The following is a 238,551-nucleotide window of genomic DNA, read 5'->3' as shown; positions in this document are numbered from 1 at the left end:
GACTAAGATGTTGAACCCTACCGTAGCCAGGACACTAGGTAGTTCTCAATGAGCCGAGCAACCGCGACACCAACAGAACCTTCTCAGCCCCCGATTGATTTCGATACGGTTCGTCATCTTAGTGCCTGGATGCGTCGACATGGCACGCGATGGGGTTCGCCGCACATCGTACATATGGAGTACTGGCGCTTGCATCGCAACTTTGCAGCCACAATAACCAAAGAAGGAAAAGAGAAAAGGAAGAGGAAGAGGAAGAAAAAGACAAAGAGAAGAAGAAAAAAGTAGAAAGGTGTTATGCAGTTATTTGCGCACTAGGACATAGTAAATGATGAAGTAGATGGAGGACCTGTTCCTATCATCACGGCTATTGTTGCTGCCATGTAGTGACTGGACATCATATATCAAGGCGGGGATTAGTCGCCTGCAAGGCGCCTGCACACGCGATACGCCGACTACGATACACACGAATCCCGGCTAAAAATACTGTGTAGTTCGCGCTTCCGGGTTGCTCACTAGCGTATGTACCGTATATACGGAGTACTGTACGGACGTACACAACAGACACTCAGTAGGTACCAAGGTACCTCCCTATCTCCGTATAGGTAGTTATGTAAGGTACGCAAAGTATGTTATGTACTGTACATACATACATAGATAGGTACCTATACGGAGTATGCATACTATGTACTGTACATACAACCAGGACATTACCAGTCCCTATGCTGGTCCTTGCGCCAAACGGAGCCTAGAACCCACAGCACCTTGTTTGGTGGCACGGACGGGTGAGTGCAAGCGGCCCCGTCAGTTGCATGAACTTAGGCTTGACCCAAACACCTCACGAACTATTCCGAAAACCACTGGCCGCGAGCACTTGCCCCGACTCTTCGAATTCGTGAGTGTCATCGCTCTGCCATCCGGCGAGAGGGAGCGCAGTGTTTTGCCTCCTCACCACATCGTTACCGCTTATTTTTGCGACTTTGCCGCTGTCGAGCTCGGCCAAGCAACAACACCGTTAGCCAACGTCCGAGGTTGCCAAAGCGGGGTGTCCAAACAGCACAGCCTCATCACTTCCACCCCTCGACAGCCAGCCGCCCTTCTTGCTCACTCTTGCTCGCAATCCCGGCTCGTGCCGCTTCCGTCTTCCATCCTCCTTTTTGGTGTTGCGCATCTGCCACAACCTTTGACAACGACGGAATATCCACTCTTCAACGACCGACCGACTGACCGACCGACCGACCGATAGCTCACGTCGCTTCGGCTGCCGACTAGCGCTTCGCCCATAGTCCGGCTTGCAAACGACCCATCGTTTGAGCCGACCACCTTCCTGGTGGGCAGAACACGGCGCAACGTTCTTCCCCTGACCTGTGCTGCCAAGAGCCATGAGCAGCCGGATGGATGCAGGGCTTCCAGCGTATGTTCCGACTCCTCCGCACCAACCAGCCGCTCCCTTGGGTCACCTATCTTTCTCGTGCCCCGAAACCAAGTTTGGATAAAAAACACTTGCTGACCTGACGTGGATGCCACAGCCAGCCGAACCTGCGAGTCACAAGTAGCGTACCCCTTATGACTTGGGATCCTGGTTGTACCATGACACTAACCCGGCCATCTAGTCATCGCCGCTGATGGGTTATACAAGCGAGATGTTTTCAGTATGCAGGCCTTTGTCTTCAACGCTCCTGCGGCTACCCTTTGCTAACGGTGCGTACGCAGGATTTCCCGACCCTTTCGCGGTCGTCACCATCAACGGTGAGCAGACCAGGACAACGCAGGTTTCCAAGCGGACGTTGAACCCGTACTGGAATGAGAGCTTCGACTTGTAAGCGGCACCCCCGGATCAACAACCACGAAGTATACCCAGCGCAGCTCACAACCCCACAGCAGAGTCAATGAAGACAGTATCCTCGCCGTACAAGTCTTTGACCAGAAGAAGTTCAAGAAGAAGGACCAGGGCTTTCTTGGTGTCATCAACATTCGCATCGGAGATGTCATTGAACTGGTGGCCGGATCAGATGGTATGTAGCTGAACCCTCGCTCACCCGCTCACCTAGTGACTCTGTTTCAGCTCAGCTAACGCCAGAAACCTTTTTGTAGACCAGATGCTCACGCGAGACCTTAAAAAGTCGACCGATAACCTTGTGGTACACGGAAAGTTGATCATCAACCTCTCTACCAACCTGTCAGCTCCCTCCCGCGTGCCGCAACCATCATCTAATCGGCCGGCACTCCTCAGTCCGCAGGCTTCTACCATCTCCAACGGCGACCGCGCTTCTGAGCGACCCGCGTCCGCCATGTCAGGCGCCAACGGTACGCCGGCATCGGGTGCACAGCAGACGTTGCCACACCGCCCGGCAAGCTTAAGCTCGACGCAGTCAACCACTACACCTCAAATGAATGGCTCAGCGAACACCCGACAGCCGAACAACGCTTCGCTGAGCCCATTCGAGGATGCGCTGGGCCGGCTTCCAGCCGGGTGGGAGCGTCGTGAGGACAACCTCGGAAGAACCTACTATGTCGACCATAACACGAGGACGACAAGCTGGAACAGACCGACAGGCGCCACAGGTGCGGCCGAGGCGCGCACGGCTGAAGCAAACACGCAGGTTGAGCGGCAGCGGCACCAGAACCGAACGCTGCCCGAGGACCGGACCGGCTCGAACTCGCCAACGCTGCAGGCACAGCAGCAGGCCGCGCAGGCCGCCACCGCCACCACCATGATGCACACGGGAACTACTACTGCAGGGACAGGCGAGCTCCCTCCCGGCTGGGAACAGAGGTGGACGCCCGAGGGCAGGCCGTACTTCGTCGACCACAACACCAGAACGACTACTTGGGTGGATCCGCGACGCCAGCAATACATCCGAATGTACGGCGGGCAGAACGCGAATGGAACCATCCAGCAGCAGCCGGTTTCGCAGCTTGGTCCCCTGCCCAGCGGTTGGGAGATGCGGCTGACAAACACGGCGCGTGTGTACTTTGTGGACCACAACACCAAGACGACGACATGGGATGACCCCCGACTACCCTCCTCGCTCGACCAGAATGTGCCGCAGTACAAGCGCGATTTCCGCAGGAAGCTGATTTACTTCCGGTCGCAGCCCGCCATGCGGATCCTTTCCGGCCAGTGCCATATCAAGGTCAGGCGGTCGCACATTTTTGAGGACTCGTTTGCCGAGATCTCGCGGCAGTCGCCCACCGATCTCAAGAAGCGATTGATGATCAAGTTCGATGGCGAGGACGGCTTGGATTACGGAGGACTTTCCAGAGAGTTCTTCTTCCTGCTCTCGCACGAAATGTTCAACCCGTTCTACTGCCTATTCGAGTACTCGGCGCACGATAACTACACACTGCAGATCAACCCTCACTCGGGCATCAACCCGGAGCATCTCAATTATTTCAAGTTTATCGGGCGGGTGGTCGGGCTGGCCATCTTCCACCGTCGGTTCCTGGATGCCTTCTTTATCGGGGCACTGTACAAGATGATTCTCGGCAAGAATGTGGTGTTGGCCGACATGGAGGGCGTAGATGCCGACTTCCACCGGTCGCTGCAGTGGATGCTGGACAACGATATCTCGGGCGGCATTCTGGAGCAGACCTTCTCAACCGAGGACGAACGGTTCGGCGTCGTGACGGTCGAGGATCTGATCCCCAACGGGCGCAACATCGAGGTGACCAACGAGAACAAGAAGGAGTACGTCGACCTCATGGTCAAGTGGCGCATCCAGAAGCGCGTGTCGGAGCAGTTTGAAGCGTTCATGGAGGGCTTCCACGACCTGATCCCGCAGGACCTCATCGGCGTGTTCGACGAGCGCGAGTTAGAGTTGCTGATTGGCGGCATCGCCGAGATTGATGTTGACGACTGGAAGAAGCACACCGACTACCGCGGCTACACCGAGTCGGACAAGGTCATCCAGTTCTTCTGGCAGACGGTGCGGTCCTGGGACGGCGAGCAAAAGTCGAGGTTGCTGCAGTTCACGACGGGCACGTCGCGTATTCCTGTCAACGGCTTCAAGGATCTGCAGGGTAGTGACGGGCCGAGACGGTTCACGATCGAGAAGGCGGGTGACATCACAAATCTGCCCAAAGCGCATACTTGGTGAGTTTTACCCTCTTACCAACGAAACATCGTGATCAACCGGGGTTATTTCCACTAACGCAACCTCTAGTTTCAACCGGCTGGATCTCCCTCCTTATGAAACCCTCGAGATGCTGCAACAGAAGTTGACTATGGCGGTGGAGGAGACGATGGGCTTCGGACAGGAGTGAGTGTTTGATGCTTGGAGAGGGTTTATGGATATGGCACGTATTGGCAGGCAGGCAGGCAGGCAGGCGACCTTGCTTTTTGCATTTCACGAGGGGTGTTGCGTCGGCTGTGACTTGTTCTAATCTTATTACCTACAATGTCTTTCTTCTGGGCATTGACCAGAGTTTCCTCTATGATTCGGCTTTCTTTCATTTTCTTCCGCAGCACTGCTGTGTGTACATAGATGGTCATGTGTGTGGATGGAGGGAGGTATTCTGTTATTTGGCGTTCAATTTGATATCTTTAGCTACGCGATTGATGCACTGAGGCATAACGGAATAGTTGATTGCCCACACTGTTGTTAGCAGATGAGGCTCCACGGCAGCAGCCCCCCCGGCAGGAGTCCGCGATTAGATAGCAGGCTGCTCGCCAACAAGGCTTCTGCACTCTGGGGACCAGTGTGGATTCCGGTTGAGGGCGCTTCTTTCCTTACTTGTAATGCGGTTCATCACCATTTCATTTCAAAGTTTGGAGTTTGTGCTTGTGTTGTTGCTTTCTCTGTTTTTACAACCCTCCCTTCCCTCACACCTCTCTTTCCATTTTTTTCATTTTGGTTCCCATCCTTTTCTCCCCCCTCCCCCCCCTCTTCGACTCCGATCAGATAAGTCACCAGACACATGCCCCCTTCCTCTTCCTCCTCCGCTGCAAGATGGAGCCTCCGCCTATCTCTCCTTGCGGGCGGTGTCGCCGTCGTCTTCAGTCTGCAGCCGCAGCTGCTTACCCGGGGTGTTTTTGGCCAGTCACGGTCATCGTCCGGCATCCATGACAGCGTGCAGACGTATTGCTACCAGTCCGTCCGCACTGCCGCCATAGTCGCCGCCTCGGGCGAGAACGGCATCGAGGAACCGAACTGCTTCTCGGTCTCCCCTGACGGCCGCTTCGCCCGCGTCTTCTCCTCCCGCTCGTCTCGGCCGAGAGCGCACGACGACGGGAGCGAGGCGTATGCCGTCCGACCCGGCCATGTCCTCCCCGGTCTGTGGGACGGCCACGGGCACCTGATCCAGTACGGCGAGTTCCTGCACTCAGCCAACCTGTTCGGGGCCGCATCGCCGGAAGAGGTGCGGAGGCGGCTGAGGGAGTATCTGGATGCCAACCCGGGGGTCGGGAGCAAGGAAGAATGGGGCAGGGGAATCGGCTGGGACCAGATGACTATGGGGGGGATGCCTTTTGCCGTGGGTATTTTTCCTTCTCTTTCCGGTCTTGTTGAGAAAATGCCGGTTCGGGGTTGAAAGGGGGGTGGCGGTGTGCTGACGCTGTGTGAGCGAGCGGTAGGATATGCTGGAGGAGGATGAGGCCTTGAGGGGCAAATACTTGATGCTAGACCGCGTGGATGTGCATTGCACGTGGGTTTCCAGGGCGGTGCTGGACCTGCTGCCGGCGGATCTGCCCGAGGAGGTGCCCGGGGGCGAGATTGTGAGGACGCCCGGAATGGGCGTGTTCTGTGACAACGCAATGGACTTGGTCACCTCGCTATGGCCTAAGCCAAGCAAGGAGCGGAGGAAGAAGTTTGTGGCGTCGGCCATGAGGGAGCTGCACAAGGTCGGGCTCGTGGGCATGCACGATGCGGGCGTGGTGCCGGCTGACGTCGCAATGTACGACGAGATGAGTCGCACGGAGGACTGGACGCTCAGGGTGTACGCCATGCTCGAATGTCCGGAGAGGAACACGTTCTGCCCCGACGAGGCGGTCCAGGTGCAGCACCCCGACGGCATGCTCTCGGTCAGGAGCGTCAAGCTGTTTGCCGGTACGTTCAGGGAACCCTTCTCAAACCACAACCTCTGCTAACGTCAAAACAGACGGCGCCCTGGGAAGCTGGGGTAGCGCCATGATCGAGCCCTATTCAGACCGCCCCGACACTTCGGGTTCGCTGCTGGTCAACGCCTCCACTCTCACTTCGCTCGCGCGGTCCTGGTCTGCAGCCGGCTTTCAAGTCAACATCCACGCCATCGGGGACCTCGCCAACCGCCTGGCCATCGATGCCCTCGAGGCATCGCTCAAGGACCTCTGCCCCGACAGCCAAGACCTCGCGGCCTGCCAGTCCCGCCACCGCTTCCGCATCGAGCACTCGCAGATCATCCACCCGGCCGACCAGCAGCGGTTGCACGCCATCGGCATCATCCCTTCCATCCAGCCCACCCACGCCACCTCGGACATGGCCTACGCCGAGCTCCGTCTCGGCGAGGAGCGCACGCGCACTGAGGCCTACCGCATGCGCTCCCTGCTGGACATTAGCCCCGTCCTGGGCAGCGACTTCCCCGTGGAACCGCCGAACCCCTTGGAAGGTGTCTACGCCGCCGTAACGAGGAAAAGCCCGCACACGGGAATGGGACCGCCGGGGTACGAGGACGGCTGGCACGTGGAAGAGGCGCTGACGGTGGAGCAGGCGCTGGATGGGTTTACCAGGGGCGTGGCCAGGGGGGCGTTCATGGATGGGCAGGCAGGGGTCATCGCCGAGGGGGCTTTTGCGGATTGGATTGTTTTGGATGAGGACGTCATGGCCGTTGAGGCAGAAGAGATAAGGAGGTTGAGGGTGAGGGAGACGTGGGTAGGGGGGAAGAGGGTGTATTCGAGGGAACAAGACTACTTGACGGGAGAACTGAAGGAGGATCTATAGGAGTGATATCAGGTCACAAAGCTGGTAAGTGTTTTGTGTGAGCACACACAATAGACGACACGTGTTTCCCTCGCCATGACTTCCCTTCCAATACCAGTTCTCTCTCTGTCATGGAGAATCTCGAGCATCCACACCTCATCCGCAGCGGACAAGCCATCCGGGTGAGCATACCACAAGTGCGGCCAGACGCACTCTCGCACCACATAACCCTCGCGTGTTCCAAGAGGTGTCCCGGCACATCAAGGCCATGCATGGCCCGAGACATCGTGGGCGCGAGGGAGGCGCCGTGAAGGCGGAAAATCCTGGGCAATAATGGTATGTTTGGTCCGCTTGGATGAGACAGATAGGGACGGGGGGAGGGAACAAGATAAGGAGGAGAGGAGAGAGCATTCGAGGAGCCCTGTAGGCAGAAACGGGGTTCCTTGTCGAGGGCAGCGAGTGGGGAAGAGCCACGGGCCCCGGGAGGGGGAGGGGGGTTGTTTGGAGCGAAGTAGGAGCCTGCTTAGGATATACACATATATCGGTCTTGCCTGGCGTGTTGAATGACAGTCATACGGATATAGACCCAGGTTTTGCAAAGCACTGTCACATACGACCATAGACAGTAGAAAATACGGGATCCCGTCCGCTCTCCCAGAGTCAAGCTACTGATCGCCGGATTAGTACTCAGGTCGGTGACGACTGGGGAATCCCCGGTGTTGTATGTTTTTGTTTCTTTTTTTCCTTGTATTGTTCAGTCCTTCTTCTTTCCTCCTTCTCTCTCCATACTAGTACCGTTCACCCCGTTTACGTGATACTGCTCTGCCTTCCACCCCTCAATCGCTAAACTACACTCAGTCAACACTTCCTACCTGGAGGTATCAACCCGATATCATGCTGCTCCTATTGCCACACAGCAACACTACCGCCTAATGTCCCTGACCATTGCCCTCGATGTGATCCACCCTTTGTGAGTCGAGCGGGCTTCGTCTCGTCATCTCATCGTCTCATGCATCCTGCAGCCGTCCAGGTATCTAATCGTAGAAATCTCTGGCTCCGTTCGACATGCAAACGTCGCCCTGGGCCTTGAAGTATGCAAACGAGAAAGGCGGAAACGGATCCCACGCCGGCAGAAGAACCAAGGGAGTGTGAGTTTACCTTTCGGGAAAAGGGGGGAAAGGTGTCCCCGATAATCCATGTCACCTCCTCGCGTTTCCCATGACCAAGACCAACAATATGCCATCTCCCACACAGACCACTGCAAATGCAAGCCACACCGCCAAACGATCCAGCAACCCAGGCGTACCAGTCCGCGCGCTCAACATGCTCAAGCCGCCGCACGCCAGGCCCAGGCTCGTCACGATCCCAAGTGTGACCCCGGCATCCACCTCGAGCCTCATCTTGTGGCGCCCGGTGGCGATCAGCACGGCTGCGAGGCCCATCAGCGCGAAGGCGGCCCCAAAGCAACCCCACGTCGCCCAGCCCAGCACGTGCTCGCGGTACCGCGCCATGCGCTGGTCCGCGATGCTCGGCAGTCCCGCGTAGTACGTCTCCTCTCTGGCGCCCGGCCGGAAGAAAGGCTCGTCCGATGATGACGACGACACGTACCCCCTGCTGATGGAGCCGCGGCGCGACGACGAAGTCCGCTGGACCTCGAGGTCCGTGTCGGTGCCTGCTGCCGTGCCGGTGCTGTAGATGTTCGTCCCGCCTGGCGGGCTGGAGGGGCCACTTGATTCTGAAGGGATCGCGGTGGAGCCGTAGCCCGCGTCGCTGGGCTGATGATCATGGAGGAGGGGCCGGCGCTCTGTACCGGCTATATCGACAGCTGCGGAATCGCGCTTGCGTCGAGACGAGACCCAGCTGCTTAGTTTCTGGGCGGACTCTGCGAAGAACGCGCCGAGAGCCTTGAAACCCGGGAAGCTAGTGTCCTGGTTCGGATCAATGTAGATTGCGTACTCATCGCCGTTGCGGTCAAAGTCCCCTGCCTCGCTGCCACACTCGTACTCATTCCAGTAGCCTGTTGGCGGTTGTGGCTCCAAGGCGGCAGTCCGCTCGGCTGGTGAGAACTGTGGAGCGGGCGAACGGGAGGACCGGGGTTTTGGACGCGGAAAGCTAACACCGCCAGCGGGTGACGCAGCGCGTAATGTCTGTAGCAGGTCCTCATACCGAGCCTGGAGCTGATTAAAGTCACGCTTTGTAAAGCTCTTGGGGTGCGACAGGACGTGGTCATTGAAGCGAGCTCCCAGTGTTACGGAGCCTGTCCATTTCCTGTACTTCTTTATTATTTTCCGAAACGCAACTACCTGGGCGCTGACGAAGCGTTGAAGCGCCCTGATGTCATCGCCGCATTGTAGTAAGTTTTGTTCGTACTTGGCGAAGCGTTGCCGCCTCTTCAAGGGCATCTGGTCCCGTCCCGAAGTCGCGCATCGCAGGATGAGTCGGTGTAACTGGGTCGAAAGGTGCTCTGGACCACCATGTTAGCCAATTGGGTAGCTCCCCACGTCGATCCATCCGTAACGTACGCAGCCGCCGTGAAATCTCGTCGGCCTTGCTCGAGACGAACAAATCCACCCGATCATGTTGCCGGCACAGCTCTTCATAAAAATCGTCTTCGAATTTTGTCAGTGCCGTGTTCGGGCAGCCTGGAATTGTTATTGCCGTGGCCTGGTCCCTGGTAGTGTGCGCCTTGATGTGATGTTTAAGCGAATTGTAGTCGATGTTATCTGCAACAGGGGGGGGATTGAATTAGCGACTGGCAGCCATTCGCGATGGAGACAGGATGCCCAATGATCTCGGGAAACGTACGAAGGCTCCATTGAGGCACGGACTCCCTCTCAAATTGCTCTCCGTATTTCATGCCTCGACGATGCTGCTGTTGTAGGTAGGTACCTAATGGACGGTGAACGACTAGAGGCTAAGCAGGTACAATGGCGATGATGGCGGCTGCGTGGTAGGTTGGATGGATTGGCGCCAGGCAACTCGGCATTGGGAGTAGAGTCTGACGGGACGTGCTGAGACGCCGACGCAACAGTTACGTCGTGGGTGTCGCGGCTGTTTGACAAACGCAGATTATCCTGCTCCACAGGAAGACAAAATCCAAACAAACAAAAAGAGTTAGAAATAGATGTCTATATAGTCTTCGAGAAAACCGTGGAAACCAAAACCCGCCGGGGCAAGAGGCTAACAGCGATCCTGGTGTCTCGAATACTTGAACTACGAAGGTTGTGGTCAAAAGTAAATCACGTTGGCCTGCCAAGACTGCTAGCAACGTACGAATACGAAGAAGGTCATACAGGGTACTTGTGCTCTTCTGAACCTCTCGCACCAGGCGAAGAGGAGCCAGGTATTCGAGCAGTATATGGCGCGAATGAATTCAAAGGTCGAAAAGGAGGCTAAATTACAAGCAGAATACTAGTCGGGGCAGGCTAACTTGGATATGAGAGGAGTTGGCGTTGCGACATCGAATCCGTTAACTAGAGTATTAGGCTGGTTTTTAATGACTTACCGACTGTTTGAATAGGCCAAGGCTGTAAAAACTATCAAAAGCGGCTTAACTTCGCAGTGCTAAAAAGTTTAGTTAGGAACTGCCCTGTCTGCGACATCTATAAGGAGCGGTGTTGGCTGTATACAGTGACCAACTATACAGTATATCAGGTCTTGGCAGGACAGAGGACGGCTGACCTTACTTAGTACTTCGTAGACATTGCAAAGTAATCCGTACTAATTACAGTACGCTCAGGCCTCTGGTGGGGCCGTGTTTCCCCTGGCCCCGCTCCTGCAGGTTGTGCCGCAGAACCGTTGCAGAACCTGCACTATGCTCGAGCAACGATGATCCAGAACATGGACCGACAAGATGCGCCCATGGGTCCTGACGCCGAACATGGACCCTTGCGTGGGATCTTGGGCCCGCGGAGAATCAGTTTCTGACTTTCTTTAACTACCTCACGTGCCTCATTACTCTATATGTTCATATCACCCCAGATGATCGACGTCCAACCGGTTGCGATAAGATCGCTTACTCTTGCGAACATATATTACACCTCTAAATGGTCTTGTCATCTGAGATATTGCCTTCGGGAGAAAGTTTCATTACCGGTTGCGCGATCGTTGCGGTCTCTGAAGTAGCAGGTACTCTTCCTGTGCACCATTTGCACGTCCACAACCTCACATATGTAGTGTAATGCATGCACAAGCAGTCAGTTGTGCAAGTATACACTACAAGCATGCATTTGGATGGCATGGCCAAGTACTCCGTATTTCCACTCCGTACTCCGTCCTGCAGCCGCGCTCGAACTATCCCCGGAGTATTGATGTTACGCGACGCAAGATAATAGCTATCTAGATTATCAACAGCCACCAACTCTCCAATCCTGCTGCAAGTGGGATTTGTTACCGAGAGAAGACACAAGAGTTGCCACCCATCAAGTTGGTAGGTTGGGAGAACGGAAAAGAAGAGGTCGTGCGTGTCGTGTGCCCTCGGTGCAGCACGTGGGCGCAGAACCAGCTCTGAGTGGTTCTCTACACAGTAGTTGCCTCCCGACAAGCGTTACATCGGGATATACATTCGACGCATTTCGAGCTCTCAACCAAAAAGGCAACCGCCAATCCAACGCAACAATCACTGTGCAGTGGACAGGACTTGCGAATTCGCTAGGGTGGTTCAGCTGTGACGGCAACATGAGACAGTGAATTCCGGCTATCGAGTCCGTATAATAACCGATGCAGAGGTGACAGTTGTTGCGGAGTCGGCGCAGTGGGCGTTCACTCAGTCCAGCCCTTTGCGGGCTCAACAGAGAAGGTTCGTTCTCCCTTCTTTAAGCTGTGACTTGTCGCGTACTGTTTCCCACACGTACGCTCATTCCACCCGCCGGCGGCTGCCGACGGGACCAGCCTTGAGCGGAAGGGGACATTGATGGCTTTGACTCGCTGTTGTCACCAGAATCAAGCATAAAGCCTAAAGGCACATCCCACTCTCTCCTCCTTCCCCTTTGTTTCACCCTGCTTTCGACAGTTCTCGTTCAGGCAAAGCATATTACCATGGCCATAACTACAGAGCGTGATCATCTTCCATTCAAAGTGAAGGGCTCTCCTGTAGTCACCCGGGCCCAAGAGAATATATCTAGAACACATCTGTGTCGGTAGCTAGCATGATCAACATGACAAGCGCTAGAATAATTGAGCGTTGCGGCGTTGTCTGCACTGGGATGGGAAGGTTGCGAAACAGTTCGCTGGTTGATGAAAGCAGAAAGTTTCGAGCTTTGGAACGCAAGTGGAAACCGCGACGAGAAGTGTTGTGCTGTGTTCTTATTGGTACCTTGAATTTAATTACCCTATGGTCTCGCCTTGGAACGCTTGTGCACTGCTTTTCTGTTTCTGGGATCTGACGGGGTTAGTCCGGAGTCCGGGTGGTTTGTCAAAGATGACGCCTACACTCTTCGCCCGACATGCTCTGTGAAAATAAACAAGGGAAGTAAAAGTCGAGAAAAGTGACACTAGAGTCCGTGTGATGCTCGGTTTGTGGCCAAGATGAACTTGAACAATCAGCGAACAACCCTGCGGATTACGGCTTATACATATGTAATCCCTATACACAGCTCTTACTACTCCGTACATCCATACCTTACTAGTACGCAGTAGGCACTGATCAAGTTCTGCCAGCCAAAAGCGCACCACCTTCAGGGCGGGTAACCAAGGGCTCCACCAAGGCCAGGCCGCCCTCGTTTCGTGATAGGTGATTGGTCAATCTAATCAACGCAGGTGGTACCCGAACCTTTACCATACTGATTTTTTTTTCCCCACGTAGAAAGAATAGAGACGCAACCCAACCGTACAATCCTGGGTCAGGCTGCGTCCGGTGTCTGGAGCTCGGCGAGCGCACAACAGCAAACAAAGCATGGCAGGCACAGGCAGTACAACTTCCTCTCTCACTTCGACATCCCATACTCTCTCGCATGCGCCCGCCATGGCGCCAGAAGTCGTTCAATCTGCCGAAGGCTCAGCAGTCGCAGTCTTCCTCGACTCTACGTTCGCCTCCAACCGGCACGCCTTCCTTCGCCCATCGCCTCTGCTGCCGTCCGGATCTCTTCAGCTAGCCAAGGATACTCTCGATGCACTTGCTGGGCAGGTTGCAGACCACCAGCAGCAGAGGTTGCGCGATGCGGGGAAGAAGCGTAAGCGGGACGGTACCCAGGACAAATCAACTGTTTTGAAGATCAGGAAACTCCACATTGATGGTTTTGATACCGGCCAAGTGTGGCAGCAAGCCAAGAAAATCATCAATAGTGCGCTTCAGGAGTCCACTCAGGTCCTCAAAGAGCTGGAGGAAAATGACGAGGTCGTGCACATAACAAATGGGGACGCTGAGGAGTCCAGGCATATCGAGTTCGGTGAAGATGGATTCGAAGTAGGCTCTGAAGAGGACGAGTCCGCCACCGATGGCGATACAGAGGAGTCGGATGACGACGGTGCTAGCCTTGCCGAAGACGACGGAGACGACGAGGAAATGGCTGAGTCGAAAGCTGAGGGGGACGACCATAAAGGAGAACTTGATGATGACGATGAAGTCGATGGGGCTGAGAAACGGGGAGCGGACGAAGAGGGAGACGAGGACGACTACGACGACGAACCGGAGGAAGAGCTCGTTGAGGACCCTTACGGTCTCAATGATGGCTTTTTCTCAATAGATGAGTTCAACAAGCAGACTCAATGGTTCGAGGACCAGGATGCTCGCGGAGACCCGAATACGGACCGCTTCAGTGACGACGAATCGATCGACTGGCATGCGGATCCGTTCGCGCCGAAAAAGCCGCGCAAGAAGGGTGCGGACGAGGATGAAGATGACGAGTCAGATATGGATATGGACGAGGACGGAGAAGAGGATAGAACGGGGGCGGCGTTGAGTAAACAGGATTTGGAAGACATGGATGATGGAGACGACAGTGAAGAGGGGGGTAACCTGGACGACGATCTCCATGACATGGGTCTCGACCTTACCGCCAACGACATCTACTACGATGATTTCTTTGCCCCGCCGAAGAAGAAGAAGAAGCCTGGGAATGTCACGAAGCGCAGAGACTCACCTAAGCCATCGCGGCCTGAAGACGCCGACATCGAGCGGGCTGAGAACGATGTCCGACGCGATCTCTTTGAAGATTTATCCGAACGGTCTGACTCGGAGGATGCGCTCTCAGACGTCTCCGCGGGCGATCCCAAATCGCGCCGCTCGGCTCATGAGCGGAGGCAAGCCAAGATAGCGGAGGAAATCCGCAAGCTCGAGGCCGAACTGGTAGCCAAGCGGGCGTGGACCCTCTCCGGCGAGGCCTCCGCGGTTGACCGACCGGTTAACTCCTTGCTCGAGGAAGACCTGGATTTTGAGCACGTCGGCAAGCCGGTTCCTGTCATCACTGAAGAGGTTTCCGAGTCTATCGAGGCGCTCATCAAGCGCCGCATCTTGGCCCAAGAATTCGACGAGGTACTTCGCAGACGCCCGGACACCTTCGGCAACCCGAACGGGACGAGGCGCGGGCTCGTCGATGTGGACGATACCAAGGCCAAGCAGAGTTTGGCTGAAATATACGAGGAGGAACATGTTAAGAAGGCGAATCTTGATGCCTACGTGAGCCAAGCTGACGAGAAGCTGCGCCGTGACGAAGAGGAAATCAAGAAGATGTGGAAGGAAATTAGCGCCAAGCTCGACGCGCTCAGCAGCTGGCACTACAAGCCGAAGCCAGCCGCCCCGACACTCACTGTCGTCGCTGATGTCGCGACAGTCGCCATGGAGGACGCACAGCCCACGACTGCCCAGGGCGTGGCTGGTGGCGAGAGCATGATCGCGCCGCAGGAGGTGTACGCTCCCGGCAAGGACACGGCCGAGAAGGGCGAGGTGGTGGCTAAGAGCGGGTTGCCTGTGGCCAAACAGGAGATGACCCGCGAGGAGAAGCTGCGGAGGCGCCGTCGCGAGAAGGAGCGCATCCGTAAAGCGGGAGGTATTGACGCGAACAAGCCGGTCAGCAAGAAGGCTCAGGAGCAGCGCGAGACGATCAATGACCTGAAGAAGGGCGGAGTCAAGGTCATCAACCGTAAGGGTGAGGTGGTAGGCCTGGATGGGAAAAAGGTGGTTGAACAAAAGGGCTCTCAGAGTAGCGGAGCGTTTAAGCTGTGAGGTAACTGCAGGCGTCGCACGAAGCAATCCAACTTTTTGCCCTCTTCCCGTCTCATCCTTATAGATAAAGTTCAGTCCTGAGCAGGGGAAACCAAGGGCCGAGAACCTACATGATAGTACAACGCTGTTCGGCTCTTTGAACTCTTTCTCCAGCGGACATTCTTCAGAGAACGCTTTTTGGGCGCGAGGCCAGACAAGGACTATGTGCCGCTTTGGATGAGGTGACGATATCTCTTATATACACAAGCGACTTTGTAACCATCGTGTTGCAGGTACCAACCTACGTAATACTATTCCATACTGTTCGTAACCGACGGAGTACGGATTACTTGTCAACTTGTGCAGCCATTCGTCCGAAAAAGGGAAGAACCAGGGTGGCTGATAATGTGGGTCCCCGACTCCCGGACATGGCCAATAATGGAATGGCTATTTGCCTTCATTAACTTTGGTCCGTGTGTGGCTGCGGCGAAAAGCGATCGGATATCAACGCAAAACGACTTGCTTCAACTGCCGTGGGGGAGGACCTTTGCTCGCGACGTCTACCGACTTCGACCTCTCCACTCCTTCCAGCCCGCTTCGGCACACGTTACACGATGCTGTCTTCTGCGAGGACAGGTGCCTCGCTGGCCCTGCGAGGTGAGTTTGCCCGCGACTTGCCAGTTCCGCCAGACACACAACCGGCAACCGACATCATCCATTCGGAGGGCTGAAGCTGATCGGCCGACCAATTGCACAGCGAGACCCGCGACTTCACTCGTCCCTTTCCGCGCCGCCGCCGCTTTCTCGTCCTCGTCCCATAAAGATGCTGCGAGCGCCGTCCAGCCTCACGCGGGTTACGGTCTCGCCAAGCGCGAGCGGAAGGAGGTTCCGCTTCCCAGCCAAGAGGGCACCAAAGGGCTGGTGCAGTACGCGCTGTACGTTTCTCTTTCCTGCCGTGGCCCCCCGTCTATTGAGTTGAGCGGAGGCCCCCGCTAACGTGCGTCTCCTCTGTTTGTAGTACAACTCTCGACATCATGGCCAACTGGGCGCGCCAGTCCTCCCTCTGGCCCATGACCTTCGGTCTGGCCTGCTGCGCCGTCGAGATGATGCACCTTTCGACGCCACGCTACGACCAGGATAGGCTGGGTATCATTTTCCGCGCGTCTCCGCGCCAGTCCGACGTCATGATCGTTGCCGGCACCCTCACCAACAAGATGGCGCCCGCCCTGCGCCAGGTGTACGACCAGATGCCCGACCCGCGCTGGGTCATCAGCATGGGCAGCTGCGCCAACGGTGGCGGCTACTACCACTACAGCTACAGCGTCGTGCGTGGCTGCGACCGCATCGTCCCCGTTGATGTCTACGTTCCCGGGTGCCCGCCAACGAGCGAGGCGCTGATGTACGGCATCTTCCAGCTGCAGAGGAAGATGCGAAACACCAAGATTACGAGGATGTGGTATCGCAAGTAGAAAATTTGGCGGGGCTCTGGCGCATGGGGAAGCTGGCGGTGGGTTTGGAGGAAGGGCGGAAAACGTCGCGTTACGCCGCGTTTCTCATACAAGGAGGACCGGGTCTGGCTAGAGTAACGCTTAGACAATGGGCGGCAAAGATATGCTCACTTTGCCATGCAGCCTTCTTCTTTTTTTTTTTTTTGTGTCCTCCCGACGCCGACACTGTACATATGTTCTGGCATCACCTGGGGAAAAGGTGCTTGGGCTGTACAGTATGCTTGCTGCTTGACCTTTTTTTTTGGCTCCCCGCGATTTTTAAACAAATGCTAAGGGTGGTGAGAGGACGGCCTGCTTGCCTGCCTTGAGAGTCCAAAACGGCGTGGAAGCCGGAGGCAATTCGAATGTCGTCTGTTGACATGCCAACCGCGTCAGTCGCATTGCTTTGGTTGCGATGGAAATAAAAAGCTCCCTACAGAATGATAAATGTGAACGTGGTAATAAAACGCGGTCGAGCCCATCCTTTGCCGCCTTATGCTCCTTTGAACGCCCTAGCCATCCCGACATCCACCCCAGATCCCCAAGGAAACCTATAAGAAAACCACCACGGCCATCACAAACAACTCTCAACCCATGCGCTTATCGGTTTCAGCGGACGTCGCCTGCTCTCCTACCTCCGGGTTCAGGTAATTCGCATCCTCAGCCGCCTCATACTCGGCGATGAGGTCAGCAACGACCTCTCTCGCCTCGTCAAATTCGCTTAGGCTGTCAGAGAACGGAGCAGTTCTCTTGTATCCCTCCAAAAAGGCGTTGCGTTTCCTCATGCCCTCGTACTGTCTGTATATTCTCTTAAAGAGCTGCACACGCTACTCAGCAACGCTGCTTGTCGTACAGATCAAGGGGGCGGTTGGTACTTACGGTGGCAATGCTGGTGTGGTTGGCAAGCATCAGCCCGCTCACACGGTGCGCCATGGGGATGTACGGGCTTCGCTTGGTCAGTGCCACCTGGATGCTTGCCGGACCCCATGGAATGAACGTGGCTAGGCGACGCTCTCGGATACGCAGCAAGCTTTTGTGTACGTCTGTGGGATCCACTTCGCCCTGGATCACGTTTAGAATGGAAATGTAACAGCTCTTCTTGCCCGGAACCGTCGACACCATGCGGTTCTTTGGCTGCAGCAGCCGCCGCATCACGTCCAGCACGGTGGTCTTGCGGACTGTCTTGGCCTGCTCGACTTGGTCGCCTGTGAAGGGCGTATAGGCCGTCATCAAAAAGTGGCAGCGTGGTGTCGGGATGAGCGAGGCCAGGATGCTGACGAGGTCGTTGTGCATGTAGCCGGGGTATCGCAGCGTGGTGGTGCTTGCCGACATGACCGTTGACACCAATTGATTTGTCTGCTGGAACGACGGCTCTTGGAGATGGAGTCGGTCGGCGGCGATGTGGGCGAGCGCGCCGTTATCAAGCACGACGACGGAGTCGGCGTTTTGCGTGAGCCTCCTCATCGTCAGCATGCTGTTGTATGGATGGACGACCACGTCGCCCGAGTTGGTCGTGTCCGGGAAGACCGAGTATGTCTGGATGATCTTCTTGGGAAAACGGTCATTGAGCCTCTCAAGGAGGAACGATCCCAGGCCAGATCCAGTGCCACCGGCGATGGAGTGCAGCATCATGAAGCCCTGTCCACGGTAAGCCTTTATGTAGCGCCGGCGTGGCCGCAGTCGATGCCCACCTCGAGCGAGTCACTACCATCCGCTTCGCGGTCGATCATCTCCAGGATCTCCTCATGCACCGACTCCGCCGTCTGGTATCCATCACCCCAGTTGTTCCCGGCTCCTAAACCACTCTTGCCAACGTAGAAGTTCTCCGGGTTGTAGATGTTTCGATAGGGGCCGGTTTGTATCCCGTGGATCACCTGGTAAAGACTTAGAACCTCGCATAGGTGTCAAGATACTTCGGGGCTCCGACGTACTCGTGGCTCAAGGTCGATCAAGATGGCTCTTGGTATGTATCGCGTGTCGTCGCTTTGGTAGTAGAAGACATCCTTGCGGTCGCCGCCCTCTGTCGCAAAGTCTTCGAGATTCCCGTCTTGGCTGATACCGTGTTCCTGGCAAAGCTGCTGCCAGAACTGGCTGCCGACTTTGCACCGCTACGTTAGCCTTTACTCGGAGCTTGAATTGGTGGTTGGACCTCGAAGCCCAACGTGACTGGGGAGGAAACTGACTGCTGTTGCCGCACTGGCCTGCCTGGATTGTGATTATTTCTCTGCGCCGATGCTGTTAGAAACGGACCATTACAAAAAAACGGACCTTGAACTCCTCTGTACCTGGGCATGGTGGCATCTGAGTTGGCTCATGAAGTGGTTGCTGGCCTGTTACGGTACTGGACTCAGACGCGTCTTTCTGGGCATGGAGACGCGGATTTTGGGCCCCGCCAAAAGTATTCTGTGCAGAGTACAGCACGTACCTACGTAAGTAAGAGCAAGGTTTCAGCTGTAGAGGGGCACCCTTGCACCCACACCCAAGACGTTTCACAACCAATACGGAGTACCACGGAGTACAATGGTATGTAAGATATGTTCTGTAGTATGCGTGGACGTATAGTGTATGTATGTAAGTGTGTTGTGTGCATGCACCCATACCTGTGAATGGACTGTATGAACTGCACATACCTGCATGCCTGGTACGGCCCTTGTGCACTTCACAGGTCAGGCTCAGTCCAGATTCAAGGTATCGTGTTATGCATAGTTATGCTCGCATCCTCAGACATCCCATTCCAAAATGACCCGAACTGCTCTGGCCCTGCTAGGTATTTCCGACTCTGATACGTACGTGACACGTTGTTTGCATATACATGGTGTTCCACATAGATCTGGATCAGTGATGGAGGGGTAGGCAAGGTGTTTGTCTCGCAAGCTGGGAGAACCAGCTACACCATGACGCTAACCTTAGTTTGATTTCCGGAGAACAGCAGGATAGAGTTTTAAATGCCTAGGAATGGTATCGAACTTGCCTTTATCAAATGCACAGTAAGGTAATGACTGAGGAAACCTGATCTTGGTTTTGCAACGAGGGTACGGAGTAGCTTCATGTATGTCTAACGAGACAGGGCAGGGAGAGGGGCAGAATATCAACCTCATATGTACCTTGGCGCTGCTTAGAAATTCGATAAGCCGTCATTCCCTCGTTTACAATGCATTGCACATTGCCATCGCTTCGTTAACGAAATTGCGTCTATGCCTTGGAATTAAGCACTTAATTAGAACTGCTTACAACATTTTTTGTTCCTCGCCATGGAGAGGTAAGCACGTATGTCAGGTAAGTAATCTGTACATACACTGCCTAAAGTAGATTAAGGCATCAAGCAATTCTTCCTATGCGCTTACCCGAAACAATTGTAGAGAGTCCGCATGCATATCAGGTATCTACTTGGTATACACCTCATGTATTCGGTACTTTTGCACGCACTTCTATGTCCCCAAGCCTTGAACTACACTCCCTTAGTCTATGGATTAGCTCCTGGAATACGGAGTACGGAGTACACCACTTTCCTTTGTGGTGGGGTGAAAAAGGGGGGTCCCCGACGCGTTGTTAAAATTGAAATCTGGGGCCGTGCTCGGGGTAATCCGTACACGTGGAGCTGCTGGGTCCGGAGAATTGCATTTCAATGAACGCACCCAATATGGACTTCTTCAGTGTGCTGCTGCGCTTTGTGCCAGGAGGACCCGTGTTCCAAGTACCAGGTCGATGTGACTCGACCAACGGCGCCAAAGGGTTACTTAGGAGTACAATCGCGGGATCAACTGTGCCCATTCGCTATTATCACGTCCACGCTCGGATTCATTAAACACTTGGCTACCAGTAATTAGAGCGAGATTCTGAGGTTTATCCATTCTGACAGGTGCGACCCAGCTGATCCGCTACGTTATCCGAATCATCCACCAACCGCTGAACGATTCAACAGAGATCCACGACACGACGCCTCCCGACGATTTGCACGCTCTATCGGCGTACCTAGTTTGGGCTTCAATCTCGACAATTCCGGACGGTTAGCCTCGCGAGAGTGATACTACCTCCGTGTCGCTGCGCCGCTTGAACCGAGACGCCTGAAAGCAGTCTGCTGGTGCAACCTCACAACATAGTTGGGTCTTTGGAGGAACCTGAACCAATCTGATTGCGCCATGTCTCGTTATTGAGGATTGGTCTTTCAGAACCTCGTACCGGTTTGGATATCCATAAGCTTCCGCTTTGGAAACCATGGCTGCGACGACCCGAGGCAATCATACCGGCATCACTCGGAAGGAATCTACCCTAGCATCAGGCACCTTCGCCGAGATGCCCACGATTCCACAAGCCAAGGTCTTTGGGCCTGGAACTCCCGCAACTTCGGATGGAATTGATTTCGCTGCGAAGCCAAGCGCCGCCGAGAATGAACCCGCCAACTCCGTGAACGGACGCCCTCCCCATTGCAAGGCAAATCCTCACGCGGAATCCAGCGGCGCGCTGCAGCCGCCGGCGCTAAACGTCGATACACATCCGCAGTCCACGGCGGCTCCCGGATCCTCCGAACCGGCCTCCCCCGTTGCTGGCAGGAAGAGTGTGCAGTTCACTCCGGATGATGGTGCTCCCGACACCGCACCGACGCACTCGAGAACTGGATCATGGGACACAAGGGAGGCTTTGGGAAAGCTTCGCGGCTCCGGTTTCATTACCAAACTGAAGGAGCTTGCCGGGCCTAGCGCACCACAAACTCCAAAGGTGTCTTCAGCGACTCCTGAGCTGCCATCGACGACGAGTTCGCCCACGGCGGTCCGATCGACGAATCGAGGCTCCCGCGCTGTGCACGAGGGAAGTGACGATGATGCAGATGCCGAGGAAACGGCAGACGAAACCACTGCCGGGCTTTCAAAGGGAAAGCAGAAGAGGAGAAGGCGCATGCGGAGGCCGAGAACGGAATCCTACTCAGTGCCCAGTACCCCACAAGTTAGCGCTTTAGGTCCGGACATGCCAGATGGCCAAAGCCGCCTTGGGTTCCTGAGACGTGCGCCATTGGCTGGAGCTGACGATCATGGCTTTTCCGAAGGTGAAGGTCGAGACCGCCTTGCTGGCCAGCGGGGCTCAAGGAGAAGGTGGATGTCCAGGCCAGGAGAAGAAGGAGAGGACCCCGACAGCGCTGCTGGACTTCGAGTGGGCCATCACCTCAGGCGTCTGTCTGCTCTCGGAGGAGGTGGCGGCGGCGGCGGCGGCGCATCAGATGGAGATGCCATGAGCCCCAGGAGACCTTTCTTCGGCGCAGACAGGGCCTCCACCTTTGGTGTTCAGAAATGGCGTCAGGTCAAGGGCGCCCTCAGGCTCTTGCGTCAAAAGAAGGATGAGCAATTCGACTTCTCCAAATCTGCAGAACTCATGGCAGAGCTATTCGGCGGTGCACCAGCTGTCTTGATGCTCGCGAGCATGATCCAGCGGGACGAGCATGGGAACAAGAGAATACCCGTACTGCTGGAGCAGTTAAGGTTGCGGATCGTCGACAGTGCCCCGGCCCCGGATAAGGACAGCGAGAGGCATTGGATGTTTACCATGGAACTGGAGTATGGGAGCGGTCCGAGTCAGATGAAATGGACTATCAAGCGGTCCATCAAGGATATCTTGAACCTTCACTGGAAGTACAAGCTCACCCTGGGAAATGAGGGATTCCCTTCGAAAAGCTCTGATCATAGCGCTAGGCGGCCGAAGCAGCCGCGCTTTCCCCTGTCCGCCTTCCCATATCTTCGTGGCGTCAGAGGTTTGGACGACAACGATGAAGAGGAGCTCGGCAACGAGACCCGCGCCGAGGAAACTGCCGGTGAAGTTACTGCTGGCGAAGCGACAGCCCATGAAGGGACCGACCTTGATGATAGACCGCCAATGCGCAAAAAACGGTCACGCATGCCTTATCTCGGTGGCCGACGAAAACCCTCAGCGTTGGGCTCGAATGCTGATCTCAACCAGGTCGCCGATCCCGCTGCGCAAAGGAGGAAATATGTTGAGAGACAGCAGCGAATGCTGGAGAAATATCTCCAGGACATGATACGCTGGCTGATGTTCAGGGCAGACAGCAACCGCCTGTGCCGTTTCCTCGAACTCTCTGCGCTTGGCGTCCGGCTCGCGGCAGAGGGCAGCTATCACGGAAAGGAATGCTATCTGCATATTCAGTCATCGCAAGGCCTGGATTTCCGCCGTGTGCTTACGCCAGGGAAGGTGATCGCTAGGCACAGCCGGAAGTGGTTCCTAGTGCGGCAAAGCTACATTGTCTGCGTCGAATCGCCCGAGAACATGAACATTTACGACGTTTTCTTGGTCGACCCGAAGTTCCAGATCATCACCAAGAGCAAAGACAAGCATCTTCACTCTAAATCCCGAGAGCGAGACGAGGATATTGATAACCTCGACCCTTCGGCTCGCCCAGCCACCAGGAAACACCATACGATCAAAATCATAACTTCGGAGCGCAAGGTGAAGCTGTTTTCACCCAACCAGCATCTCATTTCGCAGTTTGAGGAATCCATCAACGAGATGTTGAAGCATACCCCCTGGCATCGCGAGAATCGCTTCGGCAGTTTCGCCCCGGTACGTACCGGCGTGCATGCACAGTGGCTCGTTGACGGCCGGGATTATATGTGGAACGTATCCCGAGCCATCAGCATGGCAAAGGATGTCGTCTACATCCACGATTGGTGGTTGAGCCCAGAGCTCTACATGCGACGGCCCGCTTGCATCAGTCAAAAGTGGCGCCTTGACCGGCTGCTCCAGCGGAAGGCTGCGGAAGGCGTTAAGATCTTCGTCATTGTCTACCGTAACGTCGAGGCCGCCATTCCCATTGATTCCGAGTATACCAAGTTCTCACTCCTCAACCTACACCCCAACATCTTCATCCAGCGGTCACCGCATCAGTTCAAGAAGAACCAATTCTTCTTTGCTCACCACGAGAAGATTTGCATTGTAGACCACGACATTGCTTTCATCGGTGGCATCGACCTGTGCTTTGGCCGGTGGGACACCCCGAAACACCCCGTCGTGGATGATAAGCCTACCGGTTTCGAGTCCCAGGACACGCCCAAGGACGCTGAACATTGCCAACTCTTCCCCGGGAAGGACTACTCTAACCCGAGAATCTTGGACTTCTCCAAACTCCACGAGCCGTATGCGGAAATGTACGACCGGTCAATGACGCCTCGCATGCCCTGGCACGACGTTGCGATGCAGGTCGTGGGGCAGCCGGCTCGAGACCTCACTCGCCACTTTGTCCAGAGATGGAATTACGTTCGGCGCGGGCGTAAGCCGACGAGGCCCACCCCATTCTTGCTACCGCCCCCAGACTGCAAGCCAGAGGAGCTGGAAGCCATGGGTCTCAGCGGGACCTGTGAGGTGCAGATTCTCCGTTCTGCAACGACCTGGTCGCTCGGCATCGAGCACACGGAACATAGCATCCAGTCGGCATACATCAAGATGATCGAGAACTCGGAGCACTTCGTTTACATTGAGAATCAGTTCTTCATCACCAGTACCGAGACGCTGAATAACAAGATTGTGAACGGTATCGGCGACGCCTTGGTTCGCCGCATTATCCGGGCTCACGAGAACGATGAAGATTGGCGCTGTATTGTCATCATTCCGCTGATGCCAGGCTTTCAGAACGAGGTGAACCAGCCTGACGGTTCAAGCGTCCGGCTGATTCTGCAGTGTCAATATCGAAGCATCTGCCGAGGGGAGCACTCCATATTCGGACGCTTGCGGGCCGCCGGCATCGAGCCGGAGGACTATATCCAGTTCTTCAGCCTCCGTCAGTGGGGCAAGCTGGGAAATGGCGTGCTGACGACCGAGCAGTTGTACATTCACGCCAAGTGCATCATTGTCGACGACCGTGTCGCCTTGATCGGGTCGGCCAACATCAATGAACGATCCATGTTGGGCAGCCGCGATTCCGAAGCCGCCGCTATTGTCCGTGACACAGACTTGATCTGGTCGACCATGGCCGGGCGTCCGTACCAAGTTGGGAGGTTCGCCCATACGCTGCGTCTGCGGCTCATGCGAGAGCACTTGGGCTTGGATGTAGACGAGATTTTGGAGGAGGAGCGGCAGGCTGACCTCGACCGTCAAGAGCAGTTCGAGGCAGAAATGGATGAAATGTACAGCGACGGGCCTGAGTTGCCGCCAATGGAAGAAACTTCTAAAAACAGGAGGGCTTCCTTTGCTGAGACGCTCGAAACCCCGACATTCCCACACGAGTCTCACAGCGTTAATCACGATGTCAGCACGGAGGAGCCTCGCCTCCGGCAACGTACTCTTTCAGCAAGCAGCAAGTCCCAGGAATACTCGGCCGAGAAGCTCAAGCAAGATTTGGAAGGTCTCGGCCCTGATCAGTGGAAGGCAGCGCAGGAGAGGGCGATTGACCAAGGTAGAGACTCCGTCATTGTCAGCGATCGCGAAGTGCTCCTCAAGGACATCGCAGCGGAAGGTAAGGCCACGCTCGAGAGCCCTAGGAAGCCGCACGTGCTTCGCCGGCCGCCTGGCGCCGCGACTCCCGACGGTGCCGGAGGGAGCAACGACGGTATGCCGCCGATGCCACCGTTTGACAGGCGGACGACTGAACAGGCCGGCCTTCCGCGTGCGAACCAGCTGCCGTCTTTGCCCGTCGCCGACGATACAGACATCGGCGGCCCGCCAGCCCGTGTCGATTCGGCTGGGCGGCCGCTTCCGAGCGCCGCTAGCTCGCTTCCCCTCGACATCAAACTGGCCGACATTCACAAGGACTGCATGCGCGATCCGCTCAATCCGGCCTTCTACGACGATGTCTGGTCTCGCGCTGCCGAGAATAACACTCGGATCTACCGACGTGTCTTCAGATGCATGCCGGATTCTGAAGTGACAAATTGGGCGGAATACAGGATTTTCAATCAGTATAACGCTCGCTTTAAGGCGAGCATGGATGGCCACCGTGCGAGCGAGGAAGGAGAGAAGCCCCATTCGGCTGCCGGGGCGCCGAGCCAAACGTCTGCGGGCGCCGGGATCAGTGCGCCGGGACCGGCGGCCATCGTCGCCGCGGTGACCGAGAAGCCAGGCACCGCTGCGAAGACCACCGCCTCCAAGGCGACACCCGGATCGGGAGACGGTGTGCTGAATGAGAAGCGGGACACGACTCACGGGTCGCACGAAGAAACGGCTCTATCGAGCGGCACGAACCGGGACCCGGAAAAAGATGATCACGCCATCGACTCGAGCCACGACACGCTGCACAGGACCGAAACCAATAACTGCCTTGGAACGAACCCCGAGAGCGGCAGGGAACGCCGTGCCACCTTCTCCAGCCAGGAGAAACCTCTGCCTACGGGCGCCAGCACGGGGTCCGCAAACGGAAGCGGTTCTCCAACACCCGGCAGCAACCCCGATGGTAACAATGCCAAGCCGTCGGGCTCGCAGAAGCGGAGGCGCCGGGCGACGACTAGGAGCAGCCGGCCCCGCTTCAGCGCGACCGAGGAGGTGTTGTCCAGGGCCGAGGCCGAGGAGTTGCTGATGCTAACACAGGGTCCGCTGGTGCAGTTTCCGTATGACTGGCTCGTGGTGGAGGAAACGAACGGAAACTGGCTGTTCCAGGTTGACCAGGTGGCGCCGTTGGCTATCTAGTGAGTGTTCAGAGTGCGGTCACAGGGATTGACGAGGGTGGTTGCTAATGCATTCCTAGTGACTGAGCGCGTCTGTGAGACGCGGCCGGCGACGGATACTACTGGACTTGGGTTCTCGAGAAGCGGATCAGGCCAGATTCGGCGGGATTTGGCGGTTCTGCAAGCCATTGCGCTCGGCGTTACGGGGTTGCGGCATTGTGTCTTTCAAGTCCTGGGTCACCAACGTTACATATACAGCATGGCGTGTCAGGTACACTGGCGCCCGTTTGGCTGCGGCTTTTGTCCTTTGTTGGAGCAGCTCTGCGAGGTCATCTTTGGTTTTTTTTTCCTTTTTTTTTTTTTTGCCCCCTTTCTATTCTCTCGACTCTTGTTTTGTTGCAGACATATTTAATCGCACACGTTGTAGTTATACAAGATTTAATACAGCTTTCTCTGTCCTGGGCGGGGGCGGATGCAGCACCACCTACCCACTCCCAACAGTTCCCCCCCCCCCCTCTTCTTCAACTTCCCGCTCTTGGATCACACCCGCTCACTGACCCATATGGCGCCGCGACACCCTGCCCGGATGATGCCCGTCAACAACCAGTGCGGTTCGGCCTTCTTGGCGTCATGCGCGACGGCGTGGTCGAGATGCTCCAGCTCTTCGTCCCGTATCCGCCTCAGCGTCTCAATCAGCTCCCGGAACTCGTCCCCGACGTCGTAGCCCTCGGCCTCCCACTCGCTCACCATCTCGAGCAGCTTCCGGATCTGGGCGTTGTAGTGCCCGCCAATCTCGGTCTCGACCGCCTCGGTGCACGCCATGGCGGCCTCCCGGCTCATGACGCCGGTCGTCCACCCCAGGCCGGTCGCGAGGACGGACCAGAGGGGGTAGAGGGCCGTGGGCCGCACGCGGTGCTTGGCGATGAGGTCGTTGAAGGTGGAGAGGTGGCCGGCCTCCTGGTCGTACATGTGCCGCATCAGCGGGCGCAGGTGCGGCTCGCGCGCCACCACGGGCGGGGTCTGCGCCGTGTAGATGAGCGTCGCGGCCAGCTCGCCGGCTTGGTTGACGCGCAGGGCCGAGGAGAGGAAGGCCTGCTGCTCGGGGGTGAGGGGCTTCTTTGGTTTTGGCGGCCGGGCGTGGTTGCTGTTGTTGTTGCCATTATTATTATTGTTGTTGTTGATGTTGTTGTTATTGTTGTGGATGTTGGGAGGAGGAGGAGCATCCGAGGAGGATGAGGATTGCGATTGCGGCTGCGGCTTCGGTGCGGATGCGACTGCCGACGACGAGATGAGGCGTGAGGGTGGAAATTGCCGTGCTCGTGCCAGGAGACGGTGACTGCCGTGCCTCAGCTGGCGCAGCGGTTGACAGAGATGCCCGGGGGGAGCCATTGTGACCTAGTCGCGATGTAATTCCACCGGGCCCTGGACGTTTGCCCTTCTTTCGTGGGAGAGATATGGGATATCGGTACCAATGTTCGAGGAGCTCGACGACTGACCAAACTGGGCCAAACGTGGGCTCATTGTCTGTCGGTGCCCCACTACAGCGCGGGAAATGGGGACCTGTCGCCAGCTGCCGAGCCCCAGATCCAGTGAGTGCTGGCCCGGACCCTGGCGCCGCCGAGCCTGGCCCACTCCCCCGGCTTCTGTACGGATTACGGATGTCGCTACCAAAAGAACTGGCTCACCGCCTTTGTGCACGAACCATGCAAGGTCGCTAAAGTTTTAGAAGATATCTTCACTAACAATCGGCCACAATGCCTAGGCTTTAGTGGCTATAGTGCTTTGCCCCACTGTACTTTATGTTGCTTTTAGCGGATTCATTCTGCCGGTCAAATTTGGCGGTGAGCCAGTTCTTTTGGTAGCGACATCCGTACATAGTACACTAGTGAATGCGGCGAATACGCCCCCGTACTATACATACTGTAACAAACAAGTAAACTACACTACGAATTACAAGTAACTATGCATGCCAAGAGCCAATTGCGGGCACTCGTCCAATGGCTTGGAACGACGGGGCATCTGAGCAAGTTGGACATCGCGCCTCAGCCATCTTCCCTGAACTCCTTCCTTCCCGTAAATACGCAGTGCCCAGCGACCTACGCTCCCGTCTTCGCTGCCGCACCCATCGCCATCGCCATCGGCATCGCCGACGCTTGCGCACTGTTCCATTGCATACGCCGCCGGGTTTTAGCTTGGGAAATCTGCGCAGCCGCCGCAAGTCGTTGCCGCAATCCTCGGCCTCTCCCACCGCGTCGTCGTCGACCCGACCGCGCCTTTCGAGGTATCGCCGTGTTGCGCCGTGCCATTGCGGCTGACCCAGCTCAGCTTGCGTCGATCCGTGTGCCGAGACGCCACCATGTCCGATATCGATGATGAATTGCTTGCGCTGGCCGGTGGCGATGTGTCGTCGGGCGAGGAGGAAGAGCCGATGGATATGAGCCGAGACGAGTCGCGCTCGCCAGCGCCAGCGCCAGCGCCAGCGTCGTCCAGGGAAAAGGATGCGTCAGCGCGGGGTGTGGCCGTCAAGAAGACGGCGGCCAAGAAGAAGGGGCGCGCGAGCAGGAGCGACGATGAGTCCGAAGACGAGGGACAGGCGTGAGTTGTGCCCCTCCTTCTCTGTTTTTGCCCTTCTGTTCTTCTATTGTTCGGCCGTGCATTTGCATCCGATTGCGAAGGTTGGAATCCCATTGTTGAGGCCTGCGAGAATGGGAGCGGGAAAGTTGCGGCCACTTCCCAACCGAGAGGCTCTCTTGATTTGCACCCCTTCCCAGCACACTTCTGCCACTCCTTCGTTCTTTCTTTCCTCTTTTTTTTTTTTTTTTTCCCTTTAATCCTGCATCACTCAGCGTCTCGCTTTGAAATATTCGCCGCACCGCTTATAAGCCCATGCTTCGATCGACAACACCTGTGGAAGTCATTTCGCTAACCACCAAACATGGCGCCATCTAGCTCTTCGCCGCCCGCTTCACCAAGCTCGCAAATGTCCGCTCCCATGGACGAGTCGGATTCGGATTCCGATGCCCCTCAGAACCGCGCCCGCAGTGCCGACGATGAATCGCCATATCCAATCGAAGGCCTCTTCAAGAGCTATGAGGAAAAGGCCCGCATCATGAGCATGCGCGAGATCGAGCGCGAGCAGATCTTGGCCGAGCGTAGGGAGGAGAACGAGCGTATCCGTCAGAACCGCATGCTGCGCCAGCTCAAGGTGAACCAAGAGAAGGACAGCAAGAAGCGCAAGGCAAGCGCCGCCGATCTCGAAGATGCCACACGCAAGCCGTCCCGCACTCGCACAAAGGCCGGCGAGAGCAGCGACAAGATGGACACGCTGCGCCGCGCCCGCGAGGAGCGCAGCAACCGCAAGGAACAGAGGGAGCGTGAGAACGACCGCCGCAGGCACCGCTCTCCCTCATATCGCCGCAGCCGCAGCCCCGACGACAATCACAGCGACAATGACTGGCGCAGAGACTCCAGGCGGAAATCGGGAACGCCTGATTTCAAAGAAGCCCCTCCTGCTGAGCTTCGTGACGTTGAGCGCGTTCGCCTCGGCCGGACCCGCTTCGCTGAGGTCTGCTTCTACCCCGGCTTCGAGGAGGCCATCACGGGCTGCTACGTCCGTATTAATATCGGGCCTGATCCCACGACACGGCAAGACGTCTACCGCATGGCCGTCATCAAGGGTGAGTGCCCCCTCTCTCTCTCTCTCTCGGGCACCCCGCGACCAAAGGTGATATAACATCTAACGGTGCGTAGGTTTCACCCAGGGTCGGCCATACGCCATCACCGACCGCAGCGGGCATCAAATTGTCGTGGATATGTACGTCAAGGCCGCCCACGGCAAGGCCCAGAGGGAGTGGCCCTTCATCACCTGCTCTGACAAGGCCTTCACCGAAGCTGAATGGAACCGGTATAAGCAAGTCTGTCTCTCGGAAGGCATTCCGGTCCCTACCAAACCCGAGCTGGTCGCCAAGATTGCCGACATCAACGGCTTGATCGAGCGCACCTGGACTGATCAGGAGGTGTCCGAGAAGCTCAAGCGCCAGAACGCCCTGCACATCAAGTACAGTGGCATCGAGCGCGACAACGTGGCCAAGCAGCTCGAACTGGCGCGCGCCCGCGGCGATGAGGCGGCCGTCGCCCGCCTCCAAGAGAAGCTTGACAACCTCGAAGTCCCACGCCTCGCCTTCCGCACCCAACTCAACTCGACCAAGAAGAGGGCCGAGAACCGCGGTCCGACCCAGCAGGAGAAGCTGGCCATGCTCAACGCCGAGAACCGGCGCAAGAACGCCGAGGCCGTCCGAAAGGCTCAGCTGCTGGAGCGCGCCCGTGCCCGCGAGGCCGAGGCGCGCCGTGCCGCCGAGGGCAGCGGCGTCAGCACGCCCGTCGCGAATGGCAGTGGCAGTGGCAGTGGCACTCCCAAGGCGGGACACTCGGCTGAGTTGCTACCTCACATCGCCAAGCTGCAGGAACAGCAGCGCAGCCAGGCCAAGGCGGGCGTGCCGGTCATTCACAAGCCGCTTATGGACGACGACATCATTGGCGCCCTAGATCTGGATATCGATGTTGAGATTGATTAGCCTTTGACTCAGCCCGAGTTGCTTTCCGAGATCGAGGGCCCTGGCCGTGTGAGAGAAGGAAGGGGAGAGCGATGGTCGAGGGTATGCTGGAAGACGGCTGCATGATGCGTGCTGTAGTTAACAGCTACCGCCGGGCTTAATGCTGGTGTTGCTGTCAAGGCGGCATCCAACCACAAGGAGATGTTTGCGTTGGTCACCTTACGTCGGCGCAGCAGGGAAGACAAAAATGGCATACTCGTTTTCTATGTGCATGTCACGTTCATAAATGGTAACCATCGCCTACTTGACTCTTCGTCACGGATTGAGAGGGTCTTAGAACAAGCTGGACTCTCGATCCTCATAAAAGGCCTACTTACGTTAGTGATAAGCAGCCAGACTATACAGAGTCGCCCGAAACAAAAGGACAAAAAAATATCAGTCCAGATCATCATCCGTTGTTCTATTCAGGATTTCTTCGCTATACTGTGTAAGCACAGCATAGATGTGGAATGATACAAGACTGGGTGGGGGCCCAAGGCATCTCTATACGCGATAACTACTGAAGTCAAGTCAAATCAAACCATCGTTAACACCAAGCTCTTGCACTGCCGTGCCTCGCAGTACGCGTCCCAAACAAAAGCCAGATCTCGTAACGTTGAAACCTCGAGAGGAAGCCAACTCAAAAAAAGCCATAATATTGGTATCTTCTTATTCCTCTGCCTTTCTCTCTTTGCCCAATCCGGTTCCCATGACGGCGGAATCTTGCGATGCCCAGTCGATGATTTAGTACATACAAGGTTTGTGTTCTGAGTGTGGTAAACGGCGTTGTCCTCCATCTACTCCCAGGTATAAAGAGACAGTGCGAATCCAAGAACAAAGCTTCAGCCGTCTCAGAGGCTTGAATGGTATTAAAAATGTGTATAGAGTGCAAACCTTTGCTTCGTAACAGCGGTAATCATCGTCTTTCTTTGCAGCATCCAGCGCGGCGCATACCGAACTCAAAACTTCTTCTTGCGCCTTCCTTTGGTGTTGGTTGGGACGGGGGCAGGGCTCACAAAAGTGACATGCCTGCTCTCTTCCTTCTTCAGCTTGGCCGCCTTGCTAGTCGATCCGCGACGGCGAGGGACGGGTTGCGGCGTTGCTTCCCGGGCATCGCTGCCGTCGCTGTCGTGAATGCTGATCTCAGCAATGTCGGAGACAGACCCTGTCTCCATTGCATCGCTGGCATCCGAGGTCGACCCGTCGTCCGAGTCGTCATACTCCCCATCGTCACTAACTAGCGACGGCGCGTTATTACTGGTCATGGTATTTGGACTCAGATCAACAGCCATCTCAACATCGTACAATGGGGTTTCGGGGAGATCAGGAGACTCGGCATCGGCGGCATCGGTGGCATCACGGCTTGCCGTGTGGTGGCCCTTATTGCTAGCAGCCCGAAACGCACTAGGTGGCTGAGAAGGTGACACGGCGGCCCTAGAAGGCACTCTCATGGCAGCCGGCGTCCGCACGGCCGGGGCCGTGGCTTGCCCCGAGGTGTTAGCATCACCAGCCGTAGGAGGCTCATCCACGTCCGAATCCGTTTCCGGAGTCGACCAGTCGCAGTCCACCTTGGTCTTCGCCTCGGCCACTCTATCCTTCAAGTTCTCGCCTCGCTTCCTCTTCTGCATCAACTGCGACAGATAGGGAACGTCGGGAGATCCAACAAAGTCTTGTGAAGACTCGCCCGCCGGAGCAGGCGATGAAGCTGGAACACCGGGTATGCTGCTCACACCCGGAAGCTTTCCTGCCTTGTAAAGGGCAAGCGAGGCCTTAATACGGGAGAGCAGAGCCTTGTATTCTTGATGCTCCGGTATCGGGTCTGGCCGCGCCAAGGCATGAACCAGGCCGGAGGGCGCCGCAGCAGCACTCTTGTGGTCCTCGCCAATGATAGCACCGTTCTCGTCGAGCTCGACGGGATGTCCGGATGCCATGGCGGCCTCTTCGTGACTCTTAAAGTCCCTTCTGTGCGCGATGCGGCAGTGGTTGATGAAACCCTGGGTGCTGGAAAAGTCCCACCTGTGGCAGTCGATGCAAATAAGCTTGACTGTGATGCCATCAGATCGCTTGACGATGCACGGCGAGTGCTTGTCCTTCGGTTGTGGGTATCCACTGGATAGCGCCTGTAACCTTTGGCCTGCAGTGCCGCGAACTGGCCGGCCCTTACCGGGGCCTGCGGCATCCGAGATACTGCTTCTCGTTGCCCTACCTTCCGCGGCGTTCCTCATACGGCCCGTATCCGTCAGGCCTTGTGGATCGGACTGGACACCATCAAACACGGGATCAGGTATCAGCCACTTAGCATAATGACGCGAATACGGTCCTTCAACAACACCAAACGGAGGCGCCCACTTCGGCACGGGCTCGCCGTTTCTCGGCTTCAAGGCGGGGCCCTTGCCGCTGCTGATTTCCAGCATCTGGCTAGGCGTCGGACACTGGACAGGATACGGAATGAGGTGACAGCGTCTCAGCTGCTCAAGCGCAACCTGGCACTTGGCTAGCTCCTGGTCGATAAGTCGGAGTTCGTCATGCTTCAACAGTATCTCGAGCCCAAACTGCATTTGGATGGCCTCCTTTGCCGCGTCGAGGTCGAAAGACATGCTTTGCTTGCGCGACATGCCCGTCGCATCGTCGCAGTCGGCGGATGCGGAAACAGGTGAGGGCAGGCCGCCATTCTGCTCCGTCTTGCAGCGTTTAACCGGCGGGCAATCACAGGCAACGGTGTCAACGAAGCTTGGGCGCCGCTTTTTGGGGGAGACGGGAGTGGGAAGCCCCGCGCGGCCGTGCGCGACGCGGTCGGCGCAATCTGGAAGGTGATCGTGCCCTTCTATCGTCTTATCGCTTCCCCTCGAGTCGGACGTCCAGAAGCGGAACATCGGCATGACCAGAAAGGTACCTGGTGATGAGGGGTTCCGCGAGCGCCAGGAGGGCAGACGTCGGAGAGGAAGAAACGGGGACGTGAAAGGTAAGGCTGTGGTTGGTGTTTTGTGATGTTTCGGCTGTCGCGAGGCAGCAACGGCAAGGGGTCGGAAAGGGGGCGGTCGGGGGGTGCGAGACTGAGCAAGGCTGACGTAACGCTCTGTCCGCCTGCAAGTGGTCCCGTGGAATGAGATCGGCTTGACCAATTCGGATAGCTCGGTTTTTAGTCACAGGTGCTGGCTGGGGCGTGTGGAACCAAAGGGGGGCGGTCGCTGCTGATGTGACCAACCCCAGACAAGGAGGCGAGAGGTGCTGGCGCCACTCTCTCTCTGTGGTCGTTTGGTGCCGCGCAGCGGTCGCGATTGCGATCAGTGACGCTGAGAGAAGCCGCTAGAAACTGCACGACAGCTACTCAAAGCCTCGGCAGGATATATTAAAAAAGTGAAAGAGAGAGCGTGAGAAAAATAGATATGAAGGAGTGCGCAAATTTGGAAAGAGAGATTCAATCAGTCGCGCGGTGTTTTTGCGAGAGTTCGAGGGTGTTTTGCTGAGCGATGGTTGACAGGTCGATAGAAAGGTTGGGGGGTGGATGGGTGCTGTTGCGCGGTGTTGGAAGGGAGCCGCTGCGCTGAGAAGGGGGAAATTGTTTGGGATGTAAGTTGAGAGGCAAAGGGACAGGGAAGCCGGGCACTTGCTGACGCCGCTTGGGCCACTGCCAAGGATCGCTCCTTGAAAGGGAGTTCTGATATCTGATTGGCTTGTTGTAAGGGGGGTAACAAGTCAAGTGGGGCCGTCTGCCTGGCCAGAGCGAGCTGCCGCGTGTGTTCACGCTTTGTTGGGCATCCAACCCGATCGCAGCGAAGGGAGAAGGCACGCGAAACTTCCAACAAGGAGCGACTTCATAATGGCTCAGTCGCGAAACACAACAAAAGAGAGAGAGCCGCCGAGAGTGCATCCACGCTGTGACCAAGGTCTCTGACAAGCGGTAGAATCATATCATTTCTGAGCAAGTGCACGACGCTGCTCCAGTATACACACAGTAAACGCAGGTGAGAACAGGGAGCACCGTCAAACTTGGTAGGTCTGCCTGAAAGAGGGCACTGTGTGAGTGGGCTGTGCTCAAAACGACGATGTTAGTGGGCAAACATGCTGCAACTTGGAGATGTGTTTCGGACCAAGGATATTAACCGGGATGCGAGAAGCCCCATCTCAGGCATGCCAAGAGTACTTGGGAATGAGCAGAGCGATGCACGGATGCCTCGAAATTACATGACCATACCTATGTATTCATGACAGTAACTATCTGTATCGTTCCTCGTAACTTTGATTCGGTGAGTACTGGTGGAGATTGACACCAAAAGTTTTACTCTCCAAAACAAATGCCTTGTTCCCTTTCCATCTCGGGCCAAGCTAGGATGTCAGGACCTCATGTACGGACGTACATACCATCTTGCAAGACTTTGTCTGTGTGAAATACGGATTACATGGTAGGAATAGAGAACCCGACCTTTAGAAAATTATCGTAAATGCAGATATCAAGATCTCGCCAGCAAGTCACGATGATACCCTGCTAAATTTTCTTGAGCCTGCGAAAACGAAGCTGAATGCTTTATGAAGTTGCGATTTCCTCCCAGTCCTTCGGTCAGAGTAGTTATCGATAGGCGGCACTTGTCAAACAACCCCACGCAATCTGGCGCGCCAAGTCCCATTGTCTCTCGCGACCTTCAAATACAGCAGATCAAAACTTCGACAACTGAGCTTTCGCGACAACAACCACTTTTGCCCGTCATTCCAACCGCCGGCTTCTGTCAGCATATGGCGACTATTCCAAGCGCCATGGCTGCGCCAGACGTTATGCAGTCATCGTCCCCGAAGCCACATCATGGCAAGCGGAAGCTTCACAGTGACAGCAATGAGCGAAGTCCGAAAAAGCGGCGGGCAGGAGAGCCTCGATCACATACCCAAGGACAAGAATGGCCGCAACACCCGATCTCAACAGTAGGAGACTACAGTCGAATCCACAACTCTATCCTCGCCAAGCTGCGGCCAAAATTCGAAGTCAGAACCATGTCTGTAATGTCATCGACCAGCATCAGCAAGCATGTCGACCACGCTCTCGAACACCTTGGCCGCTTCAGTCCATGGGACCGGGCGGTACTTCCGGGCGTCGTGCTTCTCTGCGCCAAGTCATCTGCGTCCAGCAAACTCATAACAATAGCAGAGCTCATCAAACGGCGCATTGGAGAGAGCGAGCAAAAATGGTTTCAGTACAACGTGCCAAAAGAGACGGTGGAGACGGAGCCGCTCCCGGGGACGAAGGAACCATCAGTGGTGGAGGACACATTCATGGCGGCCGACCGTGAAGACAGGGAAAGCACAGACGACGAGTGCTTCGAAACGTTCCCGCAGACCATCCATGAGCAAGCGGTGCAACCAGCGAAAATAAGATACAAAGCGCACATTGTGGTCATCCTTTCAAGGGTACCACTGGAGGAGCTAAAATCGGAACCGAATATTTCGGTCCAGACGAACGAGCAGCACATAGATTACCTGTGGAGGAAGAAGATGGGGCTGGCTGGCTAGGGCGGCCTCTGCCAGGAAATGCGGCTGGCCGCGAACATATCTTCGTAGTACTCTCGAGACTTTGTAACAGCGGAGATGGGCTAAACCAGAGGCAGATCGCCGTCCGCAGTGAGGCGTTGAGTCTAGAGTACAGCGTGATACCCAGCATTCCTACTACTACTAGGCGGCGTGCCTGCTAATATCATGCAACCCTCGGCGCCATTTGTCATTTGAACACGAGACAACCCCTTTGGAAGCCGCATTGTGCAAAAATGACATTGGGGGCGATTCGTCAAGTATGCAATTTCTGACCAACGCCGATAGTATAAACCCAGGCAAATACACGTGGTGTCCGTTCCTATTATCATCGCTTCGCCGCATACCGCGATCCGCCATCGCATATCCACACTAGCTTCGGTTGTTTTGGATGCCGAACCACACCATTGCGGGGATCGTAGGGACGAAGTTCAGATGCTGGAAGAGCCGCGAGCATCGCAGCCCACATCCCAGGAACTGTCTCCCTAAGCTGCGCCTCTCAAGGTTGCTTGTCTTGGGACGAGTAAGCGATTCTCAAAACGAAGTTGACCACTACTGCAAGCAGCAAGATGATGGCCAAGAACGTCGGACCAAACCGGTCATCGAAGCCCGCCTGCCCCCTCATCCTTATCGATTTTGCCCTCCAGTGGTACGTTATGAGTGCATATATCATCGTTGCCATCGCGACGCCCGTGAATAAGAAAGACGAGATGAAGGCGGGGCGGTCTCCGAAATTGAGCATGCCGATGGCGAGGGCACCGAGGATGACAGTGAAGTTGAGCCATGAGAGGAACGTTCGCTCGTTGGCAAAAAAAACCTTGGGCTCAACGCGCGTCGGGAGCGCGATGCGCTTGCCTGTGAAGGGAGTACATTAGAAACGATCCTGTACGGCTGGTTAGCTGGGTAGGTCGAACCAACCTTGCGCAGTTTGAAGAAGAGGTTGGCTAGACATCACGACAAGGAAGCAGTTCTGGTTATATAGGTGGCGATGAAAAGCCAAATAACGGATGGCCTGCGTTCGACTTTAAGTATATGAATATGATCACTAGACGATGCCTTTGGTTGTTCTTGTTTCTCCGTTTGGGCGTCTTTTCCACTCTCCGAGCCTGCGCGAGTTGTCGTCGTTCCGAAGAGCTGCTAACTGGGGTGCGAAAATGAAGTCAATTGATCAATCAGAAGAGGATGTCGGACTACTTCTGTACTTGGCGGATGTTCAGCACGTGGGTCATGTTTAAGCACCTTACTGGCAGGAACCTCAAGCATGCGTCACAGGAGTCCGTTTTCGTCCATACCTCAGTCACTCGTAACTACCTCAAGACCCCTCATAGCTCTCTAGGGTGGTCCAAGCGTCATGAGGCTGGTACGTACAATCGTGGCTTTCACGAGTCCAGGGGGGCTAGTGAGATATCGATACAAGCCAAGACCGCAGCGTGAACAACAATCAGGAACCCGACCGCGATCCCAAGCTACCACCTGCTAACTGCTCAAATTCAGCTCATCCGCCCTACTAGTTTAACACAGAGACTAAACAACTAGTGATCTGATTTCTGGCCGAGTATATCTTCCCGCTGCTTCTCGACGAATCACACACGGTCAGAATCTCACCGCATACGCTCCCCAACAGACGCCCACCCTTCCTACTTAGTACCACGATGGCCTCCCAAACCAACGCAGTACGGCTTTCTGTGAGATAACTGTTGGTTTCGATGTTGTTTCTGACGTTGAGGACAGCCGATTCCGTTCAAGCGCCTGGAGCAGATAGCCACCGACGTGCGTCGGCCCCCACCCCGATCCGAACATTGACAGCAACACATGTCATTGTTGAAGAGGAGGAGCTGATGGTCAGCGATAGGTGTGCAACAGTGTCCTTGAAAGTGCCGAATACTACGAACACCCTAAGACGGCGCAATGGAACGAGACGATCATTGTACGTGGCAAGCCGACGTATGGATCATCAACGCCCCGCTAATGTACCGTCCGTCTTTTAGAACAAGATGCTCAAGGCGGTCATGTCAGAGGCCACCCCCGAGGGTGCCACCGCCCCGGCCTACAAGTTTGCCATCAACAGCACCATCGTACAGCACGTCGTCCCCACATCGCAGCTCAATAAACCCGTTACCGGGTCGACAGAGGAGGGCACATCCAAGAAGGGACAGGCTGGCCGGCGCGGCATGCACAGCGCAACGGGCGGATATTGGAATGAGAAGACGGACGGCATGTGGAGCTTCAAATGGGATGGCGAGGCCAAGGGCATGGACGTTGTTCTTATGGTCATTTGGATCGCCGTCTAGGAATACATCCCTCGCGGCTCTAGCATGTTGCATACTTCGATACCATTCAACCTTAAAGCCGCATTCGCGAGGATGCTTTTAGGGTGCTTTATTGACCAAAAATTGGTCACGCTACACGATGGACGATACGACCTGCGTCTTGGCAGGCCGTCAAAGATACGAGCGGTTAGGACAGGGCCTCAAACAGATTCTACGTCGCGTGTTGTGGCTGAGCGTGCCGTGGCAAGTGAAAGAGGCTCGACCGGGCCTCGTCCGGGTCTCAGAAATCGCCTTCGTCCTTCCCAGGCATTGTGTTCACAAGCTCTCGACCCCAAAATAGCAGCTTCGTTGCGGCGGCCCGTCTTTTCCATTGAGGATGAGGCCGATGTCATGGTCGCGGCGCAGTCGCACGAGTCGATCACGGAGCCGATCTCTTGCCACCAAGGCCACAACTCCCCGCACCGCCAAAGCGGGGTTGTTCTCGGACATGGCCTGATGGAAGCCGGCAATTCTTCTTGCAACTCGGCGCAACGTGGCAACTCTGGGCTTTTTTTCACTGGGAGCATTTCAACGGCACAGAGATCTGAGAAAGTTGGGCAGCATAACCAGGAACGCAGTGGCGGGGCAAAACAGTGGGGCTTTAGATCTGCTGCAACTGTTTCCCTCGGAGACCCAACTTTTTAAAGAAACGAGTCAACTGTCTGTGAAGGTGGCCATTCCCGAATTGAATTAGTTACGGGTTAGTTACCCGGAGGACGGGGGCTATTCTGTGTCAAGACACAGTGCCTTGACTTTCGGGTCTCAAACTACGGAATACTCCATAGTTATTCCGGATACTCGACGCAGGACTGAGAACGGATTACACGGTCAGGGGTCAATCCCATACAGCTGGGTTCGGGATACAAAAGTGGCAACAAGCGACGGAGCCGCGTGACGTTAATTGTGCCGGATGTCACCTCTGGAGCGAGAGGTCCAGACGGGTCGATCCCCACAACTCCTGCAAGCCTTGCACCTCGAGCCGTCGACCACGCCTACTTTCCTGCGTACACGTGAGTGGAATGCACATGCCAAGTATGTAAGGTATGTGCCTCGAGTATGTATGTACAGTACGCGATTCCATGTGTAGAGATCCCGCCGCGACCTCAGGTCACAGCGGTCGTTTGCACTTGGTGAACCCTCATTGGCCAGACAAAGCTCTAAACTCGGTATCCCGCGCTCCCACAGACACCTTTGGGGCAGCACACTGGTTTATCCATTCGCGGATGAGCAGACATTTTCAAAGGCTCCCCGTTCCAGATAGGCTCCCCCGATACCCTCCGCCCACTTCGGTTCTGTGTACCCTCTCTCCACCGCCGGATAAGAAGACGACCGGAAATCGGACCTGGAGCCAGGCCCGTTCCACCCCAGCGAATCAGGGTCGCTGATCGCCCCTCCCCTCAGCCCTCAGCGTTTCCTTTGCCCCGTCTCACGCAATCCGTTTCTGAACATTTTGCTCCTGGTGTTCTCGTACCCTTCCCCAGTGCCTCCATGCCAGCCGGTGTTACACACAAGCTCTCTCGGCAATCTTAGCACCCCCCTGCCCACCTTCCAGCAACGGTTCGAACACTCCAAGCTCGGCTGGTCCCGGCCCCTCAAGTCTGACCACTTCGCCATTCGCGGCAGATCTCTCGACCGACCACAGAAACTGCACAGAGACTTGCTTCGCCATTCCGTCGAGACCACTATTAATATTCCGTGTCCTCCCTCTATGAACTCGCTAGTGAGGGGCTCTCGACTTCCAACCCACATAGCCATCGGCATCGGTACCTGACGCAGTTGCGTACCTGGCACTTGATTACAACCCAACCTGACCGCGCTAAATCTGGACCTCCATCTTTGCCATCACCTTACCCAGCAGCCCTCTCCCCGCGTCAGACCAATCGAGTGCGGCCCGTTACGAAGGGCGCGTGCCTACAATCCCGAGTTGGGGTTATAACAAGTCAGCAACACACCACACGCACGCCCGTTTTCGGAGATCCCATCGTCACCTACGGTATCACCTACTCGCGCTATGATCGAGGTCCTATACAATGGCCCCCCCTCTCTTGAGGGGCCGAGGTCTCCATATCCACGGGAGGAGCACAAGACGCAACAGACCAAGGCGGGCAAGCGCATGCCGCGCCGAGCACAAACACAGCACGAATACTTCCTCCCTCAATATCCTGCTTTCTCTCTCTATACGGCTCCGCAACCATCCCCAGTTACGGAAGTCCCACCCGGGACTCCAGCCAAACCCTCGCGGGAGCCAAGCCAGCAGCAAGTGACGGAACAGCCGCGCCCACCGGCACGGCGACCGCCCCTCGGCCCTCCCCGGCGGTCCTATTCGGTAACGGACAAGCAGCCTATCCCCCGCCGCCATAAGCCTGCCCACGGACTAGAACTCATGGACCTGCCCCCCGAACTCCACTTCGTCATCTTTGATTTCCTCGACCCCATCGACAGCACCTGTCTTGGCCTGACCAACAAACACTTCTACGCGATACACCGCCGGCTCCACGGCACCGTGCCCCTCACCACTCGTCGGGAGGGGCCCAACGAGCTTGAGTGGGCGTGGCATCTTTCGACCAATGTAGTACGCAAGAACCCCTGTGTCGCCAGCGGCTGCAAGGACGCCGCTGCGGCGTCACCCGAGGGAGTTGGGGAGAAGGACAAGAGCACGCTCTCGAATCTGCGGGTCCGCGGGCAGGGATACTGTCGTATGTGCGGCGTCACGAGATGCCAGCTGCACAAGCACATCCAAGAATGGATGGGCGAAGGGCTCGAGTATTGCTCGGTAAAGCAAAAGTATGGACCCGTGGCACCTGAGGGGGCCAAGTCATACTGCTACATGAGCAAGCCGGGCGATCCGCGGAGATGTGGCCGGCATTATGTGAGGAAGAACACCGTTCAGTTGCGCTGAGGTTGAGGGAGTGGGAGGAACAGATTCCGCCTTGATGGCTTGCAGCAGATTTCTCCTTCATCTCTCTCTCCCCCCTTCCCCCCTTTTTTTTCTCCCTCTCTCCCTCTCTACCGGTGTATGTGTGTGTGTGTGTGTGTGTGTATATGCGTTTGTGTGTGTGCGCCATTGCCTTTAACGCTATACGTATCAGAAAAGCGGGAGCGTTTTGTGAGGGTCAGTCTGTCGGACAGATGTGTCCGGCGGTCCAATGCTCCAAAGAAGTTCCAGCTCGGCGTGATATTACAATAGATGATTTTGAAAGAAGTTCAGTTCTCGAGGCTGCAGCGCGCCACATCCCTCTGCATCTCTCCTCTGCTCGCTCGTAAAGCCAATGACGCAGCCGGGGAATATCCCAACATCATCACTGCGGTGTCCAGCACGTGGCTGTGCCGCGTGGAGGCACGGCCACGCCCGCGGCGCATGATTTTGGGGCTTTGGACTGCAATGGATGACGTGACTATAGCAGGGGTCCAGACACACCCCTGCAACCCTTATAGCAAAGCCTGAGCGGAACGGAAATTTCATGCAGTAAAAGTGCGGCACACTGGCCTGGAGCCCCTTTCTTTGCGATCTTGACTCCACGCGTCTGGTTACCTTAACTGCATATGGTGCGAACTGAACCCGATACAAATTTGGTGTCATTTTCAATTGACGTGTTCGGTGTCTTGTTCGCCGAGCCCGACAGCTGTCCCGTCGAAGTTTCTAGTTGCTCAGTGTGGGCCACCTCTTCTCAATACCCGCTCCAGCAGCCGGGGCCTTTTTCGGTTCTCCCCCCCTTTCGCACGAGCTGGGCGCCGGGCACGAGCGACAAGCTGACGGCCAAGACCCCTTCACGTCTCGGTACTTTTATGACGTGCCACTCGAATCCCGAGACAGCAATTGCCGTAAGGGAACGAGTGACGGTTGGTCAATTGGCGATTTGAGCGAACTACGAAGTCGCCCAGCACAAACAGCAGGAGACCTCCGCTACCACGCTCCACTATCGAGGACTGCCCGCCGCGACTCCCGGCCCCATCACTCGGTGTTCCGGGACGATCAACGGCGTCTACACCCGCTCCGGGCCCACCTTGCTTGCTCTTTCCCTCCCTTAGCCAGAACCCCTCTTTCTCTCTCGCCAGGAAGACGAATCCCCTCCCCCCTCCCTTTCCCACCTGCCCACCATGTCATCCGCGAGTTCATCAACCCAAAACGGCGGTAAACGCAAGCGCAACAACACGGCCTCCGCCCTCGACATGGGCGAGAATCAGATCATCCAGACCGAGTCGCGAGACGCCTCGGGTGAGGATGGTGATACTACCGCCCCCGAGTCCGGCAGGACCGGCGCCGTCGCCCACCCGAACAAGCGTCAGCGTTCCAGTTCTGACCAGCCCGCCGCCGGCTCAACGAGCGGCACCGGGACAAGCCAGCGAGCTCAGGCTCTCGATCCGGGCGAGCCAAGTGATACCACCGAGACCAGCGACCATATTGCGGAGCGGGTAACGCGAAAGGGGAGCCGAAAGTCCGCGTCTATCAAGACCGCTGGCGAGGGCGTCGCGAATGGCAGCGGGACAATCAGCAACAAGACCGCCGCCGCCATGCCCCCACCCCCGATCGGCAAGCTTACCCACCCCGCGGGTTACACGACGAATCCGCCTCCGGTCGGCCGCCCCGTGAGGGTGTATGCGGACGGCGTGTTCGACCTGTTCCACCTAGGGTATGTTCATGTTCATCGGCCGCATTGGGGAGCTGCAGACTCTCCGGATTGGGAGTGCACACGGCGTCTGTCGAAGCTAACGGGAGCGATAGCCACATGCGCCAGCTGGAGCAAGCCAAAAAGGCGTTTCCTGAGGTGTACCTGATTGTGGGCGTGACGGGTGACGAGGAGACGCACAAGCGCAAGGGCCTCACCGTGCTCTCAGGCAAAGAGCGTGCCGAGACGGTGCGACACTGCCGATGGGTCGACGAGGTCATCGAGAACTGCCCCTGGATTGTCACTCCGGAGTTCCTCGAACAGCACCAGATCGACTACGTCGCACACGACGACATCCCTTACGGCGCCGACGAAGGCGACGATATCTACGCCCCCATCAAGGCGGCGGGCAAGTTCTTGGTGACCCAACGGACCGAGGGCGTAAGCACCACAGGCATCATCACAAAGTAAGCACGCACCCCCCTCCAACCCCCTACCTCTCTAGTTTGCCCAATTCCCCCCCCCCCCCAAAAAAAAAAACACGACACAGTTGAGGCTAACAAGTTAACCCTTCGGGCAGGATTGTCCGAGACTACGAGAAATACATCGCCCGCCAGCTCAGGCGCGGTACCTCGCGGCAGGAGCTCAACATCAGCTGGCTCAAGAAGAACGAGCTCGAGCTCAAGCGCCACGTTCAGGAACTGCGCGACAACATCCGCGCCAACTGGGCCACCACGGGCCAGGAACTTAGTCGCGAGCTGCGCCAGTTCTGGCCCTCGTCGCGCCCACAGAGCCCAGCCCGCTTCAACAACAGCCAGAGCAATAACGGAGAGTTGCCGCCTAGCAGTCCGCTCGGTCCGGGTCAGTCGTCGTCCTCAGCCGGTGCGGGCTCATACGGTGGCGGATTCCCTTTCCCTAGGAGCCCTACGACCGGCAGTAGCTCTGCCACGGCTGGAGAGAGACCAACGAATAACGTGAATGACTTTGTGACGGGGTATACTCTGGGATTGTTTGGGGGCGTACGGTCATGGGTAAGTCGCCTTCCTCTTCTCTTCACCCCGACCAATTGCTCAAGTAATGAGAGGGCTGTGCTGACACTGCGTCTCTTCCCCCCCCTTTTTTTTTTCTCTTTCTCTAGATGACCAGGAGCCGTAGAGCATCAAGGGAAGGCGAGAGCCGGCCCGTCAGTGACGACGATTCCGAAGAGAGCGAAGACAAGGCCGCCAGGAGCGAGGCCCGCCGGTCGGTGCAGGCCACTGCGACCAGTCAATAAATTTGATTGACGGTATATATAGAAAAAGGAGGAGAAGGACGAGGGAAGGGAAGTCTTGAGCTTAACGGGTGTCAGTCTGAACTCCAGGTTTCGGTAAGTCTGTCCTTTCGGGTGCACCTGTGTCCCTTTCCCATCGCCCTGATCTGGCTTTATACGCATATATCCCCTACCTCGTTAGGGCCTGGCCTTCTACTCACCTATTGGAAAGAAAAGGGAGAAAAAAAAAGGTAAAGGGAATGCACGGGCTCCTGAGTTACCGAGACTGGTCACAAGAGAGGAAAAACAAGTGGTACATAGACTTTGTAAATGGGATCGGTTGCGATTCTATTCGGTGCAGGCTCACGCGACGATATCATAATGTTTCTCTGCTCTGTCCCGCCTGGTGAAGTGAAGAAGTAAGGGTGCCCGGGGCTTCGCAGTTTTCCTTGATGCCTCATGCCGGCTGATAGAGGTAACTGCTTTGTGTGGAAGTGCTGTACTACCCCACGGGCCTGTAGCCTTTCGGGCCCGAACTGCTGTCGAACTCGGGATCTGACAGGCGGAATCGATGGGCAGCTGAAAAACAGACGTTCCAAGCCGGGCCTCCCCGCCCTTGCATGAACTCACCGTTGAGGTCCGAACCGGACTGTGATCTGCAGGTAGAATCCGTACCAAGTAGTGTTTGTATTCCGTATCTTACACACTCCCAGGGAGGCCTGGTTTATACCCACCATTTTCAAGGGTCAATGGCAGACCATAGCCCATAGCTTTTCGCTTACACAACCAGTATTACACTATGCCTTGTTGCTGGAACGCAAGCTTTGCCCAAGACAACGGAAGAACGCTCTCGCTTCCACAAGCGAATCCTTTCAATGAAAGAACCCAGCCAATGACAAACGCGCGGGCCGCTCGACTGCGAAATTTTCTCTCTTGAGGAAGCCCGTGGCAAGGGGTCGTTTGCTGGGCCCCTTGAGCGGCAGCCAGAAAAATATGCGGTTTCAACGACATGGTTTCAGGTTGTTCGCTTTATTAGTAGACAGCGAAGTCGCGAGAGTCTTGCAGGCCAGAACATGGATGCAGGTCTGGAGCATACTTAGCTGCCTACGAGTACTACAGCAGTGGAGGGTCGGAAAGAGTCCCCATCCGTAGATACCTTGGATACCAAACATGCACCACCTAGCATGGGTAGAGGTGAAACCGGCGGTGTTAGTCATAGGTAGAAGGGTGCCCTAGAATCCTTCCAGGATACCGCACGGCACCGATTGATGTAGGAGTGGCCCTCGACGGAAGAGACGGAACGAGGCCGTCGACAGAGGGCCAGAGCAGGTGTGATTGACAGGACGAACACACCCTTTACCCTGTATTGTACAGTACGAAAGGTGCTGAGCGGAGGGTGCTGAAAGTGTAACGTACGATGGTGCTAGAAGGACTACATACCTTAGGTATCATAGTGCGTGTACGGACTACATGTAGCATAAGGCAGGTACTATACACACTACATACTTCAGTATACCATCGAGATGCGGAAGGCACCTGGGCTGAGAACAGGCTTGACCAGGAAACAGAAAGTGTGCCACGGCTAAGTGGTGCCTGCTAACTGTTGCACGACTTTTGCGCCGAAACTGCCACTATCTCACCCTAGCAGTAGTATATAACTCAAATCATTCCTAGTGTTTTTTTTTAAAAAAAAAAAAAAGAAAGAAAAGAAAGAAAAGAAAAGAAAACCGCTACGTTGCCCACGGGACGTCGGTCTGCAAGTGTCGAAGCTCTCGAAGGGGAGTAACGAGTTACTCGTCTATAAATAGCCCTTGCGAAGTCGCGTGTGTGATTATCCACAAATTCTGACAAAGCATTGCCTACACATTATCCATAATGTTGTATGCAGCGAGCAACCACCTAACTCCTGACGGATTTTTCTGCTTGATACCAAGTACTACCCCTGTGGTATCCTAAGAAAATTTAGAGGTCAGCGACCGCCCAGCGGTTCGACCCACGTCACAGAGAGCAGCCTGGAATAGCCACTGAGTTGACACGAACGATCTAGTGAGTTAAATTTGCTCTAGTGCAAATTGGGGCTGGGGAGTTGTACACGTGTAGTTGGCGCTGTCGTCTGTCGAGAAGTTCTCGGTTCCATCGTTAACCGACGCAATCACACACCACTGAAGGTTCAAAGAGGTTCCGTCCGCCTTCGCTGGCGGCAGGGGCTGCAGCTAAGGAATGTGGGAACCGTGACCCTGGTAGATTGGACACCTGCCGGGTTTGGCAGCCCGCTCCTCCCCGCTCCGGGGCTGCGGAGAGACCTTAGGCACAACAGTACGGATTACTTGAGACTGGAATTGATGCCCTGCTGAGGCTCCCCCCTTCTAGCACATACGCAACGTAGGTACCTACCTGAGTACCTGAGGTGCCCACGAGGTCTTGGTTGCTGAGCTTCAACCCGCTATCCCCCTATGTTCTTCTGTAAACTGGCATCTGTTCGCAGTCAAGCGCGCGCCGTGGACGTAACGGAAAGGATGTTGGTCCGGCAGGCTCGACTGTCGCTTCCACTAATTTGCACAGCGAGCGAGCGATCCTACTAGTACGCGAGCAAACAATGACTGGGTGCACTATTCGCGACGAGTACATTCGCCATCGTTTCATATCGCTGCAGTACTACTAGTACAGACTAAGCCTCCAGAGACCCTGCCACCCGAGCTCGAAAGATTAAGCGCGGTTACAGAAATCTGAGACAAGCGCGCGACAAGGGGCATGCGCCTCAGCCCTAACTGACTTGGCAGTAAGTACCTAATGCACCCGTCGTCAGAGCCCTAAATTGGTACACTACATTGATGCACATCTACCGGGCCGATTGAAGAACAAACACATCAGCGATCAGCCTTGTGATCGGATTGGCATTGTTCGGCTAGGGCACTTCGTGCCTTGGCCCGTAAGGTACATACACACGCAGTACATACGCACAGAGTGCACACTTCGAGTTCGAGTGTCGAGTTTTGGCGCTCAAAAACTCGCTTGTTGTTGGAATTGCCGCGGGTCTCCACCTACTCTGTGCGGCCCGATACCACGGATTCACCCTAGTGCAGCCGTCCGACGTTTCCCCGTTCTGAAGCTGGACCCTGGTGGATACTCCTCTGTATGTACATATAGTACTCCGTACACTACATACATACACTAGGGATTCGGGCTTAAACATACTGGGCCACCGCGCGCAGAGCATTGCTCCACCGTCCCATATAGGGGGAGTTGCGCAAGATCTCAACCCCGGTTTCAATCGATCAGATATGTGTTTTTGGTTGGGGGGGGGGGTTCAACATACCGCTCTCAGCACACACCATCAAACAGTCTCACCTAACTTCAGCTCTATGGGATAGTTCACAAACTCACCGAGCCGTTGACTACGGTTCGTGTGCTCTCTCGTAATGCAGAGAACTAAGTCAAGCTTCTAGTTTGGCAACGAACACCGCCTGGCTCTTCGTCTTCAAGTGGGACGTGTCCAGATCCGAAAATAGGATCTTACTGGCATGCGGCGCAGCATGGAGCTGCCCAATGAGAGCAGCAGGACAACCAAGCCCCTCTTCTGCACATCAATCCTTTCCGCTCTCCCCGCCTTCTCAGTCACGATCAGGCGATAGACGGCATCACCGAGCTCCGACATGGCCGTACATCAGGAGTGTATGTACATACATACATGCATACACACACTATTCTAAGCTCCTCAAAGTGTGCCACACCACGCGTTAGCCGAGTGCAGGGTGGTTCGTGGCGGTTCTCGCGCTTAGAAGCGAGCTCCTGGGTCGAGGCATCTCACAAGAGCTAGAAGAACCAGTTGGCGGCTACCTGTACACACACTACACTACGAGGGTAGTGTACGAGGCGACCATCCCTGCTTCATTGCAACCCACTCGATGACCAACGGTTCCTCTGGAAGCAACGATTTTCAGTGTTGCCTTTGCCTACACTAGTCCACCGCCAAGTGTCGAGGTGTATGTATGTACGCAGTGGGTACGGAGTGTGTTGTTAGTCGCACTACATCAGTGTTCGGTACGTACGGACTACATATAACTTACTACGTACTGCATAGTCTATGGAGTACCGGCAGAGGTTTACATTACACAGTATTGTGTACCGCTAGGGTCAACGTGCGCACACACACTAGCGTCGTACGACCCTGCTTGCATGAATGTCGATTCCGCTTTCCCGCCTGGCTAATGGACAACGCTCATTGAGAGGAGGGTGGGGGGGAGATATGGAACGCTTTTTGCCGATACAACCGAGAGAACAAACTAACGATTTATCGCCGAGCTTCTGGCATGGTCAGGTAGAAGTAGACTTACTAATAGCAGGGGAAAAGCAACCAAGTATGGCGAGCCCCTGGCCAGCGGAAACCTCTCACCCAGTCAGGGCTCGATCCCTCGGCAAACGGCAAGCGGCAAGCGGCCGCTGCAGTCCCGCTGATTTGCAGGTCTGTTTTGAAGGCTCAGCCTTTACTTGGCAAGCAACGAGGTGGTGCCTGAAAGTAGCTCTCGGCATCGACAAGACGCACTGAAGGCGGGACGGAGGTATGTGGTTGTATTATGTATGTACTGCAATCCGTACCAAATATGTACATACATACTATGTATGTACATACACGTACATATATACGAGTCTGTCCATGCATACAAACACACTCACTGATGGGCACACACGTTAACTCTACCGCACCAGGTCCCCTGTCGTCACCGTCTTGAACGCCTGCCACACACCTCGAAATCCCTCCTCCCCCGGCCCCGGGAGAAGAAGTATTCTCCAGTTACTTCGCGAATGCTCATCCCACATTTAGCTCACCCCTGCCGACGGGGGGCGGCGGAGAGGAGGGGGCCCTCGTGGGCGGATGCGACGGGGGTGCACATACTGCGTACTATGTACACTACCCTACCACACTACGGACCTACAACAGGGCTAAGCCTCTCTTCTGCAAAGGGTGCCAAGACCGTAACGTACGGTACGTTGAACCTTCTCATCCCATCCCATCCAGAAAGAGTGCTAGTCAACTTTCAAGAGCGTTTCGAGCGCTGTGGGGCGTCTGAATATAGCAGCACCGCAAGCGTGCCGCGTTGGGTCCTGTTCCTTCGAACGATTCGCGCGTCGCAGCCCTGGCGGACGCCGGGAGCGCGCGCGCGCTCCCATAGTGTAGGGACTGGCACTGAGATTGTCAGTCTGTTGCATACTATAGTATTCTCGTTTGCCGAGCTTTCTCTGCGGCGAGTTGAAGCTTTGTTTTCCTGTATCCCAGGCTGAGAGAGGGTTGTCATCACTTGTCACTCACCCACACACCCTCTTCGTGCTGTGGCTCACCCTCCCCCTCCTGCCTGCCTGTCTACACTAGCCCTCGCTTGCTGCTGCAGCCGCGCGTGTAGTGCGTGTATTGCCGTCCCTGACCTGGACTGGCTCTGTCCCCCCCCCCCCCCCAAAACACACCCGACTCTACTCCCAACCAGACTACTACCTCTCCATTCGTTGCACCAAGTCTAGCAGGGCTGTGCAGGTCTCCAAACTTGGCGTCTGACCTTCCATTCCGTGGGACCGCCCGTCGCCCATCATGGCCAGTCTCAGCTTTATAATGGACGTCACCGACGACCACAGCGTCGGCACTCGGGCCCCCCACAATAAGAGGGCCAGGGGCGTAGACAACCTAGCGAGTGTTGGCGAGCTTCATGAGACAGAGGACCAACCAGGAGCGGGCGCGAGGCATGTCAGTAGTGGTTCTGGCCCGGCCACCAACCAGCAGGACGATATCAAGGGGGCCGTCTGCGCTAGTCCGACAAGACGGCGTGCCACCTCGTCACGGGCCCCCAAGTCCACCACCGCACCCAGGTCGCAGCCACAGCCGGTAGCCCCCGTCTCCCTTTCCGCCTCGTCGTCATCGCCAGCACCAGCGTCCTCGGGCCGCAGCTCGGCAAGCCGACAGAGCACGAGAAGCGACAACCCGATGGACCGCCAGCGGTATGGTCCGACATCCTCCTCCTCCTCTTCTTCTTCGTCCCCCTACTCTTCGTCATCGACGTCCTCGGCGGGTGGAGGCCCACGGAGACCCATGGCTCTTCATCCTGCAATAGGCCAGTACACGCCCAAGATCACCCCCAAGACGGGCCGGGTTAGCAAGGCAAAGAAGGGCTTGCCCGTTCATGTCTGTGACATCTGCCGGCCCCCAAAAGTGAGTGAGATCCGAGTTGCTCTCGCCCGTCGTCCCTCAATCCCTCCTGTATACATGTTGGGGTCCGGTTCTTCTGACATTTACTTAAACAGACTTTTACTCGTGCCGAGCATCTAAGGTGAGGCTGTTTTTGAGGTTTAAAAAAGCTCCCCTACCCACCGACGCAGCGTGGCATCCTCTTCCTCTCCCTGGACCATCACGACTGACGCCCATGCCTCTCTCTCCCCCAGACGACACCAGCTAGGTCACGGAGATCCGCAGTTTCAATGCCCCCGTTGTGAAAAATCCTTCCACCGAGCCGACTTGCTGGCGCGCCATCAGCAGAAGCAGTACGTGTACCTAGTTTCTTTCCGAGTGGGGTGAGTCTTGATACTCTGTTTTACTAACAACGGCATACAGCAGCGAGCACGATGGCGACGGCTTGTCCAAGGGCGGCGGCTCTCCATGCCAGAGCCCGCACCCGCCCCCAACGGCGCCCCCCCTCCAAGCCCGGCGTTCGCCACGGCCGGCCGCTGCTCAGCCGGGCACCTCTCCCCCGGCCCCTGAGATGGCCTCCGAGGTAGCGCCCGAAATGGCGCCCACCGCGAATGCTGCCGCGGATAATGACCAGCCAGCATCCTCACAGCACGACAACAGGCCCTCGCATGGAGACAGCGGTGCTTACGGAGCAGCAGCAGCAGCCTCCCACGCGTCGTCACACGACTTCCGCCACCAGAAGACCTCTTACACATACTCGCCAACCATCTCCATAGTCGACCCCGCGCAGCCGTCGCCGTCTCCTCTGGAAGGCTCTTCTTATCCGGGCGGCCGCCTAGGGGGCTATCATCAGCCCAGGACCGGAGTGGCACCATCACCGGTCTACGTGGTCACCCAGGAGGGGTTCCCGTCGACCCTCTTGCAGACGGACGTACCGGAGCTTCGTGACGCTTCCCCGTTGCCGTCTTCTTCCGCCTCGGACAGCGCTTACTCGACCCCTGCATCAGACGTTTCCCGAAACCTGGGCCCTTCGGCTCCCGGACACCGGTCGTCGCCCTATCCCGGCCCCACGCCCCGCGTCTTCCCGACCTCTAGCTCGGGGGTCGAGCCGAGCTCGTCCCTCGCCGGATCTCTGTTCATCAACTCGTCCCACCCGGCCCAGCAGCCACGGGAGCATACCTATGGCGGGACGCTCGGCATGCCATCGCCCGTTGTTGGGTACTCTTCCTTAGCCGCCTCCTCAGACGGCTGCACTCCCGGAGCCCACCAGCAGCAGCAGCAGCAGCAACAACAACAACAACAACAGCAACAACAACAACAAGCCAGGTCGCTCTCCGCTCTCCGCGGCCAGACGTCACCTCTAGACGGCTCGCACGGGGCCGAAACTCTGCTCGTGTCCGCTCCCCGCCTCTCCAACCGCCTCAACGCTACTACGGCAGGCCTTGATCGTCGAAAGGGCTTCATGATGGAGCCGCCCCAGGATCTATCCCTGGGTGGTGATGTCGTCGTTGGTGGCCTGGACGTGCTAGCGGATGGCCTGGCCGTCGGGTACATGGCCGCGAGCCCCGGGGCCGATAATGCGAGCCACGGCAGCGACATCGTTGCGGAGCTCGACCTGGCGGCCTTGGCGGGCGGGTGTGTCCTGCCGGCATCCTCTTCGATGGCCATCCCGTTGCCGGGACCAGTCCGTGCTGCCATCCCCCGCTACCTCGAGATATACTGGGCACATGTCGACCCGGCTCTGCCTCTCGTCCACCGCCCCTCGTTCGAAGCGGCCCCGGAGGATGTGCTGAGGTGCGCCATGGCAGCCGTGGCCACCCAGCGTCTCGACAGCAAGGAGGATCGCAGCCGGGGAAACCAGCTGCACGAGTTTGCGTGGCAGGAGTTGAAGCGGGTAAGCACCACACACTATGATAATGTATCGCATAACCACACCAGTCATTCTCAACCCTCACCACCCCTTCTCCCCCTTCCTCCCCAACCCCCCCCCCCCCCCCCCCAAATTCTCTTTCTCCTTCCACCATCTCATGACAGCCGCCGCCGCCGACTTTACGTGTGTGCATGCTGACGGGCAGCCTCTTCCCCGGCGGCAGATACCCCAGTGGAGCCTCCAAACGATGCAGGCCATCCTCCTGTGCGAGTATTTTGCGCGCTTCCGTGGCCGCAAGCCCGTCACGCGACCTTCCAAGCCGTTCGAGTCTCTGTATTCCAGGGTGAGTCGTCCAGAGTCCTTCAGCGCGACCCCGTTTTCCGTCCTTGCCGCCGCCGAACGCAATGGGGTCTGGCTCGTCGACACCACGGCTTGGTCTCCTACCTCCTCTCCCGCGTCATCATCATCTATCTCTTCTTTTCCTTCTCCTTCTCCTTCTTCTTCTCCCTCGCCTTCTTCCTCTTCTTTTTCTCTTCGCGGCGCCGCGGCACCAACCTCCAGCACCATGTCTCCCATCGCCCTGCGCCACCTGAGTCCGCTCCAGACCACCCGCCCCTGGGGTAGTGATACTTTTTCTTCTTCCTGGGCCACGCCGTCCCTGGCGGTGACCCCTCCCCCATTCGGAAATGCTTCCCTTGCCCTTTCCCACCACCACCGCCGGCCGATGGTTCCCATGCCCCGTTCCGGGGGCGCTAGTCTTAATCTTAATCCTAATCTCCCGGCTTCTTCTCTTTCTCCTGCTCCTCGCTCCCGTCCTCGCGCGCGGCCGTCTTGGTCCTCTCTCTTTGCCCCTGATCGCCACCACAACCCGATCTCGGCCACGGCACCTTTCCTTCTCACGCCTTCTTCTCCCTCTCCTCAGGCTTCCTCCGGGCAGACATACTCACAGCGTGTTTCGAACCAACAGGCCATGTACCAGAACCACGGCCTCCCGGACCATGCCATGCTTGCCGCGGAACAGCAGCAGCACCTCTCCATCCAGGAAAGATGGCGGAACTGGATCGACGCCGAATCGCGCCGCCGCCTTCTCGCCGCATGTTTCTTCGCGGACGGCCACGCCGCCGTCTACCAGCAGCAACGGCGCGCACAAGACGGCGATGCCGACGCCGCCATGCAGCCGATCCCCCTGCTTGGCCGCGGCGCCAAGCTGTGGGAGGCCGCCTCGGCCGAAGAATGGGTCGATGCCCTGGCCGCCGACCAGGACGCGCTCCAGCCCGAGCACGTGCCGCCTCTCGAGCAGCTTACCCTCGAGGACGTGGCGCGCCGTCCTTCCGTCGACCGCATCATCATCCTCAGCGCTCTCGCTCGGCGACTGCCTCGCCGGACCCCTCCCCTCCCGACTTCTTCCCTCTCCGCCAACAACTCCCCCGGTCCGGAGCTGGACCCGCCGCCACCCACGCACCACCAGCTTGGCAGCAGCCAGTTCAGCGCTGACCAGCAGCAACCGGCCCCATTCCTCCGCCAACACCACCGCCACCATCACCAGCAGTACTACCAGGCCCAACTCCAACCCCAGCCCGGTCAATCCTCCTTTGATGCCGAAGAGCGCATCAATGCCCTCTTTCCCGACTGCCCCGTCGCCAACACCTACCTCGCGCTGCACCACACCCCGCTCCGCGACCTCCTCGCCGTCGGCGGCGACTCCTGGCTCTTCTCCCAGAAGGTCCTCCCCACGACCTCCTTTCACGAGCACCAGAGGCGCCTCAAGATCTGGGTCACCTCGTGCACCACCACCACCGCCGCCGCCAACAACAACAACAACAACAACAACGACAACAACAACAACAACAACAACAACAACAACAACAACAACAACAACAACAACCAAACCAGCACGGCGAGCAACCTCGGCCCCCTCGCCGGCCTCGACGTGGTCCGCGCGACCGTCTACGCCGCGCGCGCCCTCGTGGGCTTCCTCGACCGCGAGCATCAGCCGCCGCCGCACCTGCTCCCGGGCGGCGGCGGCGGCGGCAGCAGCAGCAGAGGCAGCAGCAGCAGCAGCAGCATCACAAATACCTCTGCCGCCCCCTGGGCCAGGGACATGTCCGATTACTGGGCGCTGTACGTGTGCGCGCTCATCTGCTGGGCCTTTGTGCACCCGGTTCGCGCCGCCGCCGCCGCCGCCGGAGGAGGAGGCGCTGCCGATTCTTCCGCCGCGCAGGGCGTCGACGGCGACAGCAGCGACAGCGACGGCAGCAGCAGCGGCAGCAGCAGCAGCAGCAGTGGCGGTGGTAGCCGGAATGTTCTTCCTCCTCCTGCCCTGCTGCCGGGCGAGGAGGCTGGTCCCTCTACTACTGCTCCTCCTCCTCCTCCTGCTGTTGCTGTTTCTGCCCCGACACGGCCGGGGAACGGTGGCGTGCCGTCGGATGACGAGGAGGCTCTGGGCTGGCTGCGGACCGTTGCTGCCGAGGGCGTCAGGCGCGAGGACGTGGTGCGGGCGCGCGGGCGGCGCGGGGCCGCCGGGGTGGTCGGCTTGGTGAGGAAGCGGCTCGAGAACGACTGCGTGGGCGGGAGGAGCAGGCACTATGTCGACGCGGTCGGGGTGCTGAGGAAGTTGGAAGACGGACTCGGCTGGAAGTGGTTCTGAAGGAGGGGGAGGATAAGGGCGGTGGCTGCCATCCTTGGCTTCTCCCCCCCCCCCCCCCCCAAAAAAAAAAAAAAAACCACCACCACCACCTTCCTTCTCCATCCCTCCTATTCTTTCCTTCTCCCTTGGGCGCCCCTGCCCTCCCCCTTCTCAAAACAACGAGACCCGAGCAGCACGAAACCACCTCGCACACCTCGTACCCTCGTACTCCGCGCACACTGCGCACATGGACGCCGCCGTCGATCACGCCCTAGTTGCTCAACACTTCATGTTCCATTCCCTCCTGAGCCTCAATTGCATTCTTCCTTCTTCTTCCGCCTTTTCACGACCTTTCAATTCACTTCTTCACAAATATTTTAACCAAGCAGTGGATATAATGGCTCACAAATGAAGGAAGCCGCAGGACATATATGGTGGTTTTCTTTCCTCTCTCCTGTCTTTCTGGTCTTTCTATCCTTCATTCTGAATTTGGCCTCTTCAATTCCGAGTCAAAGCCACGACACCTTGGACGTGGGCAAAGGGAGACATTGGTTGGCTGAGATTAGTGCTTTCATAATTCGCTTTCAAAGGCGGCAACGAGCCCACCACTTTTTTCATGTTTCTTTGCTTTTTCAATTTTTTTTCTTTTTTTTAGTTTTCTTTTTTTAATTTTTAGTTTTCTTTTTTAGTTTTTTTTTTAGTTTTCTTTTCTTCGTTTTTTTTCTTACACTTTGGGGAGGAAGGCATGGAATACACCGGGACTGGGACCAGCCACTCTAATGATAATAGATCAAGATGTAATGAGACACTGGGAAAGAGGAAGAGCAAGCATGGCCAGGAAAAATAAGCATGGGTCACTCGTAATACACATTTAATCGGTAATCTTGCTGTTCCAACTTGACCGGTATTGAGTCGGTGAGCATGTGAACGTTTGCGGCGAAGGCCACTTCTCTCACGGCAAAGGCATGGAAATGCGTCTAGAATTTATCTCCTCCGTTCGTCTAACTGACTATCGTGTGGTATCCCAAGCGCCATGTGTTAAGACACGCACGTCGCACTTTCGAGTTGATCAAATACTCCCCTGCGTCTAGCCCCCTGTTTACAAAACGCCGGAAGCCGAACTTAAGAACCAAAAGAAGTGTCTCCAGACACGCATTCTCAGAAGAGGCCATCGATCTCGCCCGTCTCGGTATTAACGTCGACGTTAAGGTACCCGGGAGCGGTGGGCAGGCCAGGAATAGTCTGAATGTCCGCAGCTAGGGCATAGAGGTAGCCGGCGCCAGCAGCCATGCGGACGTCCCGGATGGGTATCGTGAACCCTGTCGGAGCACCTTTGAGGTCCGGATCGTGGCTGAGCGAGTACTGAGTCTTGGCGACGCAGATGGGCAGATTTCCGAAGCCCTGGCGCGTGTATGTGTCCACCTTCTTCTGCGCGAGCTCGCTAAACTCGACAGCGGCGGCACCATACATGTCGCGGGCGATCTTCTCGATACGCTGCTGTATGGTGCCTTCGAGGCTGTACAGCAGCTTGAAATCCTTGGGCTTCTCAGCGGCGGCCACCACGGCCTTTGCAAGGTCAACAGCGCCCTTGCCGCCCTCGGCCCAGTGGTTGGCCAGGACTGCATCTTCGGCACCTGCCTTGATAGCTTCTTCGCGGACAACGTCGATCTCGGCTTGTGTATCCGTTGAGAACTTATTGATAGCCACCAAAACGGGCACGCCGTATGACTTGGCATTGGCGACATGCTTGGCCAGGTTGACGCAGCCCTTGCGCAGCACCTCGACGTTCTCCTCCTTGTAAACCGCATCGAGAGGAGCGCCAGGTGAGATAGGCGGGCCTCCTCCATGAACCTTGAGCGCGCGGATGGTAGCAACCACGACGACCACATCCGGGACGAGGCCCGAGGTGCGGCACTTGATGTTGAAAAAGCGCTCACCGCCCATGGTAAAGTCGAAGCCAGCCTCCGTTACGACGAAGCCAGCCTTGGCCGAGTGGTCCTCATCGGGCTCGGTACCTGTAAGCTTCAGGGCCATCTTATCAGCCAGAATGGAGCTGTTGCCGATGCTGATGTTGGCAAAGGGTCCCGCGTGCACAAAAACGGGGGTGCCCTCCAAGCTCTGCATCAAGTTCGGCTTGATAGCGTCCTTCATCAGGGCTGTGAGGGCACCACCAGCGCCGATATCGTCGCAGGTGACAGGTTCACCGCTTCTCGAGCTGGCAACGACCACCCTGCCGAGGCGCTCCCGCATGTCAGCCAGGCTCGTGCTCAACGCAAGAATCGCCATGCACTCGCTGGCCACGGAGATGTCAAAACCGGTCTGGCGGCTGTGACCCCTCTCGGTGGGTGCGTTGCCGATGACGATCCCGCGCAGGTGCCGGTCATTGACATCGAGAACGCGGCGCCAAGTGATGGTCTCCGGGTCGATGTCAAGACGAGCGAAGCGGGCGATCTCCTCCTCGGTCAGCGAGTCGGGGTCTGTTTTGTTAATTCCCAGTTTCTTCAAGCGGCGCAACATGACGGGCGTGAACTCCCGCTTGCCGTTCTTGACGGGAACCAGTCGCCTGTAGAGGGCTGCATCCTTTTGGGTGGCCTCGTGAAACATGCGCGTGTCTATCGCAGCGGCAAGCAGGTTGTTCGCGGCGGTGATGGCGTGGATGTCGCCTGTCAGATGCAGGTTGAACTCATCCATCGGAATGACCTGGCTGTAGCCACCGCCAGCAGCACCGCCTTTGATGCCGAATGTTGGGCCCTGGCTGGGCTGCCGTACGTTGGCGAACGTGACGCGACCAACATGCGCGCCTAGGGCCTGGGCGAGACCCATTGTCGTCGTCGACTTGCCTTCGCCCAGAGGAGTAGGGGTGATCCCTGTGACGACGACATAGCGACCATTCCGACGGTGGTCAAGACGTTTCAGCAGACTAAGGTCGACCTTGGCCTTGTACTGGCCATACGGTTCGAGCTCCGAGGCGGCAATGCCGATTTCCTTTGCGATTTGAGTGATGGGTTTGGGCGCCTGCGCTCGAGAGATGACGATGTCGGAAGGAACGGGGTTGAGAAGCTTAAGCGGTAGGGGCACAATGTGCCTCTGCTTTTCCACCTCGAACGACTGGGTCGTAGCCTCGACAACGTTTTGGAGGAGCATGGCGACCGTCATGGGACCAACGCCTCCAGGAACAGGAGTGATCTGGGAGGCAACCTGGGAGGCCGACTCGAAATCGACATCTCCCACGAGACGCTGGCCGGACTTCTTGGTTGCGTCGGGAATGTAGTTCGTTCCTACATCAATGACGACAACTCCAGGCTTGAGCTGTTCGCCCTTGACGAAGCCCGGCTGTCCGATAGCAACAACAAGCACATCGGCATTCTTCAGGTACGAGTCCAGATCCTTGGTCTTGGAGTGGCAGACGGTCACTGTGGCATCGGCATTCTTCAGGAGGTAGCTGACCGGGCTGCCGACGATGTCGCTCCTCCCCAGCACCACGGCGTTCTTCCCGGCCAGTTCAACGCCGGCCTCTTCAAGAAGCACCATGATGCCCTTGGGCGTGCATGGCACGAAGAAAGGGCGCCCCCCACGCTTGGCCAGCTCGCCGATGTTGTAGGTGCCAAAGCCGTCGACATCCTTCTCACTGGCCACGGTCGACGTTACATTGTACTCGGAGATGTGCTTCGGCAGGGGAAGTTGCACAAGGATGCCGTGCACAGCAGGGTCGTTGTTGAGGGCGACAATACGAGCAATCAGTTCCGCCTCGGTGGCCGTTTCATCAAACTTGATCAGCTCGCAAGCGATGCCGCACTACATGCAGGACGCGGGTTAGATTGCCGCCATGCACGCAAACCGGGGACACGGATCCCGCGTGGCCAGCAGACATACCTCCTCGGCGGCCTTGAGTTTCATGCGCACATATGTGGCTGCGGTACAGCCCCGCGTCAGCGCTTTCCCATGCCCGTACACATCGTGTTAAGGTGGGGGGAGGAGGGGTCCCATCATGGTCTGGGCTTACATGAATCGGAGCGGTCACCGACTGCGGCTCTCGTGGTTAGATTATTTGATAGTCGCGGATATTGATGAGCTTGCGGCGGGATGCAACGCACGCACCTTGGATGATTTTGAGGCACGGCTGGAACCTCGGGTTGATGGACTTCTTTTCGGCAATTTGCGCTTGCAACCGCTCGCGCACCTTCCGGGCAATCGCCGTCCCGTCAATCTTTGCGGCGACCATGGCTGCTGCCGAACTGGAGAAGGCCCTGGGAGCTGTTACGGACAGAAGGCAGGCAGGACGCAGTATTTCGCTGGTGTGACTCCTCCAGCTCTCGGTTTTCTGCCCGAGGGTTGTGCTGGAGACTGCTGGAGCCCCGCGAGATGAGGTGGGACAGCGCGGGGAAGCGGAGCCTACGGCAGCCGACAGTGGCCGCCGAACGTCGGCACTCCTGCTGTTGACTGCCCCCGAGTCACATGCTGCTGCACCCGCGGTTGGAGCATTGCGAGATGCGCACAATTCGCTGTTTCTCGGTCGCAGGGTTGAAAAGCACCTCGTAGAGTGGAATTGGTGTGTTGGTGAGTGGTGTAGTAAAGTCCTGATTGCCGGTGCAAGTCTTGGGGTCGGAGCCCTTTGAGCGACATCTGTAAGAGTCATGACTCCTAAGAGACCGCGTTCCTCCAGGAATGCTCTAAAGGATCACGACTGTCTGATGACTCGCCTTCTCGCCCTATTGAGATAACCAATTGGATCCCGAAGGCGAAGAACAGCACCGAGGGGAGCTTGTACCGGGATCCCTGCGTATACGAAGAATCTCGTGGATGGGAGGAGCCCGCCTTGGTCACAGCTTTTCGAGCGCTTGCCGGTCACCTAGGGGCAAGGGAGTAATGGGACGAGGATATAGTCGACGGAGTTGGCGGGACACAGGACGGAGACACAACAACAATAGAGTAGCAAGCCGAGCCATACTTGCCGAGCTTCCTCAGGACCTGAAGTTAGTTGCATCTGCGGCGCCGCCTAGGCTCAGGTTCATGAAGGGTTCTCCGGAGGAGGAGGCTGCCAGTCCGTGTTCTGGGATCAGAAATAGGCCTGGCAAGTTTATCCGGAGGCAACCGGCGATGGTATGCCGCGCCGGGAACGGAAAGGTGTCCGTTCACGCTGCCGAGAGCGTACAGTGGAAGTCGGTCAAGCTGTTTGAAAGGAAGAGCTACTGGAAAATGTTGGGCTAAGGTTTCGCATTTCCGTGGTCTCGTAGATTGAGCCGACCTTCCTTCGAGAGAAGTGGCGCCAGTCAGTCCAAACTGCCTCAGCAAAACGCGTTTAACGAGGTGTGACCAATCATCAATGCCAGCTCTGTCTAGAAACAGAAGGCGGTCAGCGGCGCTCTACTGCGTGAGCACTCTCAGCACTAACATGACTCAGGTCCACTTTGCAGCCCGGTCTGCCTGATTAAGTGGGGCAGAACTTCGCCCCGCGATTGCTGCGGGCGGCCTATCGGCGCACAATCTGCGGAAAAATTACTGGGCAGCCAAATCCATCCGGTGAAAGAATACCTACGCCTTGAGAGCACGCCCCGCAATAGCTCGCAAAGAACGTCCCGAAGCTGATATCTGCTATTCCCCGCTGAGAAGGATACAATCACATCATAAGGACAGTAAAATTGGCGGTCGCAACGGAACCGTAGTACCGTCAGAATGAGGCCCATCTTGTTGGCGGGCCACGAACGTGCCCTGACCCAGATCAGGTTGGTTGCCCTTGATATTTGCAGATACTGCTGGGCCTCGAATCTGACCTGCTCGCCTCTCTGCAGATACAATGCCGACGGCGACCTCATCTTCTCAGTCTCGAAAGATCAAATAATCTGCGTCTGGTACTCCCACAATGGCGAGCGACTCGGGACGTATCGCGGACACCAAGGTGCCATCTGGACCATCGATGTCGACCCCACCTCGACCATTCTCGCCTCGGGTTCTGCCGACAACACGATCCGGCTCTGGGATGTCAAGACGGGCAAGTGCCTCAAGACATGGGACTTCCCTACGGCTGTCAAGCGCGTCGAGTTCAATGAGGACGGTACCAAACTGCTGGGCGTAACAGAGAAGCGCATGGGACACCTGGGCACTATCGTTGTGTTGGACATCAAGGTCGACGTGGAGGCGGAGCAGACAGACGAGAAGGCTTTGACTATCGTATGCGACGAGAGCAAGGCCACGGTTGCCGGCTGGAGTTACCTGAGCAAGTACATCATCGCCGGCCATGAGGACGGCTCCATCTCCCAATACGACGGCAAGACGGGCGATCTGATTTACAACTTCCCAATCCACGAGCTCAACCAGCCGATCACAGACCTCCAGTGGTCCCATGACAGGACGTACTTCATTACCGCATCAAAAGACAAGACCGCCAAGGTATACCCTGGCAGACATCACATCAATGACACTCTCCAGGTTATGCTAACACCTTTTTCTAGCTTATCGCCGCCAAGGATCTTGAAGTCCTCAAGACCTACACCGCCGACACGCCACTTAACAGCGCCACCATCACTCCGAAGAAGGACTTTGTCATACTAGGTGGTGGCCAAGCCGCCATGGAAGTTACGACCACGGCCGCCAGGCAGGGCAAGTTCGAGGCCCGCTTCTACCACAAGATTTTTGAGGACGAGATTGGGCGTGTGCGCGGCCACTTCGGCCCGCTCAACACCGTCGCCGCCGACCCGACCGGCAAGGGATACGCTAGCGGCGGAGAGGACGGCTACGTACGAGTGCACCATTTCGACAAGGGGTACTTCGACTTCATGTACGAGGTTGAGAGGGAGAGGCAGAATAAGCTAGCGGCAGGGAATGCTTGAGAAGAGCTCTAGAACGGTTTGAGGGTGATGGTTCGGCATTTACAATGGCGTTCAGGGACACAAACTTGGGCCGGTAGGGTCGAAGTGGAGGGGTGGGAGGAAGAAGAAGAACGCCCTCTCACTTGGGAAGGGAAAAAAAAATTTCTTCGGTTCTTCGCCCAAAGAGTATAGTTTGCTCGTGTAGCTCGGTCCCGCGCGTTCCCCGGGGGGATGCAGATACCCTACACTGGCCCGTCTTTCAGCTATTCTTCGCCTCCTCTTCTGGCCCTCGTAGTTCTCCTTGTTTCGAGTGTCCACACTAGTAAATTTCCGTCTCCAGCATGAAGCGAAACGGTGGGGATAAAAAGGCAAAGCAACACCGCCTAAAGTTGTTTTCTCAATCGACTATAAGGGTTTGGTTGTTCAACCGTACTAGCAAAGCTTACCGACAATGCCAGACTGCTTGTTGCTCTCCATTACAAGAAAAAAAAAACCGAAACGCCGACCCCTTCCCGATCTACCCACCGATCCGCCGGACGTGACACCCAATATGCCACCAGTGGAGAAATGTACAACTGACGTTGGTAGGGGAAAATGGAAGAAATGTGTCACTAACCCAACATGCAACGTCATCAAACAACTGCCTCCTTTCACCAACCCTTCTATGCCCTAGTAGTAAGTTGATCGAGCCCAACCTCCAGTTTCTCTTCGAGTTACTTTTTCTTGCCCTTAGACTTGGCCTTTGCGCCAGCGGGAGTAGAATTTGTAGACCCAACACTCGACGCCCGCGAGGGAGACGTCGAGTTAGCTTTGCTGCCCTTTGCCGACTTCACATTGTCAAGAGCCTTATTCTACAGCACAAGTCAGCGCTGGAAGCCGGGCCGCGTTACCAGAACGTGAGTGACCGCTTACCTTGACACCGTTTGCCTTCGTCTTCTTCTTGGCAGGCGCCAAGCCCAGGATGCTATCCTCGTCATTCTCATCATCGTCTGGCTCCCGCTTGAACTTCCCGTTCGCGCCGTTCGACTTGGTCGTGTTGACATCCTCGAACTCCTTCACAACCGTAGTAAGGAGCGTATTGCAACGACGCGCGAGCTCGGTTGGCGTCCGGCTCAGGAAAAACCAGTCGAACCGAAAGAGTGGGCTCTCCCGGATCTCGTCCCTGATCCGCTCATAGATGCCCTCCGAGTCCACGCCGTACTTGTCCAAAAGCACGAGCAGGAATCGGTCCTCCTCTTCCGTGTACACCTTTTTGTTGGTGGTTGAGACCGAGTAGTTGATTTTGAGCTGCTGTAGCGGCACGCGGTACTGGTTCATCTTCTTGCGCAGCATTTTGCGCTGATGCTCGATCTTGCGCATCCGCTCCTCGCCATCCTCAATGATCTTGATATACTTGTGATAATCGGCGATCTCGGTGTAACGCTGCCAGAAGACCTTGGCATATGCCTTGACTTCTTGAGGTGTTTTGCTGTCAACCTCCTGCGCGATCCCCTCGTAGTCGTAGCGTCCATATTTCCCGGAGCCGTTGATAAACTGTTGAAAATCGCGCCTGTTCCAATCACCAAACCCTTGTTGGGCGAGCGCTTGTTTCTCCTCTTGCTCCTCCTCAGTGAGCGGCGTGGCGTTGTCAATCTCCTGTTGTTCAAGAGCTCTCTCGGCCTCGCGCTCCGACAGGTTTTCATCGTCGCCTTCTGGGAGAGGAACCTTGTACCCGATCTCCTTGCGGTAGTATGCCGTCTCCCTGTCCTGGAGTTCGCGGAGCCTCGGGGGATAGAATTGGTAGTCGTGAACGGGCACCTGCTTTGGGGCACGGGGCGCTTTCGGCTTCGCCTCGGCAGCCCTTCCTCCAGCGTTGAATGTCTGCTTGTAGTACTTGTCAATCGAGTAAATCTGTTCTTTGCGCTCACGCTTTGCCGGATTAATCCAATTGATTCCGATATCCTTCTTACGCGCGGCAAAGTCCTCGCCATTCCATTCGTAGGCCGACTCCGATGTGAACTTCTGGAGGTCGTCGATACCGAGCTTCTCGTATCGAGCGTTTAGCTCCTTGGTTCGGGTCTCGCCGGCCTGCAGGATCGCGTCGATATCGTCGTCATCCAGCTGGCTTCCTTTCTCCGCCATTGTTCCAAACGCACCCTTTGTCTGGAACACCTTCTCGGCTCCGTGTTGGATCATGGAAAGCAGCTCGTCTTTGTTGGCCGCAGCCTTGGCAGCAACTTGAGCGCGGCCTTGCTGGATGACCAGCTGATCGAGGCGCAACTTTTGTGCGGCGCGCTCCAAAACTTTCTCCTCGATAGCATTGTCCGTGACAAAGCGGTAGACAACAACTTGCTTAGTCTGACCGATACGGTGAGCCCGGTCCATTGCCTGCAGATCGGCCTGCGGGTTCCAGTCGCTGTCGTATAGTATCACGATGTCGGCCGTGGTGAGATTGATGCCCAGGCCACCAGCTCTGGTTGTCAGCAAAAATATGAACTTGTCGGATCCCGGCTTGTTGTATTCATCGATTGCGGCAATACGATCTTCGTGCGCCGTGCTGCCGTCAATGCGGCAGTACTTGTATCCTCGAAACACGCAATAGTCCTCCAGAATATCCAACAGACGACTCATCTGGGAGAAGATGAGGACGCGGCTGCCCTGCTTCTGAATCCTCTTCAACAGCTTGTCGAGGACAACCATCTTCCCAGCATTGTAGATGAGATGCTCGTCAGTGGTGTAAGGCGGGCCAGGCTCGGCACCCTCAAAAAGGTATGGGTGATTGCAGCATTTCCGAAGCTGCATGACAATGTTGAGCAATCTCGTTTTAGACTCACGCTTTCCGCCTGCTCCGTTGACCGCGTCGATGTCTTTCTCGAGGATCTTTTGGTACCACTTGACCTGCATCTCCGACATGCCAATGTAGACGTTGATCTCCTTTTTAGGAAGGAGGCTCTTCTCAACGTCGCTCTTGACGCGGCGAAGCAGGAAAGGACGCAGCACGCGATGCAGCTGCTGAACAACCGTGTCCTGATCCCGATCCTGGCCCGAGAACCATTGGTCGAAGGCCTCCGAGTCGCCAAACACATCAGGGAGCAGAAAATTGAGGAGGGCCCAGAGTTCGTGCAGGTTGTTCTGGAGAGGGGTGCCGGTGATGAGGAGGCGATTTCTAGAGTTAAACATGCGGATGACTTGAGCCAGTGATGACTCCTCGTTCTTGATACGGTGCGCTTCGTCGATAATGATATACTCCCAGGCGAACTTCTTGAGGTGAGCCTTCTCGCGGAGAATCATCTCGTAGCTGGTGATGCAGACATCAAAGTTCTCGTCTACCAGCCGATCATTGATGAGCTGGTGGCGCTCCTCTTTAGCGCCCTGTAGAACGAGAACGTTGACTTCCGGCGTCCACTTTTCGAATTCTCGCTTCCAGTTGTCCAGGGTAGACTTAGGAACAGTGACGAGGTGAGGACCCGTGATGCCCATGATGTGGCGCAAATAACCGAGGAAGGCGATGGTCTGCAGGGTCTTGCCCAAGCCCATTTCGTCGGCAAGGATGCCTGAGATGCCGTTCTCGTGAAGAGAGATCAGCCAGTTCAGACCGGCGATCTGGTAGTCCCTCATGGTGCCTTGGATGAAGGGAGGAGACTCCCGGAAGACGGTCTCGGCAGAACCTCCATCCTTTTCATCCTTGAGCAGCTCGGCATCTTCCTCAGCCTCGGTTCGGCGACGTCTCTCGCTAGTAGCGCCACCCTGGCGACCGCCGCGCTTCCTCTGCCTGGCTTCTTCCTCATTCTGTCGATCAATCTCCTTCATGATTTCGCGGATCTTGGGATTCGGGTTTGTCTCGATGAAGTGGCGAAAGAGGTCAGTGAGACCCAGGAGGTACCGGAACCGACGGAGTGTATCATCTTCCTACTGAAGTGTTAGGTGCGGTTGAATGAGGAGATTTCTGCAAGCGCTTCTCACCTTCGACTCGCCCAGCCGGTCGTGCTTTTTGCCGAAGATACTCCTACGTAACTGGTTGACTTCTGATCGCTTCTTGCGGCCGTCGACTACGGGGTCACCAGCTACGCTGCTGGCAGTAGTGTTTGGATTCGTGTCGGAGTCGGTGTAGTCGGGGGTTTCATCGACCTCCTGCAGAAGCGATGGTCAGCTCGCCTCAATACCACTCGGACCGAGCGTGGAGGCACAGGACAGGGAATAGGTGCAGAGGGAAAGGTCTTACCATGTCGTCGGCCGTTTGTACTGGTTTGCTCTGTTCCGGTGCGTCGGGCATTGACACATCGGTGTCGTTGCCGCTCTGCTTCGCACGGGGAGCCATGGTGGCGGCTTGGGCCCTCGGTCGAGCGTCGAGCTAAAGTACGCGACTCGGACGCGCTCGTGCGTACAAGTGTAACTACGCGACAGGCAGAAACCTCCTCACTATCCGGAAGTTTGAGGGGGATGAACGCAGGCTTCGTGGCTGCAATTCGCGACGGGAACACGGACAACCCGGAGGAAGAGGCGTTGGAGTTGGGTGGATGCTGAAAGGTTGCGAAATTCTGAGGTTGAGGAACTTCAAATGGTTCAAACCGCGTCCTCAGCCAATCACAGCCGCCACACCGCGGAGGGGATTGAACGGGCGGTCGACTCTTAAGCTTTCCCGCTACAAAAAATGAGACGCCTGGATCAGGGATCAGGGAGCTCTGGCTTGCCACCAGAAGTATGTTCAGTTCGGAAGTCCGACTTGATCAGACACATTCCAAAATTGATCACGTAGGCTAGGTGCAATGCCATTTCACGGCTGGGATTTTGATCTTGGCTCTAGTGGGAACCCAGAAGCATGTCCATTGCCCTCGTAGGAGCGGCAATCTCTGGAACATTGGAGTACCGTGAGTCGGCGTCTAGCAGAGAATGCCTCACGGTTCGTTCCCCATCAGATGTTCCAGATACAACGTCAGAAGGCTCTATAACGAATCGAGACGTCTCTCTATTCAAGTCACATCTTCGCGCCGACAGTCGGAAACTCGTCGCATTTGGGCGATCCTTTGTCCATACATCCAGGACACGAAGAGCTCAATCCAGCCTTCTGGGTTCTGTGACTCCGTGCATTCTTTTGGTATCCGTCCTTTTCGTGATGCTTGCCCCCCCTTTTTTTTTCTCATTGTTTTAGAAATCCACGATTCGATATAAATCGACTGAAGTATTTCAACATGTTTGCACTTGTCCTGAGCCGGTTTGCTCTTCGAGATTACTATGTAGAAGGGCGAATTAGGTAAGCTGCCCCCGTTCAGCGTGCCGAGACTTGGGTTCCAATATGAGAGATGGTCCAAGGCCACAGAGACACGTGCAATAGCGCCCCACAGACCCTTCCAATCGCGAACGATGTTCAGCTGGAACCTTCGGCCAACCTCCGGTTGTGGTGCTTGACTCAGGCTCCAGCCAACACACTGGCAGGTGACAACACAGCGCCGGCCAGCAGCTGTTTTCGTCGTCTTCCATCGCGAACCTCGTCTCGACACCAGAAAAAACCAGACAACGCCTGACGCCTCTTGTTCGGCGCCCGTAAACTGAATAATATCCTCTACCACTTGTAGTCACGGAAACCAGACTGTTCCACAACTACAGGTGTTTCGGTCTCCGCTCCGGCCCACATTCATCTCCTTGGCTCTGCCCGTGAAAACCCCTCAATTTACCAGTCACACTCTAGACTCTGTCCAACACTTAACGAGGAGGGGAATCCAACTTGACCCGAGGGGACATTGCAAGCACCGATCGAACACTCCCAGCCGCTGCCACGCCTTATCGAGCCAAGTTTGTCCACGTACAATGAGCGTCGAGGCGAACGAGTTGCTTGATGCCTTCAAGGCCGCTGCTCTCTCTGTCACGAAGCTCTACAAGACTTCGGCGCAGGCCCAAGCCAAGTCGCGCGCCGATGGCTATCATGACTGCCTCGAGGATCTGCTATCCTTCTTGGACAGGGAGAACATCGGCTTGTGTGATGGAGAAGGGCAAAGAGTCCGGAGATGGGTGATCGACCGGATAGAGGGGCGAGATTCGACATCCCCACCACTCGAGAGCGATGATGAGGCAGAACGATCCGATGCGCCAGTTTTATCGTCACCACACATCCAACGCGCCACCCCCGCAGCAGTACAACGACCAAGAGACAAGGACGAGACGCCGGCGAGGGACGAGTCAGCACCACCTGTTGTTGCGACAGCGCCCATACAACCCAGCCACGCAGTGGAGGACGTCGACATTGTCGTCCCGTCGCAAGAAACATTCAACTTCCAGGCATCACATCCTTATCCCCACGACGAAGCTCTGAGACTCGCCAACCTCAATCTCTCGGACGGTCAGACAATCAACTCTTCCAATACACGAGCAGCATCTCGCAACGGGAGGAACAGGAACGGACGGACAGGGGCCAGGACCACGCTTGGAAGAGGAGCGGGGCAGAAACGCAAAGTCAACCTTGCCGAGATATTTGACCTGGGCAGTCTAGAGTATGGAAACGGTAGGGATATGTTTGGCAGTGGGGGGAAGCGAAGCCGGTTGGCATAACGGGCGGCCGAGTGGACGATTCACGTACATGATCCGTTCTGTCCGCACGAGGCCCTGAGGAGTTATTTCTTTCGCGGGAGGAATGGGAGGCGCATCTTATTCGTATTGCATCGCATTCCTGGGAGCGCATGGGTATGGGCACGGTTTTGACGACACATGGGCTTCAAGGGGCTGACAGGGAAAGAAGGCGGGATGACAGCTAGATGGAGCATATCCGGGCGTTACTTGATACCACATCATGCAAGAAGACATGTCGATTTTCTTTCAGAAGTTTTTTGATATTTCCCACATTTTTCGTGTATGTAGCCCTTGTTTCGGTACGTCATTTCACAATACCCGAGTATTGCAATGTTCTAATGAAGAGACACAATGCCAGCCGGGAAGATCCCGTTGCCTTATTTTCAGGTCTGTGTTTTGCCCCAGTCAACCCATTTGAGTGGGAATTCAGTTCAACGGAGTCTCCGGATTCGAAAGCCGACGAGCGGAATGAAGTGTGTAAGCCGTTCAAACACTAGATCCTCTTTGCAGGGACACAGTATTCGTACTGCGTAAGCCTTGAGCATGATACTTTCTCAGGACTGGATTCCCATAATACGAGCTATTACTGCTGGTCTCCGACGACGGTGTTCGAGTCCTTCTCTGTATCATGCATCCCTCTTGGCACTCACCTCGTAGCAGCACCTCATATACGTGACTATCCATTGCCAACGTTCACCCACGCTCGCCGGCGGAGACCATGCGAAGGAGGCTTTTCTCGCAGGCAAAGTACCTTTTCAATGTCGATATGGTTTCCGGGAGAAGAGCCCATCTTCAGTGATCTGTGGTTATTTTTTAGAAGTAGCATGTAATCTAGATAATGAAGGTGGGCATGGTTAGGTCCTCGAGCGAGTAACCACTTGTGATGTCCCTCATGGAACGTTGTCGAAGAGGTCAGGGTTGAAAGTTTGGTCAACAAGATAACTCTTACATCTGTTCAGCACAAAATGGTTATCAAGCTCTTAGTGTGCTTTTCTGCTTGGAGTCAGTTCAGTTCCTTGGGCAGCTGATATCCTTGTATTCTTTTGGGTGGTTGTTGCATGTCAACAACCCACCCCATCCTCCTTCTCGGATGTTGCCCCGGATCCCCAGGTCCACTGATGTGCGCTCCGGCGATCGTGCAAGGATGTCGGCTCACAGCAGACTGTTCGTATCAGTCACCAAAAAAAAACCAATGTATGTACACTACTGTGTAGCCATGCAGTGGACTGTACGGATTACTCCGTAATGGACGCAAACAATTGCTGTCATACAGGTGTTTCTTGTGTTGGGGACAAGAGTCCAGGCCTGTCTTGCAAACCGGATGGCGTGCATAAAAGCTTGTGTTAGCACTGCAGGGATGGTACGTATGTACTTGCAACTGCAGAGTATTGTCCGTACACGTACATACAGTACGAAATATGTCCGTGTATTCTGTACGAAGGTGTAAATGTACGAGCGGCCCTTGGCAGCATGCCCAATCCAATTGGCGAATCAACGGGGCCGCTTCGACGCGACGTCGCGTTTGTTTGGTTTGGCCAGACTCACCCCATGAAGCCCTCACTGGGTCGCATTTGGATCAAGACAATCAAACCTGACCCACTCTCGTCAACAAAAGAAACAAAAGCCCATTGGCACACGATTATTTTCGGTAGGCGGGAACACGATGCACACAGAGTTCCTGCGAGCCACAACGCCGCCTCCTGCTGGATTAGAGAAGTCCAGGCTACTAGGATTGTAATGACTAGTACACTAGTGGAGGGCACCGAGCAGGGGCGGTGGGCCTCGAGATGAGAGGTCTGGGAGGTGCTGCATGCGGCGGCGCCATTCCTATGTTGGTCACCTAGCGTGCCATTTATTTTCCCCGGCTTCCATTCTTGAACCCACCGCGCCCACTTCCCCAACCCAGCTTCATCCGACCACCGTGCGCTCGCTTCCTGTTGTTGCTCTAATTGAAGTCTGTTGCCATGTGAGACCCCCCTCACATTCCATGATCGTCCGTGTCTCGCACGTACATTAACCCTGAGCCGAAACGAAGCAGCAGCCAGAGTAACTTAACTTCCCGCCCTCGTTTCTTCCACTTTCTACCGAGAGATCTTTATTGCGTTCCACCCGGCCCAACATGAAGACCTTCCTGCTCCCTCTTGCCATCCTGGCCTCGTCGGCCGTGGCCCAGACTACCAGCACCTGCGCTGCCGATTACATTGTCGAGACCTGTCTCAGCACTGAGAAGGCAAAGCTCGAGAACTGCGGAACCGAGGACTACGAGTGCCGGTGTGCCTCTTGGGAATCCATCCTCACGTACGCCGTTCTCTCCACCACAACTTGTGATTGATATAGCTCTCCCACTGACGCAACCGGACTTCACCACAGCTGCTACAACAACTGCCCCGACGACGACCGCCAGCGTAAGTCATTCAATGCCTTCCGTTTTCCCTTCACCTTTGCTGACCCCCTCCCAGAGAGGGACGCCGGCCAGCGTGATATTTTCTGCGGTTACGCCAGCCAATTCAAGTCCAGCACGTCCGCCCCGTCGGCGAGCAAGACGGCGTCGACACCGGCGAAAGCCACCGATGACCAGAACCCGACTAGCACTGGCTCTGAGAGCAGCACCGCGACTTCCACTGGCAGCAGTCCCACCAACACCAACAGCGGCGCCGATCTCGCCCTCAACGCCGGCGGCGTCCTTGCCGCCGTTGCTGGTGTGGTTGCCGTTGTCCTCTAAGCGGACGAGGCCCCCTTGGTTTGACGATAACATTGGGGGGTAGACTTCGCAAATCGGCCGCCGCTCTGGACAAGACCTCCTCTCGGATCCCGCAGATACGGGCGTTGTGTTGACATGCTAACCCAGCCCGGAACGTTGGATGCCAGCAATGACCTCGCGGTTGGGTTCTCTTTTGGCTAATATCTAATCTGGAGTTAGTAGTTAATCAGTAATACGACGGCGTTTTGCGTGACACGTCTTCGTAGTTCCAAGCGGTAACAGATCGAGCCAGTGAATGGTATTATTTTTCTCCGAAACCACTGCTCTTTCCAAAGTCTCGCAGAACGGATGGCTACAACAGAGATGGACCAATTTGGGTGGGGTCAGCTTGATGTTTGTTTTCAGCATTCAAGCTCTGAATGCTCCTCCACGTCAAACTCCCAAAGAAAAAGGAAATCGGAACTTTTCTTGCTAACTCCCTGACGCACCTCTTTTTACGTCCATCTTCTCTCGACTCAGGCAGCCTTATCCCCTCCCAGCGCCGTGTACTAAGTCTTTCCCTCCACGCCGCCCTCCTGTTTTGTCCCGGCCTCCTTCCGTCCCTGGGCGGCCAGGCCGGTGGCGATCCGCGTCGGGCCCTCCATACTGCCGGGCTCCGGCAGCGGGCCGGCCTCGGTGCCGCTACCTTCGAAGCCGCCCTCCTTGAGGTTCCTGCCGTGCGGGCCCGCCGGGTCGCGATGCCGCTGGTTGGTGACATAGGTCGGCGCCAGGCCCGCGTAGGACTGCTGGCTTTCGAGAACGCCGCCCCCGGGTTGGGCTTGCGGTTGCTGGGACCGCTTCTGGCGGACCCTGTTCTTGGCCAGGGTTGGAGGCGAACTCGCCGCCCCTGCGGACAGACTCCGCAGCCAGCGAGTCCTTGGAGATGTCGCCGGTCGCTTCGCGAGTAACGGGAATGTTCTCGCCCGTCGTAACCTGGTAGTGCACAATGCCAATGGACATGGTTCTCGGTCAACACGGCGCATCGGACAAGGTGCTTCTGCTTAGCTTGGTGCCTACGCTAGGTGCCTTGTTGGTCACGGTCACGGTTGGACTTAGGTTTGGTAATCTGAATTGTCTGTACGCCTTGAACCTAGTCAAAAGGATGTATGGCTTGACTTGTGCTATGATCTCGAGCCCGAAGGGAACAACACACAAATAGGGGCTCGATCTCCCCTTCAAGGAGTCATGACACCACTCTCCCATGATGCCATGACGACAGCTGTGTTATGCATGCTTTCAACATCTCAGTCCGGAGAACTGGTCTTCTTCCATCTTGATGCGGAGGGAACAGAGCAGTACAACTACACCTCCGCGGCGTTTGCACAATGGCTTCATTCGCGTAGTGCGTTTTGGTGCAGGATTGGTGCACGCGTGGTCTATTGCGGGGCTTGCGCGAGAAAGAAGAGAGCGACCTACGTACTACCCCACAAAACGTAAAAGCAATTTCCTTAATTTTGCCAGCTTGCCCATCATTTTCCCTCGAAGAGTTTACGTCTTACAAGTGTTGGAAGTCCTTTAGCTGAGATGGCCAGGAGTAAGAGATTGACTGTAAGGATACATGCGTAGGAGGGTGCTTCTGCTTGACGATCTCGGTCATTGCTATACTACGACTACTTGATTTCACTTCGTGTACCGCCAACAAAGCAGGTAACGGAGTGGCAAAAACTACGCGGTGCACAACCGTACCTATGATGTGCGGGATGAACCCAACCCAAGTCCTTGAAAGTACCAAGTAGAAATTTCCATCCCTTAGAGGCGCCGTGAGCGCCATCAGCCTGCATGCATTGTTTCACCGGGCTCGTTCTTCTCTAATCCAATACGCGCCTTTCTCGCGGGGGTCGGACTTCCACGAGGACTTCTACCCCATTTCCCCCCATTCCCTTTCGAGATTTGGTAACGGCCACACTGCCTAAAGACCCCGCCGACCGCCAGTGCTCATCAACGTGATCTTCTGCTTCTTCTTCTTCTTGCCCCCGCCACCCGACCCAGCAGCCTGAACCGCTGAGCTACCTTCACCATTCGACTCCACCTTTAACGCCTCCAGCTGCATAGCAATGTCGGCAGCCCCCAACGTTTCCAACACAACATCATCCTTCAACCATCCGTCATCCACCTGTGACTGGGTCGCTGGAAGGGCCTCTGGGGGAGGTCCAACCAGCGGCGTCCCCCAGACAGTCCTCCGGCCAGAGGGGCTGGTGCTGATGTTCGACAAAGAAGAAAAGCCGGTCCTCGGGTTAGGCGGACTTGCGCCTTCAGCCCCAAGAGGTATGAAGTCGTTCATATCGACTACTGGCTCGTCCAAGCCGGTGTTTCCGAAACGCACAGTCACCTCCTCATCAATGGCTCCGAAATTCCTCCGCGCATCACGAAGAGCGGCTGCCTCGAGCCTTTCTGCTTGAAGCCGCTCACGCTCCTCCTGCGTCGCCTTTTCTCGGTTCCGTTTACGGCGGCGCTCTATCTCCTCGGAAAAACTATCCAGGATTTCAGGTGGAACGATGTCCGTCCAGTCGCATTCAAGAAAGCTGATCAAGCATCCTCGAGGTAAATGGCCGAGATACTTCGCCCGTTTTCGCAAAGCGTCATCGACCGTGTGACCGGTTGAGATGTGCTCGACTCTTGGGAGGAGGGTGGAGGGGAAGGCTGAGAAGGACCCGTATCTCGTCTTCAGGATCCGGATGTCCAGCGGCGACAGGTAGAGATGTGGCGGAGACGTGTAGAAGTAGAAGTCCTGCTCGGCCTGCTTGGACTGCTTCGGTCCCGGAGTTGAGGCCAGAGCAGCCACCTTTTCTGCCTCGCTCAGCTCAGCTAGCTTTTCCTTTGCCGTCTTGATTGCCCTGATAGCCTTCTGTGTCCACTCGTTGTCCTCTTGGTACAGGAGCTCATCCTCCTGTTCCTGCTTGAGGAGGTCTTCAACCTCGCGGTCGAACTGCTCGGCCATGTAGCCACTCGTCCCCTTCATGATCCTGGCATAGTCCATGACATTGGCCGCGAAATGCCACGGAACATCATCGCCGGACTGGAGCACTTCGGCCGCGCTTTCTTTTGGCAGCGCCAGTGTGCTTGTCGAGGACCGCATCATAAGACGGAGGATGACATCGTCACCCTTACGCGGCAGCGGAGACTCCTGGCCGGCGTAAAACCTGACGGGGCGCACATCCGACAAGTAGATTGAGTCCTCACAGATAGGGCACTTCCTCCACCGAGTCTGCTTCTTTCCCGGTTCGTCACTCGTAATGGTGTTCATAAAACGCATCAGGCAGGGCAGGCAGAATATGTGGCCGCATTTTGCCATGCGAGGTGCGACCGGCTCGGAGAGGCAGATGGGACATGACGTCTGCTGGGATTCGGCCGACGCAATAACCTGAAGCACATCGTTCCAGTCAAGGTGCTCGTCGGCGTCGGCCGCCTGGGCGGTATATGTCCCGCCGGGGTTGACGACGAAGCGATAGTTTGCATGGATGTAGCGAGCCTTGTCGGCGGCGTGGTAGCCCGAGCCCACGCCCCAGGACGGGTTGCGCCGGTAGGAGCGCGAGTACGAGCTGTGGTGTTCCTCGTGTGGGCGAGGTGGCAAGGCGTAGCTCATCAGATGCGTGATGGACATCTGACCACGCCTGCTGGAGGCGTTCCGCAGTGCCCGAATCTCGGTCATTGTGTCTTCGTCGTCGAGGTGTCTCGAACCGCCTTTCGTTCCAGCCCGCCTCTGATTCCGGTGCTGCTTCCTTGCGCCCTGACTCTTCCTCGGTGCCGCCTGAGGATGTAGTATCACGCCCTGGTTCTGGCGGCGGTTCGTTTCAAAGCCGCTGTTCGAGGATGGAGGGGCGGATGGCGAGTGATTCGCTGGTGCAGGAGCCGAGGGCGCCTTCGTAGAGACCGATGACGTCGAATTCATGATTGGGCTCGCGCGAAAGAAGAGCAATGAGTCGGCACGCGGGACGCAAGGCGTTGGCTCGTAACAAACGAGCTCTGGCGGGTCGCTGAGTGGGAGGAGGTCAATCACTCGGCTCGCTGCCGATGACTGATGCTGGCCGGGTTTGGCAGGTGAAAGCGGGCCTCCGCCTACCAGGTCGCTTGGAGACTTGGTGGTTCGTGGCGCGCACTCCCACGTCTGGAACCTCGTCCCTAAGTCGGGTCGAATATTGAGATTTGATAGCTCGATCTATCAATCGGACATCGTAGATAGTAAGGGCGATGGTGGAGGGGCCCGACCTGGACCCCAGGGGAGTTGGCGGAAGACCAGGAAGGAGGAAGAGTCTCGATTCCGCGGGGCAAATGGCGGCAATTTCGGGGCTCCATTGGCGGAGTGGCTGCAAAAGCTCGGGCGGTTACTATGCGACTTGGGTCATCAATGCGGCCGTCAGCTGACTCGGTGGCCAACACTGACACCATGCGCATGGGACATAGGTTAACCCGACTGTTATTTGGTAGATCCAGCGCTCATTGTTACAAGCAATTGAACATTTAATGGCACCATCGTTTCAAGGCATAAAATTTCCGCATAGAGTTTGTACATTTGCGTCCAGCAATCTGCTGCGAAACGATCGAAACCGATCCCAAGAGCTGGTGAATATCGCATCATCATTCTTTGTTACTACTCCGTACAGTAGTACATACATACATACATACAACGAACTACCACCCCCACCAGTAACTAAAGAGGTTAGCCTCGAGCACTGTCTCCGCGCGTGCTCCCAAGCACGTGTAGGCTTCAAGCTCACCCAACGGCGCAAAGCAGCGGCAGAAATCAAAACAGTCCCATTAGCCTTGGACAAAGCCACCCATACAGAAATCAACCTATGGTAAGAGAGTTGGATATCGCAACCACTTGTCAACTTCCCACACAACCGACCTTCACCTCATTCAAACAAGAAACCACCAGCAACATGAAGTCAAGCGCGAACGGCACCTATTCATAGCGAGAGAAACATCACCCTCATTGAACCCTGCTTGAGGGCTCGATCAGGCCGCCACAACAGGATGAGCAGCCTCGAGAACACAGCAATGCCTGCTTAAGCAAATTTGCTCTTCAGCTTGCTAAAGAAGCCGCTGATCCTGTGCTTCTTCTTCTTGTCAGATGTAGCCTTATCTGTGGCCCCGTCGGTGGCTTTAGAGGCAGGCGTGTCGGTCGTAGAGCCGTTCGTCACCGGTTTCGCATCGTCAACCTTGGTTGTCGCGGCCGCCTCAGTCGTTGGTGCAGCCGGCTCCGTCGCGGCAGCGTGCTCTGCCGCGGGCTCTGCCGCCTCGACAGCCGCAGGCCCTTCTGTAGCCGCCGGAGTTTCAACGGGCTTCGGCTCATCAGCAGTCTTGGCAGGCTCAGTCGTCACGGCCGGTTCGGCAGCCTTGGGCTCGTCGGCAGCCTTCGTTGCCTCTGCGGGCTCGGCCACGTCGACTGCCTTGACGGCCTCGGCTGGTTTCGGCGGCTCCACGGCCGTGGCAGTCACCGCAGGCGCGATGCCCTCGGCGAGCTTGATGTCGCTAGGCTTCTCCTCCTCGGCGGGCTTTGGTGTCTCCGTGGACTTGGCCTCATCAACAGTCTTGACCGCCTCGGTAGGTTGGGGTGGCTCTACTGCGAGAGCAGTTGCCTCCTCGGCCGGCTTTGGTTCTGTTTCAGCTTGAGGGGCCTCGGCAGATGCGGGCTCCTCTATGGGCTTTGGAAGGGACTCCTCTGCCTCCGCCTGCGCAATAATAGCCTTGGCCCCCTCGGTACTGGCGACATCCTCTCCCTCGGCGACCTTGGTGGACGACTCGTCAACAGCCTTTGCCGGCTCCACCTTCTCCAGGAGCTCGGCCTCGTACTCCTTCTTCTCAACCACGGCGGCGGTGTTAACAGCGGCCTCGGGACTCTCACCTGCCTCCCTGAGGGATTCCTTGACCTCAGTCGGGACTTCGGGAGAGACACTGTCAATAGCAGTCTTCTGTTTCTCCTCCTCCTGGGCTTGGGCCGCCCCCGGAGCAGCTGCGGCCTTGGAGGCAACATCAGCAGCAACATCGCTCGCCTTGGCCGCAGCATCGGATGCAAGGGGTATCGCCGCCCCGGCAGCCGTGATCGCAGCACCCAATGCCACCTCGCTAGCCGTGGTAGCAGCAGCGACCACGTTCTCAGGCGCCGTTTTGTCGGTCTCGGCCTTCTCGGTGCCCTTTCCGGCAGTGCCCTCGGAGGTAGAGGGAGCCTCGGCAACCTTGTTCAGGAGCTCTTCCTCAACGGCTGCCTTCTCCTTCACCTCCTCGCTGTTGGCACTGGCTTCGGGCTCGACCTTGGCCTCCTCCTGGCTCTTCTTCACAACTTCGGGCACCTTGGGCTCCAAGGGAACATCGCCAGCCAATTTGGCGGTGGTTGACTCAGGTGTGACCGTACTAATTGTAGCAACGTCGGGGGCGGCGACTGGCAAGCTCGACTCAGGGATTATGTTGCCAGAAACAGACGGAAGCGTGGTTTCAATGCCCGGAATGCGGTCACTCTTTTCGTACGAATCCTTGTCGAGGGTGACGTGGCTGTCGACAGCGGCGCCGGCCGTGATGTCCTTCGGGACCTCCTCGCCAGGCTCGAGCTTGATGGGATTGATGGCGCCCTCGGCAGCAGGGAGGGGTTCGACCTTCACCTCCTTCTCAAGCTCGGTCGCAGGAGTCTCGGGGAAGCCGCCGGGAGGAATGTCTTTCTCCTTCTTCTCCTCTCGTGGCACCTCGGCAGCCAACTGCGCGGTGGTAGATTCAGGGGCGGCGGAGCTGAGGATAGCAGCGCCCGAGGTGGCAACCTGCCCCTCATCCTTTTCGTCTTTCTGTTTCTCCCCCTCCTTGTTGGTTTCCAGGGGAACTGTGCCGGCCAACTGAGCTGTTGTAAACTCGGGAACAAGGTTGTTGATGGCCGCAGCCTGAGAAGCTTCTTCTAGTTTATCCATCTGTTCGGCTAACAGGACGTTGTTGTCGTTTCCCTCTTGGTCTTTCTCTTGAGGCGCAGTGTGATCGGTGGTCCAGCTGCCGTCGACAACAAACTGTCAATTCGGTGATGTGTCAGCAATTGGAAGACAGAAATGACTCGAGTTCAAAACATTCAATTGCCAATGCTAAGGTGCAAGCAGCGGGGCTCCCAGGCCGATCCGAGGCCCGGGCGCAGAAAAGAGGGGGTAATCGATGTCGACGAGATTAGAGCAAAGGCGCCGACTCCCCTGTCGCGTCTCCTTGGTCACGGGCAGGTGACTGCTTTTTCGCACCGAGGGGTCCCACAGTTGCCGCTAGTGTGGGTTTGGGATCGGCTGCCCGTCATCGTTCGTTCTTGCTTGCCGCGCCCGCCCGCCGAGAGTTGGAGGGGCACAAGGTTGCGTCATCACAGCCCCCAGGCAGGGAGAGCAGAGGCAATCAGGGAAATGTGCGACGAGAACAGCTTCGGAGGAAAGAGAGAGAAGGAAGAAGCCCATCAACTAGAACTGACGGCTGGGGAAGGCGCATTGCCAGCAAGCGCCGCGATGTCGCGCAGACGTCGCGTCTTGGCGGCTTGCTGGTGTTTGTGGGGTATGCTGGCATCGGCGGGCAGGTCCTGCTCCATCCTCACCGAGCTCACCGCCGCTTCAGCACTGCTACCCCTCACCAGCTCTCTCTGGCCGCGTTGCTCTGGCTGCACATCCATCCCTTTCCGCTCAAACGAGTTCTCTCCCCTCAAGTGCACAATTGGGAACTAGCACGCGTCGATAACACCAGGCCAATTGCTCGGAACGACACGGAACGAAACGAAAGGGGATAGATCACGGACCTTGTAAAGCACTTTGTCGACAGAGTCGGGGAATGTCACCGTCTTCTGGAACACCTGTCCGACACGTTCGAGGCGCTCGCTCTTGGTCCAATCGTCGAAGGTGCCGGTAACGTACACCTCTTCGGCGTCGTGTGGCCTACAAAGTCAATGGCGTTAGCAACTTACCGTCCCAGTACGATGTGCGATCAATCCGTCAGTGGCGATCAACCTGTAACGGGAGCGCGCGATCCAGGGAAGCTGACGACCATCTCGGGCGAGCTAAAAGCTAGCGTTGCAAGCTCTTGCTTGGCCTGCCCTCAGGCATTAAATTTCCTTGACAAAGGGGTGTGACTGACCACTTGAAAGTGTAACTACGCATGGTTAGCGGTAACTAGGTTCTTCTCTTGCTATGGGTTGCTTTTGCGATGCGACAACAGCGTCGTCTGCCTTGGTCGGAAGCTTGGTGTCTTAGGCGGAGCTCAGGGCCCTTCTTAGATGGCTGAGCAAAAAACTAGCGGGGCGCACCACACAATCACTTTGCTGTCACAGTTCGCTGACGTCAGTCAATGAGGACCAACGAAAAATAGTTTCCGCGAGAGTCAGCAAGAGATAGAGATTGGGAGCAAGAGTTCGAAACCGCGGCAGATGCGGATCAGTGCACAAAGTATGTAGTGTACAAGCTGGATTCTTGGAGCTGCGGTGATAAGAAGGCTTAAGATGGGTCAGCATCCACGCAAATCAGAGAGAGGCTGGTTTCTCCAGTCTTGTTGATGAACTGCGCGGGCACCTGTGGTGAGGGTGCCTCGCATTAGCGCCACACTAAGAGGGTGATTGCGCATGCCGAGAAACAGAGCAGCTTGCAGCTCCTCGACTGCCCCGCCATTCGTCAGCCGCTCGGAGGGTCGGCCGCTTCCGAGTTCCATTTTTTATCCCAACGTCCCAGTCTGGTCGTGATCGGAACCGGCGAGGAAATCAAAAGAATGATGTGCTAGACTTCGATTACCAAATTGCCGGATGTCGGGACGAGACACATTCTTTCCTTGCTGACTCCCTTTGGTTTCGTTGGCTTCAACAAACTGAACATGAGCAAGATAGTCGATGGACTAACAAGTCGATCCGTCTTACCGTCTCAACTACACCGACCGGGTGCTTACGCTGTGTAGCGCTGTATGCGAGCTAGTACCTGAAAGATGGTGAAGGTAACCGGGCTGGCCAGACAAACGAGCCAGATATCCCTGCTCATTTAGCAGGATGGAGGAACCCAGAGGGGGAGGAGGGCGACAGCCTAGGGCATCGATTCGAATAGCCAAGAGCTTGGTCAGAATTGTTTTGCCAGTTGACCTCACCAGACGCAGGAATGGTTGAATTGGAAATACGTATCCCCCGGGCAGGATATATACATGGACACACCCTCCCCCCTTTGTCATTCTCAACCCGCCAACAAATGAACCATAACCGAAGGGAGCGGAACCACAACCCAACTTGAACGCCTGTTGAACCGGACGTAACGCAGGGAGAGATTGGCAAGAATGACCGATCGTAAAGATCGAGCCCATCTAACGCAGTATACGGTACTGTGTTCCGTACCTTCTCCGCATCCTTTACCAGCCGAACTCTTCGCAGTGCAGCTCCACGGCCGGACCATCGCCAACGATCAATCTTGCCGTTGTATCCCGAACCACACGCATCAAACCGTCCGGACCACATGCCGCAACCAGGACACGCTGGTCCCGCGGTGTGGTCTTGACTGCGTCCCGGATGACCGAGGCCGCATCTGGCCGCCCTAGCTTGACTGGATGTTCGAAGAACGTGTGAGCTACGGCGGCCGCGGCCTTGAGAGACCCTTTCTCCGCCAGGCCGGTGTGCTCGGCCGGAGTCTCTATGGCACCCTCCTTTTCCCTCTCGGAGTCGCCGTGTGCCCCGGAGGACGGCCGGCGAGCGGCTGGTGCAGCGGTCCGATGAGCGTCCTTCTCGGGGTCTGAACCAGCCGGTGACAAGGGCGGCGACTCGGTATCCTTGGAAGAAGTGTTGGACCGGCCGCTCTGTTCGGTGCTCTCGCTTTCGCTTCCGCTGGGGAGGTCGGACGTGGATGATGGCGCTCGCGTGACGTAAAGAGAGACGCTGACTTTGGGCGAGTGCACATGGGTTCGCAGCAATTCGAGCTGCTCCCTGAACCAGGAGAGGTTTTCTGCCAATCGATCACGCCGTCAGTTTCCTAGCAAGCCTCAGGATATCTAGATGGTAAAAGGAAGGCTATCACGCCTGCAGCACATCATCCACTCACCGTGTTTCCTGACCGACCAGATGAAGACAATGTCCTTGGGCGAGTCTTCATGCATTCTCTCGAGGACGTTGACGGCAATGCCGAAGGTAAAGGTAGCACCTCCGCCCCCAGCAATGAGCACAATCTTGTCAAACTCCATTGGGTCGGGGAACGTGCCATATGGTCCGTCGATCGAAGCCGTCACGGCCTCGCCCGGGTGAGCCGCCGCATACTTGTGGAGGTCGCTCGTGAATCCGTAGCGGGCCTTGACGGTAAACTCGACGGGCGAGCTCCCATGGATCGTGAATGGGTGGGTCTCGAACTTGCGGATGGCGGGGATCCAGATGAAGCAGTGCTTTCCCGGTCGTGTTCTCGAGGGCACCTTCTTGAAAACAACCTTGGTACTTCCATCGGGGAGGGGGTACAATCTCGCCTCGTTGTTGGTGCTGTAATACAGGACTCTGCATGCCCTGATGACGCGGTCGACGAACCACATGGAGGCGGCGATGAGGACGACGACAAGCGTCTTGTTGGCAATTTCGGGCCGGTGGACACCGAGAGCGACAATGGCCAGGACCCAAGATGTTATGTGCGTGACGTAAAACAGCTCGTACCAGATTCGCCTGAGAACCAAAGCGGACGAAACGACGCTCAAAAAGCCAAAGCCGGCCACGATCCCCCCGATCCCTGAGCTTTGGGAGTAAATGGCGACTAACCGCTTCTCGCTGGCAAAGAAGGCCGTGTACAGGGACGCGTGGAGGACCATCAAGATGAACATCGTGCAACCGGCAATCTGATGGAGGCAGTTGAGCCGCTCGTACGAGTAGGCTGTTAAGAACGCTAGGGGGGTGTTCTTGAGCGCCAAGAATATGACCACGGCGAGGTTCACGAGCGTCAGCCTACGGCGGATCGCTCTATCAGCGGCTGCTCACGAACAATACAGACGAAGAAGCGGCGTGGAGTCGGTCAGACATACCACCCAAATCTGTGGGCCAAGCCTCCCATCGAGCCAAAGTCCACATTGGTGAATGCGATAGAAGCGTTGATGGCGACATAGGCCACGGTGACCATGGCATGTCCGGCGGACTTGAACCCGGGAACTTTCCGTACCAGCAAGTTCCTTGCTAGCCTGGGCGCAGCAGGTCAGTAACCCCCTTTCGAGAGAAGGAAGGGAGGGAAGTCGTGCCCATACCTCGTACTCGTGACGAACGGGCGGCCCAGCAGTCCGGTAGGTCGCTTTGCACGTTCGATCTTGACGCAGGCCCAATGCGCCCAGTGGAAGACAACGAAGATGGCGACCAGACCACAGATGGCAGCGGCATAGTACCTCATTAGCCTCTCAGAAAGCACTTGTCTCTGGGCAAAGTAGGCCATCAAGGCGGGATTCTCGGGCCCGTGGCCCCCCGTGTGAGCCTGAATTGTGCCTCCATCGTGGCCACCTTCCCTCGAAGGCTTACCGGACGACCAGGACATGTTGCGGGAATTGGTGAAAGGGAAGAAGGTACCTAGGTAATGGGCGCCTTCCGTGGAGGAGGGAGGAGGAGGAAAAAGGAGGGGGGGGGTTTGGTTGGGGAGACTCTGGTAGTAAGATCCCAGACGTCGTCTTACGAAGAGCCAGTCCCTTATGAGAGAGCCAGAGAACCTCCAGAGCTGAGTGAGGATGGGACGGCGGTCTAGATCATCCACGGGGTAGTGGCACCTTTCCTCGAGGGCCCAGGTGTACATAAGTAGCCTCTATGTACCCCAGCGCCATCGTCGACCACGACCTGCTCCTTGCCCTGTCCGTGCAACAGGACGGTCTATGAAAAAGAAGGGTGGTGGGAAGGGGGAAGGGAGAACCGGGGGGGGGGGGTTTGAGAATAGAACGACTGAGTGGACAAGAGAGCTGTAACAAGGCAAGTATGGCTCCTAGAATGAATCGTTGATTGAGCCAGCGTCACATGGAGGAGTCCGGTGTCAAGGGCCACTGGCGGTCTACGGCACTTGCGAGTGAACCGTAACTACGGAGGCAACGAAACGAGATGGCAAGTTCTAGCATGCCAAAGCGAGGCAAGCCTGAAGGCCTCTCCGCTAACAAAGCTTCGAGCCGGAGCGCCAGCGGCGGTACCAGTACATGTTGGCAAGCAATGCTGGTCACGATGACATGGTACGGAGCACGCACGAGTACTCCGTATTCCCATATACACCTATACATCTCACCCACGTACACGGCATTTTCCGCAGGGTCTCGGGGGCTGCCATGTGCGGATCGACGGGGGTCCGTCGCGGGTTCCGTCCCAGCGATGACCATTTTGGGGATCTCTTTAACAGCGTCGACTTCCGGTCTGGGATTTGGTCAGCTTGACAAAGCACCCAAGACGATGCCTGGCCGGATAGGACAAGGCCGTTTGGGGGGCTAGCCACTGCGGGCCCCGTGGTACTCGACGTCCGGGGTGGCTAGCAGGACAGTCGCATCTGTAATTCGGCTAAAGGTAGGATAATACAGGAACAAGCCAAGAACAGCATCTGACCGTTGGATGGCACAGCGCATTCGAGAACCAAGATCCAAGAGTCCACTCCCACTGTCACCTTGTTTCTACCCCACAAACGCACGCAATATGTCCCAAATGACGAGGAGACACCAACGCGTCGTGCTTACCTGACAAGCAGCCTTGTCCAGCTTCCGAACAGAGGTGTATATCCGGGGGACATCACATTCAGGAGGACACGCTGCAGCTGGGCGCCATCTGCATCGCACCCGCAACTTCGTGGCATAGATAATAGCGCACAGGCTTCCAGACCGCCGGGCCTGAGGGAGCCCGCGAGATCAGCTACACCTGTGTAGGGGAACGCCAATGTTGAATTCAACCGAGGCCGATGAGACCGCAACGAGAGGCATCGGGCAGCACCGCGCGGCTTGCGGCAACCGATGCACCGAGGGTATCCATCCGGTGATCGACCACGGCCGTGGTATTAGTACTCGGACATGTGCGTGTTTACCTTATATGCACATGCAGACGTGCGTGAACATGTACGTACATGTACATACACAAGGTAGGTATGCGCACGTCCATGAGCCATGCGAGCATGTATGCCGTTACACATCTGCTGAAGGCTTCTAATTGTGAGAAACGTGTGCCAGCTAGATCGCAGCAAGCTCGCAACCGACAGGTTGAACCAAACTTGCAAGCAATCGCAGTTGATGAAGCGCGAAGATCATAAGTCGGCATAACCATCTGGCGCGGCAGTTTCGAAATCGGGCAGGCAGCTGGGGTGTGTGGGAAGGCAGGGGGATGATAATCGGGCGTGTTATAGCATCCTTGACGAGTACACTAGGAAGCCAGGGCTAGCGTGGAAATGACAGTGATGACTGTACGGAGTAGGTTGTATGTACGGACGATGTACCGTGTATATATATATATATATATATAACTACAGGGAATAGGCCAATCCTCGCAAGTTGATTTTCGACTTCCTTTTTCCAGCAGCGGCCAAGCTTTTTAGACGAGGACTTCTTCCGCAGGGAGACCAGGTTTGCGGACGTCATGAGAGTGCACAAGACGTGCCCTCACAGACCAAAAAAAACACTGCCGAATGAGGCGGCATCTCGACAATGGTTTTCGTACTCTTCGGCCAAAAGCAGCCGTTTCCGTGTCATCCAGGGATTGATGGTACCCCTAGAGGGGTGAATCAATTAGTCTTTTTTTGCTGCAATAGCAGGTGAGGCGCCAAAAGTAGAGAACGAGGTACATGTACATACAAAAGGGTGTTGGCGGCCCAAAAGACGGAGAGAATGGAATCAAGCAGGTGGCGGTTGCAGGGTTGCAAAAAGTGAACAGCTAGTTAATGCACCTGCCGTCAGTTTAAGCTCCGTTGCCAACATGGAGCCCCGGCCTCGCCTTCCCAAAAAGGGAAACATCGCAGGGGTTGAGCCGAAACCTTTCTTGCATGGGGGGGGTTCTGACAGTGATCCTCGATCGAAGGACCTCCTTCAACAGACACGTCGCGGCATCCTAAACACGCACCAAGATTAGCACTGCTAGAAACTAGGAGCTTCCGTCGGCTCTTGTTCTACCTCTCTTCCTAGGTGATCAACGCGATGCCTCTCTGTCCTCCTTCGGTACTTATCCCCTCAGCAGCGGTAATTGGAACCTTGGGACTGTGAGGACGCGCCGGAGCTGCATCGTCAAAAGGGGCCGAATTTGCGTCACCGGCGAAATTCCCAGAGCAAGAAGGTTCTCTAGGAACTCCCCAAAGGGCTGGTGTGTACAGAGTAGGTAGTTTGAGTAGTGTGCTTGCCTAACACTTGTTAGTAGTGCCTGCTTTGAATAAAGTTCCGGAGCGTTTTCCGGTCGGCCAATCCCTCTCTTTACCTGCGCTCACCCCGCCGTCCAGCGCTGTGCCCCACCGCCACCGCAACCTCTCTTCCAGCGGCACTCCGGCGACAACGGTCGTTCTTCGGCCCAGGGGCAGCTACCGCAGCGCCGCGCCGCGAGCTTCTGCTTCCCACCCCCGCCAGCTAGCATTTCGCCCTGTAGGGATCGCTGAATTGGGCCAGAAGAGGAAGCCGAAGTGCGGCTGCACGTCCGGGCTTATCTCGATCACAACCACAAGGCCCGCCAGGAGATCGACCATCCATCCCATCGAATGGCGGTCCGATTGCTTGCTTGCCCGCCCGCAACTCCGCCGAGCTACACGAGGTCGGCCCTAATAATTGCCGCACAAGGTGTGGTAGCGTCGCAACCCGCCAGCGCGATGGACGAGCCCTATCGCGCTTAACTACTAGTAGGTCACAAATGCTTCCCGCATCTCCTATTGTCGGTCGCAACCTCAAAGAGCCGCCACGCCAAAGACTTGGTGCTGTTCCGACGGTGGAAAGAAGATTACGACAGCACCCGAACCCCCAAAAGTTGTCGTCAGATATGCCTTGCACGACGCGGGGTCCACCGCCGTCTTTTCGGACCTACTTCTCCATGCTCGTTTGTCGCTTCTGTCCGGGCATTCGCAACAAGTGCGAGCATTCATTCGATGCTTTAAAGGTGAGAATACCACGGTACATCCGGAGCCCCTTGTCGAACGGGAGGGGTTATTTCCAGAGCAGGAAGGACGGGATCGAGAAACGGCGAATAAGATCCACACGCATCGTTATGCTAGACTTAGAGCTTTATCTCCCTCTCTGCGCTCTCTTTTCTCTTCTCTCGCCTCAGGGCAGGTGCATGTGCTTTCAAACCATCACAGAATCTGCGCCATGAATGATATCTGTTCCCTCTTGGAACATTGTGGGACCTTGCCGCGTCCACTGGCTCATCGAGACCGAAGATACTCTTAAGGTGGGGGGCAAGCTCGCGGCGGGCACCCCTCTTCTCAGGTGTCTAGATACCTGCCTCATACAGGTCGTGCACGTCACTTATTCTCCGAGGCGTGGATCAGGGACGCGGAATAACTAGGTGGGCGGCTGCAGAAGAACCACCGGCGTCAGTCGAAGCAGGTTTAGACGACCGTTGTTCTGCAGCAAGGTGATTAAAGTGCCTGCTTACTCAGGACCAGGGTTTGTTTACACAATCATTGTTATTACCAGTGCATAGAGCGGATCCCTTTCGACACGTCACTATGGCTTTATATCGCCAAAAGAACTAACATCGAATCGCCCTCTAGACCAATGCACCCGTCTTGCTGTAGCTAATGAAGAGGCCAATTTCTGGCCAACGATACAAAACGTCAGCATTTGACGCTGCACTCACACCCTTGCGCCTCCTCTCGTTACCCGCCTCCTGCCCGGCCAGATGACGAGCGAGACCAGCTCACCTTCTCAGTGTCCCCAGAACCGAAACAACTCCCAAGTACGTAGAGACAATGATGAAGAGGATGAACTGGGTCCACGTGCCAAAAACGACCACACTGGCCAACCCATTGTAGCCTCCGTTGATGAACGGGCCGTACCCGTCCGACAGCCGCTTGCTATGCAGCATAGCCTCGGTCACGAGCCAGACCAGCGCCACCATGGCGGCCACAACGAGGGTAGGGGTGAAGCTGAGGCCGTTTGCCTGCAGGGCCTGTCCGCCCCACGCATGCGTGTATCCCGCCGCACCCGAGTCGGAACCACTCCCACCGACAGCAGGCTCGTTGAGGACGGCCCTGACATCTTGGAGCTCCTTCTCTAACTTCTCAAGCCTTTTCTCCGTCTCCTGTTTCTCCCGCATGAGCTGACCCGCGGCGTCCTTGAAGCGGGCCTCGAGATCCCGGATCATGTTTAGGAGCTTGGAAGGCTGGACTGTGTTGCTGTCGTCGTCATAGTCATCGTTGGTAACCCCGGGTACCCCCCCATCGGAGGCCGGAGACGACCCTCCGTGAATCCCGCGATTGCTGCTGCCATCAGCCTCCGAGTTGGATCCTGGCGGTCCTGCAAGGTCCTCGAGCTTGGCCAGTTCGGCGACCGAGTGGACTTTTGTCGGCTCGCTGGTCTCCCGGGGTGCGCGCCGCTGGTTCATCTCCCTGTAGTAAGAACGGATGACCTCTTTCTCCTCGTCGTTCAAGGGCTGCCCGCGGATCGCCTCGCACCGAGCGATCTGGTCCCGCACCATGACATCCGTCCTGGACTCGCCGGGCCGGGGGGCACCCTCTCCGGAAAAAGGGGCGAAGCGGGCGTCTTCGTCGCTCAGGATCAGAAACAGAGGAGGTGGGCGGTCTTCGGCTCCGCACGTTGCCGTGGGAGGGGAAACCGAGAGGGCTGGTCGTCCGATAGCCGGCGAGCGCGCGCGCGATGGGCTCCCTGTGTCCGGGGAGGGTACCTCTCCGGATTTTCTCCCAGGATCCCCCCCTTGCTTCCCGGTCTCCTTGGGAGTGTAAGGTAAAGCGGCGGCTGATGGCTCAAGCGCCTGGTCATCCTCGTTGTCTTTTTCCTCGTCTCCGCCGTCCACTCGCCCATCGATTCTAACCGGGTCAGATGAGCCAGCATGAGACGGCTTCTCAGGTTTCCGACACCGTTTGCTATCACCTGCTGACTCGCCTAGGCATTTTTGAGGCTGCGTTGAGGACTGGCCGGCCGGCACCTCGCTGGAGTTCTTCTCCTCGCTTGAAGAGGTCCAACGGGAGAGATCGTCCTCAGGAACGTGCGAGACATCCAGTGATGTAGCGCCAGAATAATAAGAAGAGCTGTCGTCCGACAATTCGCCGGACAACGCAAGTTCCTTGTCTAGAGTGGACGGCGGGTGTCCGTAAGGAGACCGCAGGCCTGAGTGGTCCTGGCTCTGCTGTTCTGCGTCCAGGTAATCATCAACATCATCTAGACCGCCGTCTTGGGACTCACCTCCAAAACCAGCTTCTTCTCGTCTATTGTCTGGCTTCTCATCTGGTAAGGTTTTCGGTGTATGTTCGCCATGCTGCCGCGTAGCAGTCGGGTCCAGGCTGTCGGGAGGATGTGACTCGGCTGTTGGACCCTCACCCCCTGACGGGGGTTTGGTCTCCAGGGCATCGTGAAACCGCTTGTTGCCAACATCGGCGGAAGGCGGGAGAATCCAGGACTTGGGAACGTCGGGCACGTCGTCACTCTCTTCTGGGCATCCGCTCTGCTGCTCGTCTTGTCCACCAAGAAAAGTCTCATCCCCTTGGTCCCCGGCGATACGCTGCCTCTCACAGGTTGATAGAACCGAGAGCTGATCCAACATTTCTCTTGCTAAATTCTGCCTATGATGACTTGGTACTTGGTCTGTCCAGGCAGTCTCTTTGAGGCTTACCAGAACCTTTGTTGTTCGGAGTCAATGCGGTTTGCAATAGAGCCGTACCTCTCATCCATCCACAAGCAGCTCTTCTCTCATGCTTTTTATATACCGTATGGTGGACGAAGAGTGCTTATCGCGTGGGTTGCCGAAGGAGAGCGAGTCCCTTTGTTGAGGCGCAATCGAACAATAGTATTGTTTCCGGAACTACGTCCCATAGCTGCCCGAAGGTGCTCCATGAGAACCCGAATACTAATGTGACGCTCCGTAAAAAAAAAGACAAAGACGACAAAACCATGCGTCAAAACGAAAAGGTCTTCGAGGTGGCGGCGAGGTTAAGCTGTCTCCATTTTGACACGACTAATGTGTTTCTCAGCCAGAGGGGTGCCAAACTCTCATGCTATATCCGACGTGAGTGGGAGACGGAAGATGCTCGGCGACGTCTTCATGTTCCCGGAACATCCGCCCCTTACTCTCATGCAAGAACTCGCAGAGCATCTGGGTGCCGCTTGCACAAATGATACAGCGGACGTAAGGAAGGCCACGAAGAGAATCAGAAACAAACTACGAGCGACTGTCTCCAAGGGGAAAGAAAAAAGAAAGAAAAGAAAGAAAAGATAGAAGAAGACATGGAAACCCTTTAATGCGCCGTACATTTGTGGCCCATCCAAGAAAAAGAAGATACTCACGAATCGCGCCATTACCCCCCCTCCCAAAACACCGTGATCCGTTCGCCTGTACTGCTAGAAACAAAACCGAGCCTATCTGCCCTACCCTTCTCTTCACCCGGGAAGAAAGCCCATGCATATTCACAACCGACTTTAAAAACAGAAATCACCAAAGAGCATCGCGGTCTACCATCTGGGTCAGCTCTGGGCTTGAACCAGCCCTCCTCCTCCCATACGTCTTCCTCCTCGTCCCATACTCCAGAGGCGGCGACGACGCGGTCCACATGGTCGAATCGAGGCCCGGACTCTCCTGGGAAACAAAGAAGGGCACGTCCGACGTGGGCGAGATCTCGTACGGGGCCCGTCGGTGTACCGGGTTCTGCTGAGGCGACGTGAGCGGCGGCGAGGGCTCGGGGGCGACCCGGGGCGACGGATGTGCCGGAAGACCCGGCGTCATCCCCCCTATATGGGTGACCCCGGGGCTGAACCGGGACGTTGCAGAAGGGGACGGGTACGGGAGCGAGACGATGCGTTTGTCGGTGCGAGCGCCTCGGCGGCGGCGGTGTCGTCGCAGCCGCAGGGGCAGCACGTCCTGCCGGCGGGACGAGGAGGAGGAGGCCAGAGGTGAGGTTGCCGCCCAGGCGGCCCCGAATGCCCGGCCGGCCGGGTACGCAGCGTGTATCATGGCGGCGACGAGGACGAGGGCGTCGTCGAGAAGGAACGAGGTGATCTGCGAGCGAGCGAACGAGCTGGCCAAGCCGTCCGCGAAGACAGCGATCCGCACGGCGGTCCGAAACAGGAGGAGGCAAGAGATCGCCTGGACGCCTGGTATCATTTAGCATGTGTGGCCAACTGGCCCAGATCCGCCGGCCAAGCTGGGTGAGTCTCCATCAACGTACATATCATGAAGTACTTGAAGCGCCTGGAGAGATAGACGAGAGAGTATCTGTCATCGAGAATGTAACGCCGGTGCTCAAGTCTGTGCCGAAAGTAACGATACACGCTCAAGAAGGTCAGGAGATTGACTGCCTGAACAGCGAGGCCGGTTAGGAGTATGATCAACCCCTGGGAGACCTGACAGGCACCGTCAACAAAAAAGTCCCCTGTCCCAACACCTCCTCGCGGGCATGGGGCCGTTTATTACCTCGGCAGCCGTGTTCGCGGTGGAGGCGAATCCGATCCCCACCGACTGGAAGGAAAGAGCAGAGATGTCGAGGATGAAGAAGAGTATGTTCAGATAAAGGGGTTCCGAAACCAGCTGGAACTCGGGGCCGTAGATGACCATGACATGGGGAAGAACGAGGTTCGTAGCGGACCCGATCAGGATGGCGCCCCAGTGTGTCCCCATGAGGTAGACGGTCAAATAAGCATCGCTAGCCGGATTAGCGGCTAGCAGAACCTTGCCGACATGGCCGACGACTTCGACAAGGAGTGCCGCCAGGAGAAGCAGAGAGAGGGGTACGGTTCGGTACCGAAGCGCTGCGTATATGACGGGCGGGATTAGGGCGCCAAAGGCAGCGAGCATAAAGGCGCTGCCCGCCCGCGATGCTCCGTACGGCAAAGAGCCCGGCGGGTTAAGGCAAGCTTCCCCGGAGCAGTCTCCGACATCCAGCATGGTGCCGGACAGGTTGGTGACGCCCTTCCTGTCCTCAACAGTGACGGCCGGATGGGGACCGGCATCGGCTCGGCATGGCCTGGGAGCCGGCACACATGAGATGCTTGGGGAGGAGAGGGATTTCAGAAGCGAGTCGCATGGGGCAGCAGGACGGTAGAACAATGTACTGTAGATATACAGAATACTCGATACTCTCTCTCTCTCTTTGCCGTTTGCGGTGCGGGTCGTGCGTGTGAAGTGGCGCGGACCCGACAGTCTGGACAAAGGCGCTTAAAATGCAAGGCTGAATCGCGCGAGAAGGGAACGGGCGTGATGGTTGTTGGAAGGCGAGGGTGACAGCTCAGGCCCTCGGCCCGGCTTGTCGTCGGCTACTCCGTGGACAGAGGCTGAATGCCGATGACAATCATAGGCAACCGTGCATGAGCTTCACAGAGCCCTATTGCGGGAACTGTACTGTATTGTATGTATGTGCATACACACATGCACCCATCTCGCCCATTTCTTTCCCTGGAAAGAGCCGGTGATACTGGCGTCTAATACACATGGGATCGTGGAACGGAGCTGGATTCAGCCATGATTCAGCGATCGAGCTATTGACGGGGCCATCGCCGAGTCTCTTCGCAAGAGATGGGGATCCGTTCGGGCGGATGTCTAGGCTTATGGGTTGGTGGTCGGTTGGCGACTCTGAGCGCGACGGGTTTCGGTACGTTGCCGAGGGCCAAAGGACCTGACTCGATTGGCCATTTGGCCTGCAGGTGACAATGCTGTTGGTTGTTTGTCCCTCAGCTGCTACCGCACACCCCCATCTAGAGTCCAATCGGGAGCCTGTGTCGCCAGTCGGAAGGGGTCGAGTCCCAATGTATCAAAGGGTCTGGCAAGAACCTAGCGCGGTGGCGTCGGCAAAGCGGCCATGTCCGAAGCTGCATTCTGCACAGTACGGAGAGGCACTGCAGAGGCATCGACCGGCAGTCTTTCAGGCAGTGTTCAATTCGGGCGCAGCTTTGTTCGGTAATAATGGCCGCCTCTCCGCGCCGTACATAATAAGGTACAATTATCATATCTCATGAGCTACAAATGCAGGCTCCTAGATTTTATTTGCGTAATGAGTGAGGAGGAACACCAGAAAAGGTTGAGAAAAATAGAAGGAGGAGGGAAAATAAGGAAGGAAAAATATCGAAAAGACTCCCAGTACTTATACTAATGTCACGGTCAGAGTGTTGTTGATAGAATTCCAAGTTGTTGACCCGACCGCTGTCCCGGCCTTTCAATGCCAAGCGGCTACGCTAAGCTTAACTTAATCGCCTGTTCTCCCGTCGATTAGTCAAACATTCCGGTTGATCCGCTGCAATACATAGTGTGCACTAGCCCATGTGCAATCCTTAGTGGGAATTAGTGGCAGTACAGAGGTACGCTAGGTAAGGTTATTTCTTAGTTGGAGGGTGCAAGCTAGCGTTGCACACGTGTTAGATGCACTGTGCCAGATAATGCCCCCAAATCCTCCGGTTGATCGTCGTGGGTGCTTGCTGCAGCATCCAGGCTAATCGCCACCAACATGCATTTGCGGACACGCCGACACGGTCTCCCCCGGTCCGCCATTTGCGCAAAAACATTGTCAAATACAAAGGCTGTGGTCAGTTCGAACCAAGGAATACTTGGATTACAGAAACCTGCAGAGTACTTTGAAGGACTAACGAGACGGAGAGGGGGCGGGGGGGTAGAGTTTCACCCGTTCTGCAATATCCGACGGTCCCCGACACGCTTTGAGCACTCCGAACGCACACCCCAGATGAGACAACCGCGGTTGCCCTGTCGGTCATTTCCATCATGGGGATTCATGGCTCAAGCCTGTCGCGGCCGTCCGCGCTTAGCGTATGCGGGGAATCAGACGATCTGTCGGCACGCAGGCCTACCAAGGCAATTGGGCGCCTATGCACCGCTTTGCCGCCGCCTTGCACCAACAGACGCGCGCATCAAGGGCTTGGGCAGAGAGATAGCTCATGACTACGCCCTGTTGAGAGACAGTTACGGTGTGTTTTGCCGGGAGTTTCTCAAAGCAGCCGTGCAGCGGTTGTTGGTCGCTGACGCTTTACACTTGCACTCTTCTCCCAACACTAGAGGCCCCCCAGCACCCCATCGTCCTTGTCCATGGCCTCCTTGGTTTTGCCGAGCTGAAGCTGGCCGGTTCCTACCTGCCCAGCATTCAATACTGGCGTGGCATCAAAGAAGCGCTTAGTGCCAACAATGCAGAAGTCATCACCGCCTCGGTGCCCCCTACCGGTTCCATCGAGCAGCGGGCGGCCAAGCTGGCCAAGGACATCGAAGCCCAAGCCCGTGGCAAGAGTGTCAACATTGTGGCTCACAGTATGGGCGGCCTGGACGCCCGGTACATGATCTCGCATCTCCGGCCCGCCAGTGTCAACGTCAAGTCCCTCATCACCGTGGCCACTCCGCATCACGGCAGTCCCTTTGCCGACTATCTCATCGAGAGCATCGGGCCGGGCTACTTGCCTCGCCTGTATGACCTGTGGCAGCGGACGACGGGCTGGGAACCGAGCGCCTTTTCCCAGCTGACGACGAGGTACATGGTTGAGGAGTTCAATCCTAAGACCCCCGACAACACAACGATACGCTACTTCTCCTACGGCGCCATGGTCAAGCACAAGCCGCCCCTGCTGAGCCCGTTTCGCCACTCTCACCAAGTGATCGAGGAGCGCGAAGGACCGAATGACGGCCTTGTCAGTGTCGAGAGCAGCAAATGGGGCACCTACAAGGGCACCCTGCTGGGTGTCAACCACCTTGACTTGATTAATTGGAGCAACCGGCTCCGGTTTACGGTGCAAAAATGGATGGGTCATCCGCCATCGTAAGTCAAACTTCGCCCCTCGCTGGCTTGGCCGTACCATCTTGACAACCTCCCTTCTGTCGTAGCTTCAATGCAGTAGCCTTCTATCTCGACATAGGCGACATGCTTGCCAAGGAAGGGCTCTAAGTCAGCCGGACTTTTTTCGAGTCGGGCCCTCGTCAACGATACACGGGTAACTTATCACAATACCTTCCCAGGTCTCGGGACACCGGTTCGCTTCAAATCACACTTTGTGCCGGAACGTTGCATGCTGAGAGGTCATTTATGAATGGCTGCTCTCATCGTAGGACCGGCGCTTAAGGTATGGACCGGCCAACAGTGTGTCCCGTAGGACATGTGCCACCATTTGCCATCTTCACAACGCGAGGTGCCTCTTATCGGGTATCTACGGAATATACCCATCTCAATACAAGGATACAATGCTTGAAACATGTTGGCACCTTGTCCCTTACTACTGCGGAAAGGGAAGGGCCGGGGACGTGGGAGGTTAGGCGTCCATTAAGACCCCCGATACGCCCCTGTCTTTTATGCTCACGGTTCTCACTGCCGAGAATTATCAGGCAGAAAGAAGATATGGGAGGGAGAAAGAAAGAAACCGGCACGAACATATAAAGAAAATAGAAGTCGAAATGAAGGGAGGGGCGGAAGGAACCGACGGAAAGAAAAGACGAAACGGGAGCCAAGCTTGTCTTCCGTCGATATTTCCTACCCCAGTCACAGGGGCCTGGCCGCTCTAGATATAGCAACCCCTCGACAGGCAGTATGCTGTACTTGGCCTACACTGAAAACATAAACACGTGGTGGCTTGGATCGACGAAGGCAATACTCCACGACGCCTTTCAACGGCACATGGCTGGCACCTGCCGGGCATGGTCGTGGCACATACACCCTGCCAAGAGGGACATGCGATCTCCATCCAATGTGATGGTACATTTGGGGGACGCTTTGAGCTCAGTACCATCAGTAAGGGCTAGACGAACTCGGAGCCACGGCGATGCGGTCTGTTCTTCCACGTCGCAAGCCATCCGAGTCTCGTCCCGCCATCTGAGCACGCTGGTGAGCATGCCTCGATTTGAACGGAACCTTGTGAAGCGTGGTGTTTGTAATTCTCATATACAACCGCAAATGGTATGTACATACATACGGATAGAGACTGTTCGGCCCAAGCCGGTGGCCCGACATCCGGGGCGTCACGACATCAAACTCCAGCAGCGGTCCGCTCGACACCCGGCTGTTGGCGGCATGAACGACATGGAAATCCAAGCGAACTCCCGATTTTGGATCCACTCATTCCGGCCAATACATTTTAGGCTCACAAAGGCACAACTGCGTGAAGCACTTGGGAAGATGTCGAGACGTTGAGGGGTTGGTTGTATGTAATGCGCCTGCCAGACCGAACCCCGAGTCGATGCCGTAACCATGAGAATCCCTCGGGGAACTTTTGCCTCGGGGCCTGCTTGTTAGTGGGTGTTGCTCAAGCGTCCGTACGGAATAGGGCCGAGCATGTCACCTTCACTAACCCGTAAATGCTCTCTCTCCATCAAAAACCTACCGCGTTTACTTCAAGGCGATGCCGGAGTTAACGTGACACAGTCTCCGCCCAGTGACCATGCCTTTGCATGTTGCGCTGGCTGGAATTGGCCGAACGAGATGTGGAGCCTGGCCCGTGCAGATGAGCGATCGTCACGCGCTTTCCCGAATTTGTATCGAATATGGCTTCCCCTAACGATCGCAACCCCCTGCTGCGCACCGCTCCCGGCTCTGGAGCGCTTGGCTTTGCTGCTTTCCGGATTGGTGTGGCTAGCTTGCCAAGCTCACATCTCACCCCAGCCTGCAGTCCTTTCCTGCCAAGTAGCTCGCCAGAGGCCCGGAGCATCTCCCGGTTTTGCGTGTTGGGCGATCGGTGATGAAAGCCACAGGCGAAGTTCACAAAACATGATCGTGACGACATCATTTGACTATCTCTCCCTCATGGCGATCCCATTGCGCTACGGAGCGGTTGTACGGAATACGCATATCGCTATCTCTGACTCATCAAGATCATGATCATCATCATCGTCCTATACTGCGTTTCGCAGTATGTATCGCAACCTGTTTTTGTCAGGCTGAAGCCGACCAACAATCCGGCCCCACGGTCCCGGTCCCTGGCAGCCACGGCGGCCACCTCTTCCGGATGATCACCTCATCCGAAAACGTTAACGTTAATGAAGAAATGGCCCACGTCCTCCTGGGGGGCTTGTCCTCCGTCCTCCGCCTCCGCCGCGCCCGCTCCTGTCCGGTTAGCTGGTGCGGGTTGTACTCTGTATGTTCTGCCATCAACTTCCCCTCACTACGGAGTAATATCGTACAAGAACACTAGATCAGAGACAATGGCCATGGCGGTGAGGCGGCGATCATCCGAGCTTGGCACCTTAATTTTTTTTCTCCTTTCGGCATTCCTGGGAATCCAATCCCTCCCTCAACCATAGTCACCTGAGGCTTGGGCCGTCGCCCGAATGCGTTTTTGGGCCCCGCCCCGACCCGTCAGCACTCCCCTCCGCTGCCGTAACCATGCGCGTGGTCATGACACTACATCCTCCACGGGCACTACTCCTCTTGGCACCTTTGATTCTCGGCGGGGAACATCTGCGATTTGTTCCTTGTCCCACATCTGGCTCAACTGGCATGGTACCCGGGTATGGAGCTGGTCCCGCCCCTTGCCGAGAGCTTCGTGAAAGTACTACACCGAGAATACCTCCTCAAATCCTCTCCCTCTGACCCATCTTTTTGAGCCGAGATGCTACCGTCCAACACACGTTACGACCGCCAAAGCACGATGTCTGGATGCTGCTACCTCACCACCTTCTTCTTCCTGGAGGGCCCTCTGATTTTCCGGAGGGCGGGGTTGCCTCTGGATGGTCAGAGCCGTCGGGGGTTGAGGAGGGTTCCCAAGACTTGCTCGCCCTTTGCTGTTGTAACACAGTGAATGAGTCTCATCCCATGTTCCTGTATCATTCTCGTGTCACTTTTCTCCGCGTTGCTGGATGGGCAATGCGTACATAAGGGTCGGGAAACCCCGATCCTGGTCTCAGATGCGCGACAGCTCTAAGGGGCATCTGTATGTCTTAATCGTCCATTCCAGAAACCCTCATCTCGGTGTCTCCTTCAAAATTCCTTTGCGTCCAGAAGAAGCACTGCGCGCCGCAAAGGCCCCCCCCCTTTTTTTTGGTTCTCATTGCCTACCTTATCCTCCTTCCGTCCCTTACACATCCCCGCCGGCCAGCCCGCTGCACGCGGGCCGTCCTAGCTGAAGCCATGCGGTTCCTGATCATGCTCGCCGCTACGGCAGCCATGACCGTCGGACTTGCCGCTGCCGCATCGTCTTTCACACCGGCGAGACCACCGGCGGTCCCCCTAGCTGTGAGGTCGCCTTACCTGAACGCCTGGCTTCAAGGCGAGTCGGGGGACACCCTCCCTGGCGCCTGGCCCCGGCATTGGACGTAAGAGGCACCCCGGTTTTGGTTCCTGTTTTCTTTCTGGTGCTCTGGCAACTCACCAGTCTCGCAGGGGGAGCATTCTGGGCTGGCAAGGTCTCGTGGCCGTGGATGGCGAGACTTACAACTGGATGGGCGGGGCACCGGGCCCAGCCCTCGTGGACCAGGTCTCTCTCGAATACACGTCGACCAAGAGCATCTTCACCTTCGATGTGGCCGGCAAAGTCACGCTGACCGTCACCTTTCTGTCGCCGGTGTACCCGGATGACATGGCGCGGCAGTCGCAGCAGTTATCCTACATCTCTGCCAAGGCCAAGTCCTCTGACGGCAATTCTCACAAAGTCCAGATCTACATGGATGTCTCTGGTGGTACGTTTTCTTTCTTTCTTTCTTTCCTTTTTTTTATTGTTGCCGCCTCCTACACTCGTCCTCCGGAACCTCCTCTCCTCACTAACTCCTCCGTCCAGAATGGGCTAGCGGAGACACTTCCCAAGTCGTTGAGTGGGACAACGCCAGGTCTGGCAAGATAGTCTACCACAAGTTTTTTCGCCAAACACAGGAAGAGTTCAAAGAAGCGGGTGAGATTGCCAGCTGGGGCAATTGGTACCTGGCCACCAGTGCCGATGACGGCGTAAGTCAATCCCCTTGGCGGCGTCGAATGGGGCGATGAGAACTAAAACAGCAATTAAAATGGAAAACAACACGCGCAACAGTTGACCTGGCAAATCGGTGCCGACACAGCGGTGCGAGGCCAATTTGCGGACCACAGGGTCTTGTCAAACGCCAAAGAGTCCAACTTCAGGCCGGTGAACGATCAATGGTAAGACGCCTTTCTGGTATGGCGAGATGCGTACCTTGGACCCCCGGGACTGACGATCCCAGGCCAGTATTTGCCTTCTCCCACGATCTGGGCGACGTGGAAGCATCCGAAGTGGAGCGTGTCTTTACCCTCGGTCTGATCCAGGACCAGGTCATCAACTTCGCCGGCAAGAGCGGCCAGTTGGAGGCGGTACCAGGCCTCTGGTCATCCTATTACAAGGACCAAGTCTCGGCGCTCGTCGCGTTCTACGACGACTACCAGCACGCCATCGAAGCATCCGCCGCCCTCGATGAGCGGATCCGGCGCGACTCGGAGGCTGCTGCCGGAGCCGACTACGCCATTGTCACCACGCTCGCCGTCCGCCAGACTTTTGGCGCGCTCCAGTACGCGGGCACCGCCTCCAAGCCGTACATCTTCTTGAAGGAAATCAGCTCCAACAGCGACATCCAGACCGTCGACGTCATCTTCCCCGCGTACCCCATCTTCATGTATCTCAACGCCAGCCTCGGGAGGTACCTGCTCGACCCGCTGTTCGAGAACCAGGAGAGCGGGGCGTATCCCAACAAGTATGCCGAGCATGACCTCGGGACCTTCCCGGTAGCTAGGGGCTACCCCGACGGAAACGACGAGCCGATGCCCTTGGAGGAGTGCGGCAACATGATCATCATGACCCTGGCCTACGCCCAGCGCACTGGCGACACTGCCTACCTCTCGGACCACTACCCGATCCTGTCGCAATGGGCCGAGTTCTTGATAGAAGAGTCTCTCATTCCGGCTAATCAGCTGAGCACCGATGATTTTGCGGGAACTCTGGCGTACGTGTCCCCCTTTCATATACAGTACTAGTACACTGTTGTCCATAAGGTATGCATGCTGATTACGTACCGCCGTTCAGCAACCAGACCAACCTGGCCATAAAGGGCATCATCGGTCTCAAGGCCATGTCCCAGATTGCCCAGTTGACAAACAACGAGGACAAATATGGGGAGGTAGCCGACAGGTACCTGAAGGGCTGGAAAGATCTGGGCATCAACACCAAGGCAGATCCACCGCACACGACCCTCAGCTACGGAGATGACGACAGCCACGGTAAGTAAACACGCACCACTCGCTGCTCCGTATCCCTCCTCTTGATTCGGCTCATGCTAAGTTCCCTTTTTTTTTTTTCTTCTTCTCTTTCTCCCTCGTTCCCAGGCCTTCTCTACAACATCTACGCCGACAAGCTGCTCGACCTCCACTTCGTCGACCAGTCCGTCTTCGACATGCAGAGCGAGTTCTACCCGACGGTCGCAAGCGACTACGGCGTCGCCCTCGACACCCGGCACACCTGGACCAAGAGCGACTGGGAGATGTTTGTGGCCGCCGTGTCCAGCCGGTCGACGCGGGACATGTTCATCTCCAAGCTGGCCCGGTGGGTGGGGACGACATCGTCCAACCGGGCCATGACGGACCTGTACGACTCGGTGACGGGCGGCTACCCCCAGAACGGGCCGACCTTCGTTGCGCGGCCCGTGGTGGGGGGTATGTTTGCTCTCCTGGCCTTGAATCGCGAGTAGGTACCTTAGGGTGCTGGGTGCGGTCTCGAAGGCGTCGCTCGCCGCCCTGCACCGTCGGGCCTTGGGCTTGGTTATTTTATCATCATCATTCTTATTATTACTGTTTCTTTCCTTCTTTCTTTCTTGCATATGCTTTTAGAGTTTCTGACCGTCGGAGCCTGATTGAGAGATACCATACACACGAAGGTCTGGCTAGCTCAGAACGATTTTTTTTGTTACCTTTTCGCCTTTTCTATGATTATTGAACAATGAATCGCGCCATCGATGTATAGACATCAGCCGAGTCCTCATTCTTTGGATACAGACTACAAGGCTATGATTCATGCGGTTGATCCTGAAATTCCTGGATACACCCTCCTTAGTTCTTAAGTCCTTGATCATGATTTGTGTTTTGGGAAACAGGCGATGCACTCCGTCCTACAAACCGCACCAGAGGGCTGTTACGTGGGAAGAGAGGTAGGAAACTCTTGGTAGCATCGATGATTGTCCCTCATCTTTGAGAACCAAGCTTCTGTCTTCACGAATGAATCCGCACGATTCCAATAGTAGGTTGGGCGATCTGGATATGACCGAGATGATTGGGCAGTTTTCCCCATGCTGCAGCGACCCCGCCATGGGAGGAGCAAGCCAGGAATGTTCCGTCCGTGACGCTATGGCCTCTGTACGACTTGAGCGGATCGTGGGTCGAGAACGACAAGTACTGCAGTAACAAGGCACTTTGCTGCATCCGTGTGGGGTGGCGGGGAGGGGCAATAACCGCATGAATTCAATTTCTGTCAACGTAACGTCAACGGCTGTTGTTGTTTCGGACGACGGAGAGGAAACAAAAAAACATTCCACTTATGGTCCCATTTAGATAGATTTTGTGTCCTTTGTCTGGATGGATTTTGGGTTTTGGTCATCTTGAAACAATTCCCTCGAGACGCTGAACCAGCAGGTCAAACCCCACTGGAGCTAATTTCGCAGGCGGCTCTCAGCCAAGCGTTAGTGAGCGACTGCTGGGCACGCAGTGACGAAACGACAGAACCCGACCACATCTCCCCCACTTGCAACCGCTCTGCACCACTGGCCATCCTACTCCCAGCAGCACCTAACCAACCTCGATCGCGCCCCTCAGCAGAGTTGTTACGCGGAATAAGTGTTTGTCGGCCAAGCGACGGGATCTCGCAAGGTTCAGTACGGCAGACTTCATCCAGCAGCGTTTGCTTGCGGATTATAGTCAAAGCGAGGGCCTGGTTGACTAGAAGTCGAATCGCTCAACCGGCTAACAGCTAGGTACTCTTGAGAAGTTGCGCAATCATGAACCCTCATCAGGCAAAGAAAATCGACATCAAGGTGAGTCGCTCTCCCGGCTACATTGGCCCCCCGCCGTCACCAAGGAGACAATGCTGTATTTTGCCTTTCGGCCGTTCTCGCACCTAGCCAGATCTGCGAACTAACACGCCCCGACCCCGCAGTCTCTCTCGCCCGACGAGCAGCGGCTGTTCCGCCTGTATGGCAAACTCCCCAACCGCACCGACCACCTTGCCAAGCATCTGAAGGAACGCAAGTACTTCGACAGCGGCGACTATGCCATGAGCAAGGCCGGAAAGGGCGACAGCGTCGACACGGGCGCCGTCGGAAGCCAGCATCCCGTCCCCGAGAACATCCCCCATCTCTCTAGCCCGGTTAGCGGGCCCAACGGCATCAGCAGTCTTCTGCACGCCCACCATCAACATCATCCGAGCATGCAGGCCGGCAGTCCCGTCAAGGAGAGCAGTTTCTTGAACCGCGAGACTAGCGCGGAGGACCTCGAGGCGGAAAACAAAAACGAGGACCAGCCCTCTAAAGAGTCAGAGACGGCAACCCAGGCGGCCGCTGGCGAGCAACAGGAACTTCCCGTTCGTCGGTGAGCTGTGCGGCCTCAACGGAAGGTTAAAGGACGTGTCGAGTTGCGAGTCGTCGCCGTGCCCTGTGTTGCCTTGAGAGGCCCTTCTGCTCTCTGATTTCAAGACCATGCTTACATCTTGCTTCACACAATCCGTTTTCGGAGTGCTGCTAGTTAAGCAGACATTCCGGCCCATTCTACGACAATGAGGAAGACTGATTGTGGCGTTCGGTTGGGCTGGGTCTGGGATGATTGAGTTTGATAATGAATGACAAAGAAACACGGATCGGAGAACCGAGATCGTTACGGCCGTCATTTTCCGAAACTTATTCCGTTATTGGCACGGATGGGAAAAGCACTTGGCAACCTTCCTTCACCGAACCGGAGCCGATCGTTTTGGTTGATTGCCAGCCGCTCGCCTCCGCCTCCTCTACAGTTTCGAGGGCCGAGGCCGAGCACTCAACTGCGAGAATTGGGTCCCGCGAGGTTGTTACGCGATTGAGGATGAAAAGGAAACATTGCGGATATGGAAGCTATCGCTTCATGATCGCTTTTTTTTTCTCCTTCGTGTATCTGTATCAAGATGTATGCTTCCCTGATCGGTGGCAAACACACTAAGTTCCAAGGTTGTTAGCAAGGCGTGACCCAACCTGGAATCTGTGCGATGCGTCGCTCCGAACCTTGCTCGTTGGAGCAATGCAAAGAAGGAGGGCGCCCGCGACCTCCCGCCGTGGACTGGCTCTGTGGACTGGCTCTTTCCCTCGTACGGCGCTTCCTCCGCAATCAGTCCACCCTGGCTGCCCAATGCTCAAGGATTGAGACGACCCGCTTGGGCAGCGACGAAGGCACGTCGGCCGCGCCCATGTAACCCTCTCAGAGGTCGAGCGCCTTTTTCGCCATGGCGAGCACGCCCTCGTATGTCTTGTTGCCTCCGATGAAACCAGAAGCGTGCACGAAGATGGAGCCGCTCACTCCACAGATCCCATCCAGCTCCTCATCGCGGAAGCCCCTCCAGGCCTCAGGCAACGGTTTCCTGCTCTCGAACGAGTCCTTGGCGACTGGTACACACTGGATCCTCCACTTGGAATCCGGGGTCGGCTTTTCCGGATACAGCACGTACAGGACCTTGCCGCCCTCGGGTTGCCCCTCCTCCAGACTGTAGAGGTGATCCTTCCACGGCGCCGACTGGCGCTTCAGCACCATGATGCGGCCCTGGCTGTCGTGCTCCTGACGCGCAGCAAATGCCTCGGCGACCACCTCCCGCGCGGGGAGCCATGCTTTTGTGAAATAGTCCAGATCGCGGTCAAACTCCTCGCCGATGCGCTGGCTAGCCAGCTCGAACCTCTTGTCCTCCGCCTCTTGCGCCGCGGCGGGGTCCTCGGGGACGGGATCATTCCAGTTGGGGTTCAGCCGACTCACCATCGCGCCCAGAGTGAACCCGCCGTCCGAGAACTTCTTCTGTAGGCCGGCCGCGGCGAGCGCGGCCGGGTCGTAGACGCTGATACCGTTGTCATGCGCGTCCAACGCCTCAATGAAGCTCTCGTAGATCTTGCGCCACACCAAGTCAACCTGCTCGCTATCTTCGGCCTGCCCCAGGCGCCGGGCAATAACCTCGCGACCAAAGTGCATGTACACCAGCCCCGCGCTGCTCAGCTTGGTCTGGCGGCCGGGAAAGGAGGTGCCAAAGCTGCGCTGGTGGTGGTCGAAACGGTTGCGCGCGGCGTCGTACTCGCCGCCGACGTCAACAACCGTGTGGCACTCGTCGAGCAACTTGGGGTCGCGCGTGCGCACGAGCTTGGCGCCCGAGTAGGTAGGGACGTGGGTGCGCAGCATGTAGACGGCTAGAGCCTCGTCGGCGTGGAAGTGGCCGTTGTGCGTGCCGATGGCGACTACGCCGTTGTCGGTCTTGAGCCGCTTGGCTGCGTTTTCGGCCATTTTTAGGACGAGCGAGCGGAACATGCAAATGAGCCGGATGCTTTGCTGGAGAGGGCTGGAGCAGAAAAAAATGTTCTTTGCCTGTTCCTAGTCGGAGAATTCTTAAGTTTTGTCCAAGGACTGGTATGGAAGTCTACCAAACGCTAGTGTAATCCACACACTACTAGTACGGAGTACATAATACCCACTTCTACGTAAGTGGGCAGGGACTAATTAGAGATGTATGCCGTCGTTGAGACTTCGTATGATTCGTATCGAGTAATGTATGAACCTGTTACGGAAGGTAATCTATACGTCAATTTCAGTGGTGGTTATTCCTCTGCAAGGCTGTGCATAGTTGAAAATTACTGCTTTGTTACGGCCTCCTCACACACATGCACCGAAAAGGGTAACCGTTAATACAGGGGTGGATTGCAACGCGCCCATCCAACACGATGACAATCAACGCCTCGGTTCCCTGTTTCTCACCCACGCACCCGCTTTTCCGAACACAAGCACAGGCCGCCGCTTTGCCGGTTTCAAACGCCATTGGAATTCCTTTTGGATTCGCATCGCCCACAAAGATTCTAATCACAAACTCTAACGACCAGTTCAAGTCCACAAACACACGCACATATATCCAAGCACTCTGCACATGGAAGTCGCTGCGCGCAGCCGGCTCGACATGAAGGTTAAAACCGAGGAGGATTCCGGCGATGTCCGAATGGGCGACGACAAGCCCACGTACCGGTCTTGGAAGAAGAAATACCGCAAGATGCGCATCGTGTTTGACCAAAAGATGCACGAGGGCGAGGAGCTTTATAAGCTTGAACAAAAGGCTCTGGCCACGGCGAAGAGGCTCGCGGTACAAAAAGAGTAAGCTTTGTTGCCGTTCGATTCGTCTGCCGCGCGGTGTCCCACTGACGCTGGACACTTCATTTCAGTCGATTGCTAGATATTCTTCTCGATGTCAACAACTCCGGCCAAATACCGCCGAGCAAGAGGATAGACCTCAGCCTCGACCCGCCCTCCGACGATGACGCGCCTTGCCTGGACATCGATCGGCCATCGGCCCCCCCGCCCGAACCGAGGCCGGAGAAGTCCTACAAGAAGCTCCTCAAAGAGGTGCCGCATTTTACCTTCGCGTCCGCTGCCGAGCGCTTCCCAGAACTCCTCGCCGACCTCGAAGCCGGCCGAGACTCGCCCGCGGATCCGGCGCAGGGCCAACCACACCCACCTTCCTTCCTTACAGCCGACGACATCGACAACTACATCTGGGAACTCGACATTCACCTCGCAAACGAGGACGCCGCGGCGGGGCCCGGCAAGACGGACACGGCTCCGCTCCCCACGCTCGCCCCGCTCGCGCGCGCCGACCGAACTTCCAATCCCAAAGACTCGCAGCGCGACTTCGCCGCGCGCAACCCGACCTCGGTTTACAACTGGCTGCGCAAGCACGCCCCCAAGACGTTCCTCCAGGACGGCGAGCACGACAAGGACGGCGGCAGCGGCGGCAGAGAGAACGGCGACGACGGCCACGCCGTCGGCTCCAGCCGCCGGGTCAAGGGCGAGCGCGCGTCCCGTGGGACCGGCGCCCCGCGAGCCAAGCGCGCCAGCGCAGCACATATCCGTACCACAGGCGCGTCGGGCGAGAGCTTCGAGGACGTCGATGACGAACACGGCTACGCAGGCGGCCCGGGGACGCCGAGTGCTCCGGGATCTGGCAGCGCGGCGGCCAAAGGCAAGCGAAAGAGAGTCGTGGACGACGATCCCGGGTACAGGCCCAAAGGCGGCTCCAGCCGGCCGACCAAGAAGAAACGCAAGAGCGAGGGGCCCGAGCGGATGCCGACGGCCAAGGCAGCGTCGCGAAAGAGCGAAGGCGCTGGCTGAATGGGGTATAACTTGGCTTCTGACAGGAGTTCTTGGGTAAAGGGACTCGAAAAAAGAGTGGAAGGAGCTGCGCCCTGCTGAATCGACGTGTCAAAGACTGGTCACCCGAGGTCGATAGTCGGCCAAAGACCTAGGGTTTTGAGGCCAAGTCAGGGAACTGACTCAAGATGAGCCCTTCACGTTAACCCCTCTTCGGGCACGTCTCCTGGGAACAGATATGCATGATAAGCGCGTCACCCCTAATGAGACGCAGAAGCCCTATACCTGCTGTGATTTGGGGACCCCAGCAGCAGCCGACTTTATACGTGGCACAGGGTTAGATTGGAAGTCTCTGGTAGTTAATCGGCACATGGGTACGGGTCGGCTCTTTCCCTGTTTTCTCTGGCTTGTATCATTATGGCAGTATAACGAAGAAAGTCTTCTCGACGGGGAAAATCCAGCAAAGTTACGGAATCTGAGATGAAAATGCCACTGACTGCCGCTCGGTTCCAAAACTACCGCGACGCCGCAAGCCTACGTACAAGCATGAGATCACTCAAGAACATCATTTCCTGAACGTCCCTGGACCGTTGTATATACAAACACGTCAAGTCCTCGCTTGCCCCTATGGGAAATATACACTGGGAAACTGATGCGGGAACTATGACAAAAATGCCCCTATAAAACCGAGAATGCATGGCCAAATCGATGCTGATATGCAATCTCAGATACCCCAAACAGCCAAATCTGGTGGATCAGCTCACCGGGACCTATCCATACGGATGTTTGTCTGGCCAGCAAATATGACTGCCGGGTGTGTCCACAACGGGAGCCGCGCTTGCTACCACGGAAGCCGAGGGCCTAAAAAGCTCCGAGAGGCTCCCAACCGGCATTTGTTGGTTTCGTTCCTCGGTTTAGAGCTTCTCCTTGAGACTTTGCTTCAACCTCCTCTCGACGGCGTTGAGGTACTCGCTTGTGGTTACATAGTCCTCGCGGGCAGTCTTGCCGCACGCAAGCGCCAAGTCCTTGGTCATGATACCGTCGATGTCGACGGTGTCAATGCAGGCTTGCTCCAGGCTCTCGGCAAAGGCGATAACCTCGGGAGTCCCATCGAGCTTGCCACGCTGAATCAGGCCGCGAGTCCAGGCGAAGATGGAGGCAATGGGGTTCGTCGACGTTTCCCGGCCCTTCTGATACTCGCGGTAGTGGCGGGTGACGGTGCCGTGGGCGGCCTCGGACTCGAAAGTCTTGCCGTCAGGAGTAATGAGAACCGAGGTCATCAGACCCAGGGAGCCGAACCCTTGAGCGACGATATCGGACTGGACGTCACCGTCATAGTCTGCGGGCTGATTTAGCCTCTGCATCCTCCTTACCGGGTGGGTCGGTCCTCAAGTGGTTCATGACTTACTCTTCAGCGCCATGACGTAGCCACCGCTGCTCTTGATCATCTGAGCGACCATGTCGTCGATCAGGCGGTGCTCGTACCAGATACCCTTAGCCTCGAAGTCGGCCTTATACTGGGTGTCGTACAGCTCCTGGAAGATGTCCTTGAAGCGGCCGTCGTACTTCTTGAGAATGGTGTTCTTGGTGCTCATGTAGAGTGGCAGCCCCTTGTCAAGGGCGAGCTTGAAGCTGGCGTGGGCGAAGCCGGCGATGCTCTCGTTGGTGTTGTACTGAGTCTGAGCGACGCCGCCACCGTTCTTGTACTCGAACACTTCGATCTCTTGCGGCTCGCCATTGGCAGGGGTGTAGACCATGGTGAGCTTGCCGGGGCCGGGAACGACTATGTCCTTTGCCCGGTACTGGTCGCCAAAGGCATGGCGGCCAATGATGATGGGCTTCTTCCACCCGGGAACGAGGCGAGGAATGCGGGGGATGACGATTGGCTCACGGAAGACGGTACCGCCAAGGGCATTGCGGATGGTGCCGTTGGGGGAGAGCCACACTGTCGGCGACCGCGAAGCACACGTTAGCGGATATGGCCATACCAGATAGCAACAAGCGGAAACAAGAAGCACGTACTCTGCTTGAGGTTGAATTCCTTGACACGAGCCTCATCGGGGGTGATGGTGGCACACTTGACGCCGACCGAGTACTTCTTAATGGCTTCGGCAGCATCCAGAGTGACCTGGTCGTTGGTCTGGTCGCGGTACTCGAGGCCGAGGTCGTAGTACTTGAGGTCAATGTCCAGGTAAGGGTAGATGAACTTCTCCTTGATGTCCTTCCAGATGACACGGGTCATCTCATCGCCGTCCAGCTCGACGACGGGGTTCTTGACCTTGATCTTGGCGGGGGCGTTGGTCGCCATTGTGCGGCGGTTCAGGTGCGAGTACGCAAAGACAGGGACGGCGCGGGACACGGAAGAAGCAGGCGTGGCACGGAAGCTGCTGGAGGCTGTGTTCAGGGTGACACGAGACCAGGCAGATGTGCGAAGGAGGGAAGCACGAAACGTTGCGGCGGCGGCGGGCGACATGGTGAAAAGAAGAAAGGGGGGGAAACAGGGAGAAGTAAGTAGTTGATGCTAAAGCGGGTAAGGGGGTCGGCGCTGTCGAGACGCGCCGGGTCGGGCCGCCCGAAGACAACAGGCAGGTCGGCCTTTCGGAGCTGAAATTGGCAAGCGGTAAAGACTGCCGGTGAACGAGAGCCGAGGAAGCAACCGCGATGCCAGGTCAAGTAGGCTCTTGATTGGGCACGTCGGGTGGGCCGCGGCAACTACCTCCGGCAGGAAGGAAGAGGCCACACGGGGGCGTCTGAGACTGGGGAACCCGGTGCCAGCCGCAGCGCGATGCACACACTGTATGGTAGTGGTCGCGACACAAGACTGCCGGCTTTGCTTGGCGGAGTTCGGAGAGTCGTAGTAGAGAGGGATCTACTCGTAGAAAGAGGCGATGTCAGCTGCGAGGCCCAGGAGTGTGGAGCGAGGGGCGATCGGTGGGATGATATACACGTCTGGTCAAACGGAATTAAACCCTGCCAGATGCAGGAACCTCAACCTCGAGCCTAATTCGGGGCCGTGGCACTTTTCCCGCGCTGTCTGCTCTCGGCTTGAATCCAGGTAATTGAGGAGATGCACACCAATTTGACAAAATTGGCGCTTGTCGACACTTGGGTAAAACTCTTGCCGGAAACCGGAGGGCGAGGGCCCTGGGATCCCCCACATGGACGGACCCCTGGCTTCTGGCGAGACGTACTATGTAAGTGCGGAGCATGCAAGCGAGCAGATTGCGGGGTCGTCCGGAAAACAACTCATCCGAACTGCCTGATGGCCCGAGCCGGCGGCGATAAGGGTTCGGATATCGCCGGGAATATATAATCTACGGGAACAGCGGCATTCTTGAACAATCCATCAATCGCAATGGTCGCCAACACAAAATGCGAAAATGGGGGACCTGTCAAGGTGGCCCAAAAGAGGAGGAGGTGATAGTGATGTTTTTTTTCTCATTCGTTTCGTGTTCGTCATGCGTGGCAACGCATAACTAGAACAAAAGGGCTACGAGCAGCACGACTTCACCGCTGTTAGTCTGGCCTCCACGTCTTGAGGTGTAGCGCCGCGTGCTCTCGGCCCTTTAACTAAGCGCGATAGCCCCTCCCCCACTTTGCGTCATCCCAGGCTCTGAAGAGCCGTCTCTTTTGAGCGGAGCCTCACCCAAGCCCATCTCAATGTAAAAACATCTCCTCATCCGACACCCAATCCCATCTATCCTCAGACGCCACCGTATGCGAGAACGTACAACGTTAGTATACACAGCCTCGCCAGGCTGAATTTGGCACACGAAGGCCTAGAAAGGAACTAGCTGGTCGCTTGATGATGCAGCTAGCGCTTTGAGACCCGCCGGAAACGTGGTTTGGGAAGCCTCCAATCCATCTCAAGTGAGCTCTGGGTTGGGTCGGCTTCAGAACATCGAAATGGAAAACAAAGATGGAAAGCAAGAGAACAGACCTGCGCCCACCCGAGCCCAGTGCCCACCAACCGCTGCCTCGGAACACACACAAGTTGTCCGCCTCCAAACGCCGCCCCGGATCCAAGAGCAAGTGAGAAACTACTCACCTTTTGGCATGTCCGAAATACTGAAGAGGATAAAAGATCAGTAAAAAACGGAAAAGTAGAGGGAAAAGAACAAGGCGATATGCCAGTTCGCCGTCTCGAGACCGTCTCGGCCTCACTTTCTTCTTCTGCCGACCGTGACACGGGGTAGGCGAGTAAAGTAACTCCCACGAGCACTCGCAGAAATGGAAAGGGAAAAAAAGAGAAACGAAAGAATCACTCGGCAGTCGAGGAGAAATGAGAAGACACACCCGACGTGGGATAACAATGTCACAAAGTCAAGAAGAAGAGCGAATACGTCTGCGGCCAAGTGGAGCAGGAGCGGGATGTCGGCGCAATAACGACGGCGACGACCCGTTGCTGCTGTCGGCCCGGAGCTCGGCGCCTGCGGCCATGGTCCTGTGCTGTTGCCGCTCCTTCTCGCAGGAGCCGCTGCAGTCGGGGCAGGTGAAGCCATCCTTGTCGAGGCGGACGCGGATCAGGCACCGGCTGCAGCGCCACCAGCCGTTGTACAGGGCGTGCGGAGAACGAGACGACCACCACTCGTCGTCGCCCTTGTTGCCGCGCCGCAGCAGGTCTTCCTTGTGGTATTCGCGGAGGTGATCCCGGAAGTGGTCCTGGCGGAAGAAGGGTGCCTTGTGCCGGGGGCACTTCTTGTAGTCGCAGAAGTACCTGACCTTCTCATCGTCGGCCAGATGCATGATCTTGTAGTGGCGTTCCAGGTCGGCCTGACGGCTGGCGCCGTTGTTGCACCCGGGATAGTGACACTTGAATCTTTCTTTCTCCGGCGAGGCCCTGCGCGGTCTTGTTAGCATTCACCAATCACCGGGAAGGGGGAATGAGGCGGCGGACGCATACCGAGCCGTTGCCGAGGGCGAACCGTGGGAATCTGGCCACCCAGGGTTCGCCCCGTTGTTATCGGCTCCCGCGTCTTCCGACAGCATGGCGAGGACGGCGGCGATGGCGATGGAGCATATCTCCATGACCTGGGGCCCCTGAAGCCGTACTTGGAGCTGGTAGGCGGCCTCTTCGAGAAGCTGGATGATGTCGGCATAGTAGTGATCAATGTCACTAAACCGCGGCCGCAGGTGACGGTACAGGACGTCCTGAATAGCCGGGCGTACTGGCTCCTCCACGCCACGGTCCTGATGCATCTTCACGGCCTCGTCAACAGCCACGGATGAGATGAGGGACGACCGACCGTTCCCCGGCGGCTGCCGATTGGTGATCAGGGAGTTAGCAGCCAAGGTGGCTTGCCAGGCGGCATCCTCGTTTCCAGCTCGGGTGCCGAGGGCCGGTAGGGGGCTCGACAGCGGTAATGGCTGGGGCCAACTCCCGCCGTTGTCAAGATACTGGGAACCGGTAGCAGAGGGGATATGGTTGGCATCAGGAGGCTCGCGAAAGGAGCACAGATCTGGACACAATGATGGCATGTCGCCGTAGATGGTATCTTCGGAACAAGCGTATTCAGCGGATGAGATGTCCGTCGCTGAAGAATATCCCGAAGCCACGGTGCTGGCCGTACAGCTGGTGTCGACCGTACAACTGGTCGACTGCGAGTCGCTCCTCTTCATGCCAGCGGCGCCATACCAGCCGCCATCTTGGGTCTGAAACCCATTCATGGCCGATGGGTACCAGGGGTTCGGGTACGAAGCCATCAGAAAGATGCAGGCTGCGAAGAGAGTCGCAAGTTCTGGTATCCCAACCGCCCCGTTGTCCGGTTGAACTCCGAGGACTGGGGTAAAGGCTGAAGGAAGCTGCAGGTAGTGAACAAGCTATAAAACACAAAACTCAAGACAGGACACAAAGAATATATGCGTACTAGGTAATATAGCAGTAGGTGCAAGTGTTGATTGACTTCGCCGTGGATGTGAGTCCTGGAAACAGGACGGAGACGGAGGGTGGGGTGCGGCTCGATATAAACTTCGAGATTCTAGTGGCGCACCACAAAGTGGACGAAGTCTATCAATACATTCCATAGCCTCGAATATCTCTGTATCTGGGCCCTTGCCCAAATCACCGCATCGGGGTGAGGCGAACAACAGGTCGCTTACTGCAGTACGAGGCGAACAAATGTTCGAAATGGAGGTTTCCAGAACGGGCAATACGTTACAGCTAGACGCCCAAAATCACAAACATCCACTAGAGGCCGAGAAGGCTCGGAGGGTAGAAGTACCCCTCAGCCCGATTTTGCACATGCCCTATCCCCCAGCCCTGCTAGGCGGATGCCTAGGCTAAGAACAGAAAGTTCGCACTCTATACGCCTTTATCCTTTGGGGCCACGGGACCGAGGCGATATTGGACGCAAGCATTCACAGCCACACCGATCATCGGCATCATCGCCGAGGATCGCGGGGACACGGTGTCAGGAGGCTCCTGGCGTAGCACGATTAAAGTGCGGTTCTGCCGTCGGAGCTTGGTGATGCTTAAACAGGATAAGCAAGAAGTCGAAGCGACGTCCATGCAGTTTTTCCAATCATCGGCCTTGGATGGTCCTGGGCAAAGCACAGCGACGACGCTGGGTGAGCTCAGACCGGGCAACGAACCCACAGGAAAACCAGATACGGAAACAAAGGCACGCGGTTCCCGTTTTGTTCACCTGGGTCGTTGACGCTACGTGTAGGCGCGCACGCACGCATCCCTTCGCTTGGTCTGTTGCAATCATGCCTTAGCGTAGGGCAAACCCAAGGGATGTGCTGCCCGCCGAGACCTCGGCTCTATCGAATCTCGCACTCTAGGATGAACTTGAGACGATCCGAGTGAGCACTCGCTTCTCCGCCAACCAGTGGGAAACTTCCCCGCGCTGCGGGAGACCTCGAAGAGGGTCACACGAGTCCTTGGAGCCTTGCAGCGTATCCGGCGAGGGGTACGGAGGTTATTAGGGAGCCTCACCCGGCCTGCGAAGATTGACGGCAAGGAGAATCTCCGGTATGTACAGTACATACATAGGTACGCACGTATGCATTCTACATAATACATGCATATAGACTTGCAGGTTCCCTGGCCAGTAATCAGGACAGCTCACCGGATCTTGAAGCTAGCAGGCTGTGGCCGCCTTCTTTGTCTATATTTGCGTACTACCCGGTGGTTAGTGCCTGTCAAGTGCGGCTGAAGGACCTATGGATTACTGTGCGCGGGTAGGCAGAAAAACGCGGGCGGATTGACCCACACCCAATTGCTCCTTGATTGGCTTGCCAACCATCTGGGGTGCCTAACAATTTTCGGTGTGCTCATCCTTCCTTCCATCACATCCGTACACCTCGGGCGCCCGGGATGCTATCCTCTTACGATTCGTCAATGTCAGGATTTGGGATTTTGTTCGGAATGGCCGCCGCGTGTTTCATGGGCGTCTAGTGTGGAGGAAGCAGAAGGCAAGAGATCTCTCTGATATTGATACGTACGCGATATCGGATGCGATAAGCCGCATTGACGCGTGCATCCAACAGGATTGCAAGACTACTTCGTACACTGTACACTACGTAGATTAGAGCTTGATTTCTCGACTTTCTCGGAACGAACCGCGTGGCGGCCGAATTTCCATCACCTACACTGGAAGAAGGTAGGTACTGTACTGTACCTACGCAAGGTACTACTTACAACATACCATCCCATTTGGGCAGATGGGCCGCGCCCGAGAAACGCCCTGCAGCCGAGAGACAACTTCCGTGTAATCCGTGCAGTCCACCATTCCTGTGCACAGCAAAAGGGACTCGGCCTTTACAGGAGAGAATGGTGGAACTTGGAACCTTGAACTTGGAAAAACAGGACTTCCGTTGCTGTTCCATCGGATTGAGGCCGGCTGCCGCCGAGCTGGATCACCACGGAAGGCCCAGCTTTCCGGATTTGGCACCGAGGTACCGTGATGGGTTGCCGGTGCCCGGCACAGTCGCTATACTCCTTTTTCTCGTGCCTGCTCGGGTCCGCTAGGCAGACTCAGGGGCTCAATCCCGCAGTGCAGAGAGCGGGTTACCGAGTGACGTTCCGGGAGCTAACCGGTCTCAGTTGGATCCCCAACCATCGCGTCTCCCAGTTCGAGTCGATACTGTATGGACATAGACCTCAAGGCAAGTTCAGATGGACAAAGTCGGGGATTGGATTAGCGCCCTGATGGCCACATCCCTTCAGGTTTCATTTTCTCGTAGTTTTGCCCGGCATACCGTAGCAAGTGGCTGGTATGTCGGTTGCAGAGACCGCGTCATCTCACACCTTCATATGCGTCCATTCTCAGTGGAAATGAAAGCCTTGCAAGTAGACATGTCGACTTGCTATTCATCCGAGGCTAGAGCTGGTGGCGCGGCCGCGCACAACTTCAACTCATTCGTGTTCCCCGCCCCAGAGAGAGTGTGTGTGTGTTGTGAGAGAGAGAGAGACAAAGGAAACCGTTACCCATACAGAGCACCAAAGCACACCCTATTGTTACCTACCATCCCTAGTGTGCCGTCAACCAAATCCACCCATTGATTGCTTTGGCGTGGATTGTCTCAACACCAAGCGGGTCATCTAAACCTCATCCTCGAGGAATTTATACGCGAACTTAAAGTCAGCTTTCCTCCGATTCATCCTGCTTCAAGGTTAGCCATCGAATGATCACATGTGCGGAACATTTTTTCCCCAAAGATCTGGTCGTACCATGTGCTCTCATAGTCGAAGAAGCGATATGTCCCCTGCTCAAACTCCTCTGTTATCGATTTGGGCTCCTCGTGTCTCTGGAACCACGTTTGGTACTGCTTGTGGAACCTCCAGCTCTGATCTTTCAACGCCCGAGCGGCGAGGTACTGCTGGTAAGTGCCCTGCTTGTAGTAGAATACGTAGAAGAGCGTGTCCGGGTCGATCCTGCTATACAGCCGAGGATCGTCAAAGATAGACAGCGGTTCTTGCGGATAGCGCGTGTGAGAATGAAACTTCACATCCGGCTGATAGTTTCGTGGTGGCTCGGAGTCCAAAATACCAGGCTTGTTCGCCTCGGAGGCAGCCTGCATCCTCTGGGTTGCGGGCGCGTTGATCGGCGCAGGTCGCTTCTTCGTGACTTCGAATGACTCGACAAGATCTTGCAATGAGGCAGGGAGGTGGTAGATCGACTCTTCTTCCTCTTCGGTCTCCTCGATTGGTCGAATGCCATTGGCCGCGCCGTTTGCTTGCGCCCCTGTACAACATCACATTAGCACATCTACTGGACAGAACGCTACAAGGTATCGTTGGTACCTTTTGCCCCGTCGGCAGTATCGGCGGGGCTTGCCTGCGCCACCGCCTTTCCTTTCGCCGGCGTCTTGTGCGACTGGTTTGCCGCTGTCGCCCCGCTTGACGGCGCCACGTTCGCGTTGGACGCCTTCTCCTGTGAGGCCGGCTGTATGGACGGGACGCTGGGAGAGTTTGCCGCACTTGTCCTTACTTGTGCCGGTATTGAGGCCCCGCTGACACTGGATGGTGCTGGGGGCGGTGGTGGTAACGGGGCAATGCCGACGTTGTTGGCAGCTGCCGCTGCAGCGCTGGCATACTTCAAGCCCTCACCTGCGGGCCTCGTCGGCGCCGTGGCCGGCTTCATGCCCGCAGTGGCCGAAGAGCCAGTATTGAGGGTCGGTAGCGGAGTACTGTGCACGGTCGCAAGGGTAGGGAGGGGCGACTTGAGCTGCGTCGATGGCCGCCGCACAGCCGACGCTGCCACTGCATCAACCGCGCTCCGTTGTTTTCCTGACGGGCCGCTGGGCTTCGTCTCGGCCTCCTGGTTTGCGTCTTCTTGTATCGACTGGGTATCTTGTGAGGATACCTTGTCGTTGTCCAGGTTCATCCCGTACTGGTCCTCCTCGTCTTGCAGGTTCAGGTCGTCGTACATGGTTTCGTCCTCCATGAAGTCCTCGTTCATGCCGTCCGACACGTAGTACTTGATATTCTCCCCAAGATCCTGAACCTGCTCGGCGTCAACTCCCCCGTTTTCAAGCGAGCGCCGGATCAACTCGAGTTTCCCCTGGTGCCACTTGTGCCGTTCGATGATGCGCTCGATTTCGGCGATGCGCTCCGCCTTCGCCGCGTGGCCTTTCCCCTTCTTCATGGTTGCCTGTATTGATTCGCTCTCGGCCTCAAGAGTCTCGATCTGTTGCTCCAGCTCATCGACCATGCTGCCGAGGAACTCGCCCGCGTCCAGTTTGGCCTGCTCCTTAGGATCCAGCTTGGCGGCGGCAGATAGTCCTTCCTTTGAGTAAGCCTTGGTCTTCATGGCTTTCTCAACAGCTTTGAACTTTTCCATTTGCTATAGAGAGGGGTAAGTCTGCTGGACATGCGAAGACGGTGCCAGTTGGAATACAAACCGTCTCGATCAGCCGGCGCTGCTCCAGGAGCGGGGCCTTGTCCTTGATGTCATTGCTCGCGGCCCATGTTTTGATCTGGTCGCGGAGCCTCTGCAACTTCTTAATCTCGCGCTTGAGTTGGTCTTCTAGCTTCTCCTTTTGCGCCTGGTTTGACGACTGTTCAATCTTTTCGTAGATGGCTTCGAATTCGGCGACACCCTCGGCCACCTTCTTGAAGCACTTGTCGACTTCTTGTTGCAGTTTTCGCGCAGCCATCTCGTCGGTGAGGCTCCGTGGAGCAGGAACGCAAAGCTTAAGGACGGCAAAATCGTCTGATCGCGGTCGCTTGTCGGCGCGGTTGAATGGCCCGGCGGCTGGTTCTGCAATCGCGCAGAGGCAGAGGGGCCTGCAGGAACAGGGTTCAAGTTAATCCCGAATCCGGTCAAATTGCAGAACATGGGATACACCACCTCACAAAGGGATCACGGCACCTGGTAGTATTAGGGCAGACAGGCCACTATTGGAAGCGAATACGTAGCGGTTTGTTGGCCTTGTTTGCGGTTTGGCGTCCGGTTGTGCCAGTTGCTGAAATAGAGTATATGCAGGTCATAATTCAACGAAGGCGGTTAGGTCGGTTTCCAGCTCTGGCGCGGCTGGCGCAGCGGCTGGCGGCTGGCGACCGCCGTTTGGCGCGGACAATACACTAGCCCCTTAGCGGCACAGTTAGGAAAGACTGTGGAAAGTACCACTGTGTGCGATGTCCATCTATGTTTCATCACGCCCATATCAACTTTTCCTTCTTTCTACCATCACCAGGTGCTCCTCCAGGTCTTAACTGACATGTTTCTTTCTACTTCTGGCCCTTTCCTTGATCGGAAACGGAAACAGCTTGGTACCTGTGTGTGCCTATGGTATTTCGTAGGAATTCTCCTTAGACCCCGCTTTTTTGGATGTGTGCCGTAAATACCAGAGATTAAGTAGTGTTCAAGGAGCCATTTCAAGATAACTATTCGCTTCACTTTCTCAAACTCGGCATAGTCATTTTGAAGTCCTTCCACGACTACTAGCATCTCCTATGCATTTCTTTGGGCATTATTTCGTGGAGAACCGGTGACAATTCTGTTGCATCCAGCCGCGGGTTGTTGCCTTTTGCAGACATCCATCTCTCACCCTTCTGCCGTGAGCCCGCCTTGTCAGGATAGAAAGAGCATTGGGGAAAATAGAAGATGAAAGGTGCGAGTTTCGACACCTTATTTTATGCTTTGCGGTGTTCCTGACAATTTTTCTTAGCCATACTTCAGCGCGTCCTATCAGCTTCCGTCGCTGTTGACGAGAAGATCGTGTCTAAAATTGGCAAAGGTGTGCTTGTGTTTGCAGCTATGGCACCTGGTGATACGGAAAGGGAGGCAGAATCCTTAGCCGCCAAGGTCCTGAAGTTGAAGCTTTGGGATGATGACTCAGGGGGGCGTGTAAGGTTCCTCCCAAGTTTCGCTGTTATGGTATCCAGCGGTCGCTCTAACAACTCGACGCTAGTGGAAAAGGAGTGTTCAAGATATTGGCGGAGAAGTTCTATGCGGTGAGTGCCAATAATGGTCATAACTGCGTGGGTTGTCTCTAACTGCTGTTGATAGTCTCTCAATTTACGCTTTTGGCCTCGACCAAGAAGGGTAACAAGCCAGACTTCCACGGCGCGATGGGCGGAGACGACGCCAAGAAGCTATATGAGTACTTCTACAGCAAAGTACAAGAGGGATACGTGGCAGAAAAGGTCAAGGATGGCGTGTTTCAGGCCATGATGCAGGTTTCGTTGGTCAACGATGGACCGGTGAGGCTCGCCTCATCTCAAGTATTTTGGGTTAAAACAAATTGCTGATGATTGATTAGGTAACATTGGAAATTTCGGTATCTCCGAAGCAGGCGCCGCAGGGTACTAGTAAAGAGGAAAAGCCCCCAAAGGTTCGCGAGCCTTGAGGTGGACGGCGGACCGTGGCAAGATCGAAACAAGGCGCCTCTATCCGACGTTTCTGAAGAAAAACGGAATGAAAATCGACCCATAGTCACGTTCAGAAGGTATTACGATGCTGCGGAACGAGGCATTGTGATCCCTACTTTGCAAGCATCGCTGATTCAGGCTCATCCCAGACAAAGGAGGCTGCGCGAAACGGCAAACTGCGCCCATGAGATGGTTGTGTGTTTCTTGAAAAGGCTACTCCGTAGAAGGACCGGCTTCTCTGGACCGGTTTCTCACCGCTTTCCATAACCGGCTAGATCCCGCAGTCGCTGAATGGTAACCTCAATTCGACCCCCGGAATGCCCCTCATGCAAGTACACAGCCCCACCATATCGAAGGTTCACGAAACGTCCCTCCCTCAAGCTTGCATGTCTGGGGTTTGCAGCTGCGGCCAGTAAATAGACCGCGGTCTCTGCTCTATTAATCAACTCATTAACTTTCTGCGCCGTCGATTTCAGCTGTTGAGAAACCAGTAACAAGTTACCATCAACCTGCAGAGGCCGCAGTCCAATACGATAAGCGAACAAGGAGAGGAAGCAAGTCGCTCGTCAAAAACGCCTACAAGGTACCTTTGGTAAGTACAACTTGTAACGCTTCGCGGAATTACTTTCCCTTCGCCCCGGTGCCATCTGTATCGGCCATTGAGTCTTGATCTCGGCGTTAACGTTTGCAATTGCATCATGGACGAAGACACTCCTTAGGCCAACCCTTCCATCATGAGTGCCGACGAGACCAAGGCGGCTCGAAGCCGCGTGTTCTTCGATATCACGATTGGCGGCCAGCCGGCCGGGCGCATCACATTCGAACTGTACAATGACATTGTGCCTAAGACGGCTGAGAACTTCCGTGCTTTGTGCACCGGTGAGAAGGGCGTAGGCAAGGCCGGCAAGCCCTTGCACTACAAGGGCTCGATCTTCCACCGGGTTATCAAGCAGTTCATGATTCAGGGCGGCGACTTCACTGCTGGCAATGGCACTGGCGGCGAGTCAATTTACGGGGCCAAGTTCGCCGACGAGAACTTTGAGCTGAAGCACGACCGTCCCTTCCTTCTTTCCATGGCCAACGCAGGTCCTGGTGAGTAGAACCACGCTGCGGATGTTTGAACGAGGGAGGTTCGGCTTGCTGACCATACTCTGTGCTTTCTTGCAGGAACCAATGGCTCCCAGTTCTTCATCACCACTGTTGCCACCCCCCATCTGGACGGCAAGCACGTTGTATTTGGCGAAGTCCTCAGCGGGAAGTCCGTCGTTCGTCGGATCGAGAACCTTAGGACCCAGAGCGACAAACCCATTCAGGATGCTGTCATTGCCGACTGCGGTGAGCTCTCGCCGTCCGAAGCCATTTCCGCCGACACCAAGGCCCCGGACGCCTATGGTGACGAATACGAAGACTATCCTGAAGACCAGGTGACAGGAGACGAAACGCTTTCTGCCCCAACGATTTTGAAGATTGCGGCCGATTGCAAGGAATTCGGCAATAAGGCGTTCAAGGCCGGCGACCTTAACGTTGCACTCGAAAAATATCAGAAAGGTCTACGGTACCTGAATGAGGACCCCGACCTTGACAATGAGCCGGAAGGCACTAAGGAGCAAATGGACGCGCTACGCATCAGCCTAAATAGCAACGCGGCGTTGATGAACCTGAAGCTCGGCGCGTGGGACGAGACTGTTCGTGCGGCTGATAACGCTCTTGAAGTCGCCGGCATCTCTGACAAGGACAAGGCCAAGGCTCTCTACCGTCGCGGCTTTGCACTGGTGCGTTTGAAGGATGAGGATGGCGCGCTTGAGAGTCTTGAACAGGCGAAGAAGCTTGCGCCGGAGGACGCGGCCATCGTCACCGAATTGGCCGCAGTAAAGAAGGCGGCCGCGGCTAGGCTCGCCAAAGAGAAGGCCGCCTATAAGAAGTTCTTCAGCTGATGGGGTGAGGAAACACCTCGGCGGTGAGATAGCCGTGTTTATGTCCGCAAGGGCGCGTGAGAGTCGTGCACCACAGTCTAGAGCCTCCCGCAACTGTGTGGAAGGGACTCAAGATCACAGTTTAGCATGATCAAGACCGAAGACTAATGATAAGTGATATCCCATAAACAGTCACTACGGGGATTGTTCAGTCAATGGTTAAGTCCACTCAACGGATATAGCCCCTTCCCACCCCTCCCCCTTTCACAATATATGCTACCCAATACAAATCAACGGACACAGAGCTGGCTTGCTCTCATCAACCGTGAAACTCCGGACCCGCAGGCTCCTGATGAGTCGGTACCGATAACACACCACAATTCGCAAACGATAGCCCCGCCGTTGCACATACATGGAATCACGCAGAACCCTGCCTGCGTGCCTTGGTTCTGGAAGACCAGCGGAGTCTTATTCAAGTTCCCCCTCCTTTTCCCTCTCTTCTCTCTCCTTGGTCCTCTCCCAGCCCCTGCCGTCTTTGGCGGTATCAGCGTCCCCATCTCGGTCACCTTCGCCTTCCCGTAGATTTGCACACGCCGGTGGTTCTGGTGGCACTGGCAAGTCGGGCAACGTCGTCCGGGTCTTGCGAATGAAGCCGCTGAAAAACTTCCGCGGGTGGATTCCGTTGCGCAAACTACGCACAGTCCCACCGCCGTTCCCGCCATCGCTACCCAGGTTGATCCCCGGATTGGGGCACGCCTCGCTACTCCGCAGCATCTGGCGCAGAGAATTCGAACTCAAGTCGCGGCTGAAGCTGCCGTGTCGGGTGTCCCTGCTGATGCTGATCGTCCCAAATGGAGGGCTCGCGCCGGACGCGTCCATCTCGCTGCCCGATGACCCGGGGGCGCGGGCTTCGCTCTCGGCCCAGACTGCCGTGCTATCGGGGCCGTAGGAGGACAGATTGAGCATATCGCCGATGCTGATGCGATCCATCACATCGGACAGCGCCGCCTGGTCCTCTGCCGGTTGGCTGGCCGTGTCTGCAGACCGAAGCGCCTCGATACCGGCAAGGCAGTCCATTGCACGCTGGTGGAGGTCGATGCAGAGGTTGTGAAAGGTAAGCAGGTCGCCTTCGTAGATTTGGGATTCGCTGGCCGAAACTGGGTGGGCGTCCGCCCAGAGTTTTACGAGCGCGGCGAAGCAGCGCCCCTGATCGATGAGGTAAGGAAGCGAGGGGAACCCCTCGCGCGCCATCGGCGACAGACGGCCCATGATGGTGGTGGGTGTGGAGTAGGATGCCGGCGGCGGGGCTGCGGTACGCTCTGCCGGAATGGCGCACACATCGTCAAGGAAGTCCTTGAAGGATTGTCTCTGCGCCGTGAGGAACCGATTCATAGGCTGCATCCACGTCTCCTTTTTGCCGATGGTTGTCAGATTGGCGAGTGCTTGCAGGGACTTGGCGATGAGGGTGAGGGTCCTCTGGGCGCGGGGCCGAGGGTGGTCACGCAACAGCCCAAACAGCTTCGGGTTCAGGATAGCCGGGCAGAGAAAGCGGAGGAAGAGGAATCCCGAGACAGACGTGTACGTGACGGTGCGAAGGAAGTCGCCGTAACGATCCTCGGCAACAGCCCGAATGTACTTGAGAATATGCCTCAACTCGGGAGGCAGACGGCTAGCGGACGTGACGATGCTGTTCCAGATATCAGTGGTGAACTGAATCAGTTGATCCCAATGCTGCTGAATGTCCTCGCCGTGCTGCAGCTTGCTCGGGTCCACTTCGCAACTACAGTCGCTCTCGTTGATCTCGAGGATCCTGTCCGCAAGCGTCTCGCTCAAGTACTCCCTTCCGAGGCGGCGCATGTGGAACTCCAAGGCTTGCGTCAGCAGCGAATTGCCCCTGAAGAGCAGATTGGCCTCGCCCTGGAGTGACCTGCTCAGGTCGCGCACAACCTGTTCTCTGTCAACATTTGACTCGATCGAGTCGTCGGACTTGAGGCGCCCGCTGAACCGTCCCTTCTTCATTGGTGTTTTGGCTCCGATCCCATCAATTTCTTCCTCAACCATGTTCATGAACCATTCATTGGCCTTCCCTGAGGCCTGGAAGATGTTGACAAAAATCTCTGCGACCCGACGCAAACTGCCAGGGAGCGCCTCGGTGATCTGGGCTATGAGGCCGGGGCTGAAACGGTGAAGGAGATCTGAGAGCGGCTGATAGTTTTGCTGGAGAAGGACCACGAGTTCTTCGTGGTGAACCTTGACAAGCATGGAACCGATGGGTTGCTGCTTATCGTCGCAGATTTGGAGCCATTGTTCGTGATCCTTCCCATTGTCGAGTTGATGGAGGGGTATATCGACAGAGCCGCAGAGGACTTCTGTCATGTTAGCCGTCCTCGCTAGACCCAGAGTTGCTTGGATTTGATGGGCGAAGCTCTCGGTATTGTCCTCTACCCGCTTTAGGAGAACCGAAAGGTCGGGTGGAGAGACTGGTAGGTCCGTAAACACACAGTCCTCGCGCCAGAACGGGTATTTGGTGTCCATCTTGGTCGAAGTTCTTGCGCGGACTTCTCCATCAAGAATCACTTCGGCCAGATAGTTGCCAACCAGCTGGTCAGAGTGTGACCCTCTTCCTTGACGATCTCCGTGACCTCCTTCCGCAGTCCAAGTCATGCCCCGTAACCTGGCTTCGGTGACTCTGAGGAAGATTGTCTTCTCCACCCGGAATACCTCTCCTGTCGGTTCTTGCTGGGGATCGGTCAATTCTGAAACTCTCCCTCCTTTTTCGATGTCCAAGGTATAAAGATCCGGAGTCGTGAAGGCGCGCAACAACACAAACCAGACCTCGAACAACACCCTGCTCTCCAGGGCGATGTATACAGGCCTGAAGATGGAGAGCTGGGTCGATGTCGATGAGTAGCTGGGAAAGATGGCCAGGCAGTAATCCTCGTCCAAGACGGACCTGTCGAGCTGCTGGATGGCAGACCTTGCGAGCTGCGAGAGCTCAATCACAGACAAAACAGCCACGTCGTTTTCCGTCATGATCTTGAGCTCGCCATTGTCGTGCAGGATACACGACACTCTCCTCCAACATGTCTGGGAAGATCGTAGATCGCGGGTGGATGGCCGCCTGACGATAGCGCGGGGCGATACGGCCGCACCCTTGTCCCAGAGCATGACCTTGCCGACTTTGATGACGGCCGGTTCTCGAAGGCCGGGCGACGAAACGCGGCATTTCATCTCTGTCCTGGAGGCCGGGCCGGCAACATTGCCGGAACGAGCGGTCTGAGGTTTCGCCGCAGCAGCAGGCCGTAGCTGCTGCCAGCAAAGCAATGCAGCCAGCCATGGTTCCAGCTCCTCAGCCACCACCGGCCGTAGGAAGAGCGTGATGCCAAGCTGAGTATTGGCGACTTCGAGGCAGTGAGCATCCCTGTCGGGACGCTCCACCGGAACCACGCGACAGCCTCGAAGATCGGGAATGAGAGCGATATGGAAGGAGCCGCTGTCGCCCGAGTCAAACATCAAACTGCCTCTCTCCTCTTCGATGTAGCACATGCCGCTCACCCAGGGGCCGCCGGCTTCCTTCTGATACTCGACCTCACCCCGCATGCGGCCGCAGAGGTTCTTCATGAGAAGCAGGACCTTGTTGGCATCCGTCGTCGGGATCGGGAGAGGAAGGGAGTCAACAGATGGTGGGAGAGACGAGAGAGGCGAGCTTGGACGCGACGTCGGCCGCTTCGTCAGGCGGCTCCTGGCTCCGGAGGCCTTCTTGTCTTTGGAGGAAGGCAGCGCCGAATGCTGCTGGGGATCGACATGCCTATACGAGTCGATGGGAGACTGGAACGACGGGATCTTCAGGTCGTCGGTCACGGTGAGAGAAGTTGCTGATGAAAATGAGCCCATCCGATTGCGCGTCTCAAGGGCCGGGGCAAGCTGTTGGCGAAATGCGCCGTCCATCGTGTGCGTTCTCGGCCGGATCGAGGCCGATCGGAGAGGTGGGCTCGCTGAGGTACCCTCGATGGCGCTGGAAAACGAGTCCTGGAACACGACTCCCTGTCGCCTACTCGGCAAGTTGGCATTGGCGTTGGCGTTGTTTGCGGGTATGGTCCTTGGCGACGTTTGCGGCGACATGGAGCCGAAACCGCGGGGAACCCGTGATGGGTCGCCTGCAGCACCGTCCAGCCCATCGAGGGAGGCCTCGGCCGGCTCGGGAGTTACCGCCCTCACTGTTTGTCGCAAGGCACCCCGCAGAGTACTGGCCGAGGGTCTCTCTGTGTCGCGTGGCGATGGCACTTCGGAGAGCGGAGGAAGTACGGACGTGCGCCCAGGCCTCTCGGACAAAGGAGGAGCGATCACGCCATGGGGACTGCTCCCTTGGGAGTAGGATCTCCCGTCCATGGCGACGGGGAGCGGACTCGTCAGCCTTCGTTCTCCAGGCATGCGCAGATGGCAGGACTGCGGCGGCGGCCAGTAGAGGGACAATGACCCGTAGAGGGGATGGAGGCCACAAGACGGCACATATGCGCGCTGCCGTATCCGCGAGCTCTGTCTCGTCGCTCCTTTCGGGTGGTCAAACCCGCTTGGCCACGGTTCACGATCCCACTCGATTGTCCAAAATCCCACACAGCCACCGCTGGGCAACCATAGCAAGCGGAAGACGGGTGGGTGACAGATTAACAGACAGCGAACAATGGGTCGGTGCGCGGAGTCGAGCAGTCGAGAACGCGACGATGAGTGTGCTATCAGTTATGCGGCGCTAGGGTAAAAGGTGGGCGTCGAAAGGCGCCAGACAAAAAAGCCGGGTGTTCGTTGTAGCTTTGCGACCAGTGAAGTTCGAGAAGAGTCGCGGGCGTGGCAGATGCTGCTAACGAAGTCCTTCGTACTACGACTTCGTCCCTTGGTCGGCGTCGTGGGCAGCGTTGCGGGGCGGGGAGAAGTCGGAGTTCTGCATCATACGGCGGCGTCCCAGGGGAGCCAGATGAGCAATGGGTTTTCCGATGCCGAGCGGCGCCGATCCAGCCTGGGGGATCGACGAGGGTGGGATAGCCCGCGGACGCAAAAGCGAAATTGGAGCCAGACGAGCGAGAGGGCAAAAGCCGGGAAGACCGCCAACAGATCGTCCGGGAGATCGCAGCAACCAGCTGCCAGGCGCTGCAGGGCGCTGACCAACAAGCAACGAGACGAACAAGTATTAGTTATGTAAGTGTGCAGTGTACTCCGTACGGGATTATTATTATTAATTAGCGAGGTGCCTTGGTTGCGGTGCTAAAGTAACGAACCTACCCCAGCTCGGGCGGCGCGGCGGCGAGGGACCGAGAACTGCTTGCCCGGGGCCCACCTTACCCGTAAGTTAGTGCGCGTACGTGCACGCACATTCCTTCCCAGTCAATTACGTCCGCACACTAGTGTGGGCGTCGCCATCTTTCTGGGGCCGATCCTAAGTAGCTCTTCGAGGGCAGCAGACCCGGGAGAGCTGCGCGGAGATGCGTGGCCATATGGCGGAAAATGGAGAATGAGATCAGTACTTTCCTGACTGCACACATCACTACACACCAGTAACTGGCGTAGGAGAGGAGATGGTTTGGTATCAGTTCCGATCAGGTTACACGGCATTTGGCCCCGCATCTTCCTGCAACGCCGCGCCCAACAGCCGAAAGCACCTTGTCATGTCAAGAAGCGAGGGGTCTTGCCCTTCGCTGCTCAACAGCTTTGCAGGGGTTGGCTGCTCATCCCTGTCACTTCTTTGGACGGAAGTCTCCGTGAGCAATTGACGAGTCGCCTACAAAAAAAATACTTCGAAGTTATTTCGCAATTGATCTGACCAGTTGAAAAGCATGCATGCTGGAATGTTGCACACAACCCTAACCCATTATTTAACTCTTCTGTTCAAGAAGACAACTCGAAGGTCCCTCTTCGAGGGGTTTACTCACGAAGCACTCCACACAAGGAGTACGTGCTAGCCTTCTCAGTCCTCAACCCTTGATTCAGAAGCCTTCTCCCATCAGGAGGGTGCGCCCACCACCATACCACACCGTCCCGCATCGAGCCTCGAGACCACGTTCCTGGCCGACGATCCACTCGCCGAGGAACTCTCCGTCCTTGACGTCCCAAACCTCATTCTCAAGCCACTTGTTGATGTCATCGATAGTGCGAACCCACCGCTCCCGCTGCTCGGGCGTCTCATGGTCGTCCTGGGTGAGGTAGCGGCCCAGGGTGATGTGTGCGCTGGGGACGACATATCGCGAGCTGATCGGGACGGTTTCCGAGGCCAAGACGAATGCGTCTCGCCGCAGATGGTGGTAGGTGTAGTGATCCCCCCTTGTCGTGTCGTCTTTGGGACCGTCAAGTTCCACGATGTCGTCCGACGGTGGTGACACCACCTCCTCCCCCGAAGCCGGCAGGAAGGAGACTGCCACGGCAGAGAGGTCGTAGGAGATCATGGGCTTCACAAGCCGCGAGCGGCGCTGCATCGTCATGCCAGTCAGAGCTGGAATCACCGGCCGCATCAATGCCACCAAGTCGGCAATCTCCCGGGCCGTTCGCGAGTGGGCGATCTCGAGGGTAGTCAAGTGCATTCGGTGGGGTGGCATGAGCCAGAGATCTGATTGCCAAGATATCGGTCACTGCCCGTTCGGACGGGAGATTTGAACATGGTAGGATTCTTACTTGGCGCCGCTTTTTGCAGCAGCGACTGCAGGTGACATGCCAGCTTCACAATGTGGTTCGGCGGCCTCGCCCAGAAGACGAGGCAATGGCGGGGATCTCTGAACCCGGGCTCAATCTCGGGTTTTTCCAGCCGCAAGAGGACGGGGTCAATGTCCAACCCGCTGAACTCGGGGCACAGAAACTTCTCCCGCTGCTGGGCGTTTCTCGTCGTACGATGGGTGGCGTAAAGGGCCTGAATCTTGGCCTAGATTGGGTTACTTATCAGCATTCGAGCTTACCCAAACCGCCACACACCCGCTCCCATTGCTGCTGCTGCTACGGCTGCTTTGTTTTGAAAGGCATGGCTCGCATGGCGGACCATGACGGTGACGCCGACACAGGTCGCTTGCCGGCAGCTACCGAACGCCTTGGTTTTGGGCTTGGGGTTGTAAACATGCATCCCAGCCAAGCCAATCTTGCAACTCGATGGCACCCACGAGGCACGCTTGCTTCTGCTACCACGGAGGTGTTACGGATCCTCCCTGCTGTTCACCCTCCATTCCGGCAACCAAGGGGCAACTAATAGTAGCTTACCGGAGAGCCATGGCATGCGTCGATGAGAGCGCTGTACGGGTTCTCACCCGGCTTGGCCTGGATCCCCGAAAGATCCTCAAACTTGTTTCCGGCGTCTGCCGGATGCGAGTCACCAGCCGGCGCCGCCGCCATCTCGTTTCGTTCTCAAAGCTTGAGGTTTGTCTTGACCCGTTTAAATCCCCTGGTGATGAGACTCGTCGGTTTGTAATCCGTAGTTCTCCCGATCTCGGCAACCCGACCGAATCCGGCGAAGGATATTCGTCGTCCTGCCGGCGTTCTTTTTCTCCTTTGCAGATCCCGATCTACTCCGCTGGGAGAGACGCTGACATACACCAAAGTGATCCCAGTTCTCGTGTTTTGAGCACGCGACTGTATACTGGCAGTCAGCGAATGGGTTCAGGCGGCTAGCCACAGGAGCATCCCCACGGTGCAAGCCACCGGAACGCACCCCAGCCACAAATCTTGCGGAAGTCTTGGCGGCTGCGCCGGCGCCCAAGACACCGGGGCGCTTCCACCAAGCAATATTTGTTTCCTGTGGTTTCGTTCCTTCTCTTTGAGCCACGTTGGGCCATGGCGATCTATGGCCTCGATGGCTGTCTGGTTGCGACGAGGGCTGACCTCATCACCCCAGCCTCGCATGGCCGTAGTCTTTCTTGAGGGGCGCCTCAAAGCCACGAGAAGTCAAAAGGCCAACCCCAACATTGGGCTAAGCTGACTGCTCCCGTCCTGCATAGGTCTTCTTGTTTTGACGCGCATCGCCGTTCTTCCATGGTCAACGTAGGAATCCTTAGCCTGAAATGGCTCAAGGTCAGTTACGTCGAGCCAAGAGAAGCAGGAAGTGGCACGCAAGGAGAACTGTTTTGAGCTGGCACGCCGCAGGAACATCAGTGATACAACATGAACTTCGTGGCCTTAAAGATCCGGTCGGTGACAATAATGGCGGTATTTAACATGCTTTTGTTTTTGTCTTTTGACCTCAGGCCACCCCTCACCGTCAAGCAGGCACACCTTCCGCTACTCAGATCGCGTTCATTCTCCGGCGACACTAGCTGGGCGACCATGGGCTCATACTACCGCCTCAAGCACGCACCTCGGCTGCCTTTCTACTGTCTGAGTTCTGGTTCTCGCACCACATCTTCCAGCCAGAGGCTTTCTCAGCAGAGTATCTTGCCGCTCCCCTCCGTTGTAGAAGGTTCCGGCGTCAGAGACCCGCTTAGTACCCGGACATGAACACGAAGAACATGCTGACCCGACCTATTCTGCCCGCGTTCTTCGCCCCGGGGTCTATTCTGCCCGTTCTCTTCGCTTTCGCTGCCTGTGAATTTTGCCCACGGTCTTTCCGACGCGCGTTGTTTTCAAAAATTCTCTTCCACCACCCAGAAAACACCACAGATGTGCTACAAAACTCCAACAAGTTCGCACCACCTTTGGCCATTATCCGCAATCTCGGGCACCTGTCTTTGCTCTGCCAGTTGGCCGTTCTCTCTCTTTCTACTTTTCGTTTCTTTTTTTTTTTCTTTTTTCTTCCTGCTTTGTTCTGGCCAGAACAATCGGTCGGCGTTAAAGGGCCTTCCATAAGCTTCCGTGGCAGAGAGAGCTTTCTCGCCGACGGGTCATCAGGTAGAGAACTGCTGCTGGCCTGTCGGTCGACCGAACAACTCAACTGACGCCAGTCAGGAACATGCCTCCCAAGAAGGGAGGAGTTTCCGGTCATGTGGCCGATGGGCTCGGCACTCATGCTTCGTTTCCCTCCAGGCAGCAGCTCGCCGCACCCGCCGCTGCTGGGAACCGCAAGCGCGTCGCGAGCGATGCTACCGACGACAATGAACCCGACCTCAATAGTTGTAACGGAGAACATCTTGCTCATTCCACCAAGAGGCGGAAAGCATCTGGCCCAAGTTTGCTCGCTGCCTTCGGCACTACTGACAGTAACACCGGTTCGTCGCACAGCGACGAGAAGTTGGGCGGCTTCCATGCTCACGGCGCCGCGGATGTCGACCATGTGGCCGGCGACGCACCCGGTAAGCCAGATAGGAGAGTCAAAACCGGACTCGACAGCAGCTTGCCTCCCGTTTCCGATGTTCGCGAGATGTTCGAGGACATGGTTGCGAGGGTCGAACCTGTTAGCCTGAAAGAATCACCCGTCCGCTTGAATGTAGCGACTCTCTGCTCCGGTACAGACGCGCCGATTTTCGCTCTGAGCCTCATTCAGGAAGCTCTCGTGACTCACGGTTTTGGTGCCGGGTTTGAATTCCAGCACCTCTTCAGCTGCGAGATTGAACCCTTCAAGCAGGGCTTCATTCGGCGCAACCTCCCTCCCGGCACACTTATCTTCCGCGACGTCGTTGAGCTGGCGAGCACAGCGTTGACAGGAAAGGCGTAAGCTCGCCCATCCAACCTCACACAATGGGGCGCGAGCCAACCGGACTGGGCGCTGACATGAACACAGGACCACCGCCAGTGGCTCCAAGGCCGAGATTCCAGCTTCGAAGGTCGACATCTTGTTCGCCGGTTGCTCTTGTGTCGATTACTCAAACATGAATCAGAACAAGCCGTCTGGGCGCGTGCCGGCACTGGACCGCCATCTTAAACAACAACAACCGAAGGAGGGCAAGAGACGAGCGACCAAGAAACAGGGCTCGGGAAAGCGGACGACCAGCGATGCACCAGAGGGCGGGGAGGTCGATGGCTGTGGTGATGGTGATGGCGGAGAGGGGAACCAGTCACCCATCCTTCTCGATCAAACGTTTGTTGACGATCTCGACGAGGCTCTCCGGGAGCTCGCTCTCCTGTCGTCGGGCGGCGAATCGGCACGAACTTTCTTCGCGGCCATTAAGCTCATCACGGTCATCCGACCAAAACTTGTCATCTTGGAGAACGTCTACAACGCGCCGTGGGACATGTACACGGAGCAGATCTTCCCCAAGATCTGCTACGTGGCCGACTTTGTCAGGCTCGACAGCAAGGATTTCTACTTGCCACAGACACGTCAGCGCGGCTATCTGGTCGCCGTCGATGCCGCCGGCATCGGCGCGAGGAACGCCGGCGAGATTGTCAGGGGATGGAAACGGAGGATTCCCAGCTGCCAGCGGCCGGCCTCGGCACCAGTCTCGGTCTTCCTCCGCCCGGCCGACGACCCGGCTACCATCCAAGCCAGGGCCGACATGAAGAACAGGTCCTCGCCCAACGCCGAGTGGGCTCTCTGCTCGCTCCGCCATGCCGACGTGCGCCAGAGGCACGGCATACGCCGGGACGACAATCCCTTCAGCCTCAAAGCCATGCGAAACAGCCGACACATTTTCGCCGCGTACCCCTCACATTCCTGGATGCAGTTCTGGGACGGCCAGGTGGCCAGAGTGGCCGACTTCATGGACATTGCCTTCGCCGCCCTGCGCAACGAGAGCGTCGATCTGGGCTACAAGACCTGCATGATCGACGTGAGCCAGAACGTCGACCGCAACGACTTGGTCAACGGCGGCAGGGCTCGCGTGAGGAGCCATCTCGGCGTCGTCGGCTGCATCACGCCCTCTGGGATGCCCATAGTGACCGACCTGATGCGCCCCATCACGGGGTTCGAGACTCTCGCCCTGCAGGGCCTCCCCGTCGACGACCTGGTCGTCTCCACCGAATCCCAAGCGCAGCTGCGCGATCTGGCCGGCAACGCCATGACCGTCACCGTGGTCGGCGCCGTCACCCTCGCTGCCTTGCTCGCCGTCCTTGAGACAAACGCGGCCACGGGCCTTCTTGACCAGGTACCCTCGGCACGACCGAAGCCCGGCCTGTACCTGGAGTTTCCCGAACCGGGCGAATCACTGGAGCGTGGCCGGAACCGCTCCATCGTCTTCGACGCCCAAATGCTGCTCGGCATCGCGAAGAGGATGATGCGCCTGTGCTCCTGTCCCGCACCGATCGCCGAGGTGCTCGCCTGCGCTGATTGCGGCACGACAGCCTGCTCCGCCTGTCGCGGAAACCCGGTGCATCGCTTCGTCGCCCGGGTGGTCACGGGCTCTCGGTACTCCGCCGAACAGGGCAAGGTTCGGCTCGCCGACGTCCTGCCCAACGCTCTCATGCTGCCCGTGCCGGAAGCCGTCGTCCACACCGCCCTCGGCTCGGTCAAGGGGGACTTGTACCGCTCTGTTGTCCGCGACATTCTTAACAAGAAGGATGCTGTGTTCTTTCTGGACGAGATTAAGGTCACCGAGGCCGTGACCGTATGCTACAAGAAGGCCGACAGCATCGCCCGGCTAGTTTTCTCTGCTGACTCGGCCTGCTGTTGGTACATCTACGTCGCGCCCTGGCACCACCGCCGCGTGGAGCTCTCCGAGTGCTTCGACCTCGACCAGCCTATCGCGCGGGGACAGGTCCTCTCTGGCGACATCTCTGCTCCGCACTGGTCTCTATGGGTTCCAACCCGTATCGACTTGGAGCTCGGGTTTGCCGAGGCCCAGGACGGCCAGCTCCGCTTCGACAGGCTGTCATTTGCTGGCGGACACGATCTCGGGCCGGACCCGTCACTGCAGCACTGGAAGAGATTGGTGGAGGCCAGGGTGTGCGGCACATACACTCACCATCCCGGGTGCGGCACCGCCGGCAGTCGGCTGCACGTCAAGCAACCCGCAGTCACCGCGGATGGCAGGGTCTTCCTGATGTGGGAGTCGGCAAGGCTCCGCGACCCGGACGATGACCATTTTATCTGGACTGAGACGATGCGGAGGATGGAGCCCCACGAGTATCGCCCGGTCTTACTCCATGCCAGGCCTGCGCGCTCTTGGAAACTTGATCACCAGACCCAGGAGAGGCCCATGAGCGTCTTCTGGCCCGGCTACTGGTCCTGGCCTCCCGAGCCCACATGCTCCGATTCCGGCACCGCCGAACCTTACAACCCCGTCCGGGTTCACTGGGGTCCGGCCGAAGCTATTCAGCAGGCGCCTTGCCACGCGGACGGGCAAGCTCCTGTCGCTCAGATGGCCGTCCTTGCCGCCGTTTCCGCCACCTTCCGCGGATTCCCGCTGTCGGCATCCAGGTGTGGTACGCCCCGGTCGGACACTAGTTTCTACGTCGTCCCGCCAACCGGGTTAGACACGTTCTTGCGGATGGTCTCTTTCGCCTCGAGCGAGGTCCGCTGGTCGAGACGGCCGGAATCTCTCGCGTTGGCTCCGCACCTCGACGGGTCATGGGTCCCTGTCGCCCGCTGTCGGGTTTGCTCCGTGACCCCGCCCAAGATCGCCGTCTACGCGAGGAAAGACCCGAAGAGGGCCGGGGTCAAGACCTCAGAGGTGTCGCGGGAGAAGAAGGCGAGAGGGGGAAGCAAAGGAAACGCACCCAGTGAGAGACCTAGTAGAAAGAAGTTGCCGGCAACGGGTGACGACAGTTCGAGGACGACAAAGGTCGTCATTGAAGATCCCGACGAAGCCGCGACCTTCGAACGGCACTACCAGGACCTCCCTAGGGCGGTGGCAGTCGCCGCCCATATCCGACCTGATAGTAACGGCTTCTTGACCCTGGACATGAGGCTCCTGTTGCAGCCCAAGACACTCGCCTCGAGGGCCCTCGCGCACTTGTTGCAGGCGCACCACACTGCAGCGCGTGGTCGGACGGCCGTGGACTCGGGCGCAGTCACGTCCTTCACGGTGACGCTCGATTACACACCCGGCTCGACTGCCGACTTCGGCCCATTTATCGACTCCGTCCGGCCCTGCAGCGCAGCGAACACGACTGGCATCGACCTCGCGCGCGATTTCGAGCTTCCCGACGCCGATCCCCCGAGATTCCGGAGGACTATGACCAAGGCACGGAAGATGGGCCCGGGGCAGTACCGGCTCAGGCCGAGTCAGAGGGAAGCCGTCAACTGGATGCTGCAGCGTGAGCGCGTGCCCCTCGACTTTGTTAAGCGCGAAGTCGAGGAGGAAGTGGTCGCACCGCTCAACCTGCGCGTTCTCGGCAAGGCCGAGTGGACCAACCGCTTTCCTTACTGCTCCCGTGGCGGCGTTGTCGCCCATGAGGTGGGCTATGGGAAGACGGTGGTCACACTAGCGGTGTGCGACCACATGCGCGAGTTTGACACGACTGAGTCCGTCGCCGAGCGCGCAGACAAGGTCGACGCCGTCTGGTCTGAGGAACTCTCCAGCCTGTTTGGGCAGCTCCAGGACAACCTGCCCTCACCGGAACAAAAAGTCAAGTCTTTCTTCTGCCACCTTTCGGCAACTCTTGTTGTGGTGCCCAAGCACATCACGGCCCAATGGGAGAGCGAAGCTGCAAAGTTCCTCGGTCTGACCAGGCCCAAGGTGCTCGTGATCAAGACGGTAGCGGCGTTCTACGGAGATTGCTTGATGCAGCAACTGCAGGAAGCCGAGTTTATTATTGTCAGCAGTGCCGTCTTTGGCAAGGCATTTCTAGAGCGGCTGGAAACGGTCTCGGGTCCGGATGACAGCTTCCCAGCGGGACTCTCCGGGAGGACCCTCGAGGCCTGGTATCGCGAGGCGCTGCGCGCTTACAGGGTCCTTACGGCATACTACCTTTCCGGCCGCGACGCCAATATCCCGTATGACCAGCTCATGGAGACGATCGAGGAGAAACTCGTGCCCGGACTGAGGAGGAGGCGAAAGGCCGAGATTGACGCCCTGGTTATGAAACAGGTTCCCGAAATCGATCGCCAGTACTACAAGAAGAAAGCGAGGGATACAGTCGATGCCGCCGGACTTGACACTACCGTAGGCGGCCCCGGAAACGACTTGGGCGCAGTCGGTTTCAAGGAGGGACTGGGCGACATTACCCTGTGCACGGAGCAGCGCGATGCCGGCTCGGGCAAAAAGCGAAGCAGTTCGGACCCCGTGGAAGCGGCGGCGAGCGAGGCTGCCAAGGTTAAAAGGAACTCGAAAGCGAGAGGTCCGTGGGCCATCTCCTGCCTTCACAACTGCAGCTTCGCCAGGGTTGTCTGGGACGAGTGCTCCTACGACGACGACGACAACATCCGCCTGTTTGTTGCTCATGCTGTGGCCAACACTAAGTGGCTGCTCTCGGGGACTCCAAAGCTCTTCGCGCTGGAGCAGGTTTGCAGGATCTCCGCCGCCTTTGGCGTGCACGTCGCCAGGCCCGAGCCGCGAATTACGCCCGGCCTCCCCGCGGTCACCAAGGGCCCGGAGCTCGCGCCCATGTCGAAGAGCGAGCAGTTCCATAAGTTCTGTTCACCGGTAAAGTCGGTCACGCTGGCTCGAGAGCGCCACGCCCACGCCGAGACGTTTGTGGCCGCCTACTTTCGCGCCAACGCTCTGGACGCCGAGGTGGATATCGAGTCCGAGGAACACGTCGTGCCCGTTGACATGACGGAGCCGGATTCGGTTCGATACCATCTGCTCACTCAGGAAGTCCTCGACGCAGATTTCGACTACACCGCCCTCCCAGAGCACGCCCGGCGCGAGGTCGCCCTGAAGGGCGCCGACCTGCTTGGCAAAGACGGTTCGGCCGCGGCTAAGATGCTCCTCGGCCTCCTTGCCTGCGGCCTCGGCAAGCATGTGAGCTCGGTCAACGACCTAACCCAGGCCCTGGAGGAACGAAGCGCTAGGCTTGGTTGCCAGATGAAGTTTCTTTGGGACAAGATGATGTGGCTCCGGCGCTGGATACTACGGGTATTCGGCTCGAGGGCTGGCTCGGAAGAAGGGTTGGCCCTTCAGCCAGGCACGTCGATCAAGGATAGCCTGGCGCGGGTGGAAGCCTTGTGCAGTAACATGAACGACGCTCTTCTCGGGGATGGAAGCCTGGAGCCGTTTGGCGGCATTGACGTGTTCCTGCGCGAAGCCTCTATTGTTGCCCATCAACAGATCCCGCCGCAAGGGGCCCCACCCCACTCTGCCTCAGACATAATGCAGTCCCTTCGACCGCACTTCTGCAGCGACTGGAAGGAAGGTTACAACATCGACAAGGCACTGTACACCTGGCTGGACTTCTTCGCTGTCACAGAGTCCACGCTAGACAGACTTACCGAAGACCAGCTCCGCCTGCTTGCTGAAGACCTTTGCTGGCTGAAGTACAAGATCGACCCCCGTACGGCTCCTTTCAGTGTGAGCTTCCCCGTACTAGCCCTGACGGGGGCACATCTAGCTCCGGAAGCTCGGCGGTCTATTCCACCAGATATAAGGGAGCTCTTCGAGGTGGACAAGCGCGTCATCGATAGTCTCACTGGGGACGAGATCAGGCACCTCGTCCGCAGTTGCGCCCGGGTGGAGAAGTTGAATACGACAAGGCTGGATGCCTCCGAGACAGACCACGTGGACGAAGACTGCGCCTCCGGAGCTTCCAGGTCTTCTCTCGTCGAGATTTTGACGGAGGTGAATGTAAAGTTTGCCCCGAATGCCGCCACGGAGGACCTCAAGGAAAAGCTCCGGCGGCACAGGGCCGGTCTCGCCACCTGTGAGAACTACCGCGACGGCCGGGCCCCACCAGACAGGCATCGGGACTTTGAGGCGGCGACCATGTGCACCGTGGAGGATGTCAGTAAGCAGGCGGAGGCTGTCAACGAGGAGTTGAAGCGCACCATGGTGCACCTTGCCAAAACTGTCGAGGACCTCAGGGCAACCATGCTGGAAACCAAGTTCATCCCCCGGTACTCCCAGGCGGCCAATGCTCTGGACAAGGACGGCGTCATTCAAACCCACGCGTGCTGCGGCTGTCAGAATCTGCTGCCATCAGCGACGGCATCGTTTCTGGTAGTAGCTTGCGGACACCTCCTGTGCTGTGAATGCAGATCCACTGCGGGATTCTACTGTCCCGTCAGAGGTTGCCCGGCCTTCATTCGCAAGAGGCCGGTGATCCGGTGCTCCCACATCCCGACGCCGTCTCAGGCTGGGCCTCGTGACAAGGCCGACCACGTCGTCGAGCTCGTGAGGCAGTTCCCGGCCGACGAATATATCGTCGTCTTTGCCCAGTACCGCCGGCTGATCAGCTCGCTAGCGGCGGCGTTTAACAGGGCTGACCTCCGGGTCCTCGACCTCTCTGCCGCGAAGGACGACGACATCGCCCGCAAACTCGAGGCATTCAAGATCGGAAAGGCGGGTCGGATCTTGCTGCTCGACATGGACAGCGAGACGAGCGCCGGGAGTAATCTGACGATTGCTACTCGTGTAATCTTTGCCAGCCCTTACGTGCACCAGGATGAAGAACACCAGGTCAGGACTGTCCGACAGGCCAAGGGCCGGTGTATCCGTACCGGCCAGACCAAGAAGGTGCATGTGTACCACTTCATGGTCCCCGGCACGATCGAGGAGGAGACGCTGCGCACACTCGGCAGACATAGCCCGCCCGTGCAGGAATTCTTTGACAACTTTGAGCGCAAGCCCTGGTGGTTGGATCTGTGAAGCAATGATGAAGGGGGGGGTGGGGTGGGGTGGGGAAAGAGGGGAGGAACAGCATCTAGAGTTTGTGAGAGGGAGGACTGTTGGGCTTACGGATGTCTGGATATTTGTTCATTCTGATCTACGGGCCGGACTATCTGTGCACGGGTCTGACAACGACGTCCTGTTACTTGTAGGGCTAGTATGTTATTGTGGGAATAGGCAGCGAGAAGAACCTTGATGGCCCGGTCGAAGCTGCAACCTGTGCATGAACTGCACTTGTAATGTATGTACATATACTTTCATGATCTCTGCCCATGGGAAAAAAAGACGGCAGCCATATTAGTGAGGGTCATTGAGCACACCATGAATGATATACTACGATCACTTGGGAAAGCTCCAGGCCTCCTTGATTGACAGTGACCTTCCATTCGCGGTTGTCCGAGGATGTAGAATGGGATGCAGCCACCCACCGAGCAGGAGGCTCACAACTTGGCCCTGGCCCCTGTTCTCCCTTCACTCCCCGACAGCGGTCTGAGCGCAACCGAAATCTTCCCCTTGCGCCCTGCGTCTGCATCTGTGCCGGTGCCGACCCCAGCCCCGTTTAGAAAGACCTCCTGGCAGTCCTCAATGCCGACTCCATTTGCAAACTGCACCACGACGAAGTCTAGAGCCGTCCCGGGCTCACCCAGGGCCACCATGGGGGCATGCCACGTCCCGGCGCCGTAGGTGACGGCCTGCGTCCCGTTAGCCACAAACGCGCGCAGCCGGCACAGGTCGGGCATGCCGCTGCCTGGTAGCGTGCGAGGGTAGCCCGTAGCAGGCGGGAGGCTGGCCGGCACCGGCAGTGCCTCCCCGCTCGGAGCCTCGGCGGGGGTGGCTGGGAGGGAGGGGGCCACGATAACGAGATAGTGCGCTGCGGGATCGGATGTGAGGGGAATGAAAGTCTGGGTGGTGTATGGGTGGCGCTCGAGGACGGCGACGGGGAATATGGACGGCAGTTGAAGCTCCGGGACAGTGTTGCGGACCGGACCGACGCCCGGGGCCGGAGGTGGGTCCGGAATGCGGGCGCGGGCGGCGCAGACAAAGATGCTCATGATGGCGGACCCGGGGCGGCCGCTCGGGGCCTGGTCGTAGAGGTTCACCTGCCGTGAGACATGCTGGTATTTAATGGCAGAACCTTGGTTGGCGACAACGGCGTTGAAGGGGAGAGCCGACGACGCCGGATCGGCGCGCGAGGGGTGAAGATCGGGCCGCGGGTTCTCGACCACGTCTCCGAAAGGCGCAAAGGCTTCGCGCGTGAGCGGGACGGCCTCGATTACAAATTCTCGGTCAATGTCTATGGAGCTCATTTGATGCATGTCTCCCATCATGGGATTGGGGACCGGCGGAGGTGGGGTGCGTATGCTGTTGTTGCACGCGCGAAAGAGGCACGAGGCTGGTAATACTACAGTGGGGTCAGAAAAGTGTTTGCCCACCCACTTTTTCCACCCTCCAACTTCAAAGACATACAGAACACGCAAAACAGGGCCAAACTGCCACCAAATTGATATTACAACTACGGCTATTTCAGTACTTGATTAGGCCACCTTGTGATTGAGCCAAAAGATCTATCCTTTTCCCTATACCCATAGTCAAATTGACCAGGAATTCAACAGGTATTTGGCTCCAGACTTCCTATAGTACTATAGCTATCTAAGCCACCGTCTTAATCCGATGCCGCCTTTCAGAGATTCTTATCTTTATCTAGTGCCAGATATTTTCAATTGGACTAAGGTCTAGGCTCTATGGTGGCCACTGGAGTAGCCGAAACTTGGCGAACCTTGGTAGCCCTCTTCAACAGTTAAACAAACCCCCTGTAGTAATATATTACCCTATCCTCTTATAATTGTACCCTGGGGCTATATATTGACCTTATCTTGTTATAGAAAAGAAGGAAGTATAGTATAAAGATCTGGTCGGTATATTCGAGTCGGTTTAACTAGGTACCCTAGTATAAGTGATTTAAGGGTATCTATTTGATTAGTTCTTATATACTATAGAAGGTACTAGACAGCTCGGTCATCTAACTTACAAGGTCTTCCAGATCTGGGCTTTGATTGGAACGGCTTGTCGGCTCCATTGGTAAGGTTGCGTTTAACTTTTGACATAGTATAGTTGATAGTCTGTTTCGATAAGCTGGCACAGGCTGTACTTTTAATCTAGCTAAATGGAGGCCGTAAATTAGGGATCTTTAGGATTCTGTAAGTTCCTGGCGAGTAGTCTTTAGTCTGGGAGCCATTTTATAGTATTGAAGAGGAGGTTGAAGATGGAAAAGTCGGCGTAGCCGTCGTTGAAGTTGAAGAGGGGTAGTGATTTGGAAGTGGATTACCAGGGTTGAAGTGGGCAAACACTTTTCTGACCCCACTGTACGAAGGACGGGATGAAAGTTTATGGTTGAATGACGAGAGTGGGTTCAGTGGAGACACCCCCCCCCCAGTGTAAGTAGTTGGAATGCTGCAATTGACCCTTGCCAATTTTGGCGACGGACCCTTGATCGTTATCACCATGTCAATAGAGGTCAACCCGAAATCGAGCATGTCCGTCTGCTAACTCGCTCTGCGCAGGGGAAGGACCCAGAAGAGCAGAGCTAGTAACCAAGTATCGTATGCGCATGTCTAGGGACGCTGGGTTCTCCTGTACAGTTACTATCCACGCTCCGGATGCTGCCTACAGGAGATGACCAGTCTGACCCGCTACCGCGGACATATATACACATATATCATCAAGGAGACATGCGCTCTCTCCGTTCTTCATCGGCCCGCTCCGGTCCCCGCTCTCCCCCCACCTCGGCCTCCTCCTCGTCACCCTCTAGCCATATCTCATGTCCATCTCCTTCACGCACAAACCAGCTCACTAGGATGTTACACGCAGCAACACCGCTGAGTCCCCAGAACACGGCGCCCACGACTCCTCTAGCCAATCCCAACCCGTACAAGAAACCGCCAAGAATGGGGCCAAGGGATCTCGCAAAGCTGCTCACGCTCTGCCCAATCCCATGCACAGTACCCAGGACGCTGGGATGCGGGGTGCAGTTATTCACAAGGATGGTTTGCGCGGGGAGCGCGAAGGTGCGGCCGACAACCTGGAAGAAGAGCACGACGACTATGGCCACCCAGATCATGACACCGTCCTTGGCATGTGGTGGCGGACTGACCGACGGGACCAGGCTCAGATACGGCACCAGAAAATACGTCAGGGGAAAGAAGGACAGGAACAGACGCCAGCTGCCCACGGTGCCGAGACGTGCTGAGAGCCAGGGGTAGACGCCGAGTTGGAGCCCAATGCCAATCACGCCAAGGATAGCCATCGCCATGCCAACCTCGGGAGGGCGGAGGCCGAGTCCTCCGGTGAAGACGAAGGGTGAACGACGCTTGAGGGAAGCATCACTGGCTTGCCCGCCACCCTCGGCCGCCGGATCGTACACGGGGGTCGAGAGGAAGACGAACCAGAGGGAGTTGAAGGTGCCGAGGTGGAAAGCCAACAGGAAATTTGCGGTTAGGGTCCAGAGGACGTTTGCCGTAAAAATGCGCCGGAAGGCGAGTCTCTGGGTGTACTTGCGTCGTGGCCGGTTCGATCTGTGGGGCACTTCCGAGACGGAGGTCTGCCGCGAGTGTGCAACTCCGCCCCCATGCGGCTCTTCAAGGTCGAGCCCTCCACCCTGGCTTGGCAGAAGCGTATAGCCTGCTCTCGAACGGTGGGGAGACAGCCACGCATGCAATTTCCGCCCCAGTTCCAGCCCTCGGTCGGGTTTATTCACGGCCAAATCCAGGGTCTGCGTATCGTATTGAATGTGAGCGTGCTTCGCGCGGACTCGTCGGCTGACCAAGCGACTCACCTCCTCGAGACAGAGCCAGACACAAAGCAACCCGCAGAAGAGGAAGAAGGCGGAAACGAGGTTTGGGGTGGCATAAGGGAAGCGCCTGAAGAACTCGATGCGGCCAAAGAGCTTCGGATAGCTCCCTGCCGGGTCCGAGAGGATTCCGCCCAGTATGGGCCCGATGATGACGCCGATGTTGAATGTCATTGGCAGCAACAAGAAGGCCCTGGACTGGTACCTGTTTGTTTCACACACATGTGAGTTAAAACGAGCACGGGCAGTCTGGAGGAGTGGGAGAAAGGGGACAAGGAGAGAAGAGGGTGCTGGAGAGGGGGAGGGGAAAAGGGGCGTTGTTGCTGATATCCACTGGCGCTCGACGTACTTTTTTTCTCTGACGATTTCGCTGATCCTGTCGCGTTCCAGAGTCAATGATCGGAGCCGCCAAAAAGTCAGGACGACAAGGCGAGCGATCCTTACATGGTTCTGAGCACGCCGACGTTTCCGTTAGTCATGCCTCCGAGGCACCTGAAGAACAGGGCCTGCGGAAATGAGGTCGAGAAAGCGAAGCCAATACACGACAAGACTAAATGGCGCGAGAGGGTCAGCGGTGGTGCGACAGCAAGCAGCTGCTCGGGAAGCTCACGAGTGCCGGCAAGGCCAATCATGAGGACGGTTTTGCGGCCGAACAGGCTTGAGTCGGCGAGTCGTCCCCATAGCATGGCAGTCAGAAACTGAGCGGCTGTGAAACTCGCACTACGGTTGAGACCTGGGTCAGACACTGTAGTGGCATCGACCGTTCGGTGCGGGACGGGTAGGCAGGGGGGGCACGCACTGCAAGATTCCGGCCTGGCTTGAGATGACCGAGTCGGGCAGCGTCGGGTCGAACCACTTGAGCTGGTAGAACATGTAGGATTGGATCGACGTCTGAACCAGCGGTTCGCTCAGCCTTGTCATGGTGATCACGAACAGCTGGTCCTTGCGAGGTAGATCCTTCCACGAGACAGCCCGCGCGCTGTCGCCGTTTGCGTGCTTGCTGCCGTTCTCCATCACATCTTCGCAGGGTGCAAGCGAATGACCGGGTTCTGCCCGTCTGGGGATGTCAACGTCTTCACCGTTGTCGACCGCATTGCCCGGCCTTCGAGCAGGATCTGAATTTTGCATGGATGAAATGACTCGGTGGGCAGTTGCATAAGAGAGCCCGTCTCCGTTCTAAGTCGGTTTAGTTTGTCCCTGGTTTCGACCGAGGCTTACTCGTCGTATTGATTCTTCTTCTTTTTTCTTCTTACTTTTGGGTTGTTGTTTTGCCCCTCCTTTGTCAAACAGTCAGCAGGCTGGCAGGCAGTTGCAGGAGATAAAAAAAACTGCGAAAAGTGCAGAAACAACCAGCAATGACAGAACAATAGCGAGAACTCTCAACCCGGCAATTGGAGGGAAATAACACCCAGCTTGCGCAGGCGCTTTGAGAGGAGTGGGGCCAACCTACAGTATGCCAGAACACATTTGGGTGTAAGTGCCTGCAAATCTTCCATTGTGTATGTATGTACATACATACATACATATCTACAGCGCATCGGTCGTCAATGGTCCCCGGAGATATTGACAAAAAAACTTGGGACGCTCTTCCAGGCAGAACCGCAAGCCATCCGAGACTCGCACAACTGAGACTTGCTGTTCGTTCTTAGCTTCGACTCGCCTGCAATGGCGCCCATCTGGCAGACAGATTGAGGAAACGAGGATTCGTTCGCCTTTTTTTTTTTGGCCATCGGGGCTCCTTGTTGGTGTTGAACCGTCCTGCTGCGGGGCGATCCCGATGAAGCGGAATGGTTGCGGGAGAGAAGCGAAAGAAGCGTAATTGCCAGGGCCAGTGACGTGAGCGGCGCCTCCCTGATAAGCGAAAGCTTGTTTGTGCCCGGCGAACCAATGGCACTGCGCAGTGCCAAGCCCGCAACCACCCCCGCTTGCTCCGTTCCATGCTCAGTGTGTGTAACATTACACCGCAACGCCGACAAGATTCGGCCGCGGCGCCGACTGGGCATACCAGTCCCGAAGCGACCACCGCAAACCAAAGCTAGACCAACCAAAACTCGCACGGAGGTGCTGCATGGGGACAGTTGCAGTACTTTAGGTCCTACATTACACTACACACCAGTGAATTGAACATCTTCCTTCCCATGGAGCTGGAGCAGGTTCGTCGTGTGCGGCGACATGCTTCGGCCGAGCCTACAAGACTCGACGACGAAACAGGGGCTCGGGCGCACTAGCAGTTCACACGCCCACGCCTGCTTACCTACTACATATACATATACATATACATATACACACACGTATATATATGTGTATATATATATATCTCTACCCGTCGGAAATCCCTACAGGCACGGTCGACGACTACTTTGGAGTCTAGTGCTTGGCTTACAGCTAAGGTTCGCATATGTACAAATCGCTGACTAACACGACTGATATGAGGACAGATTGCAGAGAGCAGTGGAGGTCTCGCACTGCTAAATGCTTCGAAGCCAAACAGTCAATCGGGCACTAGACAAGCAGCACTCGCCATAGTCGCAGCCGGCCTGGGCTTGGGCCGTGTCCGTCAAACCTTCTGAGCCGAGACGCCTCACCGGGAAGACCCCGGTACCTGCAGAGAGCATAAGCGGAGGAGGGCAGACACTTCGTAGGACATAGGGACACGGAACGCACAGTCGCCCAAAGAATGTCGCCACGCGGTTGTCTGACTGGAGTTGCAGCTGGATCACCCGTAGATTTTTTGCGCGCGCCCCGCTCTCTTTCAGCCTACCCCGTTTTCTAATGCCCTTCCCCTCCCTCGATTACCATATTTGCTGCCCCTCCCTCCCCCTGGTTGTGAGCGGCTCGTGGTGGGTATACTTTGGAGAAAATCCGGGGCAAGCAAGCCATCGGAGTACGTCGTGTGGAGAGCGGGCGGGATGGTCAACTCGCCTCAGAGAACCTACTTCAAGCGGACACGGCAGCCCTGACGAGACTAAGTGCCGGCAGATGGGGGCATGTGGTACCAAACTAACCCCGTCACGAGGGGCGTCGCATCTCGCCACAATGCGCCTCAGCTGAGCGGCCACGGCGGCCTCGATGCGACCAGAACGCTCATGGTTCGGCTGGGCAAAGGGGTTTTGCAACCAAGCTTTCTTGAATACGACATTCCCGCAGTCAGCGAGCTCCCCTCCTATGCTGCTGCGGGTGCATTTGCCTGCTCGCTGCGGGCGCCCATCGCGGAATGTCTCAGGTTTTCGCTCGGCGACCAAGCTTTTGTGGCAGCCACTCTTCGTGCCTCCTCGGCCGCAGAATCGGCGGAAGCTCCGGGGTTTCCAACCGGGGCATCCTTGGTTGGCCGACCACATCTTCGAAGGATATCCGACTTCAGAGCTCCGGCTGGCGCAACTCTGGTACACATTCCAGCCCGCGCCGGTGCGACGGGGATCGCAACTACGTAAGCCAACGATCGCTGCTCCTACTTTTTTACGCAGCGGATGATCCACTCCTGCTATCATCTTGTTGGCTCGACGCTAGACATTTGCTTCCAAACAGGGGTGAGTTGACACGAGGCAAAGCGCGAGGGGCGAAAGCACACGGTGAGCTCCAAGGAGGTAGTCTGCATGCAATTGCCGGGCTGCTGGCACATCAAAGTAGGGCAGGGCAGTTACTCCGTCCCTTACACGATATACCGACCCCGGCCCGGCCTTCAGGTCCTTCTCCGCCATCTAGCACCGCCAGCTCGCCCTTACGGCCGCCGCTCTTTGTAGGTTCACGATGCGTCATTTGCGTCTAAAACGCTTGCCAAACTACATGCTTTTTTCGAACTCGGCCGTGTGGCTAGGTACCTACCCTAAAAAGTAGGCACCTTATTCAGAAGGACCTCCCAATGTACCTACCTCCATCGTCGCACCGGCTTTCTCCTTCTCTTCCTTCCCACCTTCCCCTCCCCTCTCCCACCCAACAACAAAAAAGAAACGAAAAACGGAAATAAAACTGCCATCCTTAGAACGTCTTCCTGACACACCGGTCGATTTGGACTTCCTTGGACAGGCACTTTCCGCCCCCGAGAACACCATTTTGCGGACATGCGTGCTGATGGACCATGTCTGAAACAGAGCTTCCCTCTACCCCTCCATCCAGCCCCCGTCTCGGCCAACGGGCAACATGGGCAGCATCGATCGGCAGGACGTTCGGAGATCTCCGTTTTTGCGTAATCCACTGAATGGCGCAAGTGCACCGTACATGTACGGTGCGATACGTATACCGTGCATTGGGCACCGTGGCGGCGGATACCTTGTGCGCCACACGTCGTCGGTTCCTGGCTCTCGTGCCCATTAGCTACTGCGTGCTGCGTGCTGCCAGTAACTGCCGGTTCCGTGGACTGATACCTGTGGCTGGGTCTGCATACATACACTCACTCGTAGCGTGGACCCAGGCATCCAGGGAAGATGTGCCGGGGGGGCGTGACGGCATCAACACAGCCCTCATAGCAACGGAAGCCTCTCGGAGTGATCCTCTTTAGATGCACCAAGTCCTATACATCCCCGTCTGTGCCGAGGACACTCGTAACAGGACCGCTTCTTGTGTCGGGATAACGGGTTTAGTCCGCTGCCGCAAAACGCCCGGGATGCCGACAGCTCCCTGGCCAACGTGTGATGTGGGACGGGTCTCGACCCGGCTCATCGGGTCTGTGTTTCACTACCATCTGGGCCTGGGCTGGCGATTGTGCATGCACCCCACACTGAGCGAATTGCACGCGACTAAACGTCACTGCCGGGCCTCAGGTAGGAATCCAAGCCCCGCAGTCAACCACTTGGCTGGATGGTTAAACCCCGAAACCCTCCACTTCGCTTGACGCACATTTGGCGCTTCGAGGCGCCCAATGCGCACGTGCGGGCTGGTCGAGAGAGCGAGGAACAGGTTGGGCAGTCCGGAAAGGCAGACGAAGGGGAAGAGAGGGACGGTTTGGTTTTGTTGGGGGGCGGGTTTGCCCGCGCCGGGGAAGGAAGAGGTGTCCGCCGTCCGACTGTTTACGATGTATGTACAAACATACACGTAATGATGCCTTTCTGAGACCAACGGCGTTATGTTTTGTATGTACAAGATTCATTCTATGTATGTCGACGCCGTGCGGCCGAGCGAGGCAGTGAAGACACATCGTGCTCTTCACTCCCCAATTCATGTACCAGCATGAACGACAAATCCGCCTCCCATGTGTGCCCGAGGATCGCGCCCCTTGATAGCCCCAAATGTCACGTCCTAAGAACCACTGATGCAGAACACCGGTACCATGTTCTCCCCACGAAACCAGCCCAAAACGCCGTGACCCAGCTCTGCCACCGCCACATGTTCCAAAAGGCCTGCCAACGCCATCCGAGGAGGGATGAAGGGGAAAAAAAAAATCAATGAGTCTACAACCAACTCCACGCCCGCTGTGCAGATCGACTCTGGACGTTTCCCCGACTAAACCGGATCTGTTCGCCAAGCGGAGATCAAGCCCGAGCAGATCCGGAATCCGAGTACCGCTGACTGTGCAAGGGGTCGTCACTCTCTCCCTCGGTAACTGATATTTTGATTTGCCGCCTGTAATATACTGCGGCCGGCTCCCTGGAAAGTCCCAGTCCCGCTTTGTATTCAATGTGTGGTGTAGTAAGTACCGGCAGGATACACCCACGGAGGCTCGTGCAAGTACGCCGAAGGGTGTTGCGCGTTGTGGCCGGGATAGGCGTTGTTCGATGATCCTGCTGGGGATCGCCTCCCGTCAGCGGAAGTCAAGCCACGAAAAAAAGACAAGCCCTTGTGACCCGCGATGGCCATACCGGTGTCAACTTCTTGGTACTCCGCCTTGGCAGGATTGAGGCTGGGCGCCGATGTATTACCCGCGATGACGGTCCCGTCGATCGCCGGCACACCCGAGTGCACGTACGCCGGCGGAAAATCGTCTCCGTGCCCGGACGCCCCTGGACTTGACTCGACCGAGTTGACTGTGACCGTAGATGGGACAGGTACCACGCTGCTCGGCCACTGGTCGTAAGGGTTCGCGGTGGTGAGGTACGGCGATCCGAAAGAATGCGGCACGCTGTAATCGCCCGAATGCCCGCCTGGGGGCAGTCCTTCCACTTCAAATCCTGCGATTGATTCAACATTTAGTTAGACGCCCGTGCTAAGAACATTGTGACCAGTGAGATTACCATGGTACATACCAGGTGTGGGATACGGCCGGCCAGTATGCAAGAAAAGGGTTTTTCTGAGCGCATGTACCTCGTCCTCCAGCTCCCTGTTCCGCCTGATCAACCGGCTTACCATGTCCACCCTATCCCGCTTTCTGAGATCCTCCACCTCTTGTTGGAGCTTCTCAATCAGCTCTTTGTTGCGGCGGCGAATATTTTGTTGTGCTATCCGGTCGTTCTCTCGTTTCTTGTTCCGCTGTTCTTCTGACAAATTACTCACACGCCTGGCGCCTGCTCGATACGCAACCACATACATGGTCAGCAACAGCAGAGCCCCTGGGAATGACGAGGTGGCAGTCAAGACACTGCCCAACTCACCTTTCCCTTTTCCCTTGGACAGCTTGGGTGGCTCTTTCTGAGCCGGGTGCGGGGACATGTTCCCTTCTTCCTGGTGTTCTCGTGATCCAGGCCCCGACTATGGCAGAGCGAGCGAGTTGAGCGAACGGTTGGGGTCAGGGAGCCGGGGCTGACCGCAGCACGTATATTGGAACCTGTATAGCGTACGCGGAATCACCGGATGTGACAGGGGCGGCAGCGCTGACTTTACGGGATATCGCGAAGGTAGAATCTGAGGAGGCTTCGAGTCGCGCCTCGGAATAGTGAGCCCCAGGGAGGTCCGGCGCGACGCTTCCCTTTAAGCCCGCCTAATAAACCCTCACCCTCTGTTCGTACCGGGGTGTGTAGGGTAAGGATTGGCCTCGCAGGTGGAGCTCGCGGAATCTTGAGAAGCAGGACTGTGGGCACATGCTCAAGGTTCATCCTTGCCAGCCGGAGCGGATCGCGCAGAAGGAGCAGGCGGCGATCGTCCTTGGCTACCCTCTCATGCATGGCGCGAGTGAGGCGCTACGGTCTTTTTGCCCGACGCACCAAAGCTTAGCAGCCTGCCCCCCTGCGCTTCTACTTACCACACCAACGCTACCCTCTGTCCCCGTTTCGTCTCACCCGGGTCCGATCACCGCCTCCAACCGTAAAGTAAAGTCTGGCGGTGGGTATAAGTAGGCTGGTGACGACATCCTTCGTCGGCGCAGGCACTGTGTGGCACCCTTCTCCACTGAAGAACCGCAATCCTGGCCGTAGATCCCATATCGCCGACCACTTTGCAGCAGCACCTGGAGGGTTTCCAGAGCCATACCCACCGAGCATGTGTACGTATGTACAATCTCCCTTGAGCGTCGTTCATCGGGAAAGAAGAATTTGCGTATCTCGATCAGGAAGTGGTCTCGCCTACTGTGAAAGTTGCGGTATGCCAAAACCCATCGCTTCGATTACTTCCTGGCCACGCTGCAACAGGGGAGGCCGAATTCTAGATTCCCGGGTTTTGCTAGGGTTATGCGTTGCTACTTCACATCGAGGGCTTGCCTTCAGCGAGTAACAATGGCAAGATGAAACATCCCCGATCCATCGTCTGGGGCTGTTGACCATTGACTGCATAAATTTGTCAAGAGGGAGGGACAGGCTCGCCGGAAAAAAAAAATCTGGTCGAGTTGTTTGCTCTGGTTAGGAGAGAGGGAGCTGACGACATGTTTTCCTGCTGCCATGCTTGATGACGACAGCGACGATTGGCGGAGATAGTGTAGGGCATGCTGGGACTGGCCCACAGAGGGCAACGCTGGCAGGCGAAGCTATGTCCGCCCAGCCCTTGGCGCTCCCAACGTTGCAGAGTGAGCCGCCAGGGAGAAACAACGATTGCTGGGTGTTAACCAGGCAGAACAGAGGACAAAGTCGTCAATCACCTGGGTACTCCCGGAATGGTCGGCTGATGCCCCTGTAGTGCTGTGAGATGTTGTCGTGCCTCTCCTTGACCTGATACGGAGGTCCAAACAAGTCTCCAGCGACAAAAGATGGAAATCCCTTGACCGGGCCCCGAATTGAAGCCATTGAGCTCACCAAGGAATGTCATGTTAGTGTCACCCCTTTGCAACAATATCTGCCAAACTCGGCTTAACACTCTTCCTGGTCCCTCAGATTGCCGAATGATCGCACCCTCAGCGGTGGCTCCCTGGCAGCAACACAGCAACAATGGCAGCGAGATTGCGGGAAGACTTGTATTCTAAAGGGAGACGCTTGTGCCCCACAAGACTCGTTGCCCCGTTCCGCGGGATAGGACTCACCGCGCTGGAGCGAGACGTACGAGAACAAACCATACACTCCGAGGGCTTGGAGCTCGACAGAGTGTTGAGTTCACGACTGAGAGCCTGGATCTTCGACAGACAGCAAGCAGAACTTGGTAGCTCCGGCAAGACCAATCGAGTTTGTCGAAGGAGAGCAGTGATTGCTGTGGCTGCGAGAGCTGCTCGAGCACCAAGACGAAAATTAACGATCTCAGTGAAGGATGAACCCAAGTGGCTGTCCTGAAGAGATGGTTCAGCACTCAGGAGCACTCACGCCCAGTCGTAAAGCAGCGCAAACGGGGACATACCGTACATCGTGATCCGGCGATATGACCGGTTGAGCGCCATGAGGTATTGGGCTAAAGTATATCTTGCTATGCCATGACGGTGACAAATATCAGCTCCACCTATCGCCCTGGCCATGCCGAGAGGGGCGTAGTCGTAAGTAGCATCATCGGCAACGAGACGCCTGTTTCCACTGTAGACAAGGCGCCGATTTTACTCGTCAATCGCAGGACCAGCTGCGCCCACCAGGTCCTCAATGCTACCGACTTTCGTTGGCCCGCTGACGCCTTCTGGCGGTAGGGCCCAAGCGGGCAGGGGGCTAACGTAGCTCCAAGCTCCCTCGGCATCCTCGTACCGGAGGCTGTGAAGCCATAGGGATAACTCTTGGTCTCCTGGGTCGGTATAAAGCGGGGTGCTACACACTTCACAAACCTCGCCCGACATCTTCTCGGCCTTCTTCCTGTAGTAATCGTCCACCATCTCGTCGTAATAAGCGACCGCATCCGCCACCTGATCCTTGCCCATGCGGGAGAGGCGACTGATAACGTCTTCGTCGCTGTTAAGCGTTCCTTCGGCATCATTATAACCCAGATCGAAACCCCAGACCTTCTGGTTGGCATATATGGGGTCGTTTTGAATCGGGTGCCCCAAAAACTGCAGGTGCACTCGGATTTGATGAGTTCTTCCTGTCACAGGCAAGCACCGCACAATCGAATATCCCTCGTCTATTTTGCGGCCCCCGGTTGGTTGAGTGGTCGACTGAGAAACCCCAACTGCCTGGTTCTCCGTCGCATCATTGCGCTGCCGAGACCCATTGTTCGCCGAGCATGGAGGATAATAGGCTAGCCGCTTGAAGACGGTCCGGGCTGCTTTTCCATTGGCTCGAACCCTGTTCAGCCCGAGCTTGGGTGAGATCTGAAGGATGGGTTGGTCGCACACGACTTCTCCGTCAGGAAACCTGCCGATGACGCGAGCAATGTATTCTTTGCGAACGCTCCGCTTGAATATTTGAGCACCCAGTTTTTCGGCGGCCTTGGCATGTTTCGCGATAAACATGATGCCGCTCGTGAGCCTGTCGAGTCTGTTACAAGGCCGTGGTTCGAAGCCGGGGCCTCTTTCCGCTTTCATAATCTCAACGACTGAGTTGTAGTTGTAGCGTCCGGCCGGGTGAACAGGCACGCCGGATGGCTTGTTTATCACAACCATGTCATCGTCCTCGTGAATGATACCGATCGGATCGGCCGTGACTGGTGGCTCATGGCGGTGCGTGGTGTGTGAAATGAGATCGCCGTTTTTCAAAATGTGATGAGGGCCGACGGTTTTGCCATTGACAGCAACTTGTCCGGACTCCATGGCTGCGCGGTAGTACTCGATAGGCCGATCACGGAACTCGCTCTGGAACACTTCAACCAGCTCCCGGCCCCGCCATCGCTCTTTGCACCATGTGTTGTATGTGTAGAAGTAAGGGGAGACGCGGCGCAGCCCGTCTTTGAAATAATAAGGCCGTGGCCAAAGTACCGAAGGCGCAGGGAGATGCAAAACGGGCTCACGGGTAGAGTCGGGCTGGGCGGAGCCTTCACGTTGTTGTTGCCCTTGCGACGCGCCCGAGGCGGCAACGCGGCTTACGGAGACCGCCATCTCCCGGCAAGACGTCGCAAGAGCCAATAGTGACCTTGGTGCAGCCAGTGTCGTAAGACGTTTCGGTGTTGGTTCACGTCCTTGCTGACGTACTCGCCCGAGATATTCGACGTTGACAAATAGGTCGTTTGTTTAAAGGTGACGGCGTAGATCTTCTCCAACAGGTATTGCTCGCTCCGGTGCTGTTGTCGTTGGCATGGGAAAAAAAAGGGCGGTCAAAGAAGGCAGTATCTCAAAGTCGCAATGTACCCCGCCTTCGGCTCCGGTTGCTCGGCACCCGACCGATGCAAGCCGGGCCTCGGTTTGCCGACCAAGAAGTGTTCGCTAGCTTGTATACCCGGTGGTTAGTTGCTGACTAATTAGTTCAGGACTACCACCTGTCTCCCGACAGGTGGGGCCAAAACCCCCGGACGCCCAGATACGGCCGGACAGGTACGCGTCCAAACCCGTGTCCAATTTTACCAGCCAACTCCCTATACTCGAAGACACAACCACTGCCACAAGCCCAGTTTAACCCACTTTCCTGTATACGATGCCTCTGACCGACCAAATCCAGGAACCGGCTAGTATATGGGCCGCCAAATGGCTCCTTGCCGCTCAAACTCGCCACCGAACCAGCCGTTTACCCCATAGAAAGGAACCCAGTATACGGCACGCGGCTCAACTATTCAAGACTAGAAAGACCCAGGTTGGCTGGCACTTGAAGTCATTGAAGGATACTAGACTTCCAGCCACCAGTAGCAACGTAGTTAGAAGACCTCGGTCGCTTCGAAACGACGAAGATTCCGCCCTCGAAGGATACGCGTACTGGCTCATCGAATCTAGTTCTCTCGCTGCCAAAGATCTTCTCTAAGATGCTGCCAACCGCTTACGGGCACGTCGTGATCCTCCTTTCCCTCCTGTCAGTAAGCACTGGTGGCCACGTTGGAAACAGGATCATCTATGGTTTCAGCCGACATTCTTCAAACTAGTCGAAGCAAACCGACTCTCGGCCGAGCAGTAGGTAGAAGAACTAGAGATGTTCTTTAATAAGCTTAAGGATACTATCGAAAGCTTCAAGATTACCGTATCTGGCTATTGGAATGTAGACGAGACTAGGTATATACTTGTAATGTTAAATGGGCGGTTTGAGATCTTAATAGTCAAGACGGATAAGAAGAAGAAGGTTAGTATCTTTCTCTTTTCTAAGTATTAGTTTGGAATACTAACTATAGTATTTTATTAGCTAGAGATTCTAGACCTTTATAATCGAGAGTTGATAAGTATAATTGGTGCCGGAAATGCTATTAGTAATACTATCCTAGTATTCTATATCTTTAAATAGTAGCTATTAGAAGATTAGGATGTCGAAGGTCTTGATAAGGAGATATAATTCTATAAGTTAGAGATAGTATTTAATAATGCTAAGATTATAATAGATTAGATATAACATTTTAATAAACACTCCTTTGCTATCTATACCAAGTTCTAGCGACATAGTATAAGCTTCGAGGAATGGTTTGGTTATGACTATTGTAACTATAGTCCTGCTCTTGGTATATACTTTGTCAACCTAGATAACGTTACCCCTGAAGATTCGGTCCGTATATCTATGCCATTAGAAGAACGTATATACTAATTACTTATCCTAGATAACTTTATAGGATATTATAACCTTAAACTTTACAAATACTACCTCTTATTTAATATTATTATTATCTTCCTCCCTCCCTATTTAATATACTTCATCTAGCCAATAGATATAGGAGTCTTTTACTATCTCAAGGAAGCACATTAACAACATCTCCGGTAGGTAGTTCGAAACAGCGATCTTACGTTTACCTAGGCAGACTTTATCAGAGGATTCTAAGAAATCTAGGAGGCTAGTTTTAAACGCCAAAATATTATAGCAGGATTCAAAAGACTAGTCTTTTTCTACCAAACCGATATATTATAATAGACTAGATCAGGGAGAAAGTGTTATCTAGTACAAGCATCAGACATCCTACTATGATTCCTAATAACAAGCGATAGGTATATATAAAAAAAGGTATTAACCGCATTCAAGAGCAATATCTTAAGCTTTCTAGTTCGCTAATATAAGAACACTTTCGGGATATTATATTAATAGTTAATAAGGGTTAGCTAGTATATAAACATCTAAATAACTTTGCCAAGGACAAGAGAGCCTATCTGGCCATACTATCTACCAAGAAAATACAAGGCTAACTTGTCAAGCTAATAGGAGAGGTTATAATAAGTATAACTATCTAGTAGATTTAACAGTTTTAGGAGATCCAAGCTCAGAAGAGCGCTAAGGCAATTCGAGATGCCAGCCGAAAAGCTACCTATATTACCGTCAAGCAGATTAAACAAGAGTATAGGGAGGAATACAAAGTCTGGAAAAGGCGCCTAGAGAACAAGATTCCTGGCACTAATAGGCATCGCCTTCGTATAGCAACCTTTACCAAATTCTTAGAAAAGACTAACAAGAACGACTATCTTCCTCTTGATAACAAGGACCCTCTCTAGGTTCTACCAAAGGAGCGTTAGCTACTAGTATTCTTCGACTTTAGAGACAGAAAAGAAGTCCTAATCCCCTGGTTAGCTAAGCCGTTATCAGAAGTTAAACTCCTATCCCCTGAACGTCCTGGGATATAGATTGGCGGCGCGACTGCAATGTCAATTGACAATAGCGATGATGACAGATTTGACTTCATAGATAGTGAAGATGGGCAGGAAGAGGATGTCGAGTCACCATCTCTATCTAGGGGTAAGAAGGAGTCTCCATATATGGCCATCATCAAGGACATTAGGAGGTTCAAGAAGCGACGTGCCCGTAAGTCTGCAGTAGCAACGCCAGGGACAGAAGACAACAACCATCACTAGGAGGCTGAAACAGAAGGCACAAGAGAAGGCACTATTGTAATTGAGAGCGTTAAGAGTGATAGGGATAGGGGGTATGATATAGAGGGAGAGGGAGACGAAGGCGAGTCACATAACCCGTTATTCGACTAGTTGCAACCGGGTAGAATTGAATTTTATTGCGTTTTTGAGCTTTTTAGAGCCTAGTTTACAATTGAACTATTTGCAGCTATTTGAGGCTGTTATTGCGATAGTAATTGAACTTGATGGCACCTTTTGCAAAGACGCGAATGTATAGGAAATTTGGTGGCGATGTGTCCGGCTATATTGGCATGTCCGGGGGTTTTGGCCCCACCTGTCGGGAGACAGGTGGTAGTCCTGAACTAATTAGTCAGCAACTAACCACCGGGTAGTTACTCGGTGCATTCGGATATTTCAATGCCAAGGGACAATTCATCAAGTGCTCCCAACCCTTGCCTACTAGAGACCAGTGTACTGTCCCATTCCCCCCTCTGAGTAGCCACGACATTTTATTTCCCGAGCACCCCTGATCGATACCAGCCATGGCAAACCTTAGCCAGCTCAAGCGCCGGACCAGAGCCGATTACCCCTACATTCTTGAGTACCGAACGCGATGGTATTTGGCCTCCCGTGCCCACAACCACCGAACTTTTACCAAAGCTGATCAGACCAGGACCGACAATGACATGTACCACCACATGAATAATTCCATCTATAACTTCCTGTACGACTCGGTCATCAACACCTATCTCATAGAACACTGCGGGCTTAATCCGCAATCTTCTCCGCAATATGGGATGGTTGTCCACTCCCATAACGACTACTTCTCGTCCATCTCCTTCCCCTCACGTGCAGAGCTTGCGTTGCGCGTCAACCGAATCGGAAACTCGAGCGTCACTTACGAGATCGCCCTATTCGAGCATGGTAAAGAAGCTGTCAAGTCAGTTGGGGAGTTTGTACAGGTGTTTGTTGATCGTGACACCGCGAGGCCTAATCCCAAGGGCATGGACCCTAAGATGAGACAAGGTCTTGAACGAATCCTGGTTTCAGACCGGCAGAGCAAGCTTTAAGCTTATGCCGGTCCCGTGATCGATGTCCGTAGGGGCAGGACGAGCTAGGGCGAACCTACGGAGCTTATTATAAGGAGTTCATAGGAAGCTAAGCTAAGCTAATAATTAAGAACCTATTAACTTGTTCTTAGTAAAGACATTAAAGATATAGTGTAAGAGGGATAGAGCACTATATAATTCTAAACTTGACTAATATAATAGTTTAAAGACTTTAATAACTATACTAATTAAGCTTTCTTATCAAACTATTATATATAAGAAAGTTATACTTAAGGTATAGTTATATTTTACATTATATATATTTTTATATTCCTATGGATAAATACTCTTTTTGCCTAAATCTATCTGTCTAATTACTAAATTTTAACGATATATTTATATATTATAAGATAGTAGCAAGGAAGTTAGAAACCTAGGAGTTTATCTTAACTAGGCTTACTATAAAGACCTAGTGCCCTAGCCTCCTATAGGCTTAGAAGGTCTATACTAAGTATATCTATAATGCCTTAGCCTATAGGGCTTTAAATAGAAGGAGGGTTAGGGCGAGGAACTAGGAGCCAAAGCCTATATAGCCTTAGAGATAGCAGGAATAACAATCCGGCAATAGGTTTAAAAGAGCCATAAGGGGGGCCTACCCCCTCTATAGGCCTTATAGAGGAGGTTACAGACTATAGAACTAGCTATAGCAGCTAGCTAGAGTAACTACTAGAGGGCTGACTAGGCTAGTAAGAGGATATAGCATATATTAGACAAGGACCCCCTATACCTAGTTTTAATAAGGGAAGGCCTATAAAGGCATTAGGGCTTAATAAAGGCCTAGAGCTCCCTACTAGTATAGGCCTATACAGGTGCTATTAGCCTCTATAACTTCCTATTTAGGGTTTAAGTTCTAGGGGTTAGCATCCCCTATTATACCTATAGCTAGTAGAGAGAGACTATAGAGCACCTAGTTATATAGTACCCGAACTTACTAAGAAGCCGAACGTAAAACTCCTAGGAAATTTGATTATAAAGGGACTAAGACCTTGTTTTATAGGGTATAGGGGCCTATAACTATCATTTAGTAAGGAGAGTTCTATAGTAGCTAATAGACCTAAGGAGGCTCCTAGAGTATTACCTTATAAGGAGGTTAGACTAAGAGGTAAGCTTAGCCTTTATAAGGCTATTTTATCTACTTCTCCTTTTCTTTATAGTATATTAGTATTCTAGATGTAGTATTAAAAGGAGGGGTAGAGGTTTTTATCTAGCCTATTAGGTATAGTTTCCTTTATATATAACTAGAGAGGCTCTAGTATACTTATTAGTATAGTAGTATAGGACTGATAACAATAATATTAATATTAATAATAGCTTTCCTTGCTATATATTGGTCTGTTTTGACTATTGAAAGGATATATCATTTCTTAGCAAGTATAAAAACCTTAGGATAGCCACTTTGAGGATTGGAATCTAAAGCATAGTAAGATTTCTAGTGTTTAATTATACTATAGATAGTATATCTAGAAATGCCGAACAGGATTGCCAGAGACTATTTAGTATACTCTATAGCTATAAGGCTAAAAATAGCTATTCGAATATATAGGCTTAATTTCTATTTAGCCCTATAGTTAACCTTTAATTTATGTCTAAAAACTTATAGATTAAGGTCTATATTGTTAAACTATAGGATGTTAAAGAAAAGGTAAGATATATATATATATATATATATATATATATTATAAAATATGTTTAATTAAGTAGAGTGGCCTATACTCTTAGACTCTAACTATAGGTAAGCTATTCTTACTACCTATTCAAATTTAAGAGGTATAAGGAACTGGTTATATTAGATAGTCGTTAAATCTATTAGTTAGTTAGTTATTAAAGGACGTATAGGCTTAGTATCCTTGCTAATATTGATATCTTCCTAGATAGAGGATTTATATCTCTAGCGCTTAACTCTCTTAGTTAATATAATAGTTAAACTTGCTTATAAGAGCTTATAGCAAGTTTAAAGGTAAAGTAATATAGGAAGAAGTAGTATGAGCTATCTAGGTCTATAGAGAAAGATAAATTTAAACGAGAATTAGTTAGAAGCTTAGAAAACTAGAAAGAAGTTAGAGAAGAGATAGGGGATACTTATCCTTTAATTCCTAACATTTAGATCTCTAGAACTATTAGATTTCTATATAAAGAAGTTATAACTAGGCTAGAATAACCTATTATATAATAGGTTATACTTCTTCATTACTACCAGATATAAATAAGTTAAGGCTATTCTTTGGGATTCTAATGAAGAATGACCTAATTATATAGAGGCTAATATATCTACTTTATTAAATAGCCTTAGAACTAGTAAATATAACTAGGAATAACTAGATAAAGAAGGTATTAGAGAGGAATTAAGAGGATTATAAATACCTCTAACTTAACCTTCCTCTCTTTTATAACTAATAACTATAAACCATATATTAACCATTTTTACAAGGGAAGGCCTATAAAAGCATTAGGGCTTAATAAAGGCCTGGAGCTCCCTACTAGTACAGGCCTATATAGGGGCTATTAGCCTCTATAACTTCTTATTTAGGGTTTAAGTCCCAGGGGTTAGTACCCCCTATTGTGCCTATAGCTAGAGGAGGGAAACGATAGAGCACCTAATAATCTGGTGCTCGAACCTACTAAGAAGCCGAACGTGGGAATCCTAGGAAATACGGTCGTAACGGGACCTAGACCTCGTTTTACAGGGTATAGGGGCCCAAAACCGTCGTTTGGTAAGGAAGGTTCTATAGTAGCTAATAGACCTAGGGAGGCTTCTGGAATACTACCTTATAAGGAGGCTAGACCGGGAGGTAAGGCCTCTATAGGGCTATCCTAGCCACTTCTCCTTTTCTTTGTAATGTATTAGTATTCTGGATTAGGCGTTAAAGGCGGGATAGAGGTTTTTATCTAGCCTATTAGGTATAGTTTCCTTTATATATAACTAGAGAGGCTTTGGCATACTTATTAGTATAGTTGTATAGGACTAATAACAATAATATATTAACTATTTATAAAAATAATAAATAAATTATCTTTTATACCTAATTAGATAACTAGATATTATTAGGTAATTATCTTATTTAGTAAACCCTTTCTAATTATTAGTATCTTAGGTTTTGAATAACTCTATATAAATCATTTAACATTAAATATATATAGGGATAATATTAAGGAGCTAGATTAAGGAAGAAGAGAAGGATTAGTCCTTCTCTCTCTAATTAGAAGGCTAAACTAACTAAATATAAGGTTACCTTTACTCCTTCTAAGAGAAGATCCTAAAACTCTGGGGCTCTTTCTCTAGTACCTCCTTAGAACTTAGATTCTAAAGGAAGAAATTAGTAATTACCCTAGGAGTAATAACTTTGAGAAGCTCTTTAATAAGCTATATAAGAGGCCTATCTCCTATTTTAAAGATATATTAACTAGGAGGCTAGACTAGATTATAAGCCCTAGTCTTAAGGTAAATAAATAAAGTATTGGCTACTTATTCCTCTTATATATTATTATTATTATTATTAATCCTACGCTGCTATGCTAATAAGCATGTCGGAGCCTCTCTAGTTATATACAAAGGAAACCGTGCCTAATAGGCCGGATGAAAACCTCTTCCTCTTATATATTAGGTTATATAGCTAGGGGAAGAAGTACTTTAGTATACCTTAATGTAATATTATTATAAGTCTATATAATATTAATGGGCTTAGGAGAGGGGGGAAGGCTAGGGAAGCCTAATGCCCTACCTACTATAATAAGGTCCCTTATAAGTATATAACCTATAGGGGCCCCTATATAGTATAGTATAATGGCTGCCTAAAGAAGGTTAAAGCCTAAGAGAGGGCTAGGGAGGCCTACTAGTATAGACTTTAAACCTTCTAGCCTCTAGAATAACTATACTAGAAGGTAGCCTTCGACTTTAGTAACCTACTAGAAGACGACGACCCTATAGAAGGCCTACCCTAGCCTAGTAAGTAGCTAGCAGCGTGTTCTACAATGCCCGATAGACCTATATCTCCTTTCTATAGCCTAGGGCCCCTTCCCTTTTATAACTAGCCAAAGGGGTAATAGCTATAAACTGTACTATTATACCTTTAGCTACTTACTACCCTTATAACCTTAATTATAAATTAAGATCCTTTAATAGAATACCTAAGATAATAAATAGGCCCTTAAGGTCTTTATTAGAAGAAACTAAAAATAACCTACTAGCTATCTAGAAGCTATAGATTAACCTATTAGACTAGGGCTAGGAGCTCTTGATATAACTAGAGGGACACAGGGTATAGTTTTATTTTCAGGCTCTAAGGAGCTTTATTATATATGCTAGATATAGATAAGGGGCGCCTATCTAGGGGCACTAGGGGGAATAACAGGTATAATAAAGACAATAAGTGGTTTTTAATACCTATTTGCTCTATTAGATCTAAGTAATAAGATATAGTTCTTCTTTCTTTTGTAAGTTAGGATGTCTTTTTCTATATAAGTAGACTCTTTTATGTCTGTCTAGAGGAATATCACTATCGCTACCTTCGTATCTGTCATCATTGCCATCCGAACTGCCGGACTTGTCTGTTATAATCGCGAACACTCGGATGCCCTAGACTCTTTAAGCTAGTGCTCCTCCCTATCTAACTAGATAGAGGTTTGGTTTAGGAGGTGCTAAGTGCTGTTTTAGAGAGTTAGTACTATCCTACTATTTATAGGGTTAATATACTACCTATAGCCCTTAAACTAGTACCTAGTTTATAGGCCTAGGGGCTAGGCAGCTATTATAATAGCTAAACAATTTCTAGTTGGCTAATAAGACTATATAGTAGAGGAGAGCTAGTACTAAGTAATCTTTCTAGCCCTAGGAGAGAAGGGGTTTAAGCTCTAATTAATCTATAATAATAAGGGGGAGTAGGCCTTCTTATAAGGCTTGCTAGCCCTCTCCTAGCTAACCTATCCCTAAGTTCTTATACGTAACTTTAACCTTTACTACCTAGCTTAGGACTATTTTAGTAGACTAGACTAAGAGGCTAGAGACCTCCTTAGCTTTATAGATCTATAGGACCTTAACCTACTTATATTATATAGCTAGTTTATTAGGGCCTCTTAATAGGCCTAATATAGCTAGCCCTCTATAATAGACTTACTTTAGGCCTTAGTTAGGCTAGAAGTAACTTATAGAAATATTATAAAGGAAGAGTAGATTATTACTTATATGCCTTATAGGTCTCTCTCTAAGGGACTAGTAAACTAGTACTAGCTAGTAGAGGATAAGATTAGAAGAGGCTGGATAAGAAGGTAATATAGGCCAAGGTAGCCTACCTAGTTCCTTAACTTAGAAAATAGGCTATATCTCTAGCTAGGCCTATCTTCTAAGACCTAGAGGAGCTTCTATAGGCCTTAAACAAGCTTATAAAGGCCCTAAAAGAAGTAATTATAGCCTTAGCCATAATAAGGAAGGCTATTATAAGGGATAGAAGGGCTTAGTAATAGATAAGAGAAGTTTAAGAGGCCTATAAGAGGGCTAAAGAGGTAGAGAATCTTATAGGCCTAGGCTCTACCTAGGATAAACAATCTTAGGCTTTGCCTAGTAGCAAATTAGACCTACCTAGCCTTACTTATATATACTTTACTAGCTTATAAGGAGTTTGTTACTTGTTTGTTACCTATTTATTAGATATATAGTCAGGGCCTAGTTTATATATATATATATATATTATATAAAAGGCACTCTTCTATATAATTCCTATATCCTTCCCCTCTTTCCTTCCTAAGGTAGTTAAATAGAATATTATATACTTATCTATAGTGATTATAAGGCTAGTATATTATATTTTAACTACCTTCTAACTAGTAATAGCTGTCTTAAGATAGTAATTAATAATATAGTTATAATATATCTAAGGTTATAAAGGCCCTTAAATTTAGTAGAATTATAGGAGCTTATCTACTCCCTCTAAGTAATAATAATATAATAGAATGCTATAATTAATACCTTTTAGGTATCCTAGACTTGAGCTATCTTAACCTCTTACTTAGCTAGGATATTCTCTAAAATCTAGTACCTATAATAGAAGTACCTCCCTATTAAATAATCCTTTAATAATAAAAAAGGACTCTTTATAACCTAGAAAAGTATAATAAAGTATATCCTTATAATAAATAAAGACTTTATTAGCTCTAACTATAGCTACCCGGTGGTTAATGCTAACTAATTAGTTTAAGACTACTACCTGTCTCCTAATAGGTAGGGCTAAAACCCCTAGACATACCAATATAGCCGGACAGGTATACGTCCAAATCCATATCCAATTTCACTAGCTAACTCCCTATACTCGAAGACACAACCACTATTACAAGCCTAGTTTAACCTACTTTCCTATATACGATGCCTCTAACTAACCAAATCTAGGAACCGGCTAATATACAGGCCGCCAAATGGCTCCTTGCCGCTCAAGCTTACCACCGAACTAGTCGTTTACCCTATAGAAAGCAACCCAGTATTTAGCACGCGGCTTAGCTATTCAAGACTAGAAAGACCTAGGTTAGCCGGCACTTAAAGTCCTTAAAGGATACTAGACTTCTAGCTACTAGTAGTAACGTAGTTAGAAGACCTTGGTTGCTTCGAAACGACGAAGATTCTGCCCTTGAAGGATACGTATACTAGCTTATCGAATCTAGTTTTCTCGCTACCAAAGATCTTCTCTAAGATACTACTAACCGTTTATAGGTACGTTACGATCCTCCCTACCCTCTTATTAATAAGTACTAATAGTCACGTTAGAAATAGGATTATCTATAGTTTTAGCCGATATTCTTTAAACTAATCGAAGTAAACCGACTTTTAGCTAAGTAGTAGGTAGAAGAACTAGAGATATTCTTTAATAAGCTTAAGGATATTATTAAAAGCTTTAAGATTATTATATCTAGCTATTAAAATATAGATAAGACTAGATATATATTTATAATATTAAATAGGTAGTTTAAGATCTTAATAGTTAAAATAGATAAGGAGAAGAAGGTTAATATCTTCCTCTTTTCTAAGTATTAGTTTAGTATATTAACTATAGTATTTTATTAGCTAGAGATTCTAGACCTTTATAATTAAAAGTTAATAAGTATAATAAATATTAGAAATACTATTAGTAATATTATGTTAATATTCTATATTCTTAAATAGTAGCTATTAAAAGATTGGAATATTAAAGGTCTTAATAAGGAGATATAATTCTATAAGTTGGAAATAATATTTAATAATATTAAGATTATAATAGATTAGATATAATATTTTAATAAATACTCTTTTATTATCTATACTAAGTTCTAATAATATAGTATAAGCTTTAAGGAATAGTTTAATTATAATTATTATAATTATAGTCTTATTCTTAGTATATACTTTATTAACCTAGATAATATTACCTCTAAAGCTTTAGGCTATATATCTATACTATTAGAAGAATATACATATTAACTACTTATCCTAGATAACTTTATAGGATATTATAACCTTAAACTTTATAAATATTACCTCTTATTTAATATTATTATTATCTTCCTCCTTTCCTATTTAATATACTTTATTTAGCTAATAAATATAGGAGTCTTTTACTATCTTAAAGAAATATATTAATAATATCTCTAGTAGATAGTTTAAAATAGCGATCTTATTTTTATCTAGGCAGACTTTATTATAAGATTCTAGGAAATCTAGGAAGCTAATTTTAAATACCAAAATATCATAGTAAGATTCGAAAAGACTAGTCTTTTTCTATTAAACTAATATATTATAATAGACTAGATTAGGGAGAAAGTATTATTTAATATAAGTATTAGATATCCTATAATAATTCCTAATAATAAACAATAGATATATATAAAAAAAGGTATTAACTATATTTAAGAATAATTTCTTAAGCTTTTTAGTTTATTAATATAAGAAGACTTTTAGGATATTATATTAATAGTTAATAAAGGTTAACTAATATATAAATATCTTAATAACTTTATTAAAGATAAAAGAGCCTATCTAGCTATACTATCTATTAAGAAAATATAAGGCTAACTTATTAAGCTAATAGGAGAAGTTATAATAAGTATAATTATCTAGTATATTTAATAGTTTTAGGAGATCTAAGCTTAAAAGAGTACTAAGGTAATTTAAGATACTAGCTAAAAAGCTACTTATATTACTATTAAATAGATTAAATAAGAGTATAAAGAGGAATATAGAGTCTAGAAAAGGTACCTAGAAAATAAGATTCCTAATACTAATAGGTATTACCTTTATATAGTAACCTTTATCAAATTCTTAGAAAAGATTAATAAGAATAACTATCTTCCTCTTAATAATAATAACCCTCTCTAGGTTCTACCAAAGGAATATTAGCTACTAATATTTTTCGACTTTAGAAATAGAAAAGAAGTCTAAATCCCCTGGTTAGCTAAGAAGCTATTATTAAAAGTCAAACTCCTATCCCCTAAACGTCCTAGGATATAGAGTAGCAGTATATCTATAATGTTAATTAACAATAGCGATAATGACAGATTTGACTTTATAGATAGTAAAGATAGATAGGAAGAGGATATCAAGTTACTATCTCTATCTAAGGTTAAAAAGGAGTCTCTATATATAGCTATTATTAAGGACATTAGGAAGTTTAAGAAGCGATGTACCTATAAGTCTATAATAGTAACGCCAAGGACAGAAGATAATAACTATTACTAGGAGGCTAAAAGAGAAGGTACTACTATAATTAGGAACATTAAGAGCAATAGGGATAGGGGGTATAATATAGAGGGAGAGGGAGATAAAGGCAAGTTATATAACCAGTTGTTTGACTAGTTATAACTAGGTAGAATTGAATTTTACTACGTTATTAAGCTTTTTAGAGCCTAGTTTATAATTGAACTATTTATAGCTATTTAAGGCTATTATTATAATGGTAATTGAACTTGAATTGAACTTAATGGTACCTTTTGCAAAGATACGATTGTATAGGAAATTTGGTAGCGATGTATCTGGCTATATTAGTATGTCCAGGGGTTTTGGCCCCACCTATTAGGAGACAGGTAGTAGTCCTAAACTAATTAGTTAGCACTAACCACTAGGTAGTAAGTCTTTATCACTAACCACTGGGTAGTAAGTCTTTATCTATAGGGACCTTATATATTAGGTATAGACCTAAGTTATAGCCTATTATAAGTCTATAGGCCTAATAATAAGATATAATCTGACCTAGTTCTATTAATACCTTGAGAGTATCTTCCTTAACCCTTATAAGAAGATAGTAGCTATATTAGAGCTAGAATTCCTATAATAGAGGGATAATAAATTATTCTCTACTTTTATTATTTAGTTTAAGGCTAAGCTATTAAAGGTAGGTAGTCTCCTCTAAAATAATAAGATATACCTTAAATTATAACAATACCTTTCTTTAAAACTCAAGTATATAGTAATAAGATAAGGAATCCCTTAAGATAATTATATAATAGCTATAGAAAAATATTATAAGATTATTAAATATCCTAAAGCCTGTTAATTAGGTAATAGATATTAATAGATATAAGGGTAATAGGTAATATCTAAACTATAGAGAAAAAGAGATATATTAATAACTAGGATTAATTTAATATATATTAACCTGTAGAAGAAAGGTCCTAATAAGGATAAGGTAGATAGATATAAAGGTAATACCTTATAGATAAAATGGGTTAGCTAGGAAGTATACTTTGTATAATAGGTAGCTAGAGTATATATCTAGTATAGATAGAAAGGTCACTTTATTACCAAATATAATTTTACCCTTCCTATAAGACTAATATAGAAGAACTAGCTAAGATTTAAAATTAATATTAACCTTAAAGGCTAAGGAATAGAGGGAGGACTATAACCTATCTAATGAAGAAAATAGAGAATACGGAAAAGAGTAGCCCCTGAGCAAAGTCTTATAAAACGGGCTAAAAGACTATAACTACCTAGAAGATAAGTTTATAAAGATTAGTAAAAGAATGGATAGACCCCCTTTTATTATTCTAATCTTCCTTAACTCTACTAGCTTTGTAAATACTTAAATAGATAATAGATATTCTAGCTATAATACTCTTAGTAAGAGAATATATTAGAAGCTTAGAATTAAGTAAATTAGTTTATCTATTTTATATATACCTTTAAGACTATAGCTAAGCTATATCTAGATTAGAAGATTACTTTAATAGCTTATATTATGATATATATTAATCGCTAGATAAGCTAGGCTATATTCTATATAGTCCTAAGACTTATATATAATACTATATTAGGCCTCCTATAAATAAAGTATTAGAAAGTCTTATTAGATATATATATAGGTATCCTTCATACTAGAGTATAACTAGGATTATTTATATATAAAATCTCTTTGTAGCTAAGAAGAATAGGAATCTTCTAAATTATAGGTATAATTTATATAGGTATAATATAAAGGGTATAAAAGAAGAAGACTACTAATACCTTCCTAGTTACTAATATCTAGGAAACAATAATTATCTTAAAAGTTAATAGGGAAGGTATAGAAAATAAAGATATATAGTAGTTAGTAATTAATATATAGAGGTTAGCTATAAAAGTCTGTCCCCTAAGGCATACTAAGCCTAGGCTGCTAATAATGTATAGGGTATATATATAATCTTGTTTATACTATAATTTCTATTATAAATTGATCTCTACCTATATATCTAAGTTTTTCCCCGCCTAACCTTGATACTAGAGCCTATAAATCTCTTAAATACAGTAGCTATAATAATTCTAGAGTGTTTTAGTAAGCTCTCTTTCTATAGTTAATAGACCTACTCTAGCTTACTACCAATAGAGCCTACTATACTATGTCAAAAGTTAAATATAACCTTACTAATTGAGTCGACAAGCCGTTCTAATCAAAGCCTAGATCTAGAAGTACATTTAAGTTAGATAACCAAGCCGTCTAATACCTTCTATAGTATATAAGAACTAATCAAATAGATACTCTTAGATCACTTATACTAGGGTATCTATTTAAACCAATATAAATATACTAATTAGATCTTTATACTATACTTCTTTCCTTTCTATAATAAGATAAGGTTAATATATAGCTCTAAGGTATAATTACAAGAAGATAGGGGAATATTATATTATTATTATTATTATTATTCCTATACTACTATACTAATAAGCATACCAAAGCCTCTTCTAATTATATACAAAGGAAACCATACCTAATAGGCCAGATAAAAACCTCTATCCTGCCTATAACACCTAATCTAGAATACTAATATAGTATAAAAAAAAGGAGAAGTAGCTAGAATAGCCCTATAGAGGCCTTGCCTCCTAGTCTAGCCTCCTTACAAGGCGGTATTCTAGAAGCCTCCCTAGGTCCATTAGCCACTATAGAACCCTCCTTACCAAACGATGGTTATAGGCCCCTATACCCTGTAAAACAAGGTCTAGGTCCCTTTACGACTATATTTCCTAAGATTCCTAGGTTCGGCTTCTTAGTAGGTTTAGGCACTATACGACTCGGTACTTAATAGTCTCCCTTCCCTAGCTATAGGCATAGTAAGGGGTACTAACCCCTGGGACTTAAACCCTAAATAGGAAGTCATAGAGGCTAATAGCCCCTATATAGGCCTATACTAGTAGGGAGCTCTAGGCCTTTATTAGGCCCTAGTACCTTTATAGGCCTTCCCTTATAAAGACTAGGCATAGGGGGTCTTTATCTAGTATATATTATATCTTTCTACTAGCTTAGTAATAAAGGGAAAGAATACTGCTAGATACCTCTTTGGAGGATAAATAATTGGAGCTCGAATACTCTTGCCCTAAAGCGGCCCTAATATCAATATCTATAAATTGGAATAGACGTAGCCTAGTTCCTACTATTGCCAAGGCAAGCCTAATATAAGATTAGAATAAGAAACCGACGCTTAAATAGGAAGATAGTTTTTCTATAACTTATAAGTATATTATATAGTTTTCTAGCTATACTAAGTAACTAAAAACCTATACCTACTATTAATATAGGTACATCTTAATACTAAGTAAGGTAAAATATAGATAAAAAATAGACTTCTTTTTATTCTCTTATTAGCTTAATTAGCATTTTACTAGTTACCCTAGCAGGTTACTCTAACAGGTTACTATAGCTAGTTCTATAGCTTATAACCTCCTCTATAAGGTCTATAGGAGGGGTAGACCCCTTCTATAGCCCTTTTAAACCTATTACTAGACTATTAACCTTATTACCTCTAAGGCTATAGGCTTTAGCTCCTAGCCCCTTACCCTAGCCTTTCTTTTCTAGAACCTCTAGCTTAGCCTATTATAGGCTTATTAGATAAAAGCCTTTATAGGGAACTAGGTAGCCCCTAGGCCTACCCTAGTCTATAGAAGCAGCTAGTCAAGTTTAGCTTTAAAGTCGGCTAGCCTCTTATTAAAATAGAGGTTAAGGGGCAATACCTAGGCTTCTATTTCGAGGTATAGTAGGGTCAGAAAAGTGTTTACCCACCTACTTTTTCTACCCTCTAACTTTAAAGATATACAGAATACGCAAAACAGGGCCAAACTGCCACCAAATTAATATTACAACTATAGCTATTTCAGTACTTGATTAGGGCCACCTTGTTATTAAGCCAAATGATCTATCCTTTTCTCTATATCTATAGCCAAAGACTAGGAATTTAACAGGTATTTAGCTCTAGACTTCCTAGAGTACTATAGCCATCTGAGCCACTGTCTTAATCTAATACCACCTTTCAGAGATTTTTATTTTTATCTAGTGCTAGATATTTTTAATTGGACTGAGGTCTGGGCTCTATAGTGGCCACTAGAGTAGCCGAAAGTTAGCAAACCTCGGTAGCCCTCTTTAACAGTTAAATAAGCCCCCTATAGTAATATATTACCCTATCCTCTTATAATTATACTCCAGAGCTATATATTGACCTTATAAAAGGAGAGAACCCTATACCAACCTACCTAACACCTAGCCCAAATAGCACTTCTCTTGCATCTTTGCGAATACCCTACCAAAACACACGAAACCACCATCGCTAGAAAGCTCTCGAAAAAACGCTATCTAACGGTACCACTTTCAACCGCGTGCGAGCCGTTGCAGGTGTGCAACAGGCATCGTAGGTATAGAAACCGGACTCGACCGCAATCCGACCGTACCTCGCACGCCTGTCAAAATTTTCACCGTACAGACTAACTAGCGCCCCTAAATGTAACGTCAATTTAAAGCCTACCGCCAAGCCACTAAGTAGGGAGGCCTATAGCTTTAAACTAATCAAAGGGGGGCCTACCGTAGGCCTACCCTACCCCGGATATTAAGGAGCTAAGGGGTCTTATTACGTAACTAGTTAACCTCGTACTAAGCCCTAAATAGGGCAGGGTATAGGACCTTGTTAATAGGCTCTTACAGGGCCTTACGACTATTATTATAGGCCTAGTTCTAAACCTATAGGAACTTATAGCTAAGGAAGTTAAAAAGGGGCTTAAAGAAGCCCTTAAGGCTACCCCCTACCTAACCTAGGCACAGGTAGCCATAAGCTCGTAATAGGGGGTAATAGGCCCCTAGGGGGGCCTACTATCGGCTAAGGCAGTGCCGTTATAGGCCTCGTAGGAGGTCACGATACGGAACGTAGGCCTATAGGAGGACCTTAAAGCCTAAACCCCGGCCGAGATAGTCTAAGTAGTCAATAGGGCTTCTAGCCGCTAGAGAGCCGTTACGGCTAGGAAGCTCCTAAGTAGGGATATAGTAGTAATCTTTAAAGATAAGGCTACTAAGGATTGGTATTCGGCTAATAAGCGATAGGTGGTTATAGCCTTCGGAGAGGAGGCTAGGGAGGTTGGTAGGGCCTATATAGTCCTAGCTAAAGGAGTCTAGAAGGAGGAGCTATAGGGGGTTAGCGAATAAGACTTTAAAGGGGCCGTAGGCCTATACTCGATCGAAATGGTCAAGTTCCGGTTGCTAAAGAGCCTATAGAGGAAGTAGGCTATAGTATTCCTAGGCCTATAGGACCTCGAAGAGGCCTAGAAGGCCTGTAACGAGGGCGTAGTCTAGGATACCTAGGTGCTAGATTATAAGCCCTACTAGGATGCTCTAGAGCCAAGGTAATACTATAGGTATTAGAGCTTTAGTTATACCTAGTAGTATTACTAGTAGCTAGCCTATTATAGCCGTTATAGTGTAAAGGCCTATAGGGAGGGGGGGAAGGCTAGGGAGGCCTAGTACCTTACCTACTCTAACTAACTCCCTTATAGGTATACGGCCTATAGGGGCCCCTATATAGCCTAGTATAGAGGCTGCCTAAAGAAAGTCAAGGCCTAGGAGAGGGCTAGGGAGGCCTATTAGTATAGACCTCGAACCTTCTAACTACTAGAGTAACTATATTAGAAGGTAGCCTTCGAGTTTAGTAACTAGCCGGAAGATAACGACTACTATTAGATCAGGGCTAAACGCCCCTATAGGAGGCCTACCCTAGCCTAATAGGCGGCTAGGAGCGCCTTATTCGACACCCGACAGACCTGTATCTCCTTTCCATAGCCTAGAACCCCCTCCTTTTTATAACCGGCCAAGGGGGTAACGGCTATAGAGCTAACTTGTGACGAACCTAACTCAGACTTCTTCTAAAAGGGTTCAGACGGAGGTAAATTAAGCAGGACAAGCGTACAGGTCGTCTAAGGGATTCGGTAAAGCCAAAGGGTTCATAACAACACTAGAGTTATCTCCTACAGTCGTCAGTAATACTTGGTATAAGTACTGTAATTGTAGGTTAGGTTGCTATCACTAGTGAACTCCTAGAGTCTACCATAACAAGTGACTAGCTAGCTATATATATATAATTATCTGTCCTTCTTCAATAGTTATTACTAGTACCGTTTCTCCTTTTACTCTGTAATTCCACGTTGTCGACGGTGACATGTTATTATCACTAGTGAAGACCTTAGTCTTAGTAATGATAATCTTCTGATTAGTCCGTCAAGTGATTGGCTGTCGGAATGTCCCGCGTCCTAGCTATAGCCTGCTAGGCCGTCTATATGCTTATCTGTGACATGATGCCCTTCCTTTAAGGCTTTCGACCCGAAAGCCCTCTTAGGCTGTTTTAAATAGCGCTAATAACCCTTCGCTTATAAGTACTGTATTCTTCCTGTTTCTGTGTTATAGTTGCCTTGTTGACAAAATGCCGATAGAGAAACGGAAGTTGTATTTTGCACGTTACCATGCTTCCCTTGCTTAGAACATTGCTAAGAATGGTTTTATTGTTATGCCTTGCTCTTAGTACGTGTTATAAGGCCTCGTCTGTAAAATGATCGTATATATAAAGCGTTATAAAGCCTACGTTTATCAAGGTCGTTCTTATAATAGCTCTAGTATATCGCTTTCTTCCTATAAGCATGTATCCTTTCTCTTTGCTTTTTTTTTTTTAAATATGATTCCTAATGTTCGTTCTAATAGATCGTATTCTCTAGGAGCAGCATTATATTAAGGATACTAAATATTATACTAAACTTGAGCTAGATAAATCTTAACGCTATCTAGAAGAAGCCTAGCATGAGTTATCCGAAAAGCTTATACGGCTCCGGCATCTTCATTAGTAGAAGGAGTTTTTAGTAAAGAAAGGTACTAATATAGTAGCATATAGTCTGTCGACCTTAGACAAGTTAGAGGAGGTTAAGCGGTAAGAGTAGCAAGAGGCACCTACTATACCCTTGTTATAGATTAATAATACTATCGATATTATTAACTAGGGCGCCGTCTTTAGTTCTGTCCTAGGTTTTCCTTTAGTCGATCTAGGTTCTGCCGGTAGAACTATTCTAGTTTCTTAGGGTAGTTTAAATTCTTGACTAGTTTCTATAAGTTATCCTCTAGTCCAAAATCAAGCCATTTGACTAGATACTATAGTTCCCCGTTGATAATATATAAATCTAGAATTTCTTCGACGTCCTATTCTTCCTCTTCGTCCTCTGCTTCGATATTTATAGCGGTCTTGGCATTCTTTAGTGCTAGTTCGAGAAGTGAAATATAAAAAACATCTGTCTATAATCGCATAGATGACGGTAACGATAGTCGGTAGTTAGATGTCAAGATTCGTTCCTTGATAACGAAGGGTCTGACCTTCTTGAAGTCTAGCTTCATACTTAGTCATTTGGTTTATAAGTTTCGTACGATTAGGTAGACTTTATCTCCCCTCTTTAGGTAAGGTCCCTTGAGCCTATGTTTGTCATAGTAGTTCTTTATTCTAGTTCTAATAAACTTAAGTTCCTTTTTAAGCTTCTTATATAATATATATATTTGTTTTGCTTTGACTGCTACTCTCGGCACTATGACCTCTAGTCCTTGCCTAAGGTCTACTTTATATCTATAGTTTGTAAAGAATAGTGTGACTTTAGTTATTTCTATTAGTGTTATATTATAGGTGAGTTATACTATTAGTACTAGTATGACCTAGTCGTCTTGTTAGTAGTTAATGTAAGAACGAAGGTACTACTTGATAACTTAGTTTAGTTGCTCTATTTGTCTGTTAGTCTATAGGTAATATGCTATTAATAGCTTGCTATTGACGTCTAATCGTTATATTAACGCTTGCTAGAACTTTGATATAAACTTGGTATCTCTATTGGTAATCTATTCTTGTAGCTAAGTATATACTAATATGACTTGCCGATAGATTATATCCACTAACTATTTAGCTATCTAGGACTCCTTATATAGGAAGAAGTATACCTATTTAGTTAGGCAATCTACTATAGTAAGGATACTATCGTAGGTTACTCCTATAGCTATATCCTTAGATTCTAGTAGCTTTATAATGAAGTCTATTATAACTAAACTCTATAGTTTGTCAGCTATTAGTAGTGGCTAAAGTAGCCTATACGGCTTATATTATGCCGTTTTGCTTTGATTACAGATATCGTAGTTCTATACGACTTCCTTAACTTGTATCGTTAACTATAGAAAGTCGTAGTATTTCTTAACTTGTATAACAGTCTTCGTGACTCCTTTATATCCTCCAAGTTTCGACTTATAGAGTTCTTAAATCATTTATAGCTATTAATCTTTATTATAGATATACGCTTTACCTTAGTACTAGAGTTTCCTATCTTTTTCTTTCACTTCATTAGGTACCACTAGTCCGGGTGTTGCTTAATACTATACCTTGTTGATCCTTTCTTCTCGGAAGATTATATAACATTCTAGGAACGAGTTAAGTAGATTGTCTTCCACGGGTGTCTACGTTTCGTGATATAGCGTTCTGTCTATTCGTTCCTTGAATAACAGTGGCGTTGTTTCCGTTCGTCCTTCTATATGATCCGTTCGTCGGCTTAAGGCGTCCGCTTATACGTTCTCTTTACCCTTCTTATAGCGGATCTCAAAATTGAATTCTATAAGGAATTCTACCTATTATATTTATTATCTATTAAGCTCCTTTGTCGTTATAAAGTATCGTAAATTCTTATAATCTATATATACTTATACTAGTTTAATTGTACTACTAAGGTATAATCGCTATTCCTTAAAAGCTTCGACAATCGTAAGTAGTTCCTTGTCATAGATTAGATAATTAAGATATAGTCTATCGAGCTTCTTTAAAAAGAAGGCTATAGGATATAGCTTCCCTTATTCGTCTTGTTATCCTAATTGTCCTCTAATAGCGTAGTCTAAAGCGTCTATTTCTACCTTAAATGGCTTCTTAGGGTCTAGTAGCACTAGTATTAGATCTTTAGTAATAGCGTTACGGATCTATATAAATGCTTACTTATGCTATTCTTCCCATTAGAATTTAGCGTTCTTCTTAGTAAGTTTGTATAAAGGTTATACGATTGCTCCAAAGTTCCTAATGAACATCTGGTAGAAGTTCGTAAACCCGATAAAACTTTGTACTTCCGTAACTGACGTTAGTCATAGCTAATCCTTGATAGCTTCGACTTTTAAAGGTTCTATCCGGATTTGTCCTAGGAATATTTCGTATCCTAAAAATACTATCTTCCTAACGTGGAATTCGCTCTTTTCCTTATTAACTAATAGCTTATATATATATAACGTATCTAGTACTACTCTTATATACTTCTAGTATTTATCTATTATTTTAGAGAAGATAAGTATATTATCGAGATAATATATCGCAAATTTATCGAGAAAGGATCAGATAGCTTAATTAATTAGGGCTTAGAACATTGCTAGTGCGTTTATAAGTCTAAATAGCATGACGAGGTACTTGTAATAGCTATAGGGTATCCTAAAGGCCATTTTCTACTTGTCGCTTTCTTTGATCTATATATAGTTATAGGCCAATAATAAGTCAAGACACGTAAAATATTAGGCTCCTGCTAACTAATCTCGGAGCTATAAGATTAGTAGTAACAGGTATCGGTTTTTCACGGTCTATTCGTTAAGTTACTAATAGTTAATATATAACCGTAGCTTTCTATCTTTCTTAGGTACAAATAGGATTAGGTAGCCTACTAGTAATATTAACAGGCAGATATATCCTCTTCGAAGATTCTCCTCTAAGTATCACTTAAGTTCTTTGTTTTATATCCAGCTCATATAGTAAATCTTAAAGAACTTTAGTCGTGCTCTTTCCTTAAGCTTAATCTTGTAATCCTATAGGCCGTGTTCTGGTAATCCTTCTAGATGCTTCGGTTTAAATGCTAGGTGTCCTTTGTATTCCTTTAGTACTTTCCTAGTCTCGTCTTGTTTCTCGATTTTCTAATAGTATACGAACTTAGTTCCGTCTATAGCGATACTAGCGATTTCTCCTATCTTAACCTACTACTCTAGTTATAGTGCTCTGCATTCGTTAACAGAGAGAATAGCTATCGGCAGTTTAGCTTGTTCCTCCTATTATAATGTTGGTGTCGTTATACCGCTTCTTCTAGAGTCTATAGTAGTCTGCCTACTACTGTCTATCTCTTATGGTAGATCTGTAGGATATGCCTTCCCCTAAGTATTATCTGCTCGCGATCTTTGTACGCTCCCTATCTTACTAATTAAATACGACTCCGTTTAGGGTCGTAGGTAGCTACTATTCTTCTAACTAATATCTAGGTCGTAATCTTTATACTATAGTAATCCTAATATTATATCTTTATTATTGCCTATATCTATAATACTAAATATAACTACTATAGTCTTCCTTACTATAATAATATTAATCGGTTTAGTCTCCTTACGTGCCTATTACGTCGGAAATGGCCCTTTGACTATACTATACTTCTACTTTATTCTCTAGGGTATCTATAGCTAATTTACAAGTATTGGTGAAATCAGGTTTATCTCTACTCTACTATCTACTAGTACGAGCATTTCGTGCTATTTCTATTGTGCTATTATCTATAATCGCTTATCTTACCGCCGTCGTCTAAAGATTACAGCGATTTCCTATATTTCTACTAGGAGGTCTCGATATAGTAGTCTCTTATACTAGTTCCTCCTATACTACGCTACCACTTGCTACTATACGGGCGTTAATGGTTTTTAGGCCCCTCGAAGGGCCCTAACCCATTTCCTAGGTCAGTGCTAACCTCTTCGGTTGTTTGGCTGATAGTGGCTTTGTCAATCGTGCCTATTTCTACGAGCTATTAAGTGCTTACAATTTCCTACTATTAGGTCTGTTCTACTTTCTATCGTACGTACTATAGCTTCATCTAAAGCTCCTAGATCCGTGATTTCTTTTTATCTACATGGTAGAGGTAGTCGTTACTCTAGCACGAGTCCTATATGTCTTGTCCTATTCTATAGTGCCTAGGCTAGGCTTGCTTTAGAACTACTATAATGCCTTCTAGATTATAGGCTTCGATCTTCTAGAGCAATTCGGCCACTCTGTTTCCTATATTATAGACCTATTCTATAGGGCGGAGGCTCCTGTCCTTATTTCCTTGTCAGGTCGGCTAGTAATTGTTTTCAAATTTGTTACGAAAGTGATATCGGCATTTGTATAATACACACTAGAACCAGGGCACTTATATATATACCTTGTATCGTAGGTATAGTCGCATAGTGTCACCTAGAAGGTATTAGAATTCTTTTTTAAATCCTTCCCATTATATATAGACTGTAGATACTCTAATGCTAAGGTAGGAATGTTTCTTCTAATAACTTTCCTATATACGCTTATCTTTTCCGCGGTTTGCGTATATAAACTAGTACTCGGGGTTCTATACGTCGTGGCTAAGTTATTAGTCGTCAAAATGCTTGGCGTAGCTATCAGGCCTATTATATATCATAGGCTATTCCCCTTTAATAGTTTTTACAATACGTCAGAGTTCCTTTATCTCGTCCCTTATCTTATCGCTCTACTAGGCAAGTCAAATCAAGCGTCTATCTTATTCGTATAGTTCTATATTAAGCCGGAAAACTTTGTTACGATACTATTTAATTTGTTCCTAGAGGAATAAAACATTAGGTCCGGGTCTTTCGATTCCTTAGGTATCAGTTATCTACAATCTATCCTACCTCTAGGTAACTATAAAACCCTACTACCTTAGAGCTAGGAGAATCGAAATTAGTAGTATATACTCTCCTGCCATATCTTATTTGGCAAGACCTATCTTTAGGTCCACCGTAACTAGTTCGGAGTATAGTACTTGTTTGTCTTTACTATCGCCGTCGTGTCCGAGACTATCTATATCGCTATTCCTATCTTCGTAGCTCGTAGCCGCTACTTCGATAATATCCTTAGCGGTTTCGTTAATAGCTGCAATTTCCTTTCTAGGGACTAGTTTCTAGTCTTTCTTTAGGCTTTGACATTCTTATTTATAGTATCCTTTCTTTCTATAGTTATAGTAGGTAACGTTAGACTTGTCTTTAGTCGTCTTCTTCTTGTCCTGCTTCTATGCTATATCTATATCTATAGCTCTAGGATACGTCCTATGCAATATGCTAACATATACTCGTTTTTTCTTATCGTTAGCCTTGACCGCGGTTCCATTTGTCCGACCTTGTTTCTATTACTCTTATATATAGAGTCGATCATCGATTCTAATAGCCTATATAATATATTTGTCTAGAGTCTTAGGCTAGTTATACTTATATAGTTTGTCTTTAACCTTTTCCTTTAAGCTATTATAGAATAGTTATATTAATACTTTATTATTAAGCTAAGACTTAAGTATATCCTATCTAAACTATATAGCATAGGAAGCTATTAACTTAGTCTATTAGAGATTAGCAAGTCTTTCTTATATATAAATCTTCTTATCTTTATCACTAAAAACCTTTTAAAGCTCTTCTTTAAAACGGTCGTAGGATCGAAAGACTACCTATATAAATGCGTCTTAGTCATCTTTATCTTCCTTAGTAAGATAGTCATTCTATATAGGCTCGAACTATCTAAGTACCTTGCCCTCTAGTCTTATAGCTATATAGAGGACTTTGGCTTTATCGTCTAGAAACTTGTCATCATTAAGCCGGAAGTAGGATTAGAGATTTGTCAGGAATCCTACGAGATCCTCCTTAGTTCTTCCGTATTTACTAGGTAGTTTGATCTTAATATGGCGTACTTTGGCGCCCTCGAGTGCCTTGATTTTGGCGTAGGCCTCGTTAACTAGCTTTTATAAGTGCTTTTCGCCGTTTTTGAGTTCCTTGATCCGAGCTTAAGCAACCTTATTTCTCTAGTCTAACTCCTAGATCCGCTGCTAGAGTTGACTGAGCTAGGCAAGCAGCTGTTCGGCCGTAATGTTAGTAGCTATGTCGATATCAAGGTCGAAATCACCTCCGTTCTAAGCTATAATAGAACAAAGGGAGTAATAGTAACGTATAACGAACCTAACTTAGACTTCTTCTAAAAGGGTTTAGATAGAGGTAAATTAAGCGAGATAAGCGTATAGGTTGTCTAAGGGATTTAGTGAAGCTAAAGGGTTTATAATAATACTAGAGTTGTCTCCTATAGTTGTTAGTGATGCTTGGTATAAGTACTATAATTATAGGTTAGGTTACTATCACTAATGAACTCCTAGAGTCTACTATAATGAGTGACTAGCTAGCTATATATATATAATTATCTGTCCTTCTTTAATAGTTATTACTAGTACCGTTTCTCCTTTTACTCTGTGATTCCACGTTGTCGACGGTAATATGTTATTATCACTAGTGAAGACCTTAGTCTTGGTAGTGATAATCTTTTGATTGGTCTATCAAGTGATTGGCTGTCGGAATGTCCCGCGTCCTGGCTGTAGCCTGCTAGGCCGTCTATGTGCTTATCCATGATATAACTACTATACCCTTAGCCTCTGCTCTAGCTACCTTAAATATAAATTAAGATCCTTTAGTAGAATATCTAAGGTAATAAATAGGCCCTTAAGGTCTTGCTAGAGGAGGCTAAATATAATATACTAGCTATCTAGGAACTGTAGATTAACCGGTTTATAGGGTTAATATACTACCCCTAGGCTTTAAAATACTACCTAGTTTATAAGCCTAAGGGTAAGGCGGCTATTCTAGTGGCTAAACGTTTCCTAGTTAGCTAGTAGGACTATTCGGTAGAGGAGAACTAGTATAAGGTAACCTTTCTAGCCCTAGGAGAGAGGGGGTTTAAGCTCTAGTTAGTCTATAATAATAAGGGGGAGCGGACCCTCTTATAAGACCTACTAGCCCTACCTCGGCCAGCCTATCCCCTAGTTCTTATAGGTAACTTTAACCTCTACTACCTGGTCTAGGACCTATTCGATAGACTTAGCCTAGGGGCTAGGGACCTCCTTAGCCTTATAGACTAGTAAGACCTTAACCTATATATACCTTATAGCTAGGTTACTAGGGCCCCCTAGGGGGACTAATATGGCTAGCCTTCTACAATAGACCTATTTTAGGCCTTAGCTAGGCTAGAAGTAACCTATAGGGATATTATAGAATGTAAGAAATCCAACCACTACCTATAGGCCCTATACGTCTCCTTCTAGGGGACTAGCAGGCCTATATGTGACGAACCTAACTTAGACTTCTTCTAAAAGGGTTTAGACGAAGGTAGGTTAAGCAGGACAAGCGTACAGGTCGTCTAAGGGATTCGGTGAAGCTAAAGGGTTCACAATAACACTAGAGTTGTCTCTCATAGTAGTTAACGATGCTTGGTATAAGTACTGTGATTGTGAGTTACTATTACTGGTGAACTCCTAGAGTCTACTATAACGAGTGGCTATCTATATATATATATACTTCTGCTGATCGCTTATAGTCCCTTTCTATCTTGTCCTTGGATCGCCTTTAGTAGCTAGCTATCATTTGCTATCTTTCCCTTTTTGGCAATCGTTTGCCTGTAGTAGCCCGTGCTCCTAGGTCGTAGTATATAGTTAGCTTGTAATACGATGCCCCCTCTTTAGGGCTTTCGACCTGAAAGCTTTTTATGACTTGTTTTAAATACTACTAATACCCCCTTTTTCTAGTAGGTAATGTCCTTCTTCTGCTAACTTCCTTTTATTATAGCTAATCGTATTCCTAGGAATCGTCGCGATCTTAAACGTAAATGACACGCTATTACGATCAAGATTAAGCGAGAGGGTTATAAGGTCACCATACCTTATAAGCGTTATTAGAATACGAAGCCACGAAAGCGTTATATAATGATAGAGGGTTTAAATAAATGTTAAAACTATATTTATATAGGTAAGAAGTATAGTAGTCTAAACATTATAGATGCCTATAAGTTCCTTGTTATTTTTCTTTATAGTCTTAGGTTACTAACTATCTTAGTCCTTTCGAATTTGTTAGAGTAGGAGAAGGTTTTAAGAGAGATTGCTAAGACCGAGGTACTACTTACTTAGACGCTAAGCCATTTAAGTTAATTACGTCGTTTATAGCAATCCCTACGCGATCGTGGTACCGAAGTTTTTCGTCGTAGTGTAGCTCGTCTAGAGGAGGAAGAAGAACTAGATACTCCTCCGCCGATGTCGGAGACGTAGACCCTTACAGGTTAGGCTTAGGCGTTAGGTACTTTTAATGTACTCGATTAGGAGTTGATTAGGTTAGATCCTAGTCCTAATTCTAGTAGGTTCCCCTCTTTTTCTATCAGGGAATAGGCTTTAGAGCCGGTTCTTATAGCTAGTTAAGATTCTACTAGTAGAATTACTCTAGTTTTTTAAGGTAACTTAGGTTCTTAACTAGTTCCTATAAGTTATCCTCTAGTCTAAAATCAAGCTATTTAACTAGGTATTGTAGTTCTCTATTGATAATATATAAATCTAGAATTTCTTCGACGTCCTATTCTTTCTCTTCATCCTTTGCTTCGATATTTATAGCGATTTTAGCGTTCTTTGGCGCTAGTTCGAGAAGTAAAATATAAAAAATATCTGTCTATAGTCATATAGATAATAGTAACGATAGTCGGTAGTTAGATGTCGAAATTCGTTCTTTGATAACGAAGGGTCTAACCTTCTTAAAGTCTAGCTTTATACTTGGTCGTTTAGTTTGTAAGTTTTATATAATTAGGTAGACTTTGTCTCTCCTCTCTAGGTAAGGTCCCTCGAGCCTATATTTATTATAGTAGTTCTTTATTCTAGTTCTAATAAACTTAAGTTCGTTTTTAAGCTTCTTATATAGTGTATATATTTGTTTCGCTTTGACTACTGCTCTTGGCACTATGACCTCTAGTCCTTGCCTAAGGTCTGCTTTATATCTGTAGTTCGTAAAGAACGGTGTGACTTTAGTCATTTCTGTTAGTATTATATTATAGGCAAGTTATGCTATTAGTAATAGTATAACCTAGTCGTCTTGCTAGTAGTTAACATAAGAACGGAGGTATTACTTGATAACTTGGTTTAATCGCTCTGTTTGTCTGTTAGTTTGTAGGTGATATGCCGTTAATAGCTTGCTATTAATGCCTAATCGTTATATTAACGCTTACTAGAACTTCGATGCGAACTTGGTGTCTCTATCGGTAATCTATTCTTATAGCTCGGCATATATTAATATAACTTACCGATAGATTACGTCTACTAACTGTTTAGCTATCTAGGACTCCTTATATGGAAAGAAGTATACTTATTTAGTTAGGTAATTTATTATAGTAAGAATACTATCGTAGGTCACTCTTGTAACTATGTCCTTAGATTCTAATAGCTTTATAATAAAGTCTATTATAATTAAACTCTATAGTTTGTTAGCTATTAGCAGTGGCTAGAGTAGCCCATATAGCTTACGCTATACCGTTTTACTTTAACTATAGATATTATAGTTCCGTATAACTTCCTTAACTCGTGCCGTTAACTATAGAAAGTTATAGTGTTTCTTGACTTGTACGGCAGTCTTTATAACTCCTTTATATCCTCTAAGTTTCAATTTATAGAGTTCTCGAATCATTTATAGCTATTAATCCCTATTATAGATATATACTTTGCCTTAGTACTAGAGTTTCCTATCTTTTTCTTCTACTCTACTAGGTACCACTAGTCTAGGTATTACTTAATACTATATCTTATTAATCCTTTCTTCCCGAAAGATTACGTAACATTCTAGGAACGAGTCGAGTAGATCATCTTCTATAGGTGTCTACGTTTCGTAATATAGCGTTCTGTCTATTCGTTCCTTAAATAACGGTAGCGTTATTTCTATTTATCCTTCCGTATAATCTGTTTGTCGGCTTAAGGCGTCTACTCGTACGTTCTCTTTGCCCTTCTTATAGTAGATCTTAAAATTGAATTCTATAAGGAATTCTACCTATTGTATTTGTCGTCTATTAAGTTCCTTTGTCGTTATAAAGTATCGTAAATTCTTATAATCTGTATATACTTATATTAGTTTAATTATACTACTAAGGTATAGTTACTATTCCTTAAAAGCTTTAACAATTATAAGTAATTCCTTATTATAGATTAGATAATTAAGACGTGGTCTATCAAGCTTCTTTAAAAAGAAGGCTATAGGATATAGCTTCCCTTATTTGTCTTATTATCCTAATTATCCTCTGATAGTGTAGTCTAAAGCGTCCGTTTCTACCTCAAATAGCTTCTTAGGGTCCGGTAGCACTAGTACTAGATCTTTAGTAATAGCGTCGCGGATCTATATAAATGCTTGCTTATATTACTCTTCCTATTAGAATTTAGCGTTCTTCTTAATAAGTTTATATAAAGGTTATACGATCGCTCTAAAGTTCCTAATAAATATCTAATAGAAATTCGTAAACCTGATGAAACTTTATACTTCTATAGCTAATGTCGGTCGTAGCTAATCCTTGATAGCTTCGACCTTTAAAGGTTCTATCTAGATTTGTCCTAGGGATATCTTATATCCTAGAAACACTATCTTCCTAACGTAGAATTTGCTCTTTTCCTTGTTAACTAATAGCTTATATACGTGTAACGCGTCTAGTACTACTCTTACGTACTTCCGGTATTTGTCTATTATCTTAGAGAAGATAAGTATATTGTCGAGATAATATACTGTAAATTTGTCGAGAAAGGGTTAGATAGCTTGATCAATTAGGGCTTAGAACGTTACTAACGTATTTATAAGTCCGAATAGTATAACAAGGTACTTATAGTGACTATAGGGTATCCTAAAGGCTATTTTCTACTCGTCGCCTTCTTTAATCTATATATAGTTATAGGCCAATAGTAAGTCAAGATATATAAAATATTAGGCTCCTATTAACTAATCTCGGAGCTGTAAGATTAGCAGTAACGGGTATTAGTTTTTCATAGTCTGTTTATTAAGTTACCAATAGTCGATATATAACTATAGCTTTCTATCTTTCTTAGGCATAAACAGGATTAGGTAGCCTGCTAATAATATTAACAGGCGAATATATCCTCTTTGAAGGTTCTCTTCTAAATATTGCTTAAGTTCTTCGTTCTAAGTCTAGCTTATATAGTAGATCTTAAAGAACTTTAGTTATACTCCTTCCTTAAGCTTAATCTCGTAATCCTATAGGCCGTGCTCTAGTAATCCTTCTAGATACTTCGGTTCGAATGCTAGGTATCCTTTATATTCCTTTGGTACTTCCCTAGTCTTGTCTCGTCTCTTGGCTTTCTAATAGTATATAAACTTGGTTCCGTCTATAGCGATGTTAGCGATTTCTCCTGTCTTAACCTACTACTCTAGTTATAGTGCTCCGTATTCGTTAACGGAAAGAACAGCTATTAGCGGTTTAGCTTGTTCCTTCTGTCGTAATATCGGTATCGTTATACTGCTTCTTCTAGAGTCTATAGTAGACTGCCTACCACTGTCCGTCTCTTATAGTAGATCTATAAGATATACCTTCTCCTAAGCATCGTCTATTTACAATCCTTGTATACTCCCCATCTCGCTAGTCGAATACGACTCTATTCGGGGTTATAGGTAGCTACCATTCTTCTAGCTAATGTCTAGGTTATAATCTTTATACTATAGTAACCTTAATATTATATCTTTATCTTTACCTATATTTATAATACTAAATATAACTACTATAGTCTTCCTTACTATAGTAATATCGATTAGTTTAGTCTCCTTATATACTTATTACATCGGAAATAGCCCTTTAACTATACTATACTTATACTTTATTCTCTAGGGTATCTATAGCTAATTTACAAGTATCGGCGAAATCAGGTTTATCTCTACTTTACTATCTACTAGTACAAGCATTTTATACTATTTCTATTATACTATTATCTATAATCGCTTATCTTGCCGCCATCGTCTGAAGATTACGGCGATTTCCTATATTTCTGCCAGGAGGTCTCGATATAGTAGTCTCTTATGCTAGTTCCTCCTATACTACGTTACCACTCGCTACTATACGGGCGTTAATGGTTTTCGGGCCCCTCGAAGGGCCCTAACCCGTTTCCTAGGTTAGTGCTAACCTCTTTAGTTATTTAGCTAATAGCAGCTTTATTAATTATACCCATTTCTATAAGCTATTAAGTGCTTATAGCTTCTTACTATTAGGTCCGTTCTACCTTTTATCGTATATACTATAGCTTTATCTAAAGTTCCCGAATTCGCAATTTCTTTTCGTCCGTGTAGTAGAGGTAATCGTTGCTTTAGCACGAGTCCTATATATCTTATCCTATTCTATAGTGCCTAGGCCAGGCTCGTTTTAGAATTACTGTAATGCCTTCTAGATTATAGGCTTCGATCTTCTAGAGCAATTCGGCTGCTCTATTTCCTATATTATAGACTTATTCCATAGGGCGGAGGCTTCTGTCTTCATTTCCTTGTCAGGTCGGCTAGTAATTATTTTCGAATTTATCGCAAAAGTGGTATTAGCATTTGTATAATACACACTAGAACCAAGGCACTTATATATATACCTCGTATCGCGGGTATAGCTATATGGCGTTACCTAGAAGGTATTAGAATTCCTTTCTAAATCCTTCCTACTATATGTAGACTATAGGTACTCTAATGCTAAGGTAGGAGTATTTCTTCTAGTAGTTTTCCCATATACGTTTATCTTTTCTACGGTTTACACGTATAAACTAGTACTCTAGGTTCTATATATTATAGCTAAGTTACTAATCGTCAAAATACTTGGTATAGCTATCAGGCCTATTATATATTATAGGTTATTCCCCTTTAATAGTTTCTACAATATGTCGGAGTTCCCTTATCTTGTCCCTTATCTTATTACTCTACTAGGCAAGTCGAATCAAGCGTCTATCCTATTTGCGTAGTTCCGTATTAAGCCGGAAAACTTTGTTACGGTACCATTCGATTCGTTCCTAGAGGAATAGAACATTAGGTCCGGGTCTTTCGATTCTTTAGGTATCAGTCGTCTACAATCTATCTTACCTCTATATAACTATAAAACCCTATTACCTCAAGGCTAGGAGAATCGAAATTGGTAGTATATACTCTCCTGCTATATCCTATTCGGCAAGACCTATCTCTAGGTCTATAGTGACTAGTTTAGAGTACGGTGCTTATTTATCTTTACCGTTACTGTCGTATCTAAGACTATCTATATTACTATCCCTATCTTTGTAGCTTATAGCCGCTACTTTGATAATATCCTTAGTAGTTTTGTCAATAGCCGTAATTTCCTTTCTAGGGACTAGTTTCTAGTCTTTCTTTAGGCTTTAATATTCTCGTTTATAGTATCCTTTCTTTCTATAGTTATAGTAGGTAACATTAGACTTATCTTTGGTCGTCTTCTTCTTATCCTACTTCTATACTATATCTATATCCATAGCTCTAGGATACGTCCTATATAAGGTACTGACGTATACTTGTTTTTTCTTATTATTAGCCTTAACCACGGTTCTATTCATCTAACCTTATTTCTACTACTCTTATATATAGAGTTAATTATTAATCTTAAATAGCCTATATAATATATTTATCCAAGGTCTTAGGCTAGTTATACTTATATAGTTTATCTTTAACCTTTTCCTTTAGACCATTATAGAATAGTTATATTAATACCTTATCGTTAAGCTAAGACTTAAATATATCCTATTTAAACTATATAGTATAAGAGGCTACTAACTTAGTCTATTAGAGACTAGTAAGTCTTTCTTATATATAAATCTTCTCGTCTTTGTCACCAAAAACCTTCTAAAGCTTTTCTTTAAAATAGTTATAAGATTAAAAGACTACCTATATAAACGTATCTCAGTTATCTTTGTCTTCCTTAGTAAGATAGTCATTCTATATAGGCTTAAACTATCTAAATACCTTACCCTCTAATCTTATAGCTATATAGAGAACTTTAGCTTTATCGTCCGGAAACTTATTATTATTAAGCCAAAAGTAGGATCAGAGGTTTGTCAGGAATCCTATAAGATCTTCCTTAGTTCCTCTATATTTGCTAGGTAGTTCAATCTTAATGTAGCTCGCTTTAGTGCCTTTAAGTGCCTTAATTTTGGTATAGGCCTCGTTAACTAGCTTCTATAAGTGCTTTTCGCCGTTCTCGAGTTCTTTAATCCGAGCTTAAGCAGCCTTATCTCTCTAGTCTAACTCCTAGATCCGCTAATAGAGTTAACCAAGCTAGGCAAGCAGCTATTCGGCTATAACGTTAGTAATTATGTCGATGTCGAGGTCGAAATCACCTTCGTCCTAAACCATAATAGAACAAAGGGAGTAATAGCAACGTATAACAAACCTAACTCAGACTTCTTCTAAAAGGGTTTAGACAAAGGTAGGTTAAGTAGGACAAGCATATAGGTCGTCTAAGGGATTTGGTAAAGCTAAAGGGTTTATAATAACACTAGAGTTGTCTCTTATAGTAGTTAACGATGCTTGGTATAAGTACTGTGATTGTGAGTTGCTATTACTAGTGAACTCCTAGAGTCTACTATGACGAGTGGCTATCTGTATATATATATACTTCTGCTGATCGCTTATAGTCCCTTTCTATCCTGTCCTTGGATTGCCTTTGGTAGCTAGCTATCCTCTGCTATCTTTCCCTTTTTGGCAATCGTTTGCCTGTAGTAGCCTGCGCTCCTAGGTCGCGGTGTATGGTTGGCTTGTGACACTATATTAATTAGCAAAAGGTAGGACTAGAATAGCCTAGATAGGGAGGTCGTATAGGCTAAAGCGGCCTACCTCCTACTTTAGCTTAGTAGATAGGTATCGGCCCGGGCTAGGCCTGTCTTCTAGGGCCCGGAAGAGCTTCTATAGGCCTTCGACAGGCTTATAGAGGCCCTTAAGGAGATAGCTTCGGTCTTAGCTCTGGCAAAGAAGGCTGGCATAGGTAGTAAACGAGCTCGATGATAGACTAAGGAGGTATAAGAGGCCCGGAAGAGGGTTAAGGAGGTAGAGAGAGCCTATAAGGGCACCCCGAACCCTTATATATAGGAGGTACTTCGGCAGGCCCTATAGGACCAGGCTAAGACTATTACGGCCATAAAGACCAAGAGCTAGAGAGCCACGCTATAGGAGTTAACTAACCGGCCGGACCTACTATAGAGGCTAGAATAGTAGGCAAGGCTATAAAGCCACTTACCGGTCGACCCTCTAAAGCTCCCGGCCTTCGAAGGAGGGCTTACAACCTACTAATAGAAGGCTAAAGCACTAGCCGATAAGTTCTTTCCGAACCCGGAAGTAGACCTATTAGATATTAACGATCCGGTTCTGAACGGCCATTAGGAGCCGAAGTTCGAAATAAGCCAAGGGGTTATAGTAGGTAAAGTTAGGGTAGTACTAGCTAGGGTAGCCCTATAGAAGGCCCTAGGGAAGGACCTCCTCTCTATAGGTCTACTAAAGGCCTATAGGTAGCCGCTCTACCGGATACTAGCTATATTAGCCTCGGAAAGCCTACGGCTCGGCTATTTCCTAGCCTAGTTTAAAAAGGCTAAGATAATAGTCCTCTATAAGCCTAGTAAACCCCTATAGGCCTACTTTACCCTAGGTAGCTATAGGCTTATAGCGCTCCTACTAATAGTAGGCAAGGTACTAGAGGCTATAATTACCTAGAAGGTAACGGCCGTTATAGAGGCCTATAGGCTTCTACTAGCTAAATAGATAGGTAACTAGGAATATAGGTCTATAGAACTAGCTATCCGGCTTGTTATAGCTTAGGTCTAGGAGGCCTAGAGGTATAAGGTGGCTACCTCCCTCCTATAGCTTAACATCTTAGGGGCTTTTAATGCCGTTAACCATACCCGGCTACTAGCCACTTTATAAAGCTAGGGCTTCCTAAGGTAGTTAGTAATCTAGGTTAGGGAGTAGCTATAGAATAGAGTAGCTATCCTTTACTTCGATGGCTAGGAAATAGAGGATATAGTAGTAAGGGCTAGGGTCCTATAGGGGTTACCCCTCTCCCCTATACTATTTATCCTCTATATAGCCTCCCTTTACCAGGCCATTTGCTAGGCCAGCCTTACGGTCAGTTTGATAGGCTTTACTAACGATACTAACCTCTTAGCCTTTAGGAGGGCTAAGGAGGCCTATAATAGTTAGCTATAGAGGGCCTAGAAGGCCTGCCTTTAGTAGGCAAGGACCCGGGGTATGGCTTTTACCCCGGAAAAGTGCGAGCTTATTTACTTTAACAGGGGCCGGAAATAGTGGTCACGACCGCTAGAGCTCCTACGGCCTAGAGGGGGTACTACCACTATAGCCCTGTCGAAGTCGGCTAGATTCCTCGGGGTCTGGCTAGATTAGAGGCTATAATAGGGCCCCTATTATATAAAGGTGGCTAAGAAGCTAGAAACCTAGGAGTTTGCCCTAACCAGGCTCGCTATAAAGACCTAGGGCCCTAGCCTCTTATAGGCCTGTAAGGTCTATACTAAGTGTATCCGTAGCGCCCTAGCTTATAGGGCCTCGAACTTCTATAAGCCTACCAAGCTAGGGGGTAAGCTAGAAGGCCCTACTAAGGAACTATCGAAGGCCTAATATAGGGCCCTTCAAGTAGTTACTAGAGCCTATAAGGCTACCCCTATCCGGTGCCTTGAAACGGAAGCCTAGGTACCGCCCCTCGACCTCTATCTTAACAAGAGACTAGCTGACTTCGAAGCTAGACTCGACTAGCCACTCCTATAGACCGGGGCAGGCCTAGGGGCCCCTCGGGTCCCTATAAGGGCCCTTATCTAGTAGGCCTATAATAGACTAAGCTAGAGGTTCCAGAAGAAGAAGGCAAGGGCAAGGGGCTAGGAGCTAAGGCTAACGGCCCTAGAGGTAGCAAGGTCAACAGTCCGGCAGTAGGTTTAGGAGGGCTATAGAGGGGGTTAACCCCCCCTACAGATCCTACAAAGGAGGCTACAGGCTATAGAACTAGCCGTAGTAGCTAGCTAGAGTAGCCGCTAGAGGGCTGACTAAGCCGGTAGGAGGATATAGCGCGTGTTAGATAAGGACCCTCTACGCCTGGTTTTTACAAGGGAAGGCCTATAAAGGCACTAGGGCCTAACGAAGGCCTAGAGCTCCTTACTAGTACAGGCCCGTATAGGAGCTATCGGCCTCCGCGACTTCCTATTTAGGGTTTAAGTCCTAAGGGTTAGTACCCCTTACTATACCTATAGCTAGGGGAGAGAGACTATAGAGCACCTGGTTATATAGTACCTAAACCTACTAAGGAGCCGAATATAGGAATCCTAGGAAATACGGTCGTAAAGGGACCTAGACCTCGTTTTACGGGGTATAAGGGCCTATAACCATCGTTTGGCAAGGAGGGTTCTATAGTGGCTAATGGACCTAGGGAGGCTCCTGGAATACCGCCTTACAAAGAGGCTAGACCGGGAAGGAAGGCCTGTTTAGGGCTATTCTAGCTACTTCTCCTTTTCTTTATAGTATATTAGTATTCTGGATTAGGCGTTAAAGGAGGGACAGAGGTTTTTATCCGGCCTATTAGGTACGGTTTCCTTTGTATAGAACTAGAGAGGTTCCGGCGTGCTTATTAGTATAACGGTATAGGACTAATAATAATGATAATATAAAAGGAGAGAAGTATAATATAAAGATCTAGTTAGTATATTTAAGTCGATTTTACAGGGTACCCTAGGGCAGGGTAGTATAAGTAATTTAAGGGTATCTATTTAATTAGTTATTATATGCTGTAGAAGGTACTAGATGGCTTGGTTATCTCTCTTACAGAGTCTTCCAGATCTAGGCTTTGATTAGAACGGCTTGTCAGCTCTATTAGTAACGTTATATTTAACTTTCGAGATGATATAGTTAATAGTCCGTTTTTATCAGCTAGTATAGGCTGTAATTATACCTCCTTTCAATAGGGCCCCTACTGTACAAAGGTAGCTAAGAAGCTAGAAACCTAGGAGTTTGCCCTAACTACGCTAGCTACAAAGACCTAGGGCCCCGGCCTCCTATAGGCCTACAAGGTCTATACCAAGTGTATCTATAGCGCCCTAGCTTATAGGGCCTCGAACTTATACAAGCCTACCAAGCCTAGGGGTAAGCCAGAAGGCCTTACCAAGGAACTATCGAAGGCCTAACACAGGGCCCTTCGAGTAGTTACTAGGGCCTATAAGGCTACCCCTATCCGGTGCCTCGAAACTGAAGCCTAGGTACCACCCCTTGACCTCTATCTTAACAAGAGGCTAGCTAACTTCGAAGCCAAACTTGACTAGCCACTCCTATAGACCAGGGCAGGCCTGGGGGCCTCCTAGGTCCTTATAAGGGCTCTTATCTAACAGGCCTGTAATAGGCTAAGCCAGAGGTTCCGGAAGAGAAGAGCTAGGGCAAGGGGCTAGGAGCCGAAGCCTATAGCCCTAGAGGTAGCAAGGTTAACAGTCTAGTAGTAGGTTTAGGAAGGCCGTAGAAGGGGTCTACCCCCCCTATAGACCCTATAGAGAAGGCTATAGGCTATAGAACTAGCTATAATAGCTAGCTAGAGTAACTACTAAAGGGCCGACTAAGCCGGGAGGAGGATATAGTATATATCAGACAAGGACCCCCTATACCTAGTTTTTATAGGAGAAGGCCTATAAAGGTACTAGGGCCTAATAAAGGCCTAGAGCTCCCTACTAGTATAGGCCTATATAGGTGCTATTAGCCTCTATAACTTCCTATTTAGGGTTTAAGTCCTAGGGGTTACTACCCCTTACTATACCTATAGCTAGGGGAGGGAGACTATTAAACACCTAGTTATATAATGCCTAAACCTATTAACAAGCCAAATATAGGAACCCTAGGAAATACGGTTATAAAGGGACCTAGACCTCGTTCTATAGGGTATAGGGGCCTATAATTATCGTTTGGCAAGGAGGGTTCTATAGTAGCTAATAGACCTAGGGAGGCTTCTAGAATACTACCTCGCGAGGAGGCTAGACTGGGAGGTAAGGCCTCTATAGGGCTATTCTAGCTACTTCTCCTTTTCTTTATAGTGTATTAATATTCTAGATTAGGTATTAAAGGCAGGACAGAGGTTTTTATCTAGCCTATTAGGCATGGTTTCCTTTATATGTAACTAGAAGAGGCTCTCGTATACTTATTAGCATAGTAGTGTAGGAATAATAATAATAATAATAATACCTCCTTTTAATCTAGCCAAATGGAAGCTATAAACAGATATCTAGGCTTCTATAAGTTCCTGATAAGTAGTCTTTGGTCTGGTAGCTATCTTATAGTCTTGAAGAGGAGGTTGAAGATAGAAAAGTTGGTGTAGCCGTCGTTAAAGTTAAAGAGGGGTAGTTAGTTAAGCTGATTTGGAAGTAGATTTACTAGGGTTAAAGTAGGTAAACACTTTTCTGACCCTACTATACTAGATAGGGGTAGTATTATAGACCCTAGTAACTACTTAAAGGGCCCTATATTAGGCTTTTAATAGCTATTAGGTAGGGCTATAATATAATATATAAGCTATCTAATAGTATATAAGGTAGGGGTAAGGGTAATAGTAGTCTAGATAATATTATTATAATAAGTAGGGGTAAAGGGGGTAGTAATTAGGCCTAGGTTATTACTAAGGTAATAGTAGTATATAGTCTAGGTAGAGATAAAGGTAGTATAGCTTAGGGAATAGTTAACCTATATAGCCTTTAAAACTATAAAGAAGGAGTATATTAATATAGAGAACTTAGGTATTAGGATAGCCTAATAGGTATTTTATAAGTAGTAATCTTAGGCTAGTAAGGGGAGATAAAGGTAATACCTATATTATAGTAATATATAATTTTTCTAATCCTTATATATAGGTAGAGGTTATTAGCCTAGAGTAATAAATCTCAAATATTAGGGTTATAGATAGTATAATAGGCTATGGAAGAAGTACTATAACTGGGAATATATATAACTTCATTACTATATAGGAGGTAATAAATATAGCTAAGGTAGTATTAGTCCTTTTTAGGTAGTAACTTAAACTCCTTATTAGAAGAGTTACCTTTAATAGAGAACCTATTAAAGGAAATGTTTTAATTCTTATATTATGAATAAGATAGTTAATTAGAGCCTTATATAATTATTAAGTAGCTATAATTAAAAATAATAAAGGGAAAACTTATATTATAATCTATATTTTTATTATTACTAAAATAGTAACTATTATTATTATTACTTAAGCTAATTATAATTAACATTCTAAATAAATATAAATGAAAACATGTTCTAAATATAATATAAATATAGATAATAGAAAGATATAATATAAAGGAAAGGGGTTAAGGAATAGGTAAAGGGAGTATTAGTTAAAAAGAAGGAATTAGTAAGAGGAGGAGGGGGAGAGAGGAGGTATTTATATATATTTAGAGATAGGGCTAGGAGGGTATAGGTAGAACTTAGATAAAGATTAGGCCTTATATATAACTTATTAGTATATATAGGTCTTGTTACTATAGTAATATATAGTAGGTCTACCTAGTAACTAACTAGGGAAGGAAGGGAGTATATTAGAGGCCTAGGCTCTACCTAGGCTAAATAATACTAGGCTTTACCTAGTAATAGACTAGACCTACCTAGTAATAGACTAGACCTACCTAGTAATAGACTAGACCTACCTAGTAATAGACTAGACCTATTTAATCTACCTAAGTATATATAATTAGTCTATAAGACATTTATAGGTTATTTATAAGGTATATAGCTAAGGCTTGTTTAGGGCCTAACCTAGAGCCTAACTAGGCCTCTATTATAGTATAAACTAACCAACCTACCTAAAAGATATTAGAAGCTTCTCTTACATCTCTACAAATACCCTACTAAAACATACGAAACTACTACCGCTAGAAAGCTCTCGAAAAACGCTATCTAACGGTACTACTAGTTTCAACTATACGTGAGCCATTACGGGTATACAACAGGCATTACAGGCATAGGAACCGGACCTAACCGCAATCCGACCGCACCTTACACGCCCGTTAAAATTTTCACCATATAGGCTACCTAGCGCCCTTAAACGTAACGTCGATTTAAAGCCTACTGCTAAGCCATTAAGTAGGGAGGCCTATAGCTTTAGACTAATCAAAGAAAGGCCTACTATAGGCTTACCTTACCCTAGATATTAAGGAGCTAAGGGGTCTTATTATATAACTAGTCGACTTTATATTAAGCCCTGAATAGGGTAAGGTATAGGACCTTGCTAATAGGCTCTTATAAGGCCTTATAATTACTATTATAGGCCTAGTTCTAAACCTATAGGAGCTTATAGCTAAGGAAGTCAAAAAGGGGCTTAAGGAAGCCCTTAAGGCTACCCCTTGCCCTACCTAGGTATAGGTAGCTATAGGCTTGTAATAGGAGGTAATAGGCCCCTAAGGAGGCCTACTATTAGCTAAAGTAGTACTATTATAGGCCTTATAGGAGGTTATAATATAGAATACAAGCCTATAGGAGGACCTTAAAGCCTAGACCCTAGCCGAGATAGTCTAAGCAGTTAATAGGGTTTCTAGCTACTAGGGAGCTATTATAGCTAAGAAGCTCCTAAGTAGGGATATAGTAATAGTCTTTAAGGATAAGGCTACTAAGGATTAGTATTTAGCTAATAAGCGATAGGTGGCTATAGCCTTTAGAGAGGAGGCTAAGGAGGTTAGTAAGGCCTATATAGTCCTAGCTAAAGGAGTCTAGAAGGAGGAACTATAAGGGGTTAGTAAGTAGGACTTTAAGGGGGCTATAGGCCTATAATTAGTTAAAATAGTTAAATTCTAGCTACTAAAGAGCTTTTAAAGGAAGTAAGCTATAGTACTCCTAGGCCTATAGGACCTTAAAGAGGCCTAGAAGGCCTATAATAAGGGTGTAGTCTAGGATGCCTAGGTATTAGATTATAAGCCTTACTAGGATACCCTAGAGCTAAGGTAGTATTACAGGTATTAAAGCTTTAGCTATACCTAGTAATATTACTAGTAGCTAGCCTATTATAGCTATTATAGTATAAAGGCCTATAGGGAGGGGGGAAGACTAAGGAGGCCTAATACCCTACCTACTTTAACTAACTCCCTTATAAGTATATAGTCTATAAGGGCCTTTATATAGCCTGGTATAAGGGCTGCCTAAAGAAAGTCAAGGCCTAGGAGAGGGCTAGGGAGGCTTACTAGTATAGACCTTAAACCTTCTAACTATTAGAGCAATTATACTAAAAGGTAGCCTTCAAGTTTAATAGCTAGCCAGAAGATTATAACCACTATTAAACCAGGGCTAAACGCCCCTATAAGAGGCCTACCCTAGCCTAATAGGTAGTTAGGAGCACCTTATTCGATACCCGATAGACCTATATCTCCTTTCCATAACCTAGAACCCCCTCCTTTTTATAACCAGCTAAGGGGGTAATAGCTATAGAGCCTACTACTATATCCTTAGCCTCTGCTCTAGCTACCTTAAATATAAATTAAGATCCTTTAGTAGAATACCTAAGGTAATAAATAGGCCCTTAAGGTTCTATTAGAGGAGGCTAAATATAACCTACTAGCTATCTAGGAGCTATAGATTAACTAATTTATAAGGTTAATATACTACCCCTAAGCCTCGAAATATTACCTAGTTTATAAGCCTAAGGGCAAGATAGCTATTCTAGTAGCTAAATAGTTCCTAATTAGCTAATAGGACTATTTAGTAGAAGAGAACTAATATAGATTAACCTTTCTAGCCCTAGGAAAGAGGGGGTTCGAACTCTAGTTAATCTATAATAATAAGGGGGAGTAGGCCCTCTTATAGGACCTATTAGCCCTACCTTAGCTACCCTACCCCCTAGTTCTTATAGGTAACTTTAACCTATACTACCTAGTCTAAGACCTATTTAATAGGCTTAATATAAGGGCTAGGGACCTCCTTAGCCTTATAGACTAGTAGGACCTTAACTTATATATACCTTATAACTAGGTTACTAGGGCCCCTTAGGGAGACTAATATAGCTAGCCTTCTATAATAGACCTATTCTAGGCCTTAGCTAGATTAGAAGTAACCTATAAGGATATTATAGAATAAGGGAAGTCTGACCACTACCTATAGGCCCTATATATCTCCCTCTAGGGGACTAGTAGACCTATATCGGCTAATAAAGGGTAGGACTAGAAGAGCCTAGATAGGGAGGTTATACAGGCCAAAGTGGCCTACCTCCTACTCTAGCTTAGTAGATAGGCATCGGCCCTAGCTAGGCCTGTCTTCTAGGGCCTAGAGGAGCTTCTATAAGCCTTTAACAGGCTTATAGAGGCCCTTAAGGAGATAGCTATAGTCTCGGCTCTAGTAAAGAAGGCTAGTATAGGTAGTAAATAAGCTTAATAGTAGATAAAGGAAGTTTAAGAGGCCTAAAAGAAGGCTAAGGAGGTAAAGAGGGCCTATAGGGGTACCTTAAACCCTTATATACAGGAGGTACTTTAATAGGCCCTATAGGATTAGGCTAAGATTATTATAGCTATAAAGACTAAGAACTAGAGAGCTATATTATAGGAAGTAATTAACTAGCTAGACCTACTATAGAGGCTAGAGTAATAGGTAAGGCTATAAAGCTACCTACTAGTTAACCTTCTAAAGCTCCTAGCCTTTAAAGAAGGGCTTATAACTTACTAGTAAAAGGCTAGAATACTAGCTAATAAATTCTTTCCGAACCTAGAAGTAGACCTATTAGATATTAATGACCTAGAACTAAACGACTATTAAGAGCCGAAGTTCGAAGTAAGCTAGGAGGTTATAGTAGATAAAGTTAGGGTAGTATTAGCTAAAGTAGCTCTCTAGAAAGCCCTAGGGGAAGACCTCCTCCCTATAGGTCTACTAAAGGCCTATAGGTAGCTGCTTTACTAGATACTAGCTATACTAGCCTTAGAGAGCCTATAGCTTGGCTACTTCCTAGCCTAGTTTAAAAGGGCTAATATAATAGTCCTCTATAAGCTTAGTAAACCCCTATAGGCTTACTTTACCCTAGGTAACTATAGGCCTATAATACTCTTACTAATAGTAGGCAAGGTACCAGAGGCTATAGTTACCTAGAAGGTAATAGCTATAGTAGAGGCCTATAGGCTTCTCCTGGCTAAATAGATAGGTAACTAGGAATATAGGTCTATAGAACTAGCCATTTAGCTTATTATAGCTTAGGTCTAGGAGGCTTAGAGGTATAAGGCAGCTACCTCCCTCCTATAGCTCGACATCTTAAGGGCTTTTAATACTATTAAGTATACCTAGCTACTAGCTACTTTATAAAGCTAGGGCTTCCTAAAGTAGGTAGTAGTCTAGGTCAAGGAGTAGCTATAGGATAAGGTAGCTATCCTTTACTTCGATAGCTAGGAAATAGGAGATATAATAGTAAGGGCTAGGGTCCTATAAGGGTTACCCCTCTCTCTTATACTATTTATCCTCTATATAGCCTCTCTCTATTAGGCTATTTATTAGGCTAGCCCTATAGTTAATCTAATAGGCTTTACTAACGATACTAACCTTCTAGCCTTTAGGAGAGCTAAAGAGGCTTATAATAGTTAGCTATAGAGGGCCTAGAAGGCCTACCTTTAGTAGGCAAGGACCTAGGGTATAGCTTTTACCCTAGAAAAGTATAAGCTTATCTATTTTAATAGAGGCTAGAAATAGTAGTTATAGCTACTAGAGCTCCCATAGCCTAGAGGGGGTATTACTACTATAGCCCCTTTAAAGTCAGCTAGATTCCTTAGAGTCTAGCCAAACTAAAGGCTATAATAGGGCTCCTATTATATAAAGGTAGTTAGAAAGCTAGAAACCTAGGAGTTTACCCTAACTAGGCTTATTATAAAGACCTAGGGCCCTAGCCTCCTATAGGCCTATAAAGTCTATACTAAGTATATCTATAGTGCCTTAGCCTATAGGGCTTTAAACTTTTACAAACCTACTAAGCTAGGGAGCAAGCTAGAAGGCCCTGCTAGGGAGCTATTAAAGGCCTAATATAAGGCCCTTCGAGTAGTTACTAGGGCCTATAAGGCTACCCCTATCTAATACCTTGAAATAGAAGCCTAGGTACTACCTTTTAACCTTTATCTTAATAAGAGGCTAGCTAACTTTAAAGCCAAACTTAACTAGCTACTCCTATAGATTAGGGTAGGCCTAGGGGCTCCCTAGGTCCCTATAAGGGGTCTTATCTAATAGGCCTATAATAGATTAAGCTAGAGGTTCTAGAAAAGAAGCGCTAGAGTAAGGGGCTAGGAGCTAAAGCCTATAGCCTTAGAAGTAGTAGGAATAATAGTCTAGTAGTAGGTTTAAGAGAGGTATAGAGGGGGTCTACCCCCTCTATACACTTTATAGAGGAGGCTATGAGCTATAGAACTAGCTATAATAGCTAGTTAAAGTAACTATTGAAGGACTAAGCTAGTAGGAGGATATAGTATATATTAGATAAAGACCCCCTATACCTAGTTTTTATAGGGGAAGGCCTATAAAGGTATTAGGGCCTAATAAAGGCCTAGAGCTCCCTACTAATATAGGCCTATATAGGGGCTATTAGCCTCTATAACTTCTTATTTAGGGTTTAAGTCCTAGGGGTTAGTACCCCTTACTATACCTATAGCCAGGGGAGGGAGACTATTAAATACCTGGTCGTATAGTGCCCTAACCTACTAAGAAGCCGAACGTAGGAATCTTAGGAAATACGGTCGCAAAGGGACCTAGACCTCGTTTTATAAGGTATAAGGGCCTATAACCATCGTTTGGCAAGGAGGGTACTATAGTGGCTAATAGACCTAGGGAGGCTTCCAGAATACCGCCTTGTAAGGAGGCTAGACCGGGAGGCAAGACCTCTCTATAGGGCTATTCTAGCTACTTCTCCTTTTCTTTATAGTATATTAGTATTCTAGATTAGACGTTAAAGGAGGGACAGAGGTTTTTATCTAGCTTATTAGGTATAGTTTCCTTTATATATAACTAGAGAGGCTCTAGCATACTTATTAGCATAATAGTATAGGACTAATAATAATAATAATAATAATAATAATATAATATTAAGGATTTCTTACCTACCTCTTATTAATATACTAAAGTATCGACATTTTTCCTTATTAGATAGGACACTTTAAAATAGAGATACTAGAAAACAAAGGCCGAAATAGAGGAGCCTAGCTATCTAGGTAGATAGAAAATGCTTAGGAAACTTATATTAGAGGTTAGAAAGGAATTATAAAAGGTATAGACATTTATTATATAAAAGTCTATAGCTAGAAACGTTTACCTTATAGATATAGCTATTAGTAATAGTTTAGTACCTAATAGTAACCTTAATTAGGAGGAATAATATCTAAGGGAGATTATTAAAAACATAAAGTTTAGCTTAGAATAGGATAGCCTTATTATATTATAGTTTTTAGACCTAGAGCCTAGGATATAGCTTATAGCTAAGCGGTTTAATATATTACTTATATTTATAGGAAACTTTCTATCTGACTAGGAGAAGGAACTCTTTATATAGGTTTTATAGAACTAGGAGGCTACTCTAATATAGGATTTTACTAAATATAGATAGATTTACTCTAATATTATCCCTCCTTAGGTTATCTAGACTATTCCCTATATAGTATAATAATTAAAGAGTATCCTTATCCTAAGGCTATTAATATTAAAGGTTATTAATATTATAAAATAGTAGATTTAATATAAGATTATTAAGCCTAGCTATAGGAGCTATTATAATAACTAGTTCCTGGTTCTTAAAAAGGATAATAGTCTCTAGCTAATTAATAATACCTAGAAAGCTAACGCTATAACTATATAAGATATATTTATACCGCCAGCTATAGAAGAATTTAGTAAGGACTTTAGGGGTCATAAAGTTATCTCCCTCTTACACCTCTTCTCTAGGTATAATTAAGTTAGCCTTAGTAAATAGAGCTAAGACCTTATTACCTTCTAAATACTAATCGGCCTCTTCTAGATATATACCTTCCCTATAAGTAAAATAAACTATATTACCTAGTTTTAAAGAGTGATAACCTAGATTTTCTGGAACCTGATTCTAGATATTTACTATATTTACCTAGATATTATCTATATACAAGGATTATAATCTAACTATAATAAGGAAGAAGTAGCCTCTAGATTATAGAAGTTTATAGTTAAATATCTCTAGAATATTAATATAGTTCTCTTAAATATTAAACTTACTAGAGCTATTATTATAGCTAACAAATCCTAATAATATTAGCTATAGGTAATATTACTTAGCTACCTCTTTATACCTAAAGGGTAACTATCTAATAATACTAAAATTATAAAAATCTTTAAGTAGACTTCCTATTTAGATTTAAAAGATATTTATACTTTCCTAGGGATTATTAGCTACTATTAGATCTAGATAAAGTATTTTATTATTATTATTTAGCTATTATATAACCTAATAAAGAAGAATACCTATTAAGAATAAGGCCCTACTTAGTAATAGGCTATAAAGGAACTCTAAAAGCAAATAACTATTACCCTAGTCCTTATACTACTTATTTTCGACGACCCTAGGTATAGTTAGATATACCTAATGACTAGTATAAGTCTTTTTAGTTAAGAAGGAGTTATTAAATAAGTTAGCCCTAATAAGAAGAGATACCTATACTAATTTACGAGTAGGATATAATTAGAGGTAGAGAAGTAATATAACCTTACTAAATAGGAGCTCTAGAGACTACTTTTCCTACTTAAGTGTTTCTAATAGTTTCTCTTTAGTATTTACTTCATTATAGAAATAGATACTCCTATCTTAGTTTACTAATTAAATAATATAGCTAGTAATATATCTAGTACCTTAATAATATAATAGATTATATAGATTTAGCTATTTAACTTTAAGGTTAAATATATCCCAAGTTCTAAAAATACTATTATTAATAGGCTTTTATAAAAGCCTCCTAATCTATCTAACTAGATAGAGAAAACAAATGAGAAGGATATTGAGAATTAGGTTAATATATAAATCTATATTAATCACATTAATAATCCTCTTAAACCTATTAACCTAAACCTTAAAGAAAGATACTCTAAATACTCTAAGGCGATTATATAGTACTTAGCACTATAATCTTCGCAGGCTAAGCTATACCTATATATACTATTATTACTATAGTAATAGCTAGGATGAGACAATACCCTTACTTAGATAGGTTCTACTCAAGCTATACCGTAGATTCGGCCGAGTCCTAGTGGCCGTCTTTGATCTATATAGATATAGCCGTAACCCTACTATTTACGGCCTACTCTAAGCTCTCGAGCAGGCTATCTAGGCATTCGACAAGGTATATATATATCTTTATTAACGCCGTAGACGAAAGTTTGGAAAGAGAAAATCTGCTTAGAGTCTTACAAATCTTAGCCATTAAAACCTAGTTCGAGAACCTTTATATCTTAGTTATAAGCCGCGAGTATATAGATATTAAAGACATTCTACTAGTAATATCTATACCTATATCGATAAATTATCTTGTCAATAAGGACATCGTGCTCTATATCTAATCTAAACTTAACAGTTATCCTCGATTCTAATGGTGGCCGGAACAGTCTTAGGAGCAGGCCTTCTAGGCAATTAGATCAAAAGCAAATAGAATATAAGTGTAAATCCCCCTTCCCTAGACTTCCTCAACTCGCGTAACTTTATTGCAAATATTTAAGTGAGAGTGACTTATAATAACTACTGCCAATCAGGTTCTGATAGGTGGTATGTCAAATCGATACACTATAACGCCTTAAGCCAGAGAAGTATATTATTGAAACTATATTGGCCAACCTGCCTAGGAACCTAGATAAGACTTATAAGCGTATTTTTCTACAAATCCTAGAGGAGGCTTGTTCTTTTGTCTGGTATGTTTTCTAGTAGATGAGTAGCTACTTGACCATGTACTAAGCTATTCCTAATGTCTAGTATATATAAACTATTATAGGATTTGACTATCTATAGGTTAGATTTAACTAACCTACTAATAGGGATGATAAGCTAGGGTTAACTTATATTTAGATAGCTTCCCTAAATACCTCTAGTACTTAGAATAATTAACGCTTTTATTACCTACTTTTATAAACTATAATAGTTAGTCTAGGAATACCGCCTATAGCATAAAAACCGTTATAGTATCGTACCTATTTATAGTCTTTCTAAGCTATACTAATTTATAGCTACTAAGCTATAGTAAGTGGTACCTATTACTAGTTTAAACCTATAATCTTATTACTAATTATAAGCATTTAAATGCTATAGGAGACTATTTACCTAGGCAAGTGATTATATCCCTTTACTTTAAGTAGACGCTCAAATAGTTAGATATAATGGTAATACTATCAAGATCTAATAAACAAGCTTAAACTATAATAAGCGTATTAGACTTACTACTTTATTATTAGAAACGCTTACTAGTATTAGGTTTACAGACTCTCTCTAACAGAACTTTAGCTCCTTAAGCTAGTAGACTAGGGCTAGAAGTTCTTAATATAACCAAAGGGGCACAGGGTATAGTTTTGTTTTTCTAGTTCTATAGAAGCTTTGTTATATACGATAGATATAAATAGAGGTTACCTATCCAAGGGACGCTAGGAGGGGAGACAAGGACAACAGATGGCTTTTAACACTTGTTTTACTCTGACAGATCTAGGTAACGGGATATAGTTCTTCTTTCTTTTGTAAGTTAGGGTATCTTTTTCTATATAAGTAGACTCTTCTACATCTGTCTATTTATACCTACTTAAAGTGTTAAATATAGGATACCAAAAGATTTAAGGAAGTATATTTACATTCGGAGCCTTCTCTAATCCTATTTGTAAAATGGTACTTAGATATCTAGTTTATATCCTCTAACTAGAGAGGGAAGCCCTATTTCTTCCTCGAAGTATATAACAATCTTTTAGGATTTATAGGAGCTAAAGTCCTACCTAATAAGTTAACTAGAGTAATAAAGAACTTTATTAACTATAATATTCTCCTTTATTAGGGACTCCTAATAATTATAGTTATTAATAGGGGATCTAAATTTAAAGGGGAAGTAAAAGTTATCTTAGAAGAACTAAGGGTAAAACGTATTATTATTTCTCCCTATAACTCTAGGGCTAATAGTATTAGTAAGGCTAGGTATATACCTATTATAGCTACCCTAGTAAAGATAACTATAGGGATTAGAAAGAACTAGTAATAGCTTCTTCCTTATATCCTATATATTAACTATACTACTATCTAGAATAGCTATAGCTATTTACCCTTTAACCTTATCTATAACTATAATCCTATTAGCCTAATTAAAAACGATATCCTTACCTAGTAAATCCTTCATTAGGACTTTATAGCTATCTAACTAGATAAGGAGAATTAAGCAAAAGCCTATCTATAATTATTAGAACTCTATACTAAGGTACTACTTAATATAGAATTCGATCTAGAAGTTACTATTAAAAAAGTTACTAAGGCTAGACAAAAAATGGCTAAACGCTAAAACGAAGCCTATTATTATAAATTTAGAGCTAAGAATGGCTAAGTTAAAGTAGGCAATCTTATTCTAGTATACGATAATATTTAGTAGATCGATATAAGCTTGTTTTGAAAACTCTAATACTAGTAGTATAGCCTATACCAGGTCTAGGAAGTTAGAAATAGAAATACCTACTACCTAGAGATTCTTAATAGTATAACTATATAGATACCGTATTCTATAAACTACGTTAAGAAGTTTTTTAAGTAGGATAGAGTTTAGCTTAAAGCTAATAGATCTAATAATTTTCTAGGCAAGTAGAACCCCTAGAATTAGGAGGTAGGTTCTTTACTACTAGAAGTACTTAAAGAAGTAGTAATAGAAGAGGAAGCTCCTAGATAAACTAGGTAACTATAACTAAGTAACTAACTTACTAGATCTAAAGCCTAAGAGTAATAATAGTAATAGTAGGAGCTTATAGTTAAACTAACTAAAGGGAAACTACCTAGATTTTGACTTTCAAGCTATTAATAGAAATATAAGTTAACCCTATTCGATTTTACTTCTATTTACTCTTTACTACCTAAACCCCTAATTACCCCTTTTCTATACTACCTTTACCCCTTTTCCCTAAATCCCTAATTTCCTACCTATAATTACCGTTTACCCTATTATAAGCTACCTATTAATGCCTAACTATACTATCTAAATCCGTTAAAATTAGAGAGCTCTTTTTCTATATTACTAGCTAGATATTCTTTAGCTAGCTATTAAGGTCAAATTTAGCCTAACTTATAAGCTAAGGGTTAGGATCTTAAGAGCTATCATTAACTATATCTTCCTATAAGTACGTCTTATTACTTTAGTAGTAGTTTCTATACTATTTATCTAAGATAGGACCTATTAAAATATAGCTATAGAATAGCTATATAATATAGATAGTAATAGGCTTCTTATTCCTTAGAGGGATAACCTTAGTTATTAACCTTTGGTAAGACTATTTATAGGCCTAATATAGTATTAGATTCCTATATCCCTAATTAGCTCTTCCTCTAACTAGAGGGAGGAAGTTATTTTTATATATCCCTAAATACCTAGATAAATAAACTAAGAACTCGGGCCTAATAGGTAACTATAGTATAAATCTATTAGTTAAATAGACTACTATTATTAATTTCTATAAAAACTAGGTATAACCGCTTTATTAGGGCTCCCTTATAGATATAGAAGAATTCTATATAAATAGGAGTAAATCTTAGGATTCTAAATATTTACTTTAAGGTATTAGGATTAAAGTTTAGCTCCTAATAAATATATAAGACTATCTATATATTAAGGTACTTAATAAAAAAGAATCTATAATATAAAAGGAATAACTTATACTAATATTATATTAAGGCTACCTCTAGATAATCTAAAGGTATTAAGGGATCTTCTAGGTAGGCTACTCTTATTACCTATATAAATTTAAGAAGTATAAGGAACTAATTATCCTAGGTAGTCGTTAAATCTACTAATTAGTTAATTATTAAGCGAAATATAGGCTTAGTATCCTTATTAATTTCTATATATCTTCTTAAATAGAAGATTTATATCTTTAGCGCTTAACTCTTTTAGTAGATATAGTGGTTAAACTTGCTTATAAGAGCTTATAGCAAGTTCAAAGGGGAAGTAATATATAAAGAAATAGTATTAGCTATCTAAGTAAAGGAAGATAATTATAAGTAAGAGTTAGTTAGAACGGTAGAAAAGTAAGAAAAAGTTTAAGGAAAAATAAAGGATACTTATCCTTTAAATATTTAATAGTTAAGATATTAGAACTACTAGACTTCTATTTAAAGAAGGTATATCTAGGCTAAAATAACCTATTATATAATAAGTTATATTCCTTTATTACTACTAGATAAAATATAAGTTAAGGTTATTCCTTAGGGTTATAATAAAGAATAACCTAATTATATAGAGGCTAATATAGTTACCTATTAGATAGTATTAAAACTAGTAAATATAGCCTAGAATAGCTAGATAAGGAAGGTATCTAGGAAGAACTAGAAGGTCTATAAATACCCTTTAACTTAACCTTCCTCTCTTCTCTCTTTTCTATAACTAATAACTATAAACTATAAATCGCTAACTTATAAAAACGCTAAATAAAATGTCTTCTCTACCTGGTCAGATAGCTAGGCACCATTAGGTAAGTGTTCTATTAAGCGATTCTTTTCCGAATGTTAGTAATCTAGTTTTTAAGCGACTTTATATAAGTCTCCTAATAACAAATACATATAGGGATAACGTTAGAGAGCTAGATCGAAGAAGAAGAGAAGGATGGTTCCTCTCCTGTTAATTAGAGAGGGCCGAGCTAACTAAGTATAAGACTACCTTTACTTCTTCTAGGAGAGGATCCTAAAACTCTAAGGCTCTTTCTTTAGTATCTCTTTATAACTTAGGTTCTAGGGGAAGAAATTGCTAACTACCCTAGGAATAATAATATCTAGAAGCTCTTTAATGAACTATATATTAGGCCTATTACCTACCCTAGGGAAGTAGTAATTAGAAGGCTAGAATAGCTTATAAGCCTTAGTCTTAAGATTAATAAGTAGGTTATTAGCTATTTATTTCCTTTATATATTAGGCTATATAGCTAGGGGAAGATATATTTTAGCCTATATTAGTATAATATTACTATAAGCCTATATAATATTAAAGGGCTTATATTAACAAAGGAGTACTTAAATGGTTATAACCTTTTAAACCTACTTTAGTATATATTAGTAGCTTATAAGCTATATATTTATATCTGTCTAGAGGCTATTAATAACTTAAAGCCTAAGTAATTAATATTACCTTTATAAAAATAGAAGGAGGTAGCTAGAAAATAATTCTAGGTAATCCTTTACTACTTATAATAATTATATTAGGCTATAACTATATATAACTAGATAAAGTCCTATCTCTATTATATAGACTTTTATCCTTCTAATAAATAAAGTTAAAAAGATCTATTTAAGACTTTATAGGATAAGGTTATTTACCCTAGCTTTCTTTTCCTATTACCTAGAGGTTATATATACTAGCTAATAATATAGGTAACGTTAAAGTAAAAAGGCTAATAAGAATATAGTATCTAGGTTGCTAAGTTCTATTACTTCTATTTCTAAGAGATGTAATAAGAAAATAAGGTATAGCTTAAGCTCCCTTAGTAGAAGGGCTATCTATATATAAGGTTAAAAGTAATAGAGGCTAAAAATAAGATATTAACACTTTAGCTTAGAATAGTCTAGATAGCTCTAGACCATCTATCTAATAGCTCCCTTCGGCTAGAAAAGCCGAACAATCCTTAGGGGGATATTAATCCCTATTAACTACCTAGGTAGCCTATAGATAAGCTACTTTAGAGGCTACTAGTTCTATAGCTATAGCTATAGCTAGGATAGGTAAAATCGGTTATCTCTATCTAGATAGAGAAAGGAAAAGATAACCTATTACTAACAAAGGAGTAACTAGTTATAAAGAAGGATTACTAGGTTCTTATAGATAATATCGTCTAGTAGTTCCTTAGTAAGGCGCCTAAGGGACTTAGGCTACCTTAGCTACTCTAATAGGTACTTAAGTATCCTTATAAGCTAAACATAGCTATCTATTAGTATATAGTAAAATAGGTAGAGGAGTAATTTATAGCTATAGAAAGATAAGGAAAACCTTTAGAGTTATAATAGTAATAACTAGTTAAGTAGGCGCCTTTAGTAATATAATAGCCGCCTAGTTAGATTATGATAAAGCTAAGTAAGCTAATATAGATATAGGAGATATACTTAATCTAAGTTACTAAGAAAGGATAGGCTTATCGGTATTATCCTAACGATAATCTAGCTAAATAGACTCCGCCCCTACTATTTAAACATTTAGGACCTAAAGATCTTAAGCTAGTTCCTAAATACCTGCTATAGTTTATAGGCTAGGATATACTAGATATTAAAGTAAAGGCCTAGTAAAGGTATTAGGTATCTAAGAAATGGCCCTTACCTAAAGGTAATAGTGGAGCTAAGTAGGCTAGGCATTATAAGAAATATAAGTAAGTTTAGGTACGAATTCGCTAGTAGGAGCCTTAGGGTAAATTTAAAGGGGAAGTATAGACTAGGGCTAGAAGTTCTTAATATAGCTAGATAGGTATAGGGTATAGTTTTGTTTTTCCGATTCTATAGAAGCTTTATTATATATAATAGATATAAATAGGGATTACCTATCTAGGGGGCACTAGGAAGGGAGACAAGGACAATAGATAGCTTTTAATACTTGTTTTACTCTAACGGATCTAGGTAATAGGATATAGTTCTTCTTTCTTTTATAAGTTAGGGTATCTTTTTCTATATAAGTAGACTCTTCTATGTCTGTCTAGAAGGATATTACTACTACTACCTTTACCTCTATTATCGTTATTATCTAGGTGGCCGGACTTGCCTGCTATGATCGCGAATACTCGGGTGCCCTAGATATCTTAAGCCAGAGCTCCTAGATAGAGGTTTGGTTTTGGAGGTGCTAAGCGGTGCTCTAGAGGGTTGGTACTAGCTTACTAGTAATATCCCTTAAGGACACTAATTAGTACTTAGCTTATATATAAGACTTTAATAACTACTTACTTAACGAAGATTACCTAGAGTTATAGAATCTTAATAAGTATATACCTAGAGGACTTATAAACTGCTTTATTAACTACCTTTCCTAGCTTTTAGACTAAGCTCTTATTTTACTATTATTATTAGGAATAAGAACTATACTAGAAGTATAAGTCTAGGAGGAATCCTAATATAGGGGACCTTTAGAGACCCTGAAAATGCTAAGTCCTAATGGCCTAGTTTAATAATTTACTATACTATTAGAAACGGCTCTATAAAGGATAACTCTACCTATTAGCTTACTAGATCTACTAGAGATACTAAGGCCTAAGCTAAACCTAGTAAGTCTAAGTTAATAAGGTAATTAGGTATTAAGTAGGCTTATTAGAATTACCTAATCTATAATTATAACTAATATACTAAGGGAACTTCTAGAAAGGGAAGAACCTTAATAGGGGTCTTTTTAAAACCTTTAACTAACGATTTATCTAATAGAAGGATTACTAATAGTAATACTAATACCGGTAGGAGATATCCTAATGAAGGGGTATATACCCCTCTTATTATTAGATTTAACTAATGAGACAATTATAAGATTGCTCTAACACGCTATAGTTAGACTCCTATAGAATACTATAACTAAGCTAATAGATATTAGTTCCCCTTAGCTATAGCTAGTATATGTACTATTATAACTAATAACTAACTAGATATGGAAGATTACTAATATTAGCTTACTTTAGCTAGATATTAACTAAAAGATTACTAATGGCTAGCTAATCTTTTATTATAAGAAGATCTATTATTATATAGATACTAACCTTTAGATCAAGTATATCTATAATATAGCTAGAGGAAACGTCTCTAAGGAACTCCTCTTATAGAATAACCTATAGGTATTATTCTATAGGTTAGCTTTATAGTAATACAAATAGTAACTCTTACATATTAAGAAGGAGACTCTTTACTTAAGTATAGAGATATAGCTTTAAAAGATTAAAGAACGGTTTAGTATCTAGTTTAATTAGGTAGGCCAATAGCTAGTTTAAAATAGCTATACTAAGGATGACCTTATTATAGGTAAATTAATCTATAAATTTATGATAGACCTCTTCTACTATACCCAAGTCTAGGGAGATAAGACAAATTAATAGCTTCTAACTAGACTTTAGTTAGTAAAAACCCTAGTACTCTATAAGCTCTGTCCTAAGCTATAGGAAATAGATATACTTGACTAACACCTCCTTTATATTACTAAAAAATAGGAGGTATTATCTAAAGAGCTTAAGGCTAAAAGAAGGTTATAGAAGATTACTATATTTAACGTCAAGGATATATCTAACGGATTAAGTAGTAATAGTAGTAATGGTAATAGCAGCCTTAAAGCCTAAGCCAATTGATTATATACCAAGCTAAGATAGGGTAATTAAAGCTAATAGTATTAGTTTAACTACTATAGGCAAAGAGAGGAATAGAAACGTAGGTATCTTCTATAAGGAGAGCAATACCAAAGCTATAACTAGAAGCCTCGCCCGAAGGACTATAATGACTAAGGCAGAGGCAGCCGTTCTTAGGCTACTAGAGCCTAAGAGAAGGGTAGATATAGTAAATAGAATCCTTACTTCCGACAGTTCTATTACTATAGATAGAAACGTGTTAATAAAGATAGAACCTACTACTATTATAATATAATAGTAATATCTAGCGAGGATAAGAAGGCTAAAGCCGAATATAAGGAGCTGAAAGCTACTAGCTATCTCCTAATTAGCGACTATAAGTCTAAGACTAAAGGAGACGGTAGTAATAGAGAGATATACTTCCTTAGCACTATTAAGGAAGACTATAGTATCTATAGGCTCTATAAATAATCCTTTATAAGCCGAGGAACGTTATACCGCTACTAATATTAGGATTATGGAAAGAAATTATAACTATTAGAACTACTAAAGGAATAGCTTCCCTAGGTAGAGCAGGACTTTATAGAAAATATGACTATACCATTACAATTGACCAAGGAACCGTAATAACAAGAGATAACACTCCTCTCCTTCGAGCCTAGCCAAGTAGTAAAAGTAAACCCAAGCATAGAAATACCTCTCTACTAGCTAAGGAAGACGTCTTACCTATATATTCTAGTCCGAGCTAACCTAGGAGACCAGACTATAGATATCTATTTCAATATAGGCAGTTTAACTAATCTAGTTAACTAGATATAGATTACCTAATAGGTAAAGAATCCTCGATAGATTAAAGGCAAACCCTATACCTTTAAGGGAGTTAATTTGAAGATTAGGATTAGTAAATAGGTCGAGTTTAACTTCTATATCCTAGGGGAGGCTAGGAATACGCTAATTAATAGATATATCTACGTTATAGCTAATGTTATTAACGAACCTACCCTAAAAATACTCCTAGGTACTAACTTTATAATAGCTTATAGTATTAAGATTAACTTTGTTAAGGGTATTTATACCTTTAGGTCACTAGTAAATATAAAGGTCTATAGGGATATTATAAAGAAGAACCCTAAGCCTGCCTATCTCTTAGAAGGTTACTACTATCTGGTATACTATTATACCTATATACTCTACCTAAATGCTTAAAATCTACTTTATTCCTCTACCTAATAATATCCTTGAGGATAAGTGCTTCTACTTTATTACTAGCCAAGACGGAGTTTAGGATACTATAGTTAGCTAGTATATATCCTAGATAGCTATCGTCAGAAATAATACTAATACCTTTATAGTTATCTAGAATAGAGACAAGATTAGCTACCTCTTAGAATACTATAGGGAAGACACTATTACCTAAGTTAATAAAGGTAATATAGAGGATATATAGACTAAGGCCTAGGAAGGGATTACTAAGTAGGAACTAAAATAAAAGAAAGGCTAGAAGAAGTATACTATATATACTATTAAGAGGGTACTAATAACAATGGCTAGGACCTTCTACCGCTAAATAGAACTAACTTTTATACCTTATTATATAGTATTAAGAAACCTAATGATATCCTAGCCATTAAAAGCAAAGATAGCGTTAGCATTACTAATGTAAATCCTGAGTTCGCGCTTAAGCTAAAGGAACTTCTAGACAGATATAACCTTTACTATAATAGGGGAATTATACTAATGCTAGAAAACTAGAAGATATAAATTAACCTGGTTAACGGATAGTAAAAGCAAGTCTATATAGTTAGACTATACCTAATAGGGCTTAAAGAACGTAAGGCTCTAGACAAATATTATAACTAACCCTAGGTATCTAGTAGATTTACCTTTATAGATAAACTAACCCTTATTATATACCTAGTATTCATTATATAGAGGAAGGTTTCTAAGAAGCTAGGACTAGAAGTTAAGAAGAGCTAAAGTATAGTCGACCTATAACCACTAAATATAATTATAGTTCTAGATATTTACCCCTTACCTAACTAGGATAATATTATAGCCGCTATAATTAGTAATAAGCTCTTTATAGTCTTAGATACCTTAGGAGTCTTTTACTAGTTACTAATAGCTAAGGAGTATAGTAACTATATAGTAGTTATAAGCTACTATAGTCTAGAAAAATCTAATATAATGCTTATAGGTTTCAAAAATATACCTATATTTATATAATATTATATATAGATAGACAACACCTTAAATACCGCCATTTTATTAGGGTATATATTAATATTATTATTATCTTTAGTAAAGTAAAAGAAGAATACCTTAAATACCTATATACCATTCATAAAATCCTTAATAAGGCCTATATCTATATTAGTATACCTAAATCCTTTATAGGTTACCTAGCTATAAGACTCCTTAGATATATTATAAATGGCAAAAGCATTACTAAAACCGACGACTATATTGCTACTGTTAAGAAACTAAAGTTCCTAGATATATTTAATAGCTTAGAGCACTCCCTTACAATAGCTAGATAGCTTAGGAAGGGCATTCTATAGTTTGATACCAAAGTAAGGCTACTCTAAGCCTAGAAGACGGCTCTAATGGTAGCTAGCTAGAAGGAAGGAAAATTAAACCCTAGGAAAGCTAAACGTACCTATAAAGCGGTTATATCTACTATCGAATTTACCTTAACTAAGGAAGAACTCGAGTTATTTCGATTACTATAAGATTATTTATATAATTAGGAGTTTCTCTATTACTATTGCCTAGAAAGGCTACTATTCCTAAAGCTAGATATATACTATGACGGCTATAGTGTTATTACTTTCTAACTTAAGGGTAACTAGGATAGTAAGAAGATTTCTAGTAGGGATATTCCTATAAGTGAAGTATAGCCTATCCTATTTATATTATAGGCGACTACTAATATAGAAAAACGCTATAGATCTATTAAAGTAGAGATTACTATACTTATCTAGATAATTAGGAAGCTTAAGAAGATAGTCTAATCAAACAGGTATCTAGTTAATATCCTTATTAATAATACCTTAATAAAAGGGATTATAAAGTATATATCTCTAATTATAATAGATTTAGCTAAAGCTAATCTTAAACTAGCTAATACTACTAATTATCTATCTAGATTTAACCTTAATATCTTCTATATCCTAGAGACCTTTAATATTATACCTAATATATTATTAAGATTACTTATATAGGAATAAGAGGATCTAAAGATCGAGAATAGCCTAGCTAACGAACTTAGAGATATCTAAAGCAAGTAGTAGGATAAGGATATCTTTATAGCAGATATAAATAACTATTATATAACTAGTACTTAGTAACAAATTTAGGGCTAAGATTATTACTAGCTATCCTAAGGATTATATATATAGACGTATTTACTATATACTGTATAAAAGCGAGAAGGACCTAGTTAGAAATGACTAGAATAGGGTTAGGAAACGTAGACAGCCAATACTACCTATAAGACCGTTTAAACTAACAAACAGACTACTTTTCTATATTAACTTTGATAGCACTAGGAGACTCTACCTCCTGGAAGGCTATATTAACCTAATCCTTCAAATCGTTTACAATAATATATACTATTTTGGCGAAAACAAGATAATAAACGAGCTTATAGCTTTTTATTTCTATAAAAAGGCCTAGAAAGTTTCAAAGTTTATATAGTACTATAAGCTATACTAGGCAAATTTGACTAACTAGAACCTACTACTAGGGGAACTCTAGCTAATTTAGACTTAGCTAATACTATTCTCTATAGTAGCTATAGACTTTATTACTAACTTGCCGCCGGCACCGACTACTAGGACCCTCTAGTCACTTAAAGGCTATACATTAGTAGATATACTATATACTATAATATATAAGTTTAGTAAGAAGAACTTACTTATAGTAGGCCGTTAGATATATATAGCTAAAGAATAGGTAACTATTCTTCTAAGGACCTAAATATTTACTAACTAAGGTATACCTACCTAGATCATTAGTAATCATAACCCTAAGTTTATATCTAACCTATAGAAGGAAATATTCTTACTATTAGGAACCAAGCTATTGTTTTCTATAGCTTACTACCTATTGACCGATGGCTAGTGTAAGTAAACAAACCAGACTATAGAAATCGCATTTAGAATAAACTTTATAGCCAATTCTAACCACTTATAACTTAGCCTATATTAACCTATAAAAGAAAGGATCTAATAAGGATAAGATAAGAAGGTATAAAGGTAATATCTTATAGGTGAAATAGGTTAGCTAGGAAGTATATTTAGCCTAATAGATAATTAGAATATATATCTAATATAGATAGAAAGGTTACTTTACTACTAAATATAACTTTACCCTTATTATAAGGCTAGTATAATAGAACTAGTTAAGAACTAATATTAATACCTTAGAGGCTAAGGAATAGAAAGAAGATAATAATCTATCTAATAAAGAAGATAAGGAGTAAAGAAAAGAGTAGCCTTTAAGCAAAGTCTTATAAGGGGGGTAAAAGACTATAACTACCTAGAAGATAAGTTTATAGAGATTAGTAAAAGAATAAATAAACCTCCTTTTCTTATTTTAACCTTCCTTAACTCTACTAGCTTTATAAATACTTAGATAAATAATAGATACTCCAACTATAATATTATTAGTAAGAGAATATATAAGAAGCTTAGAATTAAAGTGATTAGTTTACCTATTATATATACCCTTAAGACTATAACTAGGCCATAACTAGATTAGAAGATTATTTAAATAGCGTATATTATTATTATTATTATTACTAGATAAACTTTATAACTTTACTAATCTCTTTAATAATCTTAATCTAGAGGGACACCCTAGACTTTGCCTTTCTTATATTCTTGCGAATACCCCACCAAAACATACAAAACTACTATCACTGGAAAGCTCTCGAAAAACGCTATCTAACGGTATCACTTTCAACCGCGTACGAGCCGCTGCGGCTGTGCGACGGGCATCGCGAGCGTAGAAGCCAGACCTAACCGCTAACCGACTATACCTTACACGACCATCAAAATTTTCACCATACAGACTACCTAGCGCCCCTAAACGTAACGTCGATTTAAGGCCTAACGCCAAGCCACTAAGTAGGGAGGCCTATAGCTTTAAACTAATTAAAGGGGGGCCTACTATAGGCCTACCCTACCCTAGATATTAAGGAGCTAAGGGGTCTTATTATATAACTAGTTAACCTTATACTAAGCTCTAAACAGGGCAAGGTATAGGACCTTGCTAATAGGCTCTTATAGAGCCTTATAACTACTATTATAGGCCTAGTTCTAAACCTATAGGAACTTATAGCTAAAGAAGTTAAAAAGGGGCTTAAAAAAGCCTTTAAGGTTACCCCTTACCCTACCTAGGTATAGGTAGCTATAAGGCTATAATAGGAGGTAACAGGCCTCTAAGGAGGCCTACTATTAGCTAAGGCAATACTATTATAGGCCTTATAGGAGGTTATAATATAGAATATAAGCCTATAAAAGGACCTTAAAGCCTAGACCCTAGCTAAGATAGTCTAAATGTAATATACTAGCCTTATAATATCTACAGATAAGTATATAATGTTTTATTCGACTACCTTAGGGAGGAAAAAGAGAAAAAATACAAGAGTTATATAGAAAAGTGCCTTTTAACTAATATATATATATATAACCTAGGTAGGGCCTAGTTAGGCTCTAGGTCAGGCGCTAACTAGGCCTTGGCCGTATATCTACCGGACGAGTTACAAACGAGCAACGAACGCTCTATAGACCTGTAAGGCGTATATAAGTAAGGCGGGGTAGGTCTATTCTAGTGCCCGGGTAAAGCCTAGGTATTGTTTAGCCCGGGTGTAGCCCGAGCCTATAATATACCTCCCCCCTTCTCTTTTCACGGTTACCGGGCCGACCCGCCCTGTATCCTGCCCCTATATCGGTCCCGTAAGCAGGTCCTGTACCTTCCTTCCTTTGTTGCTATGACAATGTAACCCGTATATATAATGGCGTATTAAGTGTAAACAGGTAACTATTTAAGTTTAGATAAAAGCTAAGCTCCTTCCCTTTGTTATTAGAATAATGTAACCTATATATATAGTAGTGAGTTATATATATAGTAAGTAGGTTACCTAGATCCTATATACTCCCCTATTACCCTCTTCCTAATACCTATAAATACCTCCTCTTCTTCCTTCCTCTTCCTAATTCTCTCTCTTATAACTAACTCTCTTTTTCTTTTATACCCTTTAACTACCTTTACTTCCTATAACTATACTTGCTACCTATACCCCTATTATACCTTTAAGTTTTTTTTTTAATTAGTATCTATCTAGTATATTAATAGCTACTGGTTTACTTAGTAATAGTAATAGTAGTTACTACTCTAGTAATAATAAGAATAAAGATTACTATATAAGTTTTCCCTTTCTTATACTAATTTTTAACTATTATATATATATATATAGGGTATAGACTAATTCTTTATTTTATAATATAAAAATATTAACTTCTCCCTTAATAGGTATATTATTAAGGGTAACTCCTTTAATAAGAAGTTTAAACTATAGCTTAAGAAGTAGTAATACTACCTACTATATATTAATTAACTTTTAAGAGGTAATAAGGTTAAGTATATCTAAGATTAGGGCACTTCCTATATAATATACTATAAAAGCTATAAAAGCTATATTTAGGATCTATAGCTCTAGGCTAATAACCCTTACCTATATATAGGTATTAAGAAAATTATAGGTTATTATAATACTAGTATTACCTTTACCTCCCTTATCTACTATAAGATTACTAACTAGGGTACCTATTATACTATCCTAATACCTAAGTTCTCTATACTAGTACATTTGTTCTCTATACTCTTTAAGGCTACCTAGTCTAACCGCTTGCCTAGATAGGCTACCTTTACCTCTACTTAGGCTACAAGTTTTTACTATTCTAGTAACAACTTTACCCTAGTCGCTACCATTACTACCTCTAATACGTTTACCTACTATAGTAATATTGTCTAGCTTACTACTAGCCCTAACCTTACCCTATAAGCTACTAGGCAGCTTATATACCATGCTATAGTATAGAACGATAATATACTATACTAGATATAGTATATAAACGAGAATATATTAACTTTAGTCAATACCAATACTACCCTTATTACCTATATCCTAGGCACCCTATCGCCTGCCTCCCGCGCCCGCTCAAGTGCCTTTATACGCCCTATACCTATGCTAATTGACTTTGGCCGTTCCTACACCCGCCGCTCTTCCTCACCTACCAAGTATACGGTATACCCGGTCTATAACCGTAACGACCCTACCCTTACCACTATAACTATTATTTTAGAGGGGGAGGATAAGGAGGAGGAGGTTATAGAGTAAGCGTATTATATACTAGTTAGTATATTTGTTTTATTTTTATAATTAGACTATCTCTATAGGTATATCTATAATATAGTCATAATATATTTATAATATGACTATAATATACCTACTACTTATTTACCTTAGGTTTGCCTACCTATATAAAAAATTTATATTGTTTACTTTTATACTTTCCTCTACCTCTTGTTTATAACTAGTCTATTATAGTAATATATATCTCCCTATTCCTATTTAAATATATTAAATGCCTTAGTATTTTCTAGATTTTCTAATGGTTCCTAAGTAGGGGTGTTATATCCCTTCTATTTTACTAGTATATTATATCGATTTCCTCTTCCCCTTGTATTCCTAGTTATAAGGATCGCTTCTACTTTATATTCCTCTTATAGTAATCCTTCCTAGGAGAGTTCTAATACTAGGTCTAGTTAGAAATCTAATATACGTTATAAAGGTAGCAGGTTAGATATAATATACTTGATAAGGTTAATATAGAAGGTAAGGTAGAGGCTATAGGGAATATTTAGAGTTACTATTAATAGCGTTAGTACTATAATTACTTTATATTTAACGTTAACCTAGTCAAGTTTATAGCTAGGGCGGTTAGTCTTAATATTACGTAAGGATAGCTATACTTTATCCCCTACTTTAAATCTCTTAGCTAGGTATTAAGAACGATTAGCATTTTCTTATCAATATTACTATACATATATAATAGCGGCCTAGGTCTATTCTATACCTTTTCTTAAATAATATAAGAAATTAGTAGCTCTTCCTTATAGGGTCGAGGCAAGAGTATCTAGTAGGTTAACAAACTATATTAGGCTTATATCGTAACTATAGAGGAGGTAGCTTATACTTATCCTAGTCACCGTCAAGTCACGGTTATTAATCGTAAGCTAATATATAGGTAGATATTTAGGCTAGTTATACTAGGCAAAGGAAACTATAATCCATAGGATAATCTATACCTCCTAATTTATATATTCTATACCTCTATCTATCTATAGATAATAGGCTATTAATAGTAGCTGCTTAATCCTGATAGTCTTATAGAGAGTAGTCTAAAACTGGCTAAGCTAGTCCGAACCGCGGTTAGTAATAATTTATATCGGAAATCCGTAAAACCGCTATTATATATCCTAGAACTAGAGTACGTATACCTCGGCTCCTATTAAGGATATAGCTTCAAGCTAGATATACTTTAACAGCCGGTCGGTAATTACTATAAGGTACTAGGGTAAATTCTCGTCTTGTACAGGGAGATCGACTATAAAATCGATAGAAATCTATTTCTAGAAGCGGTCGATAATAGGTAAGGGCTAGAGGAGTCCTTGTTATAGTTAATATAAAACCTTAGCCCTTCGGTATATATAATAGTTCCTTGTAAATCTCTTTATATCTAGGGATATAAAATCCTAATAATAGTCCCGTTAGAGCATTTTAAATAACCCGTTCCTCCCTAGGTAGCCTAATATAGGGGAGTTATAGATATATTAAAGAATAGTAGTTGTAAGTAGCTCCTATATAGAAAGCCAAAGTCTACCCTAGAACTAAAGGGTACCCTATATATTAAGGGAGTAATCTATAATCTAGGTCTATACTATATTTGCCTCCTTTAGGAATTTTTAGGCCCTGTCTCGGACGGCCTAGAGCCGGTATATATAATGTTTATCCTTAATAACTCCCTTATCCTATAAGGCTATAAGCTATATATCTACGAAAATGGTATTCCCCTTTAGTAGGTAATATATTTTAGGTAATAACAAGGTATTAGTTATATCTATCCAAATAGTAAGAAGGAATTATACTATATACTATATATCCTTAGGGTAATCTTATTTATAGTAGGATAAGGTATTAGGATAGGAAGCTTATAATCCTAGTTAGTAATAAAGTTTAAAGTTAAAGAGGGAAAGTATTTTAGCCTATTAAGCTTACCATTTGCTAATTAAATAAGGCTAAGAGAAGTATTTAAGGTTTTTATAGTTAATTAGGATTTAAAAGGAGGTAGTAATACTATAAAGCTTAGCTAACTAGGGCTTTAGATAAGAGATAATTATAAGTAGTTCCTTATTATAGATTATATAGTTCTATTTAGCCGGAGACAGTTTTATAGAATAGTAGGCCATAGGATATAAGACCCTGTCTTCTCCCCGTTAAGATAAGTACCCTCCTAACGTTATCCCGGAGCAGTCTACCTCAAGTACCGTCTCCTATTTAAGATCCCATTATACCAAGATAGGTTCCAATATAAAGGCTATCTTAAGAGCTTTAAAGGCCTCTTATTCCTTAGTTCCCTACCGAAACAGGGTATTCTTACGAGTTAACTATATTAAGGGTATAGTTAACGTAGAGAAGTTAGGGATAAAGTCTCGGTAGAAGTTTACAAACCCTAGGAAACTTTATACTTTCCGAACCTTATATAGTACCTCCTACTTGTAGATAGTAGCTAGCTTTTTAGGGTCTAGGTAAATCTAAGCCCTTACCTCTATAATATAGCTAAGATATTTAACTTCTTTTATAGTAAATATATACTTCTTAAGATCTAATATAAGTCCTACTTTCTATAGCCTTTAGAGTATATCCCTTACCTACCTTATATAATCTTTTCTATTACCTAATATATAAATTAAGATATTATTAAGATATACTATTACAAAGTCTTTAAGTATTAGGCTAAGAGTATTATTAATATATTATTAGAAAGTTACAAGTATACCTATAAGTCTAAAAGGGTAGATAAGCTACTTAAAGAGGCTAAACCAGGTCCGAAATACTATTAAATACTTGTAGCCCTCTATAATCTAGATATAGTAGAAGGCTACCCGGACGTCAAGCTTTATAAACCACTTAGCTCCGGCTAGGGAGCGAAGTATCTCTTTAATAAGTAGAAGGGGGTACCGATCTTACTTTATAATCTTATTTAATACCTAATAATCGATATAGAACCTTTATCCTCTATTTACTTTCTTTATTAAGAGGATAGGGGTAATAGCCGAAGAGGAGCTAGCTCGGATCTATCCCTTATCTAGCAAGTTAATAACTTACTTTCGGACTTTTAATAAATGATCTTATAGTATATTATAGAGAGGCCCTTAAGGGAGTTTAGGAATCTTTCTATCTAGACCTTCCTTTAATTTGATATAATAGTCGGCTATACTATAATATAGGGGGAGTCTATTAGCTTTCTCCTTGTCAAAGAGCTTAGCAAAGTTATAAAGTTTATCTAGTAAGGTAACCTCTAATTCTATATTAGGCTCGGGTTAGGTACCCCCTTCTCCTAGGGTATCTCTATTAAATTAGTGTCTTAATTCTAGGATAGTTATTATCTCTTAAATACTAGTAACTAGGAAGGTATTAGAAGTCTTCTTTCTTTATATCTTCTATATTATACTTATAAAGACTATACCTATTATTTAGAAGATTCCTATCTATCTAGGCTATAAAGAGATCTTATAGATAAGTAGTCCTAATTATATTCTAATCTTAAGAACGCCTATATATATATCTAGTATAACTTCCTAGTATTCTATCTATAGGAGGTCTAATATAACGTTATATATAAGTCCTAGGATTATATAGAATATAGCCTAGCTCTCTTAGCTATCAATATCTATTATAATATAGGCTATCTAAGTAATCTTCTGGTCTAGTTATAACCTAGTTATAGTCCTAAGGGTATATATAATAGGTAAACTAATCTACTTAATTCTAAGCTTCTAGTATATTCTCTTACTAATAGTATTATAGCTAGAATATCTATTATCTACTTAAGCGTTTATAAAGCCAATAGAGTTAAGGAAGATTAGAATAAGAAAAGGAGGTCTATCTATTCTTTTACTAATCTCTATAAACTCGTTTTTTAGGTAGTTATAGTCTTCTAGCCCCCTTACGAGACTTTGCTTAGGGGTTACTCTTTTCCTTATTCCCTGTCTTCCTTATTAGATAGGTCATTGTCTTCCTTCTAATCCTTAGCCTCTAAGGTATTAATATTGGTTCTTGACTAGTTCTACTATACTAGCCTTAAAGTAAGGGTAAAGTTATATTTAATAATAAAGTAACCTTTCTACCTATACTAGATATATATTCTAGCTATCTATTAGGCTATATATACTTCTAGACTAACCTATTTTACCTATAGGGTATTAACCTTACATTTTTCTACCCTATTCTTATTAGGTCCCTTCCTCTATAGGTTAATATATAACAAGTTAATTCCGATTATTAGTATATCTCTATCTATATCCTTCTCTCTCTATAGTTTAGGTACCGCCTACTATCCTTATATCTACTAATATTTATTATTGAGCTAAAGAGCCTTAAGATCTATAGTAATCTTATAATATTTCTTGACCGCTATTATATAATTGTCCTAGGGAATTCCTTATCTAACTACTATATATTTAAGCTTTAGAGAGAGGTATTATTATAATTTAATTAGGTATAACTTATTACTCTAAATAAAGCTACCTACCTTTAATAGCTTAGCCTTAAATTAAATAATAAAGGTAGTAAACAGTTTATCGTCTCTCTATTATAAGAATTCTAGTTCTAATAAGGCTACCATCTTCTTATAGGGGTTAGAGAAGATGTTCTTAAGATATTAGAGGAACTAAGTTAGGTCGTACCTAACTTTTAGGCCTCTAGATTTATAATAGGCTATAACTCGGGTCTATACCTAGTATATAAGGTTTCCCTAGATAAAGACCTATTAGTTATAATTAGAGCCGATAAAATCTCTATTAGCTATAAGGATATGTTTTATTATACTCTTCTATACTATAAAGAGTTCCTTTTTACCGTTAAAAGGTTATCTAGTTAGGAGACGCTTCTACTACGGCCGTTAAGCTTTAAGGGGCACCCTAGCTGACTTAAGGGTCGGGATAGGTTAGGTTTAGGATGCCTAGAAGGTATCGATCGTAGTATTCTACTATTCTATTACTACTTAAAGGGAGTAGACAAGCTCCTATAATTCTACTAAGCCTAAGGGCCTATATACTCCCGAATCTGCTATAACTATATTATTAATAACTCTCTTAGGGAGTTACTACTAGTAAAGAAGGTAATTAAAATATAATATACTAGCTTTATAATATCTATAGATAAGTATATAATATTTTATTTAACTACCTTAGGGAGGAAAAAGAGGAAAAATATAAGAGTTATATAGAGGAGTGCCTTTTAACTAATATATATATATATAACCTAGGTAGGGCCCGGTTAGGCTCTAGGTCGGGCCCTAACCGGGCCTTGGCCGCGTGTCTACCGGACGAGTTACGAACGAGTAACGAACGCTCTACGGACCTGTAGGGCGTATATAAGGGGGCGGGGTAGGTCTATTCCCGTGCCCGGGTAAAGCCTAGGCATTGTCTAGCCCGGGTGTAGCCTGGGCCTATAATATAGAGGTATAAAATAGCTACCTCCCTCCTATAGCTCGATATCTTAAGGGCTTTTAATACTATTAACTATACCTTTACTAGCTACTCTATAGAGCTAGGGCTTCCTAAAGTAGGTAGTAGTCTAGGTTAGGGAGTAGCTATAGGATAGGGTAGCTATCCTTTACTTTGATAGCTAGGAAATAGAGGATATAGTAGTAAGGGCTAGGGTCTTATAAGGGTTACCCCTTTCCCTGATACTATTTATCTTCTATATAGCCTTTCTCTACTAGGCCATTTACTAGGCCTACCCTATAGTTAGTTTAATAGGCTTTACTAACGATATTAATCTTCTAGCCTTTAGGAGGGCTAAGGAAGCCTATAATAGTTAGCTATAGAGGGCCTAGAAGGCCTACCTTTAGTAGGCAAGGACCTAAGGTATAGCTTTTGCCCTAGAAAAGTACAAACTTATCTACTTTAATAAGGGCCGGAAATAGTAGTTATGGCTACTAGAGCTCCTATAGCCTAGAGGGGGTACTACTACTATAGCCCCTTCAAAGTTAGCTAGATTCCTAGGGGTCTAGCTAGACTAGAGGCTATAGTAGGGCCCTTACTATATAAAGGTAGCTAAGAAGCTAGAAACCTAGGAGTTTACCCTAACTAGGCTTATTATAAAGACCTAGGGCCCTAGCCTCCTATAGGCCTATAAAGTCTATACTAAGTATATCTATAGTGCCTTAGCCTATAGGGCTTCGAACTTCTATAAGCCTACTAAGCTAGGGGGTAAGCCGGAAGGCCCTGCTAGGGAACTATCGAAGGCCTAATATAAGGCCCTCTAAGTAATTACTAGGGCCTATAAGGCTACCCCTATCTAGTGCCTTAAAATAGAAGCCTAGGTACTACCCCTTAACCTCTATCTTAATAAGAGGCTAGCCGACTTTGAAACTAAACTTGACTAGCTACTCCTATAGACTAGGGTAGGCCTAGGGGCCTATAAGGGCTCTTATCTAACAAGCCTATAATAGGCTTAGCTAGAGGTTCTAGAAGAGAAGGACTAGGGTAAGAGGCTAAGAGCTAAAGCCTATAGCCCTAGAAGTAGTAAGGTTAATAGTCTGGTAGTAGGTTTAGGAGGGCTATAGAGGGGGTTAACCCCCTCTATAGACCCTATAAAGAAGACTATAGGCTATAGAACTAGCTATAGTAGCTAGCTAAAGCAACTATTAGAGGGCTAACTAAGCTAGTAAGAGGATATAGTACGTGTCGGATAAGGACCCCCTATATTTAGTTTTTATAAGGGAAGCCCTATAAAGGTACTAGGGCCTAACAAAGGCCTAGAGCTCCCTACTAGTATAGGCCTATATAGGGGCTATTAGCCTCCGCGATTTCCTTTTTAGGGTTTAAGTCCTGGGGGTTAATACCCCTTACTATACCTATAGCCAAGGGAGGGAAACTATAGAATACCTAGTTATTTAGTGTCCGAACCTACTAAGAAGCCAAACGCAGGAATCCTAGGAAATATAGTCGTAAAGGGACCTAGACCTCGTTTTACAGGGTATAGGGGCCTGTAACTATCGTTTGGTAAGGAGGGTTCTATAGTGGCTAATGGACCTAGGGAGGCTCCTAGAATACCGCCTTATAAGGAGGCTAGACCAGGAGGTAAGGCCTCTATAGGGCTATTCTAGCCACTTCTCCTTTTCTCTATAGTATATTAGTATTCTGGATTAGGCGTTAAAGGCAGGATAGAGGTTTTTATCTGGCCTATTAGGTACGGTTTCCTTTATATATAACTAGAGAGGCTCTGGCATACTTATTAGCATAATGGTATAGGATTAATAATAATAATAATAATCTCTTTGATAAAAAGAAAGCTAATAGATTTCTTCTATATTCTAATATAGCTAATTATTATATTAAGTTAAATAAAGGCCTAGATAAAAAGATTTATAAACTCCCTTAGAGGCCTCTCTATAATATATTATAAGATTACTTATTAGAAGTCTAGAAGTAAGTTATTAACTTACTAGATAAGCGATAGATTTAAGCTAGCTCTTCCTTAGTTATTACCTTTATCCTCTTAATAAAGAAAGTAAATAAAGGATAGAGGTTCTATATTAACTATTAGGTACTAAATAAGATTATAAAGTAAGATTAGTACCTCTTTTTACTTATTAAGGAGATACTTTACTCCTTAGCTAAAGCTAAATAGTTTATAAAGATAGATATCTAGGTAGCCTTCTATTATATCTAGATTATAGAGGGCTATAAGTATTTAATAGTATTCTAGACCTAGTTTAACCTTTTTAAATAGCTTATCTATACCTTTAGACTTATAGATATATTCATAACTTTCTAATAATATATTAATAATATCTTTAGCCTAATATTAAGAGACTTTATAATAATATCTTAATAATATCTTAATCTATACTTTAGATAATAAAAAAGACTATTTAAAGTAAATAAAAGATATATTTTAAAGATTATCAAAGTAAGACTTATATAAGCTCTTCCCTAATTAAGCCCCTAAAAATATAAGCTAGTACTAACCTTCTAAGATACCACTTAATACCTCTAGAACTAAATCTCTATCTAGTTAGATAGGGAGGAGCTTTAGCTTACAATGTCTAAGGTATCTAAGTATTTACGATTATAGAAGTCTAATCGTTTAGATAGTAATAATAATAGAGGTAAAGGTAACGATACTAATATCCCTCTAGATAGATATAAAAGAGTCTATTTATATAGAAAAAGATATCTTAACTTATAAAAGAAAGAAGAACTATATCTTATTATCTAGATTCCTTAGAGCAAACAAGTATTAAAAGCTATCTATTATCTCTTTTATTCCTATCTATTTTACTTGCCTCCTATTTGTAGCCCTAGATAGGTAACCCCTATTTATATCTAATATATATAATAAAGCTCTATAGAGCTAGAAAAATAAAACTATACCTAGTGCCCCTCTTGCTATATTAAGAGCTTCTAGCCTTAGTCTATTATACCTCTATATATATCTCTTTGCTCCTTTATTACTAATGTTACTATCTACTATAATAAAGTCTAATAGTTTAGTTTAGACTCAGAGCTATACTTTTCCTTAATTAAGCCTTTAAAATATATAAACTAGTATTAACTCTTTATAATATTATTTTATACCTTTAGAATTAAACCTCTATCTAGTTAGATAAGGAGAAGCAATGGCTTAAAGTGTTTAAGGTGTCTAAGTATTTGCGATTATAGTATATAAGTCTAGGCTATTTAGGTAATAGTAATGATAAGAGCAAAGGTAGTAATAGTAATATCTCTCTAGATAGATATAAAAGAGTCAACTTATACATAAAAAGATATCTAAACTTATAAAAGAATAAAGAACTATATCTTGTTACCTAGATCTATTAGAGTAAATAAGTATCGAAAATTACTTATTATCCTTATTATTATTTCTATTAGTGCCCTTAGATAGGCGACCTCTATTTATATCTATTATATATAATAAAGCTCTTTAGAGCTAAAAAACAAAACTATACCCTATAACCCTCTAGTCACATTAAGAGCTTCTAGCCCTAGTTTAATAAGGCCTTATAAGAGCTAGTTTACAAAGTCTTATATAATACCTTAGCTAGGGCTTAGTACTAGTTTAACTAGTTTTATAATAAGACCTTTAAGTTTCTTGATATTAGGTATAGGGTAGGCCTATTAGGGGCTCCCCTTTAATTAGTTTAAAGTTATAGGTATCCTTACTTAGTAGCTTAGTGGTAGGCTCTAAGTTAACGTCGCTTTTAGGGGTATAAGGTAGTCTATATAGCGAAAAACTTTAATAGGTATATAGGTTATAGTTAGGTCTGGCCACTACGCTTATAGTGCCTATTATATGGCTATAACGGCTTGTATATATTTGAGGGTAGTAGCATTAGATAGTAGTTTTTAAGAGCTTTCTAATAGTAGTAGTTTTATATATTTTAGAAGGTTATTTACAAGGATATAAGAGATCTTTTCTTATAAAGAAATATTATTATTATTATTATTATTATTATTATTATTTATATATAGTAAGTGGTCATAAGTCTAGGGCTAACCCTACATTTCCTACCTACCTATAGTTTTACTACCAGACTTTAATATAAGATACCTTAATAGCTACAAATTGTATAGGAAAACTATTTACATTAGATAGTAGCCCTAGTTCCAAGCTTTAACATTTTATATACCACCCCCTAGCTCTTTTAACTACGGCTAGCTAACGTGGCATTCCCTAGATTAGCTTGTTAATTACCCCCTAATCAATAGCCTACTACGCCTCCTATAGGTACTTGGTAAACTCTTTAATATCTAGCCTGTTCTGCCTCAAATTCTATAGATCTAGGAACATTATATATAGCCTCCATTTAAGAGCTACCTATACGTGTTTAATAGGGTTCAAATCAGGGCTATATACGGGCCTAATAGAAGATGGTTTCCAATAGATGGAAGATAGTGGTTCCAATTAATAGAAGAAAGTTGGTAAGTTGTAAATAGTTTAAAAGTGCGATGTCTCCTTCCTACGTTAGCTGGCCCTGTAGCTCTGTATAAGTAGAGGATAGGAACAAAGAACCCTCCGTTTGCCAGCCCGTTTGCCAGATCTACAGGTCTTATCTTATCTAACCTTATATAATAGACGCGTCCGTAGACAACGTACTACATCAGGGCCATTCGATCTAGGAAATCTTCCATACTAGGAGCCACTATTTGGTCGATTCGGATATATAGATAGGAACGTTATCTTACTAAAAATGCCAGGTCTCGTTATAATAAGGTAGAAGGCCCTCTTCTAAAGCCCTCTAGTATAACTAGGATATATAGCTATAGCGTAAAGTACTAAGATCCCTCTCTATAATAATAAGCTTACTCTAACTACCTATCTATATTACCCCCTATACTATAATAGTAATATTTACCTAGGTATAGTTCTTTAAGTTAATAAATTAGCGGTTATACTTCTTAGAAGGAAAATAGAATACTTAGGCAATCGGATTTAAAGTATTATTTTAATAGGAATACTTATTAGAAAAGATAATCTAAGATTATTGGAAATATCTAAAAGAACGAATATACTATCTTTAACTTACCTATATTAGTTTATCCGTCTTTTTAAGCTAATCGCGTATAAAGTTATACCGATCCTTTACTACCTCTTTTAACAAGGGAATCCTCCTTTTAGCATGTTATTTATATAAATAGTAGGCTTAGAGATATCGTCGAATGGTTAAAGGTAATACTTTCTTCCTAACCGTGTTAATTAGAGCCTTCCGGGCTATACGTCGGTTTTTCTTGACCATCAAAATGATATACTGTTTTTCCGAACGCGAAAGAACCTCTAGACGGCCACTTCGAGGTCGGGAGTCGAAAGTGTAGTTAGATTTCTATAATTTAATTATATAGTAGATAGTATGTCGAGATATACCAAAGAGGGTTACCAGGGACCGCTTGCTTTGGCTAGTAGCTATAAGGCTATAAATAACTATTCAAATATATAGGCTTAATTCCTAGTTTGGCTAGTGGTTTGCCATCAATTTGTATATAAAATCGTATAGATTAAGGGCTATATCATTGAATTGTAGGATGTTAAAGAAAAGGTAGGATATATATAGGTGTTACGAAACGTATTTAAGTAGGTAGGGTGGCCTAGGACTTTTGACCCCTAATTGTACTATTATATCTAAATATATTAGAATATCTCTAATTATATATATATAAAGGAGACTATATCTAATAGGCTAGATAAAAACCTCTATCCTTTCTTTAGTACCTAATCTAGAATATTAATATATTCTAAAGAAAAGCAAAAGTAGCTAAAATAGCCTTATAAAGACCTTACTTCCTAGTCTAGCCTTCTTATAAGACTATACTCTAGGAGCCTCCTTAAGTCTATTAGCTACTATAAACCTCTCCTTACTAAATAATAGTTATATAACCCTATACCCTATAAAATAAAGTCTAGGTCTCTCTATAAGTAAATATTATAAGATCATTATATTTAGCTTCTTAGTAAGTCTATATATCATATAACTAGATATTATATAGTTTCTCTCCCCTAGCTATAGATATAATAAAGAGTACTAACCCCTAGGAGTTTAACCTTAACTAGGAAGTTATAGAGGCTAATAGCCCTTATATAGGCTTATATTAATAAGGAGCTCTAGGCTTTTATTAGGCCCTAATACCTCTATAAGCTACCCTTTATAAAGACTAGGTATAAGGAGTCCTTATCTAATAACGTTAATCATACTTATATTGGTCATATACCAAATTTGGCCACTAAATCTTTACTAATTTAAGCCCCTAAATGTACACCACTAAGATACTAATATCGCAAGCCAGTTTACTATAAATTCCTCTTTTCTTATAGTATTCGAAGTCTACTCTACCTTTTTAACGATAACTAACTTAAATCTTGATCAGGAAGGCCGTATCTAAGCCGTAATCTTAGCACTCGAACAGAAAGATATCCCTAGTATTCGATAAGCCACTATCCTCTTTAGAGTCCCCTAATCAACGCTTATAGACCGTCTTTCTAGTCGGTATAAGAGTATTCGAGCTTCTAGAGAGCTATAATAATGCCTGTCGAACGTAGAAGAAGCTTCCCTTATTTGAGCTATCTACTAACTTAATGCCTAGGGCTAGCTAATATCTATCTTGGCTATTAAGAATCTAGCTAGCTAACTCCTCCTTATAAAGAAGGATATAAAACCTCTTAGAAAGTGCTAGTATTCTGACTTCCTTGTATACTATCTAGAGGTTTAAACGTAATACTCTTATATACTAGATTAGTCCTAGAAAGATACCTTTAATTACTAAACTTTAGAGTAATAGTTTAAATTCTTCTAGACTACCTAGCTTATATATAATATTACTAATAATAATATCCATAATATGGATAAAAAGGGCTATATAAAGGGTATTAAGGATATTCTAATAATTATTATACCTTATATAAAGGTATAGAAGCTAACCTTTATTTAGCCCAGTAACTATAAATATTATTATTATTATTATCATTAGTCCTACACCGTTATGCTAATAAGCATACTAGAGCCTCTCTAGTTATATATAAAGGAAACCATACCTAATTGGCCAGATAAAAACCTCTATCCCTCCTTTAATGCCTAATCTAAAATACTAATATACTACTAAGAAAAGGAGAAGTGGCTAGAATAGCCCTAAAGAGGCCTTTCTTCCTGGTCTAGCCTTTTTATAAGGCGGTATTCTAGGAGCCTCCCTAGGTCCATTAGCTACTATAGAACCCTCCTTGCCAAACGATAGTTACAGGCCCCTATACCTTATAAAACGAGGTCTAGGTCCCTTTATAACCGTATTTCCTAGGATTCCTATGTTCGGCTTCTTAATAGGTTCGGGCACCAAATAACTAGGTGCTTGACAATCTCCCTCCCTTAGCTATAGGTATAGTAAGGGGTACTAACCCCTAGGACTTAAACCTTAAATAGGAAGTTATAAAGGCCGATAGCCCTTATATAGGCCTATACTAATAGGGAGCTCTAGGCCTTCGTTAGGCCCTAGTACCTTTATAGGCCTTCCCCTATGAAAACTAGGCAGGGGGGGTCCTTGTCCGATATATGCTATATCCTCCTACCGGCTTGGTCGGCCCTCTAACGGTTGCTCTAGCTAGCTACCATGGCTAGTTCTATAGCCTGTAGCCTTCTTTATAAGGTCTAAAGGGGGGGTTAACCCCCCCTATAGCCTTCCTAAACCTATTATCGGACTATTAACCTTACTACCTTAAGGGCTATAGGCCTTAGCTCCTAGCCCCTTACCCTAGCCCTTCTCTTCCGGAACCTCTAGTTTAGCCTATTATAGGCCTGCTGGATAAGAGCCCTTATAGGGACCTAGGAGGCCCCTAGGCCTACCTTAGTCTATAGGAGTAGCTAGTTAAGTTTGGCTTTAAAGTTAGCTAGCCTCTTGTTAAGATAAAGGTCGAGGGGCGGTACCTAAGCTTCTGTTTCGAGGCATTAGATAGGGGTAGCCTTATAGGCCCTGGTAACTACTTAAAGGGCCCTATATTAGGCCTTCGATAGTTTCTTAGCAGGGCCTTCTAGATTGCCCCCTGGCTTAGTAGGCTTATAGAAGCTTAAGGCCCTATAAGCTAGGGCGCTATAGATATACTTAGTATAGACCTTGTAGGCCTATAAAAGGCCGGGGCTCTAGATCTTTATAGCGAGCCTAGTTAGGGCAAACTCCTAGGTTTCTAACTTCTTAGCTACCTTTATATAGTAGGGGCCTTACTATAGCTTCTAGTCTAGCTAGACCCTAAGGAATCTAGCCGGCTTTGATAGGGCTATAGTAGTAGTACCCCTTCTAGGCTATAGGAGCTCTAGTGATCGTAACTACTATTTCCGGCCCCTATTAAAGTAGATAAGCTCGCACTTTTCTAGGGCAAAAGCTATACCCTAGGTCCTTGCCTACTAAAGGTAAGCCTTCTAGGCCCTTTATAGCTAACTATTATAGGTCTCTTTGGTCTTCTTAAAGGCTAGGAGGTTAGTATTGTTAGTAAAGCCTATTAAACTAACTATAGGGCTAGCCTAGTAAATAGCCTAATAGAGGGAGGCTATATAAAGGATAAATAGTATAGGGGAAAGGGGTAACCCCTATAGGACCCCGGCCCTTACTACTATATCCTCTGTTTCCTGGCTATTAAAGTAAAGAATAGCTACCCTATCCTATAGCTACTCCCTGACTTAGACTACTAACTACTTTAGGTAGCCCTGGCTCTATAGAGTAGCTAGTAGCTAGTTATAGTTAATAGTGTCGAAAGCCCTTAAGATATCGAGCTATAGGAGGGAGGTAGCTGCCTTATACCTCTAAGCCTCTTAAACCTAAGCTATAATAAGCCGAATAGCTAGTTCTATAGACCTATATTCCTAGTTACCTATCTACTTAGCTAGGAGAAGCCTATAGGCCTCTATAACGGCCGTTACCTTCTAGGTAACTATAGCCTCTAGTACCTTACCTACTATTAGTAAGAGTGTTATAGGCCTATAGCTACCTAGGGTAAAGTAGGCTTATAGGGGTTTATTAGGCTTATAGAGGAGTATTGTCTTAGCCCTTTTAAACCGGGCTAGAAAATAGCCAAGCCGTAGGCTTTCTAAGGCTAGTTTTACTAATATCCGGTAGAGCGGCCGCCTATAGGCCTTTAATAGACCTATAGGGAGGAGGTCCTCCCCTAGGGCTTTCTATAGGGCTGCCCTAGCTAGTATTACCTTAACTTTACCTATTGTAACCTCTTAGCTTATTTCGAACTTCGGCTCCTAGTAGTCGTTTAGATCTAGGTCATTAATATCTAATAGGTCTGCTTCCGGGTTTGGAAAGAACTCATTAGCCAGTGCTCTAGCCTTCTATTAGTAGGTTATAAGCCTTCCTTCGAAGGCTAGGAGCTTTAGAAGGTTGACCGGTAGGTAGCTTTATAACCTTGCCTACTACTCTAGTCTCTATAATAGGTCCGGCCGGTTAGTTACCTCCTATAACGTAGCTCTCTAGCTTTTGGTCTTCGTAGCCGTGATAGTCTTAGCCTAGTCCTATAGGGCCTGCCGAAGTACTTCCTACGTATAGGGGTTTAAGGTACCCCTATAGGCCCTTTCTACCTCCTTAGCCCTCTTCCGGGCCTCTCAAACCTCCTTTGTCTACTACTAAGCTTGTTTACCACCTATACTAGCCTTCTTTACCAGGGCCGAGACTATAGCTATCTCCTCGAGGGCCTTTATAAGCCTGTCGAAGGCCTATAGAAGCTCCTCTAGGCCCCAGAAGACAGGCCCGGCCAGGGCTAATACCTACCTACTAAGCTAGAGTAGGAGGTAGGCTACCTCGGCCTACGTAACCTCCTCGTCTAGGCTCTTCTAGTCCTATCCTTTATTAGCCGGTACGGGCCTATTAGTCCCCTAGAGAGAGACATTTAGAGCCTATAGGTAGTGGTCAGATTTCCTACGTTCCGCGATATCCCTATAAGTCGCTTCTAGCCTAGCCAAGGCCTAGAATAGGTCTATTATAGAAGGCTAGCCACGTTAATCCCGTTAGGGGGCCCTAGTAACCTAGCTATAGGGCGTATATAAGTTAAGGTCTTACTAGTCTATAAGGCTAAGGAGGTCCCTAGCCCCTAGGCTAAGCCTATTAAATAGGTCCTAGACTAGGTAGTAGAGGTTAAAGTTACCTATAAGAACTAGGGGGTAGGTTAGCCAAGGTAGGGCTAATAGGTCCTATAAGAGGGCCTACTCCCCCTTGTTATTATAGACTAACTAGAGCTCGAACCCCCTCTCTCCTAGGGCCGGAAAGGTTACCTTATACTAGTTTTCCTCTACTAAATAGTCTTACTAGCTAACTAGGAAGCGCTTAACTACTAGAATAGCTACCTTACCTTTAGGCTTATAAACTAGGTAGTATTTCGAAGCCTAGGGGCAGTATATTAACCCTATAAACTAGTTAATCTACGGTTCCTAGATAGCTAATAGGTCGTATTTGGCCTCCTCTAATAAGACCTTAAGGGCCTATTTATTACCTTAGGTATTCTATTAAAGGATCTTAATTTACATTCGAGGTAGCTAGAGCAGAGGCTAAGGGTATAGTAGTTAGCTCTATAACTATTACCCCTTTGGCCGGTTATAAGAAGGAAGGGGTTCTAGGTTATAGAAAGGAAATATAGGTCTATTAGATGTCGAATAAGGCACTCTTAGCCGCCTATTAGGCTAGGGTAGGCCTCCTATAGGGGTGTTTAGCCCTGGTTTGATAATAGTTATCATCTTCCGGCTAGTTACTAAACTTAAAGGCTACCCTCTAGTATAGTTACTCTAATAGTTAGAAGGTTTAAAGTCTATACTAGTAGGCCTCTGTAGCCCTTTCCTAGGCCTTGACTTTCTTTAGGTAGCCTTTATACTAGGCTATATAGGGGCCCCTATAGGCTATATACTTATAAGGGAGTTAGTTAAAATAGGTAGGGTACTAGGCCTCCCTAGCCTTCCTCCCCTCCCTATAGGCCTTTATACTATAACGGCTATAATAGGCCAGCCGTTAGTAGTACCGCTAGGTATAGCTAAAGCTCTAATACCTATAGTATTACCTTAGCTCTAAAGCATCCTAGTAGGGCTTGTAGTCTAGCACCTAAGCATCCTAGACTATGCCCTCGTTATAGGCCTTCCGGGCCTCTTCGAGGTCCCATAGGTCTAGGAGTACTATAGCCTACTTCCTCTATAGGCTCTTTAGCAGCCGGAACTTGACCGTTTCGATCAAATATAGGCCTACGGCCCCTTTAAAGTCTTATTTACTAACCCCTTATAGCTCCTCCTTCCGGACTCCTTTAGCTAGGACTATATAGGCCCTACCAACCTCCCTAGCCTCCTTTCCAAAGGCTATAGCTACCTATCGCTTATTAACTAAATACCAGTCCTTAGTAGCCTTATCCTTAAAGACTATTACTATATCCCTGCTTAAGAACTTCCTAGCCGTAACGGCTCCCTAGTGGCTAGAAGCCCTATTAACTGCTTAGACTATTTCGGCCGGGGTTCAGGCTTTAAGGTCCTCCTATAGGCTTACGTTCCGTATTATAACCTCCTACAAGGCCTATAACAGTACTGCCTTAGCCGATAGTAGGCCTCCCTAGGGGCTTATTACCCCCTATTATAAGCCTATGGCTACCTATAGCTAGGTAGGGCAGGGGGTAGCCTTAAGGGCTTCTTTAAGCCCCTTTTTAACTTCCTTAGCTATAAGTTCCTATAGGTTTAGAACTAGGCCTATAATAATAGTCGTAAGGCCCTATAAGAGCCTATTAGCGAGGTCTTATACCTTGCCCCGTTTAGGGCTTAGTATAAGGTTAACTAGTTATATAATAAGATCCCTTTAGTTCCTTAATATCTAGGGTAGGGTAAGCCTATAGTAGGCCTCCCTTTGATTAGTTCGAAGCTATAGGCCTCCCTACTTAGTAGCTTAGTAGTAGGCTTTAAATTAACGTTACATTTAGGGGCGCTAAGTGGTCTATGCGGTGAAAATTTTAACGGGCGTGCGAGGTGCGGTCGGATTACGGTCGGGTCCGGTTCTGACGCTTGCGATGCCTGTTGCATACCCGCAACGGCTTGCGCGCGGTTGAAAGTGGTACCGTTAGATAGCGTTTTTCGAGAGCTTTCTAGCGATGGTAATTTCGTGAGTTTTGGTAGGGTATCCGCAGAGATATAAGAGACTTCCTTGGTTAGCCGGGTGTTAGTAACTATAAATAGGTCTTAATTATTAAGTATATTAATATTAATAACTATATTTTATCTCTATTTATAATCTTTAAGTCGGACCCCCTAGATTCGGAATACCTTACCTTTTGTACATTCAGCATTTCTTGGCTTATATACCTACCTATCTTCTTTAACCTTCTATATAATAGTCTGTTTAACTTACTATAATATAAGAAGCCTCTAATCCTATACTTTCTAACCTGCTCTCTTTAGCTATAGAGCCCTCTATATAGCCGGCTTTAACCTATACCTTGTAGATTTATTTAATTGTAGCAAACTGCTCGTTCGGATCTATAACTACCCTCTTCCTCTTTAACAGCCGAATTACTTCTAACTATGCCTTTAGAGCTTCGTTTTCCTAACGTAGCTAAGCTAATTCGAAGTTCTTCCGGTCGAACACTTTTTTAACCTTCCTAAATAGGAGCCTACGTATAAAGAGGTGCTAAGTCTTGGTAGCTAGGTTGGTCAGCTGACTATATAAGTCTAACTTCCTCTATAGTGTACTAAACAATAGGTTAATGGCTTCTTTTAAAGGCTAGGAGTGTTAAACAGGTTCTGGAGTCTATATAGAAGCTAGCTGTTTATTGGTATTAACTATATTTAATAGAAGATAGTGGTTCCAATAGATAGAAGAAAGTTAGTAAGTTATAAATAGTTCAAAAGTGCGATGTCTTCTTCCTACGTTGGCTAGCCCTGTGGCTCTAGTATAAGTAAAGGATTAGGAACAAAGAACCCTCCGTTTGCCAGCCCGTTTGCCAGATCCACAGGTCTTATCTTATCTAACCTTACATAATAGACGCGTCCGTAGATAACGTACTACATCAAGTCCCCTGCCTAGAAGGAAAAACGTAGTGCCTATACTATAGCTCCAAATAGCTCTCAAACGCGCTTTCTTTCTATAGAAATATTGTAACAGAAAGTAGTGGCGTTATCCCACTATTATGGTGTCCTATATGTCTTCCTCTTGGCTACCTACGGCCCTACTTTGGTGTCTTCCTTCTACGGCTCCCTCTAGGGGAGTCTTTGATGCCTTCTTATAAGTACGTCCCTATAGGTAATTGCCTTACATTGCTTAAGCCGCTATAGGTTGACCTCCTTGACGTACCTAGTATTCGTTAACTAACTTATACGTGTAGTGTAGCTAGAAGTTGGTCTTCTAGACGTTATATTTGTGGCCAAGTCCTTTCTATTTAACTAGATACTTATACTTGCCGCGTATAAGCTTGTAGTTCTAGATACGTTCGAGTTTGTACTTGTCTCCGGATTCTAAGCCGTTATCGGTATAGCTATCCTTAACAGGGTCAGGAGGTAGTACAGCGTGGTCGTACGGGTCGGTTCTAGGAGGAGTAGGCGATAGCTATACCACAGATATCATAGGATAGATGTCCATATTTGGCGGTAGTCAAAGACGGTACGCCAAACGGCCGACTCGTTCGACGACTTTAAAAGGTCCGGCATACTATTAGGACAACTTATACGACGGTCGACCTAGCAGGTGGTAGCCATAGTATAGGCGTAGATATACTCGATCGCCTAGCTTAAATTCGATATCGTAGTAGCTAGTATCGTATCCGTGTTTGGCTCTGGCCGTTATAAAGTCTATTGCTATCTAGGCGTCTTGGCGTAGATATTTATGTAGAACTAGGATATCCTACGCCGTTTTTGACGATGGCGCCGTTAGCGCCTCCAACGGTCCAGCGGGTTTGAAACCGTATAGTAGCTCGTGTAGAGATATACTAATAGAGGCGGTATATATGCTATTCAAATGCTATTAAAGCTATGGAAGTATCGTGGTCTAATTGTCGTTAGGTTTCTTATAGATGAAGAAGCGTAGAGCGATTTCTACTATCTGGTTCTTTCGCTCTACGAGACTATCTCCCTATAGGTAGTATATAGTAGTTATTAATAGCTTTATATTTAACGCTTTCTATATATTAGTCTATAGCTCTGATGTAAATTTGTGGTCGTGGTTAGATATAATAGCAGTTAGTACTCCCTAGTTGGATAGGAGTAGTTGTTATATTAATATATAGCCCTAGTCTGTGGTGGTATAGTTAGAGTGGCCGGGTATAAGGAGCGTTCGTTTGGACGATTTACAAGATACGGTTATTATTAAATTAAACTTATTATACCTATTTAAATACCATAGTATTCTAGCTAACGGAACTAATAGTAACGCTGCTATAAAGTTAATAGTGATTACTTATATAGGTAGTATATCTAATGGATAAATTGGCTAGTAGTCGCCTATAGGAAGATTATAATTAGTGGCGTTAACTTAATAGATAGGGCAGTACTTCATATAGTCCTATATATGCCTGGTTTTTCTATCGATCGCGATACTATATAAATTATATATCATCCTATTGATTCCGAAATGATACTTCTTATCGTAGGCTAAGCTTAGGATATATTACGCGAGGCTTAATGGAACATATAACGTGTATATACCATCTAGGCAAATATAATAGAGGAGCTTGTTAATTAGGACGAACGGTAGCCTATAGTGTAAGAAAATAGCGATACTCTTATCGTTAATAGTCCTATCTATACGCTTATTTTTAATAAGATCCTTAATAATAGGGGCATACTTAGCATTAGCCTTATAGCCGTTAACGAACTTTACCTTGAGTTTAGGATCTATCTACGCCTTGGTAAAAGCAAACTAAATGTCGTTAAGTATAGCTAATCCATCTAGTCGTTTAGAAGGTTTAGGGTCTCCTAAGGCGCTTAGTCTACTTAATACGTCTAGTACGAAGTTAAGTCTTCTAGGAAGATAGTAGACTTTGAGGTCATATTGCAATAGGTAGATAGACGCGTTAATTAGGCGACGATTAGCGTGATCGGTAGAACTCGTATCTAGGTTGATTTGTTCTATAATACTATATATAGCGGCATAGTTAGTTAGGACGATGATTGGTATACACGCCGAATAGACCATTATATATAGTTTATAAATTGCCTAGACCAGATAAGTGACTTCCTATTTAGAGGGTCTATATCGTATCTTAGCCTTTGTCAATAGGCAGCTTAAGAATATTACTAGTAGCACTTGGTTAGCTGGGATAGGGTTGCCTAGGCACTAGTTGTATCTGTCGTAAGTGTAGAAGACTATAACGCTAAATCTGTATTCTAAATAGCTATCAAGTTAAATATATAGCTGCTTATTAGAATTAAAGTGGTAGAGGATAGTCAGGTTCTCGTAATATATAGCCTCTTATAGGGCTGTAAAGGACGCTTCTTCCTGCTTAGTTGGCTCGAAGGAAGTACGGCTATAGTAGCCTATCCTCTAGGTACGGTTACCAACTTCTAGTTTACTAGACTTATAGCTATGTATAAGCAAGTCAGTCTTACGTTTCTAGAGCAGCTCGGCGATCTTCGTATAGTATGGAATCAAGTGTCGAAGGAAACTAGTAGCGCCTAAGTACTGTTCTAGCGCTTTTAACGTACGTAGAAAGGATAACTACTTAAATGCTTTAACGTGCTAATCTATATTAGTAAGGCCAAGACTGTCTATACGAAAGCTAAGTAGTTCTACATTCAGGTAGCCGATATATGACTTGGTAGGCGAGATGGCAATATTCTTCTTACGAAATAGGTTGAAAATGGTCTCTAAATGCCGTATATAATCCTTAGCTATATCTAAGAAAATGACAATGTTATCGATAAACGCGTGATAATAGGAAGAATACGGTTATGATAGCTGATCTATAAACCGTTATATATATATAGGCGAATTACGGTAGCCTATAAGCGCTATAGTCGGCTGTTCTAGACCGCGAGGGCTAATTAGTATAAATCTGTCTTGATATAGAGGATATATACCAAATTAATAGAAAAACGATATAGCGTTAATTACCGTAATGAACTTCTTTTTATATAAAGCTACGATGATCTCTGACTATAATAGTAGTAGGTAATCATTAGGGATAGTAACCTTATTAAGACTATATAGATCGATGACGACATGGCCCTTTACGACGTCTTTTATAGTACACCAGACCACAAAAACAGGATAGGCAAAAGGAGTAGCGTCCTTCGCGAACCGTAATTTGCCCTATTAATAGAGGGCGTCGAAGGTTTTATCTAGGACTTCCCTATCCCTCTAGCTTAACGGGTACGCGCGGGAGCGTACTTTCTAGTGTTACCAGCCTTCCACGAGTGGCACTTTTATCTACTCTTTCTACGGAATATCGATCAGACTAGCGTTATTCCAGAGTTATAGGAATCCGTTAACTAAGTTAGCGAACTTCTTAGCTAGTTTTACGTCGCTTGCGTATATATAGACGCCATTATCGGTAACGATCTTAGGCAGGGACCCCGATATCTTTAATCCCAATGTAGAATGCTTCTTAGGTACGTATAGTTTACGTTCTACTTCGCTAGTAACTTTGTTAGCGGCTCCTAGAATTGCTTCTAGCGAAATATCTTATAGTAGAAAAGGTTAAGATTACTAGGCAAGTTAGAAGACGAAGTTACTAATAGGAGTGTCCGAATTCGTGTCGTCAGAGGCTATAAATAAGGCTATAGTCATAGGTAGCTTCGTAGGGATGTAACTACCTTCGAGGATTACGCCCGAATAGTGGTTCAAATCAAAGGAAGCGTTAACCGGTATAATGTCATACTAATTAGCAAGTTTCGTAGGGTTAACGTCTGTTACGGCGGCAGGTGTACCTGTCGTTAAGATAGTAGTAGCAATCGCCACCATATAGAAAGTAGTATTCCATAAACAGGCAAAGTAGCCACTGTCTTCCATTTCTTCGATCCTTTTGACAGGGTGCCTCTTCGGGATATATAGCGTTCCCTGTGTAGTATTTTTGACAGGTACTACCTTTAGGGTCTTTATATCTATAACGAAGTTATAGATAGCTATATAAGCTAAGTTAAACATGAAGGCGTGACCTGTCGGGAGAGGCTTGTACTTAATAGGCACTATTGCCTGTTGGTTAGGCAGGAGAGTGATTTTACGAGTGGTTTTGACCTTCTGTATATGGGGTATAGAGTATATATATATAGAAAAAGGAAGACAGAACTTAAATAACTATAATTTAACTTCCTTACAATAGTAATTAATATTTATATCGTATAAATCTAGGAATTCATTACCTATCAGAAGATTCAATACCAGAGAGTCGATAACCTATGCCATATAGGTAAACTTAGCCAGGGTAGGAGTACCGTTTTCTATACCTAGCAAGTAGATATCGAATGACACCTATTCGTTAAGGCTTAATATAGCATTTCCTATGCCTTTAACCTTGCCTTTATATCATTCGATTTAGTAGTTTAATCGCTATAGGAACGTACGGTCGATAAGGGAGCAGCTAGTACTAGGATCTAGGTATACTTCTACGGCTTCGCGATCTATAGGCTTGTAGTATGCCCTGACACGTAGGTAGGTATATCCTAGCGGCAAACTATAGCATTTAGGCGTACGACTAGAAAGAGCGTCTCTAATTTGGTACGCGTTTACTATAGTATCTATTAATAATATAATAGGTAGTACGTCTATAGCTTAGTATACGTTTTCCGGTGGCGAAGTAGGTAGATCTGACAGGTAGTTTAAAGTAAAAGGATCCGCTAGGCGGCGAACACTGCCAGATTTTACGTCCTTGTAAGATTTCAAGTGCCGGAAGAGGGCATTTCGCGATTCTAGAGTGGTATTACAGGAACCACAGGTATAGCGAGCCAAATCCGTAAGATTAGCTTTATAGTTATGGACAGAAGGAAGAGGACTAGTTCCACGGCATTGCTTTATATAGGCGTATAGTTTGACTTACAAGTTAAAGGACTTATAGTACTTATAGCAAGTAAGCTATAAGTCTAAAACGATATACGCGATACTAGTATCGCTGCCCGAAGATTCAGATCTAGATTTAGGGGCACTTTTGGCTAACTATACGTCAGATTGATCCGGCTCGGAGCTATCGCTAGCTTCTTTAGCAAAGTAGGCGTAGTCGCGATATCCCTTTTACTAGCGGTCATCTTTGCTAAATCTGACCTACTTTTGGCCACGATTGCCCTGCTTACGGCGATCCTGGTCGTGGCGATCCTAGTCGCGATTACGGTCAAATCCGTGATCGCGATCAAACCTGCGATTACGGTCAAATCCGCGGTTACGTTCAAATTTGCGGTCCTGCTAGTCGTATCTTAGGGGCTTGTTATATCTATAGCTAAATTGTCGAGGTCGATTAGTGTTACGGCGTATAGGCTTATAAGGGCGGTCTTTAGCCTTGCCGTCTATAGATATCTTCTTTTATAGATATAGGTAATGGTCAAGAGTGGCCGCTAAAATAATAGATCGAGACTACTTGATATATTATATATAGGTCCTAAGTAAAGAGTATCGTTAGGGAGGATCTAAATACTACTTGATATAAAGGTCTATAGCTAACTAGACTTAAACTATAACGCCTTACTAGTTATCGTTACGTTCGTTAAGTATATATATTAAGTGTGCCTAATAAAGCATCTTCTATACGAAGAAACTAAGCGCTTACTCGTCCTTTATAATATCCTTTAGACGTAGGCTAGCTTCGTTAAACTTACAAGTAGCCGTTATAGCGTTAGGTATAAAGCGTTCCTATAGTCAATCTATAATAGCTCGAAAACCTAGCTTATATAATTATCTATACATAGTATCGTTTAGCTCGTTAGTCTACCAAATGATAGCTAGGCCACTAAGAAGGGTTTAGAAAAAGGATAGAATCTACGTCTTAATGCTACTATTAGGGTCGCTTTCTAGGAAGGTTTCAATACAGTTAGCGAAGCAATAGACATTAGTAAATACTAGATTCTTACTATCGTTAACAATACCCAAGGAACACAGGTTAGGGAAAGAAGGATCAAACTAGCTAATATTGTCCTTCTTGATCTTAAAGTCCAAGCGGCTCTATATACTTATAGTAGTATCGTACGTTAATTCGTGTCTATGATGTCTATTGCCATTATTACTATTATTACCGCTACCATTACCAGGGTACGGAGCGCCGTGATAGCGTCCTAGATTCTAGTTACCTAAAGGTTAGTAACGGTTAGATGGCTCGTTATCGCCATC

General features: G+C 48.9%; 51 protein-coding genes across 51 annotated transcripts; 27 read left to right on the top strand and 24 right to left on the bottom strand.

Moving 5' to 3' along the window:
* The first annotated feature begins 1,141 nt into the window (after positions 1–1,141).
* On the top strand, positions 1,142–4,274 carry MYCTH_2307409 (uncharacterized protein). Its single transcript, XM_003664458.1, has 7 exons — positions 1,142–1,411; positions 1,527–1,549; positions 1,611–1,649; positions 1,711–1,816; positions 1,879–2,012; positions 2,092–4,093; positions 4,164–4,274. Exons 1-7 carry the CDS (start codon positions 1,380–1,382, stop codon positions 4,261–4,263), a joined length of 2,436 nt encoding a protein of 811 aa, XP_003664506.1. The 5' UTR covers positions 1,142–1,379; the 3' UTR covers positions 4,264–4,274.
* A 1,070-nt stretch (positions 4,275–5,344) lies between these two features.
* MYCTH_2307404 (uncharacterized protein) lies at positions 5,345–6,921 on the top strand. The gene is made up of 2 exons (XM_003664457.1): positions 5,345–6,044; positions 6,097–6,921. The coding sequence occupies exons 1-2, from the start codon at positions 5,576–5,578 to the stop codon at positions 6,912–6,914; spliced, it is 1,287 nt and encodes a 428-aa protein (XP_003664505.1). The 5' UTR covers positions 5,345–5,575; the 3' UTR covers positions 6,915–6,921.
* MYCTH_2307403 (uncharacterized protein) lies at positions 6,922–7,292 on the top strand. The gene has a single exon (XM_003664456.1). It carries the CDS (start codon positions 7,025–7,027, stop codon positions 7,202–7,204), a length of 180 nt encoding a protein of 59 aa, XP_003664504.1. The 5' UTR covers positions 6,922–7,024; the 3' UTR covers positions 7,205–7,292.
* A 124-nt stretch (positions 7,293–7,416) lies between these two features.
* MYCTH_2064829 (uncharacterized protein) lies at positions 7,417–7,635 on the bottom strand (the record flags this gene model as incomplete). The annotated part of the gene is made up of 1 exon (XM_003664455.1): positions 7,417–7,635. A coding segment is annotated over one exon (219 nt), but the record flags the coding sequence as incomplete, so codon positions are not given.
* Positions 7,636–7,802: 167 nt separating this feature from the next.
* Positions 7,803–10,099, bottom strand: MYCTH_2307402 (uncharacterized protein). Its single transcript, XM_003664454.1, has 2 exons — positions 9,699–10,099; positions 7,803–9,616 (listed from the first exon to the last, which is right to left on the bottom strand). The coding sequence occupies exon 2, from the start codon at positions 9,293–9,295 to the stop codon at positions 8,093–8,095; it is 1,203 nt and encodes a 400-aa protein (XP_003664502.1). The 5' UTR covers positions 9,296–9,616; positions 9,699–10,099; the 3' UTR covers positions 7,803–8,092.
* Positions 10,100–12,701: 2,602 nt separating this feature from the next.
* On the top strand, positions 12,702–15,361 carry MYCTH_2307401 (uncharacterized protein). The gene has a single exon (XM_003664453.1). The coding sequence runs from the start codon at positions 12,856–12,858 to the stop codon at positions 15,052–15,054; it is 2,199 nt and encodes a 732-aa protein (XP_003664501.1). The 5' UTR covers positions 12,702–12,855; the 3' UTR covers positions 15,055–15,361.
* Positions 15,362–15,494: 133 nt separating this feature from the next.
* On the top strand, positions 15,495–16,883 carry MYCTH_2307400 (uncharacterized protein). Its single transcript, XM_003664452.1, has 3 exons — positions 15,495–15,690; positions 15,791–15,968; positions 16,052–16,883. Exons 1-3 carry the CDS (start codon positions 15,648–15,650, stop codon positions 16,500–16,502), a joined length of 672 nt encoding a protein of 223 aa, XP_003664500.1. The 5' UTR covers positions 15,495–15,647; the 3' UTR covers positions 16,503–16,883.
* A 1-nt stretch (position 16,884) lies between these two features.
* MYCTH_2307398 (uncharacterized protein) lies at positions 16,885–18,905 on the bottom strand. The gene is made up of 6 exons (XM_003664451.1): positions 18,806–18,905; positions 18,704–18,744; positions 18,452–18,618; positions 18,212–18,394; positions 17,400–18,158; positions 16,885–17,338 (listed from the first exon to the last, which is right to left on the bottom strand). Exons 1-6 carry the CDS (start codon positions 18,811–18,813, stop codon positions 17,108–17,110), a joined length of 1,389 nt encoding a protein of 462 aa, XP_003664499.1. The 5' UTR covers positions 18,814–18,905; the 3' UTR covers positions 16,885–17,107.
* A 1,515-nt stretch (positions 18,906–20,420) lies between these two features.
* On the top strand, positions 20,421–26,397 carry MYCTH_2307396 (uncharacterized protein). Its single transcript, XM_003664450.1, has one exon. It carries the CDS (start codon positions 20,736–20,738, stop codon positions 26,136–26,138), a length of 5,403 nt encoding a protein of 1,800 aa, XP_003664498.1. The 5' UTR covers positions 20,421–20,735; the 3' UTR covers positions 26,139–26,397.
* MYCTH_2307394 (uncharacterized protein) lies at positions 26,398–27,679 on the bottom strand. Its single transcript, XM_003664449.1, has one exon. It carries the CDS (start codon positions 27,503–27,505, stop codon positions 26,657–26,659), a length of 849 nt encoding a protein of 282 aa, XP_003664497.1. The 5' UTR covers positions 27,506–27,679; the 3' UTR covers positions 26,398–26,656.
* A 528-nt stretch (positions 27,680–28,207) lies between these two features.
* Positions 28,208–31,122, top strand: MYCTH_2134860 (uncharacterized protein). Its single transcript, XM_003664448.1, has 3 exons — positions 28,208–28,711; positions 29,066–29,793; positions 29,867–31,122. The coding sequence occupies exons 1-3, from the start codon at positions 28,473–28,475 to the stop codon at positions 30,688–30,690; spliced, it is 1,791 nt and encodes a 596-aa protein (XP_003664496.1). The 5' UTR covers positions 28,208–28,472; the 3' UTR covers positions 30,691–31,122.
* Positions 31,123–31,338: 216 nt separating this feature from the next.
* MYCTH_2307387 (uncharacterized protein) lies at positions 31,339–33,809 on the bottom strand. Its single transcript, XM_003664447.1, has 2 exons — positions 31,603–33,809; positions 31,339–31,430 (listed from the first exon to the last, which is right to left on the bottom strand). The coding sequence occupies exon 1, from the start codon at positions 33,585–33,587 to the stop codon at positions 31,668–31,670; it is 1,920 nt and encodes a 639-aa protein (XP_003664495.1). The 5' UTR covers positions 33,588–33,809; the 3' UTR covers positions 31,339–31,430; positions 31,603–31,667.
* Positions 33,810–35,363: 1,554 nt separating this feature from the next.
* MYCTH_2307385 (uncharacterized protein) lies at positions 35,364–36,464 on the top strand. Its single transcript, XM_003664446.1, has one exon. The coding sequence runs from the start codon at positions 35,461–35,463 to the stop codon at positions 36,205–36,207; it is 747 nt and encodes a 248-aa protein (XP_003664494.1). The 5' UTR covers positions 35,364–35,460; the 3' UTR covers positions 36,208–36,464.
* Positions 36,465–37,289, bottom strand: MYCTH_2307383 (uncharacterized protein). The gene is made up of 2 exons (XM_003664445.1): positions 37,141–37,289; positions 36,465–37,077 (listed from the first exon to the last, which is right to left on the bottom strand). The coding sequence occupies exons 1-2, from the start codon at positions 37,172–37,174 to the stop codon at positions 36,722–36,724; spliced, it is 390 nt and encodes a 129-aa protein (XP_003664493.1). The 5' UTR covers positions 37,175–37,289; the 3' UTR covers positions 36,465–36,721.
* A 349-nt stretch (positions 37,290–37,638) lies between these two features.
* MYCTH_2307379 (uncharacterized protein) lies at positions 37,639–38,850 on the top strand. The gene is made up of 5 exons (XM_003664444.1): positions 37,639–37,777; positions 37,847–37,895; positions 37,954–37,992; positions 38,075–38,149; positions 38,211–38,850. The coding sequence occupies exons 2-5, from the start codon at positions 37,875–37,877 to the stop codon at positions 38,511–38,513; spliced, it is 438 nt and encodes a 145-aa protein (XP_003664492.1). The 5' UTR covers positions 37,639–37,777; positions 37,847–37,874; the 3' UTR covers positions 38,514–38,850.
* Positions 38,851–39,942: 1,092 nt separating this feature from the next.
* MYCTH_2315675 (uncharacterized protein) lies at positions 39,943–41,520 on the top strand. Its single transcript, XM_003664443.1, has one exon. It carries the CDS (start codon positions 40,543–40,545, stop codon positions 41,428–41,430), a length of 888 nt encoding a protein of 295 aa, XP_003664491.1. The 5' UTR covers positions 39,943–40,542; the 3' UTR covers positions 41,431–41,520.
* Positions 41,521–42,079: 559 nt separating this feature from the next.
* Positions 42,080–44,767, top strand: MYCTH_111814 (uncharacterized protein). Its single transcript, XM_003664442.1, has 4 exons — positions 42,080–43,162; positions 43,255–43,605; positions 43,719–44,169; positions 44,277–44,767. The coding sequence occupies exons 1-4, from the start codon at positions 42,630–42,632 to the stop codon at positions 44,409–44,411; spliced, it is 1,470 nt and encodes a 489-aa protein (XP_003664490.1). The 5' UTR covers positions 42,080–42,629; the 3' UTR covers positions 44,412–44,767.
* Positions 44,768–48,671: 3,904 nt separating this feature from the next.
* MYCTH_2307371 (uncharacterized protein) lies at positions 48,672–48,940 on the top strand. The gene has a single exon (XM_003664441.1). The coding sequence runs from the start codon at positions 48,748–48,750 to the stop codon at positions 48,931–48,933; it is 186 nt and encodes a 61-aa protein (XP_003664489.1). The 5' UTR covers positions 48,672–48,747; the 3' UTR covers positions 48,934–48,940.
* A 1,028-nt stretch (positions 48,941–49,968) lies between these two features.
* On the top strand, positions 49,969–55,076 carry MYCTH_2134854 (uncharacterized protein; the record flags this gene model as incomplete). Its single annotated transcript, XM_003664440.1, has 5 exons — positions 49,969–50,583; positions 50,676–50,701; positions 50,814–50,912; positions 50,983–52,453; positions 52,635–55,076. 5 exons carry the CDS (start codon positions 49,969–49,971, stop codon positions 55,074–55,076), a joined length of 4,653 nt encoding a protein of 1,550 aa, XP_003664488.1.
* Positions 55,077–56,071: 995 nt separating this feature from the next.
* Positions 56,072–59,860, bottom strand: MYCTH_2307368 (uncharacterized protein). Its single transcript, XM_003664439.1, has 4 exons — positions 59,154–59,860; positions 59,059–59,079; positions 58,929–58,966; positions 56,072–58,850 (listed from the first exon to the last, which is right to left on the bottom strand). Exons 1-4 carry the CDS (start codon positions 59,275–59,277, stop codon positions 56,214–56,216), a joined length of 2,820 nt encoding a protein of 939 aa, XP_003664487.1. The 5' UTR covers positions 59,278–59,860; the 3' UTR covers positions 56,072–56,213.
* Positions 59,861–60,513: 653 nt separating this feature from the next.
* MYCTH_2307366 (uncharacterized protein) lies at positions 60,514–62,137 on the top strand. The gene is made up of 3 exons (XM_003664438.1): positions 60,514–60,778; positions 60,845–61,442; positions 61,505–62,137. Exons 1-3 carry the CDS (start codon positions 60,729–60,731, stop codon positions 61,880–61,882), a joined length of 1,026 nt encoding a protein of 341 aa, XP_003664486.1. The 5' UTR covers positions 60,514–60,728; the 3' UTR covers positions 61,883–62,137.
* A 417-nt stretch (positions 62,138–62,554) lies between these two features.
* MYCTH_2307364 (chromatin-remodeling complex ATPase-like protein) lies at positions 62,555–66,400 on the bottom strand. Its single transcript, XM_003664437.1, has 4 exons — positions 66,063–66,400; positions 65,804–65,971; positions 62,774–65,749; positions 62,555–62,712 (listed from the first exon to the last, which is right to left on the bottom strand). The coding sequence occupies exons 1-4, from the start codon at positions 66,156–66,158 to the stop codon at positions 62,575–62,577; spliced, it is 3,378 nt and encodes a 1,125-aa protein (XP_003664485.1). The 5' UTR covers positions 66,159–66,400; the 3' UTR covers positions 62,555–62,574.
* Positions 66,401–67,412: 1,012 nt separating this feature from the next.
* MYCTH_2307363 (uncharacterized protein) lies at positions 67,413–68,485 on the top strand. The gene has a single exon (XM_003664436.1). The coding sequence runs from the start codon at positions 67,646–67,648 to the stop codon at positions 68,381–68,383; it is 738 nt and encodes a 245-aa protein (XP_003664484.1). The 5' UTR covers positions 67,413–67,645; the 3' UTR covers positions 68,384–68,485.
* Positions 68,486–70,520: 2,035 nt separating this feature from the next.
* Positions 70,521–71,123, top strand: MYCTH_53851 (uncharacterized protein; the record flags this gene model as incomplete). Its single annotated transcript, XM_003664435.1, has 3 exons — positions 70,521–70,699; positions 70,772–70,810; positions 70,865–71,123. 3 exons carry the CDS (start codon positions 70,521–70,523, stop codon positions 71,121–71,123), a joined length of 477 nt encoding a protein of 158 aa, XP_003664483.1.
* A 527-nt stretch (positions 71,124–71,650) lies between these two features.
* Positions 71,651–72,101, bottom strand: MYCTH_94730 (uncharacterized protein; the record flags this gene model as incomplete). Its single annotated transcript, XM_003664434.1, has 2 exons — positions 71,651–71,951; positions 72,001–72,101. The coding sequence occupies 2 exons, from the start codon at positions 72,099–72,101 to the stop codon at positions 71,651–71,653; spliced, it is 402 nt and encodes a 133-aa protein (XP_003664482.1).
* Positions 72,102–72,775: 674 nt separating this feature from the next.
* On the bottom strand, positions 72,776–75,145 carry MYCTH_2307356 (uncharacterized protein). The gene has a single exon (XM_003664433.1). It carries the CDS (start codon positions 75,028–75,030, stop codon positions 73,051–73,053), a length of 1,980 nt encoding a protein of 659 aa, XP_003664481.1. The 5' UTR covers positions 75,031–75,145; the 3' UTR covers positions 72,776–73,050.
* An 899-nt stretch (positions 75,146–76,044) lies between these two features.
* On the bottom strand, positions 76,045–79,322 carry MYCTH_2307354 (carbohydrate-binding module family 48 protein). Its single transcript, XM_003664432.1, has 3 exons — positions 79,218–79,322; positions 78,883–79,018; positions 76,045–78,127 (listed from the first exon to the last, which is right to left on the bottom strand). Exons 1-3 carry the CDS (start codon positions 79,238–79,240, stop codon positions 76,148–76,150), a joined length of 2,139 nt encoding a protein of 712 aa, XP_003664480.1. The 5' UTR covers positions 79,241–79,322; the 3' UTR covers positions 76,045–76,147.
* Positions 79,323–80,251: 929 nt separating this feature from the next.
* MYCTH_2307352 (uncharacterized protein) lies at positions 80,252–82,079 on the bottom strand. Its single transcript, XM_003664431.1, has 2 exons — positions 81,146–82,079; positions 80,252–81,049 (listed from the first exon to the last, which is right to left on the bottom strand). Exons 1-2 carry the CDS (start codon positions 81,900–81,902, stop codon positions 80,463–80,465), a joined length of 1,344 nt encoding a protein of 447 aa, XP_003664479.1. The 5' UTR covers positions 81,903–82,079; the 3' UTR covers positions 80,252–80,462.
* A 4,825-nt stretch (positions 82,080–86,904) lies between these two features.
* MYCTH_94734 (uncharacterized protein) lies at positions 86,905–88,767 on the bottom strand (the record flags this gene model as incomplete). Its single annotated transcript, XM_003664430.1, has 1 exon — positions 86,905–88,767. One exon carries the CDS (start codon positions 88,765–88,767, stop codon positions 86,905–86,907), a length of 1,863 nt encoding a protein of 620 aa, XP_003664478.1.
* Positions 88,768–89,545: 778 nt separating this feature from the next.
* On the bottom strand, positions 89,546–91,372 carry MYCTH_2307348 (uncharacterized protein). The gene is made up of 3 exons (XM_003664429.1): positions 90,631–91,372; positions 90,386–90,560; positions 89,546–90,311 (listed from the first exon to the last, which is right to left on the bottom strand). Exons 1-3 carry the CDS (start codon positions 91,099–91,101, stop codon positions 89,653–89,655), a joined length of 1,305 nt encoding a protein of 434 aa, XP_003664477.1. The 5' UTR covers positions 91,102–91,372; the 3' UTR covers positions 89,546–89,652.
* A 1,123-nt stretch (positions 91,373–92,495) lies between these two features.
* Positions 92,496–94,095, top strand: MYCTH_2307345 (uncharacterized protein). Its single transcript, XM_003664428.1, has 3 exons — positions 92,496–92,731; positions 92,820–93,128; positions 93,217–94,095. Exons 2-3 carry the CDS (start codon positions 92,936–92,938, stop codon positions 93,966–93,968), a joined length of 945 nt encoding a protein of 314 aa, XP_003664476.1. The 5' UTR covers positions 92,496–92,731; positions 92,820–92,935; the 3' UTR covers positions 93,969–94,095.
* A 2,873-nt stretch (positions 94,096–96,968) lies between these two features.
* On the top strand, positions 96,969–99,903 carry MYCTH_2307339 (uncharacterized protein). The gene is made up of 7 exons (XM_003664427.1): positions 96,969–97,443; positions 97,511–97,806; positions 97,905–98,068; positions 98,151–98,257; positions 98,320–99,072; positions 99,153–99,346; positions 99,452–99,903. The coding sequence occupies exons 1-7, from the start codon at positions 97,259–97,261 to the stop codon at positions 99,811–99,813; spliced, it is 2,061 nt and encodes a 686-aa protein (XP_003664475.1). The 5' UTR covers positions 96,969–97,258; the 3' UTR covers positions 99,814–99,903.
* A 695-nt stretch (positions 99,904–100,598) lies between these two features.
* Positions 100,599–101,825, top strand: MYCTH_2307336 (uncharacterized protein). The gene is made up of 3 exons (XM_003664426.1): positions 100,599–100,989; positions 101,103–101,148; positions 101,271–101,825. Exons 2-3 carry the CDS (start codon positions 101,113–101,115, stop codon positions 101,703–101,705), a joined length of 471 nt encoding a protein of 156 aa, XP_003664474.1. The 5' UTR covers positions 100,599–100,989; positions 101,103–101,112; the 3' UTR covers positions 101,706–101,825.
* A 601-nt stretch (positions 101,826–102,426) lies between these two features.
* Positions 102,427–103,769, bottom strand: MYCTH_2307334 (uncharacterized protein). Its single transcript, XM_003664425.1, has one exon. It carries the CDS (start codon positions 103,613–103,615, stop codon positions 102,554–102,556), a length of 1,062 nt encoding a protein of 353 aa, XP_003664473.1. The 5' UTR covers positions 103,616–103,769; the 3' UTR covers positions 102,427–102,553.
* Positions 103,770–104,098: 329 nt separating this feature from the next.
* Positions 104,099–105,593, top strand: MYCTH_2307332 (uncharacterized protein). The gene is made up of 2 exons (XM_003664424.1): positions 104,099–104,470; positions 104,539–105,593. Exons 1-2 carry the CDS (start codon positions 104,280–104,282, stop codon positions 105,482–105,484), a joined length of 1,137 nt encoding a protein of 378 aa, XP_003664472.1. The 5' UTR covers positions 104,099–104,279; the 3' UTR covers positions 105,485–105,593.
* A 458-nt stretch (positions 105,594–106,051) lies between these two features.
* MYCTH_2307328 (uncharacterized protein) lies at positions 106,052–108,159 on the bottom strand. The gene is made up of 3 exons (XM_003664423.1): positions 107,486–108,159; positions 106,872–107,408; positions 106,052–106,802 (listed from the first exon to the last, which is right to left on the bottom strand). The coding sequence occupies exons 1-3, from the start codon at positions 107,934–107,936 to the stop codon at positions 106,378–106,380; spliced, it is 1,413 nt and encodes a 470-aa protein (XP_003664471.1). The 5' UTR covers positions 107,937–108,159; the 3' UTR covers positions 106,052–106,377.
* A 707-nt stretch (positions 108,160–108,866) lies between these two features.
* On the bottom strand, positions 108,867–111,504 carry MYCTH_2307326 (uncharacterized protein). Its single transcript, XM_003664422.1, has 3 exons — positions 110,367–111,504; positions 109,512–110,303; positions 108,867–109,340 (listed from the first exon to the last, which is right to left on the bottom strand). Exons 1-2 carry the CDS (start codon positions 111,164–111,166, stop codon positions 109,787–109,789), a joined length of 1,317 nt encoding a protein of 438 aa, XP_003664470.1. The 5' UTR covers positions 111,167–111,504; the 3' UTR covers positions 108,867–109,340; positions 109,512–109,786.
* Positions 111,505–111,590: 86 nt separating this feature from the next.
* On the top strand, positions 111,591–113,371 carry MYCTH_2111445 (uncharacterized protein; the record flags this gene model as incomplete). The annotated part of the gene is made up of 6 exons (XM_003664421.1): positions 111,591–111,674; positions 111,742–112,030; positions 112,295–112,436; positions 112,496–112,645; positions 112,992–113,071; positions 113,274–113,371. 6 exons carry the CDS (start codon positions 111,591–111,593, stop codon positions 113,369–113,371), a joined length of 843 nt encoding a protein of 280 aa, XP_003664469.1.
* Positions 113,372–114,016: 645 nt separating this feature from the next.
* Positions 114,017–115,805, bottom strand: MYCTH_2307323 (uncharacterized protein). Its single transcript, XM_003664420.1, has 2 exons — positions 114,711–115,805; positions 114,017–114,651 (listed from the first exon to the last, which is right to left on the bottom strand). The coding sequence occupies exons 1-2, from the start codon at positions 115,747–115,749 to the stop codon at positions 114,065–114,067; spliced, it is 1,626 nt and encodes a 541-aa protein (XP_003664468.1). The 5' UTR covers positions 115,750–115,805; the 3' UTR covers positions 114,017–114,064.
* A 923-nt stretch (positions 115,806–116,728) lies between these two features.
* MYCTH_2307321 (uncharacterized protein) lies at positions 116,729–117,780 on the top strand. Its single transcript, XM_003664419.1, has 5 exons — positions 116,729–117,022; positions 117,080–117,258; positions 117,323–117,365; positions 117,421–117,614; positions 117,674–117,780. Exons 1-5 carry the CDS (start codon positions 117,016–117,018, stop codon positions 117,758–117,760), a joined length of 510 nt encoding a protein of 169 aa, XP_003664467.1. The 5' UTR covers positions 116,729–117,015; the 3' UTR covers positions 117,761–117,780.
* Positions 117,781–118,312: 532 nt separating this feature from the next.
* Positions 118,313–119,940, top strand: MYCTH_2307319 (uncharacterized protein). The gene is made up of 3 exons (XM_003664418.1): positions 118,313–118,374; positions 118,491–118,874; positions 118,950–119,940. The coding sequence occupies exons 2-3, from the start codon at positions 118,517–118,519 to the stop codon at positions 119,714–119,716; spliced, it is 1,125 nt and encodes a 374-aa protein (XP_003664466.1). The 5' UTR covers positions 118,313–118,374; positions 118,491–118,516; the 3' UTR covers positions 119,717–119,940.
* On the bottom strand, positions 119,941–124,335 carry MYCTH_2307317 (uncharacterized protein). Its single transcript, XM_003664417.1, has one exon. It carries the CDS (start codon positions 124,082–124,084, stop codon positions 120,164–120,166), a length of 3,921 nt encoding a protein of 1,306 aa, XP_003664465.1. The 5' UTR covers positions 124,085–124,335; the 3' UTR covers positions 119,941–120,163.
* A 1,091-nt stretch (positions 124,336–125,426) lies between these two features.
* On the bottom strand, positions 125,427–127,308 carry MYCTH_2307314 (uncharacterized protein). The gene is made up of 3 exons (XM_003664416.1): positions 126,926–127,308; positions 126,353–126,596; positions 125,427–126,287 (listed from the first exon to the last, which is right to left on the bottom strand). Exons 1-3 carry the CDS (start codon positions 127,055–127,057, stop codon positions 125,671–125,673), a joined length of 993 nt encoding a protein of 330 aa, XP_003664464.1. The 5' UTR covers positions 127,058–127,308; the 3' UTR covers positions 125,427–125,670.
* Positions 127,309–128,761: 1,453 nt separating this feature from the next.
* Positions 128,762–136,294, top strand: MYCTH_2307313 (uncharacterized protein). Its single transcript, XM_003664415.1, has 2 exons — positions 128,762–129,304; positions 129,375–136,294. The coding sequence occupies exons 1-2, from the start codon at positions 129,015–129,017 to the stop codon at positions 136,273–136,275; spliced, it is 7,191 nt and encodes a 2,396-aa protein (XP_003664463.1). The 5' UTR covers positions 128,762–129,014; the 3' UTR covers positions 136,276–136,294.
* Positions 136,295–136,641: 347 nt separating this feature from the next.
* On the bottom strand, positions 136,642–137,667 carry MYCTH_2307312 (uncharacterized protein). The gene has a single exon (XM_003664414.1). It carries the CDS (start codon positions 137,619–137,621, stop codon positions 136,737–136,739), a length of 885 nt encoding a protein of 294 aa, XP_003664462.1. The 5' UTR covers positions 137,622–137,667; the 3' UTR covers positions 136,642–136,736.
* Positions 137,668–138,652: 985 nt separating this feature from the next.
* On the bottom strand, positions 138,653–140,881 carry MYCTH_2307310 (uncharacterized protein). The gene is made up of 5 exons (XM_003664413.1): positions 140,754–140,881; positions 140,588–140,693; positions 140,493–140,519; positions 140,129–140,348; positions 138,653–140,065 (listed from the first exon to the last, which is right to left on the bottom strand). The coding sequence occupies exons 1-5, from the start codon at positions 140,827–140,829 to the stop codon at positions 139,016–139,018; spliced, it is 1,479 nt and encodes a 492-aa protein (XP_003664461.1). The 5' UTR covers positions 140,830–140,881; the 3' UTR covers positions 138,653–139,015.
* A 2,249-nt stretch (positions 140,882–143,130) lies between these two features.
* On the top strand, positions 143,131–144,772 carry MYCTH_2128270 (uncharacterized protein; the record flags this gene model as incomplete). The annotated part of the gene is made up of 3 exons (XM_003664412.1): positions 143,131–143,570; positions 144,232–144,304; positions 144,689–144,772. 3 exons carry the CDS (start codon positions 143,131–143,133, stop codon positions 144,770–144,772), a joined length of 597 nt encoding a protein of 198 aa, XP_003664460.1.
* Positions 144,773–145,716: 944 nt separating this feature from the next.
* On the bottom strand, positions 145,717–146,805 carry MYCTH_2307306 (uncharacterized protein). The gene is made up of 4 exons (XM_003664411.1): positions 146,665–146,805; positions 146,320–146,577; positions 145,936–146,244; positions 145,717–145,857 (listed from the first exon to the last, which is right to left on the bottom strand). The coding sequence occupies exons 1-4, from the start codon at positions 146,720–146,722 to the stop codon at positions 145,751–145,753; spliced, it is 732 nt and encodes a 243-aa protein (XP_003664459.1). The 5' UTR covers positions 146,723–146,805; the 3' UTR covers positions 145,717–145,750.
* A 1,894-nt stretch (positions 146,806–148,699) lies between these two features.
* MYCTH_2307303 (uncharacterized protein) lies at positions 148,700–150,564 on the bottom strand. Its single transcript, XM_003664410.1, has one exon. The coding sequence runs from the start codon at positions 150,378–150,380 to the stop codon at positions 148,956–148,958; it is 1,425 nt and encodes a 474-aa protein (XP_003664458.1). The 5' UTR covers positions 150,381–150,564; the 3' UTR covers positions 148,700–148,955.
* An 834-nt stretch (positions 150,565–151,398) lies between these two features.
* Positions 151,399–151,704, top strand: MYCTH_2063325 (uncharacterized protein; the record flags this gene model as incomplete). The annotated part of the gene is made up of 2 exons (XM_003664409.1): positions 151,399–151,549; positions 151,610–151,704. The coding sequence occupies 2 exons, from the start codon at positions 151,399–151,401 to the stop codon at positions 151,702–151,704; spliced, it is 246 nt and encodes an 81-aa protein (XP_003664457.1).
* A 1,952-nt stretch (positions 151,705–153,656) lies between these two features.
* On the top strand, positions 153,657–154,505 carry MYCTH_2307300 (uncharacterized protein). Its single transcript, XM_003664408.1, has 2 exons — positions 153,657–153,861; positions 153,919–154,505. The coding sequence occupies exons 1-2, from the start codon at positions 153,788–153,790 to the stop codon at positions 154,313–154,315; spliced, it is 471 nt and encodes a 156-aa protein (XP_003664456.1). The 5' UTR covers positions 153,657–153,787; the 3' UTR covers positions 154,316–154,505.
* The last annotated feature ends 84,046 nt before the right edge of the window (positions 154,506–238,551 follow it).

This window comes from Thermothelomyces thermophilus, chromosome 4, assembly GCF_000226095.1.
Source record: "Thermothelomyces thermophilus ATCC 42464 chromosome 4, complete sequence".
Classification (NCBI taxonomy): domain Eukaryota; kingdom Fungi; phylum Ascomycota; class Sordariomycetes; order Sordariales; family Chaetomiaceae; genus Thermothelomyces; species Thermothelomyces thermophilus.
This window is presented reverse-complemented; position numbering and strand designations above follow the sequence as displayed.

Excerpts from the sequence above, each read along its gene's own strand:
- MYCTH_2307364 (XM_003664437.1), bottom strand. The coding sequence starts at position 66,158 with ATGGCTCCCCGTGCGAAGCAGAGCGGCAACGACACCGATGTGTCAATG. Across the intron at positions 65,972-66,062 it reads TACAAACGGCCGACGACATG|GAGGTCGATGAAACCCCCGA; the intron begins GTAAGACCTTTC and ends TCGCTTCTGCAG. Across the intron at positions 65,750-65,803 it reads ACCGGCTGGGCGAGTCGAAG|GAAGATGATACACTCCGTCG; the intron begins GTGAGAAGCGCT and ends ACACTTCAGTAG.
- MYCTH_2307371 (XM_003664441.1), top strand. The coding sequence starts at position 48,748 with ATGGCGAGCCCCTGGCCAGCGGAAACCTCTCACCCAGTCAGGGCTCGA.
- MYCTH_2307310 (XM_003664413.1), bottom strand. The coding sequence starts at position 140,829 with ATGCTATGGGGACGACTCGCCGACTCAAGCCTGTTCGGCCGCAAAACC. Across the intron at positions 140,520-140,587 it reads GTCGGCGTGCTCAGAACCAT|GATCAGCGAAATCGTCAGAG; the intron begins GTAAGGATCGCT and ends GGAACGCGACAG. Across the intron at positions 140,349-140,492 it reads GAAATCGTCAGAGAAAAAAA|GTACCAGTCCAGGGCCTTCT; the intron begins GTACGTCGAGCG and ends TGAAACAAACAG.
- MYCTH_2307385 (XM_003664446.1), top strand. The coding sequence starts at position 35,461 with ATGGCTGCGCCAGACGTTATGCAGTCATCGTCCCCGAAGCCACATCAT.
- MYCTH_2307403 (XM_003664456.1), top strand. The coding sequence starts at position 7,025 with ATGGAGAATCTCGAGCATCCACACCTCATCCGCAGCGGACAAGCCATC.
- MYCTH_2307317 (XM_003664417.1), bottom strand. The coding sequence starts at position 124,084 with ATGGACGGGAGATCCTACTCCCAAGGGAGCAGTCCCCATGGCGTGATC.
- MYCTH_2307396 (XM_003664450.1), top strand. The coding sequence starts at position 20,736 with ATGGCTGCGACGACCCGAGGCAATCATACCGGCATCACTCGGAAGGAA.
- MYCTH_2307312 (XM_003664414.1), bottom strand. The coding sequence starts at position 137,621 with ATGGGAGACATGCATCAAATGAGCTCCATAGACATTGACCGAGAATTT.
- MYCTH_2307300 (XM_003664408.1), top strand. The coding sequence starts at position 153,788 with ATGGCAAACCTTAGCCAGCTCAAGCGCCGGACCAGAGCCGATTACCCC. Across the intron at positions 153,862-153,918 it reads CTTGAGTACCGAACGCGATG|GACCGACAATGACATGTACC; the intron begins GTATTTGGCCTC and ends TGATCAGACCAG.
- MYCTH_2307402 (XM_003664454.1), bottom strand. The coding sequence starts at position 9,295 with ATGCCCTTGAAGAGGCGGCAACGCTTCGCCAAGTACGAACAAAACTTA.
- MYCTH_2307383 (XM_003664445.1), bottom strand. The coding sequence starts at position 37,174 with ATGTCTAGCCAACCTCTTCTTCAAACTGCGCAAG. Across the intron at positions 37,078-37,140 it reads TCTTCTTCAAACTGCGCAAG|GCAAGCGCATCGCGCTCCCG; the intron begins GTTGGTTCGACC and ends CTCCCTTCACAG.
- MYCTH_2307345 (XM_003664428.1), top strand. The coding sequence starts at position 92,936 with ATGGCTCAAGCCTGTCGCGGCCGTCCGCGCTTAGCGTATGCGGGGAAT. Across the intron at positions 93,129-93,216 it reads CCTGTTGAGAGACAGTTACG|AGGCCCCCCAGCACCCCATC; the intron begins GTGTGTTTTGCC and ends TCCCAACACTAG.
- MYCTH_2307401 (XM_003664453.1), top strand. The coding sequence starts at position 12,856 with ATGGCGCCAGAAGTCGTTCAATCTGCCGAAGGCTCAGCAGTCGCAGTC.
- MYCTH_2307400 (XM_003664452.1), top strand. The coding sequence starts at position 15,648 with ATGCTGTCTTCTGCGAGGACAGGTGCCTCGCTGGCCCTGCGAG. Across the intron at positions 15,691-15,790 it reads TGCCTCGCTGGCCCTGCGAG|CGAGACCCGCGACTTCACTC; the intron begins GTGAGTTTGCCC and ends CCAATTGCACAG. Across the intron at positions 15,969-16,051 it reads GGGCTGGTGCAGTACGCGCT|TACAACTCTCGACATCATGG; the intron begins GTACGTTTCTCT and ends CTCTGTTTGTAG.
- MYCTH_2307398 (XM_003664451.1), bottom strand. Across the intron at positions 18,619-18,703 it reads AGGCCAGTGCGGCAACAGCA|TCGGCAGCCAGTTCTGGCAG; the intron begins GTCAGTTTCCTC and ends AGCGGTGCAAAG. Across the intron at positions 17,339-17,399 it reads ACCACACCAGCATTGCCACC|CTCTTTAAGAGAATATACAG; the intron begins GTAAGTACCAAC and ends TAGCGTGTGCAG.
- MYCTH_2307363 (XM_003664436.1), top strand. The coding sequence starts at position 67,646 with ATGAGCGTCGAGGCGAACGAGTTGCTTGATGCCTTCAAGGCCGCTGCT.
- MYCTH_2307387 (XM_003664447.1), bottom strand. The coding sequence starts at position 33,587 with ATGCCGATGTTCCGCTTCTGGACGTCCGACTCGAGGGGAAGCGATAAG.
- MYCTH_2134860 (XM_003664448.1), top strand. The coding sequence starts at position 28,473 with ATGTCCGATATCGATGATGAATTGCTTGCGCTGGCCGGTGGCGATGTG. Across the intron at positions 28,712-29,065 it reads TCCGAAGACGAGGGACAGGC|CTCTTCGCCGCCCGCTTCAC; the intron begins GTGAGTTGTGCC and ends GGCGCCATCTAG. Across the intron at positions 29,794-29,866 it reads CCGCATGGCCGTCATCAAGG|GTTTCACCCAGGGTCGGCCA; the intron begins GTGAGTGCCCCC and ends AACGGTGCGTAG.
- MYCTH_2307354 (XM_003664432.1), bottom strand. The coding sequence starts at position 79,240 with ATGCGTAGTTACACTTTCAAGTG. Across the intron at positions 79,019-79,217 it reads CGTAGTTACACTTTCAAGTG|GCCACACGACGCCGAAGAGG; the intron begins GTCAGTCACACC and ends TTGACTTTGTAG. Across the intron at positions 78,128-78,882 it reads TCGACAAAGTGCTTTACAAG|TTTGTTGTCGACGGCAGCTG; the intron begins GTCCGTGATCTA and ends CCGAATTGACAG.
- MYCTH_2315675 (XM_003664443.1), top strand. The coding sequence starts at position 40,543 with ATGATCGAGGTCCTATACAATGGCCCCCCCTCTCTTGAGGGGCCGAGG.
- MYCTH_2307409 (XM_003664458.1), top strand. The coding sequence starts at position 1,380 with ATGAGCAGCCGGATGGATGCAGGGCTTCCAGC. Across the intron at positions 1,550-1,610 it reads GCCGAACCTGCGAGTCACAA|TCATCGCCGCTGATGGGTTA; the intron begins GTAGCGTACCCC and ends CCGGCCATCTAG. Across the intron at positions 1,650-1,710 it reads ATACAAGCGAGATGTTTTCA|GATTTCCCGACCCTTTCGCG; the intron begins GTATGCAGGCCT and ends GTGCGTACGCAG.
- MYCTH_2307332 (XM_003664424.1), top strand. The coding sequence starts at position 104,280 with ATGAAGGTTAAAACCGAGGAGGATTCCGGCGATGTCCGAATGGGCGAC. Across the intron at positions 104,471-104,538 it reads AGGCTCGCGGTACAAAAAGA|TCGATTGCTAGATATTCTTC; the intron begins GTAAGCTTTGTT and ends ACTTCATTTCAG.
- MYCTH_2307348 (XM_003664429.1), bottom strand. The coding sequence starts at position 91,101 with ATGCTGGATGTCGGAGACTGCTCCGGGGAAGCTTGCCTTAACCCGCCG. Across the intron at positions 90,561-90,630 it reads CCGCGAACACGGCTGCCGAG|GTCTCCCAGGGGTTGATCAT; the intron begins GTAATAAACGGC and ends GGTGCCTGTCAG. Across the intron at positions 90,312-90,385 it reads CTTCAAGTACTTCATGATAT|GCGTCCAGGCGATCTCTTGC; the intron begins GTACGTTGATGG and ends AAATGATACCAG.
- MYCTH_2307326 (XM_003664422.1), bottom strand. The coding sequence starts at position 111,166 with ATGGCTTCGTACCCGAACCCCTGGTACCCATCGGCCATGAATGGGTTT. Across the intron at positions 110,304-110,366 it reads TCGCCCTCGGCAACGGCTCG|GGCCTCGCCGGAGAAAGAAA; the intron begins GTATGCGTCCGC and ends AAGACCGCGCAG.
- MYCTH_2307336 (XM_003664426.1), top strand. The coding sequence starts at position 101,113 with ATGAACCCTCATCAGGCAAAGAAAATCGACATCAAG. Across the intron at positions 101,149-101,270 it reads CAAAGAAAATCGACATCAAG|TCTCTCTCGCCCGACGAGCA; the intron begins GTGAGTCGCTCT and ends CCGACCCCGCAG.
- MYCTH_2307328 (XM_003664423.1), bottom strand. The coding sequence starts at position 107,936 with ATGTCGCCCGCCGCCGCCGCAACGTTTCGTGCTTCCCTCCTTCGCACA. Across the intron at positions 107,409-107,485 it reads GGAATTCAACCTCAAGCAGA|TGTGGCTCTCCCCCAACGGC; the intron begins GTACGTGCTTCT and ends GGTCGCCGACAG. Across the intron at positions 106,803-106,871 it reads CTACGTCATGGCGCTGAAGA|ACTATGACGGTGACGTCCAG; the intron begins GTAAGTCATGAA and ends ATCAGCCCGCAG.
- MYCTH_2307339 (XM_003664427.1), top strand. The coding sequence starts at position 97,259 with ATGCGGTTCCTGATCATGCTCGCCGCTACGGCAGCCATGACCGTCGGA. Across the intron at positions 98,258-98,319 it reads AGGCCGGTGAACGATCAATG|GCCAGTATTTGCCTTCTCCC; the intron begins GTAAGACGCCTT and ends TGACGATCCCAG. Across the intron at positions 99,073-99,152 it reads GATTTTGCGGGAACTCTGGC|CAACCAGACCAACCTGGCCA; the intron begins GTACGTGTCCCC and ends ACCGCCGTTCAG.
- MYCTH_2307323 (XM_003664420.1), bottom strand. The coding sequence starts at position 115,749 with ATGGAAAAGTTCAAAGCTGTTGAGAAAGCCATGAAGACCAAGGCTTAC. Across the intron at positions 114,652-114,710 it reads TACTGCCGACGGGGCAAAAG|GGGCGCAAGCAAACGGCGCG; the intron begins GTACCAACGATA and ends GATGTTGTACAG.
- MYCTH_2307314 (XM_003664416.1), bottom strand. The coding sequence starts at position 127,057 with ATGGCGGCGGCGCCGGCTGGTGACTCGCATCCGGCAGACGCCGGAAAC. Across the intron at positions 126,597-126,925 it reads ACGCATGCCATGGCTCTCCG|GCCAAGATTCAGGCCCTTTA; the intron begins GTAAGCTACTAT and ends AACCCAATCTAG. Across the intron at positions 126,288-126,352 it reads GCTGCAAAAAGCGGCGCCAA|ATCTCTGGCTCATGCCACCC; the intron begins GTAAGAATCCTA and ends CTTGGCAATCAG.
- MYCTH_2307334 (XM_003664425.1), bottom strand. The coding sequence starts at position 103,615 with ATGGCCGAAAACGCAGCCAAGCGGCTCAAGACCGACAACGGCGTAGTC.
- MYCTH_2307394 (XM_003664449.1), bottom strand. The coding sequence starts at position 27,505 with ATGGCTCCCCCCGGGCATCTCTGTCAACCGCTGCGCCAGCTGAGGCAC.
- MYCTH_111814 (XM_003664442.1), top strand. The coding sequence starts at position 42,630 with ATGTCATCCGCGAGTTCATCAACCCAAAACGGCGGTAAACGCAAGCGC. Across the intron at positions 43,163-43,254 it reads TTCGACCTGTTCCACCTAGG|CCACATGCGCCAGCTGGAGC; the intron begins GTATGTTCATGT and ends CGGGAGCGATAG. Across the intron at positions 43,606-43,718 it reads ACCACAGGCATCATCACAAA|GATTGTCCGAGACTACGAGA; the intron begins GTAAGCACGCAC and ends CCCTTCGGGCAG.
- MYCTH_2307352 (XM_003664431.1), bottom strand. The coding sequence starts at position 81,902 with ATGTTCATCTTGATGGTCCTCCACGCGTCCCTGTACACGGCCTTCTTT. Across the intron at positions 81,050-81,145 it reads CTGGTCGGTCAGGAAACACG|AAAACCTCTCCTGGTTCAGG; the intron begins GTGAGTGGATGA and ends ATCGATTGGCAG.
- MYCTH_2307303 (XM_003664410.1), bottom strand. The coding sequence starts at position 150,380 with ATGGCGGTCTCCGTAAGCCGCGTTGCCGCCTCGGGCGCGTCGCAAGGG.
- MYCTH_2307313 (XM_003664415.1), top strand. The coding sequence starts at position 129,015 with ATGTTCGAGGACATGGTTGCGAGGGTCGAACCTGTTAGCCTGAAAGAA. Across the intron at positions 129,305-129,374 it reads ACAGCGTTGACAGGAAAGGC|GACCACCGCCAGTGGCTCCA; the intron begins GTAAGCTCGCCC and ends ACATGAACACAG.
- MYCTH_2307379 (XM_003664444.1), top strand. The coding sequence starts at position 37,875 with ATGGCCTCCCAAACCAACGCA. Across the intron at positions 37,993-38,074 it reads TGGAGCAGATAGCCACCGAC|GTGTGCAACAGTGTCCTTGA; the intron begins GTGCGTCGGCCC and ends GGTCAGCGATAG. Across the intron at positions 38,150-38,210 it reads AATGGAACGAGACGATCATT|AACAAGATGCTCAAGGCGGT; the intron begins GTACGTGGCAAG and ends TCCGTCTTTTAG.
- MYCTH_2307368 (XM_003664439.1), bottom strand. The coding sequence starts at position 59,277 with ATGGTCGCCGCAAAGATTGACGGGACGGCGATTGCCCGGAAGGTGCGC. Across the intron at positions 59,080-59,153 it reads GTGCCTCAAAATCATCCAAG|TCGGTGACCGCTCCGATTCA; the intron begins GTGCGTGCGTTG and ends CGAGAGCCGCAG. Across the intron at positions 58,851-58,928 it reads AACTCAAGGCCGCCGAGGAG|TGCGGCATCGCTTGCGAGCT; the intron begins GTATGTCTGCTG and ends TCCTGCATGTAG.
- MYCTH_2307319 (XM_003664418.1), top strand. The coding sequence starts at position 118,517 with ATGAGTGCCGACGAGACCAAGGCGGCTCGAAGCCGCGTGTTCTTCGAT. Across the intron at positions 118,875-118,949 it reads CATGGCCAACGCAGGTCCTG|GAACCAATGGCTCCCAGTTC; the intron begins GTGAGTAGAACC and ends GCTTTCTTGCAG.
- MYCTH_2307366 (XM_003664438.1), top strand. The coding sequence starts at position 60,729 with ATGAGGCCCATCTTGTTGGCGGGCCACGAACGTGCCCTGACCCAGATC. Across the intron at positions 60,779-60,844 it reads CGTGCCCTGACCCAGATCAG|ATACAATGCCGACGGCGACC; the intron begins GTTGGTTGCCCT and ends GCCTCTCTGCAG. Across the intron at positions 61,443-61,504 it reads CAAAAGACAAGACCGCCAAG|CTTATCGCCGCCAAGGATCT; the intron begins GTATACCCTGGC and ends ACCTTTTTCTAG.
- MYCTH_2307321 (XM_003664419.1), top strand. Across the intron at positions 117,366-117,420 it reads TGGCGGAGAAGTTCTATGCG|TCTCTCAATTTACGCTTTTG; the intron begins GTGAGTGCCAAT and ends TGCTGTTGATAG. Across the intron at positions 117,615-117,673 it reads CGTTGGTCAACGATGGACCG|GTAACATTGGAAATTTCGGT; the intron begins GTGAGGCTCGCC and ends ATGATTGATTAG.
- MYCTH_2307404 (XM_003664457.1), top strand. The coding sequence starts at position 5,576 with ATGCTGGAGGAGGATGAGGCCTTGAGGGGCAAATACTTGATGCTAGAC. Across the intron at positions 6,045-6,096 it reads GAGCGTCAAGCTGTTTGCCG|ACGGCGCCCTGGGAAGCTGG; the intron begins GTACGTTCAGGG and ends ACGTCAAAACAG.
- MYCTH_2307306 (XM_003664411.1), bottom strand. The coding sequence starts at position 146,722 with ATGTCCCCGCACCCGGCTCAGAAAGAGCCACCCAAGCTGTCCAAGGGA. Across the intron at positions 146,578-146,664 it reads GTCCAAGGGAAAAGGGAAAG|GCGCCAGGCGTGTGAGTAAT; the intron begins GTGAGTTGGGCA and ends CGTATCGAGCAG. Across the intron at positions 145,858-145,935 it reads GTACCAAGAAGTTGACACCG|GATCATCGAACAACGCCTAT; the intron begins GTATGGCCATCG and ends GATCCCCAGCAG.
- MYCTH_2307356 (XM_003664433.1), bottom strand. The coding sequence starts at position 75,030 with ATGAATTCGACGTCATCGGTCTCTACGAAGGCGCCCTCGGCTCCTGCA.